At 46.0% G+C, this 244,796-nt stretch overlaps 7 protein-coding genes, 1 long non-coding RNA gene and 2 pseudogenes across 12 annotated transcripts; 8 read left to right on the top strand and 2 right to left on the bottom strand.

The window, feature by feature from the left end:
- Positions 1 to 38,954: 38,954 nt before the first annotated feature.
- On the top strand, positions 38,955 to 43,026 carry LOC123493807 (uncharacterized). 4 transcript variants are annotated; one of them, XR_012182635.1, is made up of 8 exons: positions 38,955 to 39,400; positions 39,549 to 39,581; positions 40,131 to 40,227; positions 40,459 to 40,723; positions 40,828 to 40,969; positions 41,515 to 41,775; positions 41,871 to 42,118; positions 42,193 to 43,026. It is a non-coding gene; the product is annotated as an uncharacterized lncRNA (long non-coding RNA). The 4 variants fall into 4 exon arrangements; XR_012182636.1 differs by lacking the exon at positions 39,549 to 39,581; XR_012182637.1 differs by lacking the exons at positions 39,549 to 39,581; positions 40,131 to 40,227.
- A 5,264-nt stretch (positions 43,027 to 48,290) lies between these two features.
- LOC120963560 (uncharacterized) lies at positions 48,291 to 50,193 on the top strand. Its single transcript, XM_040388227.1, has 4 exons — positions 48,291 to 48,354; positions 48,454 to 49,171; positions 49,277 to 49,374; positions 49,460 to 50,193. The coding sequence occupies exons 1-4, from the start codon at positions 48,291 to 48,293 to the stop codon at positions 50,191 to 50,193; spliced, it is 1,614 nt and encodes a 537-aa protein (XP_040244161.1).
- A 34,080-nt stretch (positions 50,194 to 84,273) lies between these two features.
- Positions 84,274 to 85,971, top strand: LOC109735446 (probable inorganic phosphate transporter 1-7). The gene has a single exon (XM_020294658.3). It carries the CDS (start codon positions 84,385 to 84,387, stop codon positions 85,969 to 85,971), a length of 1,587 nt encoding a protein of 528 aa, XP_020150247.1. The 5' UTR covers positions 84,274 to 84,384.
- A 19,574-nt stretch (positions 85,972 to 105,545) lies between these two features.
- Positions 105,546 to 106,166, top strand: LOC109735422 (uncharacterized). Its single transcript, XM_020294633.4, has one exon. The coding sequence runs from the start codon at positions 105,546 to 105,548 to the stop codon at positions 105,969 to 105,971; it is 426 nt and encodes a 141-aa protein (XP_020150222.1). The 3' UTR covers positions 105,972 to 106,166.
- A 144-nt stretch (positions 106,167 to 106,310) lies between these two features.
- LOC109735421 (uncharacterized) lies at positions 106,311 to 107,056 on the top strand. The gene has a single exon (XM_020294632.4). The coding sequence runs from the start codon at positions 106,311 to 106,313 to the stop codon at positions 106,776 to 106,778; it is 468 nt and encodes a 155-aa protein (XP_020150221.1). The 3' UTR covers positions 106,779 to 107,056.
- On the bottom strand, positions 106,951 to 109,899 carry LOC109735420 (pentatricopeptide repeat-containing protein At4g35130, chloroplastic). Of its 2 annotated transcripts, XM_073497140.1 has the most exons (2): positions 109,642 to 109,873; positions 106,951 to 109,529 (listed from the first exon to the last, which is right to left on the bottom strand). In XM_073497140.1, exon 2 carries the CDS (start codon positions 109,494 to 109,496, stop codon positions 107,421 to 107,423), a length of 2,076 nt encoding a protein of 691 aa, XP_073353241.1. In that variant the 5' UTR covers positions 109,497 to 109,529; positions 109,642 to 109,873; the 3' UTR covers positions 106,951 to 107,420. The 2 variants fall into 2 exon arrangements, with proteins under 2 accessions (XP_073353241.1, XP_020150220.1); XM_020294631.4 differs by having other exon boundaries at positions 106,951 to 109,899.
- A 5,455-nt stretch (positions 109,900 to 115,354) lies between these two features.
- Positions 115,355 to 117,348, bottom strand: LOC109735437 (pre-mRNA-splicing factor cwf23-like; annotated as a pseudogene).
- Positions 117,349 to 124,134: 6,786 nt separating this feature from the next.
- On the top strand, positions 124,135 to 125,703 carry LOC109735419 (aspartic proteinase nepenthesin-1). Its single transcript, XM_020294629.3, has one exon. The coding sequence runs from the start codon at positions 124,181 to 124,183 to the stop codon at positions 125,534 to 125,536; it is 1,356 nt and encodes a 451-aa protein (XP_020150218.1). The 5' UTR covers positions 124,135 to 124,180; the 3' UTR covers positions 125,537 to 125,703.
- Positions 125,704 to 126,604: 901 nt separating this feature from the next.
- Positions 126,605 to 214,040, top strand: LOC109735436 (aspartic proteinase nepenthesin-1-like; annotated as a pseudogene).
- A 1,689-nt stretch (positions 214,041 to 215,729) lies between these two features.
- Positions 215,730 to 217,433, top strand: LOC109735418 (aspartic proteinase nepenthesin-1-like). Its single transcript, XM_020294628.4, has one exon. It carries the CDS (start codon positions 215,854 to 215,856, stop codon positions 217,213 to 217,215), a length of 1,362 nt encoding a protein of 453 aa, XP_020150217.1. The 5' UTR covers positions 215,730 to 215,853; the 3' UTR covers positions 217,216 to 217,433.
- The last annotated feature ends 27,363 nt before the right edge of the window (positions 217,434 to 244,796 follow it).

Below are 244,796 nucleotides of genomic sequence, written 5' to 3' on the forward strand. Positions count from 1 at the left end.
ACCCCCCGGCCCCTTTATAAGCCGCCCCGCCCCGCCACCTCCCCTCGTCCCGCTCCGCCCCGCCGCAACCCCGCCGCCAGCACCGCGCCGCCCGCCGCCGCCGCCGCCGCCATCCGCGCTAGCCGCCGCCGCGCCTCGCCTCACCTCGCCGCCGCACGCCGCCCGCCGGATTTCTCGCCGCTGGTTTTTTTGTTTTTAGGTAAACCACCCGGTTTTATTAAACCCTAGTTTCGTTTTTTTGTTTTTGTTGATCGGTTCGGTTTAAATCGGTTTTTCTCGGTTTGGCTTATTCCGCGAACGTTCGTTCGTTCGATCGTTTTAACGAACGAATTCGTTCGTTAGTCTCTGTTAGCGGACGTTCTTCTGATAGATTTTTCTTTTTCTGTTTTATTTTTGCCAGGGACCTATCCGTGATTATTTCTATCGTAGATTAGCCCCCGATCTTCAAACCCTCGCAATCTTTTAACCGTTCGTCCAAATCCAGTGAAACCAACGCCAAAATCTTCGTCACGAACCGCTCTTTCTGGTTAATCAACTTGAACATGGTTTTGTCAATTTAAAATTTGGTTTCAAGCAGATTTGAATTCGAAGTTCTTTTGATCGTAGTTTTCGTACCGTAGCTCCGATTTAGTTGATTCTTTTTGCAAATCGAAGCTCTTCAGTTGAACTTTCAGATTGGATATTCTTATTTGAGTTTTACCCTTGCATCTATGCTGGAGTTCTTATGTATGTTATTGTTTGTTTGCGATAGAATTCCCGGAGTGCGAAGCGTGATACTACGAGTCTCTAGGGTTTGCGGATCGTCAGCAAGGCAGGTAACACATTGATCACACCCCTTTATTACCCAGTTTTTATGCATTAGTTACAATCCTCAAACACTGCATGATTAGGATGTGATTAACATGTGGGTATTGGGAAGTAGTTGATGAGGTAGAAGCTATTGCCTTTTATTATCAAACCCTTGGGAGTTACTTCTACGTTATGCTTATATTGCTATGCTATGCTCATAGACGTGGATTGGGTTTGAGAGTATCCAGATAGATGTGAGATTGTTAATTAATGGTTAACTTAAGGTGGCTACTTAAACACACATCTGGGTGGATTGGTTGTAGGCACCTGGGGATATACCAGTCTTGTCTTTTTGGTTCGCCGCCCAGGCTCAAAGGGATCATAAGATTATTCATGCTAGAAACTTCCTTGTGCAGCCACAAGCTACTATGGGCTCTAGCATAGTTGAGTATGTTGCATGACCTCTTTTAGTGGTAGACTAGCAGATGTAGGGGATGTAGGTTGGTACTGTCTACCCAGAGTAAAGAGTTAATGTTTCTGAAAGACTATGTCTTGGTCATCCGTTTCCCAAACACCATGTAGTGCGAGAAATACAATGGAGGAGATCGAGTCCTGTGGGGAAAAGTGTGCAAACCTCTGCAGAGTGTACAAACTAATATCATGGTTAGCCGTGTCCCCGGTTATGGACAACTTGAGTATCTGGTTCTTGGATTATCATGTTGATCTCAACACTCTAAATTAATTTGTTGGGTTGTAAATTACTTCTTAACTGGGATTGAGATGGGGATTTACCATTCTCAATGTTTATCAACCACCATGATAGTTAAACAAAATACATTCCTTTGTTGTAGGAAAAAATTGGCTTTTCGCAAAACATTATAACCATAGAGCCTCCACCAACCATATATGCATGCAGTGATAGCATTTATTCGGTTCATTGCTCTACTGTGTTATATTGCCAGCATATTCCATGTGCTGACCCGTTTCGGGCTGCAACGTATCATGTTGCAAACTTTTCAGATGAAGAGTAAGGTGCGCTAGGTCGTTGTCGTGCACTCAGCTATGCCGTTGGAGTTGATGGACTCACTTTATCTTCCAAGGCTTCCACTGTTATCTTATTTAGATGGCCTTAAGCCATATTTATTGTAATAAGTTCTCTTTTGAGACATTTAATGTAATAAGTGTGTGATTGCACTCTATTATAAATCCTTCAAGTACTGTGTGTGTCAGCATTACCGATCCAGGGATGACACTTATAGACAGAGATTCAATCCATTCGGGTCGGGTCGCTACAAGATGGTATCAGAGCACACGCTGAATGTAGGACACGACCACTAAGATAAGCCATAGGTCACTCTTCTCTGCTCATTTCTGACTCCTCTCCACTTTCCACTCTATAGGATGGCGGACTCAAGGAACAAGTTTGCTCAACCGGATGAAGACACACCATTTGGACGACACTTGAAGGAAGTCACTAGGTACCTGAACATCGGAATACCAAGCTTCACCGGGACCTACACCGCCACTTTACCAGAAGAGGAGCATTGGATGATTCGAGTTCAAGTTCCAGGAAGGACATTCACGCCACTCATTGAACCCATAGAGTTTTCCTTTGATGCACCAACCTGGAGTTTAGGTAAGAGCATGGCAGCCCACATCGCCATGGAACGCATCGGCGAAGTTTATCATAGGGATCTTAGGACACCATCTACCAGATATGTGGGCGCCGAGATGAGCAATGGGAGATGATCAGCACCAGGAGGGACAGGTCCATTGCAGCTTTCATTCAGGAGTTAAACCAGCACATTCATCGACAGGAACCTGATGTGCGCAAGCATGATAGATCTGAAGAAGGTGATGACCAGGAACATGGAGCTAGAAGAGGAACTCAAGTCGACACGTGACGGATATGAGGAAGAAATTGCAATACTAGTGGAGAAGAATGACGAGCTGACAAGGAAGCTAGGAGTGTTCATGGGAGGCCCCGCGCCAGGAGGAGATGACGACCCTAGCGATGACATTCGTTCGGAAGACTACATCATCATCGACGACACCGACTCCGACCCCGACAGTAGTGATGATGATTATGAAGACGAAGCTGGAGCGGATATCATGGAGTCTTCCACCGATCAAAATTTCTAGTCGACCACCATATTATTATTAGCATTTCCCCCATTTATATAGTAGTATTCCGAGCACTATAACGATAGTTAGATCGATTGTATGCCCTTGCTTGAATTGATTTGGTGTGATATGAATGTTCTTGTCTCATGTGCATATGGGTAGTGCATTCTCACTAGACCTCACTCTATTCTAATCTCTTCCCTCTAAACCCATCAGATGCCTCCGAGACATGACCTCGGATTTGCCTTCCCACCGGAGCTCACTCAGTTGATCCAACAGTAGAATGCCTTGATGCAGCTACTAGTCCAGAACCAAGGCAACAACAACAACAACAACAACCCACCGCCACCACCTCCAGTTGACAACCTAACCCGTTTTCTGAGATTGAATCCACCGGTGTTTTCCAGTGGCACCGAGCCGATAGTTGCTGATGACTGGCTACGCAGGATTGGAAGGGAGTTGACCACCGCTGGTTCTACAGATGTAGAGAAGGCGCGTTTTATCGCACATCAATTGGATGGACCCGCAACCTCATGGTGGGAGAATTACACAGCCAGTTTCCCCATAGCCAATGTCACTTGGGAGCAGTTTCAGCAAGCATTCCGCATGGCACATGTCTCAACTGGAGTTATGAGCATGAAGATGCGTGAGTTTCGCAACTTACGCCAAGGAAACCGTACTGTGGGGCAGTACGTGGATGAGTTTAGCAAGTTAGCCCGCTATGCCCCAGATGATGTGGCCACAGATGCCGCGAAGCAGGAGAAGTTTATGGAAGGGCTGAATGATGAGATGAGTATGCAGTTAATGGTGACAACATTTAACAACTACCAGGTGTTGGTAGATAGGGCTCTTATGATTGAAGGGAAGCAGCACCAGATTAAGAGCCGCAAAAGGAAGTATGGACAAGGGAAGTACAATTTAGGAGTCAGCAGAAGCCTCGTTTTACCCCGAACTCGGGAGGATATTCCCATAACCATGGAGGCCATACCCACAATGGAGGAAGTTCGCATAACCACAGCGGCTCCAAGAATGGGAATGGGAATGGAGCAGGCAGCAATCAGAATCGCTCTAACCCAGCCACACCCGCCAAGAAGGACCAAAGTCACATTACTTGTTTCAAGTGCGGGAAGACTGGACACTATGCCAATGAGTGTCCTGAACCAAAGAATGGAAATGGCAATGGAAGCTCTAGGAAGTAGCCCAACCCTATCAACAGGGGACAAATGAACCACGTGAACGTGGAGGAGGTTGAAGAGCAGCCAGATGCAGTTATCGGTAAGTTTTTGGTTAAGTCATTTACCGCTCTCGTTCTTTTTGATACTGGTGCATCGCATTCATACATATCAAGGGGATTTGTGGACAAGTTTAAGTTACCCACCTTAGCCCTTAGGTCACCCATGCTAGTAAGCTCACCAGGTGCGGAGTATATGGCCAGCCGATGGTGCGATCGGTTACCCTTAGCCATTGGCAGCCATGTTTTCCCCTCAGACCAAATAATTTTGGAGTCACAAGGATTTGATGTGATACTAGGAATGGATTGGCTATCGAAGTATGGTGGAAATATTGACTGTGCTAGTAGGTCAATTCTGCTCACCACCCCGGAGGGAAACAGGATTAAGTATGTATCCAGGCACGCGCCAAAGAGAACCCAAGTAAATTCCCTCTCAGGAGTTGTTCAGGAGGAAGTGCCCGTGGTGAAGGATTACCCGGATGTATTTTCAGAGGAGCTACCAGGCATGCCGCTGGATCGAGACATTGAGTTTTTTGATAGAGTTGTTGCCAGGCACTGGACCAATATCGAAGAGACCATACCGGATGCCCACAAATGATCTGGAGTAGATTAAGAAGCAGATTAAGGAATTATTGGAGAAAGGTTACATTCGACGAAGTTCGTCACCGTGGGGAGCCCCAGTGCTCTTGGTGGAGAAGAAGGATGGATCATTGAGAATGGTTGTTGATTATCGTGCATTGAATGAAGTGACGATTAAGAACAAGTATCCACTACCGATGATCAATGATTTGTTTGATCAGTTGCATGGAGCTAAAGTATTTTCCAAGATCGATCTGCGATCAGGATACCACCAGTTGAAGATCTGAGAACAGGATATACCTAAGACAGCCTTCACCACAAGGTACGGGCTATATGAGTATACGGTTATGTCATTTGGATTGACTAACGCCCCCGCCTATTTTATGAGTACGATGAATAAGGTGTTCATGGAGTTCTTGGACAAGTTTGTTGTGGTGTTTATTGATGATATTTTGGTATACTCGAAGAATGAAGAGGAACACAAGGAGCATTTGCGTTTAGTTCTCGAGAAGCTTAGGGAGCATCAGCTATATGCCAAATTCAGCAAGTGTGAGTTTTGGTTGAAGGAAGTTGGATTTCTTGGACATGTTATATTAGGAGAAGGTATAGTAGTAGATCCTACCAAGGTTAAGTCCGTCACTGATTGGCTAGCACCCACCTCAGTTGGAGAGATCCGTAGTTTTCTTGGACTCGCGGGATATTATCGGAGATTCATTGAGAATTTTTCTAAGATTGCGAAGCCTATGACGGAGTTGTTGAAGAAGGACAACAAGTTCAAATGGACAGATGACTGTGAGGCAAGTTTTCAGGAGTTGAAGAAACGTTTGGTTACAGCCCCAGTGCTAATTCTGCCGGATATATGCAAGGATTTCCAAGTGTATTGCGACGCTTCTCGCTTAGGACTTGGCGGAGTACTTATGCAAGACGGAAGAGTTGTTTCGTATGCCTCACGACAGCTTCGACCGCACGAGTTGAATTATGCCACGCATGATTTGGAGTTAGCAGCTGTAGTTCATGCACTCAAGACCTGGAGACATTTTCTTATTGGAAACCGTTGTGATGTAGACGGATCATAAGAGTTTGAAGTACATTTTCACTCAGAAGGAGCTGAATCTTAGGCAGAGGAGATGGTTAGAGCTTATAAAACATTATGATATGAAGTTACACTATCATCCAGGCAAGGCCAATGTTGTCGCAGATGCTTTGAGCCGGAAGAGTTATGCCAATACCCTCGTAAGCGGAGGATTATCGAAGGAGTTAGCCGAAGATCTCAGGGAACTACGTCTGGAGATAGTCCCTAGAGGTTTTGTTGCAGCATTGGAAGTTTAGTCAACATTATTGGGAAAGATTCGAGAAGCTCAGAAGGATGATAAGGAAATTGCTGAGATAAAGGAGAAAATGAGCAAAGGAAAAGCCAATGGTTTTCCTTAGGATGAGCACGACACCTTATGGTTTGAGGACCGTGTTTATGTACCCAATAATGCAGAGATCAGGAAGTTGATACTTCAGAAAGCTCATGACTCGCCATACTCGATACACCCCGGGAACACCAAGATGTATTTGGATTTGAAGGAGCGTTTCTGGTGGACAGGAATGAAGAAGGATATTGCCGAGTATGTAGCCGTATGTGATGTATGTCAGAGAGTGAAGGCAGAACATCAGAAGCCAGCAGGAGTACTACAGCCTATGTCGATACCCGAATGGAAGTGGGATAAGCTTGGCATGGATTTCACCACCGGATTACCCAGGACCCGATCAGGATATGATTCTATCTGGGTAGTAGTGGATCGTTTGACCAAAGTAGCTCACTTTATCCCAGTGAAGACCACCTATACGAGTGCAAAGTTGGCTAAGATATATATGACTAGGATCGTATGTCTGCACGGAGTTCCGAGGACCAACGTATCAGATAGAGGAACACAGTTTACTTCAAAGTTTTGGCACCAGCTGCACCAGACTTTGGGTACCAGACTAGAGTTTAGTACAACCTTTCATCCGCAGACAGATGGACAGACCGAGAGAGTCAATCAGATTCTGGAGGACATGCTGAGAGCTTGTGCGCTAGATTATGGATCTAGTTGGGATGATAATTTGCCTTACATAGATTTCTCATACAACAACAACTACCAAGCCAATTTGAAGATGGCCCCTTTCGAGGCTTTGAATGGAAGGAGGTGCAGGACACCGTTGATGTGGGACGCAGTTGGGGACCGTCAGTTCTTTGGACCAGATCTGATCAAAGAGTCCGAAGAGAAGGTTAAATTGATTCGCGATAGACTGAAGGTAGCTCAGTCCAGGCAGAAGAGTTATGCAGACTCAAAACGCATGGAGGTAGTCTATGAAATTGGAGATAGAGCATATCTTCGTGTCTCACCTCTGCGAGGAGTTAAATGCTTTGGAGGTAAGGGAAAGTTAGCACCGAGATTTGTAGGACCATACCGAGTTTTGGAATGTATGGGAGAAGTGGCCTACAAGTTGGAGTTACACAAAGGACTGTCAGGAGTTCATGATGTGTTTCACGTTTCCCAGTTGAAGAAGTGCCATGATGAGATGGCCGATATTCCTCTGAGAGATACAGTGCCCCTGGAAGCAATTCAGTTGGATAGTGATCTAACCTACGAGGAGAAACCTGTCAAGGTTCTCGAGTTTGCCAGCCGAGTCACACGCAGCAAGGTTATCAAGTTTTGCAAAGTTCACTGGAGCCACCATACCGAGGATGAAGCCAATTGGGAATGAGAGGAAGACCTACGGAAAGACCACCCGCACCTATTTTCTAGCCAACCCGAATCTCAAGGGCGAGATTCATCTTAAGGGGGGTAGGTTTGTAACATCCCAATTTTCAATTTGGAATGTTATACATAGGTCATCATATGCATATCATATTTTAATTGCATTTTGGTCTTGATCCTAGAAATTCTAAGCAGCTCAAGGACCCACGGAGAGAGTTGGGAATTTCATTTATTTTCATATTTGAATTTTTCTCCAATATTGAAAAGGGGATCATTTTGGTTTTAATTATTTTTCTTTCCAAAATATTTCGAATATTAAAAATAAAAGAGAGGAGATAATATGACTTCTCCAAAATAAAAGAAATATTGGAGGAAAAATGTTAAAATCAAATAAATAAATTTTATTTGGATTTTATTGCTATTTTATTTGAATTAGAAAAATATGCATTTTTCAAATTTGCATTTTTAGGCCAAGAAAATGTTCACTTTGTTCTAAATATTTTGTTTAGACGATGAAAATTGTTTTGGCATTTTTTTAGAATTTATTTTATTTATTTAGGATTTTTCCTTTCGGCGGAATTTATTAAAAAAAACTCTCCGCCGCCCGACTTGGCCAAAGGCCCAGCCGAGCCGGGCCGCGCCCCCGCAGCCGCCTCCCTCCCGCGGAGACCGAGCCGCCGCCGCCGCCCGAGTCCGGCCGGGGCACGCCTCCAGGTCCGACCCGGCGCCCCCTTCCCCAAGTCGCCGCACCCCCGGCCCCTTTATAAGCCGCCCCGCCCCGCCACCTCCCTTCATCCCGCTCCGCCCCACCGCAACCCCGCCGCCAGCGCCGTGCCGCCCGTTGCCGTCGCCGTCCGCGCTACCGCCGCTGCCGCGCCGCCGCACGGCACCCGCGCGCCGAAGCCGCCGCCGCACGCCGAATTTCCCGCCGCTGGTTTTTTTGGTTTTTAGGTAAACCGCCTAGTTTTATTAAATCCTAGTTTCGGTTTTTATTTTTTTGATCGAATCGGTTTAAATCGGTTTTTCTCGGTTTGGCTTATTCCGCGAACGTTCGTTCGTTTGATCATTTTAACGAATGAATTCGTCCGTTAGTCTCTGTTAGCGGACGTTCGTTCGATAGATTTTTCTTTTTCTGTTTTACTTTCACCAGGGACCTATCCGCGATTATTTCTATCGCAGATTAGCCCCTGATCTTCAAACTCTCGCAACTTTTTAACCGTTCGTCCAAATCTAGTGAAACCAACGCCAAAATCTTTGTCACGAACCCTTCTTTCTGGTTAATCTACTTGAACATGGTTTTGACAATTTAAAATTTGGTTTCAAGAAGATTTGAATTCGAAGTTCTTTTGATCGTAGTTTTCATTCCGTAGCTCCGATTTAGTTGATTCTTTTTGCAAATCGAAGCTCTTCAGTTGAACTTTCAGATTGGATCTTCTTATTTGAGTTTTACCCTTGCATATATGCTGGAGTGCTTATGTATGTTATTGTTTGTTTGTGATAGAGTTCCCGGAGTGCGAAGTGTGCTACTACGAGTCTCTAGGGTTTGCGGATCGTCAGCAAAGCAAGTAACACATTGATCATACCCATTTATTACCCACTTTTTATGCATTAGTTACAATCCTCAAACACTGCATGATTAGGATGTGATTAACATGTGGGTATAGGGAAGTAGTTGATGAGGTAGAACCTATTGCCTTTTATTACCAAACCCTTGGGAGTTACTTCTACGTTATGCTTATATTGCTATGCTATGCTCGTAGACGTGGATTGGGTTTGAGAGTATCCATGACAGATGTGAGATTGTTAATTAATGGTTAACTTAAGGTGGCTACTTAAACACACATCTGGGTGGATTGGTTGCAGGCACCTGGGGATATACCAATGTTGTCTTTTTGGTTCGCCACCCAGGCTCAAAGGGATCATAAGATTATTCATGCTAGAAACTTCCGTGTGCAGCCACAAGCTATTATGGGCTCTAGCATAGTTGAGTATGTTGCATGACCTCTTTCAGTGGTAGACTAGCAGATGTAGGGGATGTAGGTTGGTACTGTCTACCCAGAGTAAAGAGTTAATGTTTTTGAAAGACTGTGTCTCGGTCATCCGTTTCTCAAACACCATGTAGTGCGGGAAATACAATGGAGGAGATCGATTCTTGTGGGGAAAAGTGCGCAAACCTCTGCAGAGTGTACAAACAAATCATGGTTAGCCGTGTCCCCGGTTATGGACAAGTTGAGTATCTGGTTCTTGGATTATCATGTTGTTCTCAACACTCTAAATTAATTTGTTGGGTTGTAAATTACTTCTTAATTGGGATTGAGATGGGGAAATACCGACGTAGTTCTAGCAGACATCAAGTATACGTTAAAAGAAGAATCAATACTACATTACTTAAGAAAGATCGTACTCCATAGAAAATGAAAAGTCACAATGAGGGGCTCAATTATTGGTCAACGAACAAGAAGTGAAAGAAGCTCACTCAAAAACAAAAACATCGACGCTGAGAAACCGTTATCGGTCAAATGATGTAATACATCTGTTCCTATTTTGTATGCACACTTAACCGTTATGGGTCAAATGATGCAATATATATCGCCTTAGTTATATATATTGTACCACCTTCCCTTCGTTCCGGCTCTCGGAAAAAAAGGAAAAGGAAAAGAAAACAGAAGAAACAAAATGGAAAAGAAAAGGAAAAAAGTAAGCACAAAAGAAAAGGAAAATAAAAAATGAAAACAATAGCAGGAGCGTTGGTTGAGTAAAAGCGCTATAGCTATGTTATGTTGCAGTAGCGTTGTTCAAGAAAAGCACTACTGCTATTTTCACATAACCCCCCGCGTGGGCTTCCCTCCTCTCCTTCCTCCCCTAATTTCCCCACTCTCTTCTCCCCCTGGTCGCCCTGTCCTTGCCCTCGCCGGAGCCCGAGCGCCAACCCCGACGTCGCATGCCTCCCTCGCCATCGCCCGACCCCGACCCCAACGCTGCGCACCTCCTCCCTCGGCCCCAACCCCAACCACGACGCCACACGCCTCCATCGCTGTCGCCCGGCCCCGGCCCCGACCCCGACGCGCCATGCCTCCCTCCTTTGCTTCCTCCCGCCCAACCTCGGTCGTCGTCGGGCCTGCCTCCTCGCCCAACACCCTCATTAAGCCCCCCACCACTCCTCTCTCTCTCTGCCATTAGAGTTCTAGCTAGGGTTCTTCAGTTAATTTACTTAGGTTTTAGTTAGGGGAGTAGGTTAATTAGGTTATCAATTTAGTTAACCAGTAGGTTAATTAGGTTATCTATTTAGTTAGGGCAGTAGGTAGTTATTTTTTTGCGGTGATGAATTTAGTTATGAACCCTAGCTAGGTATCAAATTTAGTTATGAATTTAGCTAGGTATGAACCCTAGTTATGAATTTTGTGGTGATGAATTTATCAAATTTAGTTATGAACCCTAGGTATCAAATTTAGTTATGAATTTAGCTAGGTATCAAACTAGTAGGTTAATTTGGTATTTAGCTAGGTATCAAATTTTATTCAAGGAATTTTTATTGGTATTTAAAGAAAAACAGAATTGTTGCTATTTGATTTTTTAGTTAAAGTTGTTGTTGCTATATGAACCCTATATGATATGTGGACATGTGATATTTGGAAAATGATGGTTACGTGCAAGGTAAATGATCTGAGTGGCCTATGTTTCACCAGAATGTTGATTCATTTCCGTTTCGGTGAATTTCAGGCGCTCGATATGCCCACTTTTTAGCAAAGGTCATGCCAAAATTTCCCATGAATTTTGGAATGACTTGTGATAGAATGTAGGCATATCGAGTGTCGGGATTTGCTGCGATGGGAATGAAACAGCATTCTGGCAAACCATAGACCTTTTTATGTCATTTCTCATTTTATTATAGTTTAGAATTAAACGAGGAGACTTAATCATAGGAAACATGTCGAACAACGAAGAAACCGGGTCTTCTGACCAAGATGCAGACGAGATGGATTATGAGGGTGAATAACAGTACCTCAACTTTTTGTCTGCTAAGCACAGTCAAGGTTTGCAGGGCAGCCTCGATGATGGTACCGACGCCGACATTGAGACTGACAGCGAACCGCACTGATGGCTGTGCCGAGACCGGCAGGGAAGGTACTGACGGGGAAGATACCGGCGGGGAAGGTACCGGCGCTGAAGCCGCTACCAAAAAGAAGAAGCAGAAGAAGGAGAGGATACAAAAACCTAACAAACTCGGCAACGGACGACTGGTGATCACAAAGCTGGCCCTGGCAAGTTTCAGCTATTAGAGCCGAAAGAACCTCGCAAGTGTGCGAGCATCAACGACGATGACTTAAGGAGTAAAGAATATTTGAGGCAGTTGCTCCTGACAAAATTGCACAAGAGATTCAAGTTCCCCAACCGGGATGATAGCATAGAACAACCGTGGGATGATCCAACGATGAAAAAGATTAGCAATCACGCCATGGGCATGTTCAGCAATGATTTGGCCTCCTCGAAAGGGAGGGTGAAACGAGCTATTGGGGCTGAGGAACCCCTGTCCAAGATTCTGGAGGAAAATCCAACACTTACGGGGAAGGAGTTCCAAAAGTTCAAGGACACTTGCGCTACCGAGGCAGCCAAGGCTAAGGCTGCGAAATTCAAGAGCCTTCAGCAAAGGAACACGGGGAACCAACGCCTCGGAAGCCGTGGCTACCTTGGCAAAAGGCCCATATGGGATAAGGAGAACGCGAAACGCGAAGCCACGGGTCTCCCAGACCCCTTCGCGAAGTTCACCAACCCCTTGGAGCGTGACTTCATCAGGGCCCGCTACAAGTGAGACAAGGAAAAGAAAGTTTTTACACGGACCCGATCACAAGGAAATTGATTAGAATACTGGTAATTATTCTTTTACCACCTTACATTTAGCTTCTGATCAAGTCGACTACACATTCGTAAACGGTTCACGTTCCTTCTGCAGGAGAAGCAACACCAGCTTGCAGCCGAAAGCCAGTCTTCATTGATGAGGCCCAAGTGGGACACCCCTCTCAACCGGGCCTTGAACGAACTTAAGGGACTCCCTTTGGACCAATGGCCGCAATATGGACGTGTGCACGGCGCCAGAGACGGCGTCACGTGGAAGGTCTTTTACAACAAGGGCCCGGAGGCCAAGAAGCAGAAAAAGAAGTTTAGTCAGGCGGACATCGACGAGAAGGTGAAGCTTGCATTCAAGAAAAAAGCAGCCGAGGACGCGAAAAAAGCAGCCGAGGAGAAAACTGAGTTGCTACAGCAGGCAGTCGATGCAGCTATACATGCCTGCAGAAATGATTTTGCTACTAACTTGATCCCGGCTATCATCAACTCGACGAAGGAAAATCCAGACAAGATGGTAGATGATTGCCCCATGCCCAGTTTCGTCGGGAGCAACTCGGTGAACAACACCATGGCACCATCACCTGCTCAGGCAACCGCGCCTTCTCCCGCACCCGCACCCGCTCATAGCAGCCCGTCCTCAGTCTCTGGCGCGCTAGACGGGCCTTTGTCTTTGCCTGAGCTTCACGCCCTCACGGTAATTACATGTTGCACCAACATATTGTTGGGGAACGTAGTATTTCAAAATAATTCCTACGATCATGCAAGATCTATCTAGGAGAAGCATAGCAACGAGCGGGAAGAGTGTGTCCACGTACCCTCGTAGATCGAAAGCGGAAGCGTTAAGTAACGAAGTTGATGTAGTCGAACGTCTTCGCGATCCAACCGATCAAGTACCGAATGCACAACACCTTCGCGATCTGCACACGTTCAGCTCGGTGACGTCCCTCGAACTCTAGATCTAGCTGAGGCCGAGGGAGAGTATCGTCAGCACGACAACATGGTGACGGTGATGATGAAGTTACCGACGCAGGGCTTCGCCTAAGCACTATGACAATATGAACGAGGTGGAAATCTGTGGAGGGGGGCACCGCACACGGCTAAGAAATCAACTTGTGTGTCTATGGGGTGCCCCCTCCCCCGTATATAAAGGAGGGGAGGAGGGGGCCGGCCGGCCTCATGGGGTGCGCCCCAAGGGGGGAATCCTACTCCTACTAGGAGTAGGTTCCCCCTTTCCTACTCCAACTAGAAGGGAAGGAAAGAGGAAGAGGGAGAGAAGGAAAGCCGCCCCCAATTCGGATTGGGCTTGGGGGGGGGGCGCCTCCACCTGGCCGGCTCCTCCTCTCTTCCACTAAGGCCCATGATGGCCCATTAACCCCGTGGGGTTTTCCGGTAACCCCCCGAAGCTCCAGAAAATGCCTGAACCTATCCGAAACCTTTCTGGTGTCCAAACGTAACCTTCCAATATACCAATCTTTATGTCTCGACCATTTCGAGACTCCTCGTCATGTCCGTGATCACATCCGGGACTCTGAAAAACCTTCGGTACATCAAATCATGTAACTCACAAAACATATCGTCATCGAACGTTAAGCGTGCGGACCCTACGGGTTTGAGAACTATGTAGACATGACCGAGACACCTCTCTGGTCAATAACCAATAGTGGAACCTGGATGCTCATATTGGCTCCTACATGTTCTACGAAGATCTTTATCGGTCAAACCGCACAACAACATACATTGCTCCCTTTGTCATCGATATGTTACTTGCCCGAGATTCGATCGTCGGTATCATCATACCTAGTTCAATCTCGTTACCGGCAAGTCTCTTTACTCGTTCTGTAATGCATCATCCCGCAACTAACTCATTAGTCACATTGCTGGCAAGGCTCATAGTGATGTGCCTTAACGAGAGGGCCCAAAGATACCTCTCCAATAATCGGAGTGACAAATCCTAATCTCGATCTATGCCAACTCAACAAACACCATCGGAGACACCTGTAGAGCATCTTTATAATCACCCAGTTACGTTGTGACGTTTGATAGCACACTAAGTGTTCCTCCGGTATTCGGGAGTTGCATAATCTCATAGTTATAGGAACATGTATAAGTCATGAAGAAAGCAATAGCAATAAACTAAACGATCATAGTGCTAAGCTAACGGATGGGTCATGTCAATCACATCATTCTCTAATGATGTGATCGCGTTCATCAAATGAAAACTCATGTCTATGGCTAGGAAACTTAACCATCTTTGATTAACGAGCTAGTCAAGTAGAGGCATACTAGTGACACTCTGTTTGTCTATGTATTCACACGTGTACTAAGTTTCCAGTTAATACAATTCTAGCATGAATAATAAACATTTATCATGATATAAGGAAATATAAATAAAAACTTTATTATTGCCTCGAGGGCATATTTCCTTCAGTCTCCCACTTGCACTAGAGTCAATAATCTAGATTACATTGTAATGATTCTAACACCCATGGAGTCTTGGTGATGATCATGTTTTGCTCGTGAGAGAGGCTTAGTCAATGGGTCTACAACATTCAGATCCGTATGTATCTTGCAAATTTCTATGTCTCCCTCCTTGACTTGATCGCGGATGGAATTGAAGCGTCTCTTCATGTGCTTGGTTCTCTTGTGAAATCTGGATTCCTTTGCCAAGGCAATTGCACCAGTATTGTCACAAAAGATTTTCATTGGACCCGATGCACTAGGTATGACACCTAGATCGGATATGAACTCCTTCATCCAGACTCCTTCATTTGCTGCTTCCGAAGCAGCTATGTACTCCGCTTCACACGTAGATCCTGCCATGACGCTCTGTTTAGAACTGCACCAACTGACAGCTCCACCATTCAATATATATACGTATCCGGTTTGTGACTTAGAGTCATCCAGATCAGTGTCAAAGCTTGCATCGACGTAACCATTTACGATGAGCTCTTTATCACCTCCATAAACGAGAAACATATCCTTAGTCCTTTTCAGGTATTTCAGGATGTTCTTGACCGTTGTCAAGTGATCCACTCCTGGATTACTCTGGTACCTCCCTGCTAAACTAATGGCAAGGCACACATCTGGTCTGGTACGCATACATGATAGAACCTATGGCTGAAGCATAGGGGACGACTTTCATTTTCTCTCTATCTTCTACAGTGGTCGGGCATTGAGTCTGGCTCAACTTCACACCTTGTAACACAGGCAATAACCCTTTCTTTGCTTGATCCATTTTGAACTTCTTCAAAACTTTGTCAAGGTATGTGCTTTGTGAAAGTCCAATTAAGCATCTTGATCTATCTCTATAAATCTTGATGCCCGATATATAAGCAGCTTCACCGAGGTCTTTCATTGAAAAATTCTTATTCAAGTATGGTTTTATGCTATTCAGAAATTCAGTATCATTTCCGATCAACAATATGTCATCTACATATAATATTAGAAATGCTATAGAGCTCCCACTCACTTTCTTGTAAATACAGGCTTCTCCCTGTATAAAACCATATGCTTTGATCACACTATCAAAGCGTATATTCCAACTCTGAGATGATTGCACCAGTCCATAAATGGATCGTTGGAGCTTGCACACTTTGTTAGCACCTTTTGGATCGACAAAACCTTCTGGTTGCATCATATACAACTCTTCTTTAAGATATCCATTAAGGAATGCAGTTTTGACATCCATTTGCCAAATTTCATAATCATAAAATGCGGCAATTGCTAACATGATTCGGACAGACTTAAGCGTTGCTATGGGTGAGGAGGTCTCATCATAGTCAACTCCTTGAACTTGTCGAAAACCTTTCGCAACAAGTCGAGCTTTGTAGATAGTAATATTACCGTCAGTGTCAGTCTTCTTCTTGAAGATCCATTTATTCTCTATGGCTTGCCGATCATCGGGCAAGTCAACCAAAGTCCACACTTTGTTCTCATACATGGATCCCATCTCAGATTTCATGGCCTCAAGCCATTTCGCGGAATCTGGGTTCATCATCGCTTCCTCATAGTTCGTAGGTTCGTCATGGTCAAGTAACATGACTTCCAGAACAGGATTGTTGTACCACTTTGGTGCGGATCTTACGCTGGTTGACCTACGAGGTTCAGTAGTAACTTGATCAGAAGTTTCATGATCATCAACATTAGCTTCCTCACTAATTGGTGTAGGAATCACTGGAACTGATTTCTGTGATGAACTACTTTCCAATAAGGGAGCAGGTATAGTGACCTCATCAAGTTCTACTTTCCTCCCACTCACTTCTTTCGAGAGAAATTCCTTCTCTAGAAAGGATCCATTCTTAGCAACAAATATCTTGCCTTCGGATCTGTGATAGAAGGTGTACCCAACAGTCTCCTTTGGGTATCCTATGAAGACACATTTCTCCCATTTGGGTTCGAGCTTATCAGGTTTAAGTTTTTTCACATAAGCATCGCAACCCCAAACTCTAAGAAACAACAACTTGGGTTTCTTGCCAAACCACAGTTCATATGGTGTCATCTCAACGGATTTGGATGGTGCCCTATTTAACGTGAATGCAGACGTCTCTAAAGCATAACCCCAAAACGATAGCGGTAAATCAGTAAGAGACATCATAGATCGCACCATATCTAATAAAGTGCGGTTATGACGTTTGGACACACCATTATGCTGTGGTGTTCCGGGTGGCGTGAGCTGCGAAACTATTCCGCATTGTTTCAAATGAAGACCAAACTCGTAACTCAAATATTCACCTCCACGATCGGATCGTAGAAACTTTATTTTCTTATTACGATGATTTTCCACTTCACTCTGAAATTCTTTGAACTTTCCAAATGTTTCATACTTATGTTTCATCAAGCAGATATACCCATATCTGCTCAAATCATCTGTGAAGGTCAGAAAATAACGATACCCGCCGCGAGCATCAACACTCATCGGACCGCATACATCAGTATGTATTATTTCCAACAAGTCTGTTGCTCGCTCCATTGTTCCGGAGAATGGAGTCTTAGTCATCTTGACCATGAGGCATGGTTCGGAAGCATCAAGTGATTCGAAAAGCCCATCGGTATGGAGTTTTCTTCATGCGCTTTACACCAATATGACCTAAACGGCAGTGCCACAAATAAGTTGCACTATCATTATTAAACCTGAATCTTTTGGCTTTAATACTATGAATATGTGTATCACTACTATCGAGATTCAACAAAAATAGACCATTCATCAAGGGTGTATGACCATAAAAGATATTACTCACATAAATAGAACAACCATTATTCTCTGATTTAAATGAATAACCATCCCGCATCAAACAAGATCCAGATATAATGTTCATGCTCAACGCTGGCACCAAGTAACAATTATTTAGGTCTAAAACTAATCCCGAAGGTAGATGTAGAGGTAGCGTGCCGACGGCGATCACATCGACTTTGGAACCATTTCCCACGCGCATCGTCACCTCGTCCTTAGCCAATCTTCGCTTAATCCGTAGCCCCTGTTTCGAGTTGCAAATATGAGCAACAGAACCAGTATCAAATACCCAGGCGCTACTGCGATCATTAGTAAGGTACACATCAATAACATGTATATCAAATATACCTTTTGCTTTGCCATCCTTCTTTTCCGCCAAATACTTGGGGCAGTTCCGCTTCCAGTGACCAGTCCCTTTGCAGTAGAAGCACAGGCTTAGGTCCTGACTTGGGCTTCTTCACTTGAGCAGCAACTTGCTTGCCGTTCTTCTTGAAGTTCCCCTTCTTCCCTTTGCCCTTTTTCTTGAAACTAGTGGTTTTGTTAATCATCAACACTTGATGCTCCTTCTTGATTTCTACCTCCGCAGCCTTTAGCATTGTGAAGAGCTCGGGAATTGTCTTGTTCATCCCTTGCATATTATAGTTCATCACGAAGCTTTTGTAGCTTGGTGGCAGTGATTGAAGAACTCTGTCAATGACACTATCACCAGGAAGATTAACTCCCAGTTGAGTCAAGTGGTTGTGGTACCCAGACATTCTGAGTATATGTTCACTGACAGAACTATTCTCCTCCATTTTGTAGCTACAGAACTTATTGGAGACTTCATATCTCTCAATCCGGGCATTTGCTTGAAATATTAACGTCAACTCCTTGAACATCTCATATGCTCCATGATGTTCAAAACATCGTTGAAGTCCCGGTTCTAAGCCGTAAAGCATGGCACACTAAAGTATCGAGTATTCATTAGCTTTGCTCTGCCAGACGTTCACAACATCCGGACTTGCTCCTGCAGCGGGTCTTGCACCTAGCGGTGCTTCCAGGACGTAATTGTTCTGTGCGGCAATGAGGATAATCCTCAAGTTACGGACCCAATCCGTGTAGTTGCTACCATCATCTTTCAACTAAGCTTTCTCGAGGAACGCATTAAAATTCAACTGAACAGTAGCACGGGCCATTTATCTACAACAACATAGACATGCAAAATACTATCAGGTACTAAGTTCATGATAAATTAAAGTTCAATTAATCATATTAGTAAAGAACTCCCACTTAGATAGACATCCCTCTAATCATCTAAGTGATCACGTGATCCAAATCAACTAAACCATGTCCAATCATCACATGAGATGGAGTAGTTTTCAATGGTGAACATCACTATGTTGATCATTGATACGTCTCCAATGTATCTATAATTTATGAAGTATTCATGCTATTATACTATCCATCTTGGATGTTTAATGGGCTTTACTATGCACTTTTATATGATTTTTGGGACTAACTTATTAACCCAGAGCCCAGTGCCTGTTTCTGTTTTTCTCCTTGTTTCAGTGTTTCGCAAAAAAGGAATATCAAACGGAGTCCAAACGGAATGAAACCTTCGGGAGAGTTATTTTTGGAATGGAAGCAATCCAAAAGACTTGGAGTGTACGTAAGGGAAGCAACGAGGAAGGCATGAGGCAAGGGGGCGCGCCCACCCCCCTGGGTGCGCCCTCCACCCTCGTGGGCCCCTCGTGCCTTTCCTGACCGACTTCTTTCGACTATATATATCCATATACCCTAAAACCATCGGGGAACATAATAGATCGGGAGTTCCGTCGCCGCAAGCCTCTGTAGCCACCAAAAACCAATCGAGACCCTGTTCCAGCACCCTGCCGGAGGGGGGATCCCTCATCGGTGGCCATCTTCATCATCCCGGTGCTCTCCATGACGAGGAGGGAGTAGTTCACCCTCGGGGCTGAGGGTATGTACCAGTAGCTATGTGTTTGATCTCTCTCTCTCTCGTGTTCTTGAGGTGATACGATCTTGATGTATCGCGAGCTTTGCTATTATAGTTGGATCTTATGATGTTTCTCCCCCTCTACTCTCTTGTAATGGATTGAGTTTTCCCTTTGAAGTTATCTTATCGGATTGAGTCTTTAAGGATTTGAGAATACTTGATGTATGTCTTGCCGTGCTTATCTGTGGTGACAATGGGATATCACGTGATCCACTTGATGTATGTTTTGGTGATCAACTTGCGGGTTCCGCCCATGAACCTATGCATAGGGGTTGGCACACGTTTTCGTCTTGACTCTCCGATAGAAACTTTGGGGCACTCTTTGAAGTACTTTGTGTTGGTTTGAATAGATGAATCTGAGATTCTGTGATGCATATCGTATAATCATACCCACGGATACTTGAGGTGACAATGGAGTATCTAGGTGACATTAGGGTTTTGGTTGATTTGTGTCTTAAGGTGTTATTCTAGTACGAACTCTATGATAGATCGAACGGAAAGAATTGCTTCATGTTATTTTACTACGGACTCTTGAATAGATCGATCAGAAAGGATAACTTTGAGGTGGTTTCGTACCCTACCATAATCTCTTCGTTTGTTCTCCGCTATTAGTGACTTTGGAGTGACTCTTTGTTGCATGTTGAGGGATACTTATATGATCCAATTATGTTATTATTGTTGAGAGAACTTGCACTAGTGAAAGTATGAACCCTAGGCCTTGTTTCCTAGCATTGCAATACCATTTACGCTCACTTTTATCATTAGTTACCTTGCTGTTTTTATATTTTCAGATTACAAAAACCTATATCTACCATCCATATTGCACTTGTATCACCATCTCTTCGCCGAACTAGTGCACCTATCTAATTTACCATTGCATTGGGTGTGTTGGGGACACAAGAGACTCTTTGTTATTTGGTTGCAGGGTTGCTTGAGAGAGAACATCTTCATCCTACGCCTCCCACGGATTGATAAACCTTAGGTCATCCACTTGAGGGAAATTTGCTACTGTCCTACAAACCTCTGCACTTGGAGGCCCAACAACGTCTACAAGAAGAAGGTTGCATAGTAGACATCAATCATATCTACTATATGATTCACGCTCGACCTTTCGTTCTCAGTGTTCCGAGGCCATATCTGCATATGCTAGGCTTGTCAAGTTTAACCCGAGTATTCTGCGTGTGCAAAACTGGCTTGCACCCATTGTATGTGAACGTAGAGTTTATCACATCCGATCATCACGTGGTGTCTCCGCACGACGAACTGTAGCAACGGTGCATACTCAGGGAGAACACTTATACCTAGAAATTTAGTGAGAGATCATCTTATAATGCTACCGCCGTACTAAGCAAAATAAGATGCATAAAAAGATAAACATCACATGCAATCAAATAAGTGATATGATATGGCCATCATCATCTTGTGCCTTTGATCTCCATCTCCAAAGCACCATCATGATCACCATCGTAACCGGCTTGACACCTTGATCTCCCTAGAAGCATCGTTGTCGTCTCGCCAACTATTGCTTCTACGACTATCGCTACCGCTTAGTGATAAAGTAAAGCAATTACATGGTGTTTGCATTTCATACAATAAAGCGACAACCATATGGCTCCTGGCAGTCGTCGATAACTATTACAAAACATGATCATCTCATACAACAAATTATATATCATCACGTCTTGACCATATCACATCACAGCAAGCCCTGCAAAAACAAGTTAGACGTCCTCTACTTTGTTGCTGCAAGTTTTATGTGGCTGCTACGGGCATGTAGCAAGAACCGTTCTTACCTACGCAACAAAACCACAACGTGGTATAGTGATTGCTTTTTGATCTTCAGAAAGAACCCTGTTCATTGAATCCGATTCAACTAAAGTTGGAGAAACAGACACCCGCCAGCCACCTATGTGCAAAGCACGTCGGTAGAACCAGTCTCATGAACGCGGTCATGTAATGTCGGTCCGGGCTGCTTCATCCCACTAGTAGAAAACAAGGCTTAGGTCACAGGGCAGTTTTCACATTAGACCCGGTTCAGTCACGAACCAGGACTAATGTGAGCATTGGTCCCGGTTCGTGCGGCCAGGGGCCTGCCGGGCCTCGTGGGGGCATTGGTCCTGGTTCGTCCGGACCCTTTGGTCCCGGTTGCTGGGACAAACCGGGACCAATGGGCCACGCTCCTGGCCCACCACCCTTTAGTCCCGGTTCATACCACAAACCGGGACTAAAGGGCTGGTCCTAGTTGCGGCCAGTGTTTAGTCCCACCTCGCCAACCGAAGGGCGCTCACACCAGTTTATAAGCCCGTCCCTCTATGCCTTGTTGAGCTTCTCTTAAAGTGAAAATAGATGCCCTTATACAGGGAATTTGACCTAAATTCACAGTAAATTGAAATTTACTGTGAATTTAGGTTTAATTTTCTCTATAAGCGCATCTATGTTCATTTTTTTATATTTATAAAATAAATAAACCTTAATAAAATAAATAAAACTAAATAAACCTTAATAAAATAAAATAAAATAAACTATAGTAACTACAATAAATAAACCTTAATAAATTAAGTAAAAATAGCAGCAGTAAAATAAATAAAAATAGCAACAGTAAAATAAATAAAAATAAAATAATTAAAGTAAAATACATAAGTAATTAGAAATAAAATAAATAAGTTTTTTGTTGTAAGTAGAAACAAAACAAAACAAATAAAGCAAAAGAGAAAAAAAACACGTCCCTCTCTGCCTTGTTGAGCTCCTCTCAAAATGAAAATAGATGCCCTTATACAGGGAATTTGGCCTAAATTCAGAGTGAGTTTCTCTGAAATTCATAGAAATTTATTATGAATTTAGGTTTAATGTTCTCTATAAGCGCATCTATGCTCATTTGTTTTATGTTGGGGTTGGCGATCTTTACAGACTTTTTGTGTGTTGAATATGCACCATTCAAAATCAGTCTCTGCTTTGAATGGTGCATTTTGAACACACAAAAAGTCAGGAGTTCAAATAAGTTTTAAAAAATGAAATCCCTTTGTAACAGACGAGTTTCCGTATGAAATCCTGATACTTTGAAAGAGATTGTCCGTTTTGTACACGAAGTGCATCCATTTTTTGCCGTAACCCTCTCAACTTTCTTGCACATGCTATGTGGATGAAATGATGATACCATGCCAACTTTCAACCTTTTCAGAGTTCATTTGAAATGCTTTTCAATTTTAGGGTCTTATAGCTCAAAATAATTAGTACATGCATGAAAAATAACAAATGAAGTCAGAAAGGATTGAAAAATGATGATGTGGCTTTGAATGGTGCATTTTGAACACACAAAAATTCAGGAGTTCAAATAAGTTTTAAAAAATGAAATCCCTTGTAACAGACGAGTTTCCGGATGAAATCCTGATACTTTGAAAAAGATTGTTCGTTTGTACACGAAGTGCATCAAGTTTTTGCCGTAACCCTCTCAACTTTCTTGCACATGCTATGTGGATGAAATGATGATACCATGCCAACTTTCAACCTTTTCAGAGTTCATTTGAAATGCTTTTCAATTTTAGGGTCTTATAGCTCAAAATAATTAGTAAATGCATGAAAAATAACAAATGAAGTCAGAAAGGATTGAAAAATGATGATGTGGCTTTGAATGGTGCATTTTGAACACACAAAAAGTCAGGAGTTCAAATAAGTTTAAAAAAATGAAATCCCTTTGTAAAAGACGAGTTTCCAGATGAGATCCTGATACTTTGAAAGAGATTGTCCGTTTTGTACATGAAGTGCATCCAGTTTTTCCCGTAACCCTCTCAACTTTCTTGCACATGCTATGTGGATGAAATGATGATACCATGCCAACTTTCAACCTTTTCAGAGTTCATTTGAAATGCTTTTCAATTTTAGGGTCTTATAGCTCAAAATAATTAGTACATGCATGAAAAATAACAAATGAAGTCAGAAAGGATTGAAAAATGATGATGTGGCTTTGAATGGTGCATTTTGAACACACAAAATGTCAGGAGTTCAAATAAGTTTTAAAAAATGAAATCCCTTTGTAACAGACGAGTTTCCGGATGAAATCCTGATACTTTGAAAGAGATTGTCCGTTTTGTACACGAAGTGCATCAAGTTTTTGCCGTAACCCTCTCAACTTTCTTGCACATGCTATGTGGATAAGATGATGATATCATGCCAACTTTCAACCTTTTCAGAGTTCATTTGAAATGCTTTTCAATTTTAGGGTCTTATAGCTCAAAATAATTAGTAAATGCATGAAAAATAACAAATGAAGTCAGAAAGGATTAAAAATGATGATGTGGCTTTGAATGGTGCATTTTGAACACACAAAAAGTCAGGAGTTCAAATAAGTATTAAAAAATGAAATCCCTTTGTAACAGACGAGTTTCCGGATGAAATCCTGATACTTTGAAAGAGATTGTCTGTTTTGTACACGAAGTGCATCCAGTATTTGTCGTAACCCTCTCAACTTTCTTGCACATGCTATGTGGATGAAATGATGATACCATGCCAACTTTCAACCTTTTCAGAGTTCATTTGAAATGCTTTTCAATTTTAGGGTCTTATAGCTCAAAATAATTAGTAAATGCATGAAAAATGACAAATGAAGTCAGAAAGGATTGAAAAATGATGATGTGGCTTTGAATTGTGCATTTTAAACACACAAAAAGTCAGGAGTTCAAATAAGTTTTAAAAAATGAAACCCTGATACTTTGAAAGAGATTGTCCGTTTTGTACACGAAGTGCATCCAGTTTTTGCCGTAACCCTCTCAACTTTCTTGAACATGCTATGTGGATGAAATGATGATACCATGCAAACTTTCAACCTTTTCAGAGTTCATTTGATATGCTTTTATAAACTCTAATAGCAAAAGGAATCAACTAAAAAGCTTTTATAAACCTCTAGTATTTTCGTAAAGAATTAAAATTTAAACTATTCAAATTTGGAAACTAATGGAGTAACAGAAAGTTTATAATTATTCTGAGTTAAAAGCAAAAAGAATAAAAAAATAAAGCAAAAATCAAAAGAAAATAAATAATTCAAAAAACAAAAAAATACTGGAAAAAATAAAAAAAATGCCGCCTAATGGGCCACACGGCCTGCATACGACTAGAAACCCATCTGCACATGGGCCAGGATGCAGGCCCGCAGGCCCAATAGGCCCAACATGGCAATGACAAGGGTAGGCATGTAATGCCTGCATATTAGAGAGGAGCTCAGCACCTGAGCTGCAACGCAGCTTATAAACAGGTGCTGAGCTCTCTCAGCTAGCGAGGTGGGACTAAACTTCCCACCGCACCGCGCCAGCACATTAGTCCCGGTTGGTGGCTCCAACCAGAACCAATGCACCCCTTTGGTCCCGGTTGGTGCCACCAACCGGGACCAAAGCCCTCTGCTTCGCGCCCTTTGGGCTGGTGAAAAGAGGCCTTTGGTCCCGGTTGGTGCCACCAACCGGGACTAAAGGGTGGGTATTGGTTCCGGTTTGTGTGTTGAACCGGGACCAAAGCCTTTCCTATATAAGCCAGCACTTAGGAAATTTTCAGATTTCCATCGCCAGTTTCCCCCCGCCCGACGACGCCGCGAGCTCGATCTACGCCGCCAGGCTGCCCCGCTGCCATCGCCGTCGCCCGTGCCCCCGAGCCCACGCCATCGCCCGTCGCCGTCGTCCTCCGCCCCCCGCCGCCGTCGTCGTCGGCCTCCGCCGCGCGCCCCCGAGCCGTCGCCCGTACGTCACCGTCGCCCTCCGCCCCCGGCCCGCCGCGGTCGCCGTCGCCCTCCGCCACCCACGCCGTCGCCCTCCGCCGCCCACGCCGTCGCCCTCCGTCGCCCGATGTGAGCCGCCGCCACGCCACGGCTCTGTTTTTTTATATAATTTGTATTATTTTTTTGTTCATTGCATTTTTTCATATATATAATGTATATATATATATGTATGTGGTAGCTATATGATGAATGGATGTGGCTATGTATGTATGAATATAATGTTCATACAATTTTTTTGTTTATATACTTTTTTCATATATGTATTAATTTTTTAATGAGGTTAATTATTAGTACATATCGATTTTAGGTTAGTGCTTAGTGTAGTTGAACTAGTTGATTAATTAATAGAACTATTTTATTAAATTTTACTATATATAGAAGTAGTTTATTTTTAGTAAGAACTACTTTATTTTATTTATTTATAGTAAGTGCTTAGTAGTTGAACTAGTTGATTAATTAATAAAACTACTTTATTTTATTTATAGTAAGTGCTTAATTAGTAGTTGAACTAGTTGATTTAACAAAACTAGTTTATTTTACTATAGAAGTAGTTTATTTTTAGCAAGGAAATTAATAGAACTAGTTTGTTTTTTTAGTTAAAGCAATAATTATTCCCGCATCGACGTCGACGATGCCTATCCCGCATCCTCGTCGTCGACTCGGCGGAGGAGGCCGGCTTGATCAGAGGGGCCATGTCCGGAACTGGGCTCCGCCGGGCTGGTTTTGGGAGGTGCTACCTTCCGGTGGGCGTAGGTTGGTGAGGAACCAGCCCGTCGTTGACCCGATCCTTGTTTGGTGGCGCTCGCGTGGGCCAGTGACGGTGCCGAGGCTTCCGGACACCGCGGAGGAGGTACGTCACCGTGTCAGCGAGGAGGACCAGCACGTCCGTCGCTACATGGTTGCGTTGGAGGGCAGGTTCGACAATACCTGGCAGGTTCTTCGGGGATCTCACTGGAGCTATGATCCTGTGATGGTTCCGTCCCTTTGGGTGTCCACCGCCCGCGCCGATACCCGTCGGGTGCTACTGTTCTAGAGTTGTACTAGCGATGCTATATGTATGATAGTATTCGAGGTGTATTAGTGATAATATTCGACGATGTACGGACGCATGGAGATGATGTAGTTTTGCTTATAATTGAATGCATCCTAATTTGAATACTACTTTATTTTTTGATTTGATTTTGCTTATTGAATGCTCAAAGTGGAAAACTACTCCGATCCTACTTTGAATGCTAAAATTGGAGAGCACTATGATTAGTTGATAGCTTATAGGGTTTTTGTTTTCGCAGAAATCTAGGAGCCCCCGGCCCCTCCATCATCCCCGTCGTCGTCCCCGTCACCGCCCCCTCCGATATCGAGGTGAGACCAGCCAAATCCTCTTTTAGAAAGATAATTAAACGATATTTCGGGTTGACTGTAAGTCTGTCGAGTCTCCACCATATATGAGAGGACGAAGAATCCCAACTGTTGTCGTGGGGGTAGCTTCTCCTTCGTTCCCGTGTGCTAGACAATTTGGTGTAATGCACTCGAGAACGAAAGGAGGAGCTACCATCACCGACGGTCGCAAATGTCAGAGAGGAATCAGTGACGGAGAGTTCCACCATATATATATATGAGTGGACGAAGAATCCCGACTGTTGTCGTGGGGGTCGATTCTTCCTTTGTTCCCGTGTGCTAGACATTTTGGTGTAATGCACACGGGGACAAATGGAGGAGCGACCATCACCAACGGTCGAATGTATACACCACGTGAGCTGAGAGTTTTCAAGAAAAGACTCGACAAACCGATAGTCAACCCGTGATGAATAATAATGATCTAACTTAGGTTTTTTAGTACATATATTTAATTGTAGATGTTTAATATTTGAATTATGAACATAGGAAATGTCGTACTCGGACGACGGAAGTCTCCCGGGGGAGTGCGACTGGTGCCACGACGACCGAGGTCAGTGCGACAGGCCTCACCTGGACGAAGATCGGCGCTTCAGTATTAAGCTGGAGGAGACCTTCGATGTTGAAACGGTACGCAACGACGACAAGTGTTATTTTTTCGTAATTAAGCACGACTTCAACTATTTCAACGTGTACTTTTCATGTTTTACAATTCGGCTAGCTTATCCCATGCCATGCAAGACGCTACGTCTTGGAGAGGATGGGTTTTGAAGACCATGAAAGTATGGAAACAAAGAAAATTCACCTAAGGACCCATCATGATATAGATTTTGAAGTAAAGCTGTATAATTCTGAGAGCGTAACCCATTTTGGTTGCAAAAATTGGGAAGCATTTTGCAAGATGTATGGTTTTGATGAGGGTATGCTTGTCACCATGGATCTTGGTGATCCTGACATCGAGCAAGACAATATGGACATTTGGGTCCTTGTTGATACACCTCCAATTCTACCGCTATGTGAGTTTCTCAAACATAGTTATTAGCTAATTTATATTGTTCATTTCAAAATAGTTGACAGCTTATTTTCATTGACAGCTTATTTTGATTGTTCAAACAATGTGCGGAACATGGTACACAGAACCTACTACATCGATGGCTCTGAGTTAACTTATAAGGAGAAAACTCATCTGGTCGGATTTTGTACTGATCTTGAGAATTACAATATCTACAATCAAACTCCTCAACATTATGGTCAATACGTGCCACTAGTGCACGTGTTGAACTACGGTAACTACTATGGAGATACCCTGGTAAGATTTCTTACTATTACGACATCCGTGCATATTTTGCATAGTTCTAAAACTAGTACATCATTGCTAACTATGAAGTTATTACTATGTTTTTCAACAGATGATCCCAGAGGATTGTGTGCCTCATTTGATGTATCAGAATGGTAGGCTTGATGTTTTGAATATACAACCAGGTCATCCTACGAATCTCAACTGTCCATACCGGATTTCTAAAAGAAGTGGAGACATGCAAATCAAAGAATGGAAAAAATGTATGGACAGTCGCAAGGAGGTTCTTGGAGGCAAAAGGAAACGAAGAGCAAGAATTGGAGACAGGATGATCTCCATTCTCCATAATGGAGAGTCAGGGTCTATATTGTTTTATGCTATTTTACCTTAAAGAGGGTATTTCGGTCCTACCTAATACTGATGATCATGTGCTAAGAACAATTAAGTAGGGTTGGTTCGATGACTGTGAGGATGATGATCATATGACTTGTTATTAATAACGAGTAGAAGTTGTATGATGATGATTAGTAGGACTTGTTATTATATATGATGATGCATGATGCGCGCATGAAGAGTTATTATATATCAGCGGGTGAAATGAACATGGATTGGATTGAAGTGAAGGCAACATGCATGTGGTGCGTGTCGAAAGTAGTACAATCCAAACTTGATCAAGTTAGGATTAGTATTACTTTCGACATGCACCACATGTTGCCTTCACTTCAATCTAAGCCATGTTTAGGCATAGCAGTACGTAGCGTTGGTAAACCAAGCACGGAGATATAAGAGAGGACACTTCTCTCTAATAGCTACCTAATAACAACCTAAATTAACCCCCCAAAACCCCCAAACCCCCCCCCCCCTTTCAAAAAAAACAAAAACCCCAGCCCCTGAAATGCTGACGCGTGGATGCCTATTGGTCCCGGTTGGTGTCACCAACCGGGACCAAAGGCCCTCCGTCCTAGGCTGGCCGCAGCGGCCACGTGGAGGACCTTCTGTCCCGGTTCATGTAAGAACCGGGACTAAAGGCCAAGGGCATTAGTAACGACCTTTTAGTCCCGGTTCACAAACCGGGACAGAAGGCCCTCACGAACCGGGACAATAGGCCCTTTTTCTACTAGGGTCCAACAATACCGCCGAATCAAGAAACAACTAGTGATGGCAAGCAATATGTATATACCCACGCCCACAACTCCTTTGTGTTCTACTCGTGCATATAACATCTACGCATAGACCTGGCTCGGATGCCACTGTTGGGGAACGTAGTATTTCAAAAAAATTCCTACGATCACGCAAGATCTATACAGGACAGGAATAGCAACGAGCGGGAAGAGTGTGTCCACGTACCCTCGTAGACCGAAAGCGGAAGTGCTAAGTAACGCGGTTGATGTAGTCGAACGTCTTCGTGATCCAACCGATCAAGTACCGAACGCACGACACCTCCGCGATCTACACACGTTCAGCTCGGTGACGTCCCTCGAACTCTAGATCTTGCTGAGGTCGAGGGAGAGTATCGTCAGCATGATGGCGTGGTGACGGTGATGATGAAGCACTACGACAATATGACCGAGGTGGAAATCTGTGGAGGGGGGCACCCCACACGGCTAAGAAATCAACTTGTGTGTCTATGGGGTGCCCCCCTCCCCTGTATATAAAGGAGGGGAGGAGGGGGCCGGCCGACCTCATGGGGTGCGTCCCAAGGGGGGGAATCCTACTCCTACTAGGAGTAGGTTCCCCCCTTTCCTAGTCCAACTAGGAGGGGAAGGAAAGAGGAAGAGATAGAAAAGGAAAGCCCCCCCCATTCGGATTGGGCTTGGGGGGGGGCACCTCCACCTGGCCGCCTCCTCCTCTCTTCCACTAAGGCCCATGATGGCCCATTAACCCCTCGGGGGTTTCCGGTAACCCCCCGGAGCTCCGGAAAATACCCGAACCTATCCGAAACCTTTCCGGTGTCCAAACATAACCTTCCAATATATCAACCTTTATGTCTCGACCATTTCGAGACTCCTCGTCATGTCTGTGATCACATCCGGAACTCCGAACAACCTTCGGTACATCAAATCACATAACTCACAATACATATCGTCATCGGACGTTAAGCGTGCGGACCCTACGGGTTCGAGAACTATGTAGACATGACCGAGACATCTCTTTGGTCAATAACCAATAGCGGAACCTAGATGCTCATATTGGGTCCTACATATTCTATGAAGATCTTTATTGGTCAAACCGCACAACAACATACGTTGTTCCCTTTGTCATCGGTATGTTACTTGCCCGAGATTTGATCGTCGGTATCATCATACCTAGTTCAATCTTGTTATCGGCAAGTCTCTTTACTCGTTCCGTAATGCATCATCCCGCAACTAACTCATTAGTCACATTTCGTGCAAGGCTCATAGTGATGTGCATTACCGAGAGAGCCCAGAGATACCTCTCCAACAATCGGAGTGACAAATCCTAATCTCGATCTATGCCAACTCAACAAACACCATCGGAGACACCTGTAGAGCATCTTTATAATCACCCAGTTACGTTGTGACGTTTGATAGCACACTAAGTGTTCCTCCGGTATTCGGGAGTTGCATAATCTCATAGTCATAGGAACATGTATAAGTCATGAAGAAAGCAATAGCAATAAACTAAACGATCATCGTGCTAAGCTAATGGATGGGTCATGTCAATCACATCATTCTCTAATGATGTGATCCCGTTCATCAAATGGCAACTCATGTCTATGGCTAGGAAACTTAACCATCTTTGATTAACGAGTTAGTCAAGTAGAGGCATACTAGTGACACTCTGTTTGTCTATGTATTCACACATGTACTAAGTTTCCGGTTAATACAATTCTAGCATGAATAATAAACATTTATCATGATATAAGGAAATATAAATAACAACTTTATTATTGCCTCTAGGGCATATTTCCTTCACATATATCTAGAATATTCCATTTTCGTTGACTTTCGGATGTTTTACGCCGCAGACATGTGTTTGCTGGCCGAAGAAACCCCGTGCACCATACTCTACTTGATCAAAGGCCAGAAGGTGGACGTGGGAAAGGCGGTGATAACGAAGCCCTTGGAACTCATGTTCCACGGCCAGCCAATGCCCGGTGGACACTTCAGGGTTACCTAGTCGAGTGTGAAATCAGGGCACGAGGATTTGCCTCCTCTAGTACGGCTAGGGGGAGAGGACGACAAGACCCCGCCGCGGATTGGAAACTGCAAGGGTTGGGTGCTGCTATGGCCGAAGAATCTTCTTCGTCTGGAGTCGACCGAGAGCACACCAATAACCACACATCAACAAGCAGGTATGAACACCACCACCCTGCCTACGCAATTACTAGCGCCTGTAGTGCCGGCTGAGAGCGGTGGACGATGTGATGAAGGGGGTCCAATAGTGGCTGATGTAATCACCCCCGTAGAACAAAGTATGCATGATGAGATGGACGAGGACCCTCTTCGGTTCCTCAATACAGGCGCCTATGATGGTGACTTAGATATGATGAGTCAGCCATATGACGACTCGGGCTATCAGCATGCTGATGAGGATATGGATGATCTGCCCGGGCAGGAACGTCCTAGCAGGGATTGCAAGAAGTCTCTCTTCATGCAATCCTCACAGGACACGCCTGAAGATGCTGCCTCAACACAGGCTCAACTAGCCGAGGGTCGTACAGTGCTTAGTCCGACAACACTGGGGCAGGGGTTAAGGAAGGGTCTGGAAGGTCAGCCCAAGAAAAAGGAGAAGAAGAGACCGAGAGAGAGAGAGAGAGAGACCTTGGCAAGACCTATTGGATCTTAGTCATGGTTATTGGGTTAGAGCCGTGCGGTATTTTCTTCTCCCGTTGCAACGCACGGGGTTTTTTGCTAGTCCATATAAAGCATGCAAACAAGAAAATTCACGTTCTAAGTAGATCAAATAATCTATACTACCCTAATCCTCGTGAGAGATGTCCACTATCTGCGTGCCTAGCTCTAGGTACATGGGTGACATCCACAGTTCCGGCTCCTGCGGCTGCTCCCCGTCAGCCTCCGTCTTCGCCTCCATCTCCATGTCGAGTTCGCCAAAAAGCGCGTCGGTCACCTACTGTTCTTGTCGGATGAACTGGCGGTTGCGCTCCACATAGGCCTCATCCTGGATGGACTCCGGGGTGGCCTGCTGCTCCGCCATCTCGACCTTTTGGGTGACCACGAATTTCGCCTCCGCGTCCTCCATGTTGAAGCCTGGAGTTGGCGCTAGCTCCTCCTTCAGCTGCTCCGCCTTGTCCACCTCCAGATCCTCCATCTCCATCGTAGCCAGCTGCTCCTCTCCCTCCTCCTCCTCCTTTTCCTCCGGCCTTGGGGAGTCCGGAGGCAGGCTGACAGTGATGCAGGCGGTGGGCCTTGACCGGATCTCCTCCTCACTCTGGAACCAGCGCATCGGCATGAGCATAGTATACATGGTCTTCTTTTGCCAAGTCATGGCATAGCTAGAGGGTGTGGGAAAAGCAATGAAGAGAGAGAGAGAGATGGATGGGCTCGGGTTGGCGACACGGAGAGGAAGAGGTGGATGTGGCTAGGGTTGAGGGATGTCAGCAGGCTTAAATAGCCGGAGGGCGTGAGATATGAGGGGTGTCGGTCAGCCCGAACTTTAAGACCCGTTTGAGAAGCCCGTCTGAGTCATCTTTTTATGACCGGTCACTAACTACGCCGTCCGCCTGGACGTTTAAAGCGGGTTTGCGACGCCGGACTGTAGATGCTCCGAGGCCCGTAGCCGTCCGGCATGTTCGACGCCTTTGGTCACGGAACTGCCCCTCCAGCAAGTCAGCGACGCGTACTCTGCCTCCACCAACGGCTAGAGAACCGGTTCACCCATGCCTTTGGGTGAGGGCCGCTGTTACACATGCTTGCATGGCGAGTGAGAGGTAGAAAGTTGAAATCCATGTCCGTATGAGGTGGCGCATGGCTGGAAACCTGAAAATAGATTTGTTTTCCCTCTTCCAACTTGGTTTCACGCTGCGCCCCGTGTCAAATCTTTTGTTTCAATTTCATATATGCACTATATTTCTATTTTTTCGAAAAACTTTCAATCTATTGATCTTCAATCATGACAGTACAAAGAACATCAAAGGTAATAAAAATTACAACCATGTCCATGGACCACCTAGCAACGACTACAAGCATGGGAGTGAGCCAAAGGCCGCCGTCATCGCCCCTTCCTCGCCGGAGCCGGGAAAATCTTGTTGTAGTAGACAGTCGGGAGAAGTCGTCGTGATAAGGCCCCATAGGACCAGCGCATCAGAGTAACAACCATCGCCGACGAAGAAAGTTGTAGATCAGAAGGATCAAACCTGTAAACACTCAAACGGAAACGAACGAAGGTCGGATCCAAAGAGATCCACCGAAGACCAGCACCGACCGAATCCTGCGAGATCCGACGGAGACAAACCTCCACACGCCCTCCGACGATGCTAAACACACCATCAGAACGGGGATAGAACATGGAAGACGTTATTTCTACTAAGGGACATCGCCGCCGCCACACAACCCCAACCAAGACGCTGAATCTAAAAAGAACGAGAACGGGGTCCCTCGCACCTCCATGGCCTAGTGGCCATCGGAGATGGGGCGGACCGGCAGCAGTATGTATGTTTGTTTGTGGCTAGCAGTGGGAACTGTATTTCTGTTGATTCGAGAAACTTACTTTTAGGGACTGTCTACTCATCACACATCTGATTTTCATTCCGGTTTTTGTCCAACATTTAGTTTTCTTTAACACAATACAGACGCAACGCTCATATATACGCGCATACACTTATTCCTATAAACGCACACACGCACATCCTATCTCTATGAGCACCTTCGAGAGATTGAGCCAGTATATCATCTTGAGATTTACGACGTCACCGTAGGTTCCTCGTACGTGACGGGAACGTCTCCTCCCAGTGAAAGTGTATCGCCGAAAATCCTGAAATAAATGCGAACACCAGGACTTGAACCCTGATAGGCTGGGAATAACACTGTCCTCTTAACCATCCAACCCCGGGTTGGTTCGCTGTCCAACATTTAATTGACACGTGTCTTTGTTAGTTTCTAGTCCGGTCCTGGGTGAAAAAATCGCTGATTTCATTTGGGGTTTAGGTCGAATTTGCTTCTTGGCCCACTCCACCCGCTAGATTTTCCCCTACCACCCCTTCCTACCAGGCCGGTGTCTAACCCGTTACCCACACGCTCACACCAAGCAAACTGTGAAATCACTAATTAAGGAGTACTCCTTCCAAAGATCATTCCCACCTCCTCGGGCTGTCACAAGTGGCGCGTTGCATATGCGCCACTTCTCGCAACATGGGAGTTTTCCCTTTTTTCGTAGATCCGTTTATTCAAAATATTTTATTTCTTAAACCGTGCATCCCACTCTAATCATTTTCATCGTTGGATTCTTCGCGTCGAGATCTTCAAAACTAGATCCCATGTTGATGGGTTTTGATGAAATTTATTTTTCATGAAAAAACCGGAAGAAAAAACCGAATCAGGAGCACATTTTTTCCCCTTTCCGGAATGCATTTCCGAGAGGCACGGCCATGCCTCTCGCGGAAGCAAATCCGTACCTCTCACGGAAGCAAAACCATGCCTCTCGCGGAAGAAAAAAAAAGAGTTTTTTTCCGTTTCCGAGAGGCATGGCCGTGCTTCTCACGGAAGCAATATCGTGCCTCTCACAGAAGAAAAAAGAAGAGAAAACATGTTTTTTTGTTTCCGAGAGGCACGGCCGTGCCTCCCGCAGAAGCAAAGCCGTGTCTCTCACGGAAGAAAAAAGAAAAAGAAAACGACTTTTTTTTTTCTATTTTCGAGAGGCACGACCGTGCCTCTAGCGGAAGCAAAACTGTGCCTCTCACGGAAGAAAAAAAACACATTTTTTTCGTTCCCGAGAGGCACGGCCATGCCTCCCGCGGAAGCAAAACCATGCCTCTCACGGAACCAGAAAAATGTGTTTTTTTCACAATTTTGTTTTCAAAATTTTGTCGAAAAGAAGAAAAAATGGCAAAAAAGGAAGGACAAAATTCAAAAAATTTGTTTGTCGAAAAGATAAGAATGACCGGTGGAAAACCAAAAAGTCGAAAAAAAAACCCGAAAAACCATCTAAAAAGCCAAAAACGCGCCCAGAAAAATAAAAATAAAATCCGGAAGAAGCGCCCAGAGTGCGATACGTGGCGGTGGCTAAGAGCACGCCAAGTAGCCCACCCCCAAATGATCGTTGGGAGGCTCCCAAAGGAGCACTCGTCAACTAGGTGCTCTCAACAAACCGCACCCACATGATACCCCGCGGCTGGGCTACCCCCATTCACAGTGTCCTTGGGCCACTCCAAAAACAAGTTCTGTTCGGTATTAGAGATAGCTCCATTTTTTATGTTTCTTGACTGAAAAAACTGACCCAGCTACGCAATTTTCTACACCACCTATGCATGGTACATACTTGATTTTGGTTAGTATAGACAAAATGTAGTAGAACAAAAAAGGGGAATTGGTGTATACAAAAAGAATGCAAAACTAAATAAATCTATGGGACAAAAAATAAATTCATCAACAAAACTTTAGTCCCTTGTTTTTCCATTGGAAAATTTTGATGATCTCTTCCAAAGAAAGAACATTGAAAAGGATGATAGGTTCTTTTCAAAACCTACTATGATGTGTAATAGAAAAAAGAAACACTGAGGGGGATATTACATAGGGGATAGAGGACCAAACCTTGTTTCGATATTTTGATAAACATCACTGGAACATCAGGAAGCAGGAAAAGAACAAAAAACACGCACTCAAAGAGAAACGTTGGTAACTGACCACTTATACGCATAGCTGATACTATTTCGAAAAAAAGGTTCTAGTGCCTACAAGCCACACACGTGCGTACACGCGCATGAAATATATAGTTCACTTAAGAACAGTGTGAATAAGGTGTCAAACAACATCAAAATAAGAGTAGCGCAAATTAAGGGTGGGGCTACGGTTACATATGGTTAAAACATAATGGGAAACTACAACTAGCACGACCGTGCCTCCTGCGGAAGCAAAACTGTGTCTCTAACGGAAGAAAAAAGAAAAAGAAAACGATTTTTTTTTCTATTTTCGAGAGGCACGACCGTGCCTCTAGCGGAAGCAAAACTATGTCTCTCACGGAAGAAGAAAAACACTTTTTTTTGTTCCCGAGAGGCACGGCCATGCCTCCCGCGGAAGCAAAACCATGCCTCTCACGGAACCAGAAAAATGTGTTTTTTTCACAATTTTGTTTTCAAAATTTTGTCGAAAAGAAGAAAAAATGGCAAAAAAGGAAGGACAAAATTCAAAAAATTTGTTTGTCGAAAAGATAAGAATGACCGGTGGAAAACCAAAAAGTCGAAAAAAAACCCGGAAAACCATCTAAGAAGCCGAAAACGCGTCCAGAAAAATAAAAATAAAATCCGGAAGAAGCGCCCAGAGTGCGATACGTGGCGGTGGCTAAGAGCACGCCAAGTAGCCCACCCCCAAGTGATCGTTGGGAGGCTCCCAAAGGAGCACTCGTCAACTAAGTGCTCTCAACAAACCGCACCCACATGATACCCCGCGGCTGGGCTACCCCCATGCACAGTGTCCTTGGGCCACTCCAAAAACAAGTTATGTTCGGTATTAGAGATAGCTCCATTTTTTATGTTTCTTGACTGAAAAAACTGACCCAACTACGCAATTTTCTACACCACCTATGCATGGTACATACTTGATTTTGGTTAGTATATACAAAATGTAGTAGAACAAAAAAGGGGAATTGGTGTATACAAAAAGAATGCAAAACTAAATAAATCTATGGGACAAAAAATAAATTCATCAACAAAACTTTAGTCCCTTGTTCTTCCATTGGAAAAATTTGATGATCTCTTCCAAAGAAAGAACATTGAAAAGGATGATAGGTTCTTTTCAAAACCTACTATGATGTGTAATAGAAAAAAGAAACACTGAGGGGGGATATTACATAGGGGATAGAGGACCAAACCTTGTTTCGATATTTTGATAAACATCACTGGAACATCAGGAAGCAGGAAAAGAACAAAAAACACGCACTCAAAGAGAAACGTTGGTAACTGACCACTCATACGCATAGCTGATACTATTTCGAAAAAAAGGTTCTAGTGCCTACAAGCCAGACACGTGCGTACACGCGCATGAAATATATAGTTCACTTAAGAACAGTGTGAATAAGGTGTCAAACAACATCAAAATAAGAGTAGCGCAAACTAAGGGTGGGGCTACGGTTACATATGGTTAAAACATAATGGGAAACTACAACTAGCAACCCCCCCCCCCCCCCCCCCATAGCACCATCCTTATTGACCTGAAGGCTTCTCTTTAGAGAATGTCGATGACAACCATCATCCTGTTGCGTGCATTCCTTGTTGCACGCATGGTCCAAAACCAAAAAGGTCAGTCTAAAACAAGACAAAACTTTTGAAACATTCCTAACTAAGAAAACTGATGCAGACGATGCATGCCCACTCCCTGGTTAAAATGACCGAAGCCTGAACCAAAACCACTTAACTAAGCCTACATTCTGAAGACAAAACTATAGAGGACACGCTAATAAGGAAAAAACTAATGACTTAACTTCAAGACTGATGCTAAAACTAACAGAATGAGTAGAGACTTATTGGAAAAAACGAAGACAAATGACAGAGTGTGTAGCCACATAACTAAGCCTACATTGTGCAGGAAAAATTGTTGAAGACATACTAATAAGGAAAAACCTAATGACTTAACTTCAAGACTGATGCTAAAATCTAAGAAAATGAGTAGAGACTTGTATGTTGGGATGAAATCAATGAGTGAAGGACTGAAAATTTATCTCAAAAATAAATAGCGAAGAAATGATGGAATACAAGACTGTTGAAGATCCATGACAGAGTGAGTAACCATATAACTAAGCTTACATTGTGAAGACAAAACTGTTCAAGACACAATAAAAAGGAAAAACTAATGACTTAACTTCAAGACTGATACAATAGTGGTCACTCTCTTGTTACATCGTAGACATGACCTCCTATCTTGTTCACCTTGGCTGGTGCAGTTGTGCTTAGATATACTATTGAAAGATCCAAGATTGCTATTTGCTATAGTACGAACATGATACAAGTAACAATATATAATAATATGATGCCACGGCCACCCTGTCATATCAGTGACTGGGTTGATTGGATTATTTGCATAAGTTTGCGTAAACTAGAAGACCTGTGTGCAAAATCTTTGCATCAGTTTGTAACAAGAATAAACGAGGACTAAGCTGCCACTAACTAAGAAAGGAGTACTAAGCAATCACTAACTAAGCAGCCATGAGACACTACTTACTATGGATGCATAAGGAGAAGCAGCTTCCTGCTCCAGCGGCCCAACCTGCAACGCCTTCTCACCAAAATTATCATGGACAAACTGAAAAAATGAAGAGTAAGCATTGAAATCTGAATCAACATGGAGAATAACTAGACTGACAAATGAAGAATGCTATGGAAACTAGAAAATGATAAATAGCATGGCAAGTTAATTATAAATGATAACTGTAGAATGAAACAATGAGGATGACTGATACATAATGATACTGACAACTACTAAGGTCGAGAGCGGCGTTACTGAGATGGGCTGCATCTGAACATGTTATCTTGGTCATACGTCTAGCTCTAGGGATTTGCGCTAGTGGGTCCATGGCAGAAAATACGGGTGGAAGAAATTGATGTCGACTAGCGGTATACGGGGATGAGCAGTGATGTACTCCAGCGCCCCGGGCTCGTCTGTTGAAATGGACGTTAGGCTGACGAGCGGAGCCGTGGATCGGGTCCGTCACGAGAACCTGACCTAAGGATCAGACACGCGCCGTCTGCTGCAGGGCCAACCAGCGGACTCGTGTCCTGACGGATCCCACCACTCAAACAACCACAATTCCTTTTTCCCAAATTATTTACAGAATACTACTATCTTTTTGCCTTGCCTTATCCAGCGGACTGCTGCTGTTCCACACTCATAGCCACTCCTTGTACAGCTCCGTGAAGGAGTGAGGTCCGCCGCTCGGCGCCGTAGCTGACGGTCAGAAGGGAGCTGTCGCGGCTACCGCCGCCCGCCTCCGGCCTGCTGCGCCGCGTGGGGCAGTGGCCTTGACTGCAGGCAAGATGGGGTCCATGCAAGCTCGCTTCAGCCGCGCTGCGCCGCACGGGGCTGTATCCTTGGCCGGTGGGAAGACGGGGGCCGTCGCGGCTAGCTCCGCCCGCCTCCGGCGCATCCAAGGCTGTGGCCGACCCGCTCCCTCGTAGAAGGTGGAACCACTGCGCGGGCACCCAGTCGGCGGGCCCGGCCGTGGCCGGTGGCGAGATGCCGCCGGAGGTCGTTGGGTCACACTTGAAGAAGGCGTGAGCTCGATGCATCTCAACAGGCAAAGGTGATTCTAGTTGCTTGCTTCTATCTACGTGTACTAGCTAACCAGCTCTCACTTATCCACGTATATATTGACATATGCACGTACTGAAATTGGAAGTATACGAGCTATCCAGCTTCATCTATACATCTTCTCTGCTTTTTTTTTGCAGGGGCATCTTCTCTGCTTTTTAATCACACAAAGTGTAGGTGAAATCACAAATTGGCGAAAAATCCTTTCAAATTCAGTGTCCAAGACCACATTTAACTGGAAAGCTAAACCGTGAAAAAATTACCAGCAACTAATCAATATCTTTCTTGACGGTAGAACAGTTACACATCTAACATCAAAAGGAATAGTAAGGTGAATTACTACATCTCAAGGGGAAGTATTACATCTGAGGGTAATTGTTTGGTAGAGCAATCCTCAGAAGCAAAGTTTATATAGAGCTATTCAAAAGTGCTTCTCTTGTGCATGACTTGATTGGTTACCCAAGTCTTGAAAATATAAAGGAACTATTTTGTATGAGAAATAAAGTTGAATTTGAGAGTACGACTTGTAAGTGAAACAATACCTTAGTGGGCAGCTGATCATTTTGATTTGTTGGCCATCCCGAGCCCGGTAACACAACAAAACTCTACATTGTTAATCCAAAAGTTAATGCAAGTGAATGACCAGTAGAACTCTACATTTTGATTTCTTGGCCATCCCGAGCCCGGTAACACAACAGAACTCTACCTCGGTGATTCTTCAGAGCGAAACAAATGCACTGGAAAGATGGAGCAGTCGCCGACGCAGTCGGCCGAGTCCACCGGTAAGGAGAACCCGGAGGCACCGGGATGGACAAGAAGGTATACGTGCAATCATTATTGTTATTAATTGCAAATTAGTATGAAAGAAATATTGCCCAATGGCATTCGTACTGAAGGCACCTAAAAATTGTTGCCCATTGTGCGAAATTAACCTGTATAGCCTATCATGGCATTCGATGAGCTAAGAACAAAAAAGAAGTCTTGCCCATCGCCTGTTGGCATTGTACATAAGTTTAAGGCATCTGAAAAAACAGTGCATTTTAATTTCAGGTTACGAATTGGGCGTGCCCCTCCGGATAGAGGACCCTGTGCTGGTAGAGTCACTCATTTAGAGGAAACAATAAGGAGATACGCTGATAAACAGTCGGACAATGTAATAAAGCCAAAGATTGGTATGAGTTTTGATTCCTTTGGAGAAGCGTACGATTTCTATAACTTGTATTCTTGGGAGGTTGGATTTGGTATAAGATATGGCAAGAGTCGTTTGAACGTCGAGCGGACAAAGTGTTTGCAAGAGATCGTCTGTGGATGCTCGGTCAGCACTTAAAACCTTTTGAAATTATCTTTGACATTTTCTTTCATAATTATTGCACTGGAATTCATATTTAAATAGATGATAGAGTGGAAAAAAAATTGCAGGGGAAACCAGAGCAACAGAATAGCCGGTCTTGCCGCTGCGAGTGCCCTGCGATGACACAGGAGGCAAGAGAAAGGAGTCCTTGACTCAGTCCGTGGAATCTTCCGGGAAAGTGAACCCAGAGGCACCAGGATGGACTAAGAGGTGAGATTGACTCTGCAATTTACATGCCTATGTCGATGGAGACGTCTGAAATTGTGCTTACTAGTATCGATTGGCTGGCCTCTTAGAACCTGATGCTGTGGCAACAAATTAATTTGTGGTGTTTGATCGCTAATTCGTGGTGAGGCTGTAAATGCTGATCCATGTGTCACTGATAATATGGTCTGTTTGTACATAAAATCATGACACAAATCAAGAAATGTGATACCCTGCTAGAAAAACGAGATGAAAATTGACTGACAAATTTATTTGTCTATGTTGTTGCACATATCTAAAGCTGTGCTTAGTAGTGTTAATTGTCTGACCTCTCAAAGTCTCAGGCTGTGGCAAATGAATAAATTTCTACTGCTGGTCACTGTCTAATGTTGTTGTAAAATGCAATGCTGATCCATTTTTCGCAGATAACATTGTCTGTTCTTAGGTGGATTTTGTCACTGATCAGAAAAATGGAATGAAACCATGCTAAACAAATAGATGTTGCTACCAAGTGAGCAGAGTCTAAAAAAACTTGGATTTCTTTTTTGCAGGTTGAGAGTTGGCCGTGCACCCGCTGATAGACACCGTGCATTGGCAGAGTTACTCCATTGGAAGAAACAATCAGGAGGTACGCTGATAAGCCATCGGACAATGTGGTCAAGCCAGAAACTGGAATGAGTTTTGACTCTCGGGGAACATATGATTTCTACAATCTTTATTCATGGGAGCTCGGATTTGGTATAAGATATGGCAAGAGCGGTCTGAATGTCGAGCTGACGAAGGGTATGCAAGAAATTGTGTGTGGATGCTTGGTGAGTACACATAAGACAACACTTGTTTTCTTGTAATTCGCTTGTTCATTGGCTATGCGGCTATCTTAACTGCAGCTGATAACTTCCTTTTGCAGGGGAAGCCTGAGCAGCAAAACAGCCGGTCTTGCCGGTGCAAATGCCCTGCAATGTTTTCGAGGATGGGGCTTACTAGGTCGAGGAAATTGAAAGGAAGAAGTACATTGCAAGACACAACAATGTCGACAACTGTGGGAAGTGGAGCAAGGTTGTTTATGAGGTGACCATGTTGGACGATGGCGAGTGGTTCGAGTGTGAATGCGGGCATTTCACCCACATGGGAATGCTGTGCTGCCATGCTTTCAAGGTATTTTGGGACATCACAATGTTGGTTGTTGCTCATCTGTCCGTGAAAATAATGTTTCAGTTTGCATGTTTCAGGTGATAGATTATGTTGGCGGGACGCAGATATCGAAGCGGCACATCCTCAAGAGATGGAGGGAAAATGCTAGGGACATCCTGGCCCAGCACCTTGCTCACTTCCAAAGAGATCAAGCCGTGAACCAATCTTTCATCTGTCGGAGCTCGACCCTTTACCTAGATGCCATGCATGGAGCTGGTTAGGTTTGGGGATTAATCCGTCGTGACGTATGCGCTCGTGCTGGGTCAGATAAAGGATATAAGTGTGGAGGCATCACCGCTAGCTGAAAGCCCGAAACAAGAGATGTGCTTGACTATGAGGAGAGACAAGTTGTTGAGGCGAATCGCAACCACATTGCATTGGCGGGCACAAATGTCAACATTGAGGGAGAGATGATTGACAACGAGAACAGTGTGACCCTTTCCGGTAACTGGGATGCACTTGCTGACTGTCGGCTCCGAGCAACAAACCTGGTTCCCATGCTCAAGTAGGGAGAAGGCATCATATGAATGACTGAGTAAAAGGACAAGGTTCTACAGCATCTTCAAACTGCTAGGTCATAAGAAGACTACCTGCCCTGAGGGAGGTGACATGCTAAACGGCCCCGCAAACCTGAAAGCTGCAAGAATTGTGGCATCGCTGGACACCGTCGCACTACGTGCACCATGCTGCTGGGTGCTGCTGCATCTTAAGAGTTCCGACAGTCATGTACGATAACTCTGAATTTCAAATATGAAGGATTTTCTAGTGTGTGATTTCTGCATGGACATGACGTTTGTTCCTCCCTGAGTATAAGCTATGTATGTCAAATGATGCTGAACTATGTGGAGTGGTAAAATTTGGTTTCGGCACCATTGATGTCGCTTGAGACAAATATGATTTTTTTTAATTGCACTTAGGCCCCGATTGCATTGAGTTTTCCACCAAAATACCTCCATAAGAACAAGTCAGGTGAGTTGGTTCCAAGTGCTTGGTTCGTCGTCGTATTGGGTCTGTATTATTTACGCGGGTATTCCCTGTTACGTTTGTATGCGGCGGGTTTAAGATACACGCTTCTACACATCGTTTCTTTTCCGCGCGGAAATCTTCTGTGGCCTGTATAATACGCCTGTAAACTAAATCCGGCAGTATCTCTACTCCTAATGTCTCAGTTGGTAGTCTCCGTTCCGGGTTTTATTTTCGTCCCATCTACTATGGTCTTTTTTGATACTTCTTTGGTTCTTTCTCCTACCTCCCGCTCAGCCGCAATGAACCAAAAAAAAGCTCCAGCCGAGTACCCCACCCGCCCCCACGCACCCAAAATCCCGTCGCATCCAACTGACTCGAACGAAATTAAACCAGCGAAAAAAAGCCGGCAAAAATTAACCAGCGAAAAAAAGGAGACTCTGCGCCCTCGAGCGAGGTTTCGTGCCCTCGAGCGAGAAACAGTCGCCCGACTCTGTGCCCTCCTTTGCCCGCCGCCTCCCTTCGTCCCTTCACCGCCGCCGCCCTTCGTCCCTTCACCGCCACCGCTCGTTCCATTCACCGCCGCGCCGCCCTGGCACTGATCCGGCGCGTAAATCGCACATCACAAGCGCCGGACTCCACTGATCCGGCGCTGGTCCAGGATCCGGCGCCGATCCCTTTCAGGACCCGTCGCCGGAGACGTCCAGGACTTCCAGGATCAGTGGATCCCTTTCACCAGCCGCCGCCTTAGGCGTCCAGGATCCGGTGCCAGAGACACTCACGTCCAGGTAACACATTACAAACAGCCATCTCATGAACAGCGACACTCACGTCCAGGTATAATTTGAATTTTACAGCCATCACATTTCATACACACACCCCATGAACAGATAATAATTTACAGCCATCACAGGCATTACAGGACGCTGCATCAATAGTAGTCGCAAAAATAGTAGAATCTGAAAATCTTCTATCTGATGGCTTCACCTTCTATGTAGACGCAAATAGTAGAATCTGAAAAGATACCAGTTCCATACAGCCATATGTTATACTCTTTGGAACCATGTGGTGGCTGCACCTTCTTTGTAGAAGCAAGCTACCAGCCAGCCAAAACATATCTCTGTCAAAACTGTAAATTAAAACAGCAGCACGTAAGGACACTAATCTTTTTGCATTTTTCAACCACAACCGAATTAAGACAGAAAGAATTTTGCCTGGCTTAGCTATAGTGTCAAACAGAAAAGTAACCTGTTCCATGATAGGACCATATTTGACATATTTGAAGGGAGCAATGAATTACCAGAATGATAGGAGCATATTTAACATATTTGAAGGGTGCAATGGATTACCAGAATTATATGGCTTTCAATCAACCATATGGTCACCATTTCGTTCATGCCAATGATGAACGATTGTGGCTGACAAAAATAAGTTACACCACCCTACAGATGAGATGGTTGGGAAGCAAATAGTTTAATGTTTCTGATAAAACCGTGTAAAGCAACTGAATGATAATGATAAACTGTGATAAAACTTGAAGTAAATTACCATCGTGTGCATGCGCCATCTATCTTGTTTTCATCTTGCATGTACTCTCTCCATCCGAGTCAGGTTTTCTTTATGCTTTTTCCAGACCTCAAAAACACCACGGCCAGACACAAGTAGGACACAACGGTCATTCCAGGTGCGTATGGGTAATTCAAAAAGCAAAGCCCGTGAACATCAACAAGAAGAGGACCTAACTACAGGTATTAAGCACTGTACCAGTTATTCGTGCATTTCTGACAGTAACAAGAATGTTGATACATAATATGTTGCAGGCGAAGCGAGCAGGAAAAATATTGAAGAATACAGTGCAACCTTCATACCCGTTGATGAAAAAGTTGACGGTAGTTACGCGACGGAACCGGGTACTAGACTGTGTGAAGAAAAAGTGAGAAGTATTGCCTGACGTGCATTTCTGACAATGACATGAATCATGCTTAATGTGATGCAGGCCCTACGAAGGAGACAAATAATGAAGAATATAATCCAAGCATCGTAACCGTAGCTGAAAATGTTGACACTATTTACACGACGGAAACAGGTAAAGGTCTGAGTGAAGATATCTGTTTACTTTGCCTGCATACTTTGTCGCCTACTCGGAACCAGGTCAGATTGGTTTTGTATTCATGCTGACTACAACTCTACAGATGTATCAAAATTGCTAAGGCCTGGAGACCATGCTGATGGTCTAACGGCTCCGAGTAATCTAACACTCGATCATGCTGGTGGCCTGACAGAGCTGCGAGATGATACTCAAGGTATCCATAGGCATGTTAGCCACCTTCCAAACCGGCCTATTGGGTGGCCTGTCAATGAGGTTTATGGGTTTTTTGATTTGTATTTATAACATGATGCAGACGACACAGCTTCCGAGCACCTTGAAACTGGAGCTTGGATTAATGAATGCAAAAAATATGCTGAGGAAGCAAGGGAGAAGTACAACGCACGGAAGCGTGCAGCTTATCGGAAGAAAAAAAGATGAGGATATTGTCAGCCTACAAAAGGAGAATCAGCCTTTAGTTGCAAATTCTGGTGAGTTGTTTAACGTGACTTTGCTGGCTACTCTTAGCTTGATGCGAGGGATTCGTTGTATTAACCTATATCCCATAGTAAAGATAATATGATGCTCATACTATGATGCTTAATAGATCATAGGGATCTTATCAACGCTCGTAGGCGGGCGTCTTATCGCAATAACAAGTTAGATGGTTTGGATAACCAACAAGTCATTGGGCAGTCAGTTCGTCGCCAGACTCTATGTGATATCACAAATGTTCAAGAAGATAAGGAGATAAACAAACCCACCAGAGCTATCATCAGATGAAAATTGATCCACGTCACCTCGGTGTTTCAAGTAAGACTATTTTAAAAATCATCTACTGTTTGCATGATGTTATTCATTTTTCAGCAATTGAAATAAATACTGACCAATCTTGATGAATCAGATAGTCCAGCTAGCTCAGACTATACATCAGTCTCGCCTAATGGTACAACATACCCTCATGATGCTACGGTCACATCGGGTGTCATTTGTGTGAAAGATAAACAAGGTAATATCATCTTGCCATCTCCATGGTCGTTTGATGCCTGTTTGTGTTTTTTCATTTGGGTTTTGAGAGAATGACATGAGTGCCATCATTATACAACTTTGGTTCACCAGACAACCCAACTAGCTCTAACTATACATCATTCTCGCATGATGCATCAACATTTCCCGCTACAACTACGGCCACATCTGGCCTCATTAATGACAACGAGCTACAAGGTAATCATATTGTGCCTACTCATACAACACTTGTAGGCATGTTTCTGTTTTTTCTCTAATTTGCGGGAATGTCCTGAATGACACCAGATGTAAATTTAATCTTGAATGTCATCCCAGAAACAGATCAAAAAACCGAAGAAGAACGCAAGAGAGACCATAGAAATGCCCTGAGGAGGGCTTCCTATCGGCGGAAAAAACAACCTAATGTCCAAGATGAAAATGCACAGACCCTTCATTTATCAGGTTAGCTTAAAATGATTTAACCATTATACCATTAAGCATTAATATGTTTGGACAACTTTGGTGAACCAGACAACCAACTAGCTCTAACTATACCTCATTCTGGCATGGTGCGTCAACATTTCCTGCTACAACTACGGTCACATCTGGTCTCATTAACGACAACGATCTACAAGGTAATCGTGATCTACAAGGTAATCGTAATAGTGCCTACTCATACAGCAATTGCTAGCATCAGTCTGTTTTATTCTCTACTTTTCGGGAATGTCCTGAGTGACACCAGATGTAAATGTAATCTTGAATGACACTCAAGAAACAGATCAAAAAACAGAAGAAGAACACAAGAGAGACCATAGAAACGCCCTAAGTAGGGCTTCCTATCGGCGGAAAAAACAACCTAATGTCCAAGATGAAAATGCACAGACCCTTTATTTATCTGGTAAGCTTATAATGTTTTAACCATTATCTTTCAGTATCGTCTTAACCATTAAGCATTAATATGTTTGGACAACTTTGGTTCACCAGACAACCAAACAGGCTCTAACTGTACATCATTCTTGCATGATGCGTCAACATTTTCTGCTACAACTACGGTCACATCTGGTATCATTGCTGACAACGATCTACAAGGTAATCATATTTGGGCCTGCTAATGCAGCAATTGCTAGCATCAGTCTGTTTTGTTCTCTAATCTTTGGGAATGTCCTGAATGTCACCAGGTGTGATCTTGAATGACACCCAAGAAACAGAGCAAATTACGGAAGAAGAACGCAAGAGAGACCATAGAAACGCCCTGCGGCGAGCTGCTTATTGGAGGAAAAAGGAGAAGCGTATCGAAGATCAAAACAAACGTCCACTTACGAATTCAGGTATAAGCTTACCTTGAGTATCCCTTTCGACATCAGGCCCATATATTCGAAATGACACTCCTCCAGCGCCTTAAAATCAAGATGTTCTAACTATGTTTTGAAAATAGTAGATGAACCAGACAACCTGAATAGCCAAAGCGTTACAGAATTATTGCGTGAGGAAGCAACATTCCCCCCTTCAACTTTACACGAGTCTGGTGTCCCCCATAACGCTGTTCTAGCAGGAGGCAAAGTGACAATGAGCGGAAATGTAAATTAACAAACGAGCAAAGGGAGCAGAAAAACGCATGTAGCAGAGCATGTTATCAGAAGAAAAAGGACGAAGTAACGGGGGATGTCAGAGAAACAAAAAATGAAAAACTACGAGAGAAGCGCGTTCAGCGCCGCAAAAGCATGTCAGTGATTGAGAAGGGGGAGTCAAGTGCTCAGAGGAAGGCCAGTTATGAAAGAAGGAAAAAACACCGTGCAAAGAATGCATCGCAATCCCCCTTTCAGACCTAGCAAACTCAACATCTGAATGTCCCGCTTCCCCAAGCCGCGCATCACCCGTCTCTCGTGCCGCAGAAGATGATTCATCTGATGGCGATCCGGGGACAAACATGCCGAGATACACTGCCGGTGCCGATGGTATGAAATTGCGATTGTCACTTTCTTATGCTCATTCTCAGCAAGCCTGTTCTAACAATATGTGATCTAATGTCGCATTTGGTACGACGACAATGCAGAAGACATCGATGTATTCTTAAGCGGCACCATGGGCGATGAGCCGGCAGCACCCAACTTGATGGATGAGGAGTACTACATGTTTCGCAACAAAGGTGTGGCCAACTCTAAACTATGACATTGTGGAGCTTTATTGTAGTTAGAATTATTATTTGTTCTTGTTTTAAACGCGATGTTTCAACAAATGCCCGTAGGATCCGATAATGACATATTGGATGATGACGAGGAAGCAAGCATGTCTAGCGCTAATCCTAGCGAGATTGATCCATTTGACAGTGTCTACTCAAACATCCCAGACATCACTCACATCCTGAAACTCGCTGAAAATTGCAAACACTGCAAGGCCAGGAAGTTTGAGTCTGAGACTGGCGGGTTCTGCTGTTGCAATGGCCAGATTCAGCTTAAGCATCCGGAACCAATCCCAGAGCTTATGAGGCTATGGTCCAGCATGGATGCAGATTCTAGACATTTTCGAGAGAACATACGGTTCTCCAACGGGCATTTCGCCTTCACAACCCTTGGCGTCAGCCTTGATGAAAACTACACAAACATGAAGTCTGGGGTGTACACATTCCGAGCACACGGCACCATCTACCACAACGTGCATTCGTTCGGGCCAAGCTCCCGTCCAGAACATCTGCAGTTGTACTTCTATGATGACGACCCAAACATAACTCATCGTAAGGCGGCCACCAAGCAATTAGACCAGGATGTCGTGAAGAGTTTGGTAGACATACTCAAAGAAAACCCATACTCCCAGCAATTTAGGAGTTTGGGTGCACACAAGGACAACCTCGATGATTATAGGATAGACCTAAACACCGATAAGAGGCTTGACCAAAGAAGATATAATAGACCGGTGTCATCTGAGATCGCTGCAATTTGGGTTGAGGGCAATGACCTAGCCAAAAGGTTTGATCGCGGGATAACACTTTGTGGTAACAACAACGAAAGGCATAGTATACGTGTGACCTCAGGAGCATATGACCCGTTGTCTTATCCCTTATTCTATCCAAGGGGGGAGCTAGGTTGGCATCCGAAGCTACCTAAACGTAATGTTTCTTGGGAGCTTGTACAACATCCAAGACTGGGCCATGATGATGATGAGGATGCAGGTATGTTGTTTGTGTCCCATTTTTTTACAAATAATATCTTATTTCTCAAAAGAATGCTCATGCGATGTTACTCAAACATGTGCAGAGGGGAATAGCAGGTTATGCGTCTCCGTGAGAGACTATTACTGTTACATGCTGCAAACACGGCCTGGGATCTTCAATCCCATACTCTGTGGAGCACGCCTACTGCAGCAATGGGCGGTTGACATGTACATCAAGATTGAGAGTTGTCGGTTGAGGTGGTACAGGAAGAACCAGACGCAGATCTGTGCCGACTTGTATAAAGGAGTTGTTGATGCGATCACATCGGGGGAGACGCGAGCAAGCGCTGTTGGGGTAAGAATAGTGCTCCCTGAAACTTACCCTGGTGGTGACCGCGACATGAAGAAGAGACATATGGATGCCATGCCAATTGTCCATACATACGGGAAGCCTGACATCTTCTTGACCATGACTTGCAACCCTAAATGGGAAGAGATAACGAATGAGTTGCTTCCTGGTCAGACGGCGCAAGATTGTCCTGATATTGTGGCCCGCGTGTTCTACGGCAAGCTAGAGGCTATGAAAGACCTGTTGCTCAAGAAAATGGTCCTGGGTGTTGTTGTTGCTTATGTGTACGTAGTCGAGTTCCAAAAGAGGGGCCTCCCACACGCACATTTGTTGTTGATCATGGATTCAACATACAAGCTTCTCGTCCCGGAGCAGTATGACCGACTCATTTCCGCAGAGCTCCCAGACAAGCAAAAGTATCCGGAATTGTATGCACTCCATGACAGTGTAGTGATTGACCCAGTCAGATGCCACAGAAGTAGCTCATAAGACAATCAAATTAATACAAACATTACCATTAAGTTAATACCCTCTAAATGGAATGACGTAATCTCTTGTTTTAAACTGTATGGTACTACTCTACAACACATGTAAAAATCTTATACTTAGGTGATGTAGGATCTATAAATAGCAGTTTATATAATTATGAGGATGCGAAATGAGGACTTTTTATTTCATTAACAGACATGTAAAATTCCACTTCATCCAAAAAAATTCTAAAGCCAAATTTATTAATGGCAGTACTTCCTAATTTTACCCTCACAAAACACAATATGACAGAATATATACAGAAATATGGAGTGCTGCAAACATTGCATTTTTCTATTTCTGATAGGTCAATTTTTTTCATGGCGCATCAAATACAATCATTGGAGTTAACCAATAAGCAAAAAAATTGTATTGATTAAATATGATCGCATACTCTACAAAAAATCCAGATAGTCCAAACTATCTAGGAAACAATGTTGTGTCAATCTGGTTTACAAATAATAACACTAATGACTAATATTACAAATAGCAGAGAGTGGGTTGTAACACGAGGGTATTTTAGTTAGCAATGAACATTTAATATATTTAATATATTCAGAGAAGAGGTGAAGCACCGCTACAGTTTTCTACCAACAAAAGAAACAAGCATGCAGATTCAAATTATAGCCATTGCATGTGAAGGCAAGACTGCATGATACAGAACATGTATTCTGCTCCTACAAATAGCATCTAAAGAAAACCTCACCATCGTCCTGGCGCTGGCTTGAGCGCTCCAGATAGCGAGGATGCCGCTCCCGGTGCCGACATCAACAACCACCGAATCAATCAAGCCTGAGCCAGGAATATATATACATTGATCAATAATCAAATGTTCATTAATATACTGCACTGACTTCCAGCACCATCTTATTGAGAGCATATTGCCAGTTCCTCTCTAATTTATTTCAACACTGTTGTCTACTCACATATATTACAGTAGACCAGAAAAAGTAATCTACAAAATTTATTATGTCCACTACCACCAAGTTGGGAGTCAAATATGTTACATACACATATATATGTTGAAAACAATGACACGTGGCGAAGATGCCCGTATTCTATGGCAACATTGCATGGCCTCACCTTCAACTATCCATTGTTGTACGAAGAGCTTCATCACGGTTATGATTATTCCTCGGTTCAACCTCCAGCTCCATTGCGATTGCACCGTCATTCTGTTGCGATGATCTGAAAGGATAAGCAACTTGTTTGAGGCCATTTTAACCTACTTTTGATGTTGTTTGCACATGAAAACAACATGATCGGTGCAACTACAACTATTGCATGGAGAATACAGGAGAAAAATAATTAAACATGTCCATATATATTATATTAGCGAGATATTTGATAATATCGCGTTTACAACAATATGTAAATTAGCACTCTTGCAATTTATATCAGACACAGAAAATCACACAGACCTTGCTTATCCTTGTTTTCCTATACGTAGCTCATACCAGTGGACGGCGACTTGCTCAATCATACGTATGTCCGGCCATATTTAACCATCGTGTGTGTATATAAAATGGCGTGTCGTGTGCATAGCACTTATCCTAAAGCTAATCTCTACTCCTAATGGAGCAGTTGGTAGTCTCCGTTCCGGGTTTATTTTCGTCCCACCATTTTCGTCCGATTTTTTTTCGTCCTCACTCCCACCTCTGACTTATCCACCAGAAACCGAAAAAACCTCCTCCTGAGGCCCCAACCCGCACCCATCCACGTACCAAAAAAATAGACCTACGAAGGTTAACCAACGAAAAAAGACCTACCAAGATTAACCAGCGAAAAAAAACCTAATGGAGGAGTTGGTAGTCCGGTACGGTTTATTTTCAACACTTTCCTAATGACAAAAGATCACGGATCTAACTTTCCTAGCTTAGCCAAATCAATGAATCTCTTTCATAAATGCATTTGCTTTAGGAAACAAATAATAGATTCTTTCCTACCTTAGCCAAATCAACGGATCTCTTCCATTAATGCAATTTGCTTTAGGAAACAAATAATAGATTCTTTCCTACCTTAACCAAATCAGTGAATTTCTCTCATTAATGCAATTTGCTTTAGGAAATAAATAATAGATTTTCAGGAAACAAATAATGGATTTAATATGGTTTATTTTCAACACTTTTCTAATGACAAAAGATCACGGATCTAACTTTCCTAGCTTAGCCAAATCAACGAATCTCTTTCATAAATGCAATTTGCTTTAGGATTCTTTCCTACCTTAGCCAAATCAACGGATCTCTTCCATTAATGCAATTTGCTTTAGGAAACAAATAATAGATTCTTTCCTACCTTAACCAAATCAACGGATCTCTTCCATTAATGCAATTTGCTTTAGGAAACAAATAATAGATTCTTTCCTACCTTAACCAAATCAATGAATTTCTCTCATTAATGCAATTTGCTTTAGGAAATAAATAATAGATTTTCAGGAAACAAATAATGGATTTAATACGGTTTATTTTCAACACTTTCGTAATGACAAAAGATCACGCATCTAACTTTCCTAGCTTAGCCAAATCAACGAATCTCTTTCATAAATGCAATTTGCTTTAGGAAACAAATGATAGATTCTTTCCTACCTTAGCCAAATCAACGGATCTCTTCCATTAATGCAATTTGCTTTAGGAAACAAATAATAGATTTTTTTTCCTACCTTAACCAAATCAGTGAATTTCTCTCATTAATGCAATTTGCTTTAGGAAATAAATAATAGATTTTGAGGAAACAAATAATGGATTTAAAGAAATTCATAGGTAAACCATCTCTACTACTTATTAAAGAAGAAAACATGTACATCGCTAAGTGTACCCAGCCTAACGTACACATAACAACATAGCTCAATTATAACCACACGATCAGAATCACTTAATTTAATCTAATCCAGAGCCAAAAACGCGCTTAGCAATTTACCTGGGCAGACGAAAACTCTGCCGTACCAAACGTTACGCGCGCCCCGCGTCGACCCGGTACATCGTTTCCTAATCCAAGGAAAGGAAAACACAATCCGATATCGAAAGATCCCTGAATGCAGGTGAGCGACGCGGTCAACACGGGGAGGCGGCGGCATCTCGAGGGAACGGTGATGGCCAAGTTGTGGTCTCCGGCGGGGCTGCTGTGGATCTGGCGGATGGCAGCAGGATCGGGTCGACGACGGACGGCTCCGGCGAGAGTCGGAGGGACGACAGCGGCGGCTGAGCTCCTCCATGGCCTGCTGCGGTTCCAGGGAGAACAGAAGGAAGGGAGGGGAGGAAGGGCACGCCCAGCAGGCTCTCACATCTCTTACCTCCATGCCGCCGTCGACACGACCCCCGAGCCTAGACCACGACCCATGCGACGGGACCCCGCTGATGTCGGCGGCGGTGCCGGGTTATGATCTATTCGACTTCATGTGTCGAATCATCAAGTCCGCACCAGCACTCCGCCGGGCCCCTCAGTGGGATCGACGTCCGTATCAGCTCCTGCCTCTGCAAGTCAAGGGGTAGGCTGCTCGATCGCATCTCCAAGAGTCCCTCGCTGCCACAATGCCTGCAGTCGCGGACGGCCGTACCTGTCGACGGGAGCGGCTGAGCAGGGGACATCCCGCCGATCCGATGGCGGAAGGGCGAGATAATGGGCAAGTCTACCTCGGGTTGAATCTGGACACCAGCGAGCTCCTTGCAGTAAACCAGGTGCTGGACTTTTGCATTTTGTTTATCAGGTTTGCACTGTGTGAATCACGCCGGTCCGGCTCTCACCCCTCTCTGACCTCCATGCCGCAGTTGGGCGCTCCTTCGAAACAAGATTATCGCGTCCAGGTATACAGTCCGCCACAAAACTCTCCCGTGCAGTGGGCGTACAGAAGGTACCTTCCTCTCCTGATTTTGTATATGGAAGTGTAGTACTATGTGGTTAACTGAAAACGAAGAGTAAGCAAATTAGTTCCTGTCAGAACAACTGTAGCCGGCATCGCCGCCGTCGCTTATGGAGCTCCACACCATTCCCCAATTGTACGAGAGCATGTTCAATCTTCGCCATTCTATACTATGTGCAAATGGTCAACTCTTTTCCAAACAAGAAGATATGAGGATTAGGCATATATGCCCCATAAGGTAGCTATATTCATGTGTTGTAGTGTGGATTATGGTCACGCTCTGTCTTGGACTGCAGATAGCTAGGTTAACAAAAATGGATACTCTGGATATTTTCTGAATTTTTAGTAAGGTCTACATGAATAAGGTTAGCAGTAGTTCTGACTTGGGGCACTGGTTAATTCTTCACATGCAGGAACGTGGAGAGATGGTGGGCTCCAAGCCCATGGTGATTTTATTGTGCTTGCAGCTTGAGATGTACTTGGTCCAAATGAAAATCATCATTTTGAAGGGTTAGTAGATGATGCTCAATGCCATAAACCTGCACCGATCGTCACTCATGTCATCTCATAGAAGTCTATTGAATTTTAATTAACTTTTGCTGTATGCTATCCATGATGTAAGTGGAGATAGGAAGTTCCAAAAAAATCCTGCACAATGGGGATGTGCACCAATGATTTGACAGGATAAGATGTTTGTGAAGTATGAAAAAATTATGACCTAAGCAAAACTTTTATTTACATATATTCATACATACTTTGAATTTTAGAAACATGTATTGCACGTATATAGTTAGATCTTAATTTTGTTTATTATTCAAAATGCTTGTACCCACTAGATTTCATTTTTTTTACCTTGAAGGAGTATTATATTACTATTATTTGGAATCCACCTTGATCCTCCACTTCTATTTTTCCTAGGCAACTTCGCATGGAATTAGGATCACTTAATAAGGTTCTGGTTTCTTTTTCAAATTCACTTGCTTTATGCATGAACCTATTATAGATTTGTTGGTGTTGATTTGCAGTAAGAGCAAATGTAATATTGTTCTCATCAATTTCTTTCATAGCATGTGTAATGCGTTATAACATCAGTTTCATTGGATTGGAAAAGGTGATAAACATGCAACCATTCTTACTCGATGATATGAATACTTCAGGAGCAATGGTGGCATTTGTTTGCACATTAGTATTCCATTATGTAGTAAAGGATATGGTCTGGTAGTCATTCTTTATCGTTATAGTTATTGTCAAATGGTGGAATATTGCTGCCTAGCAGCTCTGGTTCATGTGTGTGTGAAAAACAATGTAAAATCATTTTTGTTGCTGTAGAATCTCATGAGTCGTATGAAAAAGAAGGCTAGGATATTTATATTTTTTAATTGTTCAGCTGCTTGTGTTACAGATCTGGGCATACCTTTTGTTTGAGATAAATTTGGGCATAAATTGTCACAAATAAATGGGTGGTGTTGGGTCAAGGTTCAGGAACCCAGGGGCATCATGCTTCTTTTGAGCCACATGGGGAGAATTACATCCATGTATTAGAAAAACTAGGTGCCCGCTTAAACAGAAAAAATACAACTCTTGCTGACCGGGAGCTTCATGGTAGTGGCTAGAATTTAATCAGAGATCCATGTACAGGTTGATTGTTATGAAACCATGCGATGGAATCTTGATGTTGACAATGTCCAGAAATCTGATTCGTCGGAGACAAAATCCAACCTTAATTCCCCCATTCAGATCATGAAATATTGGGGTTAACAGTTTGTGATGTAAGATGGGTTGAGATCTGCTATACGTTAACTTTCTTTTGTTCAAATGTTTTCTTTTGTTTTGAAACCTTAATGTTTTCTGTTGTGGGGTGACAATGTCTGGGTTTATGCTAACAAGCAAGAAAAAAGTTACATGCAATGAGTTCCCAATCTTGAAATATTGAAATATTGAAGCATATCTTGGAACGACGGAGTTCCCAATCTTCATGGTAGATGATGGGACACTGGATGCTGAAGTTGCTTATTGTCTCGCGTAGAACAATAGCATGTCCTTATTTTTTGCTATGTTTTGCCCATGTTGATTACGATGGCATTGTTTTGAACATTCTATCTGTGTTGATAAAAAAGGAGATGATTTGGTATGCCCTCCTTGCAGAGGATCGAGCCTGGTCGGTTGGTTCTTGGTTGGGTGTTGTTGAGACGATCCAAGCCACCAGCAATTCGAGCTTGTCTTCATGGTGTGTAATTATATTTAGGTAGACAAAATCCCCTGATGATAGCCCAAAAAGAAGATTCGGCGTGACATGGAGATAAAGTGTTGCGTGCGGCAGGAAAGAGACAAACATATTCAGAAATCCAAACCACCAGGATGACAGTTGCGAGATGGCGATTGGATGGTGCTGGCACATCTTGCTAGCGAGGAGGCTGTTTGCCGAAATTGGACTTTGGATTGTTATAAAATTTCAGTTTAGACCAATTCTTGTTAAACATAACATGTTATTGTGACAACTATTATGGAAAAAATTGATTTAGATAATCAAAATGATGAAGAAATTCCTAAACTTACGTGCGCTGCACGTGCACCCTTTCCAATTTGAAGGGCTGCTTATCGGTTTTAAATCTTGAAGTTTGCACGGTCACTAATATGACCATACTATTTTAGAGTGATAACCTTCATTTCAGGCAGTAATGAAACTTGAAATGCCAGTTGACTAACAGTAATAAACACCAAGAATACTGGTTGATGTTAATGGGAATTATGATTAGCGATGATTCATTTTATGCTCTGGTGGAACGGGTCAAGCCGGTTTGCGCGGTGAGTATTGTCCGTTACTTATTTTCATACTAACTACATATATTGTTTGTGCAGGATGGATATGAGTTGAGAAAGCAGTTTTTATTATACTTGCTAAAACATCGTGGGAATGAAGCTAAAGACAACTTTCCGTATATTGTGAAAGAATTTCTTAAGCGTATAACCTAGATATTAATAATTTTATAATAGATGTTTAGTTGGAACTCCATTAAGTTTGTTACATGGACATGCCGTTAATTTTTCTTTTTGGCAATTTACATTGCAAAAATGTACTTTAATTATTAAATAATTGTGTCTGTGTTATATTGTCCGTACGTGTGAAATTTAACATGCATTATCTTTATATAACTCTTGCAAACTATTTCAAGAGCCCGTGGCAACGCACGGGCATTGTACTAGTAGTAGCAGTAACACGCTCACAATAGCTAGCACATACCTTTGTCTATCTCCCTCTCCCTCTCTCTTCTCCTAAAGCTAATAGTAGCAGTACACGCTCACGTAGCTAGCCACAAATTACAGCAAAACGCGGACCGTAGTCCATTTGCGGGGACGGGGGAGGGGGAGGGGCCGTTTGTCTCACCTTGACGCGGAAGTGGTGGGGGTTGCGGAAGACGGCGGAGTGGTAGACGATGAAGACCACAGGCTGCACCACCGTGACCCGACCTCATGGTGGTGCTTCTTGCCGGCGATGTAGACCACAGGCTGCACCACCGTGGTCGTGTCTTGGCCGTCGGGGAGCCGTCTTCGCCCTGGCCCTGCCTGTGAGGCCGGGTCACGGCGCCTCGATAGATCAGCGAGGAGGAGATCAGGTCAGGGAAGCAACAAATGGAAGAAGTAGAGGAGGAAAGGGCTCGGATCGGCGTACCGGAGCTTCTGGCGTTGCAGATCGAGTCACCCCGCTTCGGATCTGAGCAAGGAACTCGCCGGAGACCAGCACCGCCGCGGATCCGAACGGCAACCAGATCCAGCACCCGCGCCTGGTCGATGTTGCTCGATGTGTGCGTCACCATCGGTCGCACACGGGTCGCCGGAGACTGGTGCGGTGGTCGGCTGGCGGAGTCGTGGTGGTTGCGGGCTCGGCGACGTGCGCGACGATGCGGCGGGGGGAGGTGAGCGGGTTAGATGTGGCGACTGGCGAGTGAGTGGAGTGGAGAGGGGAGGGACTGATGTGGCAAGAGCGGGCGGAGGAGCGCAGCCGCCAGCTCGTGGACGCGCGCGGCGATGCGGCGGCGGAGGGGAGGAGTTGAAGTGACTGGAGTGAGGAGTGAATGGGATAAGGTTTGCGGCGGGGTAGGTGGCCACGAGTTATGTGGGAGGCGGGGGAGGTGTGTCGTCGCGCTGGGGAGGTGGGCTGTCGCGTGGGGGAGGTGTGCCGTCGCGTGGGGAGGTGGGCCGTCGCCTGTGATGCACTTGTGCTGGGCCTGCCCCAGCCTTTTCTGGCCCTGTGTAATAATGTGGATAAAAAAACCGTGCATACAGATATAAAAACTATACATACCTCACAAAATCAATAAAAGTGTATAATAATATACATGGTTCATAAAAATATACATTTTTTATACTTATTAAATAAACCAAGGGCATCACAACAAAAATAAGAGGGGGGCAAATAATAGAAAACACAAATATACTTGGTTGAAGAAGGTTCGGTTGCATGTTTTATTTTATTTTGTTGGACAGATTTCCATAGCCTACATAAATAATTTAAATAATTTTCAGATGACTACTTACTTATATAAGAACATTATAGTTAGTTGTTTTTCCCGAATTTTCATGGGTTAGGACATTTATTTAAACAACATATATTTCTAATAATATCAATTAGGTATCTTTTTTGCATAAAAAAGTTGTGTTATTTTCACTTTTATTTTTATTATATATTATATATAATTATATGATGCAGTCGGAAATATCATTTATATTTCATCATATATGGAAAGGAATTTTTTTAATTATTTTTATACCTCACAAAATAACATATATATTTACAGTATACATACCTCACAAAATAAACAAATTTGTATATATATATATATATATATATATATTAAACATGGTTCATAAAAATAAATATTAAAAAATAGTAGAAAAAACAAATATACTTGGTTAATGTTGGTTTGTTTGTTTTAGTTTTTGTTTGACAATTTTCCATAGCCTATACAATTAACTTAAAATAATTTAAGCAATTTCAGACCCCTACTTACTTATATATGAACATTATAGTATGTTGTTTTCCCCGAAATGTTGTGTTAGTAAATGATTTAAGCAGCATATTTTTCTAATAAAACCAAATGCTTTTTTAAGCAGAGAAAACATTTGTGTTAGTTTCACATTAAGTTTTATTATATATTTTATATAATTTTATGATGCAGTAAAAACTATTAATTATATTTCTGCATAGATATAAATTGATGGGTTCCGACATACGCACTGATGCAACGATGACAGACCACGCTGAAACACCACGAGAAGAGGTGCGTATAGCTAACCTTCCTCTGTATGTATCTTATAGATGATAATACAGAAGGTCTATTTTTATATTTTTGTTTTATCAGAATACAGGAGACATGGATATGGACTTTGGAGATGGACGGAAAGAATACATTGAGGGTTCAGATGCAATGTCGCTGAAAGGGGACGAAAATTCACAACATAAAAATGTCGAAGTGGTTATATCACATAACAAACCAAAAAAGGATGCTAATTTACATGTTATCCCACAAGGTATTTTTTAATATTATTATCAATCTTACTTTTGTGATATTGTCTTTTGTATTCAACTAATTTTGCTCATTTTGATTGCTAAGTTGGCTCAATTTTTTATGAATTCGACAGACTATGTTTGTACCCCTAGAGATATTACAGTCATCGAATCAATCAAGTCTGCCCCCAAGAATACCCAGTTCGTGGACATTGGAGATGCCTTGTTATCAACCGACGATTTGGAATGCCTTATGAAAGACGATATGTTCTTACATGACGGTGTAAGACCAAATGCACAAACTTTGTAATTAATAATTTGAACAAAATATAATATCATAAATTGAAATATAATGTAAATGTTGATTACAGGTGATAATGCTTACATATATTGCATGCTTGCTCACGACCATCTAAAAGTCAGGGCGGGTGAAAAGGTAGAAATTGTTAGCACGTTTGTATCTGACCAGATAAAAGAAGACAGAGAAAGAGACATAGACCCATCAAAATATCACCGCATCGTGCATCATGTTAATACTTATCTACAACAAGATATGGTTAGTTTTTGTCTCGTTATCCATGCATATAATTATGGATTGTTTTTATTTAATTCATATTTATAATGATTTATTAATATTTATATCTAATTGTGACCGTGACTTGTATGATATTTACACCAGTTATTCATCCCGATTAACATGCCGGGCTACCATTGGTATCTAGCAGTCGCCAATGCCAAAAAAACATGAGATTCAAGTAATGGACTCACTTGGTTCTCGGGTCAAACGCAATGACCTTGCTACTACGGTAACTATATATTTTTTACTCATCTTAACATATGTTTTGTTTGCCTTGATACCTAATATTTCTCATATATAAAATAGTTACTAGGACTCGAGAAGCGTCTAAAACTTATAGAGCATAGTCCGGAGTTTATCAGAGGTCATAAGTGGCCCGATCTGAATGTTACAAAATGGACGGTTGTAGAGCAGTTTCATGAGGCAATACAAACCGATGGGTAAGCACTTGTTACAATGGTTTGTTTATTTGATTTATTTGTGTGGTGTTGTAAAGGATTATTTTATAATATTATAGCGTATCATGTGGACTGTTTATGCTAAATTATATGGAATACTGGACATCACATGGACTGTTAGACACGTTCACCCAGGTATTTCATTTTTATACATTATCTCGTTATTTTATCTCAAAATATTATATAAATTGTTTTTATATATATTTTGTAGGAGGATATGAAACATTTTCGACAAAAATTAGCTGTCATTTTGCTCGATTCATCACTGAATAAGCTAAAAGGAAATCTCATATACAATCAACCTGACGATGAAGAAACTTTAGTTAATTCTGATATCGAGATCCTCGAGAATCCATCTGACGTAGTCAAAGACAAACGTCCAGCCCCAATCACTATCATACCCACGGACCAACGTGAATTACATGCCGGCCTCTGCAACTACATCATGTCTATCGATGATGCCGGGTGTTTGGAGTAAGTATCATGTATCAATATTTAATGTGCGGATTTATCTTATTGTTCTTTTTATCATCCAATTTATAGGAAGGTATGGGTCCGGAGCTCGACACCCGGTCCAATGGGCTTAAGTCTTAAGAAACTTCAGTGCATACTTAACATGGAGCAGACCATGGACAATGACTGCTTCAACACAGCTGTGCGTATGCTGGCATGTGACGAGGGAGTATTGTTCACAGACCCTCCTGTGCACTACATGGATCTACGATTTTGTGTAAGTTATCTTAACTCTTCATTCTATGTGTCATTAGTATCAACATGTTGAAACAATATTTCTTTTTTTACTTAGTCCATGATGCTAGAGTCAACACGAGGTCAGAAGTTTTGCGAGAAGGAAACTACCAGACGTTGGCAACATTATTTGATAGCTGGCCTGAGATGGACAACGACATCTCATCGTGCAACAAGGTAAGTAAAGTATTTTGTCCATTGTTATCATGGTTTATTGTTGTTTCTAATAAACACACTTGTAGATTTATCTTCCCTGTGCATCCATCGGCCGATACATCTTGTACGTCATCGACAAAGAGGCACGTCGTCTATATATTATGGATCCTATTCAAACATCACAATCGTTAGAGGAGAAAAAATTGAGGCATGCACTGAAATTAAAAAGTTTTGCAAGGGATTTCAAAGAAGCACTCGAAATAAAGCTGCCTGGTTGGAATTATGATCTATCTAAATGGCAATGTTTATTTCCGTCCGGTGTTCCAACGAGTATAGATGGGTAATGAATTCATAACAAAAACATTTACTTTTGTTATCACTATATTCTTTATATTGTTAATTTAAAGTTTTGCAGGAATTTGTCTGGCTATTTTGTTTTTCATTATATGCTCTGGTGGAACGGTGAAGATTTGGCCAAGCCGATTTGCGCGGTGAGTATTGTCCGTTACATGTTTTAAGACCTTCGGCGTGAAATTTTCATACTAACTACATGTATGCGTTTGTGCAGGATGGGTATGAATTGAGGAAGAAGTTTTTATTATACTTGCTAAACCATCGTGGGAATGAAGCTAAAGGAAACTTACCGGATATTGTGAAAGAATTTCTTAAGCGCATCATCTAGATATTAATAGTTTTGTAATAGATGTTTAGTTGGAACATCGCTCAGTTTGTTACATGGACATGTCATTAATTTTTCTTTATGTTATCAATTTACATTGCAAAAATGGATTTCAGTTATTAAATAATTATGTTTCTGTTATATTGTTTATACGTGTGGAATTTAACATGTAACTCTTGCAAACTTTTTCAAGAGCCCGTGGCAACGCACGGGCACTCTACTAGTACTGTTACAGGGAAGCGGGGTCTTACTATGTTTTGAAACTGTCCCTGGGCGGGTGCTCCGATTACTTATCTACCGGCTGGGCTGGTAGATGGTCCTTAGGTGAGCGTCAAGCCGGAATGGCTCAGGCACAGAAAAGGGGCTGATCCATCCGACTGCATCCTGTACCAGAACGGCATTGTTGTTGGGTCGCATATTAATGAGCCGTCCCAGCCTGGAATACATCTACAATACGGCTGCCGTGTACAGACCGAAATACATCAAACGTGTGGATCCCAAGGACAGCGGGCAGACGAGATAGCAGGCTCAGCTATGCTCATGATCAGAAGCGAATTTTCGTAGAGATTACATGGAGGCTGATGACTAAAAGCACTACTAAATAATAGAACATGGAGACTGATGAGTGATGAATGAAGAATGAGAAGACTAAGAATAATACCAAGAAGACTAAGGACTGATAACTAAGAAAAGACGACATGGAGACTGAAAAAAAGAAGCATAGACCTAAGAGTGACACGGGCGGCGATTGGATCTCGCTCAGCCTAGCAGCTCATTTCAATGATCCCTCCACCTCGCCGCTGCCAGGCGCCACCGGACGAAGCCCGTGTGGGGACGGCGACGGCAAGGCGTCCTCCCTCCGTGGCGGCCACGGGTACATCCTCCAGCGGTGGCACGTGGGTTATGGGCTACGGCAGGGCGATTTGCGCCCTCAGCGATGTGGGTGGCTCAACGTCGACAATGGACGGAGGGATCCGGCGTTCTTCGCTAGGATGCTGTGGTCGCTACAGCCACGCGCTCCGAGCCGATGGGCTTGGGCGGGCCTATGGAGCACCAGTTGTAGGAGCTGGCGGCGGTGGTTGCCTGTTGCTGCATGATTGCGTGGTGGTGGCGGCAACAGTTAGGCGGCGGCTGGACCCTTTCGTCTAGTCCCCGTCAGAGAAGGCCGCGATCCATGCACAAGACGCTTGATGGAGGTTCTTTGAACTGATCTTGGTGAAATCCTGCTCTCGGCTAGCTGCCAAAGCCGATGATGGCGGCGCTCTTCGGTGTTATTCCCTTCTTGAAGGCATCGTCGTTGAGAAGTTCCAGACCCCTATCTGCTACCTCCGGGGGAAACCCTAGATCAGTAGATCGGATGACAGCAGCGCTCTTGTGTTGTTGCCCCCTTGGGGGCGTCATCAAGGAGATAGGAGTAGCGATAGGTGTTGCCAAGATGGAGTATTTGGGCTTTTTGATGTATTATTTTGTAAGGTACTTGTGAATAATTAATAAAATGGCTGCATGCATCATCCAGAAGCAGAGGCCGGGGGTATATCTTCCTTTTCTTAAAAAAGTGTGAGAGAATGTAAGATAAAGTGATACACTAAACTGAGAGAAAAAATACTAAAGAAAACGGTAGATACCAAGAAAAGATGGGGCGTATTAGACTACAACTTAAGCTATATAAAGCTGCAATTAAACTTTTTGATTATTGAAAAAATGGTCTAGGGAAGCAACAAACACTAACATGCACACTCGCTTACAAGCTTAATGAACGAGAAATAGGGACTTGCGTGACCAAAAACACTTGGAAAGGTACAGGGAGATAATAAAATAAAAGGGAACACCTCACAATATGTGATTCAGGGTAATGCTTATACCAAATTGCTGCAGATTTTATATGTGCAGAACGTCACACAAGACTACAACATTCATGGACACCATAAATCAAAACAAAACATCTATTACCTAGTATATGTATTATAGTACCTTTACAAGATAGCATAACTTTCACATTAAAACAAATTGAGTACATGGTAGCACAAAATGTCACATCACAATCGAGAGATACAGACAATCAAGAGAGACGCTTTCCTTTTTTCTTGAGGGCTAACAACGGAATTATGAGAAATTAGAAGAAATGCACCTTACATTCTGAAATTTTATCAAAAAACAAATATACCTTATATAAAGGAACGAATGGAGTATCATTTGTGCACTTCACACCTCAGCTCTATCTCCCATTGTCGATCTTTTGAACATTCTCAGTAACTATCTTATGGATTTGTGAAGGATTTTGTAAATCTCATGTTGCCTACTTTACCACTACAATCCAGATCTCCATTGATACCTCTACTTTGTTGTTGCAAGTTTTACATGGCTGTTATGGGCTTAGCAAGAACCGTTCTTACCTACGCATCAAAACCACAACGATTTTTCGTCAAGTTTTTTGTTTTAACCTTCAACAAGGACCGGGCGTAGTCACACTCGATTCAACTAAAGTTGGAGAAACAGACACCCACTAGCCACCTGTGTGCGAAGCACGGCGGTAGAACCAGTCTCGCGTAAGCGTACGCGTAATGTTGGTCTGAGCCGATTCATCCAACAATACCGCCGAATGAAAGTATGACATGCTGGTAAGCAGTATGACTATTATCGCCCACAACTCTTTGTGTTCTACTCGTGCATATAACATCTACGCATAGACCTGGCTCGGATGCCACTGTTGGGGAACACAGTAATTTCAAAAAAATTCCTACGATCACGCAAGATCTATCTAGGTGATGCATAGCAACGAGAGGGGACAGTGTTGTCCACGTACCCTCGTAGACCGGAAGTGGAAGCGTTAAGTAACGCGGTTGATGTAGTCGAACGTCTTCGCGATCGAACCGATCAAGTACCGAACGCACGGCACCTCCGCGATCTGCACACGTTCAGCTCGGTGACGTCCCTCATAGTCTTGATCCAGCTGAGGCCGAGGGAGAGTTTCGTCAGCACGATGGCGTGATGACGGTGATGATGAAGTTATTGACGCAGGGCTTCGCCTAAGCACTACAACGATATGACCGAGGTGGAAATCTGTGGAGGGGGCACCGCACACGGCTAAGACAACTATCAACTTGTGTGTCTATGGGGTGCCCCCCTCCCCCGTATATAAAGGAGTGGAGGAGGGGAGGCCCAACCCTCTCTATGGCGCGCCCCAAGGGGGAATCCTACTCCTAGTAGGAGTAGGTTCCCCCCCTTCCCTAGTTGAAGTAGGAGAAGAAGGAAGAGGGAGAGGAAGAGAAGGAAAGGGGGGCCGGCCCCCTACCCCAATTCGGATTGGGCTTGGGGGGCGCGCCCTCCACCTGGCCACCTCCTCCTCTCTTCCACTAAGGCCCAATAAGGCCCATTGACTCCCCGAGGGGTTCCGGTAACCTCCCAGTACTCTGGAAAATGCCTGAACACATCCGGAACCATTCTGGTGTCCAAACATAGCCTTCCAATATATCGATCTTTATGTCTCCACCATTTCGAGACTCCTCGTCATGTCCGTGATCACATCCGGGACTCCTAACAACCTTCGGTACATCAAAACACATAAACTCGTAATACCGATCGTCATCGAATGTTAAGCGTGCGGACCCTACGGGTTCGAGAACTATGTAGACATGACCGAGACTCATCTCCGGTCAATAACCAATAGTGGAACCTGGATGCACATATTGGTTCCTACATATTCTACGTAGATCTTTATCGGTCAAACCGCATAACAACATACGTTGTTCCCTTTGTCATCGGTATGTTACTTGCCCGAGATTCGATCGTCGGTATCTCAATACCTAGTTCAATCTCGTTACCGGCAAGTCTCTTTACTCGTTCCGTAATGCATCATCCTGTAACTAACTCATTAGTCATATTTCTTGCAAGGCTTATAGTGATGTGCATTACCGAGAGGGCCCAGAGATACCTCTCCGACAATCGGAGTGACCAATCCTAATCTCGATCTATGCCAACTCAACAAACACCATCGGAGACACCTGTAGAGCATCTTTATAATCACCTAGTTACGTTGTGACGTTTGATAGCACACTAAGTGTTCCTCCGATATTCGGGAGTTGCATAATCCCATAGTCATAGGAACATGTATAAGTCATGGAGAAAGCAATAGCAACAAACTAAACGATCATCGTGCTAAGCTAACGGATGGGTCAAGTCAATCACATCATTCTCTAATGATGTGATCTCGTTCATCAAATGACAACTCTTGTCCATGGCTAGTAAACTTAACCATGTTTGATTAACGAGCTAGTCAAGTAGAGGCATACTAGTGACACTCTATTTGTCTATGTATTCACACATGTATCAAGTTTCTGGTTAATACAATTCTAGCATGAATATTAAACATTTATCATGATATAAGGAAATATAAATAACAACTTTATTATTGCCTCTAGGGCATATTTCCTTCAGAAGATGGTGGCCTCCGAAGACCCGGAGGAGGAGACTCCCAAGAGAGGGAAGATGACCCTCCTGGACAGTTCGGACTCAGAGTCCGAACTAGTCCCCAAGAGACCTCCCAGAGTGAAGCCTCGGGCCGAATCGTAAGTATTCAGAAACTTACTATTTATCTTTGGTCTTCTTACTTCCATTATATAAGTTATTTTTGTTACTCCCTCCTTCCATCTATATAGGGCCTAATGCATTTTTCAAGACCGCATTTGACTATTGACAAGATTAATAGTACATGAGATGTATAATGTGAAAATTATATCATTGGAAGCTCCTTTCACATACGATTTTGACGGTATGCTTTGTGTAAGTTGCATGTCATATATTATTGCTCTAACATTTGGTCAAAGTTAGTCTCAAAAAACGCATTAGGCCCTATATAGATGGAAGGAGGGAGTATTTGCCTTTCAGCCCTCCCCGCGAGCTCCCGCAAACTCCATTATCGGAGAGGAATTCTCTGCCGCCCGAAATGGCAGAGAGTGACATGCCACCTCGAACCCCCTCACCTATCGCCATGGAGGACACCGAAGTTTCGTCCCGAAGGACCTCTCCTGGCCGAGAGGGGGCGAACGTGGCCGTCGAGAGAGCGCCCGAGTTTAATACCTCGGTCGCCGAAAACCTAGGGGAGGCGACCCCTATGACAACTGACGATGGGGACCCCAACAATCCGGGCCACAGCCGAACACCATTCCGGAGACCAACATGGCTCCGCGATCGGATAAGAAACCCCCTTCGAAAAAGGGGGAGCACCAGCTCCATCGCCAGCCTCCACTAATCTGGAGGCACCCAACGCTCTAGAGGAAGCACTGCAAAGTGCTTCCATTGTGGAGGAGCACTGCACCCTGATGGGTGCGGTTATGGAGAAGGTTCAGTCCGCTAAAAATGGACTGAATGAAGCCTTCTGCAACCTACTGATAGGCTTTGAGGTATGCGACATAATGTTCTAAAAACCTTTCATATAGAAGAGTAATCATGTATATAGATAGTAGCCCCTGAGACTCTGTCCGGTATAGAAGAAACCGGACAGAGGATCCACATAGCATTCGGGAAAGTAACATACTGTGCTGATATTGTAACAGGCCTCCATGTTGGCGGCAACTGCTCATGCCGCAGAAGTTCCTGAACTCAATCGGAAGCTTCAGGTGGCGGATGAGGAACTCGACCGCATTAATAAGTGGTTCGACAAGATGCAAGGTATGCGTATAATGTTAAGAAGGAATTTATTTTCATATCAGAAGTGATATGTATATTTAGAGGTTAACTCATGGAATGCTTTGATTATGATCACAGCTGGCGCAGCCGAGGTCGAGACCCTCAAAGGCGCCTTCGCGCAGGCGAAGAAAGAGGCGGAGGCGAATAAGGCAGCCGCTGACAAAGCGGCTGCTGACCTGAAGACCGAGCAAGCTGCCCGCCGCCAACACGAAGCTCGGGTGGCCGAAGTCGAGCAGGAGCTGAAGGATGCCATCAGCAAATGCGAAACCTTGGAACAGAAGACTTCGGACCAGTCATCCGAGCTTGCCAAGGCTCTTCATGAAGCCAAAGAGGCGCGGATCGAGACCCGGAGTGCTCGCGAAGAGATCCATCAGGCGAGGCAGATAGCGGCTGGTAAGGCCTTTCTTTTGCAGAGTATCTTTGGAGGTCAGAGGTATGCATTGCTCACCCGAGTGTGGAGGTCTCCAGGCACGTTTGCGGATCTTCCAAAGATTGCCGCCGATGCCGCACAGTTCTTCCGAGCGCAGGAGGGGAACTCGACCGAGAAGCTGTTCTGGTCGCAATTTCTCGCGCCAGAACACCCGACGCCTCTAAACGACCAACTAAAGCAGCTGACGGAGCTGCATAGGGTGGCAGGCTTGGCCATGAAGGACCTAATAGTCCAACTCTGGCCGGCCGAGCTGATTACTAGCAGCTACTTAGGTTTGGTGAAGCGGTTTGTCGATGCGCGGCCGCGGATTGATGATGTAAAGCGCTCGGCCTACATAGAGGGTGCCTGGATGGCCTTCGCCCGCGGCAAAATGCAATGGGCGAAGGTGGACGCCACCGAACTGGCAACCGCAGGGCCGCCCGAAGGCAAAGATCATCGGAAGCCGGAGAGGTACTTCGATGACATCCTAGAAGGAGCCCGAGTGATAGAGGGTCAATGCTCTAAGGACATAATATTTGATTGAATGTGTTCGAGTTGTACAAACTTTGTTATGAACCCATGCTGTTATATATCTATGTTTGCGCCTTTTGTTTCAAGCGATTTTTCCTCCTATGCGGCCATTTATATTTCTGAAAGTTGCCAGTTGTCGGCTTCAGCCCCCATGTAGATACTACAGGGGTGTTCGAGATAACGCGTGACCACACTTTATCCAACATCTTGGTCCATAAAGGAGGTGTCCGTGAGGTGAACCAGGCAATCGGACAATGCGGCTTTATTACTTTCACTTAGCCATAGGAGTTTGACTGTGGAGCTAAGTACTAGCCCCTGGTGCGTGTGCGGCTATCCGGACTACGGTGCCTTTTCCACGCGGCTCGACGAAGACCAGCCCCTCGTATAACACAGGGTGAATCGCTAACGATTTTAGTATAAAACTAAGTCGCCAAATCGCCGACCAGCTTTCGCCTATCATGACAGTCAGTTTTTGGCTTTCTCAACTGAGGTACTTGACCGGACGAACCAAAAATACAATCACAGTAGTTCTTCCTTTACTACCTTAGCCGAATGAGTGGAACGTAAGGTGGTAAGCACAGGAGCCGGGCAACCCAACAATAGACCAAAGACATGATTCGGAGCCGATGCATATAATGCAATATCCGGGACACCGAAGAGTTCCCTTCAGGTGTTCGGACTTGAAATGTGCAGGGCCGAATACAGCCCCCGGTGTTAAGGCCAGATTCAAGCACGTGTGGCATTCTGAAGTAGGGATGGAATACAGATGATAATATAAAATAAATGAGTGCCAAACAAAAGTGGTGAACAACTGCTTCCTTTATACCCTGATTAATACGTCGAGTCGTGTCATTACAGATAATGCCATAAATATCGAGGCCATTTTTACATGGCAAAAGTTTACACAAGGGAAAGGTTTACACGGGGCCTAAAAGTAGTGGTTTGAAGCCAATGATACCCTGCCGCACGCTCTGCGCCGTTTCTCCTTGGTAGGAAATCCTTTGAGAGGAGGAGTCGATGGTCGTTTGCAAGAAAGGGGGACCTAGAAAAGAGCCCCCGTACAACCGTAGACCAGGTAGGTTTTTTAACGAACCTACAGTGGAAAAAAATAGTTGAGGTCCGAATAGGGTCAAGCCGTACTATGGACCTTTTCTGCAGTGTGCCACTGGTGCGGCCCAAGGTATTTTAACTGTGTAGTTATGTACGCGCGGTACATATGCCGCAACCTTGTGGGGCGATCGGCGGAGGCTAAACTTCTATTCCAGCTCCGGCTCCACCAGGCTATCGCATTGTAATGTGGATTGGGCTCTCTTAGCAGTGTCATGGGTCTTGATGACCGATGAGCTATTCGGCTTGATGAGGCCGCCCTGTGTTTCGGCTGCTAGGGCCGCGATGTGCTCCTCAGTACAGAGGGAGCGCTCCATATTCCCATTTACTGTGATGACGCCACGCGGTCCAGGCATTTTGAGCTTCAAATAAGCATAGTGCGGGACTGCGTTAAAGCGGGCAAAAGCCATTCGTCCGAGCAGTGCATGATAACCACTACAAAAAGGGATGATGTCGAAGATCAATTCTTCTCTTCGAAAGTTGTTTGGAGAGCCAAATACTACTTCCAGTGTTAAGGAGCCCGTGCAGTGGGCCTCTACGTCGGGTATCACTCCTTTAAAGGTGGTGTTGCTAGGCTTGATTCTTGACGGGCCTATCTTACGGACAGTATCCTTGTAGATCAAGTTGAGGCTGTTGCCACCGTCCATAAGGACTCTAGTGAGATGGTATCCGTCAATGATAGGATCAAGTACCAGAGCCATCGAACCTCCGTGACGGATACTGGTTGGGTGGTCCCTCCGATCAAAGGTGATCGGGCAAGCAGGCCATGGGTTAAATTTTGGGGCGACAGGCTCTACGGCATAGACGTCCCTTAAAGCGCGTTTGTGCTCCCTCTTGGGAATGTGGGTGACATAGATCATGCTCACCGTTTTCACCTCAGGGTGAAAATGTTTCTGTCCCCCAGTGTTCGGCAGGCGAGGCTCATCATCATCCTTGCTTTGAGTTCCTTTCCCCTTAGGTTCGGCATTTAATTTACCGGCCTGTTTGAAAACCCATCAGTTTCTGTTGGTGTGGTTGGCAGGCTTGCTAGGGGTGCCATGAATTTGGCAAGGCCTCTCTAGTATTTTGTCCAGGTTGGATGGACCGTCCCTGTTACCTTTGAATGGCTTCTTCCGTTGACCGGGTTTGGAGCCACTGAATCCGGCGTTTACTGTCGTATCCTCGGTTTCTCGTTATTGTTCTCTGACGCTTGTTTTTGTTGCGTCGTGGCCTGCCATTGCCATCCCTGGCCTCAGAAGTGTCGGGGTCGCAGGAACTGTTGCTTCTACGAGCCAACCAGCTACTTCGTCTGTGTAGAAGTGGGTCATAAGTGCAGTAAGAGCTGCCATAGTCTTCGGATTTTCCTGACCGAGGTGTCGGGCGAGCCATTCGTCACGGACGCTGTGCTTAAATGCAACTAAGGCTTCGGCGTCCGGACAGTCCATGATTTGTTTATTTTTAATTAAGAACCGATTCCAAAGTTTGCGAGCTGACTCGCCGGGTTGCTGAATTATGTGACTCGGGTCATCAGCATCCGGTGGCCGGACATAAGTGCCCTGAAAGTTGGCCCGAAAAGCATCCTCTAAGTCTTCCCAGCTTCCAATGGAGTTCTCTGGGAGGCTGTTTAACCAGTGTCGTGCTGGTCCTTTCAGCTTTAGAGGGAGGTATTTAATGGCGAGGAGATCATCTCCGCGAGCCATGTGAATATGGAGAAGAAAATCTTCAATCCATACAGCGGGATCCACCGTTCCATCGTATTGTTCGATGTTCACGGGTTTAAACCCTTCCTGAAGTTGGTGCTGCAATACCTCATCGGTAAAGCACATCGGGTGTGCGGCACCTCTGTATCGGGCGACATCGCGACGGAGTTCGGATGGCATCTGTGTTCGGTGCTGATCCCAGACTTGGTTATGTTTGTTGTGCCAGGCTTGATGGCCATCATCTCGTGTTGGGGCACGTCCTCTTGATCCATAGACTGATCTTGTCTAGCCGGCTCTATTGGTCAAGTCCTGACGTAGGTCGTACGTGTAGCCCAGAGCCGCTGTCTCCTTGCCTCTATGGCGAGGGGGCGCGGACTGGTGTTCGGCATAATTAGTCGTTTTGTCTCGTCCATGTGGTGGTCGGTCCAGTTGATCAGCCTAATTGTATTTTGACGGTATTGGCTCAAAGGCCCCGTCGTCGAATTGTGGCAGTAGCCTACGTCTGGGATAACTTTTTGTTTGGTGCTCAAAGCCATATCCTTCTTCGGCAGCTAGGACCTTGGTCCATCTGTCGTTGAGCGTATCTTGTTCAGCTTCAATCTCCTACTGTTTCTTTTTCAGGCTCCGTGCGGTGGCGATGAGCCGTCACTTGAAGCGTTTTTGTTCGAGGGGTTCCTCTGGGACGATGAAATCTTCGTTATCGAGGCTAACATCCTCTTCGGAGACATGTAAGTAGTTACTATCTTCTGAATCCTCGTGATCGGTGTGTTCGGGGTTGTATTGACCCTCTTCCCTTTCATCCTGCTCGAACGCGGGCTCAATGGGGTGGTCGACGTCTTCGGTGTTGTCCGAAGTGTCATTATCTCTGGTGCCGGTATTGCTTTCCTTTGCCCGACGTGATCGTGAGCGGCGTCGCTGATGCCGGCGTTTTGGTGGTTCATCGACGGGCTTATCCTCATCTGGATCTTGAGTGCCATCATCGTCCTTCTTCTCAGGCGTGTCCACCATGTATACATCGTAAGTAGAAGTGGTCGCCCAACGCCCAGTGATGAGCGGGTTGTGACCTGGTTCGGCTCCGACATCGTCGTCCATGCCATCGATGTCATCGGAGGCGTAGTCTAGCATGTCGGTTAAATCCTCGATAGTGGCTATTAAGTGGGTGGTGGGTGGGACGTAAAATTCCCTACTCTCAGCCCCCAGTTCAAGCTGGGCGTAGTTCGGAGGTGACACTTCCGTGATGGCGAGAGATTGTATTAAGTCCAACGTTTCGTTTAAGAGTGAAAACTGAACAGGCGTCTGAGGATCTGCGGAGCTAAGCTCGGTGATAACCCCTTGACTGAGCCCGATGAACGCAGACCTCGAGAGTTCGGAGTGTTGGGGAACATAGTAATTCAAAAAAAATTCCTACGATCACGCAAGATCTATCTAGGAGAAGCATAGCAACGAGACGGGAGAGTGTGTCCATGTACCCTCGTAGACCGAAAGCGGAAGCGTTTAGTTAACGCGGTTGATGTAGTCAAACGTCTTCATGATCCAACCGATCCAAGTACCGAACATACGGCACCTCCGTGTTCAGCACACGTTCAGCACGATGACGTCCATCGAGCTCTTGATCCAGTAGAGGGACGATGAAGAGTTCCATCAGCACGACGGCGTGGCGACGGTGATGATGAAGTTACCGGCGCAGGGCTTCGTCTAAGCACTACGACGATATGACCGAGGTGTTAAACTGTGGAGGGGGGCACCGCACACGACTAAGTTGTCTGTTGTGCTTTGGGGTGCCCCCTTGCCCACATATATAAAGGAGGGGGGAGGAGGAGGTCGGCCAAGGGGGAGGCGCGCCAAGGCGGGGAGTCCTACTAGGACTCCAAACCTAGTAGGATTCGGCCCCCCTTTCCTTCCAATGGAGAGGGGGAAAGGGGAAAGGAGGGAGATGGAGAAGGAAAGAGGGGGGGCGCGCCCCCTCCCCTTGTCCAATTTAGACTGGGGCAAGGGGGGCGCGCCCCACCTCCTGTGGCCTGCCTCCTCCGCTCCACTATGGCCCATTAGGCCCAATAACTTTCCCGGGGGGTTCCGATAACCTCCTGGTACTCCGATAAATCCCCGAACCTTATCGGAACCATTCTGATGTCCGTATATAACCTTCCAATATATCAATATTTACCTCTCGACCATTTCGAGACTCCTCGTCATGTCCGTGATCACATCCGGGACTCCGAACAACCTTCGGTCATCAAATCACATAACTCTTAATACAAGTCGTCATCGAACGTTAAGCGTGCAGACCCTACGGGTTCGAGAACTATGTAGACATGACCAAGACACATCTCCGGTCAATAACCAATAGCGGAACCTGGATGCTCATATTGGCTCCTACATATTCTACGAAGATCTTTATCGGTCAAACCGCATAACAACATACGTCATTCCCTTTGTCATTGGTATGTTACTTGCCTGAGATTCGATCGTCGGTATCATCATACCTAGTTCAATCTTGTTACCGGCAAGTCTCTTTTCTCGTTCCGTAATGCATCATCCCGTAACTAACTCATTAGTCACATTGCTTGCAAGGCTTATAGTGATGTGCATTACCGAGAGGGCCAGAGATACCTCTCCGATACACGGAGTGACAAATCATAATCTTGATCTATGCCAACTCAACAAACACCTTCGGAGACACCTGTAGAGCATCTTTATAATCACCCAGTTACGTTGTGACGTTTGATAGCACACAAGGTGTTCCTCCGGTATTCGGGAGTTGCATAATCTCATAGTCAGAGGAACATGTATAAGTCATGAAGAAAGCAATAGCAATAAAACTAAACGATCATTATGCTAAGCTAACGGATGGGTCTTGTCCATCACATCATTCTCCTAATGATGTGATCCCATTCATCAAATGACAACACATGTCTATGGTCAGGAAACTTAACCATTTTGATTAACGAGCTAGTCAAGTAGAGGCATACTAGGGACACTCTGTTTTGTCTATGTATTCACACATGTACTAAGTTTTCGGTTAGTACAATTCTAGCATGAATAATAAACATTTATCATGATATAAGGAAATATAAATAACAACTTTATTATTGCCTCTAGCTAGGGCATATTTCCTTCACGGAGTTGGTGTCCAGAGGCGAGTCCGGCATCCGATGACGGGGAGAGTCTCTTTTGACTCCGGGTGCGCCGATGGCGTGGTCACATCTCGGTCTCCAGCTAGAAGCTCCGTGATGGGAGAGAGTCTGGCGAGGTTCACACTCCCGTCTTCGGACGAAGTCGTCCGCCTCGAATCTAAGGCCGAGGCAGATACGAGTGTCGACCCCTGGACGGGATCTGATAGTGGATCCGAAGGGTCTCCTTCGTATGGGTGGAGAGCGGCGGCCGAGGCCGTGAACCCTTCGAGATCAGGTCTCCTCAGATATCGGCGATGTAATTAAAACTTCCAAACCTGATCTGGTGACCAGGGGCGTAGCTGTCGACCTGCTCAAGGTGACCGGTCGAGTTGGCACGTAGCACGAAGCCGCCAAACACAAAGAGTTGACCAGGGAGAAAGGTCTCCCCGGAAATAGCATCGTTGTCGATGACGAGGGAGCCATCGATTCTTCTGTCGACAACACAACGGAACTCTCAATGAAAGCACCAATGTAGGTGTCAAAACTGGCAGATCTCGGGTACGGGGTCCTAAGTTGTGTGTCTTAGGATCGATGGTAACAAGGGACAGTAGGGACACAATGTTTACCCAGGTTCGGGCCCTCTTAATGGAGGTAAAACCCTACGTCCTGCTCGATTATATTCGGTGTGTATAAGGGTTACAAGAGTTGATCTACCTCGAGATCGTAATGGATAAACCCTAGTTGTCTAGTCTGTGATTATTCTGATAGCCTCTACGGACTAAACTCTCCGGTTTATATACACATCGGAGGGGCCTAGGGTTGTACAGAGTCGGTTTGTAGAGGAAGGAAATAGTACATCTGGACACCAAACTTGTCATCCACGCATATAGGAGTCCCACCCGGACACGGGGGATAGTCTTCTGCTTTATCTTCACGGCCCATCAGTCCGGCCCATATCGAATAGACCGAACACCCGAGGACCCCCTAATCCAAGACTCCTCACTAGCCGATCTCAAACTCTCCACAAAGCTAGCATCAACATTTATCTTAATATACTCCGGATCCATGGGGCTTCCAAAGACCACGATCATTTTTTGGCGGTCTAACGTACTTCCCGTCACAAAACACCCCCTTACCCATTTTGCTTAAATCCACTTGCACACAATTGTTAGTAGTCGTGAATGTTTTCCAATAATTTTCCATGAAGATAACAGAGGCGGTCACTGATTCTTTCCTTTTTGCTATGCATTTTGGCTACACTATAAGAGTGAAGTTGCTTGTGTATCTTGTTTTTCAAACTTCTGTACAGTATATCATAGTTCTGTTATATACATTGACAATTTTGAGTTGTGGAATCACGCACGCATCTTCTTCCAAACAAAATAAGTACAAAGCACATGTTGAAGTACATCTTTGCACCTAAATCGTATATGTTTCAATTGCTGAATTGAAAGGGCTACAGAGAAACACAAACCAATGTCCTAGAAAAAAATCTTCAGTGGTTTTCCTAATCTTGGAGGAGGAGGAGGAGGGGGAGGGGGCACCGCCCCCTTTTTCTTTCTCTTCTTGTTTCTTCTTCTTCTTCTTCTTCTTCTTCTCCATCAAATACTTGTCATAACTTAACTTGAGATAGTTGACCACACCACCCCCTCGGAAGTACACATCGCTCCACCGTTGGGCGGTACCATGTGCACCACTATTTGTGCCGGCGGCGGGTGGACATGCCTGCCGTCGTCGCCGGGAATGGAGGAGCGGCTCATGGTCACCCGTCGGGCCTTGCCAAAGACAATGGTGAGGAGGAGGAGGAGGGCAGGGAGAAGCAGGTCTGAAGTGCCATTGCGGAGGACTGGTGGGGTGGTCGTCTGGAAGATTAGAGTTGTAGCAAGAATGCATGATCCCTTTATATAAGAAAATGAGAAAAGTCTAGTTTTAGTCTCTCAACAAATCGCGAAGTATAAATTTCATCACTCAACTTTAAGAAAAAGATAATTTGGACCTTTAACTTTTCAAACCAGAAATTGTGCCTTGAAGGCATTCCATCGAGCAGCTGTCATGTGCCTGCACTGCCTCCTCCTTGTAACCTATGTGCCATGGTGGCAAACAGTACCGACAAGCGGCATCACTACGCCAACTAGACCCGAAGCCCTGAGAAGCCTGGCCCAATTCAGGACGAGGCCCAAGCAAAATGCAAAAGCGTTTGTGAAGGAGCAATCCCAAGGTCACTGACAATAAGTGGCATCTGCATTATATTGATCATTTTGACCCAAGGTTGAGGTGTATGACATTCATGAGTCATTTTGGGTTCAGTTGGCCACGTTGAATTTATCACCAACTACGACATATTATGTCGGTTGCAGTAGGTCTATAGGAAAGCTTTGGGCTAAAATGGAGAGGTACATTTTGGCATATATCATCATCAGCTTGTTTTCTTTTCTTTGCCACGGTTCCCAATAAGTAAACATCCTTTACAATAAAATAGTAGATATTGTGGTGGTGTTGATCCAGACTTCGTGGCTGATGTCAGGCTAGGTGTGAAAGGAGACACCTTTTATCCATCCTACCGTGGTGGGTACAACGTGATGTGGGCGGCTACTGATGGCTTGGACATGGATGCCGGGGTGGCGGCCCCGGGTGGCGGTCCACGTGGTTAGCTCTCCGGCGGGCAACCATGTGGCGGTGGTGACTCCCTGTCTTGGTCGTGTGGGCGACAGGACGGGTGAGGCGGGTGGCTCGGGCGCCATCTCTGTCTTCTCAGTGGTGGCGCTCCGATCTAGATCTGGGGATCTGACCTCACCGTGCTAGTCCTGGACACCTCGTGGTGACATGGGTGAGTTGCCGAGCGAAAGCTCTGCGCCGACGACGGCGACGCTTGCGGGCGCCGCTATCATCCTGAAGACGTTGTCGGTGTTCTTCTCTCCGTGGCAGGGCTCCAGATGAAAACTCTGTTCGTTGCGGACGCGGCAATGGCGACGCTTGGCACTGTTTTCCCTCCGGAGGGCGTTGTCGTGGAGCTTAATTAGGTGAGCTAGGGTGTAGTGTGGTGTTGTGTTCAGTTTGTTTTGGTTCCGTTGCTAGTTGTCTTAGGATTGGCTTGTAAGAGGGTCACCTCATCACCTTGTATCGTTCGACCGTGTACTTGTTCAGTTATAGCTTTATTTATAAAGCGGGGTGAAAGCTTGTTTTGAGAGAAATAGAAGATACTGTAAAAGTAGTTAATGGATCCAAATTTACCTCAGTGGCCTTAATTTTCGCTCTTTCCAAGATTCTTTTTGCATGCGGTTTTATTGTGTTCAGTTTGATGGAAGAGTCCGGCTGCGACGACACCGATCACTGTCCACTTGTCACACACAGGTAGCTGGATGTCAAAGTCGATCTATAGGTTACAGATAGATGAGTGTCGGGGAACGAAGAACAGAGGAGAACACAGAACAGGATACAGTTTTCTCTTTCCATGTCTTATCCCGTCCACACAGCTTCAGCATTTTCTTTTTTTTGAGATAACCACACAGCTTCAGCTAAATAACAAAAGCCAGCCACACACACGCGACTAACTCACTCATGGACCGGCCCATTCTGTTCAGTCGTCATCCGTCGTCATGCAGAGCTAGCGTAGCGCCAGCCGTTGAAGTGAATGAATTCGAAAGAACGCAAAAGTAAGGAAATGAGACGACTCTTTCTTGAACAATTTCATAAGCAGATCTTCCCCTCCACACCAATCAGAGTTTTTTGGAACCTGCTCTCGCTGAAGAAAATCGCTACTCGCACAAGCAACTGGGTCGGCCCATCACCGCGCATATTTTAAAACAGAAGGAGAAAAAGATGCATGCACGGATCCCAGTACCTCAAGGAAGAAGACCGTCGCTGCTAGCCACTCCGCGCACCTGGCATTCGTGGCTGGTAGTAGGGCACATCCTTCTTGAGGTAAATAGAACAGGTTTTCTCGGGGTTTTTTCATCCTTTTTTCTGTTTCTTTGCTTTTTTTTTCTTCTTCAGTTTTTTTCAAGTCTTTTAGCATTTATTTGTTCAGTTTTATTTTTCATTTGGTTTTCTTGCTATTTATTCTATATTTTTGTATATGTGAACACCATTTTTCTCATACATGTTTAACTTTTTTATTATATGATCAATATTTTTGCTATACACATTTTTTACATTTTTAAATGCTCGATTAACATTTTTCATACACAATATTTACATATTTGAATACATGGTCAAAAATATTCTGTACACATTTAACATTCTCCAAATACTTGATTAACATTATTCAATAGCTTGTTCAACATTTTTTCAAATGATTGATTAACATTTTTTATATACATGATAAACTATTTTATTATTTTTTAATATATGGTCAACAATTTTTCTATATATATTTAACATTTCCAAAATGCTTGTTTAACACATTTCAAATACTTTTTCAACATTTATTTCAAATTATAGATTAACATTTTTATATACATGAAAAAATATTCATCATTTATTAATACATGATCAAAAAAAATCTATACACGTTCAATATTTTTTAGAATGCTTTATTAACATTTTCAAATAGTTGTTCAACATTTTCCCAATGCTTAATTAATATTTTTTTAAATACCTTTTCAACATTTTTCAAATACTTGTTCAACATTTTCTGAATGCTCATTTAACATTTTTCAAATACTTGTTCGACATTCTCAAATGTATTTTGAGAGTGTTTTTTGTAATGCCACGCAGCCGAGATTCGCCGCCATCGATGTGTAGGATGAAGCACCGCTCCACAACCTACCGACACCCAACCACCAAGCTGTCCACATGTCCGTCCAGCCGATGAATGTCTCCAAGATGATGCCCCACGGGGGTGACGACGAAGGCGTCGCCATCATCGGATCCAGGAGGCCCCTCAACGCCTCCATCGAGGGCTACGACGCCCATGGGTGCCGCCGTCAATGGTAGCCACCTCCAGATCTAAGGTTTCCCCCAGAAGCAATGGAGGGAGGGACGCCCCCACCATCGCCTCCAACAAGGAAAACGACAGTCACGGCGTTGCCGACGATTGTGGCGTTCTCACCCACTTCAAAGGCTAGACCACCATCTTCTCCTCCACTTGATCCGCCGCTAGGAAGCCACCGCGAGGCAACACCCACCGACCAGATCCCTTTGGACCAGGACCTGCTTTGGACCGAGGATGAAGACAGCCAAAGGTAAAGGAGGTCACATCGCTGTGTGACCGGCGCCATGGCCACACACATGTCGTCCCGAGGCGCCCGCTCAAGATCCACCGTCATAGCCACATCCCTAAGCCGCAAACGGGAGACAGAGGGGATTCAAGGGAAATTGTGAATGACATTAGGGTTGGAAGAATACAATCAATGATGGATTGAAATAGACCTTTGTGGAGTTAAAACTTGAAAAATATTGATATTTTTCTAATACAGTTCTTGCATGATGATGTATCTTTCACCTTTGACAAAACTTTTGCATAAAAAGGCAATAGCGTTGATGACGGGCACGAGTTTCGGTTGTGCTGTAGCGAAACATGAGTGTTGGGGATGGTCCATGTAGACGATAGAGGATGACGCCAACCATCATTACAAGTTTGCTAACTTAGAAATGCGAAGAGAAGTGGCAATACAAATATATCGCTCGGGGCGTGTGATGATTTGTTTAACCCGTTGCAACGCACGTGCATGGTCTTATATATTTATTTTTTAATCTAATCCTAACCACGATGTATTTGACCTTTTATATTTTCTGACAGAAAGTATGAGCTCCTGAATGTCTTGGAATTTAGCGGCTCATGAAAACGGATGTGCCTTTTAGTGAAGGAACCAGAGGGGAGGATACATAAGTACTTAACTTACTTTAAATTTCTACATCTTTTCACAAATAACTATCGTACTTGTGTACTGCCCATGCCTCCTTATCTGGCTTCTCCATGTGCATTAACTATTAAAGAATTTGAGGAAGAGACTGAAAGTCTATTTTCTCCATGTGTAACGGCTGGAAGATAATTTGAGGAAGAGATCAAAAGGCGCATAAATGAGTATTCTGATTCTGGTGTAAGAATGTTGGTTCTTGTATACCTTGTCTTTAATGAGAAAGACTATGCGATCAAGGAATACTTCAAACACTGCCAAACCATCTGGACACGGAGAGGCATGCTAATCTATGGCACTCTGCCATTTTATACAAGAGTCAATTACAGTGGTGGTGCTAGAACTTGTCGAACACGATCACTTTAGTGCTACAAGTTGTGGCATACATCGAAGTGGTGCAAAAACTTGGCTTTGAAGTGCAAATATAGTGCTTATCTCGGTGTATACGGAATCAACGCTGACTAGGCGCATGGGGCCCACTGTCAGTCCCTGGACCAGGAGAAGGGGTGTGTGACTTTTTTTTCCAGAAACACCCTCAAAATATATACTTTTCAATAGAAAATATATAAGTTGACGTGGACCCGTGATTATCTCGGGGTATACGGAATCAACGCTGACTAGGCGCATGGGGCCCACTGTCAGTCACTAGACCGAGAGAAGGGGTGTGTGACATTTTTTTCAGAAACACCCTCAAAATATATATTTTCATTAAAAAATATATAAGTTGACGTGGACCAGTGGGTCCGGCCTGTTGGGAGAGAGTGAAAAGTAAACAAAAAGAGTGGGCGGACGGTATCGCACACATAATCAGCAGCTTGCATGCAATCCGGCTAGACAATGCGCCAATCACAATACGATGTTTAATTTGGATAAGTAGGTTATATCTACTCAAAGAGAATGTGTGTGGAACTTAAATGGGCTACCGATACTGCAGTCCAATTTTCACTGGCATGTTTTTTATTTTTTCCTAAAACGTAAGTAATAAAAATTACGTTCATATATTTGTGTGTTATAAATATTAGGCGTACAAATGATGATTATTAAATAAAAAATTTAAATATACATCCATGTATTGTACAAAAACAATTAGTTAATATGGAAAAAGTTTAATCAATAAAAATTATCACAGACTCACGGATTATATTTATATTATTAAATATTAATATTAATATCAACAGTTTAAGGTTTAAATTATGAATATCTTCAATTATACAAACATTGAACTATACAAATACACAAATGATTGAAATGTTTGTATAACTATATTTTTAATTGTAATTCTAAAAAGATATTGATTTTTATTTTGAATCATACAATCTTTTTGTAACTCACAAATATTAATTTAAATATATGATTATTTTGTAAATAATACGTGATTTTTTTCAAAAATAATTCATTTTGTTTGTGTGTACAATATTTATGCACACAAATATACAATATTTATTTCATTTTGTTTAATTTTCACTTACACCTGACAGGTGGACCCACTGGTCATACAGGTGAAAAAATTGGCACCCCTCGCACACTGCCAACAGCTTTTTGTGAAAAAAAATTCGAGGGTGTTTCTGAAAAAAGTCTCAGACCGCCTTCTCCGGGTCCAGTGGCTGACAGCGGACTCCATGCGCCTTGTCAGTGCCGGTTCCGTATACAAAATGAGATCGACACTATTTGCACGTTAAAGCCAAGTTTTTGCATCACTTTGATGTATGCCACAACTTCTAGCACCAAAATGACCGTTTGCGTCAAGTTCTATCACCACCACTGTAATTGACTCTTTATACAATCATGTTTGCTTCATGCATGATCAACCTACATCACTTTTCCCATATGAAACTGGCCCCTTTGAATCAAAGAGGCTCTATAAATCTGTGTTTTCTCAAACTTGACTTCTCCTTAACTTGTAATCTGAAATTAGAGTATGTGGCGCACGATGCTGAAGTTTAGACCTTGGCCATTGGGAGAAGTCGTGCAGTGTGACATTTTCAAAATTGGCAAGTAGACTGCTCCCCTGTGACATTATGAGAATGATACTACAGTATCTTTGGCTTTATAATTTGACTCATGTTGAGTTTTCAAATGGGTGTCTTCTTGTTTGCGCAGATCTTGTCAGGAGCTTGTGCTTGCTGGCATCAAGCTATGGACTTGCAAGAAAAAGATATAAGGCCTCCTTTGGTTCATAGGAATTTTGTAGAAATTCTAGAGGATAGGAACTTTGTAGGAAAAATTCTTTTGGAGCCCTTTGGTTTGTAGGAACGGATTCCTATTCCTATGTATGGTAGGAATCAATCCTTCACATTTTAAAGGAAAAAAACATTAGTCTAGACTCAATGGAAAAATTCTTATCCTATGCATCAAATGACATATCTTTTTCTATAAGAATTGAGATGCATGTCATCTCACTTCCTTTATTTTTCCTATTCCTATATTATTCTTATCCTATGAACCAAAGGAGGCCTCAAGGTGTGTTTGGTGCTTATATGAGATCCCAGAAGATGATTATATGTACTACTTTGCTTTATTCTTTGTATTTATCTGTATATTAGTAAACAGATCTAGAGCATAGCCATTGCATTATGTGGTATCGGTGTGTGTTCACTGCAATCTTTTTGTATATTCATAAACGTGGAAATACTCTGTCAGAGTGGGTCAATTTGTATATCTGAGTGTCTGCACATGAATCTTGACTATATATAGCAATATAGGAACAAGAACCCCTTAAATTTTGTCATGTCACATCTACTGACTTTTCCTTCCAAATGTTTAAGTATTGAGATTTTTAAAAGAACATATTTTGTTTTTGTAATGTAGCATAAACATTCAACAACCATGTATTGTTAGCATGATCTGAGAACAAATTTGAGTGCACAAGGACGAGAAATATCATTTTGATCATGTGTCATAAAACATAAGTTCTTTTTTTTTTGCGGGGACATAAAACATAAGTTCAATGCGATGTGTAATTTGTGAGAGGTCTGCAAGACGTGATTACTGCAAGTTTAAACCCTGGGGTTTCAAAGGCACCTCAAAGTGTCACTGAAATAGCAGAGTAAATTGAATTGAAAACCCGATTGAAAGAAAGGCTTGCTGATGATATAAAAGGAGTTAACGACTTGTTCATCACACAAAGTTGAGAACTGGAAAAATATATGCGCCCCCCGTGCAACGCGCGTGCATTGTCCTAGTAAATATAAATTCATAGAAATGACTCTATTTTTTCCCAAACGGCACGACATATCACCATGGAACTTGACAAGTCAAAGCAACTTTAACATCACGGTGTATCGAATTTGATTCGGATTTTTTGGTACACGTTAGGTTACACGCATGTTTTGGTTCATGTGGCGAAGTTTGATCATGTGTGGCTATATACACAAAAATGTATGGATCTTGGGTACTGCAGACTAAACAAGAATATGCCCTTGGCTCCACACATTTTCGCATAGAAAACGAAAGCAAAACCTCCGCATGCACGTAAAAGAGCTTCGCAATGCATGGGAAACTCTGAGCCCCTCCATGTTGTTCTTTGCAGAAGGGAATCGATTTTTCTTTTGGGGCAGAGAAGAGAACCGTTAAACAGGGAGAAGTTGTTGGTCTCGAAGGAACGAAGGACCAGGAGCCCCGAATATGCTCAGCTCTCCGTATATACATGGCTGACAGACACCTGTGCCTTCTCCCTCAGTTCACTCCCATCCTAAACCTCAACAACCTTCCACCGCGGCGGATCGCACCACCACTTTCGCCGCCGGCCGGAACGCCCGCATAGAGAGAGGTTGTCTTGGCGTGCGGTGGCAATGGCGGGCGACCAGGTGCACGTGCTCTCGGCGCTGGACGGCGCCAAGACGCAGTGGTACCACTTCACGGCCATCATCGTCGCCGGCATGGGCTTCTTCACCGACGCCTACGACCTCTTCTGCATCTCCCTCGTCACCAAGCTCATCGGCCGCATCTACTACACCGTCCCGGGCTCGTCCCGCCCGGGCAGCCTCCCGCCGACCGTCTCCGCGGTCGTCAACGGCGTGGCCTTCGTCGGCACGCTCTCCGGCCAGCTCTTCTTCGGCTGGCTGGGTGACAAGGTCGGCCGGAAAAGCGTGTACGGCATGACGCTGATGCTGATGATCCTCTGCTCTGTCGCGTCGGGGCTCTCCTTCGGCAACACGCCCACCAGCGTCATGGCCACGCTCTGCTTCTTCAGGTTCTGGCTCGGCTTCGGCATCGGCGGCGACTACCCGCTCTCCGCCACCATCATGTCCGAGTACGCCAACAAGCGGACGCGCGGCGCCTTCATCGCCGCCGTCTTCGCGATGCAGGGGTTCGGCATCCTCGCCGGCGGCGGCGTGGCGATCGGGATCACGGCGCTGTTCAGGGACCTGTTCCCGGCGCCGCCGTACGCGGCGGACCCCGCGGCGTCCACCCCGGCGCAAGCGGACTACGTGTGGCGCATCGTCCTCATGCTCGGCGCCCTCCCCGCCGCGCTCACCTTCTACTGGCGGATGAAGATGCCGGAGACGGCGCGGTACACGGCGCTCATCGCCAAGAACGCCGAGCGCGCCGCGGCCGACATGTCCAAGGTGCTCCAGGTGGAGATCACCAAGGAGCAGGCCGGCGATCTGGAGACCGTGATTACCATCAAGTCCCACACGCCGCCGCCGTCGTTCGGCCTCTTCTCCGGGGAGTTCGTGCGGCGGCACGGGCTCCACCTCGTCGGCACCGCGTCCACGTGGCTCCTCCTGGACATCGCCTACTACTCGCAGAACCTGTTCCAGAAGGACATCTTCAGCGCCATCGGGTGGATCCCGCCGGCGCCGACGATGAGCGCGCTGGACGAGCTGTTCCACATCGCACGGGCCCAGATCCTGATCGCGCTCTGCGGCACCGTGCCGGGCTACTGGTTCACCGTCGCCTTCATCGACTCCGTCGGCCGGTTCAAGATCCAGCTCATGGGCTTCTTCATGATGACCACCTTCATGGTGGGCCTGGCCGTGCCCTACGACTACTGGACGGGCCAGGGCCACCAGGCCGGCTTCGTCGTCATGTACGCGCTCACCTTCTTCTTCGCCAACTTCGGGCCCAACGCCACCACCTTCATCGTCCCCGCAGAGATCTACCCCGCGAGGCTCCGCGCGACGTGCCACGGCATATCGGCGGCGTCGGGGAAGGTGGGCGCCATCATTGGGTCGTTCGGGTTCTTGTACCTTGCCCAGAGCCCCGACCCGGCCAAGACCGCCCATGGATACCACCCCGGCATCGGCGTGCGCTACTCGCTCCTCGTGCTCGCTGGCTGCAGCTTGATGGGGTTCCTGCTCACCTTCCTCGTTCCCGAGCCCAAGGGCAAGTCATTGGAGGAGATGTCGCGTGAGACCGAGCCCGACCATTGCTAACTGTCTACTCACATATGACTGTCGGTGAACACTGCATTTAGTTTTGGCAATTAGGAGATGGCGACACGGTGAAATAATCGTCAGAATTATTTTAAGGAGTAGAGGTTCTTCTTTCTCTGTATCGTAGTATGGTTGAATAGAATAAATAACATTTTATTTTACCTGTCATTGAGGTTTGGGGGATTTTTGTCCACACCCCCAGCAACACTAAAATTTAGAACGACTATTTCAATGTGTTTCTTCACGAGTTTATTTCTCAGAGAGCTCGTTGTGTGTTATACAATACTACAATTATGGGGATATGATTTAAGCACATCAAGGATAAAATAAACATCCCCGCAAAAAAAAGGATAAAATAAACATGCAAACCAGGTGAGCTGCCCTCGAAACCATATACGCTAAGAGTGGTTTTGGAGTGGCTCCGCCACATCTAGGGATGACAACAGCTTGATGGGGTTCATGCTCACCTTCCTCGTTCCCGAGCCCAAGGGCAAGTCCTTGGAGGAGATGTCGCGCGAGACCGAGCCCGACCATTGCTAGCTTGGGGGCGTCTCGTCGTTTATTTTTTTCATCGTTATACTCTAAAGCAACTCGTAGATGACTGTCTGCATTTTGTTTTTTGCAATTAGGGGATGGCGACATATGGTGGAATAATAATCAGAATTATTTCTTCTGGAAGTAGAAAGTCCTTCTCTTTCTGTGTGGTAGTACGGTTGAATAGGGTAAATAAACACAAAAGTTTACAAGGGTTTTCTTTCATTTGGATGCGTTTCTTAGAGCATCTATCGTTGCATATGACAAATATGACCCATCAAACACCCGCGGACTCTTAAATCTACACAAAAGCAAGCAAAGGAAAAAACCTATGTACTACATAGATCACCTAGCTACTCCTCATTGGAGACGTCGACTATCTCTGTGCTCGGCTCCGGGTACATGGGCGGCAGTTATCTCCGGCTCCTCCGGCTACTTCTCTCCGGCCTCCTCCTCTGTCTCCCCATCAAGTTCGGCAAAGAGCTTGTCGGTTGCCTCCCGCTCCTGCCGGAGGAAATGCCGGTTGACCTCCACATAGGCCTCATTCTGGATGGACTCCAGGTTGGCCCGTTGCTCCGCCGTCCCCGCGGCTTGGGCGACGGCGAACCCCGCCTCCGCCTCCTTCATGTTGAACCTGTTGGGGAACGTAGTAATTTCAAAAAAATTCCTACGCACACGCAAGATCATGATGATGCATAGCAACGAGAGGGGAGAGTGTTGTCCACGTACCCTCGTAGACCGAAAGCGGAAGCGTTAGTACAACACGGTTGATGTAGTCGTACGTCTTCACGATCCGACCGATCAAGTACCGAACGCACGGCACCTCCGAGTTCAGCACACGTTCAGCCCGATGACGTCCCTCGAACTCCGATCCAGCCGAGTGTTGAGGGAGAGTTTCGTCAGCACGACGGCGTGGTGACGATGATGATGTTCTACCGACGCAGGGCTTCGCCTAAGCACCGCTACAGTATTATCGAGGTGGACTATGGTGGAGGGGGGCACCGCACACGGCTAAAAGATCAAACGATCAATTGTTGTGTCTCTAGGGTGCCCCCCTGCCCCCGTATATAAAGGAGCAAGGGGGAGAGGTGCGGCCGGCCAGGAGGGGCGCGCCAGGAGGAGTCCTACTCCCACCGGGAGTAGGACTCCCTCCCTTTTCCTTGTTTGACTAGGAGTGGAGGGGGAAAGAGGAGGGGGAGAGGAAGGAAAGGGGGGCGCCGCCCCCCTCTCCTTGTCCTATTTGGACTAGGAGGGAGGGGCGCGCGGCCCTGCCCTGGCCGCCTCTCCTCTCTTCCATTAAGGCCCACTATGGCCCATTAAGCCCCCGGGGGGTTCCGGTAACCTCCCAGTACTCCGGTAAAATTCCGATTTCACCCGGAACACTTTCGATATCCAAACATAGGCTTTCAATATATCAATCTTCATGTCTCGACCATTTCGAGACTCCTCGTCATGTCCGTGATCACATCCGGGACTCCGAACAACCCTCGGTACATCAAAACATATTAACTCATATTATAACTGTCATCGAAACTTTAAGCGTGCGGACCCTGCGGGTTCGAGAACTATGTAGACATGATCGAGACACGTCTCCGGTCAATAACCAATAGCGGAACTTGGATGCTCATATTGGTTCCCACATATTCTACGAAGATCTTTATCGGTCAGACCGCATAACAACATACGTTGTTCCCTTTGTCATCGGTATGTTACTTGCCCGAGATTCGATCGCCGATATCTCAATACCTAGTTCAATCTCGTTACCGGCAAGTCTCTTTACTCGTTCCGTAATACATCATCCCGCAACAAACTCATTAGTTGCAATGCTTGCAAGGCTTAAGTGATGTGCATTACCGAGAGGGCCCAGAGATACCTCTCCGACAATCGGAGTGCCAAATCCTAATCTCGAAATACGCCAACCCAACAAGTACCTTCGGAGACACCTGTAGAGCACCTTTATAATCACCCAGTTACGTTGTGACGTTTGGTAGCACACAAAGTGTTCCTCCGGTAAACGGGAGTTGCATAAACTCATAGTCATAGAACATGTATAAGTCATGAAGAAAGCAATAGCAACATACTAAACGATCGTGTGCTAAGCTAACGGAATGGGTCAAGTCAATCACATCATTCTCCTAATGATGTGATCCCGTTAATCAAATGACAACTCATGTCAATGGCTAGGAAACATAACCATCTTTGATCAACGAGCGAGTCAAGTAGAGGCATACTAGTGACACTCTGTTTGTCTATGTATTCACACATGTATCATGTTTCCGGTTAATACAATTCTAGCATGAATAATAAACATTTATCATGATATAAGGAAATAAATAATAACTTTATTATTGCCTCTAGGGCATATTTCCTTCGGTCTCCCACTTGCACTAGAGTCAATAATCTAGATTACACAGTAATGATTCTAACACCCATGGAGCCTTGGTGTTGATCATGTTTTGCTCGTGGAAGAGGCTTAGTCAACGGGTCTGCAATATTCAGATCCGTATGTATCTTGCAAATTTCTATGTCTCCCACCTGGACTAAATCCCGGATGGAATTGAAGCGTCTCTTGATGTGCTTGGTTCTCTTGTGAAATCTGGATTCCTTCGCCAAGGCAATTGCACCAGTATTGTCACAAAAGATTTACATTGGACCTGATGCACTAGGTATGACACGTAGATCGGATATGAACTCCTTCATCCAGACTCCTTCGTTTGCTGCTTCCGAAGCAGCTATGTATTCCGCCTCACATGTAGATCCCGCCACGACGCTTTGTTTAGAACTGCACCAACTGACAGCTCCACCGTTCAATGTAAACACATATCCGGTTTGTGATTTAGAATCGTCCGGATTAGTGTCAAAGCTTGCATCAACGTAACCATTTACGATGAGCTCTTTGTCACCTCCATATACGAGAAACATATCCTTTGTCCTTTTCAGGTATTTCAGGATGTTCTTGACCGCTGTCCAGTGATCCACTCCTGGATTACTTTGGTACCTCCCTGCTAGACTTATAGCAAGGCACACATCAGGTCTGGTACACATCATTGCATACATGATAGAGCCTATGGCTGAAGCATAGGGAACATCTTTCATCTTCTCTCTATCTTCTGCAGTGGTCGGGCATTGAGTCTTACTCAACTTCACACCTTGTAACACAGGCAAGAACCCTTTCTTTGCTTGATCCATTTTGAACTTCTTCAAAACTTTGTCAAGGTATGTGCTTTGTGAAAGTCCAATTAAGCGTCTTGATCTATCTCTATAGATCTTGATGCCCAATATATACGCAGCTTCACCGAGGTCTTTCATTGAAAAACTCTTATTCAAGTATCCCTTTATGCTATCCAGAAATTCTATATCATTTCCAATCAGCAATATGTCATCCACATATAATATCAGAAATGCTACAGAGCTCCCACTCACTTTCTTGTAAATACAGGCTTCTCCAAAAGTCTGTACAAAACCAAATGCTTTGATCACACTATCAAAGCGTTTATTCCAACTCCGAGAGGCTTGCACCAGTCCATAAATGGATCGCTGGAGCTCGCACACTTTGTTAGCTCACTTTGGATCGACAAAACCTTCCGGTTGCATCATATACAACTCTTCTTCCAGAAATCCATTCAGGAATGCAGTTTTGACATCCATTTGCCAAATTTCATAATCATAAAATGCGGCAATTGCTAACATGATTCGGACAGACTTAAGCATCGCTACGGGTGAGAAGGTCTCATCGTAGTCAATCCCTTGAACTTGTCAAAAATCTTTTGCAACAAGTCGAGCTTTATAGACAGTAACATTACCGTCAGCGTCAACCAAAGTCCACACTTTGTTCTCATACATGGACCCCATCTCAGATTTCATGGCCTCAAGCCATTTCCTGGAATCTGGGCTCACCATCGCTTCTTCATAGTTCGTAGGTTCGTCATGGTCCAGTAACATAACTTCCAGAACATGATTACCGTACCACTCTGGTGCGGATCTTACTCTGGTTGACCTACGAGGTTCAGTAATAACTTGATCTGAAGTTTCATGATCATCATCATTAACTTCCTCACTAATTGGTGTAGGTGTCGCAGAAACCGGTTTCTGTGATGTACTACTTTCCAATAAGGGAGCAGGTACAGTTACCTCATCAAGTTCTACTTTCCTCCCACTCACTTCTTTCGAGAGAAACTCCTTCTCTAGAAAAATTCCGAATTTATCAACAAAAGTTTTGCCTTCGGATCTGTGATAGAAGGTGTACCCAACAGTCTCCTTTGGGTATCCTATGAAGACACATTTCTCCGATTTGGGTTCGAGCTTATCAGGTTGAAGCTTTTTCACATAAGCATCGCAGCCCCAAACTTTAAGAAATGACAACTTTGGTTTCTTGCCAAACCACAGTTCATAAAGCGTCGTCTCAACGGATTTTGATGGTGCCATATTTAACGTGAATGCGGACGTCTCTAAAGCATAACCCCAAAACGGTAGCGGTAAATCAGTAAGAGACATCATAGATCGCACCATATCTAGTAGAGTACGATTACGACGTTCGGACACACCATTACGCTGTGGTGTTCCGGGTGGCGTGAGTTGCGAAACTATTCCGCATTGTTTCAAATGAAGACCAAACTCATAACTCAAATATTCTCCTCCACGATCAGATCGTAGAAACTTTATTTTCTTGTTACGATGATTTTCAACTTCACTCTGAAATTCTTTGAACTTTTCAAATGTTTCAGACTTATGTTTCATTAAGTAGATATACCCATATATGCTCAAATCATCTGTGAAGGTGAGAAAATAACGATATCCGCCACGAGCCTCAATATTCATCGGACCACATACATCTGTATGTATGATTTCCAACAAATCTGTTGCTCTCTCCATAGTACCGGAGAACGGCGTTTTAGTCATCTTGCCCATGAGGCACGGTTCGCAAGTACCAAGTGATTCATAATCAAGTGGTTCCAAAAGTCCATCAGTATGGAGTTTCTTCATGCGCTTTACACCGATATGACCTAAACGGCAGTGCCACAAATAAGTTGCACTATCATTATCAACTCTGCATCTTTTGGCTTCAATATTATGAATATGTGTATCACTACTATCGAGATTCAACAAAAATAGACCACTCTTCAAGGGTGCGTGACCATAAAAGATATTACTCATATAAATAGAACAACCATTATTCTCTGATTTAAATGAATAACCGTCTCGCATCAAACAAGATCCAGATATAATGTTCATGCTTAACGTTGGCACCAAATAACAATTATTTAGGTCTAAAACTAATCCCGAAGGTAGATGTAGAGGTAGCGTGTCGACCGCGATCACATCGACTTTGGAACCATTTCCCACGCGCATCGTCACCTCGTCCTTAGCCAATCTTCGCTTAATCCGTAGCCCCTGTTTCGAGTTGCAAATATTAGCAACAGAACCAGTATCAAATACCCAGGTGCTACTGCGAGCATTAGTAAGGTACACATCAATAACATGTATATCACATATACCTTTGTTCACCTTGCCATCCTTCTTATCCGCCAAATACTTGGGGCAGTTCCGCTTCCAGTGACCAGTCTGCTTGCAGTAGAAGCACTTAGTCTCAGGCTTAGGTCCAGACTTGGGTTTCTTCTCCTGAACAACAACTTGCTTGCTGTTCTTCTTGAAGTTCCCCTTCTTCTTCCCTTTGCCCTTTTTCTTGAAACTGGTGGTCTTATTGACCATCAACACTTGATGCTCGTTTTTTATTTCTACCTCCGCAGCCTTTAGCATTGCAAAGAGCTTGGGAATTGTCTTATCCATCCCTTGCATGTTATAGTTCATCACGAAGCTCTTGTAGCTTGGTGGCAGTGATTGGAGAATTCTGTCAATGACGCTATCATCCGGAAGATTAACTCCCAGTTGAATCATGTGATTATTATACCCAGACATTTTGAGTATATGCTCACTGACAGAACTATTCTCCTCCATCTTGCAGCTGCAGAACTTATTGGAGACTTCATATCTCTCAATCTGGGCATTCTTTTGAAATATTAATTTCAACTCCTGGAACATCTCATATGCTCCATGACGTTCAAAACGTCGTTGAAGTCCCGGTTCTAAGCCGTAAAGCATGGCACATTGAACTATCGAGTAGTCATCAACACGTGACTGCCAGGCATTCACAATGTCTGCAGTTGCTGGCGCAGGTGGTACACCTAGCGGTGCTTCCAGGACGTAATTCTTCTATGCAGCAATGAGGATAATCCTCAAGTTACGGACCCAGTCCGTGTAATTGCTACCATCATCTTTCAACTTTGCTTTCTCAAGGAACGCATTAAAATTCAACGGAACAACAGCACAGGCCATCTATCTACAATCAACATAGACAAGCAAGATACTATCAGGTACTAAGTTCATGATAAATTCAAGTTCAATTAATCATATTACTTAAGAACTCCCACTTAGATAGACATCCCTCTAATCCTCTAAGTGATCACGTGATCCATATCAACTAAACCATGTCCGATCATCACGTGAGATGGAGTAGTTTCAACGGTGAACATCACTATGTTGATCATATCTACTATATGATTCACGCTCGACCTTTCGGTCTCCGTGTTCCGAGGCCATATCTGTTATATGCTAGGCTCGTCAAGCTTAACCTGAGTATTCCGCGTGTGCAACTATTTTGCACCCGTTGTATTTGAACGTAGAGCCTATCACACCGATCATCACGTGGTGTCTCAGCACGAAGAACTTTCACAACGGTGCATACTCAGGGAGAACACTTATACTTTGATAATTTAGTGAGGCATCATCTTATAATGCTACCGTCAATCAAAGAAAGATAAGATGCATAAAAGATAAACATCACATGCAATCAATATAAGTGATATGATATGGCCATCATCATCTTGTGCTTGTGATCTCCATCTCCGAAGCACCGTCATGATCACCAACGTCACCGGCGCGACACCTTGATCTCCATCGTAGCATCGTTGTCGTCTCGCCAATCTTATGCTTCTACGACTATCGCTACCGCTTAGTGATAAAGTAAAGCATTACAGGGTGATTGCATTGCATACAATAGAGCGACAACCATATGGCTCCTGCCAGTTGCCGATAACTCGGTTACAAAACATGATCATCTCATACAATAAAATTTAGCATCATGTCTTGACCATATCACATCACAACATGCCCTGCAAAAACAAGTTAGACGTCCTCTACTTTGTCGTTGCAAGTTTTACGTGGCTGCTATGGGCTTAGCAAGAACCGTTCTTACCTACGCATCAAAACCACAACGATGGTTTGTCAGGTTGGTGTTGTTTTAACCTTCGCAAGGACCGGGCGTAGCCACACTCGGTTCAACTAAAGTTGGAGAAACTGACACCTGCCAGCCACCTCTGTGCAAAGCACGTCGGAAGAACCAGTCTCACGTAAGCGTACGCGTAATGTCGGTCTGGGCCGCTTCATCCAACAATACCGCCGAACCAAAGTATGACATGCTGGTAAGCAGTATGACTTATATCGCCCACAACTCACTTGTGTTCTACTCGTGCATATAACATCAACGCATAAAACCAGGCTCGGATGCCACTGTTGGGGAACGTAGTGATTTCAAAAAAAATTCTACGCACACGCAAGATCATGGTGATGCATAGCAACGAGAGGGGAGAGTGTTGTCCACGTACCCTCGTAGACCGAAAGCGGAAGCGTTAGTACAACGCGGTTGATGTAGTCGTACGTCTTCACGATCCGACCGATCAAGTACCGAACGCACGGCACCTCCGAGTTCAGCACACGTTCAGCCCGATGACGTCCCTCGAACTCCGATCCAGCCGAGTGTTGAGGGAGAGTTTCATCAGCACGACGGCGTGGTAACGATGATAATGTTCTACCGACGCAGGGCTTCGCCTAAGCACCGCTACAGTATTATCGAGGTGGACTATGGTGGAGGGGGCACCGCACACGGCTAAAAGATCAAACGATCAATTGTTGTGTCTCTAGGGTGCCCCCCTGCCCCCGTATATAAAGGAGCAAGGGGGAGAGGTGCGGCCGGCCAGGAGAGGCGCGGAGGGGGAAAGAGGAGGGAGAGGGGAAGGAAGGGGGGGGGCGCCGCCCCCTCTCCTTGTCCTATTAGGACTAGGGGGAAGGGGCGCGCGGCCTTGCCCTGGCCGCCTCTCCTCTCTTCCATTAAGGCCCACTATGGCCCATTAAGCCCCCGGGGGGTTCCGGTAACCACCCGGTACTCCGGTAAAATTCCGATTTCACCCGGAACACTTCCGATATCCAAACATAGGCTTCCAATATATCAATCTTCATGTCTCGACCATTGCGAGACTCCTCGTCATGTACGTGATCACATCCGGGACTCCGAACAACCTTCGGTACATCAAAACATATAAACTCATAATATAACTGTCATCGAAACTTTAAGCGTGCGGACCCTACTAGTTCGAGAACTATGTAGACATGACCGAGACACGTCTCCGGTCAATAAGCAATAGCGGAACCTGGATGCTCATATTGGTTCCCACATATTCTACGAAGATCTTTATCGGTCAGACCGCATAACAACATACGTTGTTCCCTTTGTCATCGGTATGTTACTTGCCCGAGATTCGATCGTCGGTATCTCAATACCTAGTTCAATCTCGTTACCAGCAAGTCTCTTTACTCGTTCCGTAATACATCATCCCGCAACAAACTCATTAGTTGCAATGCTTGCAAGGCTTAAGTGATGTGCATTACCGAGAGGGCCCAGAGATACCTCTCCGACAATCGGAGTGCCAAATCCTAATCTCGAAATACACCAACCCAACAAGTACCTTCGGAGACACCTGTAGAGCACCTTTATAATCACCTAGTTACGTTGTGACGTTTGGTAGCACACAAAGTGTTCCTCCGGTAAACGGGAGTTCCATAATCACATAGTCATAGGAACATGTATAAGTCATGAAGAAAGTAATAGCAACATACTAAACGATCGTGTGCTAAGCTAACGGAATGGGTCAAGTCAATCACATCATTCTCCTAATGATGTGATCCCGTTAATCAAATGACAACTCATGTCAATGGCTAGGAAACATAACCATCTTTGATCAACGAGCTAGTGAAGTAGAGGCATACTAGTGACACTCTGTTTGTCTATGTATTCACACATGTATCATGTTTCCGGTTAATACAATTCTAGCATGAATAATAAACATTTATCATGATATAAGGAAATAAATAATAACTTTATTATTGCCTCTAGGGCATATTTCCTTCAGAACCTTGGAACAGGTTGCTCGGCCTCGTCATCCTCCGGATCTGCCACCTCAAGTGGCTCCGGCAGCTGCTCTCCGTCCTCCTCCAACTCCTCCTTCTCTGGCGAGTCCGGAGGCAGCCCGACAGCGATGCAGGCGGCGCGCCTAGCCTGGATCTCCTCTGCGATCTGCCTCCGGCGCTCCGGCGTGAGCATAGCGTATGTGGTGATCTTCTGTCGTACCATGGCGATGTCGGAGAGCGTGGGAGAGCAGAGAAGAGGAGGCGGATGCGTTCGGTTGCGGCGCAGCGCGGGGAGAGGTGGATGGGCTAGGGTTAGGGGACGCCGGCCGGCTTAAATAGTTGGATTTGGCCTCAGGCGGCGAGCCGGAGCGGCGCCACGCGGCGTTTACACCGCAGTAACGAAGGAGGCATCCGTTGGACCATCCACCGCAGTACGCACAAAAAGTCTGGTGTTGAAATAAGTTTAAAAAATGAAATGCCTTTGTAACACACGAGTTTTCGTGTGAAACCCTGGTACTTCAAAAGAGATTGTCCATTTTGTACACGAAGTGCATCTAGTTTTTGCCGTAACCCTCTCAACTTTGTAGCACATGCTATGTGGGTGAAATGATGATACCATGCCTACTTTCAACCTTTTCAGAGTTCATTTGTAGTGCTTTTCAATTTCAGGGTCATTTAGCTCAAAAAAACAGTAAATGCATGAAAAATAGTAAATGAAGTCAGAAAGGGTTGAAAAATGATGGCGTGGCTTTGAATGGCGCATACTGAACGCACAAAAAGTCTGGAGTTGAAATAAGTTAAAAAATATGAAATGCCTTTGTAACAGACGAGTTTTCGTCTGAAACCCTAATACTTCAAAAGAGATTGTCCATTTTGTACACGAAGTGCATCCAGTTTTTGCCGTAACCCTCTCAACTTTTTAGCACATGCTATGTGGGTGAAATGATAATACCATGCCAACTTTCAACCTTTTCAGAGTTCATTTGTAGTACTTTTCAATTTCAGGGTCATTTAGCTCAAAAAATCAGTAAATGCATGAAAAATAGCAAATGAAGTTCTTTAGTCACGGTTGGAGCCACCAACCGGACTAAAGGCCTTGTCCTAGTGGTGGCTAAAATTTAGTCCCACCTCGCCCAGCAAGAGGGACTCGCAGCGGTTTATAAGCCCTGAGTGGAGAGATGAAGAAAAATGAAGGAGAGGCGCAATGCTCACCTGCACGTTGCTTAGCTCCAGGCCTTGAGGAAATGGTGTAGACTGCATGGAGCTATCTACAGTTTCTCAAGGCCTGGAGCTAACCAAAGTGCAGGTGAGCATTGCGCCTCTCCTTCATTTTTAATAACTTATTTTAACTCTAGACATTCTGTGTGTTCATTATGCACCATTCAAAGGCACATCATCAATGTTCAATCATTTTATGCCTTTATTTGCTATTTTTCATGCATTTAATGATTTTGGACATAATATTTCTTCGCGTTTCAAATGCTGAAACACATAAGTGCCCTAATTAACTATTACAAAGATTCCCTCTGGTTTGTCCGAAGTGGTTCACATACCTCCTTGATAAAAATATCTATGTCAACTTGATGGGCATAATTTGTCATAAACACGAAATGCAACAAATAGTTATAAAAGAGAATATACCACATCTGAATCATAACCCGAACGAGGGCCGACGGGGACTGATATCAATACCATGGCACTATGTATAACAAACAACGTACGGGTAAGATAATTATACAAGTAACTATATATCTAAATCACACAAACATGATTTTTTATATAAAAATATAAGAACAAGAGGCTCACTACAAGATGGTGCCGGCGACGGGACGGTGCGGGCGATCGACGGTGGTTAGGACGGAGACGGGAAGGCACTAAGTAAACCACACCTACATATGCAAACTAAGAGTTATTTTGACATCAAATTGCATATAAATCAAATAGTACCATATATAATTCCTCCCAAAATATAACCCACAAATCACTATACTTATAGAGCATTGCAAGAGCTAAGCTAGCAGTGAGAGATGAAAGGACAAAGTTGCTAACCTTTGTGATCATTTGGATGGATGGGGTGCCTTCAAATCTTGGACAAATTTTGGCAAAAATGGAGGTGGTCTCGAGCAAGAGGGAAAGAAAACAGAGAGAAGGGAAAAAACAGAGCACTTCGGCTCGGGCTGGAAGAAGCACAATATATAGTGATATCTTTAGTCCCGGTTGGTTATACGAACCGGGACTAAAGGTTCATTTCTAGTACCGGTTCATGGCATGAACCGGTACTAAAGGTGCTGATGGGGCCCCAGCCTGACAACAGCCTGCCACCACCTCTTTAGTACCGGTTCGTGGCTCGAACCGGTACTAAAGGTTCGCCACGAACCGGTACTAATGAGCGCCGCCCGCCTAGCCGTTGGAACCGGCACTAATGGTCACATTAGTACCGGTTCAGTTACAAACTGGGACTAATGTGCTTCACATTAGACCCTTTTTCTACTAGTGTGGCCCTTTGTTGCTAATGGAGGTAGGCTCACCACATTAGGTGGCTGGAAATTGGGGCCCTCGCGTGGACGCTCTGGACGATCCCCAATAGACTTGTGATTCAGCGCATCCCGCTTCGACGTGCTACTGACGCCCTCTTCAAAGTCTCTGGTTACTTGCAGCTTTAGCTGCCGCTTAGTCGCCCCCAGGACCGAGACGCCATCTCTGCCTTCATCGCCGGCCTTCGCTCGATGGCTGTTCGTCTGTCGCCGCCGCAGCCGCCGCCACCACCGGAGCCTGATTAGGGGCCGGGCGATCTCTCCGGCCTCTCCGGGCTGTTCCGTTTTCTTTTTTTGTTTTGGGCTTGTTGGGTTGTGCCCTCAGCAGAACCTTTTGTACTCTGTCGTGAGACTTGGGTGTGTGTGTTGTGGACTAGTCCATGTATGGTTGCTCTGTGGCGGTTTGCTTTATCTACAAAGCGGGGCGAAAGCCTTTTTCGGTAATGGAGGTAGGTGGAGCTGTATTTCTTGAGTTCTTCGTGAAGATACACGCATATTGGTGAGGAAGGTTGAGATTACACGGGATAACATATTGGCAACCCATATCTGTTAACAAGCTAGATTTTTTTTTAAATGTGCTACTATACAAAAGAAGTACGTACCAGTTGGCTCTTTAATCCTCTTTCTGGAGAACAGATAATATCAACCATTTTTCTTTGGGAATGCCATTTGACACACTTTATTGCATCAAATAGTAGTTACATAGTTCAAAATATCTGAGAAAATAAGGAAATTAACATACCATTACCTACATTCCTAAATATAAGACGTTCAAAAACGTTTTGTATTTACAAATGGAGGTAGTACTAGCGAGGAGACGCTTGGCTCACCAATTGCTTATACCATATTTCCAACTATCATATCTCTTTTTCATTACTATACTTCCTCCGTAATATAAAAGATCGTTTGGGCTGGGGGGGGGGGGGGGGGGGGGGGCACGGCCCCCTCAGGCCATAACATAGCTCCGCCGTTGAGTGATTAGCATGTTATAATCTTGTCTTATAGTATTATGACTAATTGGGGCACTATAATAGGGCTCCACGATGATTCTAGAGAATATATCACCCATGGATAGCCGTTGGACTCTAATTGCATGACTAAGAGTACACAATGGATGGATCCGATTTCATGTGGGCGGCAGAGTCCTCGATCTTTAGGGCATGTCCAACGCAGGCGCTAAGGGAGAGGGGCCAGGATTAATTTCCCTGTTAATCGGCAGTTACCACGGCTATTCCCAGCGCCTGATGCCACATCGATGCAAACAAAGGCATCGAGCGCTTGGCTATTTTCCTACCGCGCGAGTAGAGAAACGAACGTCGGGCCTCCGTATATTTAGAGCCCGTGATTAGCGCCTTGCGTTGGAGGATATAAAGCGCCTAGCTCTTTTTCAATTTTCTGCTATTTATTTTTTTACTGTAAGCGCCTGCTTAAGAGTCTACCAGTGTAGATGCCCTTAGGGCATCTACAACACCGGTGCTTAGGCGAGGCGCCAGGCTTCTATTCCTGGCCGTTATGGCCGAATCCCGTTCGATCAAGGGATTTTGGCTAGCGTCGATGCAAAGCCAGGCACCGGACACTCGGCCTTTTTTTCTCGCACGAGCCTTTTTTTTCTCGAGTGCTACCCATATCTTTTACGAGAAAAACAATCCCATTAGCGCTCAAATAGGCGCCCCGCGTTGGACAGGCAGACTCCTGCTCTGATCTTATTATCTTAATTAATTTTTTTATTGTCTTAGCGCCCAAACAAGCATCTTTGCATTGTAGATGCCCTTACGAGTCAATAGATGAAGTAAACAGCTAGCAGTCCGGGAAAGGATAGACACCACAGCCGGTTTGCTTAGCCAGCCCCTGTACGTCAACGAACATATCTAGACATATAGGGAGGAATCGTGCAGAACAAATCACCTAACGGGACAACGAACATATGCATCTTTGAGGCGAGGACGATAATCCAGAGGCTTGGACGAGCTCGCCTACTCACGTCATCGATAGGCGTGCTTGTTTCGGGATGCGGGACGAGCAGCGTATTTGTCGGACGTATTGTTGCCCGAAGTTACGAGACTACCTATAGTAAAAGTAACATAGATGGTAATATTACACATATTTAGACAAAATAAATGATGTGACAAATAATTGATAATGAAAAAGATGAATTCATTAACATAGCTAGTTACTCATATTATGGGTAACATCACACATATCAAGACAAAATTAGTTTATAACCTAATAAATAAAGTGTTGTATGACATCACATATATTACTCCCCACTATAAAGGTAGTAACATAGACAAATTATATATACATGTTATACTTTTTTTTGAGAGGACATATACATGTTATACTAGTCTAACTTACTCACCACTATGGATAGTCTGAAAGGAGTATGCGAGGGAGGTTGTCCCACGGGACAGATTGACGTTTGTCAAATCCAAAGACGGCGAGGCATCATGTGGTCACAGGCAGCACCCTAGGTGAAGGTTGTTGAAATATATTGTCCACCTCCCTCCACCAGTTCGGACTTTTGGATGAGTTGGCTGGAGCATGAATTCAATATGGTATCAGAGCCAAGAGGTCTTGAGTTCAAGACCCTGCCAACGCAGTATTAAATAAAACGATTCTGCGGTCTACATCGATCCCAGGTCTAAGGACTAAAATAGCCTAGACGCGCGGGGGAGTGTTGAAATATATTGCCCACCTCCCTCAACCAGTTCGGACTTTTGGATGAGTTGGTTGGAGCATGAATTCAATAAGGGTAACTACGTGATTAGATTACATTTAAAAACAGCATGTTAGATATTTGCATTTATTTTCCTTTTATCAAACGAGATAAAATTTAATATGATTCCAACAGCTTTAGAGTATACATTTATGCACACAAAAAACTAGAATATTTACAACCGGATGCATCAAACCCTTGTCAAACGTCCGGGCACAACCTAGTCATCGTCCAGATAAAAAAACGCCATCCAACTAGCCCCACTACAGACAACCCAAACGTTTAGATTGTCCGACACTCCTCAAAACCAGCACATATATGGAGCGGGTATTGGTTGCCCAGACGTGTCGGTCACATCGGATATGACAGACTAGGCCCATCCAAAATCCGCTTCAAATTGACCACACTCCTTTTGCGTCCATCCTCCATTTCCTGCGTTTGGGCCGTTGTCTCATCCATCCTTGTTCCCTGTCCGTGCCCCCGTCCTTGTCCGCCGTAGTAGATGTTGACGTCGAGTGCCCCGTCCCCCACCGTCACCATGGGTGATACATTCTGACATTTTTATCAATCCTATTTCTAAAATACATGTTGACGTTTTTCAAATATACATTGAACATTTTTCGGATACACTCCTAAGCATTTTTTGAATACATGTTCAACACTTGTCAAATGCACGTTGAGTATTTCTAAAATACATGGTGAATATTTTTAAACACACGTTGAACATTTTTCAAAGCCGTGTCAAATATTTTTTTCTAAATACACGGTAAAAGTTTCTTTAAATGAGTTGAATATTTCTTAAGTTACCTGCTAAAATTTGTAAAACACTCCCTCCGTTCCAAAATAGATGAGCCAACTTTATACTAACTTTATATTAAAGTTAGTACAAAGTTAGAGCAACTCCAATGGGGCGACCCATTTTCGTCTGCCCGCGTCCGTTTGGGTCGGCGCGGACAAAAGTGGCGGCCCAACGCGCCGACCGAAACTCAAATCGTGTCCGCCCGGCGTCCGCGCCGACCCATTTCCGGCCCAAAATTGCGCCTGGAATGCGTCGGCGCGGACGCGAAGCGGACGCGCCGCGCGTCTCCTCGCCGTCCGCCGCGTCCCCATCTGGCGGCCATCCAACTACGACGGCCAACATAATTTATGACGACCGCCCACCTTGGGCCCACGCGTCAGTGACGGCGGTCGTCCTTTTTTAAGCCGGGCGTGCGGCGGGGCCGTCCTCATCCACTACCACTCGCCCCCCGTCCCCATCTGGCCACCCCTGCTCCCACGCCGGCGACAACCCTAGCCATTGATACGTCTCCAACGTATCTATACTTTTTGATTGCTCCATGCTATATTATCTTCTGTTTTGGACATTATTGGGCTTTATTATTCACTTTTATATTATTTTTGGGACTAACCTATTAACCGGAGGCCCAACCCAAAATTGTTGTTTTTTTTTTGCCTATTTCAGAGTTTCGCAGAAAAAGAATATCAAACGGAGTCCAAACGGAATGAAACCTTCGGGAACGTGATTTTTGGAACGAACATGATCCAGGAGACTTGGACCCTAAGTCAAGGAAGCTTCCAGGAAGCCACGAGGTAGGGGGCGCGCCTACCCCCCCCCCCAGGCGCGCCCTCCACCCTCGTGGGCCCCACGTTGCTCCACCGACGTACTCCTTCCTCCTATATATACCTACATACCCCCAAACGATCAGATACGGAGCCAAAAACCTAATTCCACCGCCGCAACCTTCTGTACCCACGAGATCCCATCTTGGGGCCTGTTCCGGAGCTCCGCCGGAGGGGGCATCCATCACGGAGGGCTTCTACATCAACACCATAGCCTCTCCGATGAAGTATGAGTAGTTTACCTCAGACCTTCGGGTCCATAGTTAGTAGCTAGATGGCTTCCTCTCTCTTTTTGGATCTCAATACAATGTTCTCCCCCTCTCTCGTGGAGATCTATTCGATGTAATCTTCTTTTGCGGTGTGTTTGTTGAGACCGATGAATTGTGGGTTTATGATCAAGTTTATCTATGAACAATATTTGAATCTTCTGAATTCTTTTATGTATGATTGGTTATCTTTGCAAGTCTCTTCGAATTATCAGTTTGGTTTGGCCTACTAGATTGATCTTTCTTGCAATGGGAGAAGTGCTTAGCATTGGGTTCAATCTTGCGGTGTCCTTTCCCAGTGACAGTAGGGGCAGCAAGGCACGTATTGTATTGTTACCATCGAGGATAACAAGATGGGGTTTTTATCATATTGCATGAATTTATCCCTCTACATCATGTCATCTTGCTTAAGGCGTTACTCTGTTCTTATGAACTTAATACTCTAGATGCATGTTGGATAGCGGTCGATGTGTGGAGTAATAGTAGTAGATGCAGGCAGGAGTCGGTCTATTTGTCTCGGACGTGATGCCTATATACATGATCATACCTAGATATTCTCATAACTATGCTCAATTCTGTCAATTGCTCAACAGTAATTTGTTCACCCACCGTAAAATACTTATGATCTCGAGAGAAGCCACTAGTAAAACCTATGCCCCCCGGGTCTATCTTCATCATATTAATCTTCCAACACTTAGTTATTTCCGTTGCTTTTTACTTTGCTTTTATTTTACTTTGCATCTTTATCATAAAAATACCAAAAATATTATCCTATCATATCTATCAGATCTCACTCTCGTAAGTGACCGTGTAGGGATTGACAACCCCTTAACGCGTTGGTTGCGAGGATTTATTTGTTTGTGTAGGTGCGAGGGACTTGCGTGTAGCCTCCTACTGGATTAATACCTTGGTTCTCAAAAACTGAGGGAAATACTTACGCTACTTTGCTGCAGCACCCTTTCCTCTTCAAGGGAAACCAACGCAGTGCTCAAGAGGTAGCAGCCACCGCCAGCATAGGTTTCTTCGCCGGCATCGGCAGCAGCCGCAAGGGCAAATCCCCCGCCCGCCATTCCCCTTCCCTCCCCGCCCTCCTCGCGCCGGCGCGCGCTCCCCGGCAGAGGCAGCGCATCAGCGTGCCGTTGCACCAGGCCGAGTGGCACTGGCACCACCGTGTGCCTCTGCCGTACCCGGACGTGACGCTGCCGCATGACTGGCATTTGGATCCGGAGAGGATCCCAGTGCCGGCGGCGCCGCGGACGGCGAGGGCCCATGCGGAGGAGGTGCGGTGCCGGCGGGCGTTGCTGACGTCGGAGCAGCGCGCCGACCCGCTGTTCCGCGTCGACTCGCCCAACTGGGCTCGATGGTTCGCCTTCGAGCACGAGGAGGCGAGGCGACGCAGCGTCCGCGGCGTCAACCACAGCCTGCCGCCGCCCACGCTCGTCGTTCGCGACGAGGACCAGGAGGCCGAGGCCGCCTACCAGGCGGCCATCAAGGAGAGCGAGGAGGAGGAGCGGTGGAGGGAGGCGGACGAGGCGGCTTTCGAGGCTGCCATGGCGGCGGGCGACTGCGTCGTGCCGCCAGTGGCCCCGCCATCCCCGCCCAAGGCCGAGCCGGAGGAGCCGGCCTACCTCGAGCGCTACTCCTGGACCGGAGTAGTGCGCGAGTGGGTCATCGCTCCGCCAATCTGGCTCGGGGCGACGGAGAAGCAGGAGCGGCCTACCTCGACCACTGGCGCCGCGTTCGGCTGGCCGGGGAGCGCCGGGAGGGCGAGCGCCTGCAGATGCTCGAGCTCGAGGCCGAAGAGGAGGCGCGCCAGGCCCAGGCAGCGGCGGCGCAGGCAGCGGCGGCAAAGCCCGACATCACCGCCGTCTGGAACACGGCGTTCCCCTGGGCCGGCCCTGCGCCGACGTTGATCGACCTCACCGGTCCCGACGCAGACGCCGCCGCCGACGAGGACGCCAGGGGCAGCGCGTCGTCTAGTTTTTAGTGTTTTAATTAATGTAATATGGACTTTCGCCGGCCTTCGTGGCCGGCTTTTATGTTTAATTAAATGCATGTATTTCAAAATGCTTGCAATACTTTTTTTTGGCGCGCCGACGAAATGGGTCGGGCCAGCGTTGGGCGCTCGCGCCGACCCAAACACAGCGCCGGACGTTTGTGTCCGCCGGGCCGACCCAAACGGACAAAAAGCGGACAAAAGCGCCGTCCGTTTGGGTCGGCCCGTTGGAGTTGCTCTTAAGTCATCTATTTTGAAACGGAGGGAGTACATGGTGAAAATGTTTGAACGCATTTTTTGTCAAAATCATGTCAAACATACTATAAATGTCGCGTGGGTCGGGTCGGGTGTGTCGCGAGCCGTGTGGTCGGGTCGGGTCGGGCGGGTACTGTACTCCCCGCATTTCATAATTCTTCGATCGATCAGACGTCTGTGGTTTTACGAGTCTCGTGGTGTGGACTTCTGAGTCGGTGTTTGCGCGCCCACGTTCTCCCGGTTGACTTTAACCAAAGACCGAACAGAAGCTTCTCAAACGCCCGGTCCAACGCGGCGGCCGCAGCAAGCAAAGCTGCCGTGCCGTGTCGTCCTTCACCCCCAAGGAACGAACCACCCCTCCAACCCAAATCCCCCACACAAAAGCATCCAAACCACACGGCCACGATCGACCGATGGCCCAGCCACCGGCTCCGGCGACTCCGGCGGCGGCGTACGGGTGCGCGGCGTGCGGCGCGGACCTGAACCTGTCGGCCTCCAACCTGTACCCGGCGGGGACCTACTTCGAGGCGGGGAACAAGGGCACGCTGTCCTTCAGCTGGGTGGACGAGTCGCGGCTGCGGTTCGCGGCGGAGGACCGGATCCGGCCCTTCTTCGAGACGCTCGACTACTGGGGCATCCAGCGGAAGCGCACCCGCGTCAGCTGCGACGCCTGCGGCAGGCTCCTCGGCCACGTCTACGACGACGGGCCGCCGCTCATGGACGGCACCGGCCAGCTCGGGATGGGCCCTAGCCAGGTCGTCCCCCGCCGGCCCAGGTACCGGTTCAAGGTCAAGGCCGTCACCGCCGCCGGTTCCTCCTCCGCCGCCGCCGCGCGCTGACCGCCGAGTTGTGAAGCTTTGATTCATTCCGCGGCGATGCTTGCTTGCGGTTACAGATGTGTTTCCTTCCTGCTGTAGATCAGCACTAGTACTAGATGTAAAAATCGTTGGTTGCGAAATGAACTTGTACGAGTGAAATTTGCTGTAAATTGTGTGAAGATCGAAGACGGTGTGATCCATCAACCTTCGTTTTAACTGTTCTGAATTTCTGATCTGATTTGCTGTGAAAATAGCCGCAACCCAACCAGGTCAAGTCGCCACTCAGCCCGACCCGACCCCGACCCACAAAAGGAACCCAACCGACGACCCAACCCGACCCGACCCTAGCGACGCACCTCAATGGCCATGGCCGCACGCCCACGCGGCTCGCCGCTCCTCCGCGCCCTCGCCGGCACGAGGGGGCCGCCGCGGGCCCGATCCATCCACGAGGGGCCCGACACCATCGACGAGCTCCTGGACCGCCACCTCTCCAAGAAGTCCCCCGCCCTCGACGACGACGCGGCGGAGGCCCTGGCGCGGCGGCGGCTGACGAGCTCGCGGCGGGAGGCGCTGGGGCTGTACCGGGACATCCTGCGGGCGACGCGGCTGTTCGAGTGGCCCGACGAGCGCGGCGTGCCGTGGCGCGACACGCTGCGCGCCAACGCGCGCCGCGAGTTCGAGGAGGCCCGCGGCGAGCGCGACCCGGAGGTGGTCGCGCGGCTCCTCATCGGCGGCCGCGACGCCGTCGACCAGGCCCTGGAGCGCGTCGCCGACGCCTCGCGCCGCATGGTCCAGGCCGAGGAGGCCAAGCGCCGCGGCGGGGCGTAGATCCCCCCACACCCCCACCCCGACTCGATGCGCCCCATGCTTCCTCTTCTTCTTCAGCTGCTGCTGCTTATGTTTGTTAATTTTTGTTGTAAAATTTACTATGTACGAAATGAGGTACTTATGAAGCATTTCTTCCTTGTCATGCCTAGTTCTATCTTTGCCAAGAAATGTGACAGGAAATCAACTTTCATTTTGCATTTGATCCATGTATGATGTATGTGTGTTATACAACTATACACTGAGTTACCAGTAATTTCAAAATTTTCAGTTGAGAAGAATTGACTTTGTACATCATATCATTGTCAGTTACAAAAGTCAAAAGGCGGCACAGCCGGCACTTGTTCCAATCAGTGTATAATCTCCGTTGCCAACAGCAAGACAAGCCCTGCTCTTCGATCCCGATGCGGCGAGTACATGAGAACTGATCCCTCATGTATGTTTCCTGAAGATTGTACTGGTGCTGGCATCATCAGAATTCAGAAGTTTTCTTTAGAGCAAAGGAGCAACAGAATTCAGAAGCTGTGTGAGGTTTGAATCTGTCACATACAGCTGCAGATTGTCATGAAACCATATCTGCGTCCTGGTGCTCTCTTGCTTTTGCTGAAATGCATTCAGGCTTGCCATCAACGATAACCATTCTGTTCACCAGTAGTCACCACAGCAGCAAGAGCCATCAGAGAATTGGTGATAGATATTTGTGTCGCCAACAACAATCCTCCGTCCTGAATATTTCGATATCAACTTCAGCGCATGATGGCAGTCGTTGCATATGCGCACGTTCTTCTTGACAAGAATCGGGGTTCTGGCCTCCGATGATATAAGACCAAAGACGACAGCCAGCCTTACACTATGCTTGTTAGGCTCTGTTGTTCTCCTCGACTCCAGAGAGGTTGGATCAGATTGATTCGTTGGGTCAACTATTTCTCCAATCTTTCCTGACAGAAAGTTGGACACTTCATGAATCATCTTGCTCTGAGGGTGCATCATGTCCCCGTTGACAAAACTGCAGGAGATGCCATGAAGAAGCTCAACTATGCTTGTTGGTTCTGTCCTTCGCAGCCCCTTCTCCTCCATCAGTGATCTTATTCTCTCGACATCGTTCCATCTCCCAGCATCGGCATACATGGAAGAAATAAGAACATAGCAACCTGTGTTGTCATGTTCCGGTTGGTCATGTTCGAGTTGAAATATCCTCTCTGCTGCGTATTCTGCTATATCCATATCATTCCTATTCCTACTTGCAGTCAGTAGGGAGCCCCAAACCCTGAATGTTGGATCTATTGGCATTTTTTCAATAAATTGCATAACCTCTCTAAGATCACCTGCCCGACCGAGCAGATCTGTCATGCATCCGTAGTGCTCAATCTGTGGGATCATACCATAGTCATGTTGCATTGAGTTGAACTGCGTCCAGCCTTCATCTGTCAAGCCTGAAACACTGCAAGCAGTCAACACGGAGACAAAGGTGCTCTCATTTGGTTGCAGACCATTACATTTCATCTCGGAGAACATGTCCAGTGCAGTTCTCCCCTGACCATGAATCGCATAGCCCATTATCATTGTGTTCCAAGAGATGACATCCTTGCCTGCCATCTTGTCAAATATCTCTCTCGAGGACACAACATCACCACACCTCGCATACATATGCATAACTGCGTTCATGATGAGAGTGCTCTCCCCGTAACCTAGCCTGACAATGTAGCCGTGCATTTGCCTGCATTGTCTCAGCAACCCCAGCAAAACAAACGCCGGTACTACTGCCGACATGGTGAAATAATCAGGGTAAAGCGGCTGATTCAGTAATTCAAGGAACAATGTGATCGCTTCCATATACATCTCCTTGTACATGTAGGCAGCGATCATATTGTTCCATGATACCAGAGTTTTGGTCGTCATCTGTCCAAATACCTTTTCCGATGATTTCACTTTGCCAACTTTGCTGTACATCTCGAGAAGCGCAGTCTCGAGCACCACGTGAGGAAGAAACTGTCTTCTAGTTATGTAACCATGAACACTCCTTCCATACAGTGAGCTCTCAGTTTGAGCACAGGCAGCGAGCAAATTGATAGCGGTGACCACTTCAACCTGGTGGCCCTCTTCCTTCATTTGCACGAAGCAATCAAATGCCTCCTCGGGCTGTTCGTTCAGCGCATACCCACCTATCATGCAATTCCATGTCACCACGGTCCTCAACGGCATCGTCGCAAACACGCCCTCGGCAGAAGCAATGTCGCCACACTTGCAGTACATGTCAAGGATAGAAGTGCCAACCTTGACGTCATGCTCCATCCCGTGCCTGATCACGTAGGCGTGGACCTCCCGCCCTTGCATCAGCGCCGATTCCAAGCAGCACGCGGCGAGCGCGGCTATGATCCCGACGCCGTCATGCTGCACCTCCAGCGCCTCGTGCATCTCCCTGAAGCAGCCCAGCGCGAGCGCCCCGAGTCCGTTGGACACGTAGCCGTCGACCATGGAGTTCCAGGTGACGATGTCCCTGGCCGGCATTCCGTCGAACACCCGCTCGGCGTCGTCCACCAGGCCGAGCCTGGCGTAGAAGGCGAGGAGCGAGTTGCCCGTGTACACGTCGGCGGCCGCCACGCCGAGCCTGATCGCCGCCGAGTGCGCCGCGCGGCCGTCGTCGAGCGCGCCGAGCCGCGCGCAGCACTTGAGGACGACGGGGAAGGTGAAGCGGTCGGGCCGCGCGCCGGCCGCCAGCATGGCGCGGTAGGCGGCCAGCGCGGCGCCCGGGAGGCCCGCGTCGGCGAGGCCCCGGATGACGACGTTGTGGAGGAACGCGTCCCGGCTCCCGGCGGCCGCCAGGGCCTCCCGGGCGGCGTCCATGCGGCCGGCGGCGGCGTGGGAGAGGACGAGCGACTTGGTGCCGCCGCGCTTGGGCCGCACGCGCGGCGGGGGCTCCTTGGAGGTGGCCGCGGCGAGGTGCTGGGAGGCGCAGGTGGCGGTGGTGGTGGTGGCGGCGGCGGCGTGGGCGCCGCGGGAGGCGAGGACCAGCGGCGTGGCCATGGGTGGAGCACGGGGCCTATCCGGGAGGAGGCGAGCCAACCAAGCGAAGCAAGGGGACAAGAGGGTGGTGACGTGTCGGCTGGATTGCACTGTCGTAACGGCGCTGTGAAGTGAAAATTACCTCCTCCAACTTCACCCAAGCTTCAGTTTGCAATCACATCATTTCTTTGGCTTCTTTATCCATGGCGAAGTCGAAGTCGCTTGCTCAAGAAGACGAGGAAGATGACTACAAATGCGATGTCTCGGCGTTGCTCTATTCGTAAAGATGTGAGTGAGATATCCTGTTTGCCGCTTGGTGAATTGTGACGATTTTCGCCTGGTTTTGTGTTAATTACCGGAACTACTCTTTTGTACTCAATTAATGGTTGAGGCAAAAGATATTTTGGATCCGTTTAGAAACTAAATAAAAGATATTCGGCTTCTTCTGAATCACAGCTGAGCTCATGGGTTATGAAGTGTATCTTATCGTCAACAATATGGGTATGGTTGGTTTTAGCCTATGGTTTTCATTGTCAAGCATCAACTAGGAATGACAGGTGCGTGAAAAATACAACTGCACTGGAGGTTCGGAGGGGTTTTGTTTTCTTTAAACTTCCTAGAAAATATTGCCTCTAATATCTGAAGTAGTACAAGCTACTCCAAAAAACACTTGTTAGAAAACAGAGTTACGAGAACAAGCATGCATCACTATTTGTTTTCTTAAAGATTTCAACAAATGGCTACATACGGAGCAAAATGAGTGACTTTACACTCTAAAATATGTCTATATACATCTGTATGTGGTAGTCCATTTGAAATCTTTAAAAAGACAAATATTTAGGAACGGAGGGAGTACATCGCTACCAATCCTGTACAGTAAAACGAATAAATTGAATGGATTCAAACGAACAGCGAGACATTAATTACCGAAGTCGAAGCAAATCCAGAGACACCGGAATTCCTGGCAGCGAAGTCATTCAGTACGCGCTCGATATCGGCAACGTTCCGCTTGTGCTCTCGCTTGGCGAGCTCAGCAGGATCGACGCCTCTGCCGGCGGCAAAGGCGCGCTCGCGCTCCTCTAGGTCTAAGACGGCCTTCCGCCGCTTGGCCCCTCTCGCCGCGGCGCGGGCGGCGGCCTCGCGGCGGGCGCGGAGGCGGGCGTCGAACTGGCGACGAAGGGGCTCGTCTCGGAGGATCTTGTACGAGCTGGCGAGGCTCTGGATATCAGGCTCTGTGCGTGTGGTTCAGCGGGGAGGTTGTACGCGCAATCCGAGCGAGCCGGGGAGGGCAGCCGCGCCGGAAACCCTCGGAGGCGGGAGGCGGGAGGCGGCGGGAACGAGAGGCGGTCGTGTATGGTCCAGCCAAAAAGACGTAGGGCCCGTGTGGGGTGCGAACTGTAGATCGTGCCCAATTTTGAGATGGACCCTCTCTGCTCCGCGTCGGTGACCGATCGGGCTTCCCATCCGGTCGTTAAAGCATTTTAACAGGTGATGTATCTTGTGCATCTAAAAAGTACTAGTAGTTTTACATCATCAAAAAGTAATTTTTGCATCACCTCAAAGCTGTTTGCACCAACAAGTATGTAAAATAGGGCATCATTTTGCTCCACCGGGTGATGTATATTGGGCATGAAAACATCCAAACATTGTAGATTTAGATAGGGGAAACGTTTAACGCCTACACGTTGGCCGAAACTTCGGCCGGCCGCGCGCTACACGTTGGATCGTAATAAGTTCGTAACAGATCTCGTGACTCCACTTCCACGTTCCAGCCACGTATTTTGTGGACCCCAGCACGGCTGCCTTGTCCTTCCCCTTTCTTCCTGAATCCTCCATCGTCTTTCTGTCTCGCTCGCGTCTCTTTTCTTATCCTCTTGCTCTTTGACTCTACACAAACACACGCCATGCCTTCCCATGGCTCCACGTCCACGCCGGCAAGCCAGTCGCCTCCTCCACTCAACCGCGAGCGAACCCAGTCCATGAAGGGCACACAACAGCCAGGTGAATGCTGCAACCGGCCCCCGCGGTGCTAGGACGGCGGGCATGGCCATGCTTTTACGGTGATGCGGCGAGCGGGGGGAGTCGGCTAGCTGAATGAGGGACGGCGGCCGAAGGAATGTTGCAAGCGGCGCAACGTTTTGCTGGAACCAGCTTGTCCGGGAGCTACGACGAGTCTACCGGGATTGCCGTGATATTGCTGGAACGGGCATCGAGATTTGCTGGAAGTGGCGTCTCGAATTGCTGGAACGGGCAACCACTTTTGCTGGAATGGTTGTCGCAAGCGTGGCGTTTTGCTGCAATCAGCCACATCATTTGCTGGAACCGGCGTCAGAATTGCTGGAACGGGCCTTTGTTCTTTGTTCGACGGTAGCCATGGCGACCACCGCGGCCACGACGTTTTTTTGCTGCAACCGCTATTGGTTTTTGCTGTGACCAACGAAACTTTTTGCTACATCCATCCAAGGCGGAGCTACGACCCACGACGGTGGCGGTGACGTCTTTGCTGCAACCGCTTTTGGTTTTTGCTACGACCAACAAAACGTTTTGCTACATCAATCCACAGCGGAGCTACAACCCGCGACGGCGACGGTGTCGTTTTTGCTGCAACCGTCGTCGGGTTTTGCTACAACTGACGAAACTGGTGCCATTGTTTGCAGAACCCTCTACAGCGAGCTCGACGGCGAGGACGACGAGCGGCGCACCGGGATGCTGCAACCATGAGCGTCAATAGCAAGGAGTTGCAACCGGACAGCCAGGGAAATTGCATCCGGTTTTGATGGCAAAGCTACAACCGAAATCGACGATCGGGGAAGGTTTCTTCGGCGAGAAACGGAGGACAGTGCTGCGAGGCAGCGAGGTGTGAGCGGCCAGCGGCCGTTGCCCTTGCCGGAGCCGGGCTCGCCGGAGCTGCGCACATGGACAGAGGCGCGTAGTTCAGAGATGGGGTGCGAGCATCCGTGGCCGTTGACCTGTAGAATAGACGAAGTCGCGTGTTATATAGCGATCAGATGGCTTGGACGGATTCCATCGGGTGGCTATCTAACGGCCATCAGCGTTGTCGCTTTAGATAGAACATGCTTTTTTTTTTTTGAAAACCCCACATATATTAATTAATCCAAACAAATGTTATTACAATCATTTATTACAACATACACCACGTCAGGCGAAACATAATTAATAAGAATCCCATCGGATCTAGTACTAAATCTAAACTTAGCAATCTCATGTGCCACCCATTGACACTCTGATTTATCTTTGAAATATTAAAATATTGGATTATCCTGGAGATAGTCAGTGCCTCATTCATCAGATCAATCAGAGAGGACCTGTCAAGCTTCTCATTCGCAAGGACAGAGTGTACCAAAGCACAGTCAGTCTGATGAAGGGTGATACCTATATAAAGTTTTGCTAGGCAAAGCGGAGCTCAATTTCATATACACTAGTACACCGATCAATAAAATCCCACGAAGAAACAATAATTTCTCGAGAAGAATTACGAGCTGCAACCCCCACACTGGCTGCATTAGTACTCTCCGCAAAACTGGCGTCAACATTGATCTTGATATGGTAGTTAAGGGGAGGTGTCCAGACCCACATGATCTTTTAATGGTGCATAATCAACTACAACACCGCTCACCTTCTCCTTACCTTTGTTGCTAGCATCTAACTGAATAGTGTCCTTTGTTGCTAGCATCCAACAGAATAGTGTCATGACAGGACGTGAACATGCAAATTTTAAACATAGTTTTGATACAAACTAAAAACATAGTTCCGATACAAACTAAAAATTGTTCTGATACAAAGATTCTTCGACTACAAACTACTACAGACTACTCATCAGAGAGGTCGTCCTAGTCGATCTCGGAGGCTGGCGAGTTGGCCTCCTTTTTCATCGAGTGTGAACTATTGAGTGCGACCACCGTCGAGGGGCCAGCCTCGTCCTCCTTCTTCCTCTTCTTCTACTCCTCCACCTCCTTCTCCTCCTTGTTCCGCACACATAGAAATCGTACTCTGTCTGCACAAGGTGCGGATTTTCCGCCGCAAACCTTGCCATCGCGGCCTCATCCTGCAAACGAGCATCGCACTGATCAAGAATGAGTTGTGTCTCATTCTTCTCCGCGACGGTTGTCATCTCGATGTCGAGACCGACGAACCCCGCATTGACCTAGTTGTCAATCTCCTGGAAGTTCAAATGAGACTTCGGCCGCCCGAGGCGCAAACAAGCCTTGTCGAAGGCACGGGCGGCGATGTCCGGCTCGTCCATGTGCTGAGCCAGTAGCGCACGTCGTCCTACATGATCTCGACCGAGTAACAGCCGACGCATCCCATGGAAGCTGGTGGAGCTCCTCAGGGCCGTCTCCAGGAATTCGGGCCCCCGGTGCGAAAAGCAAAATGGGGCCCTAACATTTTAAAAAACCTATAATAACTCAAGCATAATCACCTGACTATATAATTTCAATTTATGTTATTTCTTACAATGTTTAGAAAATTCTCAAGTGTGAATGCAAAATACTAAAACCAATAAACTACAATGCATGATTGTTTCTGTTTATCAACCAAACAAAATAATATGAATGCATTTAAGCTGATGAACTCACATAAAATATAGGCTTGTAATTTGTATAGATAGTAAGAATCAGATAGAACCTTGATTTTCGACTTGGAAGACGAGCAACTATTGAAAATCTTGAATCTGTGATAACTTTTGAAATTCAATAACTAGACAAAAAATCATTCCAAAGCATATAACTAAAATTTTAACACAACTTCGCAGTTTGTATCAAAATTAGAGAAAAGAGGAGACGTGTAGGGCACCGGTTACTGTTGGCCGTTGGCCTTCTGTTCGGCGCCATCGCAGCAGTGTCGGACGACGCAACGGCGTCCAGCGGTCGCAAGTCCCGTGCAGTTCCACTTCCGCCATCGCCTGGCTGCAAAGCAATCGCCACCGAGCCACCGATTCAGTCGTCCCGAAAAGATAGATCGCACAGCCGCAGAGGAACCAGATGGAAAGCGGAGAGATTAGGGAATAGGGGACGGCAGAAGTCACGAAACGTACGTACACGTACTGCGCTAGGATGGACAGCGCGTATGGCTCGAGGCCTCGAGCGGACTAGGCCCAGGAAGGCCGAAATCAGTGTTTTCAGCCCTCAGGCCACCACAGCGGCAACGTATGGCCCAAAACTGATTTTATTTTTCAAACTATTCATACACGTATATGGCCCTAATTGGGGGCCCCTCGATTTTGGGGGCCCTGTGCGAGCGCACAGCTCGGACAGGCCCTTGAACGGCCCTGGAGCTCCTCGAGTGGAAGCGTGGCGGCGGTGGCCGAAACGGGCAGATAGAGGCCGGTTGAGGCGGGAGGGGAGGGGGGGGGGGGGGGTCGATCCGCGGCGAAGAGGCATGGCGGCGACGGCGGCGACAACTTCGACGGGCGGATTTGGTGGCGGTGGCGAATTCGGTGGAGGCGGCAGCTCGGACGGTGGAGAAGGGCGAGGAAGGCGGGGGCGAGTCCGAATCTGCAGCGGATTCAAGACGCATGAATTATACTCATTGATTCCTTCTTTGAAGCTGTAAGGTCAGAAACACGTTCATTAGGTAATCGGTTCGATCACAACATACAATGCGCATTCCACGAGTGTATCTATATCACACAACATCATATGCAAACTACCTTGTGAAGGAAATTAAACATAATTCTAGGATGATTCTTCTTTGTTCACTAGCCGCGGGACACATGCATGAATATGTACTTAACAAATACAGTGGAAACTGAAGACGAACCAAAGCGACTGCAACAAAATCGTCCTCATTTAAGTACCTCTTCAAGTTGTCGGCATGTTGATGCTTCGAAATTGCAGAATGCAGTAACATCAGTGTTGCTTGTTCTCGGTTCAGGTCTTTGATTTCACTTTGCTGGGACCGGAGCAACACTTAACGGGATTGGGAAAACATTGTAGACAGAATGGTTCTTCAGTGCAGATCGCTGTTAAAAGATCAACAAGTATTGGTTAGCCACTGAATAAGAACATATAATCAATTCCGAAAGAAAATAAAGCTTGGAAAAGATCCACAAGATTTATGCAAATGAAACCAATGACATCAATACTGAACCATCAATAGAGAGAGCAAGACACCATGCACAATAAAACATAGGCATGCAGACACTGTTTATATAGCTTATGAATTATGAATTTCTATCTTGCAGTGGATTTAAAACGAACTCAATTTTCTGTGCTATTTGAGATCTATAAGACTTTCGGTTAAGATGGAAAAACTCTGCGAGACCAAAATAATAACATAGAGAAAGGAGACTTACTGCTGCCTCTTTGGAAACCATGACAACAAGTGCTGAACCCTTACTCTTTGATTTGCTAAACATGATCACAATGTCTTCAACCGTGCCAAATTGTTTAAAAATCTCGTCCAACTTTGCTGCAGTGTAGTAATCTGCACCCCCTTCCCATGAAACCTTCAAGATCTTATCGTTCTCTGTTTTTGGTCCGTTCTCTGGAGTTCCACCCTTCTTATCTCCATGTGCCTAAAGAGAAAAAATAAACAAGTTAGATAATACAAATTGGCAAATCTCCTGCAGCGTACAAATAGACAATATCATACTCCCTCCGTCCCAAAATTCTTGTCTTAGATTTGTGTAGATACGGATGAATCTAATACTAAAACGTGACTTGATACATCCGTATCCAAGACAAGAATTTTGAGACGGAGGGAGTACATAGTTTTGAAATCTACATTGACGCTAAGGAAGAGATATGAGAAATCTACACACACAAAAAAAAAACTTTTCTTCAATGTTCCGAGGAAGCTATGATGTGTCAAAGGAAGATGTCTGATGCTGAATAATCTAGATATGTTCACATGGCTACTTTGGATGATGAAATACATTTGGAGTGTTATAAGTTATAACCTACAAATGTGTTGTATGCTCATTTTACTTTTTACATGTAAAGTTTAGAGAAAATTCCCCAAAATCATTCATCGTCCCAAAAGGCAAGCAGCAATTGTAACTGCAGCAAGAGTACATCGCTATTATCAATCCTGCACAATATATAAGACGAACAAATTGAATAGACTCAAAGAAGCGTGAGACATTACCGAAGTGGAAGCAACGCCAGAGATGCAGGACTTGTTGGGAGCGAAGTGCTCATCCAGCGTGCGCTGGATATCGGCGGCCATCCGCTTCTCCTCCCGCTTCGCCAGCTCGGCAGCGTGGACGGCGAGGCCTCCGCGGGCGGCAAAGGCGCGCTCGCGTTCCTCTAGGTCCGAGACGGCCTTCCGCCGCTTTGCCCCTGTGGCCGCGGCGCGTGCGGCGGCCGCGGAGGCGGGCGTCGAACTGGCGGCGGAGGGGCTCGTCCCGGAGGATCTTGTACGAGCTGGCGAGGCTCTGGAAGTCGGCGGTGGCGTTGGGGTCGTCGGGGTGCCGCAGCCGCGACTGCGTCCGGTAGGCCTTGTCAATCCGCTCGACGCTCAGCGCCGCGCCTTCCTCGCCGGACGGGAGGCGGAGCACCTCGTAGTGGTCGACGTCGTCGTCACCCTCTCGCCCAGTCACCGCCATCGGGGAACCGGCCGCAGTTCGGCGAAACCGCGCCCCTCGGATCAGATGCCGACGACGCGTGCGGATATCAGGCTCTGTGACTGTGCGTGTGGTTCAGCGGGGAGGTTGTACGCGCAAGCCGAGCTAGCCGGCAGAGGGCGGCCGCGCTGGAGACCCTCGGCGGCTGGAGGCGGCAGGCGACGGGAACGAGAGGCGGTCGGGAGCGCGATTAGGGCTGATCCAGCCAAAAAGACGTAGGGGCCGTGTCGTGCCCGATTTTGAGATGGACTCTCTCTGCTCCGCCGTCGGTGACCGTTCCGCGCGTCACCTTCCTGGCCGTCCGATTACACACGCGCGGTCGTTAGGGCGTCTCCAACAGCTGATGTAAAAAAAACATCTTTTTTTTAGGGAAACTTGCCGCCGCTTTATTTAAGAACCAAAGCTCAGAATGTCATCCATCTAGGATAGAGTCTGGGGGACACCAAACCAAATATTACATAAACCCTCCCCTGCAGCTACTCTTGCTAACTTATGAGCGGCAACATTTGCAAACCTACTAACCCACGACACACGAGACTCCTCTTGCGAGGCAAGAAACTGCTTAATCTCCCGAATCCACGGGCCATAAACAGAAAGATCCTGCTGCTCCTGATTGATTTTGTGCACGACCGTCTTGTTGTCAAGCTCGACATGCACCCGTGCTATGTTAAGATCTTGCGCAAGCTGTAAGGCCATCTTGCATGCCAAAATCTCAGATGCTTCAGGGTCAGAAATGTGCAAGAAATGGTGGCATAGGCCCGCGACAAAACCTCCATTATGATCCCGCAGAACCGCTCCTCCTCTGGCATTACCTGTGGTTCGAGCAACAACGCCATCAGAATTGATCTTCGTCCAGCCTTCCTCCGGCACCTCCCACCTTGGTCTGTGCGGGACAACGGGCTCCTTCACACCAGCCTGGTGAATGCTGCGCCATTCCTGCACATGACGTATGACGGAATCCACAATATCCCCTGGAGCCGCTATCATCTTCCCATCACGCGTCTCATTGCGGGCCAACCACAAACCATAGGCCGCCTGGAAGACCACCTGTCGCTCCTCGTCCTGGGCTCCCGTGAGCCAGTCCAGCAACCACCTATGCAGATCCTTGTGTGAAGCGATCCAGGTCGGCGAAGAAGCAGCCTCCATGCCGAACGCAACTCGAAGTTGCTTCCAGAACAGCAGGGAATGGGGGCACGTCCAGAATCAGTGAAGAACGGACTCCTCACGTCCACACGCCGGGCAGAAGACACCGCCCTTGATCCGCCTGCGATGAAGCTCGGAACCTACCGCCAGGCCATTGCGCAGCAGCCTCCAGAAGTGGATCTTTACCTTGCCAGGAACATTCGTGTCCCACAGAGCAAGAAAAGCTTTGTGTTTATCAACCGAAGATGACGCATCAGGCTGTCCCGATCGCCTCTTGCTCATTGACATCCTCAGATGGAAAGCAGACCGAACACTGAAGTTTCCGTTCTTAGTATAATTCCATGCCAGAAAATCCTCAGAGCCCGGCCCTCCCACGGCGATTTGCTTAATGTCTGCCGCATCTGAGGGAGAGAACATGTCATCCACCCTCTCATGATTCCATGTCGTGCCCTCCGCATTTAGCAGGTCCGCAACCTTGGTGACCCCTTGGCGAAACACCTGACCTAGTGGCCTCATAGATCCATTCCGCGGTATCCAATTCTCATGGTGGATGTTCACCTGAGACCCATCTCCTATTCTCCAGACCAGCCCCTCCCGCAGCAAGTCTCTACCATGTAGAACACTCCGAAAAGTATATGATGCATTAGACGGGCACGTAGCTGCTAGGATAGATCTATCACGGAAGTACCTTGCCTTGAGCACCCGAGCAACCAGAGAAGACGGCAAAGTCAGGATACGCCAAGCTTGTTTGGCTAAGAGAGCCTGATAGAAGGCTTCAGGGTCCCGGAAACCCAAACCCCCTCTCTCTTAGGGGCACACATCTTTTCCCATGAGACCCAGTGCACTTTCCTTTCACCATTGGTTGCACCCCACCAGAATTTGGAAGAAATAGAAGTCAGATTCCGGCACGTCTTCTTTGCGAGGTGAAAACAACTCATAGTGAAAGTGGGTACAGCTTGCAGCCCCGATTTGATCAGAACCATCCTTGCCTTCTTAGACAGACCCTGGCCCTTCCATCCTCCAACCTTCCCTTTCGAGCTTTCAGTCAAGTATTTGAACGTCCCATCCTTAGATCTCCCAACCTGCGTTGGCAAACCTAAGTACTTCTCATTTAAAGCTTCAGATTGGATGCCCACCGTCTGTTTTAACATGGTCTTGTTCTCCTCAGAGCAGCCCCTACCAAAGAAAATTGATGACTTATCTAGATTCACTCTTTGGCCCGAGGAAGATTCATACTTCACTAGGATCTCTCTGAGCTCCGTCATGCTTTCCTCCGATCCTTCTAGGAAAACAATGCAGTCGTCTGCGAATAACAGATGTGTGATGTGGGGGCCAGTGCTCCCAAATGACACACCCTTGATGACCCAGTCATGTTGAGCTCTTTTAAGCAAAGCCGAGAAACCCTCCACACAAAACAAAAAGAGATAGGGGGAGAGTGGATCACCCTGCCGAAGCCCTCTGGAAGGAAGAAAACACCTTGAGAGCCCCCCATTGAGTTTGACAGAAAAACTAGCAGAAGTCACACACCTCATGATCATAGCAACCCATTGGGGGGCAAAACCCATTCTGTTCATCATTTGCTCCAAGAAAGGCCACTCAACCCGATCGTAAGCCTTCATCATATCCAGTTCGACCGCACAAAGACTCTTCTTTCTTTTTCATCATATCCGTGATTTCCTTAGTGGTGTTGCTACCCTGGACACTTTCAATGCCACGGTCATAGTCATGATCCCGAAGATAAATGCACCGGAGTCTATGTCTCAGTTCAGACCGATAAGCCTATGTAATGTGCTTTACAAGCTTGCTACCAAGGCACTAGCCAATAGGTTGAAGATCATTCTGCCTGTTCTCATTTCTGAAGAACAAAGTGCCTTTGTTCCTGGACGGCTCATTACTGACAATGTGCTTGTGGCTTATGAGTGTGTCCACGCGATCAGCACTAGATGTAAAAAAACATCTGATGTATCTTGGACCCCCCAAAAGTAGTTCTACATCACAAAACAGTGAATTTTGCATCACCTCAAACATGTTTGCTCCGACAGATGATGTAAAATAGGACATCATTGTGCTGCAACAAGTGATGCGCATATTGGACACGAAAACATCAAAACATTGCAAACACATTAGCCAAAAATCACACACCGCACACCTCCCAACACCATGCCCCCTCCTTCAAAAATGCCTTCGTCCACGTAAAAAGAACAATGAACTGCATCCACATGCTTGCGCTGCAGCCGCTAAACCCGCGCCCCGCCGCGCCTGCCCGGCTCGCTCCCGTCCCAACGCATGCCGCTTCCGACTCGACCGCTCGCACCATCTATCGTCGGACCTCCGCTCCTACCGCGGCCAGTGACGCACCCCTAGCCGCGACCGGACACACCATTTGTTGTGCCTAACCCTGCCCAACTTGCAACACGTGCCGCTCCCACCGACGTAGCCCTCGTCATGACCGAACACAACATCTAGAGACGCTTCGGGCAGGCACGCCTCGAGCAAACTTGTTTGCTCCGCCCATACACTGGACGCACGTCCGCATGTGTCCATCGCTCCCAACCAGCTTGAGCAACGCCTCCATGTGGCACTCCTATTTGCTCCGCCCGTGCAGATCCACTTGCTTCATCAGCGCCGAGTCGCCGAACGAGATCATCCCTAACTCTCATACGCGCTCAACACCAACAAATCCTCTGTCGTTCCCAATGTGATTTATAGCCAGTGCTATCATTTTCTATGGATGATCCCTCGCATAAACAGTCGCTATCTCCTTCAGGGAATTACAACACTAATAATTCATTACTTGAGATTTTTCACAAAAAAATAAATAAAAAAATTCATTACTTGAGATGATAAGCACGCTGCTATTCCATCAATTTTCTGGAACATGCTAATTAGCTACATAATGTTTTATCTATTATGAACATTGGAATTATCTTAGTATTTTGATACCCTATTTTCCAGCTTTCTATAGTAACCATGGTTTTCTTATAAAGCGGGGCGGAGGCTAAGGGTGGTATGCTCATCTGACTGATGAGAAAAAGGCGTGATACCTTGGAAACCAGTGAAAACCCTGCCAAGCTAAGAAGGATGTGGCCACATCATCTGTACCCATGGGGCAGTCCTTTTTTCATTCTACGAGCCAACTTACAAAGGTAGAAGCCATGACTTAGACTTTGTAATAATTTAGTAGTACATCACTTATTTAGTTTTGCTGAATGTTTGCCTATTAACTAGGATGAACATGTTTTTTCTTCGTAAGCAATACATGCATTGCACGTGCAGGTTAACTAGTTTTGTTAAACCGAGCAGCATGCCGCACGATTAATACCTGAGATTCGGAGGTGGTGCGCATAATAAGGTGCTTAGAAAACCAGAAGACAAACACGTAGGACGGTGGCAGCAGCGTCGGTGCTCACAAGAAGATGTGCCATATGAAGTGGGGGTGGGAACAATCATGTAGTTCATCACCACCAGGTAGTGCCGCCTCTTTTCTGCTGAAAAGACCGCGAACGTACGATGAAATCGACACGAGACACACCGACAAAGTAGCACGACAGCAGCAGCGGCATCATCGTGAAATGGACGAGCACCGGAATTCTCTGGTAATGTCATGCTCGGCGGGCTTAAAGCCTAGACGCATGCATGTAGGCACCAAGTTCTGTGCCCTGCCGTGCCATCTTCATCTTCATCTTCAGTAGGTCGGAAACGCTGGCGCACAAGTTAATCACGGAAACAAATAGCAGGCGTCGTGTTTAAAATAAAACAGAAGCACTGTCCACGGCAGCCTGACGTTTCAGGCACGTCAGCTGGGGATCCGTTCCTGCTGCAACAGTTGAGGGTCATGCCATAGATAATACTCCCTTCGTCCCGGTGTATAACTCATTCAAGTAGCTCTGGGTCATCGATTTGAAGAATTAAATATGTGTTTTATGTCATGAAAAGTATATTATTAGATTTCTACACAGATGTAGTTTCTAAATATATATTTTTTATCATCACATATAATACATATTTAGATAGTTAAATTGTCAACCTAGAACTATGTGAATGACTTATACACTGAGACGGAGATAGTAGTAGATTGATCATCCGAGGTTGTCCATCGTGGTCCCAGCACTGACCACGGTACCTAAATATTCCTTTGACAACGGTTCACACAGAACCTTGACAGTGACGTAATTAAGATGTGGTTCAGCAACCACATAGTGCATGTGGTAAGCAACCTCAGAACAAGACAGTGTCAACAAAAAAGGTGTGGTTCAGCATGCAGGATAATATATCATCTACAAGAGAGTGTTTACACGTGTGGGACTTTCCTTTTTATGTGTGAGTTGATGGTGCTAATCAGCTAATCCAATGTTAGATTTCCCTAATCATCGCGTGAATCTCAACGCGAAGGCATCATATGTCTCAGAGTATTGACCTAAAACATAAGAAAAATTCAAATCATTCTCCCTCCGACGATTCGGACTCGCCGGTGGCCAGAGTCGAGATCCGCAACCAGCAACAAGGAAGTCGATGGAAACAACAGAGTAATGTGCTCCTACCACCGGACTCCACATGGCACGTATGCATGAATCCCTCTTTCCCGGCACGCCATGGGCAGCGTTTCCTCCCATATACACCTCCTTGTTGATGCGCACCGTCGAGGAACTCTAAGCCACCGGACTCGAAGCGGAGGGTGGACACATTGCGTTCCGACAAACATTATTTCTGAAAAGGGAATTTATTGATTTAATAATCATATCAAGGTGATACAACCACACTTAGTGTAAACACAACCTCTGCAAAGTGAGAATCACTTGCCCCAACACGTCCACACAAAAACAAGCATTCGAGTGAAATGTGACAAATGTACATGACTTATCCCAATAAGCCTTGATGAACGCAACCACATTAACAACATAAAATGGGAGTATCTGAGTGGTGCAATGGCCACCATGAGAGTGGGGAGCCCTTCCTCCTTGGCTTTCTTAAATAGAGCACACAAAAGATCCATCACGATGATCAGGGGCGGAGGCAAGACTGGCCAGGCCCGAGCCGGCCTCACTGTACTGTAGCTACAAGCGTTGAACAGTGTTGTCGAAAGCCTGCATGCTATCGTCGCGCCCCAGGTTGCAGCTCGGTGTGCCCGGGGCTTGTCTCCGCCCATGATGGTGATAAAAATCATCGAGGACAGGGCATCACCCTACCAGAGCCCATGAGCATCTAGCAATGGTCTACGAAACGGAATTAGGCCTTAGCCTTTGATCTAAAGAAAACCTCCTTTTGACAAAAGCCATCTAACAGTATTGAGTAGTAGAATTCGAGTGTCTATTTTTGTGCATACACGAGTACCCCTGCCGTGAATTCAGGGTGTGTGGATGTCAATTTCTTCAAATAAGAACACAAAAAATCAGTGGATGTCGGTTTAGTGCGCATGCGCTTGAATGGGTATTCTTCGGATCGTCTTTTTAAAGGGAATTAATCTTCGAATCTTGGAGCAACAATGATACATGATTCGCAAATAAAAGAAAATAGAAAGTGGCATGGATAATTATGTGGTTATATACGTTTTGATGGATCTTTTTGCAAAGTTGACTTGCACGCCGTCGCTATATAACTCCAACTCAACAACATCCTAGTCCTCAGCGAAGAACATTGTCATCCACTGCTCAACGGTGTGAGCGTGTGCACGATGAAGCACATGATAGCGTTGCAGCTTTTACCCTACGTTCTCTTCCTAACGGTCTTGCTAGCCATGTCGGCGACCAGCCACGCGGCGGCCCTGCGTCTCGACCTCACGCACGCCGACAGCGGCCGCGGCTTCACCAGGGGCGAGCTCCTCCGCCGGATGGCCGCTCGGTCACGTGCCCGCATAAACAGCCGGTGGTCACCACCCGGCCGTGGCGCCAACGCCCACGCGGTGACGGTGCCCGCGGCCCGCGGCACCGTCGGCAAAGAGGACTTTAACTCCGAGTACCTCATCCACTTTGGCATCGGCACGCCGCGCCCGCAGCATGTGGCGCTGACGCTCGACACCGGCAGCGACCTCATCTGGACGCAGTGCTTCTGCCAGGTCTGCTTCCCGCAGCCGTTCCCAGAGCTGGACACCTCCGCCTCCGGCACAGCCCACGGCGTCTCCTGCTTCGACCCCCTGTGCGCGCAGGGGGGCTTCTCGCTCTCCGGGTGCGCCGTCGGCGACAACTCCTGCTTCTACACCGACTCCTACGGTGACAACTCGGTCACGACGGGGAAGCTGTACGAAGACACCTTCACCTTCCAACAGGCGCCCAACGGCAAGGCCGCCGTCGTGCCCAACCTCCGCTTTGGTTGCGGCATGTTCAACACCGGCAACTTCGGATCAAACGAGTCCGGCATCGCCGGCTTCGGCCGCGGGGCATTGTCTCTGCCGTCACAACTCAAGATCGGCAGGTTCTCCCACTGCTTCACCACCATCGTGGAGTCCAGGCCCAGCCCCGCGTTCCTGGGCACGCCGGACAACCTCGAAGCGCATTCCACGGGGCCCATCCAATCCACGCCGTTGGTGCGAAACCCCGAATCCAATCACTACTACCTTTCGCTCAAGGGCATCACCGTGGGCAAGAGGCGGCTGCCGTTCGACGCGTCGGCGTTCGCGCTCAAGGGCGACGGCTCCGGCGGGACGATCATCGACTCCGGCTCGGCCCTGACGAGCGTCCCGGAGGCCGTGTACCAGAGCCTCGTGGAGGCGTTCGAGTCGCAGGTGCCGCTGCCTGTCAACAAAAACAACACCGACGAGCACGATGGCTTGCTGTGCTTCACCGTCTCGCCGAAGAAGAAGGAGACCGCCATGCCGAAGCTGATCCTCCACCTGGAGGGCGCGGAGTGGGAGCTTCCACGGGAGAACTACGTGCTGTACACCGAGGAGGACGGGCTGTGCGTGGTGATAAGTTCCGCGGGCGAGGACAGCAGGTCGCTCATCGGCAACTTCCAGCAGCAGAACACGCACATCATCTACGACCTGGAGCACAATATGTTGGTGTTCGTGCCCGCGCGCTGCGACAAGCTGTGATACGGATATGGCAACACGTGTATTGTGTATCGTTCTACGTACGTACGTACGTATGTACTGGTCACATTGTTTATCGATACTACTAAGAACGCGTGAAAAGGAACACCCGTTCTCTATGTACTAGTGCTAAATAAACAAGGTGAGAAACTATGAAAAGTATTTGTTTATACCTAGTCTGATATGAAAAATTTGTAGACATATCACAAGCGATAGATTCCTGGTACATGTTTCTACTTGTACTGAATATTGAGTGCGCCAACACCGCGTTCGATGTGCGATTTTCTCTTGATAATGCGAGAGAATGCCTGCATCCCAAGATATACACAACCTAATCATTCGTGGTTCAAAACATAAAGAAGCACACAATAATAAGCTTACAAACACACTGAAAACTCTGTACCATGCAACCGGCAATGCTACAATGCTACACCTATGTAACCATCAATCCTAAACTAACGTAATAGCTTAGGTGGCCTTTTTCAGTTGGAGGAAATCAGGGAAGGAGGCCGGGGTGGAGAGATTAGTTAGGCAAGTTACGATAAGAGTACGTAGATTTTCCGCCACCCACGCCAGAAGATAAAACCTCCGTCCGGTTATACGGAATATGTTGACAGATGTGACAAGGAGATGTGAAAAGAGCATGAAATGCGGAATAAAAGAAGTCCAATGTCCATGTCGCACTCCCAGCCCCACTGAATTTGAGACACTCCTATGTGGTGAGCAAAAGGTGATTAGGACGGTGGCAGCATCAAGTTCACAAGGATATGTACCAGCTGGCCATATGGAACAGTTTTAAGAACAATCATCTCGTTTCCCACCGGGCAGTGCCTCTTTTCCGTTGAAAAGACTGCAAACATACCACGAAATCGACACGAGACACACCGACAAAGTAGCCCGGCAACAGCATCAGCGGCATCCTGAAATGGACGAGCACCAGCGTACTCACTGCTCATCGACCAAACATGAAAACCACATTATCTTATAGCATCATTGTCCACGGATAGGGATAGGCCGGCTAGGCTTAAAGCCTAGGTGCAGGCACTAAGTTCTGTGCCCAATGTGCCATTGATGGTGCCTTTGCCATCTTCAGAGGTTTTTTTTTTTTTTTTTTTTTTTTTGCGGGTGATCTTCAGAGCTTGTTGATGCAGCACAAGCATGAGAGCGCGAAAAGAAGATGAGCAGCGGTCCACTGAGCATCTGCCCTTATTGTATCTCGAATGTGAGGTCGAATCTGATCCTGAATTTAGCAAAAGCAAGTAGTACTTAGTACTTCCTCCATAAATAAACATAAGAGTGTTTAGATCACTACAAATCCTTTCAGGTTGTTTTCCAGATACTACCCTGATTTTCCTTGTCTGGATGAGAGGTATTACCAGTTTCAGATTCACTCTATCGGTAACCAGTAGGCAGCGGTCAATTGTACGACGGACTATTTCATTGTGGAATTCTGAAATAAAGTACCCTTTTTAAGTATTCCCTCCGTTCCTAAATGTAAGTCTTTTTAGACATTTTAAATGGACAACAACATACAGATGTATGTAGACATATTTTACAGTGTAGATTCACTTATTTTGCTTCGTATGTAGTTATTTGTTAGAATCTCTAGAAAAACTTATATTTAGGAACGGAGGGAGTACATGCCAATCTAGTTATCCACCTCTCCCATATCTATGCTTTTTTTAATCGTAATTTCACTTGGGTTACCAGGGCATGTAGGACACACAAAGAGGAACCAACAGAGCTCTTTTGCTTCCATTATCTAAGCCAGCATGGCAGCGTAGCCACAGGACGAGACATTGCTGCCACCGCATAGACCACCGACTGCTGATGAATCATAGACTGTCGGAGAAGAGAGAATGGAGATTACAATCCAAAAGTTGTCGGGTAGTTGTTTGTTCCGCGCTAGGGCGACCCGGGCGACGCTCAAAAACCTAGCCACCGCCGGCGCGCACTCCCTCCTCTCCTCCCTCCGCCGCGGGGGACGCCGCCGGCCTAAGCCCGGGGCCGACGGCGGTGGCGGAGGACATCGCCTCTCTCCCGCGTCTCTGGAGTTGTGCGCGGCCCCGAGTCGTATGGAGGCGCACCCGATCCGATCAGCACGACGGCGATTGCTGCGGCACGGCGGCGGAGACGATGGCTGCGGCGCGGCGGCCAGCCCTGTTCGGGCGGCGGCGGCGCTGCTAGGTCTGCTTCCAGCAGCCGTTCCCGGAGCTAGACACCTCCGCCTTCGGCACAACCCGTGGCGTCTCCTGCTTCGACCCCCGCTGTGTGTAGGGGGCTTCTCGCTCTCCGGGTGCGCCGTCGGCGACAACTCCTGCTTCTACACCGACTCCTACGACGACAACTCGATCATGACGGGGAAGATGTACGAAGACACCTTCACCTTCCAGCAGGCGCCCAATGGCAAGGTCGCCGTCGAGCCCAACCTCCGCTTTGGTTGCGGCATGTTCAACTCCGGCAACTTCGGATCAAACGAGTCCGGCATTGCCGGCTTCGGCTGCGGGGTATTGTCTCTGCCGTCATAGCTCAAGGTCGGCAGGTTCTCACACTACTTCACCACCATCGTGGATTCCAGGCCCAGCACCGCGTTCCTGGGCACGTCGGACAACCTCGAAGCGCAGGCCACGGGGCGTCTCCAATCCACCCCATTGGTGCGAAACCCCGAATCCAATCACTACTACCTTTTGCTCAAAGGCATCACCGTTGGCAAGATGCGGCAGCCGTTCGACGCGGCGGCTTTCGCGCTCAAGGGCGACGGCTTCGGCGGGACAATCATCGACTCCAGCTCGTCCCTGACGAGCATCCCGGAGGCCTTGTACCGGAGCCTCGTGGAGGCGTTCAAGTCGCAGGTTTTTTTTTTCTTTTGGAAAAGGAGGCTTGCCCCGGCCTCTGCATCTGAAAGATGCATGCGGCCGTATTATTAAAAAGTTAAAAAAAACATAGTCTTAGATCCATTACAGCTCGCAAACGGAGCAAGAAAAGAAAAATAAAAACTCATTGCCACAACTGGCAGGATAATAGGACAAGATCACTAAACGCCTATCCTATTATGAGACCGCCATCCAAACCGGTTGAAGATAGCCCGTGCTACCATCTTCCACTGGTTGCACCCAGTAACCAAAGGCTCCCTGGATTCTGTAGGAGTGAGTAAGGACCATGTACGGATACAATGCCGTAGCTCTGAAGATAACCTGCAAGAAAGTTAAAATATGTTGTTAAAGATCATATCGTTTCTGCAATTCCATATAGCTCAAATAAGCTCACATATTCCAATCTGAATACGAGCCGCAGTGAAAAGGCCTACTCTAGCTAGCCACGTCCCAAATAACGCTTCAATGCTAACAGGACGTGTAATGTTAAAGGCTATATGTATCGTTCGTCAAAGTAATTTCGCGAGAGGACAATCTACGAATAGGTGTCGTATTGTTTCGTCATGATCACAAAAACAACATCGTGGAATACCTACCCAATGTCGCTTTAGTAAATTATCTTTGGTAAAGGTCACTTGCTTGTGGACAAACCATATGAAAAATTTGATACGCAAGGGAACCTTAATTTTCCAAATATGTATGGATCTCGGGATTGAGACAGAATTAATTAGATCCATGTATATAGATTTGACCGTGAACACTGTTGGAAATATGCCCTAGAGGCAATAGTAAAATGGTTATTATTATATTTCCTTGTTCATGATAATTGTCTATTGTTCATGCTATAATTGTATTAACCGGAAACCGTAATACATGTGTGAATACATAGACCACAACATGTCCCTAGTAAGCCTCTAGTTGACTAGCTCGTTGATCAATAGATGGTTATGGTTTCCTGACCATGGACATTGGATGTCGTTGATAACGGGATCACATCATTAGGAGAATGATGTGATGGACAAGACCCAATCCTAAGCATAGCACAAGATCGTGTAGTTCGTTTGCTAGAGCTTTTCTAATGTCAAGTATCATTTCCTTAGACCATGAGATTGTGCAACTCCCGGATACCGTAGGAGTGCTTTGGGTGTATCAAACGTCACAACGTAACTGGGTGGCCTTAAAGGTGCACTACAGGTATCTCCGAAAGTGTCTGTTGGGTTGGCACGAATCGAGACCAGGATTTGTCACTCCGTATGACGGAGAGGTATCTCTGGGCCCACTCGGTAATGCATCATCATAATGAGCTCAATCTGACTAAGGAGTTAGCCACGGGATCATGCGTTACGGAACGAGTAAAGAGACTTGCCGGTAACGAGATTGAACGAGGTATGGGGATACCGACGATCGAATCTCGGGCAAGTAACATACCAATGGACAAAGGGAATTGTATACGGGATTGATTGAATCCCCGACATCGTGGTTCATCCGATGAGATCATCGTGGAACATGTGGGAACCAATATGGGTATCCAGATCCCGCTATTGGTTATTGACCGGAGAGGTGTATCGGTCATGTCTGCATGGTTCCCGAACCCATAGGGTCTACACACTTAAGGTTCGGTGACGCTAGAGTTGTTATGGAAAATAGTATGTGGTTACCGAAGGTTGTTCGGAGTCCCGGATGAGATCCCGGACGTGACGAGGAACTCCGGAATGGTCTAGAGGTGAAGATTGATATATTGGACGAAGGGTATTGGAGTCCGGAATTGTTCCGGGGGTACCGGGTGATGACCAGCGTGGCCGAAAGGGGTTTCGGAGGCCCCGGCAAGCGTTGGGGGCCTTATGGGCCAAGGGGAGGGGGCACACCAGCCCACTAAGGGGCTATGCGCCCCTCCCACCCCATCTCACGTAACCTGGAGAGGTGGGGGTGCCTCCCCTAGGGCAGCCACCCCTCCCGGCTTGGGGGGCAAGTTTCCTAGGGGTGGGGGCGCCCAAACCCATCTAGGGTTTCCCCTGTGGCCGCCGCCCCTCCCCTAGGGAAACCCTAGGGTGCCTCCTCCCCCCCTTCCCCATATATATAGTGAGGGAGAGAGAGGGCAGTCGCACCCCCTCCCCTGGCGCAGCTCCTCCCTCCTCCAACACCTTCTCCTCCTCTGTAGTGCTTGGCGAAGCCCTGCAGGAGAACCGCAAGCTCCACCACCACGCCTTCGTGCTACCGGAGCTCTCCCTCAACTTCTCCTCTCCCCTTGCTGGATCAAGAAGGAGGAGACGTCCCCGGGCTGTACGTGTGTTGAACGCGGAGGCGCCATCCGTTCGACGCTTGGATCAGATCATCCGCGATTTGAATCGCCGCAAGTACGACTCCATCAACCGCGTTCTTGTAACGCTTCCGCTTAGCGATCTTCAAGGGTATGAAGATGCACTCCCTCTCTCTCGTTGCTAGAATCTCCTAGATTGAACTTGGTGACACGTAGGAAAATTTTGGATTATTACTTCGTTCCCCAACAGTGGCATCATGAGCTAGGTCTATGCGTAGATTCTATGCATGAGTAGAACACAAATTAGTTGTGGGCGATGATTTGATCAATTTGCTTACCGTTACTATTCTTATCTTGATTCGGCGGCATTGTGGGATGAAGCAGCCTGGACCGACCTTACACGTATGCTTACGTGAGACTGGTTCCACCGACTGACATGCACTTGATGCATAAGGTGGCTAGCGGGTGTCTGTCTCTCCCACTTTAGTCGGATCGGATTCGATGAAAAGGGTCCTTATGAAGGGTAAATAGCAATTGGCATATCACCGTTGTGGCTTTTGCGTTGGTAAGAAACGTTCTTGCTAGAAACCCATAGCAGCCACGTAAAATATGCAATAACAATTAGAGGACGTCTAACTTGTTTTTGCAGGGTATGCTGTGTGATGTGATATGACCAAAAGGATGTGATGAATGATATATGTGATGTATGAGATTGATCATGTTCTTGTAATAGGAATCACGACTTGCATGTCGATGAGTATGACAACCGGCAGGAGCCATAGGAGTTGTCTTAATTTATTGTATGACCTACGAGTCAATGAAAACGCCATGTAATTACTTTACTTCATTGCTAACCGTTAGCCATAGTAGTAGAAGTAATAGTTGGCGAGACAACTTCATGAAGACACGATGATGGAGATCATGGTGTCATGCCGGTAACAATGATGATCATGCCGCGCCTCGAAGATGGAGATCAAAAGCGCAAGATGATATTGGCCATATCATGTCACTTTATGATTTGCATGTGATGTTTGTCATGTTTACATCTTATTTTCTTAGAACGACGGTAGCATAAATAAGATGATCCCTCACTAAAATTTCAAGAGATGTGTTCCCCCCTAACTGTGCACCATTGCGAAGGTACGTTGTTTTGAAGCACCATGTGATGATCGGATGTGATAGATTCTAACGTTCGCATACAACGGGTGTAAGCCAGATTTACACATGCGAAACACTTAGGTTGACTTGACGAGCCTAGCATGTACAGACATGGCCTCAGAACACAAGAGACCAAAAGGTCGAACATGAGTCGTATAGTAGATGCGATCAACATGGAGATGTTCATCGTTGATGACTAGTCCGTCTCACGTGATGATCGGACACGGCCTAGTCGATTCGGATCATGTATCACTTAGATGACTAGAGGGATGTCTATCTGAGTGGGAGTTCATTAAATAATTTGATTAGATGAACTTAATTATCATGAACATAGTCTAAATTGTCAAATTATGTTGTGGATTAATAGCTCGCGCTTTAGCTCCTTGTTTTAATACGTTCCTAGAGAAAGACTAAGTTGAAAGATATTGTAAGCAATTGTGCGGACTAGGGCCGTAGTCTGAGGATTGTCCTCACTGCTACACAGAAGGCTTTTGTCCTTGATGCACCGCTCGGTGTGCCAACCCCTCTGGCGTCGTCTGTGGATGTTGTGAACATCTGGCAGACACGTTCTAATGACTACCTGATAGTTTAGTGCGCCATGCTTTACGGCTTAGAGTCGGGGCTCCAAAAGCGTTTTGAACTCCATGGAACATATGAGATGTTCCAAGAGCTGAAATTGGTATTTCAGGCTCATGCTCGTGTTGATAGGTTTGAGACCTCTGACAAGATCTTTGCCTACAAGATGGAGGAGAATAGCTCAGCTAGTGAGCATGTGCTCAGAATGTCTGGGTACTTCAATCGCTTGAATCAAGTGGGAGTTAATCTTCCAGATAAGAGAGTGGTGAACAAAGTTCTCCAGTCACTATCACCAAGCTACTAGAGTTTTGTGATGAACTATAACATGCAAGGGAAGATGATCCCAGAGCTGTTCGTCGTGCTTAAGGCCGTGAAGGTAGAAATTAAGAAGGAGCATCAAGTGTTGATGGTTAACAAGACCACTGGTTTCAAAGAAGGGCAAGGGCAGAAGGGAAACTTCATGAATGGCAAGCCGGTTGCCGCTCCAATGAAGAAACCCAAGAACCCAAACCCGAGACGAAGTGCTTCTATTAGGGGAACGGTCACTGGTAGTGGAACTGCCTCAAATACTTGGTAGATAAGAAGGCTGGCAACTTCAACAAAAGTATATTTGATATATGTGTTGTCGATGTGTACCTTACTAGTACTCCTAGTAGCACATGGGTATTAGATACCGGTTCAGTTGCTAATATTGGTAACTCGAAACAAAAGCTACGGAATAAACGGAGACTAGCTAAGGGCGAGGTGACGATATGTGTTGGAAGTGTTTCCAAGGATGATATGATCACCATCGCACGCTCCCTCTACCTTCGGGATTAGTGTTGAACCTAGATAAATGTTGTTTGCATTGGTGTCTGCGTTGAGCATGAACATGATTAGATCATGTTTATTGCAATACGGTTATTCATTTAAGTCAAAGAATAATGGTTATTCTGTTTACATGAATAATACCTTCTATGGTAATGCACCCAATGCGAATGGTTTATTGAATCTCGGTCGTAGTGATACACATGTTCATAACATTAATGCCAAAAGATGTAGAGTTGATAATGATAGTACCACTTTCTTGTGGCACTACCGCTTAGGTCATATTGGTGTAAAGCGCATGAAGAACCTCCATGCTAATGGACTTTTGGAGTCACTTGATTTTGAACCACCTGACACATGCGAACCATGCCTCATAGGCACGATGACTAAAACCCCGTTTTCTGGAACAATGGAACGGGCAAGTGACTTGTTGGAAATCACACATGCTGATGTGTGCGGTCCGATGAGTGTTGACGCTGACGCATGCAGTGGATATCGTTATGTTCTCACCTTCACCGATGAATGGAGTAGATATGGGTATATTTACTTAATGAAGCATAAGTCTGAAACGTTTGAAAAGTTCAAGCAATTTCAGAGTGAAGTTGAGAATCATCATAACAAGAAGATCAAGTTCCTACGATCTGATCAAGGGGAGAGTATCTGAGTTATGAGTTTGGCAATCACTAAAGACAAGGTGGAATCGGTTCACAGTTGACACCACCTGGAACACCATAGCGTAATGGTGTGTCCAAACGTCGTAGTCGCACCCTATTGGATATGGTGCGATCTATGATGTCTCTTACCGATCTACCCCTATCATTTTGGGGTTATGCATTAGAGACAATTACATTCACTTTAAATAGGGCACCATCTAAGTCCGTGGAGACGACACCGTATGAACTATGGTTTGGCAAGAAACCTAAGTTGTTGTTTCTTAAGGTTTGGGGCTATGATGCTTATGTCGATAGGCTTCGGCCATAAAAGCTCGAACCCAAAGCGGAAAATTGTGTCTTCATAGAATACCCAAACAAGACGATTGGGTATACCTTCTATCTCAGATCTGAGGGCAAAGTGTTTGTCGCTAGGAACATGTCCTTTCTCGAGAAAGAGTTTCTCTCTAAAGAATTGAGTGGGAGGAAGATAGAACTTGATGAGGTTGTTGAACCTTTACTTCAACCAGAGAGTAGCGCAGCATAGAAAGATGTTTCTGTGGCACCTACCTCAGTTGAAGAGAAAGCTAATGATGATGATCATGGAGCTTCAGATCAAGTTACTATCGAACCTCATAGGTCGACAAGGGTGTGTACAACATCTGAGTGTATCCCTGTCTTAAAGGTCATGTTGTTGGACAACGATGAACCTATGAGCCATGGAGAAGCGATGGTGGGCCCGGATTCCAACAAATGGCTGGAAGCCATGAAATCCGAGATAGGATCCATGTATGAGAACAAAGTATGGAGTTTGCTGGACTTGCCTGATGATCGGCAAGCCATTGAGAATAAATGGATCTTTAAGAAGAAGTCAGACGCTGATGGTAATGTCACCATTTATGAAGCTCGACTTGTCTCAAAGAAGTTTCCAACAAGTTCAAGGAGTTGACTGTGATGAGACTTTCTCAATCATAGCGATGCTAAAGTCTGTTAGAATTATGTTAGCAGTTGCTGCATTTTCATTTACGAAATCTGGCAGATGGATGTCAAAACAAAGTTTCCTTGACGGTTTCCGTGAGGAAAGGCTGTATGTGATACAACCAGAAGGTTTTGTCAATCCTAAGGATCCTAAAAGGTATGCAAACTCCAGCGATCCTTCTATGGACTGGAGCAAGCATCTTGGAGTTGGAACATATTCTTTGATGAGGTGATCAAAGTTTTTGGGTTTATACAAAGTTTGCAAGAAACTTGTATTTGCAAGAAAGTGAGTGGGAGCACTACGACATTTCTGATAAGTATATGTCGATGACATATTGTTGATCGGAAATGATGTAGAATTTCTGGAAAGCATAAAGGGTTGTTTGAATGGAGTTTTTCAAAGGAAGACCTGGGTAAAACTGCTTACATATTGGGTATCAAGATCTATAGAGATAGATCAAGACGCCTGATAAGACTTTCACAGAGCACATACCTTGACATGATTTTGAAGGAGTTCAAAATGGATCAGTCAAAGAAGGAGTTCTTGCCTGCGTTGTAAGGTGTGAAGTTAAGACTTGAAGCTCGACCACGGCAGAAGAAAGAGGAAGGACGAAAGTCGTCCCCCATGCCTTAGCCATAGGCTCTATATGATATGCCATACTGTGTACCGCGATGTGCCTTGCCACGTGACTGGCAAGGGGGTATAAGAGTGATCCAGGAGTGGATCATTGGACAGCAGTAAAAATTGTCCTTGGGAATAAGGAAATGTTTCTCGATTATGGAGGTCATGAAGAGTTCGGCGTAAAGGGTTACGTCGATGCAAGCTTTAACACCTATCCGGATGACTCTAAGTAGCAAACCGGATACGTATAGTGGAGCAGCCATTTGGAATAGCTCCAAGTGGAGTATAGTAGCAACATCTACAATATGAAATAGATATTTGCGAAGAACACACGGATCTGAATGTTGCAGACCCGTTGACTAAAACCTCTCTCGTAAGCATAACATGCTCAAACCTTAGAACTCATTGAGTGTTAATCACATGGTGATGTGAACTAGATTATTGACTCTAGTAAACTCTTGGGTGTTAATCACATGGTGATGTGAACTAGATTATTGACTAGTAAACTCTTTGGGTGTTAGCCACATGGCGATGTGAACTGTGAGTGTTAATCACATGGTGATGCACTAGTAAAAAAAGACACATCTGTGACATTTTGGGCCGAACGAAATTTTTTTCTGTCATACATATGACACTTCTATGACGATAATTGTGAAAAAACCCGGTATCATCATAGATGTGCTGGGCTCCTACTTCTATGACAAAAAATCATGACAGAAAATGGGCTTTTCATCCTGGGCGGGCCGGAGACGCAGCTGCATGACATTCTTTGGGCCGTCCATGACGGAAAAAACCGTGGTAGAAGCAAGGGCGAGGAAAATTTCGGGGAGTTCCCGGTTATGGTGGGAGGTTGGGGGCCGAGCGATGCGCGTTTCTCTCGTACACGTACGCGCGTGTGTGCGAGGCGTTGGCTCTAACTGAACCGGAGCGAGGCATTGGGCTCTAACTGAACCCGAGCGATTACACTGCAGGCTATGCGTTACTGAACCCGAGCGATCGATCGATGGCTGTTAACTGAACCCGATCGAGCGATTCCTTTGCTACTGCTGCTAACTGAAGCCGATCGATGCTGCCTCTGGGATGAACAGTGAGCATTGCGGGGGGGGGGGGGGGGGGTTGGATGAACAGTGAGCGGTGGCGTTGCCTCTGGAGGAACAGGACCCCGTGGTGTGGAGGGCTGGATGAACAGTAGACGGTGGAGGGGTGGTTGAACAGTAGCCGGTAGAGTAGCGCGCGGTGGAGGCTGGATGAACAGGAGCCCGTGGAGGCTGGAGGAGGTCGACGGTAGCCCGTGGAGGCTGGAGGAGGTCGACGGTGGAGATGAACAGTATCCCGTGGAGTCCCGTTTTGCGGTACGCCACACTCCCGATCAACAGGACCCCCGTTTCGACCGTAGTGCTCCAACACAAGTTCGTTTCCTCCGTTTTGTGGTACGCCACACCCCTCCCGATCAACAGGACCCCCGTTTCGACCGTAGGAGGTCCGTTTCCTCCGTTTTGCGGTACGCCAGACCCCTCCCGATAAAATCCAACAAATTCTCCACGCATAAAAATTAATGTAATTTAAAATCTTGAAATGAAAAAAAAGATATTTGAAACTAATTGCCGGTTTGATGTGTTTTAAAAATGTGCAACCCATTTCTCATTACTGATGGGCCATTTTCTAGGCCAGTCGAATGAAAGCTCTCCTCGTCTTGAAAGATTTGCAGCCCAACAGGCCTGACAAAGCGACTTACTTAGCAAATCACAAAAAACTGGGCTGTGGCCGTGGACCCAGCTGTCAGCCTCTCCACGTACAGTACTCTTCCGATGGAAGTCGTTCCTTGACCATGTTGACCACGCCGCGTGGAGAGCACCACGGCGGTGGACGACGGCGAGGCCTAGGAAGGGGACGATGCGGAGCCGGGGAAGACGCGGCAGTGGAAGCCCGCACGGAGAGGAGTACGAGGGTTCACTGGTTCGGCTGCGGTGTGAGGCTGCCGTCGCCGTAGGGCCTGGCCAGCGGTGGGAATAGTAGGGGGCGGTGAGGCCTCTGCGGCAGCACGGCCGACCACGGGAGGCAGGAGCATGCGGCACGACCGGCGCTGCTTTGGGCGGCTGGAGCAAGAAGACCAGAGGTTGAAGAAGCACTACGGCTATTGGATGGACATCGTACGGTCACTGGAGTTAGAATCGTTCATATTGACTAAGTTGACAAAGCCCTTCGCCCCCGTCAACTTAGTAGGCCCACAAGTCAGCCTCCCACCAAGGTGGGTCCCAGCTAGCTGGGGGAGTATTCATTTTTTTGTGCGTAATAAGGAGGCACTTCCGGTGGGTCCGAGATGACAGCGGGGGAACGTTTTTTTCGCGAAATACGGTGGCCCGTCCGGTGGGTCCCAGCAGTCAGGGGGAAATGATTTTTGTTGCAAAATACTGGTGGCCCGTCCGGTGGGTCCCCGCTGTCAGGTGGAGGAATAATTATTTTCCGCGTAATAAGGAGGCACTTCCTTGCGGCTGCCGTGGACCCAGCTGTCAGCCTCTCCACATACAGTACTCTTCTGATGGAAGTCGGTTGTTGACCACATTGACCACGCCGCGCCGAGAGCACCACGGCGGTGGACGACGGCGAGGCCTAGGAAGGGGACGACGCGGAGCCGGGGAAGACGCGGCAGTGGAAGCCCGCGCGGAGAGGAGTACGAGGGTTCACCGGTTCGGCTGTATGTAAGAATTTCAAAGTTGATTTGGACCAGCTCTCCTTGCCGAGAAAGTTCGATTTTCACATCATCCCCTACCGCAAGATATGATTTTGATTTGAACCTTGACCATCCTTTAGCATCAATCATCATGCGACCATCCTTTGTACTTACGGTATATTGAGCAGGTTCATTCACACCAAGGCTGCGCATGGTAAGAGAAACTTGGCCGCGGTCGCCCGGATTGTTGAACGACTCCCTCGTTGCTCTAGGAATTCTCTGTTTGCAAACAAGAAGACATACCCAAATAGTTAGATCAACACAGTGAATCATGTGAAACAACATGGAAAGAAAAAAGAACGAAGCACTTGGGCGGCCAATGCTTACCAAGAAGGTGGACATGTCGTTTTTGTAAGGACTTTGGTATATGAAGTGCGAACTGCAGCCCAGTCTGTTGCCGGTGCAACTACACGGGCCGGAGCAGATGTAAGTGCAAGTGTTGGTGCAGGTGCCGAAGCCGCTGCTGCTGCCGGAGATGGTGCTCCTTGTAGAGCTGGTGCCGGTGTCGGAGCAGGTGCCGGTGTCGATGCCCGATCCTCCAGTAGATCAGACTGATCCACTGACACGGTCGGTGCCCAATCCTCAGCTGGATCAGACTGAGCTGCTGCCGCTGTCAGTGCTAGAGCAACTGCCGGTGCTCGATCTGTGCGAGACAGCGGCGATCGTGTCTGGTCTGCTATGATCAGCTTTCTAACTTGACTAGGATCCGTGACCGTGATCCAGTTTTTTCTTCATTTCTTTTAAACGCGAGAAGGACTAATTGTGGCGTTTTTATTAAACCAAACTGCAGTTCATCATAGGGATTCAGCTTGTACTCAGACAACAGACTGATCCAATTTTTTCCAGTAATATAAGTGATGGACAGTGCCTTCGTTACTGACACGACATAAGAAGTGAAACCTGCAAAAATAGCCATCGTAGAGCAAACCAAACGGTTTATTCTGTGATGAATGTCACATGGCAAAACCTGCATCGTAAAATTGCAGGAAAAGAAAGAAAACATGACATTAAATCAATAAGATTTAGACAGTAATCAATAAGATTTACTTGATGTGACACGAGTGAATCCTTACCAGGAAATGACTATGTTGAAGTACTAAACAGAAGATTGATCGTCCAACTACGCGTGGCATGCAGGGGCCCCGCCTACTCCCACAAGCAGGACAGTCCAAAGGCCGTGACAAATCGTATGGACTGAACATCCATGGGACTGGAAATCCTGGTGGGTGCGATAAACCCTGCAATGCATACAGATATTGGAGTGTAACCATAATTGATAAACCGTCCTCACAAAAAATATGATCTGGATACTTCAAAATATACAGACTAAATTGAGTGGACAGACATTAACATAGACATTAACATAGACCGTTCACACACCAAAAGCGGCAATACTAATAAAAAATACAGGGTTCACAAACACAAATCAAGTACTGAACAATAGTACTTACTACAGACATGCAAAGTTGCACTAACTAAACTCTGCAGACTATTTCTTACCACCGACCTACGGGATGAACCTCGCATAACTGACCAGGCCATGGACTTCGTGTGAGATGTCTACATGCACCATCACCATCTTGTCAATCTTGGAGAACCTAACAGAGTGGTCTTTCCACTCATAAACATGATGATGAAGACATGCCGCATCAGATTTGTTGGGAAGCTTTACAAGAACCACACCCTTCGTAATCGAAGGCACAGCCAGGAAATTGTTGTGGTCAAGTACAGCCTCGAGAACACGCCTGACAACAATGCTACAGGAAAACACTAGTTCAGGACACGTGGCGACAAGGACACAGCAGCTGGATAGTTCAGCAGTAGAACTCATCATCAGGTCTTCTAGTTCACACGGCATGACTTTGAGAACTTCATCTCCACCGCGGACCTGGTTCTAATTCAAACAGAAACCATATTTTATTACTACCTCCGTTCAGAAATATAAGATGATTTTCGATATTATACTCCATATATGACTACATATACGCACAGAAATGAGTGAACAAAGACACTAGAACATGTCTTCAAAGGCATGAGAGCAGAGGGATTACATGCAATATCCATATCACAAGTTACTGAGGCAAATATACCCGCTTAAAAGGTAGCATTGATGTTCATAAAGTACTCCCTCCGTCCCAAAATTCTTGTCTTAGATTTGTCTAGATACGGATGTATCAAGTCACATTTTAGTATTAGATACATCCATATCTAGACAAATCTAAGACAAGAAATTTGGGATAGAGGGAGTAGTTGAAAGTAATCTATAAGAAATCAGTGTCAACCTCTCACATGTTTTGGTCAAAAGAGGAATTTAGAACCGTCATTTGGCACCCTAAAATCACATGCAAGATCACCCAGAAAGTTGTACTACCAGTACTAGTACTGCGTGTTAGATGAAAAAACACGATCAAGATCGAGAAAAAGATCGTCAACAAGAGACATTACCTGGACTTGCTTAATGAGGGATCCCGGAGAGGGTGGCTTGGACAGGGCGATGGCTTTGAGCTTGTCTGCGGTAGTCTCGGCGGGGTGCTTGCACTTCTTCGTACCATGAGCCTCGACGGTTTTGGCCAGAGCCATAGACATCATGTCGGCCGGTGCTCCGGCGTCCATCCAAGAGAGGAAGCTGAGAGAGAAGAGTGAAAGGAGGAACGAGATGAGGGAGAAGCGAAGCGAGTGGGGGTTTTCTTCAAGAGAGAGAAGAGTGAAATGATGGTTGCTTCGTCCGTCCAACTTACTGCTGGAAAGGAGGGGGTTTCGTGATTTGACGGCTCATTGGGCATTACTTCGGCGGTTCGATCGGGGTAGTCTACCGTCACTCTACTACGGAGTAATTTAGTGCATGGCTGGTGGACCCAGGTGCTGGCTGTCCCATACGTCAGCGAAAGTGCGTAATTTAGTGCATGGCTAGAGGAGGATCCGCATGGTATAGCGTGTCCACTGTTTTTCTGAAGAAAAAAATGATTACAGCAAGCGTTTCCACTCTTACGACGGAGGAGTGCGAAACATGGCAGCCACTTGAACATACCCAGTGCTGCTACTACTAGGCATGTGCAGTGGTTCATACGTCAGTACTACACAATCTTGTTGCTAGTGTAGTAAGATATGACGATAACAAATGATGTTGTGCGCATGTCAACTACTCCTATATGTAACATAGTACCGCTTTTTCGACTGTCCGGTCGAGAATGAACGGTGAGATCAATGTTAACAGAACTAGGTCCACAACGCACAGAGAGTACGGTGCTACAGTACTCCATGAAACATGAACCATATGAAGCACGAATAGTGTTAGGCAGGGTGTATGAAGGGTGCACGGGATGGGAGCAAAAGTTCCCTTCTCGACCCACTTTTGGGTGTTTGGCAGAGTGCATGAAGGGTGCATGAGTCCACACTAGTAGGTTGACAAAAATACACGAAGAGGAAACAACTATATTGAGATGAGAATGCAACCAAACACACCCACACGCTTTGTGCTACAGTGACTGATCTGCACCGTCTGAGTTTGATCCAACGGTCATGTTGCGCCGAGACATGGACATGCCCATGCAGAGGGCGCCTAAACACCACCGAAGTCCCTCTGCTTCTTGAGGCGCACGACGTTGGTGATGCAGGGTGCAACCGCCCGCAGAGCCCACTCCCGGTCGACGGGAGCTAGCTCGTCAAAGACGGCATCCAATGGCACGAATGGATTCCGGTGACGGAGCCCTGAAAGGATTCGCCCGGCAATGGCGACGGCAGCCCGCAACCCCTCCTTGTCCAGCTCAGCCCCCACCATCGCGCGGAGACGGCTCAGCTCCTCGGAGATATAGGTGAAGAAGGAGACTAGGTCAGGAAGCCGCAGCTCGTTGAAGTCGACCGGGTGGTCGAACGGGTTTAGCCCGACGGCCGGCATCGTCGCGCTGGCACGACGGTAGGCATCGCGCAGCCGCAACACGTGCGTGGCAACTTGGTTCACCAAGTGGCTGAGGCGATCCTGGACCTCATCACGATCGGCCCGCTCGCGCTCCAGCCGGCTCCCCTGACGGCCTATCGTATCTCCCGCTTTCTGCAGCAACGCCGCCGACGCCTCGAGCATCTTTGTGGTGGACGCCTGCCGCTTTTGAAGCTCCGTGAACTCCCGCACATAACGGAGGAGCATGGCACTCCTCTCCTCCTTGAGCTCATGGAGCTCCACGTCCTTGGCCCTGAGCTCCGCATCCTTGGCATGGAGCTCCTATGTCAGGCGCCTCACCTCGGACTCCGTGATCTGCTATGCCGCCATGGCACCAGGTAGAAGCAATGGGGAGAGGAAGCAAAGGGGGCGAAATGGCTGAAAGGCAATGCAATCTACGGGAAGGCGGAGGGAGCGGGGAATCTTTTGGTTTTCACCACGGTAAAACACCAGTCGACGACTTCTCACATCAGGGAGCAGTGGGTTTTTACAGGCGGAGTCATCGTGACTAATTGCTGCCGCGCCTGCTCCCGTCAATCAAAAAATTAAAAATCCTGCCGCGCCTGCTCCCGTCAATCAAGAAATTAAAAATCCTGCCGCACCCAAACACCAGAGCAACGCCGCGGTGGATATTTAAATTTACCTGCCGGCAAGTAGATAAAAAAAAGGGGTGAAAAAACAAATGTGGCGGTGGCCTAGCTAATCGGTCGAACTAGCCCAACTAGCTAGCCACCGTGCTTCACTGATGTACTCGGCGGGAAAGGTGGTCTTTCGTGATTTGACGACTCATTTACTTGCTTCGGCGCTACGACCGAGGAGGACCCAGAAAACGCGCGGTAGGGCGTCCCACGTCAGGAAGAATATATGCGTGCACCACCCGGGAGGACCCCGAAACCGCGCGGTAGGGTGTGCCACGTCTCGGCACGGAGGAAAAATGTGCGTGTAAAACTATACTGTATCAGACGTAGTACCTATGGTTCGACCTCGGGACCCAGCTAGTCGGTCGAAAACACCCTACTAGCCACACAGCTTCATCATGCAAACGTGGCACGGAGGATAGATGTGGTTAGCTCCGTCTCGACCAGCCACAACGTCTCTTGTTCTAGGCGATTCATCTATTTTCCAAGCTTTTTTTAGTTGTAATAACACCACGGCAAGCTAGCGCCGCTCTTCGTGTGTGCCCGTGCAAAGGTTAGACGATGGAGAGAAGAGAGGTTGAGATCGCAGACCTGGGACCCACCAGTAAGTGAGACAACGGTCATGCACGTGTTGATGAGGCACTCCCTCTACTCTACTCAACGCAAGTACTGTATAAAATCAAGTTATGGGACAAAGCCAACAACTGTTCGTTTTTTCAGGCTATCGACTTACGCTTTGTAGTCCAGGTTGCCAGTTCGAATCACGTCTTTCAGATTTGTTAGTTTTAGGTCCAAATTTGATTAATGACAAGTGGGACCCCCGTGTGTTGTTCCGATATTTCAGTGTAGGATGGTTTTTTTGAACAAACACTTTGCGCGGTTAGACAAGTAACGGCACGAGTTACACGTATTTTGCAAGTTTACGAACAAAAATGACAGCGGCATAGAATATCACATCCACCCCGTAGCTTAGATACTATGGTGATACGAGTTTTTACACCGTTGGAAGTGAGATCCAATGGCTTGGGAGTAGTCTTTGTAATTATGCGCAATTTCCAAACTCTCCAAAGGTTTTTTTTGCAAATAAAACATTCAGGCCTCGTGTGTGCCGCTGCATCATCGATCCAACGGCTCCCCGGTGCTCATATTAGGTGCTCCCCGTAGCTTAATTACCCGCTACGGTGATATGAGCATCTAGGTCGTATGATCAGTGATCAGATGGCACATGCGTAGTACTTGTACTTTCTGCGCATTTCCCAAACTCTATCAGCCGTATATTTCAAAAACATTCAAACCTGCAACTGTGGGCTGTTAGATCTCAGTGAACTCGTATCACCATAGAATCTACGGTGCGGGAGCACCTCATACTCTCCCATGCGAGAAAACATAAGGTGCTATCGCAGCTTGGATGCTACGGTGATACGAGCTTGGAGGTCGTTTGATCTGAGATCCAATGGCATCTGAGCAGTCTTTGTGCTTTTAAGCAGTGGCCGAACTCTTTTGGGGCTTTTCTACAAAAAACCATTCGAACCACCGAGGAGGTGTTGGGTCACAAATCCAACGCCTCCGAAGAGCTTGTATCACCAAAGCATCTAAGGTGTGGTAGCACATGATATTCTTACATACAGGAGAATATGATGTCCCTAGGAAATTCCCCTCATGTCCCCGGTCCATAATGACTACCGATGAACAACGGAGGGATGCTTTAGTAACTAGACAACGTTACCTACCGTGCCGAGCACGGTTCAATTCCCTCGGTCGCCGCTCGTCAAGGTCACCCGTCAACTGCATTGCCTAGTACTACTACTACTACACCAGGATGAGCACAGAATTGAGCCCGTTTGTTCGTGCCTAGTACTTGAGTTAATATATCAGGCAATGCACTGGTACGGAGGGATTATCCTTTTACTCTGCATATATAACTTGTCTGAAGTCTAACTAAGCAAAATGTTTGACCAAATCCTTTCTTAAGAAATACAACAGGACAGATGTATGGCTTGAAAATTTATTGCATGATGCAGGTTATGATATTGTTTCGAATCCTGGATCTTAAATTTCAGATAATCCAAAAGTGAGCATAAATTCTTGAAACTAAGCATGGTCACGTGATATGGCACAAATATTACTTTGTAAGTTTTTTCTTCAATTTGAGACAAGCTGCTTATGACAAGTTGCACAAATGAAGAGCCAAGGTATTTTGGAACAAAGACCTGTCACGTTAAGGCGAACGCTTTCACTATTGAAACCGTGGGCGTTTACGTGCCGCCACGAGTCCCCGCTTCTCATCGGCAGGTGCCGTCCGAGGAAGCGTGTGAGTCAACGGGAGGCGTGCGAGCAGAACACTGCGCCGGCTGTCAGGGAGGCGTGCGAGCAGACCGCTGTGCAGGCTCACCGGGAGGCAAGCCCTTTGACCAGGCTCCGCCGCCCACCGTCGTCCCAACTGCTCCCACTTTTAATGTCGCCGGCGCTGCAGTTTAAAATCAACCCCGCACTACCCGGTATCGCTACAATCCTCTCTCTTCCTCTCCGATTCTCCTGTCGTCTACCTCCAACTAGCCTGACCTAAACGTACGCCATGCCGCATCACGATGGTCTGCCTTAGTGTTCCAGTTTCCTGAGGAAGACACCCAGCCGGAGTCTCACGAACATAAGGCACTTTGGGACAAGCTTGAACTGGCCTTGCGGGAAGACGCCGCGCCTATCCCCGCTCCCGTTCCGGCTCCCGTCGCCCCGACTGCGCCAGCGCCCATCCCCGTGGCGTTGATGGGCTGGGAGCCGCACATTGTTGCTGAGCTTGATCCCACGGGGTTCCACGAGGTCCCCGCCGACTTTCACGCGCCCGTGCACCTGCCAGCGCATGCGCCTGCGCGTGCACTGACGCGCATGCCCGTGCCGGTGCTCGTGCACCTGCCAGCGCATGCGCCTACGCGTGCACTGACGCGCACGCCCGTGCCGGTGCCCGTGCACACGAATGTCTCCGCCGCGCCGTTGACAGCGCATGTCCCCGCGTGGGTGCCAGTGCCCCCCTCAGCGGCATGGATGGCCGCCGCCGACCGCTTCCTTGCACCAACGCCAGTCGCCTCCTCCCGCTAGTTGACTCGCTCCGAAGTCCAGAACATTTTGCCCTTCCTTGAAGCTAGGCCAACGTCCAGGAGTACGCCAACAACGGCGCAAGACGCCGCCGTCGCCATCGGTCAGTGGCCCGACGACACACAGAGCACGGCAGAGGAGCCGCTTCCCACCGCGAGACGCCCCCACTGCCGCCGCGTAATCTAAATTTGCCATGAAAAACGTTCGGATTTCCATGCTTAAAATCCGAACGTTTATCATTTCCGTTTATTTTATATCGATCGTCGTATAATTTAAAGTCGGAGTCAGACTGAACGAAATGTATGGTTTGATCGATTGAATGTTCTGCTAGAGTCGTATCAAATTAAATATAAAATGTCATCAAGCAACATGTATTCCTTGTCATCCAACGACCTAGACTGCTTCAATGTCGAGCGCTCAACACGTTTAGCGTGCAGTTAATTTCATGCCAAAAATAGTGCTAATCACATGACAACACGCAAATAATATCCTAGTAGTTAATATCCGCATGCACTTAATATACTTCCAAATTAGCGTGCATTGCACGTACAAATTGACTAGTGCTGCTAGTACGTGAAACTGGTGCCGTGACTTGTGAACGCGTCCAGATATGGTCAACGGCAACATCGCCCGCGAGTTCTTCCTGTTTGCCTGTGCGTCTAAACGCAGAAGGGGAGGAGAGAGAGAGAGAGAGCACACATGGAACCCACCAGTAAGTGAAGGCGAATAGTACTAAAAATAATATTACATGTTATCCATTAATTAGGCTGTGGTAATATAAAAACATTATATGAACAAAGGGGGTACAACAAACATTGCTATTCTACGTATGTTGCCTATTGACGTGCGGCTTGAAGGCCCGGTCGCATGTTCGATCCTCGTCCTTTATTTTTTAATTTGTATATGGGTCCAAATTTGTTTCATGACATGTGGGCCCCTCAGTGTGTAGTTTGTAGCACTTTAATTTGTGGGTCGAAATTTGTTCCATTCCAAGTGGACTATCGGTGTGTAGTTTTGTAGCTTATTTATAATAATTAAAGAGAACACCATAGTTTTTTCAATAATACCATGGTGCGACGTTGAAGGCGAGAAAGGATGTGCGAGAGAGCGATGACCGAGCCAGAGGGAAATCAACTAGGGGAGTTGCGTGGGTTGCAACGGTGTTTGGAGTAGTTGTGGGCCGAATGCTACGAAAATATAATCTAAACCGACCGGAATAAATGCCTACACAAATTAATCCAAGGTTGGAGTGCCCCTCGCAATGTAAATAGCTCCGGCTTTGCGAGGGATGGAGAGGTAGTAGCTTCAACGCGTGGAAGATACGGTGTGAGAAAGCGAGGTCAATCGCGAGACATATAGATAGAGAGACAAAGTGAGTGTGGTCTGACATTCATTGAACAAATATATATGCTCTAGAGAGATATTGTCCGATTGAGCTTTTTGGGAAGGGTGAGGGCTGTAAGATAGAGCTTGAGAGATGATCCAGTCACAGACGTGTAGATATATTTTGTGCATGGGAGGAAGCAAGGTCAACCGATCACATAGGGTCGCCGTGCGATCGAAAGAGTGAGACGGGTTGGAGAGAGTGACCTAGATAGACGATGTGCGTGAGAGAGTATACAATGTGAATAGGTCGAATTGGGCTCAAACATGGTGATATATCATTTTTGTCCGAGAAAGAGCGAGGTCAATCGAGACATACAAAGAGAGAGAGAGAGAGATTGAGTGAGCGTGGCCCACCATGGGGTCGAAAGAGTGGCGGCGGCTTGGATGGACTGACTTAGATAGACAATCTGCGTGAGAGAGTATAGAGTGTGTCGATCGAGGCCCGAACAGGGAGATATATCATTTGTGTGTGAAAGAAAATGAGGTTAAACGAGACTCAGATAAAGAGAGCGAGATTGAGCGAGTGTGGCCCGCCGTGCGGAAGAAAGAGTGAGACAGTCTCGAGGGACTGACCTAGATATACAACGTGTGTGCGTGCGCACGAGAGGTTGGGGGGCTAGATAGGCAATGCATGTATTTAGCGCGAGAGGGTGAGAGGGAGAGGGGGGGAGAGAGAGAGCTCGGCATGGGGTGCAATGGCGGGTGTGTGAGGTAAATACATTTGGTAACAGAGTGGAAAAAGGGGTTGTGTAGTTGAGAGACTTAGAGATCGAAACATGGAGAGAAAGAATGAACATGTGTTGGAAACCGATAGCTTCCTAAGGTGGTTAGTAGAGGAAGATTGACCGATACAGGAAGTATGTAGCGTTTGTGCGGGGGGGGGGGGGGCTAAAAACAACATTTGAATGTACATAGTACGAGACTTAATATCGATGTTTCAATTCGGTGTACATTGTAAGATTTGAACCGAGGACCAGGCATACGAGTAATTATTTCGAATTCGTGCCATACTAAGTTTCGAAAAGTTGACATTGACTCAGTTTGTTGTGCTATTTTGTAGGTCATATGTTTGAATCCATCCAAAAGTTTTCTCACTACCATGGTGTTCATCATATACATATGAATTTGTATTAAAAAAGTAGTGTGGATACAGTGAAATGCGAAATCCACGTTAGAATTGGAGATCGCTACGTGACACACACTCTAATTCAAATAACTAACTACGTGACACACACTCTAATTCAAATAACTAATTATGTGACACACACTCTAATCCACGTTAGCGTGGGTACCGTTTCGATTTTTTTCAAATAACTCCCCATTAATTAATTTATAGTACTCCCTCTGTTCACTTTTATAAGACCTTGAAGACATTTCAGACAATGTGCAAAACAGTTCATTCTAAGTTGTCTGAAACGACTTACAAAAGTGAACGAATGGAGTATCTCGTTTGAATGACTAATTATTGCAAGGAAAACACAGGCATGGTAATACATACAGATTCGTTTGCAAATGAAAGAAGATTCGTTTGCATTCTCAAATGTAGGCGCACCAGGCAGACCAGGGTCGTGTCGGGGTGGACGCTGCTTCGGTGCCTTAAAGGCAACTGCCTTTGGGTCACTGACATGTGGGCCAGCCACCTGTTGGGCCCACATGTCATGGACACAAAGGCAGGTGCCTTAAGGCACCGAAGCATAGTCCTGTCGGGGTGGTCGCGTGTGTCGGACGGACGCGTAGCACCCAGCCACCCACCCCCCTCCCCCCAAAAAAAGGACGACGACAATATAAGTTCGCGCTTCCACGTTTCGGATTGAAATATCTGGTGGCCCCAATCCCAGCCCTGCAAAATCTCTCTTCTCCACTGTCCCCTTCCGCGCCCAGATTGCTCAAATCCCTAATTCGCCGCCAACCCTCGAATCGCCCCTCATCTCGTCTCTTTCCCCACCGTTCCCCACCTCTGTGCCGGACGACAACGACGAAGACGACGGTCGCGCTTCACCACCGCACCGGAGCTACCTCATCTACGCCCTCGTCCACTGCACCGGGTGGTCCACCGACAACGTCGGCCGCCGCAACCGACGTGCCTCACAGACACCGAGTTCCACCGCATCAGGTGCGCTTCACCGACGCCGTCTCCTAGCTCACCGGGGCTACTTCACCGAGCACATCGTCACACCTCCGCCCCCCGAGGCCGTTGGGGCTTCACCAACGGTCTCGTCCACCGCATCGTAGCGCTCCGCTGCCACTCAAGATTTGCATCCATGCGCGGCCAGCCAACGCCAGCGCATCACCCTCAACGGCTCTGAAGTGACCCGCACTCTAGCTAGGCGAGCATGCCCAAACGCCGGCCCAAACTAGGTATCCACACATCACTCCCTTGTGCACTGTTCCGACGATGTTTGGATATCCTTTCACTGCCCTCTTAGCTTACATGCCTATGCAACTCTGACTTTAACTCTTATTTCTTCTGGTGATATCATCTAAAACAAGCAAATCCAATTTTAGCGAAGCATGACGGCGCTACGGGATCTGGTACACATCCTGCACACCCGTATAACCTTGTAAGTATCTGTCCTCCGGTACAACATCAAGGTCGATTCCTCTTATTTGATCGACCATTCGCTGTGTCAAAAATGCAGAGGGGGATGCAAGGAGCACAAGGCCTGCACATCCAAGCAAGTGGTAACATGGACTTGTACATGGAACATCCCAAGCGCAAGTAGAGCTGCAGTGAGCCTGTACAACGAGCTAGCGTAAGTCCCTGCATTTCATTTAATTCGTACTGGCATTCGTGTATGATTTATGTGCAGTGGCTGATCCACGAATTCAAGTTACCAGGGGCGAACATTTAACTTAAAAAATACGAAGGCACTTGCACTCCGGAAATCAACATAACTTGAGAAATGTGAAGCGACATGCACTTTGAAAACCAGCTAATGATCCAAAGTAGTTCAGATTATAAACACTAAATGATGCAAGCACCAAAAAACACAAAATGCAACATGGTGTACAAGGACTACAAACATGGTCTGTACCTGCTTGAATTATTCGTTCTCTGACTGAAAATATCGAAGTGTAATTGCACGTATAACCAGTGCGCAAACTGCATATCAATATATCTATCATGCACAAGTATGCCAATAGTTTCAAACAACAGATTAGAAAAGTATTTATGCTATGTTGTCATGATACAGGGACTTTCTGGTAGATGGCCTCGACGTTTCCTCAAGCTATGAAAATGCACTATAATTTGCTTGTCATCAATGCCTGCAAATCTCTGTCTCTCTCAACATAGTAGATCATCATTAGACACTAAATCCTTCAATGAGCTTGCAAAATGCTTGCATTAGATGCCTCATTAGACACTATATGTTCATCACCAGGAGCATGTAAAATGTTTGCATAAAATCCTTCATTAGCAGTCTGTTCATTAGACACTTCAGGCTCAAGAACAACATGAGCTTGTATGTTTGCACCAGAAACTTGATTAGATACATCAGATTCAGTCAGTTCAGTATTGATTGGGGGAGTTATAAAATAAGTAGAAATTGGTTTCATTTTCTCATAGATTCCCTACATACAAGCAGTTTTACAACACCGTCAGGTTTAACTATTGGCCAGAAATTGAAGAGTTGAATTAGATATAATCAGGGATGTGATATACCTGCTCGTTGCGCATGCTACTCTTGCAAGCTGCGACTGTCCGTTTGCGCAAGCTCGATGCCATGCCCGTGCTGCCGCCGCTGCCTCCCACGCAGGCTACACCCAGGGTTGGATCTTCATCTTCTTGTCCTTCCGTTCGCTTGAAGCCCGGCGACCACCCTCCAACGAGGGCGCGAGGAAGTGCCGTGTCGGTCTGTCCAGCGGCGGCTAGGTTAGGAGCGAACCAGACTGGAGGCTGGAGCGAATGAATTGGGATTTTTCCTGCTGTCGATCGATATGGGAGGCGCTCGTTTGGGCCGCGAGCCTGCTATAGGGCCTGCCTTGCACTTATGTTATTGGCCCATCCAAATTGAAACATTTTTCTTCATTTTTTACATTGCCTGCTCGTGCGTTGGGACGAACAAAACTAGCGTGGGCCAACCTGGACGACTCAAACTAGGTGCACACTTTCCAGCCACCTGAGGCGGCCGCCCGTACCAGCTCCTATGGTGGCGTCGCCCCTTTTTGCGTGTATGATTGGATAGTGAAAAATATTCCAGTGGCGCTTTTGATTTACCCGCAGAATGGTTGAATTGCTTGTTTCTATGAACTGAGTTCGCCAATAATGTGAAGGATGCCAGTCTTTTCATCCTATTGTAGATTGCTTAGATCTCGATATACCAAAAGTAATCGCATGAAATATACAGTCAAAGCCAGTGTGATGTGTTTGGCTACAACTAGTCTGACTACACGTCCTCATATAACATATCAAGGACGCACCATCTTACCAGATTAACCATTCGACTTACCCATGCAGTGTGGGAAGAAAGAAGTATTGGGACTGCGTATCCAAGCAATTGATGCCATGGACTCTTTCGTACAACCTTGTAAGCGAAAAAGAAGTTGCAGTGTGCCTGTACAAAGAACTAGCGTAAGTTCAGTTACCTGCTTCTCGGAATTTTAGTTAGCCACTTATTGCAAAATTGTTCAATTACGTTGCTTGGCTTAATTTAGTTTGCTACTGATTACATAATGGCACAGCCTGTTAATCATATTGTAGACTGCGCCTATGTATGTGTTTGATACTTACTGTTAAGAATTACCTGTTTGCCTTAACTTAAATATCTACTTGTTTGTTTAACTGCTTTGCTGCTGCAACAGCGGGTTACAATGATGTTAATAACTACTTTTCAGCATCCAATTGAAACTCTTTAATTCCTTGTTTGTTTAACTGGTTTGCTGTTATAACTCCCAGTTGAGATGGTTTGCTAACTTCAACTTTTCTGAATCCAATCGGAACTTTAATGGCAAAACAGGTTAGCCCAAGATCAAAGAGCGAGGTCCCCATGGACGTTGCATCATCCCACAGCAGTGGCACCGGCCCAATCGTGCATTATGAATTGCCAACTGCTGATGCTCTAGAGGCTAAACTAGTGGTAGAAAGAGATCCTGCTTCTGCACTTAGAGATGAAGTTGACATGTTGAGGAAGCAAACAACACAATCACAAGCAGTACTCAAGACAACCATTAAATATTTGGTGGATTTCAAAACGAAGCAAGCTGAGACTGACTAGATTGTTAAGGTCCTGAAGGAAAAAAGGAAATTAAATTCGTACTTGGTAAATCATAGGTGAAATGTTCTTTCCATATTGAATAACCTTTGTGTTGTCTGTTCATGTAATCAATCAAACCATTTGTTTTAGAGATCATGTAATAATTGTTTTTTTTGGTTTGTAATTTTATTTGAGCACAAGTCTGTATTAATTGATAAGACTCGGAGACATTTCATTTGGATTGCTATACCAGACCTACAAATATGCCAATTGGGCTGAATGTGCATTCAGCAATAGTAGTAGTATAGATGGACCATAAGTGGCACGCATCGGAAAGGGCCAAGATGCTGGCTAAAAAAAGGATGCTGTTGTAGCCAAAATAAAGTACATCTGCCTGGCTTATGTATGTTAGTTGATATTATTGATCCATATACTCTATAAGTGTTTATATGTCTGTTAGTTCTGTACATTCTTGGTTGATTGACTCGGTATTTGAATCTTGATACATCGCTTGTTTCCATATCTAAATGGGAGTACACATTATGTTGCGTGTGACATTTGAGTTGGACATGAAGTGTTCCAAATATTCGAATTCACCTTAAACTGGATTCCAGTTTCTGAATTTGAGTATCGGCATTTGTAAACCATATTCATATATGACAGTGGAATACATCTTTGTCGTCCTTTTGAAGATATATAAAAACACATAGAATGATTTATAAAGATTCATATAGGAATACAAAATGGATTCGAATTTAGTTGCCAGGGTAAACGTGGATGCTTATTGTCCCAAAATTCGAAAGAAGCAGCAAAATGTCCACTCCCACGTCGGCTGCCCGAAGCCAAGTGTTTGGGAGATGGAAATTACTGTCTACCCATTACACGGACAATCCATCGGCCCGATTTCCACTGCTCTAAATAAGGGTAGGTTAGTAACTTCAATTAGACGTGACACGACCGCCTCTGAGCCCATTCCGACACGGTGGGCATCAAACATGGGCGGCAAAACTTATTTGATTCAAGCTCGTCCGAAAGACCTCTTTTTCTCCATCCATTCCCCATTCATACACGGCGGGCGGCAAAACAAACTCGACTCGGCCGAAATCGATGTAGGCAAATATTTTCAATAGGGGCAGGTTTGTAACTTCACTCAGACGTGACACAACCGCCCTACATGTCAGCCCCGTTCATACACCGTCAATAGGGGCAGGTTTGTAACTTCACTCAGACGTGACACAACCGCCCAACCTGTCAGCCCCGTTCATACACCGTGGGCGCCAACCATGGGCGCCAACCACCCTCTCCTCGCCCGAAATCGCTCTGGGCAAATATTGGCGAGATGCGAGATTACCGTCCTATCCCCAACCGACGAGACGTCCAAATTTTAAACGGGGGCTAAGTTCGTAACTTTCCCATATTTCAGACAGGCGCGTCCCAAAAACATGGTTCCCCGTACCTCTCCCTCCATTTTCCCATTCATACACCGTCCGCGCTAGAACACCCCATCCGCACACCAGCCTCCGTCCGCCACCCCATCCATCGCCGCCGTCCTCCACCACATCCATCACCACCGTCCTCCACCATGCCGGAGTGCCTACCAAGACCGCGTTGTCCACTGCTAGAGATGGACGTTTCTCATCCACGGCGACGGACCAATAGCCTTGCATCGCGTCCTCTCGCTTCATCGGCGCCGTCGTCCTCTTTGCCGGGGCCGCTCACATGACCTTCTCTTCCACCGCAACGGGACTTATCCCCCGATGCACCCGTCTACCGTCGCAGATCTGCTTCAACGCCACCGACAGCCATCGCACCCCCGATGCCTACACGGCGCCGCAAGAGAGGTGGTACTTCATATCTCCTCAACTTTTTGATCTCAACCGGAAAATAGATCTTAAATTGGTTACTCTACTTTCTTTTCAGCTCTTAGAATTTAGTTCTTAGTTCGAAGCAAACAATGGATGCTAAATATCATTTCTCCGGTTTGCAGCTTCAAATCTGCCATGGCACAACCATAATACGGTTTAATTGATCATGCTTAGGGTTTGATTGATCATGTTGGTTCCGTGGTGGTTTCTTTAATAGAAATCGGAGGGGAAACCCTCTTTTGCTAAAAAAAATATGCTTAGAGTTTCCCCCTTTTATGATCACTATACGATCAGAATACGTGCTTCGTGTGATAATAACACTGCTCCACCTATCAAGCTAAACAAGCTTAGTTGTTCAAATACGAATCTGATATTATTAAAACAGAGTTGTTTAATTGGTCAGCTAAATGTTCCTAAATTAGTTTCGAAAATGCATGTTCGCCGCTCGGGTGTGTATCTCTACAGGGTGCCCATGGTGGGCCGGCCCACCCTGGGATTTTGGGTCGTCCCAGGCCCCGATCCCCCTCTGTTCTGCTTTGCGCTTCCGATCTCTACTCGCCCCCAGCCGCCTACCTCGCCGGCGACTTGCCGTCCCCGGATGGCATGACTCTAGGAGGAGACGCTAGACTAACAGGAGGCCAGGAGCTGCTCGCCCAACAGCGTCACCGCTGCCCGGACGTGCCGCCGTGCCTACCTTCCCAGTCCGTTCAGGGCTCAGGCGTGCAGCACCCACCAAGCCAACCCGATTTATCCTGAGATACGTCCTCAACACTCAGCAGCCACTCCTCATCACCCATTTTCTAATTGATTCACTACTCATTAGGCAGGACCGTCATTAGGGTTTGTTGTGTGCTCAGTGCTACCTACACTTCATGGTTCAGATGTATTTCGGTAATCTTTAGTACCTCTATTAAAATTCCGGCCCTCGGAACATAAACTAGTCATTTTGGATTGTTGGTCGTAGTGACATTGACCCAGATTACTATTGCAAGCCAGGTTTGTTGACAATTTTACTTGTCTTTCTTACTCATTCGATATAATATCCAATTATTCACGTCGATTAGTTGCAAACAATAAGTGCTAGACAAACTTCTTCATTCAGATTTTGGACGGTCTCTTACTGCAGTTACAATTCTGCATACTTGTCCTAGTAAGCTCACAAGTAAATGATTGAGTCACTACATCTATGATTGCCTTGTCATATTTGTTGTCAATATTCTTTTAGGGTGGACCACCCTGTTTCTAAATACTGGAACCATAGACATGAGTGAATAGTATTTCTCTATGTGATCTCTTCCATCATGTGTGGGTAACGAACACTGCATTGTATAGAAAGAAAGTGTCATTTCCAGCTTTTACATAGGTTTCAATCTTTTACATGGAATACAATCTGCCTACTTGCTTTGTGTCGCACTACCAACACTCCACCCTTGAAGCTAAACATTACGCCACTCATAATTGCTTAGTTTATTTGTTCAAATACGAATTTCATATGATTCTAATGTTCCTACTTCATTTTTGAAATGTGTGCCTGCCTGTTATAGAGACATAAGGGGTTTGTATTTCTGTGTGTGGTCTGGTCAGCACGGTTGGGGAGGTGAACTTTGCATATGCAGGGGTTTATAGGGAGACACTCTCCGAGTTGAATCCGCAATGCATTCCATAGATAATCTGACTACTTTTTATGTTTTCATGAATCTCAGATTCTGAACAGCATCACAATGATTATGAGCTTGCGCGCATGAAAAGAATAAAGCAGAACAATGACATGGATGTCAAATTTGGCATTAAGGGACTGAAATCAAGTCTGGATGTAATGCAATGCAAACGCTCTCCGCCTACAGATTCATGCTCAGAATGTGATCCTAACAGTGATTCTGAGCTAGAGGGAGACCTAAGTCAATGTAGCTCCCTAGTGGAGGAGTTAGAGGAAGATGCCCTATCTTATTCACCCATCAAGGTACTTGCTCTAACTTTCCAAGGTTACATTGCTCGCACATATCTTGCAACTGATGCTTTGCATTGCTTCTACTTTGTTGAACTGCCATTAGCTTAGTTTACACATCGTGTATGTGAATACGCCCTGCCTATCCATTTTCAGTGCATATTCCATCTGTCATCATACCATATTTATCCATTCAAATGTTGTTCTTGTGTATCAGACGTTCAAAAGGAAGAGGGCGATTGCTGATCGTGGAGGAGCACAAGCAAAGTATTTGGAAAAGGTAGTGGCACATGATAAATCAAATAGCCCATTAGGTGTAGTTGCAATATCACCTGACCCACAATACCCCTACTCTAGCAGACTCTTGCCCTACTACACTGGTCATTTCTGATGCCCCAACTCAGCAGACCCCAACTGCAGCAAACGGTATGATTATGCCAGTTGACATACCACCAGCTGTACGATGCAAAACCCCCCATTCCAGCAAAGAGTACACCAAATCCAGTTGCCAAATCCCTTTTCGAACTAGAGAGAGCCCCAATCGCAGCAAATAGGACCCATGTTCCATTTCTTCCCAGTTTAGAAGACGAAGCTTATGTTGTTGTCAGCAACTTTGTGCGCATCTTTCCTTCATGGAAAGATTATACCGCAGACACAGAACAATTTCCAGTCTTCCTCCGCAACTTACGCGTAAGTAATGTACTAATGTTATTCATGGTCATTACTGCATATGTTTCTGTTGACAGAAGACACAAGATTTCATTCTTTTAAATAGGCGAGGAGCAAACTGGATTGTGATGATGAGCAAGGGTTGGTTGCGCTTTTCAAGCACTCGTTGATGAAGTATCGTTCCTACCTGAGGCAAGCGCACTTCGATGGCAAGCCTCTGAACGAAATTTCTGTAAAGTCTCCGGTGCTACATTTATCCGATGGTGACTGGAATAATCTTGTTACACATTGGTCTCGGCTGCAGCGTAAGGTACTGTCTATGATATCACATCACAATTTGAACTACATTTCTGCATTTGCCTTAATGTCTCACGTGTACGAAAACTGTTAGCAGAAGAACATTCGTTCTCAAGGGACCACAGAATCTCGCAACTATACTGCACACTGCATTGCTCTAGTGAGTACCTCTTGCCCTGTATGACCATACTTACTTTCATAGCTGTTTGATTATGTAGCATCACTGCACATGTTAGCCTCGTAATCGTCCATTTGGTGGACATTATAAGATTCGTATGGACTCTTACATAAATTTAGAATCAGCCCAATGCTTTTGAAGAGGTTTAGCTCTGCAGTCCTCTTGTAAGGACTGAACGTGGTCTATCACTGTACTTACATTAACAGCTACTCCCTCTGTCCCATAATATAAGAACGTTTTGTACAGTACACCAGTGTTCAAAACACTCTTGTATTATGGGAAGAGGGATTGGTTCATTTTGTAGCATTCTGCATCTTATCTCCCTCGCCCACCATTTACTAAAAAAGATCAGATCTATATTTAATCTTACCAACAAGTAGAATACACAGACAATGCCAGTGCAGAAGTGTAGCCCATTGCTCTTGTCAGTACATTTTGTCCTGTAACGTTTGTACTTCCAGGGATTGGTAGTTGATTATGTAGCATCAATCTGCATATTATCTTCATTATCCTCTATCCCTTCCAGTATTATCATATCTATAATTACTCTCTACAAAATGTAGAGTACAGGCAATGCTTATGAAGAAGATTATGTGCTGAAATTCTTGAGTTATCCTTCCCTTGACATGGAGAAGGGCATTATAAAGCCGGTGTTAACTGTTAATGTAAGTCAGTCCTTCTAAAGCCTTTATCCTCAACTGCTGTTTAATTTGCTCATACTCCCTATCGTTTACTGCTGTTTAGTTTGCTGTTTCTACCAAAATGCATGTTCGTAAGAACCGTAAGTTCTAAGTTTTACTTGTAAAACCAAATTCCTTATTCATACCATGCACATTACTTAAGACTCCCTATATGTATGCTTGTTTTTGTGGATCTATAATCCAGTGTGTGGTGAAGCAGCCCACGTTTGCACCTTGTCATCTCCTGTTTTATCTTACTGATGTGGCTGATGATCTGAACAACATGCCATGCACATTATCCAAAATAGATACAATGATTTTCTTTGCCCTTCATCTATGCTTGTTATGTTGACATGGTAATCCAGTAGTGTGGTGAAGCTCCCCGCATTATGAACAATGCCAAATTATGCTATTGATATTTTGAACTTACTCTTTATTTTCTAATTTGAAATGGGATAGAATTGACAGAATAGTTATCATCTTTGTTTATACACGTGCAAAACCTGTCATCTCTCTGCTTTGTTTCAGGGTGATATGCCTGATGGCATGCACAAGTCTGCTGAAGGCTGTGAAACAAACCCAACATATATTGCAGCAAAGAAGGCAAAACATCTTGAAGATAGCGAGACAACCCCAAAGTCTTGTCTTGATGCAGTGTTCAAGTTACTTGAGACTAACAGCCAGACAAGCTCACAGAATTCGTTGTCTGAATCAGTTCGACTTCTTCAGTCCCAAGTTCTAGCAGAAAGGCATTCTGCAACTCAACTTTGACTTGAAGTCCTATCTCTAAGAAAGATTGCGGAGAACACCAATGAGAACCTCATCGCTAAATAGCTACACCTGGAAGCTATGACCGACATGCTAGGCCGGTCTCACAGCCTTGCTCAGCAGCTTGCGCAGCAGTTCCCCCGCAAGGCTAACCTTTCTTGAACTGTCTTGGAAGTGGTCTCGGTTCAGTATTATTTTGTTACGCTGCAATGGTGCCCAGTTTTTGTAATCTGCTTCTTCATTGCGCTTTATGATCACTGGTGGCGAACATCGATGCCCAGTGGATGTAATATACCTTAAATCCTTTATTGTATAGTGTAGGTTTATTCTTAGTTACTATGCCGTAATTTCTTTATTGTATAGAGTAGGTTTGTTCTTAATTCCTACTAGTTACTGCCATCATTCGCTATCTGAAAAAAAATCTGATGTAGTCGACCGGACTGAAACATTCGACTCTAACGGGCCAGGTTTTTAGCGGGCCACAATTGGGCCGGCCTACGTCTTTCTTGGGCCCGAATAATTGGGGCCTTCACACATTGCGCCAGGCCAAAACTTACACCGGCCTATATTTTAGTTGGGCCTTTTGTCGACCCAGCGCTTAGTTTGGCCCAGGTAGCGTTGGGCCATTAACAGGCTGAATATTGTACTGGCCTGTTACGGCCGAGATGAAACCACGGGCCTTTAGCAGGCCAAAATGCATGTTGAGCCTCAATTTTCACTAGTCGTCGACGAGCCTTCAGCAGGCCGAAATGTAGACCAAAGGGCCGTTTTGGGCCCAGTTAGCTCACGGGCCTTTACCAGGCCGAAACATATCTCGGGCCTTAGTTGGCCCACTGATATCATGGGCCTTTAAGAGGCCGAAAGCTTAGCACAGGCATCAACGGGCCGAATTACGCGACAGGCCTTTAACAGGCCCAAAGTCACGTTGCGCTTAACTGTTGCCACCCTTAGCACGGGCCGTTAGTGGGCTCGATGTCCCGTCGGACCATATATGGCCCATGGGCAGCACGGGCCATTCCCAGGCCGAAAGTCACACCGGGCTGAAATGGGCCCATGTCTGCATCAGGCCTCTAACAGGCCGAAAGTCACTGGGCTGTAGTTGGGCCCAAATATTCGGCAAACAATTAACGGGCCAGATCTGGCTTCGGGCCACAAATGGTCCCAAATATTGGGCGAACAATTAATGGGCCAGATCTGGCTTCGGTCCGTAAATGGGCCCAAATATTGGGCGAACAATTAACGGGCCAGATCTGGCTTCGGGCCGTAAATGGGCCTTTATTAAGCAGGCCGTTATTGGGCTGGCCCACTAGTACCTGATTAAGTTCTACGGGCCTTTGACTAGGCCGGCCTTTTTAACCTATATGGGCCTCTGTTGGGCCCAGCCATGTGTCGACGTATCATAGGCATGTCTCCTCCAATGGACGGGCGACATCTGGCCCACTGACGAGCTGACAGGTGTTCCCTTCGGCCAACTAGAATTTTACACGTGGAAATTTCCCATTGGTCAGGGCTGTTAACGGGTTATCGGATCCAAAATCCGACCCGATAGCTTAACGGCGTTCCGTTACGGTGGATGCCACATGTCGGTCACCCTTGACGAAAGCACTTCTGTGACGCGCGATTTATCGTCATGGAAGTGGACACTTCCGTGATGATAATTTTGGCAATGTCATGGAACACTTCTACAACAGCACAGGTATGACTATCTTGATTCTGTCATAAATTTGTCAAGGATGTACATGCATGACAGAAAACGCGACCTACTGTGACAAACACGTATCATCACGGAAGTATTTTTTTTGTAGTGATGTGAACTGGATTATTGACTCTAGTGCAAGTGGGAGACTGTTGGAAATATGCCCTAGAGGCAATAATAAAATGGTTATTATTATATTTCCTTGTTCATGATAATTGTCTACTGTTCATGCTATAATTGTATTAACCGGAAACCATAATACATGTTTGAATACATAGACCACAACATGTCCCTAGTAAGCCTCTAGTTGACTAGCTCGTTGATCAATAGATGGTTATGGTTTCCTGACCATGGACATTGGATGTCGTTGATAACGGGATCACATCATTAGGAGAATGATGTGATGGACAAGACCCAATGCTAAGCATAGCACAAGATCGTGTAGTTCGTTTGCTAGAGCTTTTCTAATGTCAAGTATCATTTCCTTAGACCATGAGATTGTGCAACTCCCGGATACCGTAGGAGTGCTTTGGGTGTATCAAACGTCACAACGTAACTGGGTGGCTATAAAGGTGCACTACAGGTATCTCTGAAAGTGTCTGTTGGGTTGGCACGAATCGAGACTGGGATTTGTCACTCCGTATGACGGAGAGGTATCTCTGGGCCCACTCGGTAATGCATCCTCATAATGAGCTCAATGTGACTAAGGAGTTAGCCACGGGATCATGCGTTACGGAACGAGTAAAGAGACTTGCCGGTAACGATATTGAACGAGGTATGGGGATACCGACGATCGAATCTCGGGCAAATAACATACCGATGGACAAAGGGAATTGTATACAGATTGATTGAATCCCCGACATCGTGGTTCATCCGATGAGATCATCGTGGAACATGTGGGAACCAATATGGGTATCCAGATCCCACTATTGGTTATTGACCGGGGAGGTGTACCGGTCATGTCTGCATGGTTTCCGAACCCGTAGAGTCTACACACTTAAGGTTCGGTGACGCTAGAGTTGTTTTGGGAAATAGTATGTGGTTACCGAAGGTTGTTTGAGTCCCGGATGAGATCCCGAACATGACGAGGAACTCTGGAATGGTCCGAAGGTGAAGATTGATATATTGGACGAAGGGTATTGGAGTCCGGAATTGTTCCGGGGGTACTGGGTGACGACCAGCGTGACCGAAAGGGGTTTCGGAGGCCCCAGTAAGCATTGGGGGGCCTTATGGGCCAAGGGGAGGGGCACACCAGCCCACTAAGGGGCTGTGTGCCCCTCCCACCCCATCTCACGTAACCTGGAGAGGTGGGGGCTCCTCCCCTAGGGCAGCCACCCCTCCCGGCTTGGGGGCTCCTCCCCTAGGGCAGCCCTCCTCCAACACCTTCTCCTCCTCCGCAGTGCTTGGCGAAGCCCTGCAGGACAACCGCAAGCTCCACCACCACGCCGTCGTGCTGCCGGAGCTCTCCCTCAACTTCTCCTCTCCCCTTGCTGGATCAAGAAGGAGGAGACGTCCCCGTCTGTTCGGCGCTTGGATCGGATGTTCCGGGATTTGAATTACTGCGAGTATGACTCCATCAACCGCGTTCTTGTAACGCTTCCGCTTAGCGATCTTCAAGGGTATGAAGATGCACTCCCTCTCTCTTGTTGCTAGCATCTCCTAGATTGATCTTGGTGACATGTAGGAAAATTTTGAATTATTACTACGTTCCCCAATAGAACACTCCGCTTCCAGTTAACTTCCAGTGAAAGGAACCAGGTTTTTGGGATAATTGAATCTCCATCAACCTCCCCACCAAGTGTAGTCAGGAATTCCAACGCTCCCCAACTAACAATGTCCTAAACTATATATTTAAGGGCACCGCATGTAATAATGTAGCCACGTAATCCTCCTTGTGTTGTACAATATTATATAAGGTGGGGTACCGTAGAGCTAGAAGTGTCTCCCCTAACCACGTATCCTCCCAAAATCTTGTTGTGGTCCCATTGCCAACAAAGAATTTGGCCCTACGAAAGAACACATCTTTCGTTCTCATAATCCCCTTCCGGAACGGCGAATCATTAGGTCTTGCGGTAACTTGGGCAAGAGATTTAGATTGTAAATACTTGTTTCATAAAATCTGTCCCCACATACCATCAGTCTCTACTGATAACCTATATAGCCATTTACTCATTGGGCATTTATTTTTAATCTCCAGGTTTTCAATTCCGAGACCCCGTGGTCCTTGGGTCGGAAATGATATCCCATCTTGCCAAACGATATTTTGTCTTAACATCATCTGACTGCCAAAAAAATCGAGATCGATAAAAATCTAGTCTCTTCCGTACCCCTTTAGGTACTTCGACGAACGATAACAGGAACATCGACATACTAGTTAGTACTGAATTAATGAGCACTAGCCGACCTCCGTAAGACATAAGCTTGCCCTTCTAGCAGCTTAGTTTTTTTTCAAATCGATCGTCTTCGATGCATTTCCATTCTTTGTTGGTAAGTTTACGATGATGAATTGGGATGCCCAGATAGCTGAAGGGCAGAGATCCTAATTAACATCTGAACAATTGTCTATATGCATCGTGTTCCTCTTTGTCCCCACCAAATAAGAACAATTCGCTCTTGTGAAAATTAATTTTTAGTCCCGACAATTGTTCAAAGAGACACAACACCAGTTTCATATTTTGAGCCTTTGCAAGATCACGCTCCATGAAAATAATAGTGTCGTCTGCATATTGTAAGATGGATACTTCCTCATCGACCAGATGAGGAACGAGTCCACCAACTTGGTTGCTCTCCTTGGCCCAGCCTATAAGAACAGTCAGCATATCAACCACTATATTGAATAAGAGAGGACACATCGAATCTCCTTGTCTCAAGCCCTTATGAGTCTGAAAATAGTGACCGATAGCATCATTAACCCCTACTCCGACACTACCTTTTTCGACCAGGGAATCCACCTGATTCCTCCATGTCTCACTAAATCCCTTCATGTGCATTGCCTGCTGAAGGAAAGGCCACTTTACTTTATCATATGCCTTCTCGAAATCCACTTTGAAGATGACCCCATCTAGTTTCTTCGAATAGATTTCATGGAGAGTTCCATGTAAGACAACAACCCCTTCTAGGATATGTCTCCCCGGCATGAAAGCTGTCTGGCTCGGTTGCGCCACCGAATGGACGATCCGTGTCAGTCTATTAGTGCCCACTTTTCTGAATATTTTGAAACTCACATTTAAAAGACAAATTAGCCTGAACTGCTCGATTTGAACTGCTTCTTCTTTCTTTGGCAATAGCGTTATCATACCAAAGTTTGGATGGAAGAGTTCCAGGCAACCATTGAAAAAAAATCATGAAACATAGGCATAAGATCATCCTTTATAATATGCCAACATTTCTTATAGAATTCCGCACGGAACCCATCTGGCCCCGGTGCTTTATTCAGTTTCATTTGTGATATTGCTTTGAAAACATCTTTCTTAGTAAATGGTGGAGATAGAATCTCATTTTCATCTGACCGAAGTTGAGGAATATCCCCGACAACAACCTCATCCAGGGCCACCGTATTACCCACCGGAGGCCCGAATAGTTGTTTATAATAGTTCGAAATATATGACTTTAGGTTCTCATGTCCCACCACGGTTCCTTCATCCTGTTCAACCTGAATGATTTTCTTTTTCCTATGTTTACCATTCGCAATCAGGTGCAAAAATTGTGTATTATCATCCCCTTGGACAACCTTAAGAAGCTTAGCACGCAATGCCCATTTCATTTCTTCTTCTCTAAGAAGAGCGCGCAAACTTTGCTTGGCTTCAAACTTTGCGGCCTACTCTAACACATTGAGCATGTTCGATTCTGCTTTCAGGTCCAAAGCATCGATCAATTGGATGAGTCTTTTTTTTCATGTTTATTCCCGATTTCGTTTCTGGCCCAACCCCTTAGAAATTGTCTTAGATGCCTAATCACTAGTAGAAAACAGGGCTTTGGTTCGGGCCTGGCCAGCCCATTAGTCCCGGTTCATTCACGAACCGGGACCCATGGGGGCATTCGTTCCGGTTCGTGAGCCCAGGGGGCTGGCCGGGGCCTCGTGGGCATTGGTCCCGGTTCATCTGGACACATTTGTACCGGTTCCTGGCATGAACCGGGACCAATGGGCCTCGCTCCTGGCCCACAGCCATTGGTCCCGGTTCGTGGCTCGAACCGGGACAGAAGGGGGAGCTTTAGTCCCGGTTCCAGCCACGAACCGGGACAAATTAGTTGCCTATATATACCCCATCGCCGTAGCAGAGCACTCAACAGTGCTCTGTTTTTTTGCTCGCCGGCGAGGGGAGGGCATTTGGGTGCTCTAGCTCACCTCCTATGCACATGAGGTGTTCGATGAAATGCCCGAGCCACACTAGTTAATCTTTCTCCTCTCAAAACTCGACCTCCGAGCTCCATTTTCCCTGAGATTTGTCTAGGTTTAGCGGTCTGTCACGCCCCGTCCCCGTCTTCACCGTCGTCGATCGCCCGCGCCGCCACAACCGTGGTGAGCCTCTTGTTCTTATCTTCTTTCTGAAAGAAAAAAAATTCTTACTTCAGATAGATACTTGTCTAATTTTCGTACTTTTATTATTCCTTGTTATTATATAGTGCGATGGTTTTGGTATCCGCCCCCGTCGGCCCTCGTCCTGTCTATGATTCGGATGTGGTATATATTATCTTTTTATAACTATTTGGTTCATTTATTGTTTATGACAATTATGCCGACCAACGTGACATAGATTTTATTTATCTAGGAGGTGGTTGAACCGGAAATTCGAACCGACCCTATTGTCGAGAGGTTAAATTTAGTTGAAGAAGAAAACAATTACTTGGAGGAAAAATAAAAAAATTGAGGAGGAGAAGATGATATTGGAGTTGCATGTTGCGGATGTCGTCGATGATCACAAGATCAAGATGGATGCAATGCGGTTGACGATTAGAAAGATTAGAAAATATGCCATTCATACTGAGGCTTGGTATCATTATGCCGTTGGATCAATTGTTACCTTGGTTGCGATTATGATCGCATTTGTTGTTGCATTGAAATGTTTTACATAATTTCAATGTATGGTTTAATTAGATGCTCTGGAGAGCTATATGTTGTTCAATGAGAAATATGTATGTACTTTGGTTTTAATGTGATGATGAACTTCTATTAATTTGGTCACTTATCTATTCATGATGTTGCCTTTGATCACAGAAAAAGTGAAGACTTTCTCTCCAAAACTATTATGATGATGCCTTTGATCTAGAATATCACTGCAATTACATGTGAAGAAATGAAATGCCTGTTGTAACAAACGAGTTTCCGTATGAAACCCTGATACTTCGGAAAAGATTGTCCATTTTGTACACAAAGTGCATCTAGTTTTTGCCGTAACCCTCTCTACTTTCTTGCACATGCTATGAGGATGAAATGATGATACCATGCCAAGCAACTTTCAACCTTTTCAGAGTTCATTTGAAATGCTTTTCAATTTCAGGGTCTTATAGCTCAAAATAATCAGTAAATGCATGAAAAATAACAAATGAAGTCAGAAAGGGTTGAAAATTGATGATGTGGCTTTGAATGGTGCATTTTGAACACAGAAAAAGTCTGGAGTTCAAATAAGTTCAAAAAAATGAAATGCTTGTTGTAACAGACGAGTTTCCGTATGAAACCCTGATACTTCGAAAGAGATTGTCCATTTTGTACACGAAGTGCATCCAGTTTTTGCCGTAACCCTCTCTACTTTCTTGCACATGTTATGTGGATTAAATGATGATACCATGCCAACTTTCAACCTTTTCAGAGTTCATTTGAAATGCTTTTCAATTTCAGGGTCTTATAGCTCAAAATAATCAGTAAATGCATGAAAAATAACAAATGAAGTCAGAAAGGGTTGAAAATTGATGATGTGGCTTTGAATGGTGCATTTTGAACACAGAAAAAGTCTGGAGTTCAAATAAGTTCAAAAAATGAAATGCCTGTTGTAACCGGTACTAAAGGAATCAACTAAAAAGCTTTTATAAACCTCTAGTATTATTGAAACTAAAATTATATAAATTTTATGCAACTAAAATTATCAAAGTATTTTCTGTTCACAACATTATAAGCAAAAAGTAAATAAAATAAATAAGTAGAAACAAAATAAAATAAATAAGTAGAAACAAAATAAAATAAATAAATAGAAACAAAATAAACTTTAATAAATAAGTAGAAACAAAATAAAATAAAATAAACCTTTAAAATAAAATAAGAAAACTTTAATAAAATAAATAAAAATAGCAACAGTAAAACAGAAAACAAAAAACTGGGAAAAATAAAAAAATGCCACCTACTGGGCCACCACGGCCTAAATACGACTAGGAACCCGGCTAGTTGGGCCAGGATTCAGGCCCGCAGAAGTCCCACAGGCATAGCAGTGTGAGATTAGGCCTAAAGGCCTGCAATTCATAGGAGTTCGAGAGATATGGCAGGGCGGCGCTTATAAACAGGTGCGGCAGCTCCTCAGCTAGCGAGGTGGGACTAAACATCCCACCGCACCGCGGCTTTGGCAGGCACAGGCCTTTGGTCCTGGTTGGTGGCACCAACCGGGACTAAAGGGTGGCATTGGTACCGGTTGGCGCCACGAACCGGTACTAATGCAACCCTTTAGTCCCGGTTGGTGCCACCAACCGGGACCAAAGGTCTCTGCTTCCCGCCCTTTCGGCTGCTGAAAAGAGACCTTTGGTCCCGGTTGGTGGCACCAACCGGGACTAAAGGGTGGCATTGGTACCGGTTGGTGCCACAAACCGGGACTAAAGTCTTTGCTATATAAGCCAGCACTTAGCATTTTTTCAGATTTCATCGCCAGTTGCCGCCCGACGACGCCGAGGTCATCGACGCCGCCAGGCTGCCCTGCCCCCGTCCGCCGTCTCCATCGTCGCTGTCGCCCCTGCCCGGCCTTGCCGCACCCTGCCTCGACCTCGACGCGCCCTGCCCCGACCTCACAGTCGCCCAGCCCTACCCCGACCTCGCCGCGCCCTGCCCCGACCTCTGAACGCTTGCGCTGAGCCCTGCCCCGACCTCGCTGCCGTTCCCCTGCCCTGTGAGCCTCACCGCGCCGTTCCCCCTCCTCTCCCCCTCCCCCCCCCCCCCCCCGCGCCCCAACGCCGCCGCGCCCCCACCCCAACGCCACCACCCGCCCCGACGCCGCCGCCGACGGCCCTGTTCACATATATAGATTTTTTTTCTGTTCATATTGTAGTAGTAGATGATGATGATGATGATGTATATATGTATGTTCATATGCAATGAATATGCAAAAGTTAGAATTTTTTTCTGTTCATAGATTTTTTGGGTGATATTATTGTAGAATATGCAAATGTTTGTATGTTCATATGCAATGAATATGTCATTTTTTTCATAGAATTTTTATGTTTTTTTCTGTTGTAATTTTGTTCATAAAGTTTTAGGATGAAAAAAGAAGAAGAAGAAGAAGAAGAAGAAGAAGAAGAAGAAGAAGAAGAAAGGGGAGGAGGAGAAGTTTTGTTTAGTTTTAGGATTATTTTAGTTTATGTTTAGTTTAGGAATAAGGAAAAGAAAAAAGGAGAAGAAGAGGAGAGGAAGAAGAGGAGAAATAAATAAGAAGAGGAAAAAACAAAAAAAAAGAGGAGAAGAAGAAAGCAATAGAGGAGAAGAAGAAAAAATAGAATAGTTTCTATTTTTTCTTCTTCTCCTCTTTTTTTTCTTCTTTTTTTTCTTCGATCTTCTCCTGTATTCCTTTCTTCTTCTCCTCTTTTTATTTCTTCTTCGTGTTCTTATTTTTTATCGGGTATGTCGTTGTCGGTATACCCCCTCCCGATAACTTCAACATGAGGGGGGGTCGATATACCCCCTCCCCGATAACATTATTTTCCCATGTATGTATGTCATCGTTGTCGATGTAACCCCGTCCCCGATAACTTCGACATGAGGGGCGGTCGATGTATATACCCCCTCTCGATCGCGATAACTTATACCACGGGAGCACCCCCGGCCGTCTCGCTCGACCAAAACTCTCGAGGACACCCAAACCCTAGAGAAAAAACGATGTCGGTCTCCTACCCCCTCCCGCCGCGCCCCTACCCGACAAACTCTCTCGACGCCACCCACATTTACCAAGTTAAAATAGCGTTGTCGTCAAGGCCACCCCAAACCCTTGAAGTGTTGTCGAGGCCACCCCAAACCCTTGAAGCGTTGTCGAGGCCACCCCAAACCCTAGAGAAGCGTCGAGGCCACTAATATGATTCCTTATTGTGATTAGCTAGCGAGTTCTATGTTTGCCACTAATATATCCATCTGTCATGTTTGAATAATAATTTCCATGTTGAAAATAATTGCAGAAACTATGGAGCACCCTCGAGACGAAGCAACAGAAGCGGTGTTGGGGGACATAATCACAGCCGGAAGTGATGTCGTCTTGTCGTTTCTCAATGACACTGATGGTCTGGAAGGACAGGGTGAAGAAGCGGGCTACGGTGATCGAACAATGGAGGAGGAAGGACATGATTATGATGGCTCCGGTGACTGAATGCCGGTGGAAGAAGGACACCGTGATGACGGCTCCGGTGACGGAACGGAGTCCGGCCAGGTATATATATTAATTAAGCATGTGCTGACTATAGCTAATTGATGCATTAATTGTTTTTGGTATGTACACATATTAACTCTCTTATTTCTTCTTTTCTAGCCCTCCGGATCGAGCAAAACTTCGGTAACGAGACGAGGCCCGAAGAGAAAGTTGCGCTCGGATGAAAGGTACACGATCACCGAAATCGATCGCGATGGCCAACCGATTGAACCCCTCCGGACCAAGCAAGCATTTTCTGCTCAGTGCGGGGTTCTTGTTAGGGACATGTCCCGATCAACATCAAGCAATGGTTTAAGCCTAAGGACGGAGACTCTGGGGTGTCTTATGTCGACGATAGGCAGAAAGCTGATCTTTGGACCGCGCTGAAGGCAAATTTCACCCTACCGCCAGAGGAGGATCCGGAGAAGCCAGTTAAAGAGCCATTGATCAAGGCTCATGCTCTTAAGAAGATGGCTGAGCTATTCAGGAGGTGGAAGAATGAGCTGAAATCAACGTTTGTTGACCTTGACAAGACTCCAGAATTCATCGACCGATTTGAGAAGATCAAAGATTACTGGGACGCATTTGTCGCCCAAAAAAATTCTGAGAAGGCCAAGAAGATGTCAGCGACAAACAAGATAAATGTTGCAAAGAAGAAGCATCACCATCGCACGGGGTCAGGTGGCTACCTGAAAGCCCGACCATTGTGGGACAAGGCTGAGAATGACCTGCAGGATAAACGGATTGAACCAGAGACATTGCGCTGGCTAGACCGTTCAAGGACTTGGTTCTTCGGGGTTGGGGGAACATTGGACCCTGAAATAGGGAAGTGCGTTTGGACGGACGAGCAGCTGAAAACACCCATCACGAGGCTTCGGGAGTTTATCGAAAAGGCGCAGCAAGGGACGTTCATTCCAGACAGGGAGAACGACGAGCTCACACAGGCCCTCGGGAATCCTGAGCACCCCGAACGAACACGAGGCACGCGAGGCTCCGTTTCATGGAAGGCTGGGTTTCCCGAGGCAGGCGGTTACAAAGGTCGGGGGAGGAAGAGGAAAGTGGAGTTGACCCAAATACAGGCGCTGCACGAAAGGGTACAAGTGCTAGAGGAACGAGACGCAGCTCGCAGCAAGCAACCTGCCGAAGCTACCCCGCCATCTCAGCGGAGAAGCAGCGTGGCTTCTAACGAGTTGCTTCAGGAGCATGTCTTCACGGCTCCTGCTAGCTACCCCGTGGATGCTATCACGGAGTCTCAACATTGCCACCTTATGACGCAATGGCTGAAATTGAAAGTCAAGGCGGCTGTTGGCTCTGTTGCACCTCTTGAACCTGGCGCAACTTTTCACTGCCGGCCAATTCCAGAAGGATATGCTAGGGTGATGCTGGATGAAATAACGGACGGATTTGAGGACCTTGAGCTTGACTACCCTACTGGTGAAGGGGAGACACATCTGGGTTCTTCTCTGAAGAATCCATGCCTATGGCAGAAGGAGCTCATCAACCTTCCGAACTGGACGCCTCCGCCTCCTCCTCCTCCTCCTCCGGTGAGTCAGGGCACTCCGCCTCCTCCTCCGCCTCCTCCTCCGGCGAGTGATCAGGGTACTCAGCCTCCTTCTCCGGCGCGTGTCGGAGCTCCGCCTCCTTCTCCGCCTGCGCCGGCGCGCCCGAGCAGCCAGCTTCCTCCTTCTCCGCCTCGCCAGCAAGGGCGGAAGAGACCCGCCACCGCTCCGGCTGCTCCGGCGAGTCGTAGTCCTTCTCCTCCGCCTCGTAAGCAAGCACGAACGAAGACAGCCGCAGCCGCTCCGTCTACTCTGGCGTCTAGCAGTACAGCTAGAGGCGGGAGGCAATACAGATTCGGTCCATCTCTCAAGCCTCTAGAGAAGTTACCATACGAGAAGACCGAACAGGAAAACAGGGAGATCGTGCAAGCCGAAGTGAGGGACTTCTTTGCAGCGGTGAAAGCAAAGAAACATCCACCTCCGGAGGAGAAGAGAGATCCGGTGCAAGCAAAGCACACTATCGATGCCCTGAAGAAACCACCACCGTCTCCGCGGAAAAGCAACTATGAGCGCATTATTGAAAAGGTATATAAGGAAGCAACGCGGTCGGGAAGTACTGTCAGTGATCGAAGGTTAGCAGAACGACGAGCTGGGAAAAAAATTGCCTAGCTCGGCGAACAAGCGAACCAATCGTGCCCCCCTCTCAAGGTGTCTAGCGATATCGTCGCTAATCATCCGGATATTTTGCCTAATACCAATCTTGGAAATTACCTGCCCGACGATGTACATTATGATTTCTTGGAGGTGCAGGAACACAAATACCGTTACGGGAAGCCTCTCGTCAAAGATGAAAGATCTCTAACAACGATGATGCGAAGATTCCATGATTGGTACATGAAAACCTGCAGAGAGATTGGGGGCGAATACTTTGCCGCTGAGACTTAGAGAGTGTAGCGACCAGACCTCAAACAGTCTGATCTCTGTGCTTCAGTGTCATCCCTGGATCGGTAATGCTGACACACACAGTACTCGAAGGATTTATAACAGAGTAGCAATCACACACTTATTACATCGAATGTCTCATAAGAGAACTTATTACAATAAATATGGCTTAAGGCCATCTAAAACGATAACAGCGGAAGGCTTGGAAGATAAAGTGAGTCCATCAACTCCAAAGGCATAGCTGAGTGCAAGACAACGGCCTAGCGAACCTTACTCCTCGTCTGAAAAGTCTGCAACATAATACGTTGCAACCCAAAAACGGGTCAGCACATGGAATATGCTGGCAATGTAACACAGCAGAGCAATGAACAGATAAATGCTATCACTACATGCATATATGGCTGGTGGAGGCTCTATGGTTATAAGGTTTTTGCGAAAAGCCAATTTTTTCCTGCAACAAAGGAATAAATTTTATTTAACTATCATGGTAGTTGAAACATCATTGAGAAGGTTCCTCCAACTCAGTCCCAATTAAAGTAATCGTTAACCCAACAAATTAAATTAGAGTGATGAGATACAATAGGATAATCCAAGTACAAGATACTCAAGATGTCCATAACCGGGGACATGGCTAACCACGATTAGATTGTACACTCTGCAGAGGTTTGCGCACTTTTCCCCACAAGACTCGATCTCCTCCGTTGGATTTCTCGCACTACATGGTGTTTGAGAAACGGATAAAAGACACAGTCTTTCAGAAGCATTAACTCTAACCCCGGGTAGACAGTACCAACCTACATCCCTCTACTTCTCCTAGTCTACCACTGGAAGAGGTCATGCAACATACTCAACTATGCTAGAGCCCATAATAGCTTGTGGCTGCACACGGAAGTTTCTAGCATGAATAATCTCACGATCCCTTTGAGCCTGGGTGGCAGACCGTAGGAGGATCACATGGTATATCCCCGGGATCTCCTAGGACAACACTGGTATATCCCCAGGTGCCCAAACAAGCAATCCACCAGGATGTGTATTAAACTTGCCACCTTAAGTTGAACCATTAATTAACAACTCACATCTGTCATGGATACACTCAACCCAATCCACGTCTACGAGCATAGCATAGCAATATAAGCATAACGTAAAAGTAACTCCCAGGTTTTGACAATAAAACAGGTAATAGGTTCTACCTCATCAACTACTTCCCAATACCCACAAGTTAATCACATCCTAATCATGCGGTGTTTGAGGATTGGAACTAATGCATAAAAACTGGGTATGAAAGGAGTATGTTCAATGTGTTACTTGCCTTGCTGACGATCCGCAAAACCTAGTGACTCGTAGTAGCATGCTCCGCACTCCGGGAATTCTATCGCAAACAAACAATAGCATACATAAGCAATCAATCAAACATGCATGGGTAAATCTAAAATAAGAAGATCTAACCAGAAAGTTCAACTTAAGAACTCTGGCTTGCAAAAAGAATCAAATCAAACGGAGCAACGAAACTCAAACTGCGAAAGAAACAAGATCTGTTTACTAATCTGGACTAAAGTCAAATTTACAGTACAAAAATCTTGTTCAAGTTGGTTAAACAGAAAGAGGGCTTCGAGAGGAAGATCTAGGCTCTTGAACCGCCAGATTCCAATAAACAAGTGAAAAGATAAACTAAAACGAAAATCGGATCAGAATTCACAATCGAAAATAATCGCGATAAACCCGAGAAAAAGAAAAACTGACGAACAGGCTAACGAACGAACGTTCGCTGTCTGTGACTAACAGACAAAAACCGTTCGTTAAAACAAACTTACGAACAGGCGTTCGCTAAAAAACTAAACCGAAAAAAACAAACCGATATGTTAAAAAACAGATCTAGGGTTTACCAAAAAAACGAACGAAAAAAAACGCGGCAACTCCGGCGACTCGCAAACGTAGTATCCACAGGTCGTCAGAGTAGCCCCGCTCACAGGTCGTGTAGCGGATGGACTCGCAAACGTAGTATCCACAGTAATTAGTCCCGGGTTCCTGCGACAACCACTTTACAAGAAATAGAGGTCAATCAAACTGATAAGCAAGCATGCTAAATGGTATTGATGAAACTAGCGCTTGAATCACTAGGAGATGCGCGGAACATGCTACTATAGTACTTACTTTCGGGTGATTAAATTGCAGCTTCTTCGACAGTCCCGGAGCTTTTGAGGTGAATTTTCTCCAAACCCTGCCAGACAAAGAAAACAATTACTTGATATCAGGAAATGAACAAAGTTGCTGATATGGTGGATAATGATCGATTTAGCTTACTTCTCGAGCATTTGAGTCATGTTCGCATAGTCCTGGGGATCTTTTCGTCTCGAGTCTAAGACGGTTACTACTCCCTGCTCAAGCTTAATCTCTAGGAGAATATAGTGGAAGCTGCGCGTGCATGCATAAGTCATCAATTACATTACCATAACCTGGACTAATAAGGGAAACCAAATATGCACAAGACAGTAACACTCACTTGAAGTTGTAAGGAAAGAGTATTATATCTTTGTTTTGATTTAATACCAACGATTGTAGCAAGTTGGCCTCGGCTTCTTTGGGATGTTTTTCAACCGTATATGCATCTATGAGATTTGTGTTAATGAACCCAATATCACCGATTTGTCTTTTCTTCAATTCGGCGATCTTCAATCTGCATAATATAGTGAGGATAAGTATAAATACATGCAATGAAAGAGCTGACCTATATAGAGAGACTTAATGACAGAAGTAGTACTACTTACAGACAGTAGCAAGTGATTGTTGTTTTATCGAGGGCCTTTTGATTGTAAAACTGGAAGAAATCCTCAAATGGAACATTCAGCAGATCAATTCCAACGAGGTCATGCTCCGGTTGAACTCTCAGCGTCAAAGTATCCATCCCATCAGACTCTCTACAGGTTTTCATGTACCAATCATGTAGTCTTCGCATCATCATGCTTAGAGATCTTTCATCTTTGACAAGAGGCTTCCCGTAATGGTATTTGTGTTCGTCCACCTCCATGATTTCATAATGTACATCGTCGGGCAGGTAATCTCCAAGATTGCTATAACTGGGCACCATACTCGGATCATTAGCGACGATGTCTTTTGACACCTTGAGCGGGGGGCACGATTGGTTCGCTTGTTCGCCGAGCTGGGCAATTTTTTTCCCAGCTCGTCGTTCTTTTAACCTTTTATCACTGACAGTACTTCCCGACCGCTCCGCTTCGGCATATGTCTTTGCAAGAATGCGCTCATAGTTGCCTCTCGGCGGAGACTTTGGTGGTTTTGTCAGAGCAGCCAGAGTGCGCTTTGCTTTCACCGGATCTACCTTCTCCTCCGGAGGTGGATGTTTCTTTGCTTTCACCCCTTCAAAGAAGTTTGTCACTTCGGCTCGCACGATCTTCCTGGTTTCCTCCTCGGTCCTCTCGTATGGTAACTTCTCTGGAGTCTTCAGAGAAGGACCGAATCTGTATTGCCTCCCGCCTCTGGCAGCTGTACTGCTAGACGCCGGCAGAGCAGACAGAGTGGCTGCGGCTGTCTTCTTTCCTTGCTTACGAGGTGGAGGAGAAGGACTACGACGCGCCGGAGCAGCCGCAGCGGCGGCGGGTCTCTTCCGCCCTTGCTGACGAGGCGGAGAAGGAGGAGGCTGGCTGCTCTGGCGCGCCGGCGCTGGCGGAGAAGGAGGCGGAGTGCCGTCACGCGCCGGAGAAGGAGGCTGAGTGGCCTGATCACTCGCTGGAGGAGGAGGCGGAGTGCCCTTACTCGCCGGAGCCGTCCAGTTCGGAAGCTTGATGAGCTCCTTCCGCCATAGGCATGGAGTCTTCAGAGCAGAACCCAGCCGAGTCTCCCCTTCACCGGTAGGGTGGTCAAGCTGGAGCTCCTCAAATCCCTCCGTTATTTCATCCACCATCACCCTAGCATATCCTTCTGGAATCAGCCGGCAGTGGTAGGTTGCGCCTGGTTCAGGAGGTAAAACAGAGCCAACAGCCGCCTTGACTTTGAAGTTCTGCCATTCCGCCATAAGGTGGCAATGTTGAGACTCCGTGATAGCATCCACGGGGTAGCTTGCAGGAGCCGCATGCTCCAGCTGAAGCAGCTCGGTGGAAGCCACGCTGCTTCTCCGCTGAGATGGCGGTGTAGCTTCGGGGGCAGTTTCGGCATGTCGATTGCCGTCTCGTTCCTCTAGCGCTTGAACCCTTTCGTGCAGCTTCTGAATTTGGATCTGCTCCACTTTTTTCCTCCTCTCCTGGCTTTTGTAACCGCCCGCGTCCGGAAAACCAGCCTTTCACGGAACAGAGCCTGGCGTGCCTCGTGTCCGTCCAGGGTGCTCAGCATTCCCGAGGGCCATTGTGAGCTCGTCGTTCTCTCTGTCTGGAACGAACGTCCCTTCCTGCGCTGCATCGATATATTGCTGAATCTTCTTGACTGGTATTCTCAAAAGCTCGTTCATCCAAACGCACCTCCCTGATACAGGGTCCAAGGTTCCGCCAGCCCCGAAGAACCAAGTCCGGCAACGGTCTGTCCAGTTCATTGTCTGTGGTTCGATCCCTTTTTCAAGCAGATCATTCTCAGCCTTGGCCCACTTAGGTTGGGCTTTGAGGTAGCCACCTGACCCCGTGCGATGGTGAAGCTTCTTCTTCGCAACATTCTTCTTGTTTGTCGCTGACATCTTCTTACTCTTTTCCGATGTCTTGTGGGCCACAAATGCGGGCCAGTGATCTCTGATCTTCTCATACCGGCCGATGAATTCTGGTGTCTCTTCTTTGTCGACAAACGTTTTCAGCTCATTCTTCCACCTCCTGAATAGGTCTGCCATCTTCTTAAGAGCATGAGACTTGATTAATTGCTCTATAACTGGCTTCTCCGGATCCTCCTCTGGCGGTAGGGTGAAATTTGCCTTCAGCTCAGTCCAAAGATCATCTTTCTGCATATCATCGACATAAGACACCTCAGGGTCTTCCTTCTTAGGCTTATACCATTGGTGGATGCTGATCAGGATCTTGTCCCTAACTAGAACCCCGCACTGAGCAGCAAATGCATCCTTTGTCTGGATGGGTTCAATCGGTTGGCCGTCGCGCGCGATTGCTGTGATCTCAAACCTTTCATCCGAGCGCAACTTTCTTTTCGGGCCTCGTCTCTTTACCGCAGTTGTGCTCGATCCGGAGGGCTAAAAAAAGAAGAAAGACGAGTGTTAATTAATATGTGGTCACCAAAACAATGAATGCATCAATTAGCTAGTCAGCACAGGCTTAACTAATATATTTACCTGGCCGGACCCTGTTCGGTCACCGGAGCCGTCACCACGGGCTCCTTCTTGCACCAGCATTGGGTCACCGGAGCCATCATAATCATGTCTTTCCTCCTCCACTCTTCGATCACCGTAGCCTGCTTCTTCACCCTGTTCTTCCAGACCATCATTGTCGTTAAGATACGACAAGATATCACCTCCGGCTAAGATTATGTCCCCCAACACCTCTTCTGCTTGCTCATCTCGTCCGTGCTCCATTGTTTCTGCAAATATTACAACATGGCAATTATTACACAAACATGACAGCAGGTGGATATATTAGTGCAAACGTAGACCTAGCTTATTCTGGGTTTGGGTTGGCCTAGGCAACGCTTCAAGGGTAGGGGCGCGGCGGGAGGGGGTAGGAGACCGACATCGTTTTTTTCTAGGGTTTGGGTGTCCTCGAGAGTTTTGGTCGAGCGAGAGGACCGGGGGGGTGCTCCCGTGGTATAAGTTATCACGGTCGAGAGGGGGTATAAATATCGACCGTCCATCATGTCGAAGTTATCTGGGAGGGAGTTATATATATCGACAACGACGACATACATACATGGGAAAATAATGTTATCGGGGAGGGGGTATATCGACCCCCCCCCCACATGTTGAAGTTATCGGGAGGGGCTTATATCGACAACGACGACATACGTACATGGGAAAATAATATTATCGGCGGGGAGGGGGTATATCGACCCCCCCTCGTGTTGAAGTTATCGGGAGGGGGTATATCGACAACGACATACCCGATAAAAAATAAGAAGACGAAGAAGAAATAAAAAGAGGAGAAGAAGAAAGGAATAGAGGAGAAGATCGAAGAAAAAAGAAGAAAAAGAAGAGGAGAAGAAGAAAGGAATAGAGGAGAAGAAGAAAAAATAGATATATTCTCCTCTTCTTCCTCTCCTCTTCTTCTCCTTTCTTCCTCTTCTTATTTTCTTTTTTCCTATCCTTCTTTTTCTTCTTCTTCCTTTCTTCCTAGCTAGATATATAAAACTTTTCTAAAAATGTAACTTTGCATATATATAAAACTTTTTCTTCTTCTTCCTTGTTCCTTCTCTTCCTTCTTTTCCTAAATATATAAAACTTTTCTAAAAATGAAACTAACCTAAAATGGACTAAATCAGAGAACATATATAGATAAAACTTTTCTAAAAATCTATGTTTTGCATACATGAACATATATATACACAGAGAACATACATACATATATACATTTTTATAAAAATGCAAAAAACAAAAAACTGAAAAGAGGACATATAATCAGATATACACACATACATATACTCACACATATATATATAATCTGGAAAAAAACATCATATATATGTGAAAAAAATAGGGAGGCAGGGGGCGGCGCCGGCCTGACCAAAGGAGAGGTGCGGCGTGGTCGGGGCAGGGGCAGAGGCACGGCGCGCGTTGGGGTAGAGGGCGGCGACGGCGGTGTGGTCGGGGCAGGGGCGACGGCGGCGTGGTCGATCAGGGCAGGGCGAGGCAGAGGCACGGCGAGGGCCCGCGGCGTGGTCGGGGCAGGGGCGCGCGGCGTGGTCGGGGCGAGACGACGGCGGCGTGGTCGGGGTAGGGGCGACTGCGTCGACGAGGCAGAGGGCGGCGACGACATCGACGGGGCGAGCTCGGGCAGCCTGGCGGCGTCGTCGGGGCGGGGCAACTGCAGAGATGAATCTGAAAAACGCTAAGTGTTTTCTTATATACTCAGAGCATTGGTCCCGGTTCGTGGCACCAACCGGGACCAATGCCCCCCTTTAGTCCCGGTTGGTGCCACCAACCAGGACCAAAGGTCCCTTTTCAGCAGCGCAAAGGGCGGGAAGCGGCGGCCTTTGGTCCCGGTTGGTGGCACCAACCGGGACTAAAGGGGGGCATTGGTCCCAGTTCGTGGCACCAACCGGGACCAATGCCCCCCTTTAGTCCCGGTTGGTGCCACCAACCGGGACCAAAGGCCTTGCGCTGCCCGCGGCCAAAAGTTTAGTCCCACCTCAGTAGTTGAGAGGGGCTCGGAGTGGTTTATAAGCCCCACTGCGGCTGCCCTCTCGAGCTCCTCTCAAATGCAGGCTTACGGGCCTAATGTCACACTGTGCTGTCTGTGGGCCTATTGGGCCTTCTGCGGGCCTGAATCCTGGCCCAGGTTGGGTTTCTAGTCGTATTCAGGCCGTGGTGGCCCAATAGGTGGCAGTTTTTTTATTTATTTTTCCAGTTTTTTGGTTCTGTTTTTTGCATTATTTATTTTCTTTTGTTTTTTGCTTTATTTTTAAATTCTTTGTGCTTTTAGGTCAGAAAATTTATAAACTTTCTGTTAGTGCCATTAGTTTTCAAATTTAAATAGTTAAAATTTGAATTCTATGAAATTTGTGTGAATCACAAGTTTGTGATTAACTTTACTATAAAAATAGTTTTTTTTCAGTTTTTTTGTTTTGTTTTTTGCATTATTTATTTTCTTTTGTTTTTTGCTTTATTTTTTAATTCTTTTTGCTTTTAGGTCAGCAAAATTATAAACTTATTTAGTTTTTTGCTGTATTTAGTTTGTGATTAACTTTACTATGAAAATTCTTTTTGCTGTATTTAGTTTTTTTGTTTTCTTTTTTGCTATATTTATTTTGTTTAGTTTCTACTTACAACAAAAAACTTATTTATTTTATTTTATTTTGTTTCTAATTACTTATTTATTTTACTTTATGATAATTCTTTTTGCTATTAAAGTTTCTATCAAAAAAGTTCTTTATGAAAATTCTTTTTGCTTTTAATGATTTTGAACAGAAAATACTTGGATAATTTTAGTTGCATCAATTTTATATGATTTTAGTTTCAATAATAATAGAGGTTTCTTATAATGTTTTGAACAGAAAATACTTTGTTAATTTTAGGTTCATAAATTTTATTAAAGTTTATTTTATTTTGTCGGAACACAAGAAGTCCGGAGTTGTAATAAGTTATTAAAAATAAAAAAGAGGCGCAATGCTCATTGATTTGCTTCAAGCCTTTCGAAATAGTGTAGACTACACTGCACTTAGCTCCATGCAGTCTACCTTATTCCTCAAGGCTTGAAGCTAAGCAATGTGAGCATTGCGCCTCTTCTTCATCGTCTCTGCACTCAGGGCTTATAAACCGCTCCTAGTGCCTCTCAGCTAGCGAGGTGGGACTAAAAAACTGCTTAGTAAGAAACTCTAGTACCGGTTCGTGCCACGAACAGGTACTAAAGGTTGGGGCCACAGCCTCATTAGTACGGTTCGTGGCACCAACAGGGACCAAAGGGTGGAATTGGTCCCGGTTCGTGCCACCAACCGGGACCAATGGCCTTGCATAGCGGCGTGGTGGTGAGTTTAGTCCCACCTCGCTAGCTAAGAGAGAGCCGCACCTGTTTATAAGGTGCGGTGCGCCTGAGCTGTCGAGCTCCTCTCTAAAGCAGGCTTATGGGCCTAACCTCTCTGTACATGCCTGTGGGCCTACTGGGCCTTCTGCGGGCCTGAATCCTGGCCCATGGATGGGTTTCTAATCGTATTCAGGCCGTGGTGGCCCAGTAGGTGGCATAATTTTTAATTTTTGGCCTGTTATTTTTCATGCATTTACTAATTATTTTGAGCTATAAGACCCTAAAATTGAAAAGCATTTCAAATGAACTCTGGAAAGGTTGAAAGTTTGCATGGTATCATCATTTCATCCACATAGCATGTGCAAGAAAGTTGAGAGGGTTACGGCAAAAACTAGATGCACTTCTTGTACAAAACGGACAATGGTATCATACTCGTCTATTACAAAGTTGGCATGGTATCATCATAATAGTTGCGGGAGAAAGTCTTCACTTTTTCTTCGCTTGTGTCATTTGCTTATTGCGCCGTAACCATGGATAATCTTCATCGTTTATTAGGATGCTTGGGTCAGCCTTGACTTTGAAGGGAGGAATTTCATGAAACTTTTCATAATCTTCAGACATGTCTGTCTTGCCCTCCACTCCCACAATGTCCCTTTTTCCTGAAAGAACTATGTGGCGCTTTGGCTCATCGTATGATGTATTCGCTTCCTTATCTTTTCTTTTCCTCGGTCTGGTAGACATGTCCTTCACATAGATAACCTGTGCCACATCATTGGCTAGGACGAACGGTTCGTCAGTGTACCCAAGATTGTTCAGATCCACTGTTGTCATTCCGTACTGTGGGTCTACCTGTACCCCGCCTCCTGACAGATTGACCCATTTGCACATAAACAAAGGGACCTTAAAATCATGTCCGTAGTCAAGTTCCCATATGTCCATTATGTAACCATAATATGTGTCCTTTCCCCTCTCGGTTGCTGCATCAAAGCGGACACCGCTGTTTTGGTTGGTGCTCTTTTGATCTTGGGCAATCGTGTAAAATGTATTCCCATTTATCTCATATCCTTTGTAAGTCAATACAGTCGAAGATGGTCCCCTGGACAACGAGTACAACTCATCACAAACTGTGGTGTCACCTCTGAGACGTGTTTCCAACCAACTGCTGAAAGTCCTGATGTGTTCACATGTAATCCAGTCGTCACACTGCTCCGGGTGTTTCGAGCGCAGATTGTTCTTGTGTTCATCGACATACGGGGTCACCAAGGTAGAGTTCTGTAGAATTGTGTAGTGTGCTTGAGACCAAGAATATCCGTCCCTGCATATTATTGAGTCCCCCCCTCCAAGCGTGCCTTTTCCAGTCAGTCTCCCCTCATACCGCGATTTAGGGAGACCTATCTTCTTAAGGCCAGGAATGAAGTCAACACAAAACCCAATGACATCCTCTGTTTGATGGCCCATGGAGATGCTTCCTTCTGGCCTAGCGCGGTTACGGACATATTTCTTTAGGACTCCCATGAACCTCTCAAAGGGGAACATATTGTGTAGAAATACGGGCCCCAGAATGACAATCTCGTCGACTAGATGAACTAGGACGTGCGTCATGATATTGAAGAAGGATGGTGGGAACACCAGCTCGAAACTGACAAGACATTGCGCCACATCACTCCTTAGCCTTGGTATGATTTCTGGATCGATCACCTTCTGAGAGATTGCATTGAGGAATGCACATAGCTTCACAATGGCTAATCGGACGTTTTTCGGTAGAAGCCCCCTCAATGCAACCGGAAGCAGTTGCGTCATAATCACGTGGCAGTCATGAGACTTTAGGTTCTGGAACTTTTTCTCTGGCATATTTATTATTCCCTTCGGGACCTTCATACTGAGCAGGCATTCAAAGAAGATTTCTTTCTCTTCTTTCGTAAGAGCGTAGCTGGCAGGACCTTCATACTGCTTCGGAGGCATGCCGTCTTTTTCGTGCAAACGTTGCAGGTCCTCCCGTGCCTCAGGTGTATCTTTTGTCTTCCCATACACGCCCAAGAAGCCTAGCAGGTTCACGCAAAGGTTCTTCGTCACGTGCATCACGTCGATTGAAGAGCGGACCTCTAGCTCTTTCCAGTAGGGTAGGTCCCAAAATATAGATTTCTTCTTCCACATGGGTGCGTGTCCCTCAGCGTCATTCGGAACAGCTTGTCCGCCGGGACCCTTTCCAAAGATTATGTGTAAATCATTGACCATAGCAAGTACGTGATCACCGGTACGGATGGCGGGCTTCTTCCGGTGATCTGCCTCGCCTTTGAAATGCTTGCCTTTCTTTCGACATTGATGGTTGGTCGGAAGAAATGACAATGGCCCAGGTACACATTCTTCCTACTTTTGTCCAGGTATATACTTTCAGTGTCATCTAAACAGTGCGTGCATGCGTGGTATCCCTTGTTTGTCTATCCTGAAAGGTTACTGAGAGCGGGCCAATCGTTGATGGTTACAAACAGCAACGCGTGCAGGTTAAATTCCTCCTGTTTGTGCTCATCCCACGTACGTACACCATTTCCATTCCACAGCTGTAAAAGTTCTTCAACTAATGGCCTTAGGTACACATCAATGTCGTTGCCGGGTTGCTTAGGGCCTTGGATGAGAACTGGCATCATAATGAACTTCCGCTTCATGCACATCCAAGGAGGAAGGTTATACATACATAGAGTCACGGGCCAGGTGCTGTGATTGCTGCTCTGCTCCCCGAAAGGATTAATGCCATCCGTGCTTAAACCAAACCATACGTTCCTTGGGTCAGCTGCAAACTCAGCCCAGTACTTTCTCTCGATTTTTCTCCACTGCGACCCGTCAGCGGGTGCTCTCAACTTCCCGTCTTTCTTACGGTCCTCACTGTGCCATCGCATCAACTTGGCATGCTCTTCATTTCTGAACAGACGTTTCAACCGTGGTATTATAGGAGCATACCACATCACCTTCGCAGGAACCCTCTTCCTGGGGGGCTCGCCGTCAACATCACCAAGGTCATCTCGTCTGATCTTATACCTCAATGCACCGCATACCGGGCATGCGTTCAGATCTTTGTACGCACCGCGGTAGAGGATGCAGTCATTAGGGCATGCATGTATCTTCTGCACCTCCAATCCTAGAGGGCATACGACCTTGTTGCGTATGTACTGTCGGGCAATTCGTTATCCTTTGGAAGCTTCTTCTTCAATATTTTCAATAGCTTCTCAAATCCTTTGTCAGGCACAGCATTCTCTGCCTTCCACTGCAGCAATTCCAGTATGGTACCGAGCTTTGTGTTGCCATCTTCGCAATTGGGGTACAACCCTTTTTTGTGATCCTCTAACATGCGATCGAACTTCAGCTTCTCCTTTTGACTTTCGCATTGCGTCCTTGCATTGACTATGACCCGGCGGAGATCATCATCATCGGGCACTGGTTCCTCTTGATCTTCAGCAGCTTCCCCCCTTGCAGCATCATTGGGCACATCGTCTGGTTCGTCTTGATCTTCAGCAGCTTCCCCCGTTGCAGCATCACCGTATTCAGGGGGCACATAGTTGTCATCGTCCTCTTCTTCTTCGCCGTCTTCCATCATAACCCCTATTTCTCTGTGCCTCGTCCAAACATTATAGTGTGGCATGAAACCCTTGTAAAGCAGGTGGGTGTGAAGGATTTTCCTGTCAGAGTAAGACTTCGTATTCCCACATATAGGGCATGGACAACACATAAAACCATTCTGCTTGTTTGCCTCAGCCACTTCGAGAAAATCATGCACGCCCTTAATGTACTCGGAGGTGTGTTTGTCACCGTACATCCATTGTCGGTTCATCTGTGTGCATTATATATAATTAAGTGTGTCAAAAACCATTATAGAACATCATGAATAGATAATTAAGTGACCAAATTAATAGAAGTTCATCATCACATTAAAACCAAAGTACATACATAGTTCTCATCTAACAACATATATATAGCTCTCCAGAGCATCTAATTAATTAAACCATACATTGAAACTATGTAAAACATTTCAATGCGAAAACAAATGCGATCATAATCGCAACCAAGGTAACAATTGATCCAACGGCATAATGATACCAAGCCTCGGTATGAATGGCATATTTTCTAATCTTTCTAATCTTCAAGCGCATTGCATCCATCTTGATCTTGTGATCATCGACGACATCCGCAACATGCAACTCCAATATCATCATCTCCTCCTCAATTTTTTTATTTTTTCCTTCAAATAATTGTTTTCTTCTTCAACTAAATTTAACCTCTCGACAATAGGGTCGGTTAGAATTTCCGGTTCAACCACCTCCTAGATAAATAAAATCTATGTCACGTAGGTCGGTATATTTTTCATAAACAATAAATGAACCAAATAGTTATAAAAAGATAATATATACCACATCCAAATCATAGACAGGACGAGGGCCGACGGGGGCGGATACCAAAACCATCGCACTATGTAATAAGAAGGAATAATAAAAGTAACAAAATTAGACAAGTAACTATCTAAAGTAAGAATTTTTTCCTTTCAGAAAGAAGATAAGAACAAGAGGCTCACCACGGTGGTGCTGGCGACGAGATCGGCGCGGGCGACTGACGGCGGTGAAGATGGGGACGGGACGTGACGGACCGCTAAACCTAGACAAATCTCGGGGAAAATGGAGCTCGGAGGTCGAGTTTCGAGAGGACAAAGATTAACTAGTGTGGCTCAGACATTTCATCGAACACCTCATGTGCATAGGAGGTGAGCTAGAGCACCCAAAGCCCTCCCCTCGCCGGCCAGAAAAAACAGAGCACTGTGGAGTGCTCTGCTGTGGCGATGGGGTATATATAGGGAACTCAGTGGTCCCGGTTCGTGGCACCAACTGGGACTAAAGGCCTTTGGTCCCGGTTCGTGGCACGAACCGGGACCAATGCCCCCTTTAGTCCCGGTTGGTGGAACCAACCGGGACCAAAGGCCTTGTGCTGGAACTGGCGCGGTGCGGTGGGATGTTTAGTCCCACCTCGCTAGCCGAGAGGCTTCGACAGTGGTTTATAAGCGCAGCTGCGCTGACCACTTCGAGCTCCTCTCAAATGCAGGCTTACGGGCCTATTCTGTCACTATTTGGCTGTGGGCCTACTGGGCCTTCTGCGGGCCTGAATCCTGGCCCATGGATGGGTTTCTAGTCGTAATCAGGCCGTGGTGGCCCAGTAGGTGGCATAATTTTTTTCCTCTATTTTTTTCTCTTTTGCTTTATTTGTTTTGTTTTGTTTCTACTTACAACAAAAAACTTATTTATTTCATTTCTAATTACTTATGTATTTTACTTTAATTATTTTATTTTTATTTATTTTACTGCTGCTATTTTTATTTATTTTACTGCTGCTATTTTTACTTAATTTATTAAGGTTTATTTTGTAGTTACTATAGTTTATTTTAATTTATTAAGGTTTATTTATTTTATAAATATAAAAAAATGAAAATAGATGCGCTTATAGAGAAAATTAAACCTAAATTCATAATAAATTTCTATGAAATTTACTGTGAATTTAGGTCAAAGTCCCTGTATAAGGGCATCTATTTTCACTTTAAAAGGCAGAGAGGGACGGGCTTATAAACTGGTGTGAGCGCCCTTCGTTTGGCGAGGTGGGACTAAACACTGGCCGCAACTAGGACCAGCCCTTTAGTCCCAGTTTGTGGTATGAACCGGGACTAAAGGATGGTGGGCCAGGAGCGTCGCCCTTTGGTCCCGGTTTGTCCCACCAACCGGGACCAAAGGGGCCGGACGAACTGGGACCAATGCCCCCACGAGGCCCGGCAGGCCCGTGGCCGCACGAACCGGGACCAATGCTCACATTAGTCCCGGTTCGTGACTGAACCGGGACTAATGTGAATATTGCCCTGTGACCAAAGCCCAGTTTTCTACTAGTGTATGTATAACATTCCAAATCGAAAATTTGGGATGTTACAAACCTACCCCCCCCCTTAAGATGAATCTCGCCCTCGAGATTCGGGTTGGCTAGAAAATAGGTCTGGGTGGTCTTTGCGAAGATCATCCTCTCGTTCCTAGGTGGCTTCATCCTCGGTATGGTGGCTCCACTGAACTTTGCAAAACTTGATGACCTTACTGCGAGTAACTCGGCTGGGAAACTCAAGAATCTTGACGGGTTTCTCCTCATAGGTCAGATCACTGTCCAACTGAATCGCTTCCAGGGGCACTGTATCTCTCAGAGGTATATCGGCCATCTCAGCATGACACTTCTTTAACTGGGATACGTGAACACATCATGAACTCCTGACAGTCCTTCAGGTAATTCCAACTTGTGGGCAACCTCTCCCATACGTTCCAAAACTCGGTATGGTCCTACAAATCTCGGGGCTAACTTTCCCTTAACTCAAAATGTTTCACCCCTCGGAGTGGTGATACACGAAGATATGCTCTGTCTCCGATTTCATAGGTTACCTCCTTGCGTTTCGAATTTGCATAACTCTTCTACCTAGACTGTCTGTCTCGAATCAACTTAACCTTCTCTTCAGACTCTTTCATCAAATCTGGTCCAAACAACTATCGGTCTCCCACTTCATCCCACATCAACGGTGTTCTGCACCTTCGTCCATACAGGGCTTCGAACGGTGCCATCTTCAAACTGGCATGGTAGCTATTGTTGTATGAGAACTCCGCGTAGGGCAAATTGTCATCCCAACTAGATCCATAATCTAGCGCACAAGCTCTCAACATATCCTCCAGAATCTGGTTGACTCTCTCGGTCTGGCCATCTGTCTGCGGATGAAATGTTGTACTGAAATCTAGCCTCGTACCCAAAGTCTGGTGCAGCTGATGCCAAAACTTTGAAGTAAACTGTGTTCCTCTATCTGATACGATGGTCCTCGGAACTCCATGCAGACATACGATCCTGGTCATATATATCTTGGCCAACTTCGCACTGGTATACGTGGTTTTCACTGGAATAAAGTGAGCCACCTTGGTCAAGCGATCAACTACTACCCAGATAGAATCACATCCTGATCGAGTCCTGGGCAATCCGGTGATGAAATCCATGCCAAGTTTATCCCCCTTCCATTCGGGTATCGACATAGGCTGCAGTAATCATGCTGGCTTCTGATGTTCTACCTTTACTCTCTGACATACATCGCATATGGCTACATACTCAGCAATATCCTTCTTCATACCAGTCCACCAGAAACGCTCCTTCAAATCCAAATGCATATTGGTGTTTCCGGGGTGTATCGAGTATGGCGAGTCATGAGCCTCCTGAAGTATCAACTTCCTGATCTCCGCATTATTGGGCACATAAAAGCAGTCCTCAAACCATAAGGTGTCGTGCTCATCCTCACGAAAACCTTTGGCCTTTCCTTTGCTCATTCTCTCTTTTATCTCAGCAATCTCTTTATCATCCTTCTGCGCTTCTCGAATCTTTCCCAACAACGTTGATTGAACCTCCAATGCTGCAACAAAATCTCTAGGGACTATCTCCAAACGTAGCTCCCTGAGATCTTCTGCTAACTCCTTTGGCAATCCTCCGCTTACGAGGGTATTGGCATAACTCTTCTGGCTCAAAGCGTCTTCTACGACATTGGCCTTTCCTGGATGATAGTGCAACTTCATATCATAATCCTTTATGAGCTCCAACCATCTCCTCTGCCTGAGGTTCAGCTCCTTTTGGGTAAAAATGTACTTCAAACTCTTGTGATCCGTGTACACATCACAACGGTTTCTGATAAGGTAATGTCTCCAAGTCTTGAGCGCATGCACTACTGCTGCTAACTCCAAATCATGAGTAGCATAATTCAACTCATGCGATCGAAGCTGTCGGGATGCATACGAAACAGCTCTTCCGTCCTGCATAAGTACACCTCCAAGTCCTTAGCATGAAGCATCGCAATACACTTGGAAGTCCTTGCATATATCCGGCAGAATCAGCACTGGGGCTATAGTCAAACGTTTCTTCAACTCCTGAAAACTTGCCTCACATTCTTCCGTCCATTTGAATTTGGTATCCTTCTTCAACAATGCCGTCATTGGCTTCGCAATCTTGGAAAAATTCTCAATGAATCTCCGATAGTATCCCGCGAGTCGAAGAAAACTGCGGAACTCGCTAACTGAGGTGGTTGCCAACCACTCAGTGACTGACTGAACCTTGGTGGGGTCTACTGCTATACCTTCTCCTGATATAACATGTCCAAGGAATCCAACTTCCTTCAACCAAAACTCACATTTGCTGAACTTGGCATACAACCGATGTTCCCTGAGTTTCTCGAGGACTAAACGCAAATGCTCCTTGTGCTCCTCCGCATTTTTCGAGTATACCATTATATCATCAATGAACACCACCACAAATTTATCCAAGAATTCCATGAACACCTTATTCATCATACTCATGAAATAGGCAGGGGCGTTAGTCAGTCCAAATGACATGACCGTATACTCATATAACCCGTACCTTGTGGTGAATGCTGTTTTTGGTATATCCTTCTCTCGAATCTTCAGCTGGTGATATCCTGATCACAGATCGATCTTCGAAAACACTTTAGCTCCTTGCAGCTGGTCAAACAAATCATTGATCGTCGGCAATGGGTACTTGTTCTTGATCGTCACCTCATTTAGTGCGCGATAATCAACAACCATCCTTAAGGATCCATCCTTCTTCTCAACCAAAAGCACTGGGGCTCCCCACGGTGATGAACTTCGTCGGATGTAACCTTTCTCTAATAACTCCTTAATCTGCTTCTTAATCTCCTCCAGATCATTTGCGGGCATCCGGTATGGTCTCTTCTATATCGGTCCGGTGCCTGGCAACAGTTCTATCAAAAACTCGATGTCCCGATCTGGGGGCATGCCGGGTAATTCCTTTGGAAATACATCTGGATAATCCTTCACAACAGGTACTTCCTCCTGAACAACTCCTGAGAGGGAATTTACTTGGGTTCTCCTTGACGAATGCTTGGATACGTACTTGATCCTTTTTCCCTCCGGGGTGGTGAGCAGAATTGACTTACTAGCACAATCAATGCTTCCTCCATACTTCGACATCCAATCCATGCCTAATATCACATCCAATCCTTGTGACTCCAAAATTATTAGGTCTGACGGGAAAACATGGCTACCAATCGTTAAGGGTACCCGGTCGCACCATCGGCTGGCCATATACTCTGCTCCAGGTGAACTTACTAACATAGGTGTCCTAAGGGCTTGGGTTGGCAGCTTAAACTTATCCACGAATCCCCTTGATATGTATGAATGCGATGCACCAGTATCGAAAAGAACAAGAGCGGTAAAAGAATTAACCAAAAACTTACCGATAACTGCATCAGGCTGCTCCTCAACCTCCTCCACGTTCACGTGGTTCACTTGTCCACTATTGAAAGGGTTGGGCTTCTTCCCAGCACTTCCATTACCATTGCCGTCCTTCAATTCCGGAAAATCATTGGTGTAGTGTCCAGTCTTTCCGCACTTGAAACAAGTAATGTGACTTTGGTCCTTCTTGGCGGGTGTGGCTGGGTTAGAGCAGTTCTGATTGTTGCCTGCTCCATTCCCGTTTCCATTCCTGGGGCCACTGTGATTGTGGGAACTTCCTCCATTGTGAGTGTGGCCTCCATGGTTATGGATAAGTCCTCCCGAGTTCGGGGTTAAACGCGGCTTCTGCTGAGCTCTAGAATTGTACTTTCCTTGACCGTACTTCCTTTTGCGGCTCTCAATCTACTACTGCTTCCCTTTCATCATAAGAGCCTTGTCTACCAACTCCTAGTAGTTAGCAAATATTGCCACCATCAACTGCATGCTCATCTCATCATTAAGCCCTTCCATAAACTTCTCCTGCTTCGCGGCATCTGTGGCCACATCATCAGGGGCATAACGGGATAGCTTGCTAAACTCATCCACGTACTGAGCTACAGTACGGTTTCCCTGGCATAAGTTGCGAAACTCACGCTTCTTCATGCTCATAGCTCCAGTTGAGACATGGGCTGTGCGAAATGCTTGCTGAAACTAGTCCCAAGTGATATTGGCTATGGGGAAAGTGGCTGTGTAATTCTCCCACCATGAGGCTACTGGTCCATCCAACTGATGTGTGGCAAAACGCACCTTCTCTGCATCTGTGCAACCAGCGATGGTCAACTCCCTTCCAATCCTGCGTGGCCAGTCATCCGCAACTATTGGCTCGGTGCTACTGGAAAACACCGGCGGCTGTAACCTCAGAAAACGGGCTAAGTTGTCAACTGGGGGCGGGTTGTTGTTGTTGTTGTTGTTGTTGCCTTGGTTCTGGACTAATATCTGCATCAAGGCATTCTGCTGCTGGATCAACTGGGTGATCTCCGGTGGGAAGACAAATTTGGTGTCACATCTCGGAGGCATCTGATGGGTTTAGAGGGGAGAGATTAGAATAGAAAAGGGGGTCTAGTGAGAAAGCACTACCCATATGCACATGAGACAAACACAATCATATCACTCAATCAATCAAGCAATGGCATACAAACGGTCTAGAACTATCGTTAAAGTGCTCGGACTACTACTATATACATGGGGGAGTACTACTAATCATTTGGTGGTCATCTAGAAATTTTGATCGGTGGAAGATTCAATAATATCTGCTCCAGCTTCATCAACAAACTCATCATCGCTATCGTCAGGGTCCGAGTCGGTGTCGTCGATGATGATGTAGTTCTCCGGACAAGTGGAATCGTCGTCTTCTCCTCCTGGCGCGGGGTCTCCCATGAATACTCCGATCTTCTTTATCAGGTCGTCGTTCTTCTCCAATAGTGTCGCAATTTCCTCCTCATATCCATCGCGTGTTGACTTGAGTTCTTCTTCCAGCTCGGTGATCCTTGTCATCGCCTTCTTCAAATCTATCATGTCTGTGCACATCTGATTCTCTTGGCGTTGAATGTGCTGGTTTAACTCCTGGATGAATGCTGCAATGGACTTGTAATTCTTGGTGCTGACTATCTCCCATTGCTCATCCCGGCGCCCACATATCTGGTAGATAGTATCCTTGAGATCCTTGTGGTAAACTTCGCCGATGCGTCCCATGGCGATGTGGGCTGCCATGCTCTTTCCTAGACTCCAGGTTGGTGCATCAAAGAAAAACTCTATGGGCTCCGTAACTGGTGTGAATGTCCTTCCTGGAATTTGAACTCAAATCATCCAGCGCTCCTCTTCTGGTAAAGTGGCGTTGTAGGTCCCGGTGAAGCTTGGTATTCCGATGTTCAGGTATCTAGTAACTTCCTTCAAGTCTCATCCAAAGGGTGTGTCTTCATCCGGTTGTGCAAACTTGTTCCTCGAATCTGCCATCCTAAGGAGTAGAAAATGGAGAGGAGTCAGAAATGAGTAGAGAAGAGTGACCTATGGCTTATCTTAGTGGTCGTGTCCTACATTCAGCATGTGCTCTGGTACCATCTTGTAGCGACCAGACCTCAAACAGTCTGATCTCTGTGCTTCAGTGTCATCCCTGGATCGGTAATGCTGACACACACAGTACTCAAAGGATTTATAACAGAGTAGCAATCACACACTTATTACATCGAATGTCTCATAAGAGAACTTATTACAATAAATATGGCTTAAGGCCATCTAAAACGATAACAGCGGAAGGCTTGGAAGATAAAGTGAGTCCATCAACTCCAACGGCATAGCTGAGTGCAAGACAACGGCCTAGCGAACCTTACTCCTCGTCTGAAAAGTCTGCAACATAATACATTGCAGCCCGAAAATGGGTCAGCACATGGAATATGTTGGCAATGTAACACAGTAGAGCAATGGACAGATAAATGCTATCACTACATGCATATATGGCTGGTGGAGGCTCTATGGTTATAAGGTTTTTGCGAAAAGCCAATTTTTTCCTACAACAAAGGAATAAATTTTATTTAACTATCATGGTAGTTGAAACATCATTGAGAAGGTTCCTCCAACTCAATCCCAATTTAAGTAATCATTAACCCAACAAATTAAATTAGAGTGATGAGATACAATAGGATAATCCAAGTACTAGATACTCAAGATGTCCATAACCGGGGACACGGCGAACCATGATTAGATTGTACACTCTGCAGAGGTTTGCGCACTTTTCCCCACAAGACTCGATCTCCTCCGTTGGATTTCTCGCACTACATGGTGTTTGAGAAACGGATAACCGAGACACAGTCTTTCAGAAGCATTAACTCTAACCCCGGGTAGACAGTACCAACCTACATCCCACTACATCTGCTAGCCTACCACTAGATGTTGGGGATCGTAGCAGAAATTTAAAATTTTCTACGCATCACCAAGATCAATCTATGGAGTCATCTAGCAACGAGAGAAAGGAGTACATCTACATACCCTTGTAGATCGCAAGCGGAAGCATTCAAGTGAACGGGGTTGATGGAGTCGTACTCGTCGTGATCCAAATCACCGATGACCGAGCGCCGAACGGACGGCACCTCCGCGTTCAACACACGTACGGTTGGGGAAGACGTCTCCTCCTTCTTGATCCAGCAAGGGGGAAGGAGAGGTTGATGGAGAGCCAGCAGGACGACGACGTGGTGGTGGAAGTAGCGGGGATCTCGGGAGGGCTTCGCCAAGCTCAGCGAGAGGGAGAGGTGTCACGGGAGGGAGAGGGAGGCGCCAGGGGATGTGGTGCGGCTGCCCTCCCTCCCCCCTCCTATATATAGGCCTCCTGGGGGGCGCCGGCCCTGGGAGATCTGATCTCCAAGGGGGGCGGCGGCCAAGGGGTGGCTTCCCCCCCAAGCCAAGTGGGGGGCGCCCCCACCCCTAGGGTTTCCAACCCTAGGCGCAGGGGAGGCCCAAGGGGGGGCGCACCAGCCCACCAGGGGCTGGTTCCCCTCCCACTTCAGCCCATGGGGCCCTCCGGGATAGGTGGCCCCACCCGGTGGACCCCCGGGACCCTTCCGGTGGTCCCGGTACAATGCCGGTGACCCCCGAAACTTTCCCGGTGGCCGAAACTGGACTTCGTATATATAATTCTTCACCTCCGGACCATTCCGGAACTCCTCGTGACGTCCGGGATCTCATCCGGGACTCCGAACAACTTTCGTATTTCCGCATACTATTATCTCTACAATCCTAGCGTCACCGAACCTTAAGTGTGTAGACCCTACGGGTTCGGGAGACATGCAGACATGACCGAGACGACTCTCTGGTCAATAACCAACAGCGGGATCTGGATACCCATGTTGGCTCCCACATGTTCCACGATGATCTCATCGGATGAACCACGATGTCGAGGATTCAATCAATCCCGTATACAATTCCCTTTGTCAATCGGTACGTTACTTGCCCGAGATTCGATCGTCGGTATCCCAATACCTTGTTCAATCTCGTTACCGGCAAGTCACTTTACTCGTACCGTAATGCATGATCCCATGACCAACCACTTGGTCACTTTGAGCTCATTATGATGATGCATTACCGAGTGGGCCCAGAGATACCTCTCCGTCATACGGAGTGACAAATCCCAGTCTCGATCCGTGTCAACCCAACAGACACTTTCAGAGATACCTGTAGTGTACCTTTATAGTCACCCAGTTACGTTGTGACGTTTGGTACACCCAAAGCACTCCTACGGCATCCGGGAGTTACACGATCTCATGGTCTAAGGAAAAGATACTCAACATTGGAAAAGCTCTAGCAAACGAACTACACGATCTTGTGCTATGCTTAGGATTGGGTCTTGTCCATCACATCATTCTCCTAATGATGTGATCCCGTTATCAATGACATCCAATGTCCATAGTCAGGAAACCATGACTATCTGTTGATCAACGAGCTAGTCAACTAGAGGCTTACTAGGGACACGTTGTGGTCTATGTATTCACACATGTATTACGATTTCCGGATAACACAATTATAGCATGAACAATAGACAATTATCATGAACAAGGAAATATAATAATAACCATTTTTTATTGCCTCTAGGGCATATTTCCAACAGTCTCCCACTTACAGTAGAGTCAATAATCTAGTGACATTGTGATGAATCAAACACCCATAGAGTTCTGGTGTTGATCATGTTTTGCTCTAGGGAGAGGTTTAGTCAACGGATCTGCTACATTCAGGTCCGTATGTACTTTACAAATATCTATGTCTCCATTTTGAACATTTTCACGAATGGAGTTGAAGCGACGCTTGATATGCCTGGTCTTCCTGTGAAACCTGGGCTCCTTGGCAAGGGCTATAGCTCCAGTGTTGTCACAGAAGAGAGTCATCGGGCCCAACGCATTGGGAATCACCCCTAGGTCGGTAATGAACTCCTTTATCCAGATTGCTTCTTGTGCTGCCTCTGAGGCCGCCATGTACTCCGCTTCACATGTAGATCCCGCCACGACGCTTTGCTTGCAACTGCACCAGCTTACTGTCCCACCATTCAAAATATACACGTATCCGGTTTGTGACTTAGAGACATCCAGATCTGTGTCGAAGCTAGCATCGACGTAACCCTTTACGACGAGCTCTTCGTCACCTCCATAAACGAGAAACATATCCTTAGTCCTTTTCAGGTACTTCAGGATATTCTTGATCGCTGTCCAGTGTTCCATGTCGGGATTACTTTGGTACCTTCCTACCAAACTTACGGCAAGGTTTACACCAGGTCTGGTACACAACATGGCATACATAATAGACCCTATGGCCGAGGCATAGGGGACGACACTCATCTTTTCTCTATCTTCTGTCGTGGTCGGGCATTGAGCCGTGCTCAATTGCACACCTTGCAATACAGGCAAGAACCCCTTCTTGGACTGATCCATATTGAACTTCTTCAATATCTTATCAAGGTACGTACTCTGTGAAAGACCAATGAGGCGTCTTGATCTGTCTCTATAGATCTTGATGCCTAATATATAAGCAGCTTCTCCATGGTCCTTCATTGAAAAACACTTATTCAAATAGGCCTTTATACTTTCCAAGAATTCTATATCATTTCCCATCAATAGTATGTCATCCACATATAATATGAGAAATGCTACAGAGCTCCCACTCACTTTCTTGTAAACACAGGCTTCTCCATAAGTCTGTGTAAACCCAAACGCTTTGATCATCTCATCAAATCGAATGTTCCAACTCCGAGATGCTTGCACCAGCCCATAGATGGAGCGCTGGAGCTTGCATACCTTGTTAGCATTCTTAGGATCGACAAAACCTTCCGGCTGCATCATATACAATTCTTCCTTAAGAAAGCCGTTAAGGAATGCCGTTTTGACGTCCATTTGCCATATCTCATAATCATATAATGCGGCAATTGCTAACATGATTCGGACGGACTTCAGCTTCGCTACGGGTGAGAAAGTCTCATCGTAGTCAACCCCTTGAACTTGTCGATAACCCTTAGCGACAAGTCGAGCCTTATAGATGGTCACATTACCATCTGCATTTGTCTTCTTCTTAAAGATCCATTTATTTTCTATGGCTCGCCGATCATCGGGCAAGTCAGTCAAAGTCCATACTTCGTTTTCATACATGGATCCTATCTCGGATTTCATGGCTTCTAGCCATTTGTCGGAATCTGGGCCCGCCATTGCTTCTTCATAGTTCGAAGGTTCACCGTTGTCCAACAACATGATTTCCAAGACAGGGTTCCCGTACCACTCTGGCGCGGAACGTGTCCTTGTGGACCTACGAAGTTCAGTAGGAGCTTGATCTGAAGCTTCATGATCATCATCATTAACTTCCTCCCCAGTCGGTGCAGGCACCACAGGAACATCTTCCCGCGCTGCGCTACTTTCCGGTTCGGAAGGGGTGACTATCACCTCATCAAGTTCCACTTTCCTCCCACTCACTTCTTTCGAGAGAAACTCTTTCTCCAGAAAGGACCCGTTATTGGCAACGAAGATCTTGCCTTCGGATCTGAGGTAGAAGGTATACCCAATGGTTTCCTTAGGGTATCCTATGAAGACGCATTTTTCCGATTTGGGTTCGAGCTTTTCAGGTTGAAGTTTCTTGACATAAGCATCGCATCCCCAAACTTTTACAAACGACAGCTTAGGTTTCTTCCCAAACCATAATTCATACGGTGTCGTCTCAACGGATTTTGACGGAGCCCTATTTAAAGTGAATGCGGCAGTCTCTAAAGCATAGCCCCAAAATGAGAGCGGTAGATCGATAAGAGACATCATAGATCGCACCATATCCAATAGAGTGCGATTACGACGTTCGGACACACCATTTCGCTGAGGTGTTCCAGGCGGTGTGAGTTGTGAAACTATTCCACATTTCCTTAAGTGTGTGCCAAATTCGTGACTCAAATATTCCCCTCCACGATCTGATCGTAAGAACTTTATTTTTCCGTCACGTTGATTCTCAACCTCACTCTGAAATTCCTTGAACTTTTCAAAGGTCTCAGACTTGTGTTTCATTAGGTAGACATACCCATATCTACTCAAGTCATCAGTGAGAGTGAGAACATAACGATAGCCACCGCGAGCCTCAACACTCATTGGACCGCACACATCAGTATGTATGATTTCCAATAAGTTGGTTGCTCGCTCCATTGTTCCGGAGAACGGAGTCTTGGTCATCTTACCCATGAGGCATGGTTCGCATGTGTCAAATGATTCATAATCGAGAGACTCCAAAAGTCCATCAGCATGGAGCTTCTTCATGCGCTTGACACCAATGTGACCAAGGCGGCAGTGCCACAAGTATGTGGGACTATCATTATCAACTTTACATCTTTTGGTATTCACACTATGAATATGTGTAACATCACGTTCGAGATTCATTAAGAATGAACCATTGACCAGCGGGACATGACCATAAAACATATCTCTCATATAAATAGAACAACCATTATTCTCGGATTTAAATGAGTAGCCATCTCGCATTAAACGAGATCCAGATACAATGTTCATGCTCAAAGCTGGCACTAAATAACAATTATTGAGGTTTAAAACTAATCCCGTAGGTCAAAGTAGAGGTAGCGTGCCGACGGCGATCACATCGACCTTGGAACCATTCCCGACGCGCATCGTCACCTCGTCCTTTGCCAGTCTCCGTTTATTCCGCAGCTCCTGTTTTGAGTTACAAATATGAGCAACCGCACCGGTATCAAATACCCAGGAGCTACTACGAGTACTGGTAAGGTACACATCAATTACATGTATATCACATATACCTTTGGTGTTGCCGGCCTTCTTGTCCGCTAAGTATTTGGGTCAGTTCCGCTTCTAGTGACCACTTCCCTTGCAATAAAAGCACTCAGTCTCAGGCTTGGGTCCATTGCTTGGCTTCTTCCCGGCAACTGGCTTACCGGGCGCGACAACTCCCTTGCCGTCTTTCTTGAAGTTCTTCTTACCCTTGCCTTTCTTGAACTTAGTGGTTTTATTCACCATCAACACTTGATGTTCCTTTTTGATCTCCACCTCCGCTGATTTCAGCATTGAATATACCTCAGGAATGGTCTTTTCCATCCCCTGCATATTGAAGTTCATCACAAAGCTCTTGTAGCTCGGTGGAAGCGACTAAAGGATTCTGTCAATGACCGCGTCATCTGGGAGATTAACTCCCAGCTGAGACAAGCGGTTGTGTAACCCAGACATTTTGAGTATGTGCTCACTGACAGAACTATTTTCCTCCATTTTACAACTGAAGAACTTGTCGGAGACTTCATATCTCTCGACTCGGGCATGATCTTGGAAAACCATTTTCAGCTCTTCGAACATCTCATATGCTCCGTGTTTCTCAAAACGCTTTTGGAGCCCCGGTTCTAAGCTGTAAAGCATGCTGCACTGAACGAGGGAGTAATCATCAGCATGTGATTGCCAAGTGTTCATAACATCTTGGTTCTCTAGGATGGGTGCGTCACCTAGCGGTGCTTCTAGGACATAATGTTTCTTGGCAGCTATGAGGATGATCCTCAGGTTCTGGACCCAGTCCGTATAGTTGCTGCCATCATCTTTCAGCTTGGTTTTCTCTAGGAACGCGTTGAAGTTGAGGGAAACGTGGGCCATTTGATCTACAAGACATATTGTAAAGATTTTAGACTAAGTTCATGATAATTAAGTTCATCTAATCAAATTATTCAATGAACTCCCACTCAGATAGACATCCCTCTAGTCATCTAAGTGAAACATGATCCGAGTCAACTAGGCCGTGTCCGATCATCACGTGAGACGGACTAGTCAACATCGGTGAACATCTTCATGTTGATCGTATCTTCTATACGACTCATGCTCGACCTTTCGATCTTCCGTGTTCCGAGGCCATGTCTGTACATGCTAGGCTCGTCAAGTCAACCTAAGTGTATTGCGTGTGTAAATCTGGCCTACACCCATTGTATTCGAACGTTAGAATCTATCACACCCGATCATCACGTGGTGCTTCGAAACAACGAACCTTCGCAATGGTTCACAGTTAGGGGGAACACTTTCTTGAAATTATTGCGAGGGATCATCTTATTTAAGCTACCGTCGTTCTAAGCAAATAAGATGTAAAACATGATAAACATCACATGAAATCAAATAGTGACATGATATGGCCAATATCATTTTGCTCCTTTTGGTCTCCATCTTCGGGGCGCCATGATCATCTTCGTCACCGGCATGACACCATGATCTCCATCATCATGATCTCCATCATCGTGTCTTCATGAAGTTGTCACGCCAACGATTACTTCTACTTCTATGGCTAACGTGTTTAGCAATAAAGTAAGTAATTTACATGGCGTTATGCAATGACACGTAGGTCATACAAAAAATAAAGACAACTCCTATGGCTCCTGCCGGTTGTCATACTCATCGACATACAAGTCGTGATTCCTATTACAAGAACATGATCAATCTCATACATCACATATATTTCATTCATCACATCCTTTTGGCCATATCACATCACAAGGCATATGCTGCAAAAACAAGTTAGACGTCCTCTAATTGTTGTTGCAAGTTTTTACGTGGCTGCTATAGGTTTCTTAGCAAGAACGTTTCTTACCTACGCCAAAACCACAACGTGATATGCCAATTTCTATTTACCCTTCATAAGGACCCTTTTCATCGAATCCGTTCCGACTAAAGTGGGAGAGACAGACACCCGCTAGCCACCTTATGCAACTAGTGCATGTCAGTCGGTGGAACCTGTCTCACGTAAGCGTACGTGTAGGGTCGGTCCGGGCCGCTTCATCCCACGATGCCGCCGAAACAAGATAAGACTAGTAGTGGCAAGAAAATTGACAACATCTACGCCCACAACAAGTTTGTGTTCTACTCGTGCATAGAAACTACGCATAGACCTAGCTCATGATGCCACTGTTGGGGATCGTAGCAGAAATTTAAAATTTTCTACGCATCACCAAGATCAATCTATGGAGTCATCTAGCAACGAGAGAAAGGAGTGCATCTACATACCCTTGTAGATCGCAAGCGGAAGCGTTCAAGTGAACGGGGTTGATGGAGTCGTACTCGTCGTGATCCAAATCACCGATGACCGAGCGCCGAACGGACGGCACCTCCGCGTTCAACACACGTACGGTTGGGGAAGACGTCTCCTCCTTCTTGATCCAGCAAGGGGGAAGGAGAGGTTGATGGAGATCCAGCAGCACCACGGCGTGGTGGTGGAAGTAGCGGGGATCTCGGCAGGGCTTCGCCAAGCTCAGCGAGAGGGAGAGGGAGGCGCCAGGGGATGTGGTGCGGCTGGTTCCCCTCCCACTTCAGCCCATGGGGCCCTCCGGGATAGGTGGCCCCACCCGGTGGACCCCCGGGACCCTTCCGGTGGTCCCGGTACAATGCCGGTGACCCCCAAAACTTTCCCGGTGGCCGAAACTGGACTTTGTATATATAATTCTTCACCTCCGGACCATTCCGGAACTCCTCGTGACGTCCGGGATCTCATCCGGGACTCCGAACAACTTTCGGATTTCCGCATACTATTATCTCTACAATCCTAGAGTCACCGAACCTTAAGTGTGTAGACCCTACGGGTTCGGGAGACATGCAGACATGACCGAGACGACTCTCCGGTCAATAACCAACAGCGGGATCTGGATACCCATGTTGGCTCCCACATGTTCCACGATGATCTCATCGGATGAACCACGATGTCGAGGATTCAATCAATCCCGTATACAATTCCCTTTGTCAATCGGTACGTTACTTGCCCGAGATTCGATCGTCGGTATCCCAATACCTTGTTCAATCTCGTTACCGGCAAGTCACTTTACTCGTACCGTAATGCATGATCCCGTGACCAACCACTTGGTCACTTTGAGCTCATTATGATGATGCATTACCGAGTGGGCCCAGAGATACCTCTCCGTCATACGGAGTGACAAATCCCAGTCTCGATCCGTGTCAATCCAACAGACACTTTCAGAGATACCTGTAGTGTACCTTTATAGTCACCCAGTTACGTTGTGACGTTTGGTACACCCAAAGCACTCCTACGGCATCCGGGAGTTACACGATCTCATGGTCTAAGGAAAAGATACTCGACATTGGAAAAGCTCTAGCAAACGAACTACACGATCTTGTGCTATGCTTAGGATTGGGTCTTGTCCATCACATCATTCTCCTAATGATGTGATCCCGTTATCAATGACATCCAATGTCCATAGTCAGGAAACCATGACTATCTGTTGATCAACGAGCTAGTCAACTAGAGGCTTACTAGGGACACGTTGTGGTCTATGTATTCACACATGTATTACGATTTCTGGATAACACAATTATAGCATGAACAATAGACAATTATCATGAACAAGGAAATATAATAATAACCATTTTATTATTGCCTCTAGGGCATATTTCCAACACTAGAGCCCATAATACCTTGTGGCTGCACACGGAAGTTTCTAGCATGAATAATCTCACGATCCCTTTGAGCCTGGGTGGCGGACTGTAGGAGGATCACACGGTATATCCCCGGGATCTCCTAGGACAACACTGGTATATCCCCAGGTGCCCAAACAAGCAATCCACCCAGATGTGTATTAAAGTTGCCATCTTAAGTTGAACCATTAATTAACAACTCACATCTGTCATGGATACACTCAACCCAATCCACGTCTACGAGCATAGCATAGCAATATAAGCATAACGTAAAAGTAACTCCCAGGTTTTGACAATAAAACAGGTAATAGGTTCTACCTCATCAACTACTTCCCAATACTCACAAATTAATCACATCCTAATCATGCAGTGTTTGAGGATTGGAACTAATGCATAAAAACTGGGTATGAAAGGAGTATGATCAATGTGTTACTTGCCTTGCTGACAATCCGCAAAACCTAGTGACTCGTAGTAGCACGCTTCGCACTCCGGGAATTCTATCGCAAACAAACAATAGCATACATAAGCAATCAATAAAAGATGCACGGGTAAATCTCGAAGATCTAACCAGAAAGTTCAACTTAAGAACTCCGGTTTGCAAAAAGAATCAAATCAAACGAAGCAACGAAACTCAAACTGCGAAAGAAACAAGATCCGTTTACTAATCTGGACTAAAGTCAAATTCTACAGTACAAAAATCTAGTTCAAGTTGGTTAAACAGAAAGAGGGCTTCGAGATGAAGATCTAGGCGCTTGAATCGCCTGATTCCGATAAACGAGCGAAAAGATAAACTAAAACGAAAATCGGATCAGAATTCACGATCGAAAATAATCGCGAAAAAACCCGAGAAAAAGAAAAACTGACGAACAGGCTAACGAACGAACGTTCGCTGTCTGTGACTAACGGACGAAAACCATTCGTTAAAACAAACGTACGAACAGGCGTTCGCTAAATAACTAAACCGGAAAAAACTGAACCGATCTATTAAAAACAGATCTAGGGTTTACCTAAAAAACCGAACGGAAAAAAAACGCGGCAACTCCGGCGAACTCCGGCGAGGCGGCACGGCGGCGGCGGCGGAACGGCGCGGCGGCAGCGGCGCGGGGCTTGAGGCGGCTAGGGTTTCGGGGCGGCGCGGTCTGGGGTGGGCTGCGGTGGGGCGGCGGCTTATAAAGGTTGGGCGAGGCGGAGTCCGGGTCGCCCACGGCGGCCCAAGTCGCTTTGACTTTTATTTTTTAAAATAATACTAACGCGCAGAAAAAGAAAGAAAAAGAATACTAAGCGGACTCCAAAAATCCCGAAATAAGTTTTCCCCATACTCTAAAAATATGCCGGACAAGGTGAACATTTATTTGGGCCTATAATACAATTTTGAAAAACGCGTATTTTTCCTAATTCAAATAAAATTTCAATAAAGACCAAATAAAATTATTGATTTGATTTTAATATTTTCCTCCAATATTTCATTTATTTTGGAGAAGTCATATTATCTCCTCTCATATATTTTAACATGAAATATTTTTGGAGAGAAAAATAATTAAAACAAATGATCCTCGTTTCGATATTTGATAAAAATTCAAATATGAAAACGGTGAAATCCCCAACTCTCTCCGAGGGTCCTTGAGTTGCTTAGAATTTCGAGGGTCGCAAAACAAAACGCAATAAAATATGAGATGCATGAATGACCTATGTATAACATTCCAAATCGAAAATTTGGGATGTTACAAAGAGGAGCATGACTGCTACCTCTTGAGCACTCCGTTGGTTTTCCCTTGAAGAGTAAAGGGTGATGCAGTAAAGTATCCAGTAGGAGACCACGCTCGAGTCCCATGCACCTACACAAACAAATAAGAACCTCGCAACCAACGCGATAAAGGGGTTGTCAATCCCTTCACGGTCACTTACGAGAGTGAGATCTGATAGAGATGATAAGATAATATTTTCGGTATTTTTATGATAAAGACTGAAAGTAAAGAAAGCAAAATAAACGGCAATAGAAATAACTTGTTGATGGGAGATTAATATGATGGAAGATAGACCCGGGGGCCATAGGTTTCACTAGTGGCTTCTCTCAAAATAGCATAAGTATTACGGTGGGTAAACAAATTATTGTCGAGCAATTGATAGAATTGAGCATAGTTATGAGAATATCTAGGTATGATCATGTATATAGGAATCACGTTCGTGATAAGTAGACCGAAACGATTCTGCATCTACTATTATTACTCCACACATCGACCGCTATCCAGCATGCATCTAGAGTATTAAGTTCATAAGAACAGAGTAACGCTTTAAGCAAGATGACATGATGTAGAGGGATAAACTCATGCAATATGATATAAACCCCATATTTTTATCCTCGATGGCAACAATACAATACATGCCTTGCTGCCCCTGCTGTCATTGGGAAAGGACACCGCGAGATTGAACCCAAAGCTAAGCACTTCTCCCATTGCAAGAAAGATCAATCTAGTAGGCCAAACCAAACTGATAATTTGAAGAGACTTGCAAAGATAACCAATCATACATAAAAGAATTCAGAGAAGATCAAAATATTGTTCATAGATAATCTGGATCATAAACCCACAATTCATCGGATCTCGACAAACACACCGCAAAAAGAAGAGTTACATCAAATAGATCTCTAAGAGAATCGAGGAGAACTTTGTATTGAGATCCAAAGAGAGAGAAGAAGCCATCTAGCTAATAACTATGGACCCGAAGGTCTGAGGTAAACTACTCACACATCATCGGAGAGGCTATGGTGTTGATGTAGAAGCCCTCCGTGATCAATGCCCCCTTCGGCAGGACGCCGAAAAAGGCCCCAAGATGGGATCTCACGGGTACAGAAGGTTGCGGTGGTGGAATTAGGTTTTTGTGGTGCTCTTCGATGGTTTGGGGATACGTACGTATATATAGGAGGAAGAAGTAGGTCGGTGGAGCCACGAGGGGCCCACGAGGGTGGAGGGCGTGCCCAGGCGGTAGGCGCGCCCCCTGCCTCGTGGCCTCCTCGGTGATTTCTTGACGTCCACTCCATGTCCTCTGGATCACGTTTGTTCCAAAAATAACTCTCCCGAAGGTTTCATTCCGTTTGGACTCCGTTTGATATTCCTTTTCTACGAAACACTGAAATAGGCAAAAAACAGCAATTCGGGATGGGCCTCCGGTTAATAGGTTAGTCCCAAAAATAATATAAAAGTGTATAAATAAGCCCATTAAACATCCAAAACATAATATATAATAGCATGGAACAATCAAAAATTATAGATACGTTGGAGACGTATCAAGCATCCCCAAGCTTAATTCCTGCTCGTCCTCGAGTAGGTAAATGATAAAAACAGAATTTTTGATGTGGAATGCTTCTTAGCATAATTCTCAATGTAATTCTCTTATTTGTGGTATGAATATTCAGATCCGAAAGATTCAAGATAAAAGTTTAATATTGACATGAAAATAATAATACTTCAAGCATACTAATAAAGCAATCATGTCTTCTCAAAATAACATGGCCAAAGAAAGTTATCCCTAAAAAATCATATAGTCTGGCTATGCTCTATCTTCATCACACAAAGTATTTAATCATGCACAACCCCGATGACAAGCCAAGCAATTCTTTCATACTTTTGATGTTCTCAAACTTTTTCAATCTTCACGCAATACATGAGCGTGAGCCATGGACATAGCACTATATGTGGAATAGAATGGTGGTTGTGGAGAAGACAAAAAGGAGAAGATGGTCTCACATCAACTAGGCGTATCAACGGGCTATGGAGATGCCCATTAATAGATATCAATGTGAGTGAGTAGGGATTGCCATGCAACGGATGCACTAGAGCTATAAGTGTTTGAAAGCTCAACAAAAGAAACTAAGTGGGTGTGCATCCAACTCGCTTGCTCACGAAGACCTAGGGAATTTTGAGGAAGCCCATCATTGGAATATACAAGCCAAGTTCTATAATGAAAAATTCCCACTAGCATATGAAAGTGACAACATAGGAGACTCTCTATCAATGAAGATCAATGTGCTACTTTGAAGCACAAGTGTGGTAAAAGGATAGTAGCATTGTCCCTTCTCTCTTTCTCTCTCATTTTTTTTCTTTTGGGCCTTTTCTTCTTTCTTTTTGTATGGCCTCTTTTTCCTTTTTTTTATTTTTCGTCTAGAGTCTCATCCCGACTTGTTGGGGAATCATAGTCTCCATCATCCTTTCCCCACTTGGGACAATGCTCTAATAATGATGATCATCACACTTTTATTTACTTACAACTCAAGTATTACAACTCAATACTTAGAACAAAATATGACTCTATGTGAATGCCTCCGGCAGAGTACCGGGATATGCAATGAATCAAGAGTGACATGTATGAAAATTATGAACGGTGGCTTTGCCACAAATATGATGTCAACTACATGATCATGCAAAGCAATATAAGAATAACGAAACGTGTCATAGTAAACGGAACGATGGTAAGTTGCATGGCAATATTTCTCGGAATGGCTATGAAAATGCCATAATAGGTAGGTATGGTGGCTGTTTTGAGGAAGGTAATGGTGGGTGTATGATACCGGCGAAAAGTGTGCGGTATTAGAGAGGCTAGCAATGGTGGAAGGGTGAGAGTGCATATAATCCATGGACTCAACATTAGTCATAAAGAACTCACATACTTATTGCAAAAATCTATTAGTTATCGAAACAAAGTATTACGTGCATGCTCCTAGGGGGGATAGATTGGTAGGAAAATACCATCGCTCGTCCCCGACCGCCACTCATAAGGAAGACAATCAATAAATAAATCATGCTCCGGCTTCATCACATAACGGTTCACCATACGTGCATGCTACGGGAATCACAAACTTTAACACAAGTATTTCTCAAATTCACAACTAATAAACTAGCATGACTCTAATATCACCATCTTCATATCTCGAAACAATTATCAAGCATCAAACTTCTCTTCGTATTCAAGGCACTTATAAGAAAGTTTTTACTAATCTTGGATGCCTATCACTTTAGGACTAATTTCTCAATTTAAGCAAATTACCATGCTGTTTTGTAGGACTCTCAAAATAATATAAGTGAAGCATTAGAGAACAATAGTTTCTATAAAACAAAACCACCACCGTGCTCTAAAAGATATAAGTGAAGCACTAGAGCAAAAACTATATAGCTCAAAGATATAAATGAAGCACATAGAGTATTCTAATAAATTCTGAATCATGTGTGTCTCTCTCAAAAGGTGTGTACAGCAAGGATGATTGTGGCAAACTAAAAAGCAAAGACTCAAATCATACAAGACGCTCCAAGCAAAACACTTATCATGTGGTGAATAAAAATATAGCTCCAAGTAAAGTTACCGATGGACGAAGACGAAAGAGGGGATGCCTTCCGGGGCATCCCCAAGCTTTGGCTTTTTGTTGTCCTTAGATTTACCTTGGGGTGCCTTGGTCATCCCCAAGCTTAGTATCTTGCCACTCCTTGTTCCATAATCCATCAAATCTTTACCCAAAACTTAAAAACTTCACAACACAAAACTTAACAGAAAATCTCGTGAGCTCCGTTAGCGAAAGAAAACAAAACACCACTTCAAGGTACTGTAATGAACTCATTCTTTATTTATATTGGTGTTAAACCTACTGTATTCTAACTTCTCTATGGTTTCTAAACTATTTTACTAGCCATAGATTCATCAAAATAAGCAAACAACACACGAAAAACAGAATCTGTCAAAAACAGAACAGTCTGTAGTAATCTGTAACTAACGCAAACTTCTGGAACTCAGAAAAATCTACCAAAATAGCAAGACCTAGATAATTTGTTTATTGATCTACTGAAATTAGAATCAGTATTTTATCACGTTCTGGTGATTTTTAACAATTGTTTTCGTGAACAGAAAGTTTCTGGAATTTTCAGCAAGATCAAGTAACTATCATCCAAGAAGATCCTATGGGTTTAACTTGGCACAAACACTAATTAAAACACAAAACCACATCTAAACAGTGGCTAGATCAAAGATTTATTCCTAAACATAACCAAAAAGCAGAAAACTAAAATAAAATTGGGTTGCCTCCCAACAAGCGCTATCGTTTAATGCCCCTAGCTAGGCATAAAAGCAAGGATAGATCTAGGTATTGCCATCTTTGGTAGGCAATCCATATGTGGCTCTCATAATAGATTCATAAGGTAATTTTACCATCTTTCTAGGAAAGTGTTCCATGCTTTTCCTTAACGGAAATTGGAATTAATATTTCCTTCCTCCATATCAATAATTGCACCAATCGTTCTAAGGAAAGGTCTACCAAGAATAATAGGACATGAAGGATTGCAATCTATATCAAGGACAATAAAATCTACGGGCACATAGTTCCTATTTGCGACAATAAGAACATCATTAATTCTTTCCATAGGTTTCTTAATGGTGGAATCTGCAAGAGGCAAGTTTAAAGAACAGTCATCAAAATCACGGAATCCTAGCAAATCACACAAAGTTTTTGGAATCGTGGAAACACTAGCACCCAAATCACACAAAGCATAGCATTCATGATCTTTAATTTTAATTTTAATAGTAGGTTCCCACTCATCATAAAGTTTTCTAGGGATAGAAACTTCCAACTCAAGTTTTTCTTCATAAGATTGCATTAAAGCATCAACGATATGTTTGGTAAAAGCTTTATTTTGAGTATAAGCATGAGGAGAATTTAGCACGGATTGCAACAAGGAAATACAATCTATCAAAGAGAAATTATCATAATTCAATTCCTTGAAATCCAAAATAGTGGGTTCACTGATATCTAAAGTTTTGACCTCTTCAATCCCACTTTTACCAAATTTTGCATCAAGATCTAAAAACTCCGAATTTTTGGGACGCCTTCTAACTAAAGTTGACTCATCTCCAGTCCCATCATTATCAAGATTCATATTTCAAAACAAAGATTTAATAGGGGACACATCAATAACTTTTAGATCTTCATCATTATTCCCATAAAAATTAGAAGAACACGCTTTTACAAAGCAATCTTTCTTAGCACGCATCCTAGCGGTTCTTTCTTTGCACTCATCAATGGAAATTCTCATAGCTTTGAGAGACTCATTGATATCATGCTTAGGTGGAATAGATCTAAGTTTCAAAGAATCAACATCAAGAGAAATTCTGTCCACGTTCCTAGCCAATTCGTCAACTTTAAGCAATTTTTCTTCAAGCAAAGCATTGAAATTCTTTTGTGAATTCATAAACTCTTTAACACTAGTCCCAAAATCAGAGGGCATCTTATTAAAATTTCCATAAGAATTTTTGTAGGAATTACCATAGTTATTAGAGGAATTACTAGGATACGACCTAGGATTAAAGTTTCCTCTATAAGCGTTGTTACCAAAATTATTCCTACCAACAAAATTCACATCCATAGATTCATTATTATTCTCAATCAAGGTAGACAAAGGCATATCATTAGGATCAGAAGCAACACTCTTATTAGCAAACAATTTCATAAGTTCATCCATCTTTCCACTCAAAACATTAATTTCTTCTATCGCATGCACTTTTTTACTAGTAGATCTTTCGGTGTGCCATTGAGAATAATTAACCATCATATTATCTAGGAGTTTAGTAGCTTCTCCTAAAGTGATTTCCATCAAAGTGCCTCCCGCGGCCGAATCTAAAAGATTTCTAGAAGCAAAATTCAATCCGCCATAAAATTTTTGTATAATCATCCATAAATTCAAACCATGTGTAGGGCAATTACGTATCATTAATTTCATCCTCTCCCAAGCTTGTGCAACATGTTCATGATCAAGTTGCTTAAAATTCATAATATCGTTTCTAAGAGAGATGATCTTAGCGGGAGGAAAATACTTAGAGATAAAAGCATCTTTGCACTTATTCCAAGAATCAATACTATTTTTAGGCAAAGGCGAAAACCAAGTTTTAGCACGATCTCTAAGCGAAAACGAGAATAGTTTTAACTTAACAATATCATTGTCCACATCTTTCTTCTTTTGCATATCACACAAATCAACAAAGCTATTTAGATGGGTAGCGGCATCTTCACTAGGAAGGCCGGCGAATTGATCTCTCATAACAAGATTCAGCAAAACAGCATTAATTTCACAATATTCAGCATCGGTAAGAGGAGCAATCGGAGTACTAAGAAAATCATTGTTGTTGGTATTGGCAAAGTCACACAATTTAGTATTGTCTTGAGCTATCGTGACAAGCAAGCAATCCAACACACAAGCAAACAAGAAGCAAACGAAAAAGAGGCGAACGGAAAAGAGGGCGAATAAAACGGCAAGGGTGAAGTGAGGGAGAGGAAAACGAGAGGCAAATGGCAAATAATGTAATGCGAGGGATAAGAGTTTGTGATGGGTGCTTGGTATGTCTTGACTTATGCGTAGACTCCCCGGCAACGGCGCCAGAAATCCTTCTTGCTACCTCTTGAGCACTGCGTTGGTTTTCCCTTGAAGAGGAAAGGGTGATGCAGTAAAGTAGCGTAAGTATTTCCCTCGGTTTTTGAGAACCAAGGTATCAATCCAGTAGGAGACCATGCTCGAGTCCCATGCACCTACACAAACAAATAAGAACCTCGCAACCAACGCGATAAAGGGGTTGTCAATCCCTTCACGGTCACTTACGAGAGTGAGATCTGATAGAGATGATAAGATAATATTTTTGGTATTTTTATGATAAAGACTGAAAGTAAAGAAAGCAAAATAAACGGCAATAGAAATAACTTGTTGATGGGAGATTAATATGATGGAAGATAGACCCGGGGGCCATAGGTTTCACTAGTGGCTTCTCTCAAAATAGCATAAGTATTACGGTGGGTAAACAAATTACTGTCGAGCAATTGATAGAATTGAGCATAGTTATGAGAATATCTAGGTATGATCATGTATATAGGCATCACGGCCGTGACAAGTAGACCGAAACGATTTTGCATCTACTACTATTACTCCACACATCGACCGCTATCCAGCATGCATCTAGAGTATTAAGTTCATAAGAACAGAGTAACGCTTTAAGCAAGATGACATGATGTAGAGGGATAAACTCAGGCAATATGATATAAACCCCATCTTTTTATCCTCGATGGCAACAATACAATACGTGCCTTGCTGCCCCTGCTGTCACTGGGAAAGGACACCGCAAGATTGAACCCAGAGCTAAGCACTTCTCCCATTTCAAGAAAGATCAATCTAGTAGGCCAAACCAAACTGATAATTCGAAGAGACTTGCAAAGATAACCAATCATACATAAAAGAATTCAGAGAAGATCCAAATATTGTTCATAGATAATCTGGATCATAAACCCACAATTCATCGGATCTCGACAAACACACCGCAAAAAGAAGAGTTACATCAAATAGATCTCCAAGAGAATCAAGGAGAACTTTGTATTGAGATCCAAAGAGAGAGAAGAAGCTATCTAGCTAATAACTATGGACCCGAAGGTCTGAGGTAAACTATTCACACATCATCGAAGAGGCTATGGTGTTGATGTAGAAGCCCTCCGTGATCAATGCCCCCTCCGGCAGGACGCCGAAAAAGGCCCAAGATGGGATCTCACGGGTACAGAAGGTTGCGGCGGTGGAATTAGGTTTTCGTGGTGCTCTTCGATGGTTCGGGGATACGTAGGTATATATAGGAGGAAGAAGTAGGTCGGTGGAGCCACGAGGGGCCCATGAGGGTGGAGGGCGCGCTCGGGGGGTAGGTGCGCCCCCCTGCCTCGTGGCCTCCTCGGTGATTTCTTGACGTCCACTCCAATTCCTCTGGATCACGTTTGTTCCAAAAATAACTCTCCCGAGGGTTTCATTCCGTTTGGACTCCGTTTGATATTTTCCTTTTCTGCGAAATACTGAAATAGGCAAAAAAACAGCAATTCGGGCTGGGCCTCCGGTTTATAGGTTAGTCCCAAAAAATATAAAAGTGTATAAATAAGCCCATTAAACATCTAAAACATAATATATAATAGCATGGAACAATCAAAATTTATAGATACGTTGGAGACGTATCAATGACCTCGTTGGAATTGATCTGTTGAATGTTCCATTTGAGGAGTTCTTTCAGTTTTTCAATCAAAAGGCCCTCGATAAATAAACGGTCACTTGCTACTGTCTGTAAGTACTACTTCTGTCATTAAGTCTCTATATATAGGCCAGCTCTTTCATTGCATGTATATATAATTATCCTCACTATATTTTGCAGATTGAGATCGCCGAATTGAAGAAAAGACAAATCTGTGATATTGGGTTCATTAACACAAATCTCATAGATGCATATACGGTTGAATTTCATGCCAGAGATACCGAGGCCAACTTGCTACGATCGTTGGTATTAAATCAAAACAAAGCTATAATACCCTTTCCTTACAACTTCAAGTGAGTGTTACTGTCTTTTGCATATTTCGGTTTCCCTTATTAGTTGAGGTTATAGCTAGTAATGTACGTAATTGATGAGTTATGCATGTGTGCGCAGGTTCCACTATATTCTCCTAGAGATTAAGCTTGAGCAGGGAATAGTAACCGTCTTAGACTCGAGACGAAAAGATCCCCAGGAGTATGCGAACATGACTGAAATGCTCGAGAAGTAAGTTAAATCGATCATTATCGCACCATATCGGCAACTTTGTTCATTTCCTGATATCAAGTAATTGTTTTGTTTGTCTGGCAGGGTTTGGAAAAAAAATCACCTCAAAAGCTCCGGGACTGCCGAAGAAGTTGCGATTTACACACCCAAAAGTAAGTACTACTAGCTAGTTCCGCGCATCTCCTAGTGATTCAAGCGCTAGTTTCATCAATACCATTTAGCATGCTTGTTATTAGTTTGATTGACCTCTATTTCTTGTAAAGTGGTTGTGGCAGGAAGCCGGAAATAATTACTGTGGATACTACGTTTGCAAGTCCATCCGCCACACGACCTGTGAGCGGGGCCACTCTGACAAACAATATGAAGTGCGTAAGCAATAATATTCACAATTTTATTTTATTACCATCATTTGTGTTGAGTTTCATTCATTCATATATATGTATCGACCCCCTTATTCAAATTTAGATATTTCGGATGCGGGATGAACTCCTAGCACCAGATCGCATGCGAGCAATTCAAGAGGAATTGGCGGCATTCTTTCTTGACCACGTGATCGATAAAGACGGAGAATACCATGTGGACCCTGAGTTCATATATAATTAGGGGATTATATTGTAAGAGATCTTATATTGTATATATGTAGCCAGTAGCGTCGGATAGATATACAAAAACTTGTTGTTCGATCAATCTCTCGGAGAAGGAGAGGTCGATATCACTTCTCTCTGTATGCATATGTTCATGACGATCTTCTGTTTCCTTCATTTGCTTACTAGCTAGCGGGTCGACCAAGCATGGAGATAAGAGAGGACACTTCTCTCTATTAATTAGCTAGCTAACACAATATATGAAACACCTAAATTAACCCCCCAAACCCCCCCCCCCCTCTTTCAAAAAAACAAAAACCCCAGCCCCTGAAATGCTGACGCGTGGACGCTTATTGGTCCCGGTTGGCGAAATCACTAATTAAGGAGTACTCGTTGCAAAGAACACTCCATCTTCCCAGGTCACGACAAGTGGCGCCCATGCAGCGCGCCACCTGTCGCAACCTGGGAGTTTTCCCTTTTTTCGTAGATTCGTTTATTCAAAATGTTTTATCTCTTAAACCGTGCGTACAAATCTCAAACCGTTTTCACCATTGGATAATTTGCGTCGAGATCTTTAAAACTAGATGCCATGTTGATAGGTTTTGACGAACTTTTTTTCACGAAAAAAACCAAACAAAAAAAACAAACCGGGAGCACGGTTTTTTCCCTTTCCGAAAGAGGCACGCCCGTGCCTCTCGCGAAATCACAACCGTGCCTCTCGTGGATGCAAAACCGTGACCCTCGTGGAAAGAAAAAAACAGAAAACGCGTTTTTCCCTTTCCAAAAGAGGCACGCCCGTGACTCTCGCGAAAGCACAACCGTGCCTCTAGCAAAAGCAAAACCGTGACTCTCGCGAAAGAGAAAAAAAAACAGAAAACGCGTATTTTTTTTCCCTTTCCGAGAGGCACGGCCGTGACTCTCGCAAAAGCACAACCGTGCCTCTCGCGGAAGCAAAACCGTGACTCTCGCGAAAGAAAAAAAACAGAAAACGCGTTTTGTTTTTCCCTTTCCAAGAGGCACGGCCGTGACTCTCACGAAAGCACAACCGTGCCTCTCGCGAAAGTAAAACCGTGACTCTCGCGAAAGAAAAAAAAATAGAAAACGCGTTTTTTTTCGTTTCCGAAAGACACGGCCGTGACTCACGCTAAAGTACAACCGTGCCTCTCGCGAAAAAAACGTGACTTTTCACGAAAGGAAAAAAAGTAAACGCGTTTTTCGCGCAATTTTTTTTTGTCGAAACGCTAAGGAAGACCGGGGAAAAACCAAAACGTCAAAAAAACCGTTTAAAAAGCCAAGAACGCGTGCGAAAAAAAAATATGGAGGGAGCGTCCAGAGCGCGACACGTGGCGAATGGCTGAGAGCGCGCCAAGTGGCGCTGATCGTTGCGAGGCTCCCGAAGGAGCGCTCGTTAACTAGTTGCTCCCCCCGGTTGGTGCTACCAATCGGGACCAAAGTCCCTCCTGCCTGGGCTCGCCGCAGCGGCCACGTGGAGGCCCATCTATCCCGGTTCGTATAAGAACCGGGACTAAAGGCCTAGGGCTTTAGTAACGACCCTTTAGTCCCGGATCCACAACCGGGACAGATGGGCTTACGAACCGGGACAAATGTACCTTTTTCCACTAGTGAATCAAGTCGCAGGTGTCGCTGCCCGTCAACAAAAACAACACCGACAAGCACGGTGGCTTGTGTTGTGCTTCGCCATCTCGTCGAAGAAGAAGGAGACCGTGATGCCGAAGCTGATCCTCCACCTGGAGGGCGCGGACTGGGAGCTTCCACGGGAGAACTAGGTGCTGTACACCGAGGAGGACGGGCTGTGCGTGGTCATGAGTTCGGCGGGCGAGGGCAGCAGCAGGACGCTCATAGGCAACTTCCAGCAGCAGAACACGCACATCGTCTACGACCTCGACGCCAATAAGCTGGTCTTCGATCGTGCCCGCGCGCTGCGACAAGCTGTGACTCGCTCAACGTGCACTTGTTGCATGCGTGAATACGTATACGTCAACGCGTGTATTGTGTATCATTCTATACGTACGTACTGGTCACATACGTTTATCGGTACTAGCTAAGAACGCGTGAAAAGGAGCACCCGTTCTCTACGTGCCAGTGCTAAATAAACAAGGTGGGAAACTAAGCTAAGTATTTGTTTATACCTAGTCTGATGTGAAAAAGTTGTAGACATATCACAAGCGATATGATAGATTTCAGCTGGTACATGTTTCTACTTGTACTGAATGTTGAGAGCGCCAATAATACTGCGTGTGATGTGCGATTTTCTCTTGATAATGTGAGGGAATGTCTACATCCGATATACACAACATTCGTGGTTCAAAACATAAAGAAACACACGATAATAAGCTTACAAACACACTGAAAACTCGGTACCATGCAACCTATTGCTAAACGGCCACCCACGCCAGAAGATAAAACCTCCATGCGGTTATATGGAATATGTTGTAATATGTGACAAGGAAATGTGAAAAGAACAAGAAATGCAGAATAAAGAAACATCCAACGTCCATCTCGCACTCCCAGCCCCACTGAATTTGTGAAATTGAGACACGCCTAGTCACACTGAATTTGTGAACAATTGAGCAGCATGTTGCACAACTGATATCTAGGATTCCTATGTTGAGAGCAAAAGGTGATTACAACGGTGGCCGCATCAGGTTCGCAAGGATATGTACCAGATGGAGATGGCCATATGAAAAAGGGCAAGAACAATCATGTCGTTGCCCACCGGGTAGTGCCTCTTTTTGCACTGAAAAGACTGCAAATATACCACGAAATCGACGCGAGACACACCGACAAATAGCAGCAGCAGCATCATGAAATGGACGAGCACCGGCGTACTCACCGCTCGTCGAGCAAACATGAAATCCACATTACCTTATATCATCATTGTCCATGGATAGGGATAGGCTGTGCTTAAAGCCTAGATGCAGGCACTAAGTTATGTGCCCAATGTGCCATTGATGGTGCCTTTGCCATCGTCAGAGCTTGTTGATGCAGCACAAGCATGAGAGCACGAGAAGAAGATGAGCAGCGGTCCACTGAGCATCTGCCCTTCTTGTGTCTTGAATGTGAGGTCGAGTCTGATCCTGGATTTAGCACACAAGTAGTACGTTCCCTTACGAGGTACTACTACAAATCCTTTCAGGTTATTTTGAAGTGAAACTTCACAGCCCATATTCGCATGATCTGCCCTGATTCTCCTTGTCCTTTTGGATGAGAAGTTACTAGTTTCAGTAGGCAGTAGTAAATTGTACGGCCCACTAAAAATAGACAGAAAATAGAATACTGGTTATAAATTACTCCCTCTGTCTCATAATATAAGATGTTTTTAAAGTTTAATTTGAACTGGGACAGAGGTAGTAAAAAACAACCGGTTTGCATGTTTGACCGAGGAGAGGCCGACTCAAAGAGTATCCCTTGCCGTAAAATTCAGTGTGTGGATGTCGATTTCCATACAGTAACAACAACAAAATCAGTGGATGTCGGTGTGACGCGCATGTGCTTGAGCGAGTAATCTTCGAGCGCCAGTAACTTAGAAAGTGACAAGATTCGCAAACAAAAAAAGATAGACAGTGGCATGGATAATTTTGGGGTTATATACGTTTTCGTGCACCTTTTTGCAAAGTTGACCTGCGTGACGTCGCTACATATACAGGTCCAACTCAACGACGCCCTAGTCCTAAACCAACAAATAACCGAATTAACAACCTTGTTACCCAGTGCTGAATTGTGTGAGCGCGTGTGCACGTTGAAGGACATGTCTGCGCTGCATGTTCTCTTCCTCGCGGTCTTGCTGGCCATGTCGGCGACCGGCCACGCGGCGGCCTTGCGCGCCGATCTCAGGCACGTCGACAGCGGCCGCGGCTTCACCAAGCGCGAGCTGCTCCGCCGGATGGCCACCCGGTCGCGGGCTCGTGTAGACAGCCGGTGGTCACCACCGCCCGGCCGCGGCGCCAACGCCCACGCGGTGACCGCGCCGTTGACCCGCGGCACCGTCGGCAAAGAAGAGTTCAACTCTGATTACGTCATCCACTTTGCCATCGGCACGCCACAGCCGCAGCCCGTGGCGCTGGCGCTGGACACGGGTAGCGACTTGGTCTGGACTCAGTGCGATTGCGACGTCTGCTTCGACCAGCCGTTCCCGGCGCTCAACACCTCCGCCTCCGACACCCTCCGCGGCGTCTCGTGCTACGACCCTCTCTGCACGCGGGGGAGGCTCAAGCTCTCCGGGTGCGCCGCCGGCGACAACTTGTGCTTGTACGTCTACTCCTACGCCGACAAGTCGATGACGACGGGGCTGATCTTCGAGGACACCTTCACCTTCAAGGCGCCCAACGGCAAGGTCGCCGCCGTGCCCAACCTCCGCTTTGGTTGTGGCATGTACAACGCCGGCAAGTTCGGACCAACCGAGTCCGGCGTCGCCGGTTTCGCCCGCGGGCCGCTGTCTCTGCCGTCGCTGCTCAAGCTCCCCAGGTTCTCCCACTGCTTCACCGCCATGGTGGAGTCCAGGACCAGCCCCATGTTCCTGGGCACGCCGGACAACCTGGGAGCGCAGGCCACGGGGCCCATCCAGTCCACCCCGTTCGTCCGGAGCCCCGCGGGCCCGTTCGGCACGCTGTACTACATTTCGCTCAAAGGCATCACCGTGGGCAAGACGCGGCTGCCGTTCGACGCGTCGGCGTTCGCGGTCAAGGACGGCGTCTCCGGCGGGACGATCATCGACTCTGGCTCGAGCATCACGAGCTTCCCACGGCCCGTGTTCCGAAGCCTCCGGAAGGCGTTCATGTCGCAGGTGCCGCTGCCCGTCGCCAACGTCTCCGCCACCGACCCCGATACGATGCTGTGCTTCCTCACCTCGCCGAAGAAGGAGGCGCCCGCCATGCCGAAGCTGATCCTCCACCTGGAGGGCGCGGACTGGGACCTTCCACGGGAGAACTACGTGGTGGATGTCGAAGACTTCGAGGACGGTACCGGCGGCGGGCCGTGCGTGGTGATAAATTCGGCGGACGAGAGCTCCCCGACGATCATAGGCAACTTCCAGCAGCAGAACACGCACATCGTCTACGACCTGGAGAACAATAAGCTGGTGTTCGTGCCCGCGCGCTGCGACAAGCTGTGACGAGCGAGCGAGCCATAAGAGCAGTACCGACCGATTAAGGAACGTGCATGCGTGCTCTACGTACCAGTGCTAAATAAACATGCATGGGGGGCAAAGCAACTACGTACGTAAGCAGTTTAATTAAGCCTAGTCTGATCTGCCATGCATCTTTTCTTATTGTCTCGTCAACAAGTTTTCATGTTCGTTCTCAAGCATGCTACGAAAACAATTCCATCGTCTCTCTCTCTCGGTTCATATCGCACTCTCAGTTCCACTAAGATTGTGAAAAATTGAGTTTCGATATACCTGGGAATCTGGGTACCCAGAAAACCATGTGACAAGCACACATGGAACGGTGGCAACATCCATCAGGCTTCATCAAGGAAATGGGCCAGATAGGGCAGCATCAGGTTCACAGTACTGCAATCATCTCGTTTCCCACCGGGCAGTAGTGCATCTTTTCCTCTGAAAGGACTATATATATATATATATATATATATATATATATATATATATATATATATATATATATATATATATATATATATATATATAGACACACACACACATCTCTATTCCTAATATCTGAGTTGGTGAATAATATTCACGGTTTATTTTCGTCTCACCACTTTTGTTCGTTTTATTTCGCTGGGTTTTTTCGTCCTCCCTCCCACCATCTCTCGTACACATAGGTTTTTTCACCCTACCACTAAAACCAAAGTAATTCCTTTTAATACTCCGCCTGGTTTATATCAGCTAATAATTCTCGCGCTTCTTTCTTTGGTAGGTGCTAATTTGCTTACCTTCTTACGTGAGATCACCTTCCCATCAAAAACCGAATTGGTTTCCCATTTGGTTTTTATATCCATAATATTTTAATACCAAATTACGGATTAAACAATTGCATTATAATTTTCGATCACCTTCCTAAAATTGTCCACGACTCGCTCGAAGGAGGGAGCGAGGCCCCTCGATCGTCTCGCTACAAGTACGTTGTCGTTTCGTTTCTTAACCTATCGATCGAACGAAATCCCCAGGCCCACCCCACGTCCTTGATTTCGTTCCATACCCCCACCACCGAAGATCCTTATCCTCCCCATCCCCGTCCTAATCTTTTCTTCCAAAAATCTTAACTTTCCATGCCTAGCTATGGACCTAGGCCCACACATTCTGTCGTGGAATTGTCACGGCAGATGTCCTTAGTGTCAGGACTTAGTCGCGAGGCCAGCGCAACTATGTAGTAGCTTGAGAGGGGTTGGGCGGAATCGAGAGACGCAACACAAGACAAGGATTTAGACAGCTTCGGGCCCCGGGAAACATCATCCGGTAATAGCCATACATGCTGTTTGTGGCTAGGTCTCATTATGCTCATGAGAGAGTCGCCGGTAAGCCGACTCTTTGTGTCTAGCCCTAGAGATTGTTTCTCGTTGCTCGTCCCTCTTTGGGGTGCCCTGCCCCTCCTTATATAAGTTGAAGGGGCGGGTTACATGTGGAGTCCTATTAGGATTAGGACTAGTCTATTACAAGTGGAATCCTAGTCTGCTCCCTTAAGGGAAAACTCCTTATGCCTTTCCTCGTAAACCGGCCCACCATAACATGAGCTGGCCTTCTGGGCCTTGGGCCTAGTCTTCTATATGACCCGCCGTTAGGGCCATCCGTGAGCCGCCAGGCTCGTGAGTCGCCACCACAGCGGGTTACCAATGAAAACGCCAAGCCCGGTCGGGTCATACTTCCGGCCGGGTCATACCGCGGGGTATATCCCCGACATTAGCCCCCAGTTTAATTTGGATTTATCCATGTTAAACTGATCCTTGCCAATGCAAAAAAATCCAGGCACTTCTTCTAAAAAATCCGGGTCAATAGGCCAGCTTCATAACCAATTTGCTGACATTGGCTCTTGTAGAGAAATATTATAAGAAATAATCCATCTGAGTCGGCCTTCAATGCTCTCACTTGACGAAAAATATTGGTCTTGAAATATTCAACTGATATTCAGCCGGCTTAAAGATGTAGATCTTGCCGATTTATGATTGCCAAAATTGTCGGGTTATAAATAAGTGATGTCGGGTCATGATTGTTGCAGACACCGTGTTAATCTGGTCTACTCCAAACTGAGAATTTGAAGATTTTTTTCTCCCTTATATGCATATCACCTGTAGCCCGCAAGTCTTAAGAGGAAAACATAGTGATAACTTAAGACTTGCTTCAATATAAGTGTTGCAACCTTGAAGAAATCCGGGTTATTCATCTCAATCATTAGTCATAAACTGAATATTCCACATATGTAGCCCCCAAGTGCCGGGTTGTCATGCTTGCAGCAACCTGGGACTTGTAATTGCCTTATGCTCATAAAAACTTCAACCAATGTAGCCCCCAAGGGCCGGGTCATTATGCAATAATGAGCAGGGACTTTGTAAATATGATCATGTAAACTTGACCAGCAACATGTAGCCCCCAAGGGCCGGGTCAGTAAGATATTACCGAGCTGGAACTTTGTATATTATTCACTGATAATAACATCATATGATGTAATCTCCACCATGGGGCTTGAACCCACATCCACAAGGTTAAGAGCTTTGTACTCTACCAACTGAGTAGTGGATCTTTCAATATAATGGATTAAGGCTTGTGTACCTTGAATTTTTGACGGGAGCAATTGGTAGCCCCCAAGGACCGGCTCATTTAGAATGTGATGAGTCGGGTCTTCAATAAGTTGAGCAAAAAATGACTTTGCATTAGCCCCCAAGTGTCATGGTACATGCTGGCAGTGACATGGGACTTGCATATTCAATGTAATATCAATTTGGATAATGTAGCCCCCAAGTGTCGGGTCGTAAGCCTCCAGCGACTCGGGACTATTCCTTCCGTTGTAGAATAAATCATATCCATTGATAAAATAATAGCCATTGCGCCAAAGCGACTTTGAATACCTCATTTGTTGATAAGTAAATCCGGAGTTTAAATACCCGGCGGCTCTTGGCCGATGGCGATTTAATACGCCTCCATTGTAAGCCGGAATTTGTACAACCCGGCGGCTTATAGCCTTTGAGAAAATCAAGAATTGATAACCCTTTTGAGACACCAATTTCAATCTATGATGATGGGCTTGAATTTAATCATTTATGTAAGTCATAGCTCTGTAAATCCTGCAGAGTTTAAACAACATATGCCCTGGCGACTTAACGTCAAAAACCAGGGCGGGTAACCACCCAAATGTAGTCTTATCCTGCACATAATTAGATCACAAGATCCCTTGGCAGTTTACCGCAGGGCGGGTCATAATATCTCACATATAACCATTGATGTGTAACAAGGAGTCACAGATAAGCCTGTTATGAATCATAACTTTGAAACATAACTATAATAATAATATTATACCTGTGATATTGAATTTTCACTGCCGGTTTATGTGACCTGTGCAGTAAGGGTGATAACCCAATCTTTAGAAATCAAGACCTCCAAATGTTTATGATTGTCATATGATGGCGACTTATCATCCAAAGTCAAACCGGGTTAAATAGCAACCACTCATATACACTTTAGATATGATCAAAAGAGCTTCAAATAAAATCCAAAAATTGTTTGCAAAAAGAGACTTCAAAAAATTTGAGGCTTCTGATTCGAATACGATCAGAAAACCGTCCCAAAGGGGTTAAGCTAAGATTCGAATACGATCATATAGCCCCCAGTGGCTTTGGCGTTGCCGACCAAGAGGGTACCGACAGCTATGTTCTCTTTGGTTCGAATACGACCTATGTTTGAACAGGAAGCCCCCAAATGACCTTGAGAGTTGTTTAACGACGCTGATTCAAATACGATCCACGTCGGTTCCCAAAAGGGGTTGAGCTATGATTCGAATATGATCAAGAAGCCCCCTAGTGAGCTCGGCAGTGTGCCGATCAAGAGGGTACCGACAGCTATGTTCTCTTTGGTTCGAATACGACCTATGTTTGAACAGGAAGCCCCCTAGTGATCATGAGAATATTTAACGACTCTGATTCGAATACGATCAGGGTCACACCTAAAGGGTTCAGCTAAATTCGAATACGATCAGCTCCCAATTCATTAAAGCAGGGTACCTATGTTTGGGTTGTGCTTTGTAACAGACTCTTTTTGGTCCCTTTAATTTTTCCTGAGAACTCGAACTTTTGCGAGAGATAAATTCTTTTTGAACCGGAAAAACCGGATATTGAGAGTTTCAAAGCTTTGTGATAAACAAATTTACCTTGAACCGGATTTGAGAGTTTCAAAACTTTGTGGCAGATAAATTTCCCTTGAACCGGATTTTAAACCGGATATTTAAGAGCTTCAGTGCTTTGTGGGAGATGTCAAGTCTCTTGAGCCGGATCTAAACCGGAATCCTTCTTCTTAAGCTGGAAATTTTCTGACGGCCTTTAAACTTTTTACCAATATGGCGGTAGCCTCCGGGACCGGGTTATTTTTCCCTCCAATGACCCGGAGTTCTTGAATGCATTGAAACCGACCAATGCTGCCAAGTCATATCATAGTAGCCCCCGAGTCTCAAGATGACTCGAGGAGTTGGCTTTGAGATTCTCCATATTGACCATAGCATAAGGTGTATATCATTGGTGTTGATAGCGCGATGTGAATTCACAGAAGGTTGAGGTGACTGCGGCGGGTTATAAATGATCCTGTATGAGCCGTGTCAGCAACTCGGCCAATGGTTCCTTCCAACTGGTGATTTGAAGTTAACCAAAACTGTAGTGGCGGCGACTTGTGCGCCTGCTCATTGAGCCATCCAGTGCAAACGGCGGTTGATGATAATTTGATTCCAATTTGAAAGAAAACCGGGCTACCCAAGCTGTGACTTGCTCATACTCAATAAACAGCTCATGCAGACTGGTGCGGCCCGGTATGTTGATGTAGACCAGGCCGCGGGAGACGGACGACCTGTGCATGCTTTATTGGGTAATTCGCACGGTCCTGACGAGTTGATGCGGACTGGACCACGATATAAACCGGCATGGGTTATCCAATAGCTCAGCGATATAATAATCCCTTTTTGCAGTAGACAATTTGTCCTGCATTGGAAAACTTGCAAGCCAGGGTAATTGCTCTTTTTAAAGAAAGCAATACATAATATGAAAATATAATGGATGGATTTCACCTGATATGTTAAGCCAGAAAATATCCACCACGGAGTTTAATGATCACCACGGTGAAGCAGTGTTGTAAGCCGGAGCGGGCGCGTGAACCGGCCGTGAGAGCGGACGGGCGAGCCGTCCGTGGCGTTGTAAGCCGGTGTGGTCGCGAGAGACGGCCACAGCGTTGGAAACGGCCCAGACCCAGGCGAGACAAACGCGGACACGGACGATGAGTCAGTCACGCGTACGGATGTAGCGGGGGCGGCGACTTACACAGATAATGCTGGCGCGCACCCTTTATGCGACACCTTTGTAAGGAATAATGGCCCTATGAAAAAATTATCAGACCAAGTAATTGTTCTTTGATGAAAACAATATGTGTTAATAAAATAAACTTGGATGGATATTACCTGATTTGTTTGGATGACCAATGATCCGCTCATCGTGCCAGAGACAACTTAGGCGGACTAGCAACTCAATATAGCCTCGGCAGCTAAACACAGCAGAGGCGGCTCAACGCGGCCCCAGCGGTTTATACAGCAGAGGTGATTCGGCGACGCAACGCAAGAGCACTCGCGGCGGCTCGGCAACAGAACGAGGCACCGCAAATGTTGGATGTGACCGGACAGAAAATACCCCGCCTACATGTACGTTTAGCTGAGCAGCAGTAGCACCCCATGTGGCTTCATGACTGCCACGATGACTTCTTGTTTTTTTTATTCCATCCATGAAAAACTAATTTGTCTTGATGAGATGAAGAAACAGCAGTAGCTTTTAATCTCCATGTAGTACGAGCAGTACTGCGCAATGTATCAGCCAAACCAGGGTTGTGTAGTCTATTTTTTAGTACACTTTTTGCCACAATATGCATGTTCCTCCGTCTCCTCAATGAATGCAGATCAGAAAAAACGAGGCCGCTGCTGTTCCCTGCCACCACAGGAGTCCTTTGGGACTTGGCCCGTGTGTGTAACTAGATTGGAGTTCTCGGATGGATGGAAAGTGGCAGCAATATGGTCTCGTGGCAGCAATAGTCCTCGCAATAGTTGTAGTGTTGATTAGGAAAAACGAGTAGTAAAAACACCAGCCGCGCCTGAGCTCCTCAAGACTTGAAGCTTCCCTGACGTATGGTTGCCATGGACGGGGAACATGTGCCGTACTTCCGAATCCTTGGCAGCGTGTCATGGAAATCTAACCAGTCTTAGCGACGCGCGGCAGCATCTCAAGAAATCGATCCGGTTTTGGATTAGACTGCTTGTCAGTCTCGTCAACTCGGCGGTTTTGCTGGTTTCTTCATCTGAACGGTCCTCCTTGGTCTTAGTGCTTTGTGTGTCCAACCAATACTAGGTGCTGCAGAAAACGGCTGTCCTCGCCTTTTCTGGGATTTGACGCTTTGTCGGATCACCAGGTGTAGTGCACAGCATCCACCGAGAAAAAATTAATCTCATCAACCCCATCGTTTCTTTTTTTTTGAGGGTATCAACCCCATCGTTTCGTGACGTATAGATTGAGTACCTGTCAGTTTCGGCGGATCATCGGACAGCGGCGGCAGACGCGAATATCTCAACCCTAATCTCTTTTTTTTACTTCAATCTCATGGATTGTAAAAATCATCATCCGAAAAATTGCAAAAATCCTCGATCCCTGGGGATCCCTCCAAGAACTCATCACCACTGTGCGCAGGCCCCACGGTGGGCGCCAACTGTCGTGGAATTGTCACGGCAGATGTCCTTAGTGTCAGGACTTAGTCGCGAGGCCAGCGCAACTATGTAGTAGCTTGAGAGGGGTTGGGCGGAATCGAGAGACGCAACACAAGACAAGGATTTAGACAGCTTCGGGCCCCGGGAAACATCATCCAATTATGCTCATGAGAGAGAGTCGCCGGTAAGCCGGCTCTTTGTGTCTAGCCCTAGAGATTGTTTCTTGTTGCTCGTCCCTCTTTGGGGTGCCCTACCCCTCCTTATATAAGTTGAAGGGGCGGGTTACATGTGGAGTCCTATTAGGATTAGGACTAGTCTATTACAAGTGGAATCCTAGTCTGCTCCCTTAAGGGAAAACTCCTTATGCCTTTCCTCGTAAACCGGCCCACCATAACATGAGCCGGCCTTCTGGGCCTTGGGCCTAGTCTTCTATATGACCCGCCGTTAGGGCCATCCGTGAGTCGCCACCACGGCGGGTTACCAATGAAAACGCCAAGCCCGGCCGGGTCATACCGCGGGGTATATCCCCGACACATTCCAAATCACAAAACACTCTACAATCTTTCATTTGGTCTCATCCAGATTGTGACCCTCTCTCTCGACGATGATCTCGTCCTCGTCCTCACGGCGGCCAGGACTAGCACATGGATGTAGCTGCGTATCGGAAATCCTAGGGACGACAGAGGATCCGGTCGCTATAGTGAGGCTAGTCGCTGGTGGCGGCCGGATTGTCACCATGGACAAAGCGGTAGGCGAAGTGGTGGCATGGGTGAGCGGCAGCAAGGACAGCTTCTTCAACATGATGTGATGTCCCGACTACATTCAAAAGGCAACACAATCCATCCATCCTGCCGCACCTCATTACGTCTGTTACGTTTAATCTTGATTTCATATTTGCATGTGTTTTTTTCTTTTGTACTGCATGTAGTTCATCAGGTGAGTCGTGGGTAGGAGTCTTGGAGCAGCAAGTGTGCAAGGCGAGATGCGAGATCATGTGAAGCGATGTAGATGGTGAGATGCCTGGTGTCGTGTGGATCGGCACGCCGCCGTGTGAAACGGCAAGCTGAAGCCAAGGCCCTGAGGAGTAGACGGGTGAGTTTGTTAGTATTGCATGCCAGGACCAGGAAGAAGATTAGCCGCATGGGATAGTTGGTTAGTGATGCGTTGGTGCGTGGGTTAGTGCCACAAAAATCAGGGCGGCTTTGCCCCGGCTGTGTGCGTGCGTGTGTGTTTTATTTAAGAGTTGTACGTATGTCTACTTTGAGAAGGAGAAATAAAGAGAAAAGGTCGTGGCTGTGTGAAGCAGCACGACGCCAAAAAACTTTTGTGTTCCATTGTTCCTGTGCGAACTTGTGAGAAGCTGAGAGCAAGAAGGAGCTGGGGATCAGCTCCAACAACGTCCACCCTATTTCTCAACTATGAAAACCGTAGTTTTAGTTCTGTAATTATGTGTGCTTGGCTGCTTGCTTGATGATGTGTGTGTGTCGCTGCATTCCTCACCTGCTCCCGCCAGTCAGCAGCGGCCGGCCGGTGCGCTCTCTCGCACGCTGCCAGTCGAAGGGGTGAGCTGGAGCTATAGATGCTAGCAGCTAACAAGGTTTTGCAGAATGCATGTGAGGGGTCGCATCGCCATACCCATCCCAATTGTTGGTGTTTTTTTTCTTTCAAATGGAAATAGCAAGGTGACTATCCTAACTATAAAAGTTGTACTAGCAGGATCATCAAAACACCAATGCTTGAATTTTTAGACTATGTTCAGTTTCTGTGCCAAGTTCGAAATTTGAATATATAACATGCTCTCTTTATTTGAGCGTGTATGAATGTTCAATTGTTCATGCATGAAACTACATAACCAAGTATTGCTAGATTTAGTGGTGCTTTCATCAGAGTTCTTGTACATCAGACTGCACTGTTATCACATGCTTGATATTTATCATGTCATCATTGGAAGTTCTGAGTGTTTTAGCCTATGATTGATGTGCCATGGGATATAGGCGCCATCGATGGAAAACATGGTGTATGCGACTTCAAGTATGTTCTAATTTTGTTCAGTGCTTTGTGGTCTGGTTTATGTGGTTTCTGATTTTTTTATGTGGTCTTGAGGTGCAGGAAGCCGGAGGGGAGAGGCAGTCGGTCAAGTCTTGCTGGAGAGGGAGGTGGACGTGGAACTTGCGGCATTCTTGCACGGGTGTGGGGAAAGGAAAAGATGGAGCTTCTACTGTACACTTGAAGATTGTTGAATCATCCTCGAGAAGTAAATTCAGGAGTTGCGGGCATGTTAGAAGGTGACATGTTCATAGTATATCTTTAGTCTTATGGACACAACTGTAACGCCCACGATGCGGCTATATCTCCCACGTGTCGAGGCACGACTTAGAGGCATAACCGCATTGTAGGTATTGTCGCAAGAAGGGTCATCTTCACACAATCCCATGTAATGAACAAGAATGGGATAACGAGAGTTGGCTTACAATCGCCACTTCACACAATACATAAAATAATTTTTACATCATCCAAAATCCACACATAGACCGACTACGGTCAAATCCAAATGAAAAACAAGATAACCCAAAATGCTAGATCCCCGATCGTCCCAACTGGGCTCCACTACTGATCATCCGGAAAAGAAACATAGTAACGACCACGTTCCTCATCGAACTCCCACTTGAGCTCGGTTGCGTCATCTGCACTGGCATCGTCAGTACCTGCAACTGTTTTGGTAGAATCTGTGAGTCACGAGGACTCAGCAATCTCACACCCGCGAGATCAAGACTATTTAAGCTTATAGGAAAGGATGGTGTAATGAGGTGGAGCTGCAGCAAGCCCTAAGCATATATGGTGGCTAACATACGCAAATGAGAGCGAGAAGAGAGCAACGCAACGGTCGTGAAGCTAGAAATTATCAAGAAGTGATCCTGAAACTACTTACGTTCATGCATAACTCAAATCGTGTTCACTTCCCGGACTCCGCCGAGAAGAGACCATCACGGCTACACATACGGTTGATGTATTTTAATTAAGTCAAGTGACAAGTTCTCTACAACCGGACATTAAGAAATTCCCATCTGCCACATAACCGCGGGCACGGCTTTCGAAAGATAATACTCTGCAGGGGTGTCCCAACTTAGCCCATTATAAGCTCTCACGGTCAACGAAGGATAAACCTTCTCCCGGGAAGACCCGATCAGTCTCGGAATCCCGGTTTACAAGACATTTCGACAATGGTAAAACAAGACCAGCAAAGCCGCCCGAATGTGCCGACAAATTCCGATAGGAGCTGCACATATCTCGTTCTCAGGGCACACCGGATGAGCGGTCCGTACAACTAAAACCAGGCCTCAAGTTTCCCCGAGGTGGCGCTGCAAAGGGCTCTAGTTTGGACCAGCACTCAGACGAACACTAGCCCGGGGTTTAAATAAAGATGACCCTCGGGCTCGCGAAAACCCAAGGGAAAAGGCTTAGGTGGCAAATGGTAAAACCAAGGTTGGGCCTTGCTGGAGGAGTTTTATTCAAGGCGAACTGTCAAGGGGGTCCCATAAATCACCCAACCACGTAAGGAACGCAAACTCAAGGAACATAATACCGGTATGACGGAAACTAGGGCGGCAAGAATGGAACAAAACACCAGGCATAAGGCCGAGCCTTCCACCCTTTACCAAATATATAGATGCATTAATTAAATAAGAGATATTGTGATATCCCAAAATATCCATGTTCCAACATGGAACCAACTTCAACTTCACCTGCAATTAGCAACGCTATCAGAAGGGCTGAGCAAAAGCGGTAACTTAGCCAAAAAACGGTTTGCTAGGAAAGGATGGTTAGAGGCTTGACATGGCAATATGGGAGGCATGATATAGCAAGTGGTAGGTAGCGCAGCATAGCAATAAAACGAACAACTAGCAAAGCAAAGATAGAAGTGATTTCGAGGGTATGGTCATCTTGCCTGCAAGGTTCTCAGAGTTGTCGAAAGCTTGATCCTCGTAAGCGTACTAAACAGGTTCGTCGTTCACGAACTCGTCTCCCGGCTCTACCCACAGCAAGAACACAAGCAATGGAATCACAATCAATCACGGGAAATGCGCAAGCAACATGATGCAATACATGCATGATATGCGAGATATGATATGCGATGCGTATGCGTGCTCCGGAAGAAAAAGGATGAACAAGGCAATAACTTGGCAAACCAAGTACGCCACTGGAAAGATGAGATGATTTCGGTCGAAATCCATATAAAGATCACTGGAAACGGATGCACAGTTTGCAAATGGCAAGCAAAACAAGAATGACACGATTATGCGATTAACAGCATGATAGCACTAAGAATACATCACGTAACTATGCTACAGCACCCCAATATAGCAACAAAGCATATGGAAGTAATCTACACGAGATGCTTGACAAAAGATGAACACTGAGCTATGGCTAGATCACAACACAACAGGTTCAAACAAACATGGTACAAGTGCAAAAGATATCAGCTTAACAGACTTAGAGAAAATACTGGACATGCCTGAAACAGTATCAGGTAGCAATGTTCAGAGCAAGCAAAACACATGCTACAGGAACTTATCATAGCAAAACAAGGCATGGCATGAATCTAATAAATGCATAGAACAAAAGTCCCTTACTGGCCATGAGCCAAAAAGGATCATAAGATATGATGGCACCCATGTAAACACAGCAAGTTTCGTTAACAGGTTTCAGACTTGACAGAAAACAGAGCATGGCATTAACAGAATTATGAAGGCATGTTGGTGAGCTTGATTCACTCATCACAAAGCAGTGCATGACAAAAAAATCATACCTACAGCAAGTTGGCATGTTTATGAAGCTATCCATGGCAAGAGCAAGTTCATAGTATATATGAAACAACTACAACAACCTTGGCAAAATTGAATATCATGTTAACAATCTGCCAGGAATATTTTATAGCAAAAGTAGAGCAAGATTAAGACATGCTAGGTCACTCCATAATTGCAAACAGGGGCATAGATGGATAGAGCACAACTATATCTACAAAACATCCTTACTGAATATACCCAAACAAAGCATGGATCTCACTGTAGACACATGGATACATGGCAACAAAATAACAGCAGTAACAGATTTAGCAAAATCCTAAGTCCCTGAAAACAGAAACATCACGAAGCCTAATTTGCATGCTTGTGCTAGTCACCACATAGATCACAAAAATACATGGCATACACCTCTATAAGGATGGTATGGCATACATCAAAACACCTGTAGAGCTCATGCCCATAAGATGCACACATCAAATGCAACAAAAATAACAAAACATCAAGTTCTGATAGGTAACAGCAGTAAACATCATATAGCACTCTTGCACCAGAGATTTGGGCATCAAGATGAACTCAAACGAGCATGGCACAATGAAACAAAATGAAGAGCATCTCGTGGCGAACATTATGATATATCATACAGGCAAAACAGAGCAGTATACGATGCGATATGTTGCAATGAACAGGAGCATAATGTGAAAAACTTCGGGACTTGGAGGAAAAATCGGGTCAACCTCTCAGATCTGGATCGGGGCACGGGAATCGAGGCGCGGCGCGAGCTCGCCGGGGTTCGGCCGAAGACTTGCCGGAGAGGGGAGAGGAGGCGCCGGCGGGGATGAGGATGAGCCGCGAGGTCGGGGAAGGAGGCGCCGGCGGGGACGAGGACGAGCCGCGGCGGCGGGGTGCGCGGGGACGACCGGCGGGCTGCGGCGACCGGCGGGCGGCGGGAACGGCCGCGGCGGTGGGGCGCGCGGCCGGCGACTGCGGGCGGACCGGCGGGCGACCGCGAGGCGGAGCGGCTGGATCCGCAGGAGTAGCGGCGGCTCGGGTGCGCGGGCCGAGAGGGCCCCGCCTGGGCCCCGGCGGGCCAGCGGCGTACGGGCGGCGCGGAGGCCACGTGGCGGCTCCCGATTAGCCCGGGGCGGCGGCGGCGATGCGTCCGTCCGGACCGGACGTGTCCGGCGGCGGAGAGGGAGCGGGCTAGGGTTTTCGGGACCCGGGATTTCGGAGGGGATCACATACTTATAGGTAGAGGGAGCTAGGAGGCTCCAAATGGAGTGCGGTTTTCGCCCACACGATCGTGATCGAACGACCGAGAGCATGGAGGTGACTTAGATGGGTTGTTGGGCTGTTTGTAGGGGGTTTGCTGCAACACACAAAGGGACTTTGCGGTTACCCGGTTAACCGTTGAAGCATCAAACGACCTCCAAATGAAACGAAACTTGACAGGTGGTCTACCGGTGGTATGCCAAGGTCACTTGACAAACCTCGGTCCATTCCGAGAACGTTTAACACCCGCTCACGAAAAGAAACAAGAGGGGTGCGCCGGTGCATGTGGGAGTGTCGGATTGCAAAACGGACAACGGGGAAAAACGCTCGGCTGCATAAGACGAACACGTATGCAAAAGAGATGAACATGATGACATGATATGAGATGCATGACATGAACAAAATGCAAAACGAGAGACAAAACCCGACCACGAAGGGAATATCATAACACATAGCCAAAAATGGCAAGAGTTGGAGTTACAAATATGGAAAGTTACATCCGGGGTGTTACAACAACATAGTATTGTCAGCCTTGAAAAAAATTGTTTTACATACTCCCTCCGGCATTTTTACTCCGCGTATTAGATTTGTGTCAAGTTAAATTTTGCAATGTTTGACCAAATTTATATTAAAAAATATGAACATCTACAATATCAAATCTATGTATTATGAAACTACATTTCATAATGAATCTAATAATATTGATTTGGCATTGTAAATGTTGATACTTTTTTCTATAAGTTTGGTCAAAATAGAGATACTTTGACTTCAGACAAAACTTACATGTAGACTCAAAAGGACCTGAGGCAGTATATTACTCGTAAGACAAGCTAGGACTGAACATACTTTCTCGTGGTTCCTAAACTACGTCATATATGGTTGTAGACGGGTATTTTAACTGCTTCATTTCTTGCATGCAGTTGGTAAGGTGCTTCCAGAACTCGTTAGAAAATTGATTGGAATGGCCTTCCATGTTCCCACTGTCGATTTTTTCTGTTGTTGATCTCACCCTTAGACTTAGGGAGCAACATATGAGCAGATTATTACGGCTCCTATCAAGTGAGTAATGCTAATAACTAAGATCAGTACACTTTATTGGGCTGAATTTTGGTTTCTGATGTTTATGCAACATAAATATCTTTCTTTGGATGGGTAATAACACTTTTAAGAATGTCGTTGTGACTTCTGAAGTACTCCCTCTGTCCCAAAATAAATGTCTCAAGAAATGAAGCAGTTAAAATACCCGTCTACAACTATAAAGTTGAGACACTTATTTTGGGATGGCGGAGAGAGTATATATTTACTAACATCTATTGTAGGTCCACATGTGAGAATACAGTTGTGCCCAACATTTTCTCAAATTTTTATTTCTTTGTTGGTTCCTCCCATGTATAAAAGTCGGTATTCCTCTACAACATATGCCCTAATACATGTCTCCTTGCACCCATACTGTTTGTAAAAAAAATATTTTCTATACATGTGATTTGATTTTCAAACTTGAATAAGCAGTTTGAGCTAGAAAAGTTTTCCAAATAAAATTTTGAAATCGCATTTTTGTGATGCCTCACATACCCATGTCTCATTCATCCGCCTTCGGCCCCAACAACAAGAATGACGACCAGCTCACGAGACGGCTACTAGACCGCTAGAGCCCTCTTCAAAAGGCAACACATTCAAGATTAAGAGAGATCAAGAGAGAGTGAGTGAGAGAGAGGAGAGAGAGAGGGGCGATAGATCGAGGGAGGGAGGGAGGAAGGGGGAGAAAGATCTTGTAGGCACACAATTGTAGGACAACCATGTTCTGAAATATAAATGAGATTTGTTGGTAAGTCACCATTTTTTTGTTCTCAATCTACCAGACATCAGAACCTTAATGTCGAATCTGATGTATATATGCTCTTCGATAAATATGTTTTTACCTCTTGATATGTTAGTTTGGTTGTAAATTTATGAATTCACATATCACTGTGAGAAACATTTTAGTTAAGGGAAGAAAAATGGAACAAATGAAGAGCGCTTTAAAAGCCCGTTGCAACGCACGGGCATTCTACTAGTATATCAGAGAATCGACAGGGGAGCGCACCGACAAAGTAGCACGACAACAGCAGCAACAACGTCGTGAAATGGACGAGCACTGGCATACTCACCGCTCGTCTCGTCAACTCGAGCGATTCTATTCAAAAAATTCAAAAGTTTGGTGTTTTTTGCTCGGTGTGGGAATTTACCGAGGGGCATGGAAATACACTGTAACCATGGGAAATCTCGAAATTTCGACCGGTAACCAAAACCTTGGTAGGCACTAAGTTCTGTGCCCAATGTGCTCAGCCGCGGAGCCAGGAAAAATCAGTTAGGGGGCCAAATACGTGTTAGTATTGATAGGAGAGGCCAAGTATTAGTAATCTTCACAAAATTTCTTGAAATCTGAAGGAAAATACAGGTATTATACTACACTTCTTGGGCCATGGGGGGAGCCTTCCCCCCCCCCCCCCCCCCCCCCCCAGCTCCGGCACTGAATGTGCCATTGACAAGCACAAGCATCATGGGAGCGCGAAAAGAAGATGATCAGTGGTCCACTGAGAATCTGTCCTGCTTGTATCTGCACACAAGTGATGTACTTAGTACATAACATTCCCTAATGCTGCACTACAAATCCTTTGAGGTTTATTTTCCAGATGCTACCCTGATTTTCCTTGTCTGGATGAGAGGTATTACCCGTTTCAGATTCACTCTATCGGTAATCAGTAGGAAGTGGTCAATTGTACGGCAGACTATTTCATTGTGGATTCTAAAATAAAGCAAGTCCCTTTTTAAGGTTCATGCTTTTTTTAATCGTGTTTCACATGGGTTACCAGGGCACGTAGGTTGAAGACACCCGACTACCGGAGGACGTACAAAGAGGTAAAGAATCATCAACTCAACGAGCCTGAACCAACAGAGCTCTTTTGCATCCATTAACTAAGCCAGCATGGCAGCGTAGCCACAGGACGAGACACTGCTGCCACCGCTGGTGGGCTTTCACATTACCGAGCATTTGATAAGATAGACTGCTGACTGCTAAGAGCATCTTCAGCCGCGTCCCCAACAGGTCCTTTCCAGACGATTTTCTCGCGCCGGCGTTCAAAAATCGGCCCAGTCGCGTCCTTAGGAGTCCGTTTTTCGCCGATTTCGGCCGAAACTGGCGCCGGCGGACCCAGGCCGAAATCGGCGCGCTGGGGGGCGAGCGGTTTTGGCGCGAAAGAGCCGCGGGCCCGCCGAGTCAGCGACAGGCGCCTCGTCTTCCCTCAGAACGCCTCGGTTTCCCGCAGGGGAATCAATGGCAAGGCTGCCGCCGGTCAGCCTTGCCATTGATTCCTCACCGGTGGCGCGGCGACGCCTCCCCTCCCCACCACGCGTACACACAACGCGGGGTTATAAAACCAGCGACTCCCCCTCGCCACTGGCCATACCAGCCCAAGCCCAAACCAGCCGCCGAGCTCTGCCTCTCTTCCCGTCCGCCGACGAGCTCTGCCTTTCTCCCCGTCCGCCGGCGTTCCTCCCCTTCCCTCTCAACGATGGCCGAACGATTCCCCGGCAATGCGGCGGCGGCCAACGGCTTCGGCCGCCGCTCGCTCCACGAGTGGGAGGCCTACCTCTTCTTCGAGGCCAACATCCCGGGGCCGCCGGACATGCGCGCCGGGCCGACGGGGTGGAGGCTCAGCAACGGGGGCGTCCCCATCCCGCCGGTGCCCGACGTCGAGGCGTGCCCCGCCATCTTCACCACCGAGGTCGACCGCGTGCGGGCGTCCCTGGCGGAGGAGCAGCGCGCCCTCCCCCAGTACGTCGCCAACAACCACGCGTCGTGGGCAGCGTACTTCCAGCGCCGGCAAACGCAGCGGCTGGCGTCCACCAACGGGGCGCCGGTGGTGGGCGGCGTCAAGAACAGCAAGGGCGCCGCGTATGGTGGGGCGCTGTGACACCCCCGATTCAATCGTACACTAATCATGCACGCAAACGTGTACGATCAAGATCAGGGACTCACAGGAAGATATCACAACACAACTCTAAAAACATAAATAAGTCATACAAGCATCATAATACAAGCCAGGGGCCTCGAGGGCTCGAATACAAGTGCTCGATCATAGACGAGTCAGCGGAAGCAACAATATCTGAGTACAGACATAAGTTAAACAAGTTTGCCTTAAGAAGGCTAGCACAAACTGGAATACAGATCGAAAGAGGCGCAGGCCTCCTGCCTGGGATCCTCCTAAACTACTCCTGGCCGTCGTCAGCGGCCTACACGTAGTAGTAGGCACCTCCGGTGTAGTAGGAGTCGTCGTCGACGGTGACGTCTGGCTTCTGGGCTCCAGCATCTGGTTGCGACAACCAGGTAGAATGGAAAGGGGGAAAAGAGGGAGAAAAGCAACCGTGAGTACTCATCTAAAGTACTCGCAAGCAAGGATCTACACTACATATGCACGGGTATCTGTGTAAAGGGCAATATCGATGGACTGGACTGCAGAATGCCAGAATAAGAAGGGGATAGCTAGTCCTGTCGAAGACTACGCGTCTGCCACCTCCATCTTGCAGCATGTAGAAGAGAGTAGATGGTAAGTTCACCAAGTAGCATCGCATAGCATAATCCTACCCGGCGATCCCCTCCTCGTCGCCCTGTTAGAGAGCGATCACCGGGTTGTATCTGGCACTTGGAAGGGTGTGTTTTATTAAGTATCCGGTTCTAGTTGTCATAAGGTCAAGGTACAACTCCGGGTCGTCCTTTTACTGAGGGACACGGCTATTCGAATAGATAAACTTCCCTGCAGGGGTGCACCACATAACCAAACACGCTCGATCCCATTTGGCCGGATACACTTTTCTGGGTCATGCTCGGCCGCGGAAGATCAACACGTTGCAGCCCCACCTAGGCACAACAGAGAGGTCAGCACGCCGGTCTAAATCCTATGGCGCAGGGGTCTGGGGCCATCGCCCATTGCACACCTGCACGTTGCGAGGGCGGCGGAAGCAGGCCTAGCCTAGCAGGCGTTCCAGTCCAATCCGGCGCGCGCCGCTCCGTCGCTGACGTCAAGAAGGCTTCGGCTGATACCACGACGTCGAGTGCCCATAACTGTTCCCGCGTAGTTGGTTAGTGCGAATAGACCAAATGACTAGACTCAGATCAAATACCAAGATCTCGTTAAGCGTGTTATTTTTAAGTATCCGCGGACGCCGACCAGGGCCAGGCCCACCTCTTTCCTAGGTGGTCTCAACCTGCCCTGTCGCTCCGCCACAAAGTAACAGTCGGGGGCCGTCAGGAACCCAGGCCCACCTCTACCGGGATGGAGCCACCTGTCCTTTCAGCCCCCTCATCAGAATCACTTGCGGGTACTCAACGAGCTGACCCGACTTTAGTCACCACATGTGTCATGTATATAAAGTATATAGGATATACCCGTGATCACCTCCCTAGTGATCACGGCCCGATAGTATAGCATGGCAGACGGACAAGAGTGCAGGGTCACTGATGGAACACTGGCATCCTATACTAAGCAGTAGGATAGCAGGTAAGGGTAACAACTGTAGCAACAATGACAGGCTATGCATCAAAATAGGATTAACCGAAAGTAGTAACATGCTATACTACTCTAATGCAAGAAGTAGAACGGAATAGGCGATATCTGGTGATCAAGGGGGGGGGGGGGGGCTTGCCTGGTTGCTCTGGCAAGGAGGGGTCGTCAACAACGTAGTCGATCGGGCACCAGCAACGGCGTCAGTCTCGTAGTCTACCGGAGAGAAGAGGGGGAAGAAATAATAAATACGGAGCAAACAAAGCATCACAAAACATAACGAGGTAATACGCGGTGCCAGGGGTGATCTAACACAGGGATAGGTGATACCGGCGAAGGGGGGAAACATCCGGGAAAGTATTCCCGGTGTTTCGCGTTTTTGGACAGATGAACCGGAGGGGGAAAGTTACGTGTTCGCTATGCTAGGGACGTGTGGCGGACGAACGGGCTACGTATTTGGATTCGTCTTGTCGTTCTGAGCAACTTTCATGTACAAAGTATTTTCATCCGACTTATAGATTATTTTATATGAATTTTCAAAGTTTTTAAACATTTTCTAAAATTACTGGAATTAAATTAATTCGAAAATAAATTACACGCTAAATGCTATGGGTACACAGAAGTGTACCCAGAGATGTGCATGTGTGGCTGACAAGGGGGGGCCAGTTGATTGGGTCAAGTGCCCAGTCGGCAGAGGCTGACTGGTGGGGCCAGGGGGCTGAGTCAACATTCAATAATTTGACTATTGACTAGTCAAATCTGACCAATAGGTCCCATTGTCAGTGACTGTTATACACAAAACAGGTTTAATTAATCTGGTTAAATAGCTATGGGCCCACTTGTCATTCCCTGTTAGCTTAAGTAAATTAGTTAGTTACTTTAATTAATTAAGTGGGCTCAGAGGTCAGTGTCACATGGGTGGATTAGGGAGGTTAGCTTAGGCCTAACCTTCATGGTTAGCGCCGGGACCCACAGGGAGTGGCCCAACCGGCCAGTTTAAACAGAGCACGCGCCGGCGACGAGGCCCGACGCGGCGGCGGTGGTGGGAATATGGCCTCCGGCAACCCTCTGGACTACGGAGTGGCTCGTTCGAACCGGAGGAGCAACGCGCGTGCAACGACGGCCTAGGTTCGAGCAGGGGGTGGGCTACCACGGCGATAGCGACGGCATGCAGCGGCAAGGCAACGGGCGAGCCGACGCGGTGGTGCTCGCGCGGGGATAGAGGGGAGAGGGAGCCGACGCGGGACGAGGAGATGCGACGGGACGGGCGTGCAGCGCGTGCAGGGAGCACGGTGACAGCGAGGCTCGGACGGGCGCGACGGCGATCTGCCAGGGAGGAAGAGGGGAAGGGAAGGGGGCCTCACAGAGCCCAGTAGTTGAGCGAGGCGTGCTCGAGGAGGAGGACGAGGAGGCGACGACGACGGTGGGCGGCTCCGGCGAAGCAGTGGCAGGACGAGGCGGCGACGGTGTGCGGCGGAGCGGTCCGGCGAGGGGCGCTGGCGTGGTGGCGACAGGAATTGGCGGTGTGGTGTAGCGTGGCTTGGGGAGGCCGTCCAGGGCGAGGTGAGGAGGGGGCGGTCAACGTCGGGACGAGGGCGGCACCGGGCGGCGGTGTCGGGCCCTCCCGATCCAGATCCAGCGAGAGAGGGGGAGGGGAACGAGAGAGAGACGTGGGGGCGAGTGGGGAGTGGGCTAGGGTTCGGTTAGATGGGAGGGGGGTTAAGCAGGGCAGTGGGAGAGGCCGGTTGGCCACCTGGGCCAGTTGGACCAAAGGGGTGCTTCTCCCTTTTCCTTTTCTTTTGTCTTTGTTTTTTACTTATTATTCTCTCTTCTCTGTTTTCTATTATAGTTCATTTACTTTTAGTTTTATAAAATACCAAGTTAGCACCCAAATTAGTATCATTAATATAAGCCACTGCCAAACTTAGTTTGGACCCAAAGTAAATTAGTTTAATATTGCTATAATTTAAAAAGCTATTATATTATTATTTTAGCCACTGTTCTAAGTAGTTTAGGGCATTTAACACTTTACAAAAATTTGGTTTCTCCGCCATAATTACTAACGAATTATTTGTCACATCCAGAACATTTTGGTTTTAATATTTGAAAACTTTTATTGTTCAACTTGAATTTGAATTTTGAATCCGAACGGGGTTGAATCATCGCGAGATTAACAACGGTAATCATGGTGACATGGCATTGTTAGCAGAGATTACTGTAGCTTAAATATCCGTGTGTCACAATTCTCCTCCACTACAAGAAATCTCGTCCCGAGATTTAAGAGGTAGAGTAGGGGGGAATTTTGGTTACGATATTCTAACGGATCTTCTCGGCCTTGGTTGCTCTTCTCGAAGAGGTCGATCCATTACATTGATGCTTCATTTCTCTGCTTCGGGTAATCATGAGGAAGTCCGCATCCTTTCTTCGGGAACTCCTTCGTAGTTACGAATAGGAAAGGGGCAGCTTCAAAAGGACAGACCTCTACAAGGTTGCTTATCTGGTAGATAATATTAGGGAAGGTGGCAGAAAGTAACTCTCGAGTTGAAACTTAAGAAATTATCGAGATCAAAGTAAGAAGGTGCACAATAGAAGTTTCAAGCGCATAGGCAATCGTTCGTTGCCTCATACGAAATGTGAAAGGGGTTCGGAGCAATAGGAATAAGTATTGCGTCTGATACCAGAATAGATTACTAGGCAGGTGGCCCGCAAGTTACATACGAAGTCAAGCTCGAGGAATAACTTTGGCAATAAGGTCTACAGGAGAGTGAGGTTTCAGTCTTGTGGAACTGTGGGTTATGGGCCCACCATGTGGGTTAAAATTAGAAAGGGGGCTGACATCTTGCACGGTCACGATAGCAAGGCATGTCAGAGGGTAGCCTGCCAGCTATGTTGGCAACAACGTTGGTACCAAGGGCGAGGGACGAAGAGAACCATTCTCCTGCTCGTTGAACGAGGCGGACCAATAGGCAAGGTTCTCGTCCATCGGTGGCTACCGGAATGTCATCAACAATAGTAACAGGGTCTTATTGACAGAGTAGTACACCGAGGTGTTTACATAAGCAGTGAATTATTACTGCTTAGATCATATAGATCACAAGAAAGATTAAATAAAATAATGGAAAGGAAAAGGGTGATCATCAGATTAAACAGAACAATGGAAAGGAAAATGTGTTTAAACACATATTTCAAGGGTATATCCTTCCCAAGGACAAGCTGAGCATGATATCCATGACAGGATATAATGTAGAAAACTCTTTAGGTAGGGGAGAGAAATTTCATGACATTACCGATACAACGGTGTTTGGATAATTGAGGAGGAAACATTTAGCATTGGGCTTCAAATGTTCCTGTTGAAAATCGGAGTACCATAGACATGCTTCGAGATAGCATTGACATGGTCAACAGGTGAAGATCAGACTTTGGAAACAAAAAGGATCCATCAAGAACAACTTATAGAATAAGTCTTACAATTTCCTCATGGAAGAATGGATAACCTTGCTGAAAGGAAGAACTATAACAATAGGTCCTCCGGGCAGTTGTGCTAGGCATGACATCACCCTACCGGGTCATATAAAGACCAATGTTATAACTCTTGGAAATATGTCCCAACCATCATATCTGACCGAGATTCAGATCTGATTAGTGCCAGGATACCTCAGACTCGGGATGCCTGAGAAGAAAAGGTGCAACACAAATTGACGAGATGCCAATGTAAGATCCTCGGGAAATGAACTATGGAAGCAAGTTACGAAACCAGAGTTCATCAGTAAACCAAGGAGAGGATGAGGAGGTGGCTGATGAACTCAACGAGAATTCAACGAGATTTCCAAAAGATGGACTTCCACAATTATGTGAACAAGGAGATAACATTTGTCAGATCAAATGGTATAATGATGTATGCTCGAGGAAAACATGCACAATTAAACATTGGTTGAAAGGTGCACCCGAATATGGGCTTAGGTAGCATGATCAATGTTAGAATAGCGATTCGATAACTAATACACAAGGAATGAAACTATCATTCATTAACTTGCAAGCAATAGGGTTGCTGGAAGTTTTGAATTTTACACATCACAGTTCATTTGTGGGTACTTCGGTTAAAATCAACATGGGGACCAAGAACTGAATGTAGACGGCAAGATGTATTACTATATCAAGAATTCTTAGGAGGTGGTGAAATTCTCACGACGTTCTTGATATAAAAGATGGTAGTACTCCAAAGTAAAGAGGAACAAATGATGGGTAGCAAGGAACTCAAGGTATAACACAGAACATGAACAAGTTTGTGTTGAACGGAAGGCAATAAAGTGGTGGATGATTAACACAAAGCATCGAGGGCAAGGATGGTATCTCTCAACATGGATTCAATCGATATCCTTGAAGAGCTCGGAATGTTGATGATGATCATGACACATTTGTCGAGAGGTTTCATGAAGATATAATCGCTCATCGACAACATCGAGCAAAAGAAAGGATGGAGCGAAAAGTTATTGAAACCACGGATATGACACAAACTCGGAATCAAGCTAGTTGTTCAAGGCGAAATGATATGATGAGGAAAATCAACATAAGCTTAGCTCATCGTCGAAAATTGTGCTCCGAGAAGGACCAGGTAGCACAGTAAAAAGTTTGCACGATAATGATATAGCCGATAAGGCTAGGAATGACTTGAAGGATTATTAAACTCGTAAGCAACGTAAATTACTTAGAGTTATTGAATCGGAGTGCGGAATCGATTCACTTATCGGTGTTCTCGAGTGACTAATAACTCAGAACCTGGGGGAATCTGAAATCGGTGAGAAGCAATACTAGATGAAGACTCGCAGGAAGCAACACAGTTCTCGAGATACCAGAGGGTAATACTCGAGGAAGATCAAAATAAAGGTTGTGGAGGTGTATCGATCAACAAAAGACAAGTGTTTTAACTTGTCTGAGAAATGGAATCAAGGAGAAAATATGGTCGGAACCATGATTGCAAAGGATCAATACACAGATACCAGACGATATCATATCAAGGAAAAAGTTATTATTACAAGAAGCTTCTATGATAGGATCTACATCGTGTCCATGGGCATGAACACAAAGTTCAAGGTCGACTCCCACTTCTCCAATGCATAACCTTTCATTCACTTCTCATTTTTCGAAGAAGTTGTAATGTTTAAATTTTATCTAGCAAAACTCCAGAAGAGTATGACTCGTGATACCTCTCGGGTTTACCCGGATCTGGAAAGGCATAGGTTCAACCCTTAGGGTCATCTTGGGAACATATACCACAAGCTTCAATAGTAAATAACACAAGCTCGATAGTAGAGCATGGGTGACAAAAGGAGAGGATACAATTTACCGAAGGCATTATGTATCAGGGAAAGAACTTCTCAAGGATTTTGTATACGAAGGACACTGTCGGATGATATTTCAACAAAGGTTCCAACAGTCCATAGCGGAGCTGCTGTGAGTATCGGCACACAACCAGAGGAAGAAAGAATGCAAAGGCATCAGATTATGGCAATATCTGAATACTTCGAAGTTTTAAAATCAAAGAAATTATGAATACCAGATCGGTGTATCGGAATCAGATGCCCTGGTCAATTACGAGTAAGTTGAGTAGACTTAGAGGCACCATCAGTCAATGTTTGATTGGCGGAAAACCAGCTCATATCTGGAATGACGTCTGAGCCAGAAAGACAATTCCTAAGGATCGGGTGATGATTGTGAGCAATCACACACGTATTGAATCGAGAGACTCAAGGTGATAATGACAAAGGACGTCAAAGAATATTGCTAGGCATATGAAATTAACCACAATGCAGCAGGCAACTATTTGCCGAGTAATAGCGGGCAGTGAAGGAAATATGCCCTAGAGGCAATAATAAAGTATTATATATTTCCTTATATCATGATAAATGTTTATTATTCATGCTAGAATTGTATTAACCGGAAACATAATACATGTGTGAATACATAGACAAACAGAGTGTCACTAGTATGCCTCTACTTGACTAGCTCGTTAATCAAAGATGGTTATGTTTCCTAGCCATAGACATGAGTTGTCATTTGATTAACAAGATCACCTCATTAGGAGAATGACGTGATTGACTTGACCCATTCCGTTAGCTTAGCACCCGATCGTTTAGTATGTTGCTATTGCTTTCTTCATGACTTATACATGTTCCTCTGACTATGAGATTATGCAACTCCTGTTTACCGGAGGAACACTTTGTGTGTTACCAAACGTCACAACGTAAATGGGTGATTATAAAGGTGCTCTACAGGTGTCTCCAAAGGTACTTGTTGGGTTGGCGTATTTCGAGATTAGGATTTGTCACTCCGATTGTCGGAGAGGTATCTCTGGGCCCACTCGGTAATGCACATCACTATAAGCCTTGCAATCATTGTGACTAATAAGTTAGTTGCGGGATGATGTGTTACGGAACGAGTAAAGAGACTTGCCGGTAACGAGATTGAACTAGGTATCGAGATACCGACGATCGAATCTCGAGCAAGTAACATACTGATGACAAAGGGAACAACGTATGTTGTTATGCGGTCTGACCGATAAAGATCTTCGTAGAATATGTGGGAGCCAATATGGGCATCCAGGTCCCGCTATTGGTTATTGACCGGAGACGTGTCTCGGTCATGTCTACATAGTTCTCGAACCCGTAGGGTCCGCACGCTTAAAGTTACGATGACAGTTTTATTATGAGTTTATGTATGTTGATGTACCGAAGGAGTTCGGAGTCCCGGATGAGATCGGGGACATGACAAGGAGTCTCGAAATGGTCGAGACGTAAAGATCGATATATTGGACGACTATATTCGGACTTCGGAAAGGTTCCGAGTGATACGGGTATTTTTCGGACTACCGGAGAGTTACGAGAATACGTATTGGGCCTTATTGGGCCATACGGGAAAGAAGAAAAAGGGCCTCAAGGGTGGCCGCACCCCTCCCCTTGGTCTGGTCCGAATTGGACTAGGGAAGGGGGGCGCCCCCTTCCTTCCTTCTCTTTTTCCCTTCCTCTTTTCCTATTCCATATGGGAGGTGGAATCCTACTAGGACTAGGGAGTCCTAGTAGGACTCCACACTTGGTGCACCCCCTCCTAGGGCCGGCCTCCTCCTCCCTTGCTCCTTTATATACGGGGGCAGGGGGGCACCCCAGAGACACAACAATTGATCCTTGAGATCTCTTAGCCGTGTGCGGTGCCCCCCTCCACCATATTACACCTCGATAATACCGTTGCGGAGCTTAGGCGAAGCCCTGCGTCGGTGGAACATCATCATCTTCACCACGCCGTCGTGCTGACGAAACTCTCCCTCAACACTCGGCTGGATCGGAGTTCGAGGGACGTCATCGAGCTGAACGTGTGTAGAACTCGGAGGTGCCGTACGTTCGGTACTTGATCGGTCGGATCGTGAAGACGTACGACTACATCAACCGCGTTGTGATAACGCTTCCGCTGTCGGTCTACGAGGGTACGTGGACAACACTCTCCCCTCTCGTTGCTATGCATCACCATGATCTTGCGTGTGCGTAGGAATTTTTTTGAAATTACTACGTTCCCCAACAGGCAGAGGATTATCAAAAGATCAGATAGTATTTCAATGTGTCTTGTAAATCATATAAACAACGGGGGAAGAGCGGATACTCGGTAAGGGCGAGAAATTATCCATACGGGTATTCAGGTGGCTAGGAACTGCAAGGCAGTAGGCACAAAATATTCTTGGAACAATAGAGAGAATTTCGGGGTATCTTGTAATAACAAGATCAACTGGGAAACATTGTATGAATGGCGAGTATACGTGGTTATCCATAGGAGTTTATCGATGGAAGAATTGCAAAAGCGATGAACACAAGTTCTCGGGTTAACAGCGGAGAGTGTCTTCAGGGTCTTCACGTGCAGCAGACGATCATCAGTAAAAAGGGGATCTCCGGGTGAAAGTGATAACGAGATCCTAATGTTAGATTTAGCAAAATTCATTTAACCCGAATAGGAGAGAGATCAGAGTCCCAGAGTAAAGGTCGAGGAGTAAAAGATCCTAGTACCACCCAATTGCGACGTGGGCCCGTAAGCCACACAGCCATGTTAGTAAAAGTTTTTCAATGACTATACTCGACTTCGGCCAAGGAGTTGGAAGGGGGAATTCCTACAGGCAGTCGGCTCTGATACCAACTTGTGACACCTCCGATTCAATCGTACACTAATCATGCACGCAAACGTGTACGATCAAGATCAGGGACTCACGGGAAGATATCACAACACAACTCTAAAAACATAAATAAGTCATACAAGCATCATAATACAAGCCAGGGGCCTCGAGGGCTCGAATACAAGTGCTCGATCATAGACGAGTCAGCGGAAGCAACAATATCTGAGTACAGACATAAGTTAAACAAGTTTGCCTTAAGAAGGCTAGCACAAACTGGGATGCAGATCGAAAGAGGCGCGGGCCTCCTGCCTGGGATCCTCCTAAACTACTCCTGACCGTCGTCAGCGGCCTGCACGTAGTAGTAGGCACCTCCGGTGTAGTAGGAGGCGTCGTCGATGGTGGCGTCTGGCTTCTGGGCTCCAGCATCTGGTTGCGACAACCAGGTAGAATGGAAAGGGGGAAAAGAGGGAGAAAAGCAACCGTGAGTACTCATCCAAAGTACTCGCAAGCAAGGATCTACACTACATATGCATGGGTATCTGTGTAAAGGGCAATATCGGTGGACTGAACTGCAGAATGCCAGAATAAGAGGGGGATAGCTAGTCCTGTCGAAGACTACGCTTCTGGCCACCTCCATCTTGCAGCATGTAGAAGAGAGTAGATGGTAAGTTCACCAAGTAGCATCGCATAGCATAATCCTACCCGGCGATCCCCTCCTCGTCGCCCTGTTAGAGAGCGATCACCGGGTTGTATCTGGCACTTGGAAGGGTGTGTTTTATTAAGTATCCGGTTCTAGTTGTCATAAGGTCAAGGTACAACTCCGGGTCGTCCTTTTACCGAGGGACACGGCTATTCGAATAGATAAACTTCCCTGCAGGGGTGCACCACATAACCCAACACGCTCGATCCCATTTGGCCGGACACACTTTTCTGGGTCATGCCCGGCCGCGGAAGATCAACACGTCGCAGCCCCACCTAGGCACAACAGAGAGGTCAGCACGCCGGTCTAAATCCTATGGCGCAGGGGTCTGGGGCCATCG

Source organism: Aegilops tauschii, chromosome 4, assembly GCF_002575655.3.
Source record: "Aegilops tauschii subsp. strangulata cultivar AL8/78 chromosome 4, Aet v6.0, whole genome shotgun sequence".
NCBI classification, from domain to species: Eukaryota; Viridiplantae; Streptophyta; class Magnoliopsida; order Poales; family Poaceae; genus Aegilops; species Aegilops tauschii.

Bases quoted from the DNA above. Each gene is read 5' to 3' on its own strand.
- LOC109735420 (XM_020294631.4), bottom strand. From the start codon at position 109,799: ATGGCCACGCCGCTGGTCCTCGCCTCCCGCGGCGCCCACGCCGCCGCC.
- LOC109735421 (XM_020294632.4), top strand. From the start codon at position 106,311: ATGGCCATGGCCGCACGCCCACGCGGCTCGCCGCTCCTCCGCGCCCTC.
- LOC120963560 (XM_040388227.1), top strand. From the start codon at position 48,291: ATGGGCGATGAGCCGGCAGCACCCAACTTGATGGATGAGGAGTACTAC. The intron at 48,355-48,453 runs GTGTGGCCAACT...AAATGCCCGTAG, and splicing joins CTACATGTTTCGCAACAAAG to GATCCGATAATGACATATTG. The intron at 49,375-49,459 runs GTATGTTGTTTG...AAACATGTGCAG, and splicing joins TGATGATGATGAGGATGCAG to AGGGGAATAGCAGGTTATGC.
- LOC109735419 (XM_020294629.3), top strand. From the start codon at position 124,181: ATGAAGCACATGATAGCGTTGCAGCTTTTACCCTACGTTCTCTTCCTA.
- LOC109735418 (XM_020294628.4), top strand. From the start codon at position 215,854: ATGTCTGCGCTGCATGTTCTCTTCCTCGCGGTCTTGCTGGCCATGTCG.
- LOC109735446 (XM_020294658.3), top strand. From the start codon at position 84,385: ATGGCGGGCGACCAGGTGCACGTGCTCTCGGCGCTGGACGGCGCCAAG.
- LOC109735422 (XM_020294633.4), top strand. From the start codon at position 105,546: ATGGCCCAGCCACCGGCTCCGGCGACTCCGGCGGCGGCGTACGGGTGC.